We start from the raw sequence: 261,876 nt of genomic DNA, 5'->3' as shown, positions 1-261,876 counted from the left end.
GTAATCTAAATTCAGACGAGTTTTTATAGAACAGAAAAATACATGTCCCCAACACAAACAGTATCATACCTGTAAGGTTTTCTGTGTCTGATCAATAGCCTAATTAAACAGTCCTGAAGATGGTTTTTAAGTACAATGCAGTTCTGCTTGCTGTGCATTTAAGCTAACACTGTTGAGCAAATGTTCAACGTGAGGCACACAGTGGCATAAAAACATAATATCTACCCAGTTATTTCTGTCATGATTTGCATTTATGGACCTTTCTCAACGTGTATTTAGAATCAACCTTGAAAGCAGGCAAGAATTATAGGTCATCCTCCACGTTGGTATAACTTCTTGACATGGGATGGAGTAAAATTTGATGTCTTAGGCTGCGTCTATGAAATGCGTAGCTTTTATGTTGTGTTTAATTTAACTGAGTAGGCTCTATATTCCCTGAATCTAAAAGCTGTTCAAACCTCCAACATATATTTTGCATAGATAATGTTAAGAGCTTGGCTTAAAATGAGAAAATTACAGTAGACACAGGTTAAAAATACTATTCGATTTGAAGATTGATGTAGAATGTTTCTCATTTTCCCTTGCTGCATCATGTTAAAAATGTAAATTGCAAGCTGCCTTCTCTGGAATCCTCTTTCTATTTGTTTCTGTAAGGTGTCTGACATCTTTTGGGGGAGCTATTAAAATACAAAGCATTACCTCTTACCGTGCAGTAATCAGGAGCTCAACTTGTACGGGCATGTTAAGCACATATTTAGTTTTAAGTTAAAATGTGCTTCTGGTTACGCATGAGTTTAAGACCATATCTGAATGTTTTCCAGAACTGGGTCCCTAGCTCTGAATATGTTTGAACTGATCTTTAAAGAAGTCACTTTAAATTAAACCTCTCATATCTTTATTCTAGACTCCTGTATATTACTGAATTAAGCACTTAGCTGGCCAACAGCTAAATAACAATTTCATAAAACAGGCAACCACAAGCCCTAGCTTATAAAGCCATGATTCCACTTCTCAATTAACTTTGTGTTTTTTCATGGTTTTTGCACCTACCTTTATCAGATACACCCTAGAAAATTTGAGTGAACTAGACTCGCTGAGATCATGCTGTAGGTGTGGGTTGGGGGAATTCCATGGAAGACATTTACAGGACGTATATAAGGCTAAGGTGTGGCATAACTGTCAGGTGTCTTGCTTCTTTGCTGAATTTGATGATAATTCAAAGTGCAGGCATTTAGCCTTCTTCTGTTGTAGTCCTCTCTTAAAAGGATTAGATTTTAAAGTGTTTATTTGATTCTGTGGGCTTCTGTGACTGATGAGTGGAAGTGGGAATGGCAAGGTGGCCAAAAAAAAACCGCTTAGTTTTTATCTTAACTGATAACTTTTCCCCTTATATTTCACTTTTCTAGACATTTACCCAATGGAACGTAGGGAAAAATCCCTCACAGGCAACTTAGTTGTTAGATTTTACAATTTCTTTCACCTCAAAAAGAAATTGAAAAGAGCGTGGCCAAATAGAAGCCATTGCAAAAAGACAGTTTCATGTGAAATTTAAAACCAAAACCCACTCAGCTTTAGAAAATTCTCATTCAAAAAAGATTCCAAGCCAGGAAACAATTTTACCAACATGCCTCCTACCCTCCATCAAGATACAGGATTTCTTTAACACCAGTTTGTAAAAATCCCCAAAGCCTAAGTGCTTCTTCAGCACTTCCCTGATAATATAGGAAGCATTTATTTGCTAATCATAGCACTTTATGCCCACATAAATGTTTGCCTCATCAAAGCATAAAGCCCCATTATTTGGGACAGCTGTCTTTTAGTCACCTTCAGAGTATAGTAGCAAGAGGAATTATATTTTTAAAGAATTTTCTTTACCACTCTGCAGTTCCTTAAAATGTATTTCTGTTGTCTAGAATTCTGGCAGAAATCTGACCTCATTCTGCTCCTTCAGTAAAGTCAGAATATTCTTGGGTTTTTTATAATATGACAATCATAACACCAAGAATGGCTTTATATAGTTTTTGTATTTTAACTACTTTTATTCAGAGCATTGGACTGTAAGGTCAGAAATGGTTTTGCGTCTCCAAATGAACTAGATCAACCGGTTACCTCTCACAACTATTTATTACTATCTTCCTCCCAACCATACAGATTCCTTCCTTTCAGATGATCTGTTTTCAAGTCTTCACTACTCTACTTTTTCCATCTCAGCCCTGTGTAGGGAATATCTGTTCAGCTCCTTGGTGGGACTTCATATAAATGTCTGCCCCTGAGAATGGACGTTTTGTCAGAGGCTTAAACTGCTGTGCTTTTGGTGGTTGCACGCTTAAACATTTTCTTAACTTTGTGGTATCAATCATGTAGTATGGTAATAAATTGCATGGGCATGATGTCAAAATGTGATTCCACATTTTGCCTTAATAGAAAAAATAGGAGCACATTCATTTTGCAGTGTGCCTGGGGCACATTGGCCTTCCTGTTATGCATGGAGGAATTTGGGCCAGCCTGTCAGGGTACCCCATTTATAAGTATTTAAGACAAAAGCACCTGCACCAGAAACAGCTGAAGGAAAATTAATATGCAACATTTAATCTTCTGGTTGAAAGCCCAAACTGATTTCTCTTTTCAGTTTTCAGGAGGTTAATGCCAACATACATTTTGCTTTTCTAGTCCTTGGTCTTCCATTGAAATTGCACATTTTTCATGAAAGGTGGTGCAGAAAACTCATATTTGTGTTAAAAATGTTTTCCTCCCATAATAAGTGGAAAATTATTTCTTCTGTAGTGTCTTAAACTATTTCTGCCTATTTTGAAGTTATAAATGAAATGCGTACACTTCATAGGCCTTATACTAGTATCCTGTAGAGAGCTTAATTTCATTTAAGGTACAGGTCAGCTTGTCTTCTTATAATGAAAAAAGCACATTGTATTCTTGTAATGCAAAGTATCAGTATTTTCATTAATAGTGCACTCATTATTTCTAGTCTCTAGCTCAACAGACTTAGGAATCCCAGGCTGGGCCCATGAATTTCTTCCACTGCTTTTTATTATAGGCATATTTTTCCATTGCTGGTAACTTACAAAGGATTTAAAGATAATTTAAGGCCTGCTTAATAATAGATGTTGATTTTTCTTCTTGTTCACCTACAGATGTGGTCCTTCAGGAGATGCTTACTTGGTCTGTCTGCCTGAATCTGGTATGTATCTTGTCTTAAAAATGTTAGGATTACACTACATTTGGACTGTTTGCTTCTATATAAGTCTGCTACTGGTCTCTTAAGTGGGGTGTTTTTTTCATCTGCTACAGAATTTCTAAAAGCTTATTTTCTTTTTTCTTTAAATGTCTGTCTTTTTTTATTAATTACATCTGTTTTGTGGTAACTATCATCAATGTATCCAAAACCTTGGTGCAGGTCCTTTAAAGTCAACCTATTCTGAGACTTGATAGAAGCTATCAGTGATTATTCTGCTTTTTTTTCATATGAATGTTTGAATAAGAAATTCATGGAAGCAAATATGTTAGCCACAAGGAGGTCTGTGTGCAATTGATAGCTGGAAACTAGGTCTCCATGCTTCTGTTCTGATGTGCTTCCTTAGGCATCCAGTGTGAGCAATAATCAGATACAAGATACTGAGCTGGATGGACTTTTGGTCAGAGTCATTTTGGCCATTCTTGCCTTCTTAATCCTTGTTCTTAATCGCTACCTCCCCTCATCTCGCAGCTAAAGTGGAACACATTTTTCACTCCCTACATACTCTGTCTTTTGAACTACAAAATGAGTCCCACCAACAGTTCCAAATTCTTGCACTGCAGCCAGCAACCATACTATTACATTCTTTTACAATTTTTCTTAGAAGGCATGTATATATTCCAAGAATATTTCCTTTTCTCAAAGAGTGACCCCCTCAGATTTGTTTCTAGGCTCTGCCTGGAAGTATTACCGTCAGGAAATGGTTTTGTAATCTTACACAAGCTGAGCTAGAAAGCAGTTCTACAGTTGCCTAACTCCGTAAGCATTTAATTTCATCAACACCTCTCCAGCTGCCTTTCAAGTTTTCTAGATGATTAGAGATCTGAATGTAACAAAAAAACACCTTAGGGGTCACTGTGTGCAGACATCCTGGCATTCCCCAAAGGTTTGTAGCTTAAGTAGTGTAGGGGAATAGACAGGGATCGGCGACTGGAAGATCACGGGATGTGACGGAAAGATAGACTCCTCCCCATAGGAGTGGCAGGAACAGGAAGCGCAAGAGCTCTATAAACATGTGACGCAGCTAAATAAACGGACATTTTGTATCCATCATATTGGTGTCTGTGTATCACTGTCCCCAGGGTGGGTAGAGCCCTGTGTCCTGGAGATATGCGGCCCAAGATAAGTTCTCCCATAGAAGCGTAAAGCAACAAAGTAGTTTGATAATATATCCATATTTAATAGCCCTGAGTAGTTTTTCCTCCAATTTCTTTTTGAAAAGGTATTATTTCTTAGTTTCTGTAACATCCTGTAGATAACTTGTATTATCTGTAAATTAACAATTTATTGTGTGAAGTACAGTAACCTTTGCTGGTTGTGTACTTACCTCCTGTGGTGTCCTTTAGCGTCCCTTCTAACACAAGGTCTGTATTAGAACTGTACTATATCTTTATTCATATTCTCTAAGTTAATATTGATTTAACAGATTTCTGCCATCCCCCCTCTATTTTTTTCCGGGCTGAAGAAGCAATGCTGCTTTTGTGCATATCTAGAAATGACCTAGTGCCTGCCTTTTTTCTAATGCTGCCCAGGATCCAGATGCTGCACTTTTTCCTGTCTGAGGTCCCCTGCATTGCTGAAGCTATCACCTGTTTCAAGATCATTCCTAATGCTAATGAACAGGCCTTTCACCTAATGTGATTTCAGACACTTTGTTTTAAAATGTGGGTAAGAGCTGCCTCCTTTTAGTGTTGCGGTTCAGTGGTGTGAACACTTGCTATGGAAATAAAAGATTTGTAAACAGCCCTTTCAATAGTTAATGAAGATTCAAATTTAGATGTCCCACTGAGGCACAGCTTCAAGGTGAAGAAGTGCCATAGCCTGGATTTAAAAAACAGGTCTACTGTTCAGGGCCTTCCCCTGAATGGTGGGGAACATGGGGTTAAACTTCTGAACTGAACCCATTTAACTACTGCCTGGGGCAGCCCTGTGATCAGTGCTGTGGCTGTCAATTCCATTTTGAGGTACAAAACTGCCTCCAGAAGCTTCAGAGGGAGCCTAAGGAGAGTAACATATTGCATTCTGGAGACAAGGCACCAAAAACATATGTATTCAGTACCTTGATTGTAAGGTCTTCTTTTTATTGGCCTGGCCATATTCTGTGCAGTGGAAAGGCAGGGGTTCTAAGTTGTAGTGTGGTTGCAGATGCTACAGCAGCTATTGTATGCCTGTCTCCAGCTTTTCCAAAATAGACACAATTTCTTCCTTCCATTCCTTGGAATTCAAAAGTCTCTGTCACCTAGTCTTAACATTTGTCAAATCTCAGCTTTATGATTTAGGGGGAATGGAGTATTGAATGAATCCTGAGTGGTCTAAATGGCACTTGAATCTGAAGGTGTGTTTCTTCCACAAATAGCTCAGTTACTTGGAAAATGATTAGCCCTTATTTGGCTTCCTCAGTTTCACCATTAAGAGGGTTATTAAAATACTATGTTCTTTCCATAGTCTTTCTCTTTAAGTAAAAGACTTCAATTTTTATGCTTTATCAGGCTCACCTACCAATGACACTTTCCTTTACCCATTGCTATTTTTATAAAATACTGTCATATTATTGTTCCTGTCTTGCTCTGATAGTTTTCCATTGAATTATTATTGGCTTGTAGGTGGTTTAGGTTTCCCAATATTTAAGGGAGTATTCATTATTCCTGCACATTAATCAAAGTAAGTATTTCATATTTTGCTGTAAAATCTTCTTTTAGTTAGGGTGGGTTTTTTCCCTGCAATGCATTTTTTGTTATTAGTTCCTTGTGCTTCTGTTGTGGTTTCTGGTTTTCTATCTTCACGGGGCTTCCCAGCAGAAAGTCACTTCCTTTGGTTATATAGAGCCAAAGAAGAAACTTCCTGAGAAGCCCTGCTGACACGGACAACTGGACCAATATATTGGGTCGAGTTGTAAAGTGGGGGCTTTAAATGTGGGTTTTCCATTGAAGAGCTGATCTGCCCACTCATGCAACTTCAGCCTTTATGCTGCACTTCTCTTTTTAGGCCCCAGAAGAGGTAATTAAAAGTTTAGACCTAACCTCCGCAATGGTTTGTCCAAATACCTAGTTTTATGACTGTAATTATTTGATGGTTCTAAGTGGAATATGTTACAGATGTAAAATTAGCCAAGTAAATATATCTTTTAACATTCGATCATAAGTTCTTAAAGCAGAAAAACATTAAGATTCAAACATATCAGTAGTTCCATTTATATCCTTTACATTAAGATAATCATATGTCATTCCAAAATAATCTAAAAGTAGGGAGTATCTTCTTAAGAAATAGCAGGACATTTTTTCTTTGGGCCTATAAAGCCCAGAGAAATATTAATTTTAAAAGGATTACAGCATTTTAAAGCAATATTAAAATTAAAAACATGATTCTGAGATGGGAATCCCAATGTGATATGCAAAGGTTTCATATTCAAAGGTAAGGAAATGAGTCTGAGTGAGATAATCTCTCATTTTAGGCTTAAATTTGAGTCATAAAACATTTGCAATATCTTCTTCCTTCCTTAAGAAGCGAAAAAGCTTCATACATAAGATGTACTTGGAGATAATGGTTGGTCAAAGCTCTTTTTAAAAAAAAATGTTACCCTGTAAGTAACTGTAAAGAGTTCTTGCAAGGATTAAAATGCAAAAATGCCACTCTATCTGTTTAACCGACTGTAATGCTTTATAAGGTAGCCAAAGAATTAAAACAAATCAGGAAGTCAGGGAAGAATGTGCAACATTAGTACTGGCACGGCAAGTTTCCCCTTACTATTCTGAAAATAATACTAGTGTCAACTATGAGCCAGAACCTCTGTTTGTAAAATCACCAGTGATCTTTTGGCTTTGGTGGCTCTACACCAATTTCCGCCAGCTAAGGAACTGATACTATAACTCCACCAATTACAATAGAAGTCTATATTTTGCATTGCAGAGAGTTTGCCATTTGTAGAATGATATGTAAAGGCAAGCAAAGAGTTTGAACTTATGACATACCCTCATCTTCTGGTATTTGAATAAATGATCATGTTTGTTGAAATGCATAGACTGAAGTCTCCCAACACAAATGGAATCATTAGACCCTGTTTCATCATCTGATTTGCTTATATGATATGATACCATATTTGTGTTTTTGGTTTTTACGTTCCCTTTCAGTTTTTTCCCTGTATGTATTCTACACTAAATTATCTGACCAAAATCATGGTAAACAATAGTACTTAGCCTGGTACTAAGCAGCATTTATTGCCTTCTTGTGTTTGTCTGGGGTTTTTTTGGTGTTTGGTTTTTTTTTTTTAAGGAGAGTTTTCCTTGTATTCCGGGGCTGGGAACATTAATTCAGGCATTTTCTGAGCCCACTAATTTGAAGTTCAGATCGCAGACTGATTCACTGAGAAACACTCGCGCCTGGATTATCACGGCATGCTACATGTAAAAGAAGAGAGCTCTCCGTGTGTTGATCCCTGTTCTTGCTGTGTAGAGAAAAGGCTGCATCCTTGCTGCAAGAAACTTCCCAGTTTCTTTTGAACCTTGAATGGAGCAGACCAGAAGCATCATAATGGCAGAGATTTGCAAATTCGCTGGGCAACATGGTTAGACTCAGGAGGTGAGCACAGGCATGTAATCTCTCAACCCTTCCACTTTCAGGGAGACAGCAGCTGTCGTTGTGTAATTATTGTAAACCTACACCCATGACGATTCATGACAAAGATTATGACAGAGCTGCATGGCCAGAAGAGGGGTGGCAAAGGGGTCTGCCAAGGGCCAAAACAAGTATGTAAGCACAGAAGCTCTCTGTGGCTATCACATTCACCGATTTCTGATTTCTGGAGATTGTTGAGTTGGTAGGCAGACTGTTCTGTATGGGCAGATGACTCCCTGGAACAAAATCATTTCTACAACCAGTTGTTTGGTTTTTTTCTTTTCTCCTATGAAGTACCTTCTGTCATGAATGGTCTGTCTGTGTTATTTGGGCAGTTAAAAATTGCCTGTCATTCAAAAAAATCCGAGAAAGCTACAAATGCCTGGTGAGAAAACTTGTCCTTTCAAGTTTTACATTCCTTTAGGAAGGGAGAGACTGGCTTTTATTCTACATTTAAACAATGCCTCATGTGAGAGTCTTTATGCTTTCTCAAGCCCTCTGAAGAGTGCTGTAATACATTATTTAGTTCTTTTATTCAAAAAGAGGTGAAAATGCTTCTTATATACCATTACTATGAACTAGCCTTGAATGCCAAGCAAGGAAAAAAGAAAGTTCTGAAACTTAAACAATCATTCTGTTGTTGGAAGTTTATTTTTAAAACATGGGGGAAGGAGAAGAGCTTGATGTTGTGGTTTCTAACTGATATTCAAATTTTTATATCAGGCACATCAATTGTTTGAGACATTAAAATGTGAATAGCAAGTTTTCTTTCTCAGGCTTAATCTGGAATCCATCTTCCCAAGCAATGCAAAAATCAAAGCAGGCTTTCTTCTGTAATAACATTTCTTGGCAGAGGCCAATGTGCTGCCTACCTTGACTGCTGTGATTTGTTGGGGAGTGAGCAGTCAGTGTTAGCTGATGCTCAGTCCTGAGCTGTACCTTACTCTGCCTCTTCCGAACCCTTACAGGCTTCCCGGGGAGGTAGCTTGAGCCCTCGCTTTGAGCTTGTGACAGGACAAAGATGCAATGTACAAATGGATTATGGAGTTAAATCTTTCCTATTGAGACAGCATTTGCTCTTGTTTTTATGCTGTGTGTTTGTGCTACATATGGCGTCTTCCCATTTCCTCTGAAAACAAATATTTTGCTGACCTGCCTTATGGTGTAACCTCTTCTTTGAGATGAGAGCATTCTGATTGAGCAATTTGATTTAGGAAGATTGATCATTTTAATGATGTTAAAACCATTAGCTTTAATCTCTCAACCTTCGCCCTCTTTTATTACTGGGGTGTGTTGGGCCCAGCCAGCAGCCACACATCACACAGCTGCTCACGCGCTTTGGGAATGTAAGTTAATTTATTGCCATAATATATTTAGTTGCTGATTTGGGTACTGGGAAACGAAGAAGACAAACATTAAAACATCTTTCCTTCCCCTTTCCCAGGCTCAACTGCACTCCAGACATATCTCCTCCCCTCTTGTTATCTCCCCAGGTTACACTCAGTCCCTTCGGTGAGGCGATGGGTGGCACAGGAGATTGGGATCAGGACGTAGTGGTTTCTCTCTGCCTCTCCTTGTTTCTCACCATTTTCTTCTACTGCTGCTTCCTTCTTATTTGTTTCCTCTGTGTGGGCCCTCAATTGGCCACAGTCCCTTTGAGGGCATGACTGCTCAGTCATGGAACATCTCCGACTCCTCTGACCTTGATGTCCCTAATTCCCTTGTTTTTCTCCTTGTCCCCTTGTTCCCTCCTTGTCGCCTCTGTTGTTCCCTCCCAGGTTTGTCGCTTCACCCTTGGCATTTTCTGCCCTTTCCTCAGTATGTTTTCACAGAGGTGCCATACTCGTGGATGATGAGCTCCACTTTGGCACATGGTGGGTCCGTTGCAGAGCCAGCTAGAATTGGCTGTGACCAGCACAGGACAGCCCTAACCTCCTCCAGAGAGGTCACCCCTGCATTTCATGGCCAGGATGAGTAGGGAGCACAGGACAGCAGAACAGTAACTGCCCAGCTTCAGGTAGAGATGCAGGAGCAGGCAGGTCAGATTGCATCATCAGACGGCCTATTAGCACATCATTTATCAGAAGGAACCCAGGAGGGATCTTGAAGCTCATTCATAATTTTAAATCCGATACATACTTCTACTTCAGAAAAGAACTGAACCATGAAATCTATGCTTTTCCATGTTGCAAAGTAAAGGTAGCTGTATGTGGAAAGGAAGTGAATTGTGTAATTGTATTTTGGCCTGAAATCCAGAGGAGAGTCACATTTTGATGTTTTAAGAGCACAGTTGCCAGTTAATTTTCTTTTATAAGCCCCAGCCATGCTACAAAATTGAACTTGTAGTTCAAAAAACCACATATGTGATTAATGTATTTAACTAAAAAAAAAAAGATACTCTGAAACTTTGTGGACCAAATTTTGAAAAGGCAGCTTGCATCTGAAACCAGCAGATAATAGTTGATGCTAATGTTGGCTTCAAATCACTTCCACTCAGCATTCATAGCAGGCTAGATCTTGACTGTAGTTATTGGTTGAGGGAGTATATATAAATGTTGCAAGAGGTAACTACTATTTTACAGCAGTTTCATGGCAAATGCTGAGGAGATTTTGTAAAATGTGCCTCTGAAAGACTTGTTTGCAAAGAGCGATGGCACAGGATAGATTACGTCAGCAATAAGAAGTTTTGTACAGAAAAACGTAAGAGTTGTCATCCTGTAGGATGCGACATCATGGCTTGTAACTGCTCAGAAAGCGTGTGGCAAATCAGCAACTACAGCTTCTCTGAAGCTGTACTTAATGATTTAGTAAATGCTTTTGAGCTGGGCCTGGGCTACGAGCATAAGCTTTGAAGCAGAGTTCTGAAATTCCCTCAAGCTCTTATTCTGGGGTCTAGTTTGGTCTGCTTCTCACACTTTGGTAAGCAGGAGGTTCAGATAAAACCTCAATGTCCACTGTAGTGTATATGGGACAGACGAGGGATGTAGGTTTTTGCCCTAGATATACATACTGGTGACAGATTTGTTAGGATGTGCCATAGTCAAAAGAAATCTCTCCCAGTGCCTCAAATCTGCATGTCTTGGACAATACTTAAAACATTTAATTTTATTTTATACTATAAATCACCCTTCTTTCATGCAGAATGAAGGGCCGTGCTAGCAGTGTATTATACCTTTACTCTCAAAAAAATCCCTACCCAAAACACTTCCCTAAAATCAGCTATTTAATGCAGCCCCTTTGCCAGCCCATTGCTGTGGGAACTCAGTCTTTCATTTATTTATGAAACCAGACAGATTTTTGTGTTGCGTGTGGAATTGAAATTCTAGGTAAGTGTTCAGACTTTTTTTTTAAACTTGCTTAAGGTGTGACTTTTTTTTTTTTGGTATGAATTCAGCTGTGCAAATGGTATGACCATTCAACACTACCTTGCCGATACTTGTACTTGCTTTGAAAGGCATCAACAGTGACTGCAGATGTTCTGCCAAGGTTACCAAGTATCAGTTTGGAGTCTGAGTTAGACAAAAGCAATTTAAGAGACGTGAATAACTTAAAATTAGGGGAACGCTGTGTGAGGATCATTACAAAGGAGCTTTATGTCTTTAACTTCTACAGCTCTATACCGCAAGAATCTGTGGCCACCATTGCAGCTAAAGGATTAATGTGGCCCAGTCTGGTTTTAGAATGAAATTAAGTCAGTTTATTGAAATACTTGCTGCACTGAAGTTAAATAGAAAAATCTAATTCAGTGAGGTCAATTTACTGAATCACCAGGTTTTAGGCATATATGCTTGGTCAAGATTTAAAAAAAACTTCTACAAATTTTGTCAGTACTTTAGAACATACTTATCTGAGGGGGTGAGTCTTGGATAAAATTCTTTCTCATTTATATTTATATTTATGTATCTTGTCTCTTCTTTGCATTTTAAAACATCACACAGACACCAGTTTTGCATCTGCTGAAATAATTGACAAGATTTCCAGTATTTTCAATAGATTATAATAGAACCTTTAATGAGTAAAATGCTGATTATACATTATTATTATTAGTAGTAGTAGTATTACTATTATTATTGTTGTTGTTACAATTTTGAAATAATAATGTAAATAAGAACAGGAAAAAAAAGCCTGATCATTATAATCTAACAAATAAAGCTGTAACAAATAAAAAAGAGGTACTAAGGAATTGTTTCTGAGTAATGTTGTATATGAAGTATAGTCCATATTAAACTGACTGAAAATGTATCTATTTTCACTGTTTATTAAACAATCAAATTTGCTTCTGGAACTCACAATTAGTCTGAGAGTTTATGTATATTCATATACAGTCGTACGCTAATCCTCATTATGGAAAAAAACTTTCAACTATGTCTGAGAACAAAAAAGACTTAAACACTTTCATTTGTTCAGGTCAGTACTTTCTTTGGAAAATTAGTAGTTGTGCTAACTAAGACCAACTGTCAGCAATAACACATTTTCACGTCATAATGTCTTTAAAAATGTGTTTACAAAGATGTGGAGAGTAATCTAAAAGTTACAGTATTAATGAAACTGGAAACTTTAGTAACGAGCAATGTTATCAATTAAAAGCCCCCAAAATACAATGTTGCAATTATGCAATTTCATTAAAGTACCACTTCCCAATCCTAAATTGCTTTTATCTGTATTATTAAATATATTTTATTGCATCACTGGAAATAATGTGGAGATATTTCATTTTGTTGATTTTATTTATACTGAGTGAATTATCATTTATTTTGAAATATACAATTTAAAATACTGTTTATTTTAAACAGGATTCAAGTTTGATATCTAAAGAATGGTGAGTCTACAATGGCTTTTTTCTCTTTCATCATCGAGCGTATCGAATCTGCTACAGAAAACTCTTAGGCAAACTCAGATTCTGGGGAAAAATTTTAGCTTTTTAGAACAAGTTGCTCTAAAATGACAATAAACAGTTTTCTGGAAATCCACACTTGGTTTCCTATACCGGCAGAGTATAGCATTTTCTCTGCATAACTACTTCATAACTTGTGCGTTATAATTTTTGACATTTCAATGTTATTGAATGGTAACTTTGGCTTCATAAATCATGTTACACAAGTGATACATACCTCTGTATTACATACTATAAAACACTCCAATAGCAGTAACACCCTTTATGTAAACTTCTGCTGCAAATTAAGGAAATGAACCTTGAAACATTTGCACGAGTTAGTAATGTTACCCGTGTGAGTTGTCCCACTGACCTCAAAGAGACTCCTCAAAGGAGTGAGAACTTTCTCATAATAGTAAACGATTATGGTAATGCCTCAGTGCCTTCAAAATACATATTCCAGGAGGGTCTATATTCTATATAAACACTGTATTTATTTGGGATTTTCCGACTGACAATGTTGAAAGAACCAGCCTGGTCCTTCCTGGCTCCTGACAGAAAAATGTTCTTGCAGAGTTTTCCTGACCAAGACGTACTGGGCCAGGCTTTCGAAGATGCGCTAGAAGTACTGCAGCAGCACTCTGACAGAGAAATGCAGTATTTACCAGGTAAAAAAGACCATTATTCCATTTCATTTACCATTCCGTATTTTTAAGGAAAGCATATCTGAAGACATGTAGGTGGGAGAGTAATTTCCCAGAGGTGGATTAACGGACAGCAGAAGGTTACATTGGGAGGATGAAAGGGGGAATAATATGTACTGCCCAGTGGGGCATGCATCTTCCATGTCACAGCATAGGGAAACCTCTACCTTCTGCCAGTACTAGCCTAGTACTCAACATTAGGTGTACTGAGATCAGATTTCCTATAATCAGAGGATGTATGACCATAGTGCAACAGCCATTTTCAAGTTTTGATGCTTTAATTGAAAAATGCCCTTCTGTTATGCTGTGAATAAACTAATACAACAATGAATTCCAGTGGGGGTGGGGAAAAAAAACCACGAAAGAAATTAAAAGACCAAGAATCCAACAGGTGAAATTAATTTCCACAATTGCTTTTTTTACATTAAAGTATAAACTTGAAATATTTTTGTGCAGAAATGATAGTTTCGGTCTGAATAATTAATAGAAAAGTGTTTTTCTGGGTTTCAAGAGTTTTCTACTTTACAAAACTTAAAATACAGGCAAGCTGTAAATTGTTCCAGTTCAGGCAAGGTGTTGGCAATTAAATGACTATATAAATTACTATATTATTAATACACATTTGAAATGTTTGGTGTTTTTGCACTGTAAATATAAATAGTAGGAAAAGAAAATAGGAGGCTGTATCACAAACCGTCTAAGTCCAGAACAAAATATCTACTGTCTTCTGTGCGGAATGCATTTCATACAAGGAAGTTTATTTACATACTATCTATTATATACTGAAATGCAAATAAGACCAATTGGACCATATCTTTAGCTGTTGTTAGTAAATTCTTGGCTCTGCTGCATTGGTAATTTACACGTGCAGAAGGACTATATATAATTTCTTGCAATGTTCTTGCCTGTATCTGTTGTTATGGCCAATGGAGAGAGGTTTTAAACACTTGCAATTCAGTGTTTAGTAGGTCCCACAGCTGCACCCACATTTCCACTTGCAATAGATGCACCTTCCAAAATCTTCTTCCGGCCCCCTGCAGTGCATAAGTTACCCCAAGAGCCGCAGTCCAGCGTTCTCCTCTGCTGCTTTTAAACATCCTAATGTCTTGGGTTCCTTCTGTGTCATTTTTTCAAGCGCTGCAGATGCTCTGATGCTCCTTCACTTCATTCACGATTGGAGACTCTTCCTTGCATTGCACTAATGGCCTGCAGAAGAACTGAGTGGCATTCTCTTTTCCTTTCTAATAGGTGTATTACAGTAGTCTGTAATTGTCCCATTCCTTATGTTTGGTGATTTGTTTGGCCGTCCTTTTTCTATTAACCAAATTATTTCATAATACTGTGAAATATCTGACATTTTATATTAACAAGTATTTCTTTTCATCATGAAGGCAAGCAAAACCAGCCTAAGGGTGTGATTAGCAGTAACAGTACAGATTATGTTGGATAACCTGCTGATATGAAACATCTTGGCTCTGAAGAGTTTATTATCTAGAAGGCAGCCACAGGATACATGCTTTTTGGCAGACCCCGTAGCGTATTAAGTTGTTTGCTGTTTCGCTTCTCTCCCTTTTACTCACCCAGTTTTTGCTCCATCTTCCTAATTCTCAGGTTACAAAAATTGCCTGACTGTGATCAACCACCACCACCACCTCCGTGCAAGTCCCAGCTACTCTGCAGCACCATCTACAGAGGACCCAGGGTACAGCTGGAGAAATGTGATTGTAAGTGAATTGATGACTGATAAGAGTCAGACATAAATGGAAAATTGGCTGCCCGTTTGTGATTTCTAATATGAATCATTCTGCTAATTCTAACAGAAACTCATTCTGGCCAGGCATGATTCAAATGAAACTGCCTCGGGAAATATTTGCAAAACATGTTAATAGTCCCTTTTTAGGATTCATCTTAGCTGTTTGCCTCATGCTTCTCCATGGTTCATCATGTAACATGACCACTAAAAAACAAATCTACTAGTACAGCAGGGAAAAGGACTTCTCTCTGTTACCCAGGAACAGGCAGGGAACATCAGCTTCCAGCCTCTGCATAGCTTCTGCTGCTGTGAGAAAGTACCAGGCCTTTAATTTCTTCTCCAGCAGTTTGCTTTAAAAGTGCTGGAAAGACCAGCATTATCTGGACTCTGAGCTCAGCTTCAGCCTGCAGAGTCCATATTAATTCTTAAGAACAGTGGGAGTGTGGCCCCCAAGAGTGATGGAAAATTAATATTACAGGGGAGATAATTTCGGTCTATTTAAGGCTCCACAAAAGCCCATTTTCAACCAGCAGATTAGTGACAATGTGACACAGGAACTACAGAATCTGTAGAGACCACTGTCCGGGTGGCCCTTGTCTTTTACTAATCCTGGAAACTAAGTCCACTCTTCCTCCTCTGCTTCTAGCAGAAGGATTGAAGATCCAGAGTGAGGAAATTACTGTGTTTTCCCTCTTAATTTCTCCCCTGGTGGGCAGTCCTTCCTACTGGGCATAAATTGGTGCTGCTTGTTACTGGTACAGTACACTGCATGCCTTCGTGGCTGAGAAGTCTTCCACGCGTGAGGTGATGACAGGTTGCTTTCTGAAGGCTTCAGGCAACTAATTACTACCAGTTTCTTTTTCCTCAGAGAAGGTACTCTATTAATAACTCTTCATTGTCTTAATTCTTGAAGAACAGTGCAGCAGATTTTTATGCAGATGAGACTGTCTACCATACACTGCAGAATACTCCAGAAAGCCAAGTGATGCATGCTGCTGCTGCCCAGCCAAAAGCAGGGAAAGGTGTGTAGAAAGAGCATATCTTGATATGTACATTATGTTACTTTAAAAAAATCTCTTGGCAAATCATGCTTTCTCTTTTTCTTAACTTTTTCACCTTTAACAGGAAAAAAATAAGTTAACACTTAGTAGTAACTAGAATAAAACTGCTAGTGTTCAATTCCTAACTGCTAAATCTCATAAGGTAAGATAAATCTATTATCTTATTCTGTCGTCTTTTTTAGTACATGGAAAAACAAAGCAGAGACGTGTTTCACTCCAAATCGTCTGGGATGAATTCTGATGCAGAGAAGTAAATCTAGCTATCAATAACACCTTTATCCACTTTAATTACTTATTTTATGTCTTTCAGCAAGGGATGGTTTTCTTGAAGGTTTTTTCACATACATGAATGTTTTTGCACCTGATTTTATGCCTTTCTTTGTTTACTTTTCACATCACCTCTTAGCTTTTGTCACTTCCAGTGTGCATTTTTATATCTATTTTTGTGTTTCTTTTGGCTGGCTTTACTTGAGTGGATATCTATTTTGCAAAGAATAGGTCGGGTGGCACTGGCTGTTACAGTACCTTTTTTTAAATCACATTCATTCTTTGGGTTTTTTTTGTTTTTGTTTGGGACTCAGCATCCTTCTCTGACTCTGCTAGATGAGATTTACACAGCTTCCGCTCTGGGCTGTTGACTGTGGGGTCTTTTGAGTAGCTTCCTGGTTTTGCTGCTTTTTGAAATCCCCTTCTCTCAACTTGAACCACATGGTGTCAGTTTTTGGTATCATCTCTCCCCATTGATGCTGAACACTGCGGTTTCTGTTGCTTAATAGCTACTACCACTACTACCGCCACAAATTCCTTGGGACAATGGGAAGAGTAACCTCTCCTTTTAAGTTCTGTACTTCTAATACTTGAAATTCACCATTGCAAATGAAAACCTTTCAATCCAGAAATGTTGCTTTTCTAAGTCTTACCCAGTGTAGCACTGGGGAATTTTACATGTAAGTATCTGAATTCACCATCAGTTGTTACTGCTCTGTTAAACTTAATTTCCTATTTCATATTTCTTTTACATTATTACCAATCTTCTTTTCCCAAAGGCCATATGGCATAAATTTTCAGAATGACAGACTATTCTTATGGGGTTTTTTGTTTCCTCTTATGGGTTTCTTTGTGTCCATGGTGATGTTACTGCCAGAAACTGTGATTTAGGGGACTATTTCCACTATACCTAAATAAAGTTAGTCCTCTTGGCTTTTTATTAAAACATGAGAGGCTTTCTGCACCCTAGCAAGTAGTGTGGCCCTTTGGGAACAGATCTGTAGATGAAACTAACAGTACTGAGGACCCAAAGTCTATGTCTGAAGTGTTTCACAAGGTTTTATTTAGGGCAATCTCTAGGCTGACTGTGAGTTCTGAAAGATGCAGTGACTTAGATATGCTTCTGGAAAGCGCCTTTGACGTAGGTTTCCTCTGAAAGGAGTCCAGTTCATGCACATCAAGACCATTCCATGATCTGAACTTAAGCTTGGTGAGTGGAGACAATCGAGAGAGGTACATTGGAAATGCATCTGAATTAGGTGCACCTAGAGAGAATTAAGCTGCTTCAGGACAATTCAGCAGAGAAATCTAATGCAGATGCTCTGAAACATCTTCTGGAGGAACCTGCCTGTCTCCATGGGACACACAAGAGACCTGCAGATGCTAGCCTGCTAGCTTAGGCTGATGTTTAGGGCCTGGTAATGAACACCATTAGCTCATGCAATGAGGTGCAGTACTAATATCTGTGAACTAACCCCAGCTCGAACTGGTACGTCCACATTGTGTATCACTCTGGAGATAACAGCTGGGCTCTAGAAACATAGCCGCATTAACACATAGGAGCCAGTAAGCTCTATCAACCCAAGACATCAGCTAGAGTCAATGTGTCTAGAAAAAAAAGCTTGGGTAGAAATGACAGCTGAACTAAGAGGACAGACAGCATGAAATCGGATGCTGCTGCAGACATGGCTGCACTATTGTTTACAGCAGAGACTCAGTCAGCAGCAGTCTGCAGATTTTCCCCTGATCTACCATAGGTTCGTAGGTTTATAGGATAATTCAGGTTGGAATGGACCTAAGGAGGTCATCTTCTAAGATGTGTTTACCGTGACCAGGCAGTGTCCTTCACTGGTTTGGTTTTAAGCTTCTTATCTGGTAACGCTATATGTATTTCTAATAGAATATATACTTTTAGTTACAGGCCAATTTTTATTTAGATAATGAAACTTTATTAATTTTTTGGAAAGTACCTCTGATTTCAGGCTCTTCTTCTTCCTAGTCTGACTGTCACTTCTCTCCTCTTTCCTTACCACCAGATGCAGAATTACTGTCATCCCTAACAGATGTCTTGGCTTGACCTCAGTGTTCCTTAGCAACTGTCACTTTTCCCCGTTCCTAGTTTAAAATAGCCACGCAAGACAACACTTTATGAACTTTAGGTGCAGCTGCTTGTTTCCACTTTGGTTAAAGTGGAAGCCGTTCTTCTGCATAGACTCTCCTTTCTGCAAAATGTTCCTCTTTATCTCATAATCTTCAATTCTTCCTCCTTACAGCAGCTTCTTGGTCACCCTTGGCTTTGTGAAGGGAACTAGAAGTACTTCAGAGAGAGGGATCCACAAGACCTAAGTGAAACTAAATAAGCCTCGCTAGTAAACTTAAGTTTGAGAGCTGAGCTTGTGGGGACAAGCCCTTAGTTAACTGACAAATATTGCAGTACTGAGCTTGCTTTTTTCTGCATGGGAATGCAAGCTGATATTTCTGCATGTTTTTAGAAAACTACAGCGCACCAGAGGGTCAAGCTTCTTATTGACTAGTGAGGTGTATTGTTCAAAACTAGCTTGCTCTTCCCACTCACCCACTCACTGCTTCTTACATCAGAGACTGCCTTGCCTCCCCAAAACGTTCCTGAAACAAACGTGACAAAATTAAGTCATCTCAAAATCTCTGAGTTTTGATTAGGCAGGGAAAGCATTTATTCAAAAACATTCAGATTGGCTCTCCAGTACCTCTTCCCTGCACTGTCTGAGGATGTAATTTCCTGCAGTGAGTTCCTGGCCCAGGCACCTGCACAGCATGTGTCTGAAGGCTGCTGAAGGTGCATTCTGAGACCTACCACACCGTGAAGTCACCAGATATCTGTCATGATCCCCAAATAACCTGCTCTTGAAACTCTAATGACCAAACCCCTTTCTGTCACCACAGATCTGTACATGTTTCAGAACTATCATCCCATTTGCTGTTGCTGGTCTTCTGTTGAATAGTTTATGCTGATCTTTTAATTTGTGATGGGGTATTAGGTTTACCTGTGCTTTTATCTGTAAGATCTTTTACAGGAAAAAGACAACTGCTCATCTTTTAAAACGAGTATGAGTTCTGTTCTGACTGTTCTGACCTTTTCTACTTTATTTCTTAATAGGCAGAAAAAAACTTCGACTGTTTGAGTACCTCCATGAATCTCTGTATGACCCAGCTATGGCAAACTGCATCCAATGGGTGGATAAGCCCAATGGTGTCTTCCAGTTTGTCTCCAAAAACAAGGAGAAACTTGCTGAGCTGTGGGGAGAAAGAAAGGGAAACCGCAAGATCATGACATATCAGAAAATGGCCAGAGCACTGAGGAATTACGGAAGAACAGGAGAAATCATTAAAATTCGAAGGAAGCTGACATACCAATTCAGTGCTGTTGTTTTACAGAGACTTGCTCCATCTTACTTCTTGGGAAAAGAAACAGTTTATCATCCATACATTCAGTCTAATCAAGAATATCAGTGTGCAGATGACTGGATCAGTTACAATAATTACATGTACAACAATGGTTATGCACTACAGCATGCTAACAGCTAGGTATGTCTTTCACATAAATAGGCTTTTGTTAGCTAGTAATACTTTCCAGCACAGGAACTCTTCTCTGTACATAGCTTTTCCTTTAAGATATCATACAAACACATGAAGAGGAGGGTTTTAAAAATCATGTTGGCCTAGTTTTGTTCCTTTTGAAGTTAATGATAAACGGTCATTGACTATTGAAGAAAACCAGCAGCTGTAGGGCATGCTCTATTCTCCATTATGTTAATCAGAGGAATTACTTCAAATTCAAGCTGGTATATCCAAGATCAGGATCAAGGCTTCTGTCTGTTAGTGGACATCAGAGATCCCACCCTGACAACATTCACTGGATGTTTTATGCACGTTCCCAACATTTCCAATCAGAATTTAGCTGCTGTTGTACCATAGTGCACGCGCTCCTTATCAATTGGGTGCATGTGAACTAGAAAGGGAAGAGATTTGCCAACTGCATGAAGCTACTGTCTACTTTTTTAATCAGTGTTCTTTGTTAAGAGACATTTTCTGAGTGAATGCCTGGCTGAACGATAGAGTCCACATGAAGGTGCACCTGTTGGACTAGTTGTTGATCCTTGATGACTTAAATTAACATATCTTAGCACAGATCACGACATATGGTATCAGCATTGCCAGGTGCACATTTCACTGTTGGCAGTGGATTCATTGGGAAAGTGACCATACCATGAGAGGGTTAGTGAAGGATTATGCTTTTTCACGAAGTTATTTACAGTTCTTCCCCCACTAGTATCAGAAGCTGCACTTTTATCCAGCAGTTCTGTACTCACCTAACAAATATAGCTTTGTTATTTTTAACCTCTTTTGGAGTTATAACTTTATACATATAAATACAATTTCACTTCTCCAGCTCTTTTCCTATATGGAAATGTAGCTGAAATATCATGCTTTTACACCCCCTTTATGGGGAAGGACTAAATTTAGCTAAAAAGAGATTACTAGCCTCTTATGCCAGGATGATACCTGGCATAAGGTATCATACTTCTCATACTTCTGTTACCTGATCAACTTTTACCATCCTATGAGTTGGCTGTTGTGCCAAAATACTTCCGTTCAACCGCATTCAATTCCAAGTTCTGCATTTTGCTTCAAGTGAGGGCAGGCCTGTATATTAATAAAGACAAAATTAATTTCTATGGAGAGGTATAAATTGTGGCCTGATATGTTTGATGAAATTCACTGACTTTGATCGTTGCCCCTTGCTCTAACTCCTGCTTACTTATACAGGGATATAATTTTATGTGATAGACACAATGCAACACACTCTGCTCAAGCAAAATTCAAGGTTTTGAGTTAGCACTTCAGTAAGATGAGAGATGTGTTCTCTTAGAAATCTGAAGCATGTTTAAAAGCACTAAAAACAGACCCAGATTTTAAGTCAGTAAACATCTGCCAAAATAAGAAGGTCATAACTGTGGTATTAATATTTCATTTTTAGTGTAGTGTCCTGTAAAATGTAGATATTACTACAAAATGGATACCAGAATGCCTCTGGTCTTACAGAACTGAATCTGGATCCTGCTGTAGCACTGAACACAGTGAGAGTTCAACTCTTAAAAAGGACTGAGGTCTTTCAGTTGGAAGTCTTCACTATGCAAGCACATATGTAAAGACAACTTTTCAAATGTCCTAATGTACATAAATTTGCCAAGAAACTGCACAGTTTAGCTACTCCACATCTGTCACCCATTGCACACTGACTTTATGCTACTTACAAGGCTGGTAACAGAGTGGGTTAAGAGTCTGCTTTGTGTATAATGCTTACTTTATCAATATGTTTAGATTCACTTTCCTCAGCCTCATCTACTTGTTAAGGAAATAAATACTTATTCAGATTCTGTGTTACCTTTCTAACTTAGGTATAAACATTACCATTTGTTTCCTATAAAACTGGTAACCAAGTGAGAACAGTACAGAGCTGAAAGAGAAGAGCATAAGAGGTAAGAACTGAAGGAAATTCAGGCAGAGAAGAAATGAGGGATTCATAACATCTGTGGATAGGAAGAGGCATATTTCGGCCACAGGAGTAACCATGGGGACTGACAGTGTTAGAAAAGAGATTTATTTGAAAAAATGTAGGGTTGGCCCCCCTCCCCCCCTCCCCCGCCCCACCTTTTGCCCTTCCAATCAAATGTACCTGGAGAGATTTTAGAAGCTTCTACTGTAGTTCTGTGGCTATAAAGAAGGATATTTAACAGTGCAATGCACTGTTATTGGGCTCACATACAGAAAAGATTATTGACTGTTAGCAATGCTGTAGCCTAGTAAAGACTAGGTTATGCTTAAATCATAAGCAGAAGCACAAGATTACCAAATATATGAAGCACAGACTTAGACTTACTGAGGTCTGAAATAAGGTGTAGTTGTTCTTAACTGAGTGTTTAACCACTGAAACAACACGCCAAGGGATGTGGTGGATTCATTGTTTCTCCAAATCTTTAACCCAAGATCATATCAATTCCTAAGATCTACAATCATGATAAAGTCATAGCCATACCACAAGACTGAATGTAGGAAATCAGACTCCTGCTAGTCTCAGTATTTGCAGGATCCTGTCATGTAACTTCATGTAGGAATGTCAAGGCTACATGTGGGGCTCTAAAGAGAACTGCAGTAGGTTCTTGGAAGGCATTTGGATTCCCAATGCAATCCCCTGTGCAACTTACCCTCCATCACTGTCCTCCCACCCTCAGCCTCTGCGTTGCATCTCCTCCCGGCCATCACCACAGGTTTGGACACATGATGTGATGGTGCCAAGAACCCAGGGGAAACATGAGAGGCAGCTCCCAAGAAAGCAGCTTTATCACATACAACTGCATAATTCTTGATAACTGGCCCATTGCTGACACTGCTGACTTTGCCTTTGTCTCTCTCCTGTCTCTTTTCTCCTCGCCCCCAGCAGCTAAATTGGTCAGAAAGCATTCTGCCTGCCACCCATCTGCTTATATTACACATTCACCTCTGACTTAGAGGATGCATCTTGGCTCTGGGGTAAGACCTAGGGGGGGGGAAGGAAGCTGGGTTCTTCCCAGCTTCCACACTTAGTACCCCACTTTAGAGGATACCCCAGTCTGAACAAGGCATCCCATACCGAAGTCCTGTGTGTAACTAATACTGTGCCTCATGGTGCTTCAGGCACTTAATGAGGACATAGGCCTTTCAGAGTGAAGTATGCCTCTGAAAGGATGGCAGAAATCCTCTTGCACAGGTGTAGCTAGACATTTGGGCAGTCTCTTTGCTCATCTCGTGTGCTGACTTTCCAGCCTGATTGCTGTTCATACATGGCAGACAAGATCAGAGGGTCTCAGGAGAGTGCTGGGCTGGTGTTTCTCCCCAACACACAGTTCTTGTTTGCTCAGGTGACCACAGGTAAGGTATCACACCTTGTATATCTGCTGTAGCTTCCGCATTGTCCTCTGATGGAAGGTCACTGAGCTACAGGCCAGGACGGCATGAGGTGGGGTTGCACCATGGTGGAAAGAGCTTTGCCTCTTTGGCGCGGGGGTGGCCCTGGGCCCACAAGATGGCACTAACGGACAGCTTTTCACACAGAATTTGCGGCGCCTGCAGGCCTTCTGGTCATTTCTTCTCTGTACATCCCTTTTGTTTTTTTTCTTATTTTTTATTCTCCATGTTTAATTTTTTTCATCTTCATGTGCAGCGCTGCTGCAGATGTGGCAGAAGCAACACCTTTCCTTTTGACATTATTACCAGGCCAGTTCCAGCTGTGTCAGATACAGGAAATGTCGTGACCAAGATGATATGAAACCCACAAATTAAAGCAGATGCATTATGTCAGCAGATCCACAATTCTGTGTCAACTACCCTGGACAACAGTCAGTTTTACAGCTGCAGCTCAGTATCTTCTCCAAAATAAGTGTGGCTGCAGTGTCTTCCAACATCGCTGAGGGTGGTGAATAAAGAAGAAATAAAGCTGATCTTTCAGATTTAGACTTCTTAATTTCTATAAGCAGGAATCACATTGGCAGCCTTACAGACCCTGTGAAGCAGGCAGAACCAGAGCATCTTTGTAACATATTTTATCTACCCCGTCTTGCCCAGCCTGTGGCATAGTTACATCTATACATCCTGTTCAGCAGACCAAAAGCAGGAGAGATTCTTAGCTTTCAGCTGAGAAATTATTTTATTTCATTTGATTTTAATTTGGCTCCAATAAAATTTTTCCCTTTGGTAGCACTTTGCAGATACATTAAATACCTGCCTCCACCTTGTCGGACGCTTACCAGACGTGCATTCTCATGGCAGATGGGTGAGACTGCCCTACCATCCCAAGTGCAGATGGATGTTGTCTCATGGAGAGCATTGGGTTACCAATTCCTACTTTTTACAGGCTGAGAGCTTCTCCTGTCATACCACAGAGCTGCATGTGTGGGTTTACCATTGCTTAGTGAGCATAAAAAGGATGAAAAATACTACAAAAAGTGGTGGGCTTTTCTGCAAGAAAAAAAGATCGTTTCCTAAATAGTGTCCTGAGTGCCAGATGTTAGCAGAACTATGTAATCTTCTTTTTTGGTAAAAAGCTGCCCCTGCATTCCTGGCAACATCTAAACAACCATAGCTAATTGCCTAATAGATGAATGACTGCAAACACTCACTGGTGGATCAGGGTAACACTGGAGCTCAGGTTGGGTGTTCAGGCTATTTTCTAGTTATGTATCACTGACCTTGGTGATTTTCCTAGTTTCCAAACTTTTTTTTATGAAGAAGGTCAAGGCAAATTCCCAGGCTCTCTAAACTGCAGGAGCAGATTCCTACACCTGTGTACAAGCTGAGGGCAACATTACATGTGCCTTCTGCTTCTTGCATGAACAGATTCACTTGAGGGACTGGAGAGAGTCTGAGACAATAAAACAACATTTTTTTGGACAATGGTTTTCAGCTTTCAGTCAGGTTTACAAAGACTCTGCATTTCAGACTGAAACATTTCCTGTAATATTCCATTAGACAATGTGATTAAGGCCTCATATGTATTACAGAAGACCTGGAAAATTGCAGTCAGTAGACTATGTAGAGAAATCCCTTGTTGATAGTGACAGCAGAGGGCGTTTGCCAAAATGCATCGTTTTCTTGGGGTTTTAGGTCCAGAAGAGCTCCCTGTGAGTTACCAACTGGCCTCCTGCAAGTGGCACTTCACAGGCAGTTACTATCTACCTGTGTAAGGACCTCTGCTGAAATCTACCACTGTTTTAGAGCCTTGTTTCATCCAACTTCTAGTCGTCTTACCTGCTGACATGCTGTGAATTTCATGTGGTGTATTTTGGACCAAAAATTGGCAGCAATACCTATGAACTCACCACTGGTTTATTCAAAGGAGGCCTAGACCTCTAACACCAAAGTGTACCACCAGCAACACAGTGCCTATCTTATAATCTGGCTGTCTTGTCATGTCTTTTATTATATCACCTTTACCAGGATATCCCAAAGGGCTCTGGAAAAGTACCATTATCTCCACTGCATCTGCAGGTAGAGCAGAGCACAAATGAGTTATGGTCAGATGTCCATGGACTCAATGGCAGGTGAGGAGAAGGCCAGCATCCTGAGCCTGTCCTGCAGCCAACAGCCAGGCCCACCTTGTGCCAGTCCATCTTCCTGCTGTTTCTGAGGCATCAAAAGAAATAAGTAAAATAATCAGCAGAATCCAACCCATGCATTGAAAATGCTCAAAAGAGAAGAAAGCAATGCTCCACTGACACAGAAGGCACGCCTGGAGGCAGCACAAGTTTTTCATATTCCTCAAGGGCACGCCTCAGATTTGAAATGTGGGATGTGCTAGTGCAGAAGGGCAGTCCTGAAGCAGAAAAGCACCTTTTTGCCTGAGCAGAGTATTTCTTTTGCTTTTTTCTAGTGAAGGAAGTTATATCTAATTATGACAGTTGGGAGCTTCAAGCCAGACAGCCTTGGTGCCTGGCACACATTTTAAAATACCGCTCTCCCAAGGCAATATAGTGCCTAATAGCACCAGCCACCTTGTTAGGAAGTTGCACATTGAACAGTCAGTGTTGATACAATGGATTATAAGGTGAATTACAGTGCAACCAGGCTGTATTAGCAAGATGCCATCAAACTGCACGCAGAGTGTAAACTGATGGATGGAAAAGTAAATTCCTTATTTGACATTCCAGAAACACATAACCTGAGCCAAGAGTTCAAGAACCACAATGAAATAAAACGACAGACAGCTGGTTGTTTGTCATCATATCTCTGTGTAGAATTAGAGGCATTAATTACATATGGGGAATATTAATGACAGTTTAAAGTGGAATGTAGCTGATCATTACAGTACTATCTCCAAGCAGAGCACTGATGAAGCCATATAATATTTTCTTTCAGAGGAAATGAAAACTCAGCAAATCTATTTGGAGTACTAGCAGTGGGTAGTAGTCCAAGGGTCTAGGTTGACTTTTCTGCCTCACTAGAGCACAATTCAATCACAATTAGAAGACAAAATTCTTTACAGATTTAGCTAAACCCATTAGGCTTGTTGAGATCCAGAAAGCACAGGAGATGGCTTAAAAATTATGAGATTGGCTTAAAAATAATAATACTTGAATGATTTGATTTGCCTCCTAGTTTTTAACCTCGATTTCGGGTTTCCATTCTGCATCCAGCAATGTTGAGGCTAACACTCTTTTCAAAACAAGAACCAAAGACTGGGAGAGCTGAGGCTGTTGGAAAAGCAGCACATTTGGAGAGATGCAGAATAATGAGGAAGACTCCATCTTCTGTACAAGCAGCAACATGCTTCATAATGGAGGCAAACCCATCAGCTACAAGTAGTTAGTGACTTGCAGACAGAGATGAAGGAAGCAATATGCAGCAGTGAGATGGTTTCTGGCCACTGGAATTCTGTGCAATCACACAGGCAGCCACATTTTCACCCAACTACTACTGTCTCAGTTTCCTCTTGGCTGGTTTTAGGCAACTGGATTACTTTGGGCCTCTGAGGTCTGCAGAGCCTCTCAATCTTCGTAGATTAAGGCAAAGGATTTAGAGGGTATTCGGCATGCTGGGACAAAATCCAGAGTCTAATTGTCCATTGCACTGGTTTAACAGTCCACAGATGAGAATCAGGCTTAAACATCTCAAAAGGCCTTGGAAGGTCTCAGCACGTCACTAAGAGCAGTCCTGCAGGAAAACTGCAGGGTTTGCTTGGTGTAACTGTGAGATTTTGCTGTGTCCTGTGAAAAGCACACTAGAAATGGAAAGTGCTGGGTTGGCTACAGAGCATCAGGACACTGAGCGCACGTCCTCCTCTCCCATGGGTTTGACTGCCTGGGCTCAGGGTCATGTTCAATAAACAGCCGTCTGGCCTTGAAAATGTGAAGAAAAGGCTGTTTGAGAAGAAGCTGAAATAAGCCCCTGTAGGGCCTCTCCAACTTTGCTTGAGAGCTGCATTTACGCTGCCTTGGATCCTGCCTGGGCTGTGCTGCATGCATGCCCTGCCTGGCCATCTATCTTGATCCAGACCTGCACCCTGACCCATGGACTGACTTCATGACATTAACTCAGACCTTGCTCATCACTATGGACTTGTCTGGCAATCACTAGATTGTGTCTGACCTGGTTACTGTCACCAAACCTATTCTGCTCACCTTGGTTGGGTGTGGTGGGACTGCGCCCTTGTCAGCGAGGTCTCTGCCTGGTCCACTTTGTTATGGTCAGCATCCTGCTCCCTTTCCCTTGCGGAGCATCTTGCCTTTGCTGCTCATGGACACAAAGGCAGCTGAGGTGCAAGCTGTTAAAAGTTTCAGTCCTAAAGAAAGAATGGCACTACCACATCCTGGGAAGTGTAATGAAACACAGTCTCGAATGGAATTACTTGAAAATAGTACCTAATCAGTCCTCAGAGTGTTGTTTGGCATATGGGAAGCATCTAATTCACTCTCTGACCTCTGCACACACAAAAAAACCCACCTCTTACGTAGCTCTTGCCTATAGAGGGAAGTTCTCTTCTTATGTGCTAAACTGAGAATTTAAACCAATGTTGTTACGCCAGTATTCCCCTCTCCTCATGTGAGCTGTTATTCCTCAGGGGTCTCTGCCAAATCCACACTTACTCTGGAATAAGCATTACACAAGTATAGTTGTCAGTGGTATAAGTGGCAACACTTCCTTATCTGGACTAAGCAAAGAGACATTTTAATGAAACAGCTCTGCAGGATTTGGACTGTTGCAGGCTGCAAGTAACTGGAAACATAAGTCTTTCTGCTTTCTGTATTGATTTCTCTCAGATACAGCATGCTTTAATTTCCAGTGTGTGTCTGTCGGTTTGATTTCTTCTCATGTTTTGGAGTCCCCAGCTAGTTGTAATTCACCCCTTGGCTTGCCCTCTGACATGGTGAGGACAGCAGCATATAATCAATGGCAGGCTCACTTCTATTAATCTTGCTTAGTAAGGGCCTGATCCTCTTTCTGCGAAGGGCAAGAGGACAGTTCACACCAACTTCAGTGTAGGCAGGAGAGTGCCCCAAACACTAATGGCTTCAGCAGCAGGTGTTCCAGGAAAGCCACATCAATCTTCCTTTTTGTTGAGATTAAGACTTTTGCCACCCTGTGCTGGGCTGGAAGTCAAATACCCATGCAACCTGACTCTCCAGCATTAGGTGTGAAAGGTGTTGCCACGCAAAGCTCTCCATTCATTTTAATTGCAAGAAAAATTAACAACTAGCCCAGTTGAAAAACGAACACCTCTAGAAGTGCTCACAATTCCCTTAAGCTCTTGTATTTAATAGTCTTCCGAGGTTGGAAGGAAGAAGCACTATATACCGTGAGGAAGGTGAATTTCTTACTTTCCAGTGGAAAAAATCTCCCTTTCGTATGTTTCTTAGGCCTGGAACCAGGTACAGATGTGGGGTTTGGGTCAGATAAATGACTCTTTCATCAGGCTGAGACTTGGGCCACAGTCATTTGGAAGCAGAGGAGCCCTCATTTCAGAGTCTTAATCTGCCAAGATTGTGCACTACCTGCACTGGGACTGGGCATGAACACATGCCCTTGTACTACTGTGTCATAGTTATTTTTTTTAACAATAGCTGTTCAAAGATATTCAGAGGCCTGGAATGATGCAGTACTTCCTGACAAGGAAGACTAAGCTCTGGTTCTAGAGGGATTTTGGTCTGTAAGTCTTAATATTGTATTGTGTAACACTCATGTAAATCCATCTAGGCACCCACAACCGCGGCGTGGGCTAAATGCAGACCAGCTAGTCAGGAGGTCAAGAAATCCACAAGTTATACAATTAAGCAACCAAACATGCCGTTTATTGCATATATGTAGATTTCCAAACAGATAGGGACACATATATACATATATATATATATGCATGTGTAACTCAATCATCTGCTGTCTAGCCTTTCATGTTTTTGAATATTTGTATCATTTGTGGTGCATGATGCTGAACATACACATGGACATAAAAGTTTATATACACAAATGGGCACCACTATAGTAAATTTTTAAATTTTCTGTATAGATTGAAACAGAAAGGCATGGGCTATTTGAATTACTTCTACTCCGTTAATATAATATATGATTGTTGATATTCAGTTGTTGATATAAGGGGTTCAGCAGATAAGTGAACTGTATCTCATGAAAATATTTTTCATATCATGTTGCCCTTTGAAAATCAGTCTATTTAAAATTTTGTATAATTTATGCCTGTTTGACAGGATCAATTTTTAATTTCAAGGTAGTGAGAGGTATGAGTGGCTGTAGTAATTTGCCTACAGTCATCATTACAACTTTTATGTAGCACACAGAGCTATTGTTCAGAGTTATTGTCTTTGAATTGTTTTGAGGGTTTTGCATTATAAACCAGAAAGAATTAAGCAACTGAACTTTATTTTTGTAACAGTACTTTTGCTAATACTTGATAATGGATTAATAAATGCTTTGTAGAGCAGTTTGAAATAAAGCAGTATATAATTAGATATTTGCCTAGAAGTGGAAGAGTGTGCTGCTTTGTATTGATTGGAAATATTTTTACTTAAATGAAGGATAGAAGGGATCTTTTTAGTGAATACATACATAAGGTTTACATACACACTTACATCATATTGTAGATAAAACATCTGAATAAAATTTGTGTTTTCATATTTATTTCCTGATTCAAACATAGGTAAATAGCAGTGACTTAATATCACATTGGGAAATCCAGTTTAATTCCTGTTCCCCCAGGACCTGTGTGGCCCCTAAGTGACTCCAGTCACCCACCTCTGCAGGGACAGGTCTCACCCATCCCAGCTTTGCCACAGGTGGGAAGGTGTCTCTGAGGTTTAAAGGTCTGAGCAGTGCTGAGACACACTGTGCTGGGGACAAGGCAAGCTGAACCCTGTAATGCCTCCTAATGACATTTGTTCACACACGAAAAGTTAAAAGAGAAGTAGGAGTTTGCTCCAGTTAATTAAGCATTTTGTAGGCACCAAAATATTAGTCCAGGGAATGTCTTGGGAAAAAATACCTGGGGTAGTAAATATTCTGTTGTGCTTCATGCATCCACCTGTGCAAGCAAAGTCCCCTCCTTGGCTGCCATGCAGTGGTTGCAGAAATGGGAGTGGGGAAGGACGCTGAAGTCCCCAGCAGCACCCTCAGGGCTCCCAGAGCAGCCTGGTGGGGTCAGTCACTGCAGGTTAGGGTACACGGGTACAGACATTTTTCAGTATTTTTCTTGTGTGTCAGCAACTCTGCCTCTTCGTATTGCAACCAACTGTCACGACGGGTATCAGAGAAGTGGCTGGGCTGCTTCAGCTTCTTGTTTCCAGCAATGGCCTATGCCAAGAGATTGGGGAAAAGTGCAAGAAAGGCTGGCAGTGGTTGATGGTGAGGATAGCCTGCCTCTCGTGGGCATCTCTTCTTTGGTGATGTTTGGTAGCAACAGCGTTGCTGGAGGGTTGAAGTTCTTTCCCAGTCCTGGAGGAGTTACAAGTATTTCATCAGAGCATTTCATCATCATCAGAGGCACGCGAAGGCTTCATATACTGCTTTGATCATGATCTGAATACTCCCAGTTGATTAATTCTCTTGTTATGACTAGTCTGGCCTAGGAGCCACAGAATCGGCATTTGAAATTCCAAAAGGTGGTGTTGCTTGGTCTGCTCATTAAGGGATGAGCACACTGTGAAGTCTGTATTCAGACCCACCTCCCTCTTACTCCATGAGAGTGGGGGGTATTAAAAATTGGTGTTTGCATTTGATCCTCTCTTCAGCTTAATGTTGCCGTGGAGCACTCTTTTGGATGGGGGTATTTATTGCTGTTTGTTTTTCATCCTTTTTCTCTCTTGCCCTGTACCAACACATGTCATGCTCCTAATACCTTGCAAATATACTCACTAGGTAACAGAGAAACAATGCGGGCTCTTGCCAGTTGTCAATCATATGATCAGAGGCCACGGCACTGTATGTCCCAGGTCAGCGATGAATTTACATCCACTCTTGTCTAGCACTTTCATGCTTTGGATTTTAAAGAGAGTATTTAGATGTGGAAAACTGGAACCAGAGAGTCTTTGCCACAAACATATGAGCTTAAGTCCTTCACAGGTTGCTGCAGAGATCACTACTTTTTTTCTCGAGCCAGGTAGAAGCAATGTCACCTTCACCACTTTATCCTGCATGTGACTTCAGTTGATCTTGACCCACAGCCAAGATGCTGAGTGCTAGCTTTATGATTCAAGCTCTGGCACGCTGAAGATGGGAACAAAAATGTAAGACTTCAGATTACACTTTGGCAATGTCTGTAAAATTCAAACTAAACCCCTTTAAATCCTTTTGGTTAAAGTTTCTTTTTTTTTTTTAAAGGTTAATGATCATTTGATCATCAGAATGATGATCAAATAAGGAGCAAAAATTGGATCACAGTAGAGCTAATAATTTTTCTTTCATGCTCTTTGTGTATGCAATTTAAGCTTTACCTTTAAAAGATTGTTTTCCTCACACGGACAGAAAATTTGCTCTGCTTTCCTCTTCAGGAAAAGAGTTGAGATGCCAGCTAATTGACGACAACTGCTTGTAGTGAGCTGAGAGCTCCATTACAAGCCATTGTCCAGCCACCTTGGTTTTAATGTATTTCCAGTATGTAGGAAAGATAGCATGCAAACAGCGCTAAAGCTTTATTTCAGAGGTTTGGGGACACAAATATCTATAGGAATGAAAGACTCCCCTTTTGGTATAAAGCAATCTTTGTAGTGTTATAACTGTGTCCATGAGCTCATGCCTATGGCACTTCTACAAGGAACCTTAGGCTAATATGTGCTTGGCTCACTGAGCTGTTAACATTACTCCTAACAGCTTTCCCTCCATCCTTTTCCCTCCTCTCTGGTCATCTCCCATGCTTTGACCTTTTCCAGTCCCATGTCCACATCCCCCAACACTTGCTAAAGTTCTCTCTGCAGACCTCTAGTCTCGCTGTCTACCAGCCTTCAATGGTATTGGTTCATGTTTGACATTGGGTGGACCTAAACAAGTTTTAGCATGCCTTTTATCCAGGTCAACTCAGTGTTCAGTGTACTAGCAATGCTAACATATCAGCTTTTCACTTTTCCAGTAACTGCATCACATATCTGTGTGTAAGGTATGCCTCATCTGTTTCCTCTTGCTAGACATGAATGTTTTATAGCTTTGTATAGAAATTTTTCAGCAATAAAAATAGAAACACTGATGTCAGTTCTTGATAAGTAACTCATATCAAATCACATCCCACTGGTAATCTGGCATAGCTCTTTCTTATAAAAGTATTATGTGAATGGATGCCCAAAATAACATTTGGTGTTATTAGGAGTATCAAGGTCTCATCTGTAATAACAATAACTATTGAAAATCCTGCAGGAATAAAACAGATGATGGTTCTTATATAAAAAAGCTTGTGAGTTGCTTTTTAATTTCCTTGTGTGACACGACTTACTGAGATTATTCCAACCTCATCGCTAAATGTTATCAGTGATAACATAAACTTCAGAAAAACTAATCTTCATGAAGGTTTTCAGGATTTTTCTCCCGTTATAAAAAGTATATAAAAGTCATTTCACAAATGCTGAGATACAGTAAAAACTGCATTACTTTCTTTCATAGTTCGTCTGTAGGTTTTCCCTGAAACTATTACATCTGCCACTTAAAAGTCAGCATTTGCCTCTCTGGTACCTGATATGTTAGCATGGAAGATTCAATTTTGTTGTTAGGAAAAATTCTGGGAGTATGAGGGCAATGAAGCAATGGAATACATCTCTAGGGAGAGCACACATTCTTCAGCCCTGGATGTGTTTGTGGATGTGTTAGAAAAAAAACAGGAATCATACTAGGATAGATGATCTTGCCTTAGCATAGGGGTTGCATGAAACAATCTCTTGAGATTTCTTCTAGCCCTATTTTCTTATAATTTTTTGTTATAGCATTTCCTATTGTAAATATTTTAGAGGAATAATAAGCAATAGTAATAATTGCAGGATAGGAACTATCAATAACCATCAAAACCTCTAGGCACAAGAGAAGTAGTGTCAAAACATATGAAAAGACTGAAATAAATTACTAGTGTAGCTGACTTAAATGCAATGGAATTAAATCCAGGCAAAGGTAGCTGAAATAAAATTCTGAGGAGACCATTACAAATTAAGTGGTGCTTTTGTTCACTTCCAAACACCCATTGATATATATGTGTGTATATATACATACAACACATACAACATATGTACATATAGATAGGGATCTTTATTTGGCCTGGATGTAAGGGCATAATTATATGAACATAGGCCCTGTAAGTCACCTCTGAGACTAACCTGATTGTTAGATTATAGGCTGGAGAAATGAATATTTGGGTAATGTTGGTTCTGTCCTCAAAATACGCTAAGGCCCTGCTCTACTTAGCTGTGCAATACATGTAAAAGAAGGCTCCATTCAGTCTGGCAGGGCTCTAACTGCTTAGGCACAGTTGGGAATCAGCTGCGGAGGAAGGCTCAGTCATTTGGGGAAGCATTGCTAGGCTGAACCTAAGAAAGCAACCTGATCCTACTTGATTTTGACGATTTATTTTCCATCAGTCGTCTCTGGAAGTGACAATGTGCTGAGAATGAAGGATTCTGCTGCTCAGACATTATTAAGTAGGCCTTGGTAGAGAGGGGAAATGCAACATACCTGTGTGGTTCACAATTCTTTCTTAATCAAGTGCTTGCAGGATTTCCTAGAAGGGGGAAAAACTGCATGTTTTTTGCCAGCTTACTCTTGTTTTGGCTTCACTCCCAACTTCTGCAATAAAATCTCCACCCCGGGAGAATTATTCAGTGTTCACCACAGCCTCTAGCCTGAACTGTCGCTCTCAATTTTGATTAAGTTGCAAGTCCTGCTCTAAAACTGCTAAGCAAAGGCAGCATTTGTATGTCCACACCAGAGCAGAGAGCATGAACTTTCCTTCACATATTGTTACATACCTTACAGCTGTGACAGCCACTCATACTGTGGTTCTGCATTAAGTAGAAGACAGAGGGCACTATCCTGCAAACAGTTGCTCTAGTCAACATACTCATTCCCACAGGGAGTCATTAAAGCTGATTTTGCACAGGATTGTCCGCAAGGAAGTAAAACTGGTGCTTGAAGCAATGCAGGTGGAAATGCTTCCAAGAGAACTCCTTCTCAGAGCTTTCTGCCGCTCTGCACAGTGCTCACAGAAGTAACTGCATAAATTTTGCAGTGCTAGCAGGGGTTAAGTTCTCTGTGCCAGACGCAGCCAATTTTAGAACCTTATCCTTCGATTTCTTTTCCTTTTTTTTTTTTTTTTTAATCATAAAGGGCAAAGAAATTGATAGGCAGCAGTTAGGCACAGAACTATGCCTAATCAGGCAGTCTCTATGTATTAGATTTCTGTCTACAAATTCATAAGCAATGATGACATTTCAAGGGGTTTTCTAGAATTTCCATAACCTTTCTGTCTGGATCTGCTGTGTATGCTAACAGAGACATGAGTACATGCACTATAACACCAGCATGGCTGTTCTTCTGAAATTTCGCCCATGGTCCTATCTGTCTAGCCATTACGGGTATCCAGAAATCCTAGAGAGATACATCTCAGAATCTATCTGGGCAAAAGTATTAGAGAAAATATGTTGTGTCAGATAAACTGTAGACATACGAGAAGTTCAGTTGTCAAGGAAATCTTACTAAAATGTATTGGATCTTGATCATGCACGTGCAATTACCTTGCATTGCTGGTAGGAAGAGAGCAAAGCAGAGCATAGCAGAGAGAATGGCAACCTCCTGGTCGGCCTGCTGTCGCACTGGTTTGTGTGAGGCATGAAGCCCCACCACAGCAAATAGATAAAGCTTTGTTTGAGGAGAGTGGGGAGGGGGAAATTAGCCAGGCCATGGGTGAGCTATGGTGGCAGCTGAGGCCAGAACATTCCTTTTCAATTGAATTTTCCTGGCATGCAGCTTCTAACGTGTTCTCCCCTAGAACTGCAAGAAAAATCAAAGTGGTTTTAATATCTTCCAACGTGAAAAAAGAGGAGGCATTACCATGCCATTCCATTGCGTTATTGGCTTATGGAAAGAAAGAAGAATTTCTTTTGATCCCACACAAGAAGAACCATGTCTGTTTCTCATTTTGTATTCAAAACCCAAGCACAAGGAAAAGGAAACTAAACTTGCCATAGCTCTGTCCAAGCACATGCAGGGGCACATACATAATTCCTGATTTTACCAAGAAATGCTTCCCACAGAGCCCATCCCACACAGAGTGGAGTGGAGGTTGTCTGTTCTGATGTAGTTTTGAGTCACTTCAGTAATGCCATGGGTTTATTGCAATAAAAAGTTTCATGTGAACTTTGTACCCCGTTGGGTGTAATTCATTAGTAAATTACACACTGATTTAATCTCTTGAGACACTGAATATAGAGTTTCTCTTTCTTTTGCGTTCTTCTAAGTCTGCTCCTTCAGTGTAGCTCATTTCAACTGCCTGCAGTCAGAATCTCAAACAAACCAGTAAGCATGAAAGTGTGTGTTTATATGCAAGAGTATGTGTGAGAGAGGGAAACCTGGGGACAGAGAAGGGAAGGGAGAAAGAAAAAATGAAAGAGAAAAGGAAAGAGAAAGAGAGAAAAGGAGGAGAGAGAGAGAAGGGGTGAAAGCGAGAAAAACAGCAAGAAAGGAAGCGAGAGGGAAAGAAAGAGAGAGAAACGTCAAGTGGGAGAGCATGCTGTCTTCTACTATGTCTATCTTGTGTTTATTTTCTGAATTACATTGAGCAAACCCCATTTTGCCTTATTGTAAAGAAAGCACCTGGGTAAAAGGATGCCCTTTAAAGAAGTACAAGGACTTTCTGTAAGGACACGGTATGCATGTAAAGTGCTTGCTTGTCACTTTATTGAATTCTTATCCAGGCATTATTTAAACTGCTTCCATATGGCACAGGTCTTTTTTATAAAAACCCACCCACTCAGATACCATATTAAAAAAGGCTATCAGATTTCTTTGGCATTGTCTGATTCACAAATCCCTCTTGGCTTTAAGCCAATAGGTTTGTCTGCTCTATCCATCTAAAAATAGATTGTCCTCTCAGGTTTTGCTAATATTTTACCTGGAACTGAAGTCAGGCTGCCAGAGCTAGAGTTACACAGTTCTCTCTCTAGTCTTTTTAAGGATCTCAACATTTCTGTTCTTTCACTTTGTCTCTTCTCAAATTTTTGAAATTTACAGAAACTTAAGCGTTCTTCTGAAGATGTGTAGAAGTGTCAGGGTTGCTAGAATAATTGTTTGCTCCCACCTCTTTAGTAAGAGCTTTGGCTTCTTTTTTGCGTTGTTGTACCCTTGTAATATTTAGAGTTGATGAATTCTAAATCTCTTGTTGCTGTTTTCCTCTTGCATCAGTGCTGTGCTGTACTGTCCTCTACAGATCAGCAAAAACCTTTTCCTATTTCCCAGCTCCTGTGTAATGTAACAGTTTCCCTGGCTTTTTCTCCCTCTTTTTTTCATGTGACTGGACTAGAAGGTAACTTTCAGGCACAGCTCTGAGGAACAGGTGGTGGATAAGCTGGGCTAGGACAGGAGTGAGCTGGCGGTCTGAGTTGGAGGCGAACTTCTGAGCAGGAGGATCCTTCTTGCATCATCCTTACTTCCAGGACTTACGGAGAAGAGGGGAATAATTTGTTACTAATCTTCTTTCTCACACTAGCTTAGCCACTCTGCATGGCAGATAGTGGTGAGGGGACAGAGCCAACCATTGCCTGCCTCTTACTCACCAGCTCCAAGCTGGCCCTACTGATGCCTGCTATCTGAACCCACAGAGCCAACTGCCCCTGCTGGGTGGAAAAGGTTTCTCATTTCTCTGAGCAGTTATTTAATCTGATTTAGACAGTAAGAGAAGTGTCTAGTTTAGATAAGTGCCAAAGCTGCAGTGATTATTCAAATCTTGTCTCAGCCTCTTGCCTGGAGTTATCATGAAACCTCTCACGAAACAGTCGGTCTTGTGGTTTTGTCATGGTATGTGCTTATAGCTTCTAGCAGGGAGGATGGAAACAGCTACCCTTCCTCCAGAGCTCTGACTGTAGCCAGCAGTGAGGAATACAGGGATAAATATAAATTAAAAAGACCTTTAAAACAGAATGTAGGAAAGCAAGGGGTGTTGCAAAAGTTTGAACCCATTCCTATTTTATCTGACTTCAGATATATCCCCTCTGTTTTCTCCGATTCCAAGAGCACAGTGGCTACTCTGCAAAGTAGCCCTTGCCTAGGGCTGCCCAGACAGCAAGTGCCTCCTGTATTGCAATTCCAGGGATAGTATGAAGACTTCCATCATGCCATTGCCTTGACATCATCAGGAATGACAACTGCTTGTTTTCCTTGTGATATATTACTCCAAAACAACATAAATGTCAACTGGCTGCCTGCACTTATTACACTGAGAGAAAACAGCATTGCCCTGAGCCTCTAACTTTGTGGGGAAACTGAAATGCTTATATCTTTAAAAAATTAAATAGCAGTAGAATATTGCAACCCAAGGAATAACTGAAATGAAATTTGCTTATTATTTCTTGTGCCACCTCCCCTTCCACTGCTAGGATGATTTTCCATACATTCTTACCTCTTGGTCCCGGACAGTTTCACCTCACTTGTGCTGGTCCTGGTTGTTGGCATTAGGCTGTATTCGTTTGTCTCAGACCTCTGTCTGTTTGCTGATAACACAATCCTAAACAAAAAAACCAAACCAAAACAAAAAAATGTTGTTACCTCCCTCACTGCAATGGGTGTCTTGATACCCTGTTTGGTTTTTGAGGAAAACGGCTTATTAAAAAAGTGAGACCCAGTCTCTGTATTATCATCAAACTTCAGAAAGGGAACCCAGGGCTTGGCTTGAATGAAAGGATTCTCCTTCTTTGTATGCTCTAGCAAAGACTTGTTATATTGCTGTAATGCCTTTGAAAATTTAGTATAAGATGAGTTCTTTTTACAGAAAGATGTGTTTGATCCAGCATCATTATCATAGTTCAAAATCCCATAAATAATTGTACATGATAAATCCAGTTGATTTTAAAGAGTGCACTTAGGAAAACACAAGCTTTAAAAATTGTCTCTTAAATAGGTGTAATCTATCTCCTAGCTTTGACAGTACACCTATCTCTTTTTTTTTCAGTTCCTGGCTGGGATGGTGGAAATAGGTTCACGACCGTTCTCAGGACAGTTCAGAAACAGTGGCTTAAAGCTGAACCACCGGATATTCAGAGATTAAGTCTGACCTGTCATGGCTGCAGTTTTAAGAAAACTACTTCAAGGACTGATTGTAGTATAGTCACAGTGTCACGGAGCGCTGTGCAGCCTGCAAAGCCCTTCCAAATATCCATCCAACCTCTTGGATGGGTTTAGCAGCCTGTGCTGTATTCCTGGCTGCCACAGCTAAATCTGCTACTACTACGCAGTTTAAATACAGGGTAGGTATCATTTAAATGGGCAGGCTTACATGGCAGGACCTACAGTGCACTCATCACTGTAGTGCAAATACTTATATTTAAGTTAGTGGATCTATTCTTGCAAGCCAAGTTATTCACATGCTTATATGTTTGCTAGGTGCTGATATCATGCATGGGCCTCTTAATAAATGGAGAGAGTCAGTGCTTGGAGTGCATTTTGCAGGTACATATCTGTAAATTAGATGCATATGAAAAATTGTACTCACCATACATAAAAGAAAGGTACCAAGGCTTCCAAGAATTATGCAGAAGGTAAGAAGTGTTGCCTGTTATTGTTCCCTTAAGAAAAAAAAAGACAAAATTAAAGGAAAAATTGCTACACTTGTGAGACACTCCCAGTGCACAGTAAAAATAAATTCAAGTAATGGCAAAAGATTAAGTTGTAAAGATGGCTACGTAACACCATGCGTGATATTATGCTACATTATATTTTGCAGTTCTACTATTATATTTTCTGTCTTGATTATTTTTCTCTTCACCCTGCAACAGGGTGTTAGTTTTTGTTTCGCAGTTACTGATTACGGTGCAATTGCTCAAAGCTGAGCAAGTCTGGGGAATCGTGACCATAACGCATTGCAAGAGACTTCATTTTTTTGTACTTTTCTTCTGATAACATGGAGGTTGTATTTACCAAAATAATTTAGTAAGTATAGTTTTATCATAATGCTTCAAAGTAACTACAAACCTCTGACAGCTGCAGCTGTTTTCAGACCCTGTAATGAAATGGAAGATGAGTCAGACTGACCCTGTGCCAAGGGATACTGCCAGTGCAATACAACCTCCGTGATACCTCCAGTGAGGAAAGCAATGACAGTGAAGAGGAGGTGTCTAGAAAGGTTGAGCCAAAATATGCCTCAGTGATAGATGTCAAGAAAGGAGCTACATCCCCTAGAAGGGAAGTTAGTAGCTTTAAACCTGTTCATCTGGGTTTGACACTGTCAGCCTCATCAGTTGAATGGGCAGACCATGTCTGCGACACAGCCCTCACTGGAGAATGTACTCGAAGACGTGTGGGTCTGCTAGTAGCAGGATTAAGGAGTTTGAAGGGCCCCACTGACTCAGAGATGTGTCCTCCAGTGCCACCTTCCAGAAGCTTCACTGCCTATAGTGTTGTAAAAGAGAAATGTGGTTAGACTGGGAAAATGAGACAAATGAACAGTGTTAAAGCAGTGGGCTGCACGTACAAGGCAGCAGATTCCAAGATGGAGATTTTTTACTTTAACGAAAAAGAGGAGGGAAAGTGTAAAAACCAACCGTGATAGATTCCATCAATAACAGAACAGCATATAGGGAATTAAACCCAGGAAAATATAAAGCCACAAACCTATAATCTTTGCTATGTAGAAAATATTAGAAAATGATGAGGTTTTGGAAAATTATTGCTCAGTTCTTAGCATTATGAGCTTTTATCAAATGGGATGTGCGACCTGCTAAGCAACTCAATAATTGTAATCCGAGATATATATGCAACTGTACAAAGGGCATCCAAGCTAGGGATTCCTATAAATTTAGGCATTAAACTGATATTGAGGAGAAAGCACATTTTGATCCCCAGATCACCTCCAGCAAGCACACTTTGCTCTTTGATATGCTTTCACTTGCTGAGTAACTAGAATAGTACTTGGTGTGAGCTTGCTGGCTCCTGGCAACACCATTTATTAAATAGCAACAAAATACAGGGCTAGTATTATTTACAATGGACCTTTCCTCAGTAAGTTAGTTAGTTTTTCCATGCAGAACACTAAGGGCAGGAAGGATAATTTAGTGTTCAGGACAGGATTAGAAACGAGCTTTTTAAGAATACAGGAACTCTCTGTGTCCTGTCAGAGGCCATTTAGTCTGCAGCGATTGCTAGTATGAGATCCTACAGATAGAGAGTTAAAGCCTTGTTTAAGTCAATGTCTGTCTAACTGTGGGCAGCTGGGTATTCCTTTACATCCGGAAACATGATGGCTGATATACCCTCTTTTTTTTTTTTTTTTTTTTAGCTGTGGATGAAACTATTTAGACTTCTGAGAAATGGGCAGCTTCAGGGACAGCTGAATTTGTTCTGACAAAAGCTTTTCTTCCTGTGCAAGAATCAAGAGCTAGCCACCCTTGCCCTTCTTCCTGCAAGTGCTAGGAAATGGCACCCTTTAACTAGAGGGTAGCAGAGTTTCCTCAGGGAATTATGGATTTTTGCATTTTCTTTGAATTCCCAGAGGCCTGTTCATACATTCCCACCAGCACCTGCACTGAGGAACACTGCTAGGTTCAGCAGGATAACTACTTGGGGAGAAGCATACCACTGTGCAAATATGTTTGTTCATACACCAAAACTGTATGACTGAGTATGGCTAATCTAACCTGTTGGCTGGCATCATCAAGGCTTACACTAGAGCTATTTTAGTTATTCATTTATTCATATTATTTGTATCATCTTCAGACTAAATATCGCTTTGTGCTTTAACTTCACATTGTAACCCAAAAGAGACTGAAGTTATCAACAAAATCACTCTACTCTTTGGTATTTCACATCATTTTGAATCTTTTCACTGTTTCCTCCTTCTTCATGATGCCAAGTTACATTTCATGTTCTTACTCTCCTAAACTCTGAAGGTGCTGTAATCCAGCCTTAACTTTATTTGCATGTATCTCTTTCATCCTACCTATCACAATATCCAAATGTTTTCTTTCACAACTCCCTCTTTTTCTGAGGCGTCGTGTAGAAATTTAATTATCAATTAGTACTAGTTCATATCTCTTTCATCTTCTTGTTTAAATTCTTCCTTAAGTTCTTATTGTCCTGAAAACTCCATCCAAATTAAGTCTCTGTGTGTGCCAGTAGCCTTCTTACAGATATTTGACTATCAGGACAAAGACTGTCTTATCCTGACATTTATACAACTCCCAAATCAGGATAAAAGTTGACCTGTGTGGCGTGCCACAGACCTGAACAGCAACAGGGAGAAGATACATAGGATTTTAACTTTCTAATCCATTGCATAACTTGCTGAATACCTGAGGATGCCATGTCTACTCCAGTTGGTGGGCTTAGCAGCTTTCAGTGACCAGGAAGCCAGAGGTGGACTTCTCCCAGATGATTTTCATTAGCACTGGCAAAAGGAAATTGAGATTTTCACTTATATTCCTCAGTTCTTTAGATATGAGAACTACAGCAGACACTGCCTTGCTCAGGGTGACAGTGGTAGAGCATGGGATTAGAAATTCTGGTCTGCGTAGGCATTATTAAGCAGTATGAACTCCATTGGCATACCTGCTCATTTTTAGTAAAATAAGACCAGGATTTTAAAAACTAGGAGCCTGAACTTGGGTTCTTAACCCCATATTCAGATTACTGTGACTAACTTTGACAGCACTGCATAGGTTGCAGCTCCCTGTGACAATTTAGGGCTCCTGAAAAGTAAACTAAAATTTTAATATTGGGTTTGGTAGTCACCTTTAAATTCTTTTTCTATATTTTTTAAACCAGGCACAAGCATATTCAGGAAATTATGTGACATTCACTAATGTAACATTTATCCCTATTCATAACTTTTAATGCCAAGGAAAAATGATAGTGCTTAGCACAACCTACTAGCTGATCCTTTTGACATTGCAGAAATCTGATAGTTTGTTTTTTCCCTCTATTTTTATAGTTCTCTGCAGCTTGATCCTTGGCAAAAGCACATGACAGACAATAATTGCAGAACACTAACAAAAGAAACAACAGAGGGTGAGAGATTTGAGACAGGAGATAGGCGTGAGCAGGAATATGAAGGAGAGAATAGTCTCTCCCGGAATATACTGGAAGTCCCTGAACACATTGGCCAAGTGGCTTCTGGTGAGACTAACAGGAAGGTTTAAGAAGTGACCATTTTCAGGCAGTCCCAAATACCAGGCAGAGAGAGGTTGTCATTGCAAAGCTTTAGGCAACAGAACGTGAGTGTCACTGGTCCACTTCAGTGTGCAGTTAGCATCACTAGCTGATATCAGTGCTGAAGCTATCCGTAACTGCCAAAGGAGGGTGAGAAGAAACTAGCTGAGATGACAGTAGCTGCTTCAACTGTTAACCCATACCTGAGAGAAGGCAGTAGTAGAGGGAGTGTTGAGTACTGTCCAGCTGACTTGGCCAAAATACCTCTAGGAATGATTCACTGTGTGACTCACAAATAAGAAGTGTTGTGACTGACAGTCTGGGACCATGGCTGGTTCCTGCTGGGCAGGGCAAGGGATGCACTGCCACAGTCTGCTGGACAAGTTTATACAAAAAAGCATTTTCAACCATATAAATGATCATTTTACTGTAGGTACATTTCAAGCCACTGAACTTTTTTAAACTTAGCCCTTGAAATGAAAGAAAAAAGTTTGTCATGCTTGTTTAGGTGCCAGTAGATGCAGATCAAATGCAGGGAAAAGTCCTGCTGAAGCAATCCCACGAGAGTTATTGAACTGGTAATAAGAAAGCAGTGATGGCATAGTGCATAAATGCTGTTCAGTCCCATTTGGGCTTCTCATATGTTTGTATTGTTATGGTTCCAGACTGCTAATACCTTAAGCCTCAGGCTCTAACTTGAGCAGGAAGGGTTTATTTTTAGAAGAAAATTTTTTCCCATAGATGAGTGCTTGCAATACCAACTTTTTTTTTTTTAAATAAACCATACAGTAAAACTTAGGCTCAGCTGAAAAGACTGGCCCAAAACACCATTGTACAATTGAGAAAGGAATAGTCAGAACCCAGACTGTAAAGCCTGTACACTCATATGCATTGCACTGCCAACAGCATACCTAAGATGTGGTGGTGGAAAAGAGATTGAGCTGGGTGGGTCATATATGCATGGATGAAAGAGTGGATAATGTGCAATTCTGTGGGTGCACAGCCACTGCAAGGGTGAAATGATCTGCTGTGGCCGCTTAGGGAGAAGCTGTGCAAGCCCAGGTAAACGAGGCAGCCACTGAGAGGAGCCTGTGGAAGAGGGGGGGAGCACTTGAGCACTTTTGGGCATCCAGTGTATTGTTGTAGTTATGAGCCCAACAATCTCTCAGAATCACTAATCTCTGTGACAGATGCATTGGGTAGGGCTCTCTGGATGTCTACACTGGAGCACTGACATGTGGGGCGGTCACCACTGAAATCCAAAATATGAGTTACCTTATCCTAAAATTCACTTCTGCATTGTCTTCTAAACCCCATTTGATAAGTGTTCAGCTCCCTAAACATATGTATGGACTGCCATCAGAGGTGCCTGAAGTTACTTAGTCATATGGAAGAGATGGATTTGACACCAGGCTTACTGATGACCCACAGGCTGTGCAGGGGCAATGGGAGGCTGTGACAGATAGCAGAGGGCACTCTCAGATGCTTGCGTGTGATCATTTTTAAGTAACTAAACTGAGCCTGATGACTAGATCTCCACTGACTGCATGGCTGGAAAAGACAAGTTCAGATGCAGAAGCTGGCACGGCACTCACTAAAACTGAAGCATAAGGGATCTCACCCAAAAAGTCAAAACAAGTGTCTATTCTGAACTTCATAGGTGCAGTCATGGCAAAAGTGAAATATATCCCCTTAGGATTTCTCTTCCAGGGTTCACAGATCCCGAAAGCAGCATATAACTTAGGCTAGAAGCCAAGGACAAAACCTCACGACCATACATCTGAGGTCCTGCTCTTTGACCCAATAAATCACATGGATCTTCAAATCCCGTTACTTATCTCCATTTATTCATTTATATATAAAATATTATTTCTACCCTACTTTTACCAGGCTGTTTGTGAAGCTTAATTAATGCAGTAAACCCTTGTTAACTGATTCTAACGGTCTTTTTTAGTCTTTAATCTTACCACTTCATGTAACTTTTTGAGTTAGAGCCTATCTTTAAAATTTATACTGGACGTTCTCCAAAATCTTCAAGTCAGAATCTTCCACATAGAGGGTTTTCCCCAAGAAAATCTTCTCATAGCTCATTTAAAAAGCATGACTAATTTCCAGTCCAGTGCCGACTCGGAGTGAATAGAGGTTACAAAGAATTTGGAAATACAAGTAGAAACCAGCACTGTATTCATGTTAAAGCCAACAGGTGTTCATAAACGAACCTAGGGTGGTGCCACCATGTTCCTGTCATTCATCCATATTAAGTATATTACATAAAAGATTACTTTTTGTAGTGCACAAAGGGAGTATGGCATGCCTTCATTACATAATGTAATAGGAAGAAGGTAAATCTTCAGCACCCATCGAGTTCAGGGGGAACCACAAAGTTATGGGGACTGGTCAGGCTCATAGAGCAAATGACAAAAACTGAATAACCCTCGTTCCTTAGGGAGAAGGTAAAGGCCTCCACCAAAGCAGAGATTCACAGCTAATTATTGCAGGTTTCCTTTGTGCTCCTAGTGAACGGTACTCTCCTTTCAGCTATGTCCCCGGCAGCCCAAGTTCACTCTCCTCAGTGAATCAGTGGGACCTCCCAGTGGTTCACTGAAGGTTGAAAGGAATTTGATTTTTTTCATCCAATACAAAGGAAAAAAGATTTGGATAAATTAAAGAAAAATCTATCTCCGCGCAACAGACGTTTTTGGAATTAAGAGATCAATATGCAGTACTCCACACGTATCTCAATTACCTTCCAGAATAGGAAGCGGATGTTTATAAACTGTGGACCTCTGACACAACAAGAATATAATTTCCTCTTAAACCTAACACTATGTGTGTGTAGGTCGCAGCTAAGAGGGACAGTCCCACTCCCCCGCCTGCGGCTGTGAGCTCCCGTTGCCTCATCACTAGCGATCACAGGGCTGCTAGAGAGTATTGCTTCAGCTAGCTAAGACAGCAGAAACAAAGTACCTCCTGCTCCAAATGAGTAGGATTCATTCAGATCAGTAAGCTGAACTGACTCATCCTGCACAGTCACTAGGTCCAACGCAAGAAGGGAACAAGACCTTCTGGCTGAGGGAGGAGGAAGAGAGAAAGAAGGGGCGAATGGGCCCATCCTGCTAGCAGCAGTCTGCAGCTGCACTGGATTACGTGTGTCAGGAAACCATACCATTAATATGTCAAACAAATTAACCCAGTGTATTATAATGTTATAATTATACTGCAGCTATGCTAAGAACAAGTGATTTAATAGATAAAAGAGAATAACAGCCCCAGAACTTGATACTTTTTATTCCATCTATTTATATGCAGCAGTATTTTTTAGGCATTGCAAATAGTAATAGTATATCATAGTAGCAATTGAGATTAAGGTTCCACTGTGCAAATAGGTACTAATGCACACTCCACAGGCTCTCTAAGGAAACAAAGAAAGTATAATGATAGCTATAGTGTAAAAGGATGGGTTATCATCTCCACTTTACAAAGAGAACTGAGGTATACCCCAGTTAAGGAAGCTCCTTATGATCATGTGTATGAACTCCTTTGGACAACTGTGGATTGAACGTATTTCTGTTAAATACCTCCATGGAGTGATCATTATATAGTGCAGGTGACCTTAGATGGTGGCAATCTGACTGCTAACAGCCACTTTGACAGCATTTCCAGGGTAATAAATAGAGTGAAGTTTAAAGTTTTATTTTCAGCCCCTCCATGGTTGGGACTTGGATGCTTTTCTTTGAACGCTGGTGAATTATGACACTTGGATTTACTAATTCATTCTGAATTTTTCAAATATTTATCTACCTCTATGAAGTATTAAAGTTTGCAAGACCACAATAATTAAAATTCTAAAGGACACCAAGGAAAAGTTTTTAATATCAATCTATATTTCCAGTACTTTAGTTTGGAGGCTTGTGACAATTTTAATATAGATGACTGGTATTGTATAAGCACTAATTACAAATGCTGCCTCTGTCAGTGCAATAATTCTAAAACTGTCTCAGAAACATTAATCAAGGTTACTTGGAACCCCTGTGCTAGGTTTTCCCATAATACAGGGTGTGCATCTTTGATTACAAGAGGTACCTGCAGAATATTGAGACTGGAACATGCTAGTTGTAACCAGGAGGGAAGCAGACTTGGAAAAAAATAAATTGGGAAAATTTCTGCTGTTGTTGGGATAGTTACAGATTTCAGGAATTTCCAGGGAAAAAATTCTACAGGCATGTTTTTGAAATTCTGCAGACTTCTAATAAGACACTGAAAATAATTTAAAATTAATCCACCAAGTTCAATTGAGAAATGCTATATTCAAATCAGAAAACACAAAAAAAATTTGCAATTTTGAGAGGGAACCCAAGATCAGAGTCCTAGGTTTATAATGATGAAGTGGCATTTTCTTCATCCCAAGCCTCATTGGCCAGAGCTGGAGACACCATACTAGCGTGACACACCATAATCTGCTGGGGCAAATCATGTGCTCTTTGTAAAGTGCTGAGGTAAATTTCACAGGCTTAATGAACAGATCAAATCAGGGCCAAATAAACTTATGTTTGTTACACTGTATATGGCATTCACAATTAGACAGTTTTCAGTATGATGGAGCAGGTAAATCCAGCATGGGTCTTGCTTACCTAGGCATAGCTCAGGTGAGGGACTGCTCGCAATTTCACCTGTGGAAGTAAGAACAAAAATCTGGGCCGCAATGTCTCTTTTCTCTCCTGGCTGCAGGGTCCTCTTTCAAGTTTCCTCTTAAAAATAGAGGGAAATAAGCTCTGGCTCTCTTGAAGTCAGTGGCAAAGTTCCCATCACTTTTCCCTTCTTAGCAACCCTCATCTTAGTTTTTTCTGACTGAACCAGCCAAGCAGCCAACAGAAAGAAGCTGCTCTCCTTCTTCCTCCTGCCTTTTAGCCTGCTACCCTGACCTAGGGACTAGCTCTTGACTTTGGTGCCGAGTGCCTCAGTGCACTGGAATTTACTGTCAGAAAGGAAACACTCTGACTGCTATAGGACACCATGGGGCATGTGTTGCTTACACAGTAATGTCACCCTTTGGGTCATCGTAAGGCAGAAGGTAAAGCTGACAAGTGGTGTTTATCTGTCAACGACATCTTGTACATGCCTTGAAGTGCCTCCAAGCCGACTGTCTTGGAAAAAAAATGCAATCTAGGCTTTAAAGTTTAATCTTCCCTCGTCTTGCTATATAGAGTAAGACCCCATTTGTGGATACTACATTTATACAGAAAGTATTTCTCATCACTTCTCAACCAAGGTCATGTCTCATTGACATGGCACAAAAGTGAAGTGCATGACAGAGTAGAAAATTCTTTTTTTCTGGCAGGTCTACAATGCAAGGCTGTGATTAAACTCAGGTAAATACAGGTGTCTTCCATCAACACCAATAAGTTCAGCCAAGATGTCATGCAAAAAGGACTGCCTTCACAAATTAGATGGGGACTTAAAAAAAGTGAAAGATATCCTGAGATGCAGCATTCTTTCATGCTGAAGTACCTTCCTTTCTTGCGAAAGTAGAAGTTTTGCATTTTTTTGTTGTACATTCTTAGTCTTCCACTTGCCAGCATGGTAGATGTTTAAATAATTGATTTATTATTTTTACTGGAAAAAGAATAAAATGCTCTATGGATTATCAGTGATATCTATAATGTCCTATTTTAAATAGTATATGTGAAAAAGGCAGAATCTGAGCACAAAATGACGTCGCTATGATGCGATTCTCCTGTAGACATGGAGAACAGGATTTTCAGGCCTTGTGCCTGGTGGACAGGGCGTGGGACTTGAATGGGGCTTGGGCACTGTCAAACATTGTTCCAGGGTCCTCCTGGAAAAATGCATTTATGAGTTCCTCCTGATGAGAGGGAAGGCTCTGTCTGCTGCTGCTTCTTATCCTTCATCCTTGGACTCAGTAAATAACTGTTTCCTAGAGGCTTCAAGGCTCCAAAAATTAAAACTGTTTAAAATGGTTCTCTGTTATATAAGACTTCAACACTTCAGGTTCTTTATTAGTGCAAAACCAAGATGCTGTTTATTTTTTAATGAAAATGCATAGGCACACCAGCATTTTGAGGGTTATTCCCAAATTTTGCACTGCATAGACTGGGAATCCTTTTCCATTCTCATCTAAACTGACAATTTTTGCCCAACATTCTTATTTCAATCCATCACCTTTTCTTAATATCAATCAAACCTTTCAGTGGAAAATTTTTTAATAGTTTGGTTAAAGATCTGTCTCTGAGGTCTTCTGGGAGTGTCCTGATCTTTTGGCGTGGTGACAAGATGAAGATTTTTCTCTGGTAACAGACAGCGACTTACTAGAATAGAGACTGAAGTAAGTGAGAGAGTTCAGTCCTAGGAATAGCAGCAAATATGAAGTTATGGGTGCAGATCTGGCAGCTGCAAGAGCAAATAAGGCTTTGGATGTTTGACCAAGGGATTTTGTTAAAAACAAGCAAGAGAGAATGATTTAATTATCTGACGCCTTGGGTAGCTGCTGTTTGGAAACTGCTCAAGGAGCTGAACAGAGTTAAAATAGGATACTCATGTTTTGGAAAGAGACCACAGAAGATTAGTTGGGGCAGGCATGGAAGGCAAAGACTCAGAAAGCTTAGCATGTTTGGCCCCTGAGGTGACTGAGAAGAGGGCTTATGGCAGCACACAAAAGCCATACTGTGATGAGGATAAATCTTGGTCAGAAGGCATTCACTCTACAGAAGGGCAAAATACAAGGTCACAAGCCAAGTTATGGAAGAGGAATGTCAAATTATGACAAGGGACGTTTCCATCCAGAGACATGAGGCAATCTGTGCAAACAGGGGTGCTTTTAGCAATAGGGTAAGTTAATGAAAGGATGACTGGGGAAAACATGGCCTTTAGTTCTACTGAGGTACAGAAGGTGGGCTAGAAACAAGATGGAGCACACCTATTTCCGCCTCACAATTTCTGTGAAAGGTCTGGATAAATCATTTGGCAAGTAGGCTGGTGGCTGAGTCAGAAGGTGCTTTGTGGCCCTTTCACTTGCTCAGGAGTTGTGTGCTCAGCACAGAGGAGCTAAACGCTTCCTCTTCTGGCTCAGCTCTCACAAAATCAGACGCAATCAAATCAGATGAGTGATTGTCATACACAAGGAAGCAGAGCAAAACAGCAAGAAAAAAAATTGTTTAAAATCTGGAATTCATAGAATAAATAGATAAATGCAGGTTGAGTGTATGGATAATTTTGTTTAGATGTCTCTGTGATCCAAGAAGCATAAGCTTAGAAATTACCAAAATGGAAAAAACCCAAACAGGTCAAGCAAACCCTAGGAGAAGGTCAGGTGTTTCCTTCCCTTCTGTTTTTTTCCCTTCTTTTTTAACCAGTCTTAAAGCAATCTGGGCAACTGTTGGCCAAAATCAACACCTCTCCTGTATGCAGTGGTGAAGCAAGTTTGGTGACTACCATGCACTCTGCCTATGTGGAAAAAGACTGTAAGAAGGCAAGCTCTGAACGACAGCTATCCAATAGCACCAAAGTACTAATAACTGTTACAACACAGGGAAAATGGTGTCAACTTTGTGACAACACTTGTGGAGGAAGAAAAGTAAACTAAAATGACTAGATTGTCTTAGAGTGGAGTATAAAGTATCTGCAGGTGCTTGAGGCATGCACTTAGTGGGAATTAGAATCAAACAAACAAAATATGGCTTGCTTTCTTACGAAATAAACTGCTTTCCCTGTCATTTCTAGTGCTAAGGTACACTGAGATATCACAGACTAAATCTACCCCAGTGGCATCTTTTATAATACTATTAAAATTACATTAAGGAAAGTTGCAATACTGGAAATTTTTATCAGAGTAAAAAAGAACGTAATATGAAATGCAATGAATTATACAAGCCTAATGTAAGGGTAGGAAAGAGTGAAAAGATGAGAAAATTTTCAGATTATTGCTACTCCACAGTTTCAATTTATTTCATGTGGTTGAAGAGCCTTTTGCTTCCACTCTTAGCTGGCCTTTACAAAATAGAGACCTCAAGAAACACACATATCTCCACATGCTACAGAGGCAACTATAGTGTTTTGTGATGTTTTTCTACCCATAATCTATCTTCTTCCCTCGTTGCCTAGCAGAGGTTAAAGAGCCAATTTAGTTTTTCTAGCTATGTCTATGCCAGTAAAAAAAGCAGGGCTCAGGCATGGGTTCAAATGTTGTCCTGTGATTATCCATGCTGGAGGATGGTTAGCATGTTCCCTGGTACTATTTTGGCTGAGGCCAGCTAGCACTCTCCCACCTATGCCTAAGCATAGCTCAGGCACATGCCAGCCGCCACTCCCTGTGGACATTTTGACTGCAGTCTCACAGGCTTGGGGTAGAGAAGGGGTTTTGCTGTGCAGATGAGAACCACACAGTTTCATTTGGCCTTTGGTCTAGGGAGAGGTCTCAGTACTGATTTATTTAGTAGTATAAAGGTAGTCTATGAGTTAGATTCTGTCTTCATGAATATCCTTCTTCCTCCTCCTGTAAAGGAAGCCCTTTAAGGCTGTAAGTATATGCCCTGGCCTCCAATCCTTTTTCACTGTAAGATTGCAATGGAGGTTCTCTCTAACCCATCCAGTGCTAAACTGTGACTGTATTTGATCTTGTCTGTATTAAAAGGAATCTCCAGACATGTAGTTCTCAGCACCTCTTGGCACATGGTGGGTGAAATACAAAGCAAACTGTCTTTACATCTTACAAGGAGCTGCTAAAGAAACACCATGCTGGAGAGAATTGGCAGTTGCTCTTCATATGCGTCTGGTTCCAGCCATCACAGTATTTGGTGCCTGGATGTGAGTAGAAGAAAGGGGAACAAGAAAAAATTATCTCTTTATTAGGTCTGTTCATGTACTAATTCCCCACCGCCACCACACTCGTACACAGAGGGACAAAATCCCCAGTTACGTATTCAGGGTAGCATTCTGCTTTTCAAGGACAGGAATTATTTCAGTGATATAAGGACGTTTACCTAGATAGTAATATGAAACAAAGGAGGAAAATAGCCTTAATATTCCTTGTTTGCGTTCTTGTAGGCAGGGGTCCTGCCTTTCTCTGTATTTTACAGGCACATGAATCAGTCAAATAATAAAACACCACAATGAGTAGAGCAGAAAAACACAGATGGTAGTCTGGTCTTTAAAAAAAAAAAAGGAATGAAATGCCCATCCCTTATAAGTCTATAAAATGGCTAAATAGCCAGAAGACAACAGATTGTAGAGGAAACAACCATGCGTTGGCTACAGGATAAACAGGCATGTGACCACTGTTACATCTCTAACTCCTGTTCGAAGATGTAAAGTATGTTTTCCATAACATTTGGGTGAATTTAGAGAGTAGATTTAGTCTGCCTAGTAGCCTAGCTCTTACTGACATGTGATTATGACATGAACATGTGTTTTAATAGCATGAAGCCCTTGAGGATCACTACATCTATTGCACTAATCACTACAGTTTTTTCTCAAAATCCTAAAAGGACATATGAAAATAAATCCTAGCACCCCCTGATTAACTTGACCTGCATTTCTATTGCCTACATATTCATAGTTTCAGTAGGAGTTTAAGACAAGGGCACCCCAGTGGCTTAGTTTAGTGGCTCGGTGTGTGTGCTACAGATAGGATTTCCATTCCTTCTGTCTGGTTTCCTGGCTTGGCAAAGGCAAGGAGTGTTGCATCTCCTGGATGAGTGGAAAAGAGAATATCTCATCTCTCAGCAGTGACCTCCCCAGTTAATGAGGTAGTAGTGCTGACAGGAACACTATAGTCTCTACGAAAGCCAAAACGGGGATGGCTACAGGGAAATGACCCAAGTAAGTGTAAAAATGTAAAGCGAAGAACACAATAATCCTTTTCTCTTCATTAATACTGCAAAGTACTCTACTTCTCACTCCATCTTTGCATACCATTTTCTCTTGAAGATAATGAAGTTTCACTGCAGGCATACTGTCTATACTTATTTGTCCCTTTTATGTTGTGGGAAAAGGCATAAATGTATACAGGTAGTTCCTATAAGTTCTGCAGGCAGGAGGGGCTCTTTAATAGTGTGGCAGTCACTTTTTCAACCCCTATCTGCATGTGTATGCGTGTCTGCATGTTACAGAGAGAGACACAGAGAGGGAGCAGTGCAGCTGAATTTAGAAAGTTATAGATGTTCTCATCAGCCCCATGCAATGCAGCAGAGATTCCTTCCAAAAGCCAAGGGAGCAGAGGCTGCAGACAACAGATGTGAGAGGGGTTCCCATAACTGTCAATTTTCAAAGTGTTTGCATTGAAAAGAGAGGAGGTGCTATTTTGATTGATATTTCAGTCGCAGTATATAGACCAGAGGAATTCTTCTTACCCTCTGCTTGTCATACTGATCTGCATACTCTCTCAGCTGGACTTGGGGCTACTACTTACCGCATTTGAAAGGCTGAAACTCACTGGGAATAAAGAATTCTTGTAACAATGCCGGAACCCACCAAGAAAGATGGTAAGCATAGCAAATATTACCTGAATGTTTCTTAATTACAGGAATTATGAGTACACACACACAAAACACCTTTTAGACCACCTTGAATAATTCAGCAACAAATAATATCTAAGAGTGATAGCCATGTAACATCATTATATCATTACAGGTCACCAGTCCTTTTAAATTAAGAAATTACTTTCAGGTACAGGTATAGAGCAAAACTGTTTTGGCCTCTGACGATTTTAGGAAATAAACAATGGCTTGGCAGAGAAGTTGAGAAGCTACTTGATTGGGCAAATGCTGTATTCACTTTTTAAGGACTGCAGAATTTTTGTAGTGCCATTAGTGGTTTCTCTATAGCTAAGATATCTAGACTCTGGAAAACAGGGGATAAGCATTTCTTATGGTTTAAAAAATCAACATGTTGGTATGTTTTTCATTAAGTTTTATAGGTTATTGAATAGAAGGGTTGTGTTCATGAAACAGTTTTAAGGTTCTGATGAAAATGTATTCTCTGTGTCTAATGCATAAGTGAAGAATATAGTGAGTTTTTCTGTACAGCTCAAATTGGAATGATACATTGTGCCACACTACAGAAATTCTTATTTTATGTTTCAGAGGGATAGTTAAAGGCAGTAATACTGTCCTCTTTTGTGGTACTATTAAGCTCATAGCAAAGAAACGGAGTATGTAGTCTGCTAGCGAGATACAGAATTGTCCATTGGAGGCTGCCCAACCAGGCTTAAAATGTTCATGGTCTATTAATTAATAACTTTTTAAAAGCTAGCATTTACTTTTTACTATTTTGAAAATTTCAGCTAAATAAGTTTCCTATATTTGCATTACTTCTATAGCCCTTCTTTTATTTTTCTTTCAAACCAAGACATTTTGGCAAGAATTTTTGATGATTATTGTTTAGCATTGACAATATACATAACTTCTGCAAAGCCATAAAGGGGCAAACTGTATATGCTTTGCAAGTGTTGGAAAAAAAGAGGTATACAGGCAGGTTCCCTAATGCATTCCTAAATGCAAAACTGAGTTTAATCTTAAAAATTATCTTGTGGAAAGTATAGAAGTCATTAAGTAGCATTTATTTCCCATCATTTCTGAAAGATCTGGTAGGCCCATGTGTGCAGTTTGAATAAGTACATTTGATTTAACACTCACCTATCGATAGCATTTGCTTTATCTTAGCAGTCTTTTTGAAATATTTTCTGGTTTTGTGGAAGACAAGAGCAGAGCAACTATCAGGAGCATTAGGCAGTTTCAGCACCTTGTTGGGTTGGGGGCATATGAAAACCAAACTTTTTGCATGACTGAGTCTTAAGCAAGTAGTGTTGACAGACTGATGTGATCATTTTACTTACTGGCCCTCCTTAGTACTCGAGGACAATGATGGATGAAGTATCCTTCTGAAAATAGCTACACCAAGTGCACGTATTAATACAAGAGCCTAATCCTCTATATCAAACCTAGAGCCAAGCCCCTTCTAGAGTGTCTTATTTGTAATTCAAATGATTTACACATGTATTAAGTGTCCTTTTTATCTGATCTGTTATTTGACTGGATATTACACAGTTTAATAAGAATGCATTCTGTAGCTGCCAACTAAAAAAAACCCTAAAACATTTCTGCACTTTCAAAAGATATGTGCTTTGCAGAAAATCTGTTTGGAGCCTCATGTTTCTGAAGGTTATTATTCTTTTTAAGACTAGATCGTTTCAAAGATGTTCTTACAATTCAGCGATTACTAATGCAGCTCCATAGTAGTGTTAAAAAAAAAACAACTAGCAACTATGAACAACATTACAGCGACAGTGGACTAAATGTTATTTTTGATAAGTCAATATTCAGGAACATAAAAAATATTGAAGCCTTCTGTCCTGATAGAGCTAGAGTTCACAAGTAGTAATGAGGTCCAGAACAGTGACACATACAGGTTGTACCCTGGTTGTTCCTCATTGCATCCAGCTTATTTGCAGCCAGTAGATCAGGGTGATAACAGGTTTATTTTTGTACTTAAGAGATTAGCTGCTTCCTAAAGAATTTTTGTTTATCAAGAACTCACCTGAGCTGTGGCAGTACTTGTATAGTAAGTGCAAGTATTTGCTGTATTAGTGGCAGGAGGATTCAGTACCAATAATACTATAATACCACTGCTAGTATGTGTACTAACTCTACCAGTTAGAATTCAGAACCTCAAGTGTCCATGAAATGCCCGTTCTCAATGTAATTTCCAAGGCATGAAGGATTGAAGGCAATTAATTACTGAAGGTGAACCTTGGACTGGCTACATTCTGGAAGGTAGCACTGGAAGGACTCTCTGAGAAACCTTTTGGGAACTGGTTGGCAGACTACAATAGGCAGCAGAGAAAAAAAAGAGGCTTAAGGCTTCTGCACCACAAGGGCACCTAAGCAGTATTCTTCTGACATTTCCAAAAGAGGCAATCTACATGAATGATCACGTACTCCTTATTCTCATAGGTCCTGCCAGTTAAAAACAGCACACGCAAGAACAAGCAGCTGAGAAGTCAGAAACTGGCTAACACTTGTATGTTGAGAAAATCTCAGCTTTGTGGTTTTTTGTCCCTGCAGTCTGAGGTACACAGCTAGATTTTCCAGAAGCACTACTGCAGCAAGCTCCCAGGCTTTTATTCAGGCCAAATCCTCTTTGAGCTATTTTAAGATTCTTAGATTACCAAAGTAAGAAATATCCTGACTTGGTGAGAGCGTAGTCCCACAATGCGCTCTTAACAAATAGGATCACCAAATTAAACACACCACTCAGCTTAGAGAAAGTTGCTGGAGCATTTCAGCCTGATGGAATGTGTCACTGTGGAAACAGGCTTCCATGACTAATGATTTAAGGCCTTTATTGCACTCCTAAAAAGTCGAAGTCCTATATATTATATCAGCTGTGGCTTCTTCGGAGTGTATGGTCATGCTGTTGTAAGATAGTTTTGTCTTAGCCTGTTCAAAATTTCATATTCACAGGGTGAAGTTTAAATCAATGGGTTAACTGATCCCAGTGGATGAGTCGGATGGGACTGTGATGCCAAAGACCTTTACCAGTGCATTTAAATTTAATGGCCTTTAGCTTTCCTGGTGACTAATAAAATAACCCTCCCTCATATAATTGCTTCCTGTAATTTATTGTAATGGGTCAGTCAATCTTTCCTCTCCCTGCTTTCCTTTAACCAATATTCATAATAAGAGCTGCCCATTAATTAGGTGCCCTCTTAAACTGTCACAGGCCATGGCATTTGGATATGCTTTTGTAAAAGTGCCAAGTCTTTCAAGAGCAACAGTTTCAAACTATTTGTGGGCACCGTCCCACAGTGACAGGTGCAAGTCAGTCCCTAGTTCTGTAAATTTGCCTTATTTATTCTCCCAAATCTAGGAAATAATTCATGGCCATGAGTTAAGTGACCATTCCAGATTTCAAGCCAAGGCATTTATCGATTGTCTGCCAACTTAATTTTCTAAGGGTTTGCAAGCTCAGTTTGAGTACTGCTGGAGCATCCACATATTGGCAAGGAATCAAAATTAAAAATCAGTGTGTCTACTTTAGAAAGTGTTTCAGTAAAACTTTTTTTCAATCTATAAACAGCATAGATGTAATAGTTGTGAAGAAAACTATGTGCATATATTGCCTGTTAGAAGGACAATCTCTAAAACATGAACGAATTTCTGAAAGGAGGTAAAAAGACACATCAGTAGAGACTGCTTTGGAGACATATTAACACTGTTGTCTCTGAAGAAGCCCAGTTGAAACAGCCTTTACTTTATTGGCTTTTAAACATGACCAGTTTTCTTTCACTGCACAATTCTTCTATAATTATATTTGCATTATATTTATAATGTTTAAAACAATACCATGGTCCACTGTATCAAGATAATAGGCACTGTCAAACAAGTCAGCTAGTCATAAATCATGTAAGTAGACATGTAGAGCAGCTTCCCAGTGGGAAATCAATATCAATATCAAGGTTGGATAAGAGTTAATTAAAGTAAGACTTCTTTTAATATCCTATTTTCAAGACAAATTTTTCAGAGGTGAAAAAGAAGTTAAATGGAAATTCTGCTTTGGGATACGGATTTGGCTTGTGTCAAAATTAACACTGATGATGGAAAGTTTTCCTGAAAACTCAAGAACCCAGCATGTGAACATTGTATTACATTTCTTAGTGCTTTCCATGCAGAAGACCGGACCTGTATAATCATTTTATTACAGCACCAAACTGGGTAGTGCAGCTGCTGCTGTCCTTGCTACATAGATGCATGCTTCAGTGAGGCAAACGAAAAGCATACAGACATCCATCTTCGCCATCATCATTGTCCCTCTGCAGGACTGACTGTAAATCTTGGAGCCAAATCACACTCCAAGTGAGGCCCATATATATCTTTTACAAGCCCCATATTAAAGTCACAGGTAAATGGGTTTTGGTGGACGAGGGGAAGAGGAAACCCTAACCCCTTGTCTTATTTTCCCCCTTAATTCTTTAGAAAGTTTCTCTTCATCACCTCTATCTAATAAATTTAAAGCCCTCACAGACGGAAAGCAAACTTACGCCTAACTGTTGTAATTAGATCCATTAGGGTGGGCCCTGCTCCCATCCTGAGCCCTTTAGAGCAGTGTCCTCCTGCACAGATCTTGTCGCATGCTGGGAAATGAGTTGTTCTTAGATTGTCTTTGCCCTCCCATTGCTAATTTCTAAGTGTTGCTCCCACATTTCCTTCTGAGGTACCAGAGCATCTCAGATTTATTCTTTGACCTTCTGCCTCCACTACTCCTAAGTTTAAGACTACTTTTCCAGTCAGATTAATTTGATTGAGAAAACCCTACACTGGCAAAGAAATATCCCCAAAGTTGATTTACTTTGGATTTTTTTATGTTTTGTTTTATTATGGTATAAATTGAAGGAACTACACTGATTTTTTTTCTTATACAATGCATTGATTTTATTTTAATACTAGTGTAGGAGGATAATGCAAGATTGATATGACTTATTGTTGTTCTTACTTGACTTGAAAATCTCAACCACCCTGTGAAAAATGCAGTGCATCTATGCACAGGAAAAATATTTCGTATTGTCACACTAGAAGAAAAAAAACTCACTGAGTTTAGAAGGAAAGCAGGGAATGGTCTTTCAACAGACCAGAGGGTGCTTTGTACTTGGCAAAACTGAAATTAGCAAATGCTGCCTTTGTGCCTCCCTATGCTGCACCTGTTGGGAAGATAAATAAAGGACTGCCCAGTTCTTTCCCCTCATACCTCCTAAATATATCACTTTAAGAGAGCTTTAAAAAAACCCAACCATGCTACAGTACCCTTCTGTTCCATGAAAAACTGGATGAGTTTCTTCATATTAGTTTCAAGGATCTACCAAGCAAGATGGGAAGGTCTGTGGTCACATAGCAAAACAATAGCAGGGAGATCTGGGGAGACTTCAGTTATCAAAACATTAGTAGCTGCCACATGTTAACAGTCTTTGGAAAATACATTGTACAACATATTTCATGTTTCACAAGGGGACATCCAGAGGGTTCCTTGAAGCGGAAGAGCAAATCAAGTTTGAAAATAAATTGCCTGGGGAAATATCCCTTGGGATACAGCCAACTACTAGAATGGTCACCCAGGGAAAACGCAGAGATTCCACTAGGTTACAGGGCCTAATTTAAAAATTGTTCTAGAGTGAGGGGGAAAGATTGTTCTCATCCAGACTGTAATGTGGCTTTGTACTGGATGTAAAAATCTGTAAAATAAAGGAGAAGGTAAATGGAGAGAATCATTAACTTCAGTTGTAATTGGCTTCTCTCAGTCTCACTGCAAACAGCTCTGTCTCTTGCATCTTAGGAACTGTGTGGCTGAGAAACAGTCTCTTCCCATCTAGCCCTTTCTGTTCTCAGTCACAACTGAAGTGCTACTTCTGAAGACTCAAAAAAAAGTTTTCTCTTTTTCACTGCTGTTAGGAAACCAATATTTGAAGCCATTTTTCCATCATTCACTAGGGGCGTTTGATGCACTTCACATCCACCAGGACACTTCATTCTTTTGGTTTGAAGAGTTGTTGGTGTTTTAAGAGTTAGCAAAGAGAGGACTGATCTGACATGAACGTCCATGTTAGTTCATTGAAAATTTTGATAAGTTTGCAACCGTACAGAGATCCTAATGGTCTTTACACTGCCACAGAAGATCTCTGGGTTAGGAATCTGATACCCAAATGGAAGCGTGTGCAAGTGAATTAGGTGTCCCCGTTCCCACTGGAGTCACGGACAGCAGGTCATTACAGTCAGTGGAGCCCAGACTGGTTCTCAGCTGACCAGCCAGCAGTTGCCTAAACACAGGTGCCTACTGTCATATGAGATGCTCTAGGATACACAGAATACCCATTTTGGACGTGCAGATATGACTCAGGACCTCTGGGAGATCTGCAACACCCTGGAGTAGCAGCTAGAAGCCAGAAGGGTATGCTACAGCATCTGAATGTCATTGATCACCTATGTTTAAGAACATTAATTGAGCTGTAAGCAGCTATTTTATGGTGAATAAAAATCTAATTCAATTGATTATAATGGTAGCTTGGGCTCCTAACTCACACTGTAGGCACATTCATGTGTCTCCCTTTTTTCTGAGTACCTTAACAATAAGGCTGCAGAGTTATTTTCTGTAATTTGTTCAATTAGTGTTTAAGGATTTTGTGCAATTATTAGTTTTATAAGAAGACAAGGAGAGTTCCACTCCAGCATGATTTGCATGTGATACTTGGATGCTCTCCCTCAGTACATGAGGGTGTACATTGGGCCCGGATTCCCTTGAGCAGAGGAGAGTGCGCCCTTCTGTAATCTGCTGGGTGCACTGATAAAAATAAAATTTTTTTAAAAAAAAAGGTGCTACTGCCATTTTTTCTGTTATTTGGAAGATCTAGCTAGGGTCTCTTGCTTTATTATTTGTAAAAAGGAGTTATATTTTATTTCATGGCTAAGCTGAGTGTTTAAATCAAAATTAAATTTATTTTTTGCATCAATGAGAGGAAACATAAGATTGCATTCCTCTTCAAATCAATATTAATTTCTCCTTTTCCTTTCTGCTCTGGTTACTCTCACTTCCTCCAACAGCTTTATGCTGTTCGATGAATGACTGGTTACAGCAAGGTCATTTGTAGATATGACTAACAAGTACTTTTACATTAAATAAGAAAATGTTTATTAATATTCTACAATCTGTTCAGCAAAACACACGTAGTTTAGGAATCTCCATGAATTCCTATTGCTGGAATTTACTCTCCCTAATTTGTCAGGTATGGTTTTAGCACCTAGAGCTCACTGAACCAGCAGGTGGTTCAGCCAAGATGAAGATGTTTACAGAAGAGAGTGAATTAGAGTCAAAATCCAGTTCTGTGTCCAACAGGACTTTATGTCCTAAGAAGCTGTTCTAGCAAGCATGTTTTGGTAAAGGTTTCAGTCAATCTTCACCACTTCCTGAGGTGCTGTAGGGACAGAAAGTTACTGGAGACTCAAGAAGTATGAAGATAGATTTCGGCTCAGAGACCTCTGAGAACCCTAAAAAATGTGACATTCACAAAATGGAGTGGTTCAGGCTTCGCTCCCCTATTACCTATGTCTGTATTGCTAATGGCATCTCCACAGAGCAGTGGGACCAAGGCTAAGCAATGCAGGATGCCTTTCATCCACACTGCTTGGAAGTGCCACTACTGAAGATGACCAGTCACACCTCCAATTCTCTACTGCTTGGCCAAGTGTCTTTACATATATTTTCAGTTCAAAGTGCAACAATAACCTGTGGCCTCTGCTGCAGTTAGCCGTGGTGGTGTTAGATGTCGTCATAATACTAAGATGTTTCATGTCCTGCTCTCTGGTAGTGCTAGATGGGTGTTAATTTAGGATATTAGACCTCCTTCAGTAGTGTCGGAGGGCTGTTGAACCAAAAGTCAAATATGGCACAGTCTCAGAAAAGTTTCCAAATTCTAAAAAGAATGACCATCCTAAGAACTGCTGTTTGTTTGAAAGACCCTCACAAATACAGTAACTTGCAAGTCGGTCAGTACAGGTGGCTTCCATGCAGTGCAGAGATTTGCAGCACCAGGACGTGGGTGCTTGGTGACTCATTCCCCAGTTTAGACCCACTCCATGTCCCAGCTCCATGTTCCCAAAAGCGTACAGACACTGCAGCAGGAAGGGAGTCCTTTTGTATCCTGCAGCAATGGAACGTGTTCAAGAGAGTCATTGCTTCCCTGGAGATTAAGAAATATTTCTTACATAACTTGCTATGCCCTGGCCCTATTACTAATTGAAAATAGCATGTGATCTACTTCTAAGGGCAGTTGTCCTTATATGTGATGGCTCTAGCAAGTTATTTTGATCAGGTGATTATTACAAAAAGCTCCGTTCTAATTTAATTCTCCATAGGATCAAATGGTGGTTTTAGTGAGTGTCTGAAGGCATTGTTCAGTAGTACCACAATGCTTCCTGAGAGGGATCTGTATTAAAATACACACTCACCACGACTTTGCAAGCTCAGAATAACTTCCTAATTTTGGTCATAAATGCCAAGATTAGGTTGCAGTCATACACAGACACAGATAAAGATTCCCTCTTCATACAGATTTCTGTTTATAAATCTTATCTCTGTTTGCATAGGTATAAATTACAGAGACATTTGCTCCACTTCTTGTTATTGAACCCACTGGATGGAACACGTTAGGTGGGAGCTGAGCAAAAGCAACTCACAAAACAGCTCAAATGGTTACTTTTTTCTTGAGCAGGAGCTGTGCTTTGCTCAGCCAGCATGCAAACCTGGTCAGACAGCCTATTCCATATTTTGTCTTCTCTCAAAGCCCTGAAGTTGTGATGAAATTAAACCAAATACAGATGCAGTTAAAACTGGAAGATATCCCAAATGAAAAGCTTACTGGTTCATTTGATGTGATAGGTCTTAATCCTTGATACTCACCTACTCTGGTGTGCGAGCGGACTAGAAGGAGCTGTGAGACATAGTTGTTGAACAGTCATTGAATTCCAGCCTTTGGGCATTTTTGTGTTCATTCATAACTTTCTGCCATGAGATCTTTCCTGTACAAGAGAAATGCACAAATTATGGCCCCTAGCACCAGTTCCAACTGTTTTAAAAGGAAGAGCTGATTGTGCTACTGTAGTAGGGCCTTTCACTGTTTTCTGACCTGAAATGAAACTTTTCAAACCATTTGCACTCCTAAATGTACATATCATTGCATTTCTGTCCTTTTTTCAACAGCTTTATTAGTTTCCAGTACCACTAAAGCATTGTTCCTAGCAAAAATTAGAGAAAACACTTATCCCTGGTGATGTGGAGAATATCTGTGGCTAGAGATATCTAGGAACAGTCACATGAGAAATGCCATGCAGATGGACTAAGTCATTGACTAATAGCTTCTGGGTCTTGTGCTATGATATTCATGTAGATAGAGATATACATACACATGCTGTAGCATATTCAGTAGCTTGTGTTTTTATAAGAACATAGTATCTAGGCCAAAAAACTTATTTTAGACCCAAAGAGGAGCATAATACCAATGGAGGCTGTGGCTGCCACTCCTCCACAGATGCAGACTTCAGTGAAGGCACAGAGGGTCACATGCCTGGTGACATTTTTTCCATGGCATTCCCTCCAGCCTTACTAATCTTTCATCTAAGCTTTCCTTAGCCCTATTTTTAAAGGGGAAATCTGACCTCTGTCCTCTGCCCCTTTTTCTTTGCCCTTGTTTTGCATTTCCATGTTTTGCAATGAAGGGTTCTCTCTTACCCAACAGCTTTTTAGCTGGATAGAAAGTATATTCAGTGAGCTGTGACTGTTATTCCCAATAGCATCTCAATGCTGTTGTGCTTTGTAAGAGCTCTCTTTTATACGTATCACTTACTGATTTACTGATGAAAACCCTCACAATTTGTCTGCAAACATCCTGCCGTGGTGTTTTCTCTAAAGGCAAAGTTAAGTGATTTTTTTTTAAGTGGAGGGTTAAAATTCTCACAGTTATCTTCATTGCTGCAGAATGGTCTTGAGATGTAGAAAATGTAACAGTATTAACACAGAGGGATGTATGTAATTTTGTATGCCTAACACCCACAAAGGGGCATACGTGACTTTCACGTACATAAATATTGCTGCACGATCCACCAAAGATTTGCCTGGTGCCAGAGTTCTCTCGGACCTTAGTTCTCTTAAATTTTTACCTACAGAAAAGGTCCTTTCTCTCCACATATGCAAAATACTCCTAAAGATTTTTCAATACAACACTGAATTCATGGCATTTGAACAACAATAAATATTTATATGCAAATAAGCTTACAAAAAAAGCAAACTCCCAAAGTCATTACATAGAATTCCCATTAAATAAGTAAGTTTCTGAGTTGTACAGTAACTTCTGATTCTTCAAGTGTTTGGTATCAGCAATACTTCAATTCTAATACAGAGCTTTCCTGCACTGCCAGTTATGTTTGGGGTTTTTTTAAATTCTTCTCCAGACTTAATTACAAATCATCTTTGGCTGGCAAGTACTGGAACACCAGCAGTCACAAAAAGTAGCAGCCCCTGAATTTCATAGCCCATGAATATGAGTTACCCTTAGTAAGCTAAGAAAATGGATGCTACTACCCTCTTTTTCATCTTGAGTGAGTTATTTCCCATAAGCCTGATGACTGAAAATTAGCATTGGGTAAAAATTTCAGGTTGACACAAGTAGTGGATTAGTAGTGATTAGCTACTTGAAACACTCTTTAATCACCTACGCACCTGACAGCCCTGTGTCAGGGTTCCTTGTTACAATCCCATCCTGTAAGACATTGTCTCTCAAGAGGAGACCGAGTACTGAAGTGCAGATGACAGAAAAGTGCTCTTATCTGAAGGAAGTCTGAGGAGACTCTTCCTTCTTGAAAATATCACAGAGTATCAGATTATCTGTCACCCACTGTCAAACAGACTTGAAGCAAATGCTTTTCTTATTTGGTATTTGGACACAGTCATGACAGTGTTTAGACACAGTTGTAGTACATATTACTTTGACAAAGAGCTGATAACAAGCTGAGAAATTCAGTACTGGGGAAATCCCAACATGTGCACGTTTAGTTTTGCCCTGACCCTCAAAGAAAAGTTGACGTTTCAGAAGCTATGGAATGGGAATAACAGCAGATTTTAACTTTAAATTGTTGAAACGTTTTATTCTGAAATTTGGTTAAAATTAAGCCTATCAGCACGTCTCAAATGTTTCCTTGTAATTTGCTGAAGTTAGATTGCATGTATTCACGTCACCACAGCTTTATGCCGATGCCTTCATTTTCCCCTGAGAGTCAAGCTCCCTAAGTGGAATGATTTCCTACTATCTGCACATACTCACATAGCTCTCGGGACTAACCTGAATGCACTGAACAACAGGAATCATGGTCCTTTGTGGAACTCACTGCAGTTACACAGCGCATTGGGTCCGTAACGCAATTTCCATGAAACAATACTGCAATTGATTTCCTTGATTCTGGGTGAAGTTTTTCAGGATAGCTCAGCAGAACAACAGTGTTGTCATTTGGGTCAAGCAAGATTGAAGACATTTTTCTAAATTAGGAAAATGCTTCTTGAGCTGGTTTGGAAATTATCTGGACAATCTGAAAGGAAGTTCTTTACTGGTTAAGTACTCATCTCTTGAAATAACTGCCCTTTCAACTTTATTGCTGACTTTTATCCTATAATTAGAAGAGCAACTGCCATTGAAAATATATTGTTAAACCTGAGGAATAAATTACTGTCATTCCTGAGCAGCAGTTCTTTGTTTTATGAAGTTTTTAATCCAATAACCTGGTCCACTTTATTAGATTTTGCAGCTTCCAGAAAGGAAGTTAGCATTACTCAGTGTACTGCTGTGTCTGGTATCATACCATGGTGCCTTTTGCTTTCATTTTTCCCTAGGGAATCTCTTGAACTAAATTAAATTGTTTGGTTCCAGACATAAATTATCGACAAACTGTTACAAAGAAGGATAGGGAACTGAGAATCAGGTCCCTAAAAGTATTGCCATAGTTTTTTACATGGGATCAAAGTTTTCTGATGAGTGAATTAATTGATTTCAGTAAATGCATGACAAAGATTAATTAGATTTGGGTTAAAACAAGAATTTCACTTGTCTAGAAGTAATTTCAAAAGCTTGATTTCTCATTAGCACCTGCTGCCAAAAAATCATGTTAATTCACAGACAATTTAACACATTAAAAATGTGCTGCAACATTTTATGATTCTAAAGAAATCAAAACTATTCTGTGTTCATGCATTCTGTGTTTATGCAGAAAAGGCTGTCTCCTGAATATTGGAACTAACAAAACCCAGCTCTCTATTGCTGTGTGTCTTTTGTCCCCACAAATACTAAAATACGGATCACTGAATTTTAACCTGTGAGCCAGATCACTAATTTTTGACCTGAAGAAAAGAATCAGACCTGCTCTGACTCCTCGCTGCTCTCTGGAAATCACAGTCATACCTGAGGCTTGGAACCCGGAGAGCAAGTGGGGGACATGGGCAGTACTGTGAGCCGGCAGCGCCCCTTACGGGTCATTCGCAAATCCCACGGAGACCATCGGGTTTAGATGCATAGTGCGCATCGGTTCGCAGACCTTAACGGGAACTTTTTAACACACACTATAAAAAAGGCAGAGTGAACACTCACAGCTGAACTATAGCATAGTGGGAGTGATGCTACGGAGCTTCCACTACACCTACAGCCCTGTAGACAGGAATCTGTGCTAAGTGCTGAGACGAAGCAGAGCTAGGGCTTTCAGGTATGAAACCGTAGAGGTAAATCTATGAGGTTGAGAAGTCTGGATCAGGTATTTCAGGACTGTTTTATTGTTGGCCTTACAATGTAAAAATAGGAATGCTGCTTCTATCCTTTAGACATAAGTACTCATCTGGTTCGGCAATATTTACACAGCCAGTTTTCTCCTTCCCCTGTTTAACTGGAGCCAGAACCATGTAGCGCATCATGTGACGCAACATTAAAGAGCAGCTCAGATGATTGAGAACAGGTAGGTGAGAAATACAGAATTTCAGGAGTAGGGAATCATTTCAGACTTACATTAAATTGATGGTATATAAACCGAGATGGGGCCATAATACAGGAAAGTTTAAGACTTTCTATCATTGAGCTACCATTTGTAGCAAGAAGCTGACTCTGGGTGGAATTTACAGTTTTTACTATGCAAATATTATGGAGAAAATGCCTACTAAGAATTTTTTCAGTGATATTTGGGATTGCATATACCTCATTTTATAACAAGCTTTTCAATTATAGTTCAAAATAAAATGTTTTTATTTCCAAACATAGAAATAAAACCTAAAACATCAGGATGTGGAATAAAAGATAAATCAATGTAGCCACAAACAGTCTTAGGCCCTGAGAATTATTCAATGGCTTTGCAGGGACAGCTGTGCTGACAAAGCCTTCTCATAAAGGTACAGTTACAATGGCAAACTGAATTACCTTATCAGCACAAGTCACTTCGATAAACACTATATTTCAGCAAAACCCTTTTGCCATATAGATGGTGCAGCCATTAAAACTTTTTCTACAAGGTTTTGCAGGATAGCATCACAAAATTTCAGTGTCGAAAGTTTAAAAAAAATCATTTAACTTAGAAAACTGCAATTGTGAAAAGCTCAATGGAAAAATATTTAGTAAAAAAATTTCAACTAAGCATAGCCCTCAAACTGTAGTCTACTACTAGTCTGTGATCTGTGAGTTACAAGCAGGAATACTCTTTTTTCTCTTAGATGTACAAGTGCTCAGGAACTAACTTTTATGGATTAATTTCTTTTTATATAAAGTAGAAGAATGATAAAATGGAAATACAAATGGAATTTAATTACTCCATGTTGGTGCCTTGTGGGCTGAGTAGGTTAAAAATGAGTTTGAGAATGCATTGGAGCTCAATAAATAGACTAAAGGCACCAACTTTAGCTTTATTTATCTATTTAAAATACTGTCAATGTTTGGCAGCCGTCTAGTTCCCAGTTACAGTACATACACAACTTCCAGACTGCCAAGGAAGTTTTGCACCATCTGATGAGGGTGCTGACTGCTGATGGCTGCCTCCTACCTACTATGAATTAAATATGGGGGAGTTTAATGCATAGATGACATAGTCCTTTACTGGACAGTCTACCTGCACAAACTTAATTTACTTTAAACTTAAATTACTTTTGTTCAGGTCATGGTTACAACGTTCTTCAGATATTCATTCCCATATGAAAGCAAAGTTCTCATAAGAAATGAGGAAGATGTGGAAGCTTACACATGATCAGATTTTACTTAATAGCATCATCTTACAAAAATGGGAGCTGCAAGGAAAACACACTAAATAAGCAATGTTTGCTTTATGTGCTTTCATAATTGTGGATTGCAATGGAGAAAAAATCTGGAGTCACCAATTACACTGCAGCTCCTCAAGTGGATCTATAAAGTACTTCTTTGGTGTCTAATCCGTTCCACAGAATTCACTATTACTAGGCTTTTGTTTCAACTGTTCATTCAGTTTTTCAGTCCTTAAGTCAGGGAACATTCTGCATTTATCATATGTTGGTTTAACTGTATCCCATGGCCCATAAAATCCTTTGCAATTTGAAGTATTTAGATTATTCCTGAAATGGGAGTGTTGGAGGTGATATTATATGCTGGAATTAATTATTATCCTTGGATTTGTTCTTTCCTACAAGCTGAAATTCATCAGGAATGGTTTTGAATTTTAATCATATGCAAAACTAAATTTTTAAGCAAACTCTTTGTTAAGATTATTTTTTCTCCAGTACCTACCTGAAGATGCATCACTGGATTACAATGCTTTTAATTGTTGGAATGTAAAAATAACTTCAGCTTCAGTGAACAGGCTGATTTGTTCACTTTGTTGCAATAAGAGACAGTATTTAACCTAAAGTTGCTATTTTCATGTCTGACCAGAAGCAGTCACAGTGAGCCAAAACAGGCAGTCTCATCTGTCCACACCATCATTACAAGTGGAAACAGAAAACAGAAATACATTAATAAATTTATCAGTCTGGCTCCATCATACTGTTGGCCACAATAATAGTCATCTGGGCAGTCACCAGAGCACCACTTATTCACTTCAGTCCTTTACAGTGACTTTTGCTCTTTACAATTTCCTTTACAAAGTCCTTTACAATGACATTGCTTTACAATGACAATGAGCTAGGACTCAAATTTGTTTAGAATAGTTTCCGTAGCTTTATTTTAAAAGTAATAGAGAAAGTGTTCATGATTATTCATAAAAATGGTAATGATTTCAGCTGGTACTACAGTTTCCTGCTTCTGTTCAGTTTGTCTGCGGAAGTTGCGTGCAAATCCCATTATTTCTCAGTGGAGAACTGAGACTCATAAGGCAGCAGGCAGACCCTGTCTGCATGACTGACTGTGCTCAGGATTTGTAGAATTCTGAGTATTCCACTGTTTATTGATAAGACTAGTATTTACTTCAATTTAAGTCCAACTGAATGCATTAAGAGTGCTTTCATATATTACAAATGACTGAATCAAGCCCTCTGTTTCCCAATTAAATGCTCATCATGCTCTGGTAATCTCTATAGTTTCTTGAACAAGTGCCTGTCTTCCAAAAGACGAGGCATTTAATCACATTGCATCACTGATGCCACTGTGACCCTATACTGGTCTGGGTGAAGTAACCCATAGGAAAATGGTCAGACTGTTTTCAGCCATTTATCTTCTTCAGAGCACTTTTTTTTGCAGGGAATGTAACACTGAAAGGAAGAAGCTTTATGGCTTTTCTCTGCTGATGATCTGGACATGAGGTCTGTCAAGTAACTGTTCCACATCCTTGGTCTTTCCCTGCCCACCTATTTCAGTGGAGCATCTACCCCAGGGGAAAGCCATGTGCCACAACAGCAGTTCTCATGTCTTATAGGGGCCGCGCACAGGGAACAGTCCTTACACATGACAACTGCACAAGGGCTGGGGTGAGCCATGCTCTCTCCCCAAACTAGCATTTTGTCTATTTTTGTCTGACTAGCAGAGTCAGCACTTTAGGAATGCCTACGTAATAGTTATATTTGTCTGATCCCTTGAGGCTATGTCCGCGAGCTTAATCCACCTACTTAAATTTGACACAAGTTGACAGGTCTTTGTGACAAAAAGCATTAAGTGACCATCCTCGTGCTCTTTGACATATGAAAGTCACTTTAATATGCTGCTGTTACACAGACAGATATCATACCTGTATCCATGATGATGCAGCTATAGTCCCGGTTTCCCTTTCAGGTAAATGGGAGTGAGCCCTCTGGTCAGACTGGGTGAGATCCTAAATCCCTTGGCTGTTCAGACCGGAGTCTTTGCTGGGTTGTAACCAATCTATATCTAACTGCAGGGGCAAATTAGTGCAGGAGACTTTCCTCCTCCCTCTTGTGAATGTTCCAGCCTAGTGGTGGTGAAATGCTATCTTTAGACTGTGCAATCCCTGCTTTAATGCTCAAGGTCATTTCCTTCACCTAAGAGAAAAAACAAAACAAAACAAAACAAACCCAAAACCAACCACTACTCATTTTCCAATTTCATTGAAAGTTCCTAAGCCTACCCAAAACAAGCCTGCTCCTGAGTACAGAGCTGCAAAATGAGAAGGGTTATCCAGCCAGACCTCTTTCCCATTATGCTTGCGGATAACCTGTAGCTCTCCAATGGTCTGAACTGCAAGTCTCCAGAATACTTTGCTCCCAGCACAGTAGTAGAGTAGGACCTGGAGACTGTTTTAGAACTGTCAGCATGCTTCATTATGTTTACTCTTCAGTGTGAAAAGTAAAATATATGATGTCAGGGAGTTTCTATGCTTGTTGCTGTCACAAAAGCCAGTGGAAGTGGGAATTTAGGGCCCTTGAAAACTGGCCATCACACATAAGCACCCTGCCAGTTCCCTGCCAAAGCTTCTTGTGGTTATTGCAGGTCAGATGTCAGTGCAGCCAGACCTAAAATGGAATTGAAATTTTAAACAATGATAGTCCCAATTTAACATGGTTCTTAAGCATTTTCATAACTTTAGCACATGGGTAATATGGAACTTTTTAAAGCTTAGTTATCTATATGCATAGCAAGATATTTTAAGTCTCATGTGAAAAACTGAGCATAGTAAATGCAGAACAGTGATGGAAGATTGCATCTCCTGCTGATTTTCAAGAGTATATGTGTGCATGTATAATTATAAATCACAAATAAAATGTCTTGGCTCTAAGTGCTCATATCCTATGTCAAACTGGATCCTGAATGCATCTCATGACATGGCTGAGGCATGAAAGCATTTCTGGAGACGTTATCTAAGTGACAGTTGTGCTTTTAGTTGATCTGCTAACTACACTTCTTAATTTATTATCCTTTCTGAATAGCCATAAAGAAAGGACTCCTAAGTTAATTCCTTTTCTTCCTGTAGAATTATATATATAGCCAGCAGCTTTACAAGTTTCACAACCAATGAATAACCTAAGGTCTGTGTTTAGCACAACACAAACCCCTGAAATGCAGCGTTCTTCTCAAACAAAGAACTGCAAAGAAAAAAACATTACCTTTTGTCTTAGAAACTGTGAGGCAGAAGTTAGCTTTAGTTGCTTAGTAGAAGGCCCAGTTGAAATTATGGTATCAATTAAGCGGTAATTGGACCTTCAGGAGCCTCTTTCCCCTGTAGCTCAAGAGACATCATTACAACCAGGTGAAGAACACTTCTTCCAAGGGGCTGAGGAGTTGCTGGAGGCAACACTTTCTCCACTGCCAGCCCCTCGATAATGCCTCAACAGAGCACCATATTAGGCAATGGGGCTGTTGGGAATGGCATCTAGGGACTCCAGTGAGCATGCCTCCTAGGAAGGAGCACAACCGTAAGCTGCTGGTTGAGTGCACAGAGCCCTTTCCTGGCTGACAAGCCTGTTGCAGAGGTCAGCCAGAGAGGGCTATCATTCTTTGGGGAGTTGGAAACTACTCGGTGCTATTAATGGGTTTTTTCCTGGCTATCCTCAGGAATGGAACTGTAAGCCAAGCATGACCATGAAAGGGGTCGCACATGGCCAAAAGCTTATGTCGAAGTATCTCCCATGTCTCTATGTCTCAGCCACCCCCAGTGCCTGGAACTCTCCCCCTTCCTTTTTCCATTCCACACTGCACTTCAGGTTTCTCCCCTGAGCTCAGTTCTTGCCTGACTTTTCCTAGCAATAGCCCAAACGGTCTTGAATTATGATTTAGGAAAGAAACCACTGACTTCCTGGTCTGGCTTCAGTCATCACCCCATCACAGAACTGCAGAATAGCTGAGGTTGGAAAGGACCTTTGCAGGTTGTCTAGTTCAACCTCCCTGCTAGGAACAGGGTCAGCCAGAGTAGGTTGCCCATGTCATTGCTCAGGTTTTGAGTATCTCCTTGTACGTCTGCATGTATGAGGTGAAGTTTAGATAATAATAACAGTGTTTCAGATCTGGTCCGTGCTGTAGATTTTGGCTAACATCTGTGCCTACTGCTAGGTAAGACAGGACTAGAAAGATGTGTGATTTCTGACCAACACTACTGTGTGATGAAGCCATGAAATACCATTCAAAATAAAACAAAAATTCAAGGCAAGTCCCTCAAAAGGCCCATAACCCTTTCATATGAGCCTGGAAAGTGCTTAGTTTGGTGAGCTTTTGTTTATAAATGTGTGGGTCTTGCTAGTAAGCCAGGCAGAATTTTCTAATTCAGTATTCATAAGAATACTCCCTGTTTCTAGCTATTGAATTTCAAAAAGACGAGTATACAGTCAATAATTTTCTTCTATTACTTTTCCATGCCACAGAGATGTTATTTTATTCTCAGTGGAAGCAGTGAAAATGTCATGGTAGTAAAGGGAATATGTTCCAAGATGTACTTTTTGAGGTGGAATTTTCATATTTTCATATGAAAAAATATTCATATTTTCCTAGGCCACAAAGCAAAACTTGGTATGTTAGTAATTAGACCAGAAAAAAAGAAATTGCTATGAACCTAAGTAAAGCTATTTTAATATCAGACTCTCTGTCTGCTGGTCTTTAATATACATTGTCCCTTTTATTCCATACGATGGGTGCTGTGACCAGAATGTACAGCACTGAGCTCTTGACCCTCTACGAGGATTTGCTACAGCATCCGCCTATGTGGCTGGAAGTTGCTAAACCATATCAAATTCACACACTCAGCTTAAAATTATATTTGTACTAAAAGTATTCCTCCCTTTTAAACATTAAATGGATTTATTAAGAATGAGAAGTATGTTTTAGTTATATTTAGACCTGAGTGCAAAGGAATAACCTTACCAGCATTTCTGTGTGACAGAAATTGAAACTTTATTTCCTGAATATGACCTGGAGTGGGGTCCCAAAGGTTAATACCCATAACATGACAAAGGTTAGTAAGAGCCATCTACTGTTACAGGTAAGGTTTTCAACCTTTTAAATCTTTGCTTGTTGCAAGTAGTTGAGCTACAAGTCAATGCACTATCTCCAATAAATATTACTATTTTCAACCAGTCCAGAGTCCTAAGGATTTTACAGGTTGAAAATAAGCTTCCTTTAATGATTTAAAAATTAATTTGATCTAGTTAATTTGTTCTTATGTTTTTAGATCGGAGAACATGTCATCCCAAAAGGATAACATTTAAGTAGGCTAAAAAACCTGCTTTCTGTATCACACATCTGAAAGGGAAATGATTTCAATTAAAAACCATGACTGAAAGAAAGAAAAAACAAAGATACTGTAGGTCCTAAGCAGAGCAGCTAAGCTGATTTTTTTTTTACTTTCTGCTCACACTGAACACTGAACTCTAGATCTAATGGTGCAGTGAATATGAGATAAAGGTCTCTGGATCCTCTGTGCATGATCCCCCACAGTTAATGAATCCATTATGCTTCATGATTAAAGTAATAGCAAATATTATTCCAGTTGATGGGAAGTTTTCTTAAACATAGGGTATCACCTGACAGAAGCATACTGATATGGTAAGTTATACAATTAAGCTTAGGTTCAAGTCCAATTGACTTAAATGTATCAAACCCAAACTTGAAATTCAGCTTGGATTCCATGACATTCCAGAACTGTCCTAAACTGGAATTGCAAAAAGATCCTGAAATGTACTGGGGCCCACCTATATATAAATTAATACAAATACATACAGGTAGATGACCTGCATGTCAGGAAGACACCTTATTGCTCCCTACAACTACTTGAAAGGAGGTTGTAGTGAGGTGGGTGTCAGTCTTGTCTCCCAAGTAACAAGGGATAGGACAAGAGGAAATGGCCTCAAGTTGCATCAGGGTAGGTTTAGATTGGATAGTAGAAGAAAATTCTTCACCAAAAGGGTTGTCAAGCATTGGAACAGGCTGCCCAGGAAAGCAGTTGAGTCACCATACCTGGAGGTATTTAAAAGACATGCAGACATGGCACTTAGGCACATGGTTTAGTGGTGGACTTGGCAGTGTTAGGTTAATGCTTGGACTCAGTGATCTTAAAGATCCTTCCCAATCTAAATGATTCTATGAGTATTATATCTCTCAGTAAGTCAATACGGAGTCAGACTCAATAAATTCAGTACCCTCTTTTCATAGAGCGTAACTTTTAGGCCTCTGGTCATGTCACTCTGAAGATGCCATGTGTTGCATGTGTGAAAGCAAAAAAAATTGAGAACTTCATTAAAATATTAAATTAACTCACACTGTGTCCAAATTCAACAAGCATATACCAAATGTGTGAAAAACCTCTGTCTTCTTTCCTCATTTTTCAGAGACTGAAACTGAAAGTGCACCACCACCTCCAGGTTAGTGTAAAAAATGCTAATTTCTACTGTAACACTAACAATGGTTGCATGAGGCTAGATACTGCATTGCCATAATATGATTTGTGTTCATTGTCCCTTTGAAAATGAAAGGACAGTAAGAAAAGTAGGAAAACCTGCCCTAATAAGATCTCACTTCACTTTGCCTGAATGATTATTTTTCAGACTCCATTTTTGTTTGTGAGAAACTTGTTTGCGTAATGATGCAAATGTCCTTCAGGATACAGGAAAATTATGACTGCTTAAATTCGGTGGCTAAATTATGCTGTCTTCTTTGATGCTGAATAGCTTCTAATTACCAAAATACTCCCTTTCATTTCTCCTCAAAGGTACACTGTGAGTAAAGTTGACAGAATCAAGCAGGGATTCATTTCACCTAATTTTAGCCATTTGAGGATTGGGTATCTTGTCTAAGTTCTTCAACAGTGCTCCACCTATAACCAATGGAGCAGATCCTGGGTCACACGTGCTCATCCAATGAGCATTTCCTGGATAACCTGTCTAAAATGTCACTGGCTGTCTATGAATAGGCAATTGCCCCAAGGAATCTGGTTTTCTAGGTTGGAGTGGGTAAATAAGTTCCAGGAAGCCAAAGTTAGGTGAGGTGAAACTCATTCATAAGTACTAGGGCTTCAGGTAAAGCTGAAGCTCTGTGCAAAGATGTTACATTTCCTTCCATGGTAACTGGAAAGGTAGGCAAGCCTTTGTCTTGTGGGTTTGATTTGCATTGAGTAACTTGCGTTATATTCTCAGATACTGGTTAGTACATATATACATTATCCATATCTAATTTAACGATTTGGTATTTTTTATTGTCTGTATAGCTACCTAAACAGCAATATCAAACAGAACAAACACTCCCCAGGTGTTTAACTTCCATTTACTTACAGTCTTGCAAACTGGCATTTTACGAGGCTGATTCAAGATATTTTTGTCTTTTATTTTTAATGATTCATTTGAATGATACACTCTTTCACTAGAAAATGAGAAAGTATGGAGGTAGTAGTATCATTTGCCACAAGGAGTTTCATGTTTAAATAACCCATATATTATTTTATGTTAGGATAAACTCTTTCATATTGCATATATTTGTAAAGAAAGTTAATTGATATTTCATCATGATGGTTGTATTTTCCTCAACTGTAAAATCTGTAGAGTTGATATTAAAGTAATTAATTTCAAAATATTCACACAGAGGTTCCTATCTGATATACTTTGTACTTGAATTCATGTTCTTCATCAATCTTAACTTTTAAGTATAACTGAAATGAGAAACTGCTTTTTGTAGACAGAAAAGAATAGCGTCTTTAAAGCACTATATTAAAAACATCTACTATCATTTTCAAATAAATACCATATTTGTTTCTATTTAAATACACATTATTAAATGTGTTTAATACACATTTATACACACATTATTAAATACTAAATCACTCCTATAACCCACTTCCTTTTCCCTATACCTGTACTTCTTCTGTAAAACTGGGATATTTCTAAGCTGAAAGAGCCAGTCACTTCTCCTAGCTGTCTTCTGCCTGACTCAGGATGCTGTCATCTTGGATTACCAAGTGCTATCACACAAAGAGGGAAGCTGGTTGTTCAATAATCCAAATGCTATAACATATAAATAGTTTTTTGGACATAATCAGCATCTTGAACTACACCAGGAAATTTTTGGGAAGTCATTGTAAGAGCTCCTTCTAGAGCTCAATCTCAAGCCACCAGTTGGTATACTTAGCCCTGATGAGGTTTTCAAATGGGATTTAGACATGCTACCACCTGCCAAGAACAGTGAATTCTCCTAACCCCAGTTCCTAGCAGGGAAGGAAAGTGTTACTGTGGCAAAATTCCTATTAAAAAGGAACAGGTTTGACCATCTAGCCAAGATGGACAACCTGACAACTGGAGCTTGGAAATGTAGGGAATCCAGACAGAAGCATCTGGGAGTCTGTCACACTTCCAGAATATGAACTTGTCTTCCAAATGTCAAGTTGTTTTCATAGTTACCATGGCTACGCACATGTGAACAAGAAATCAAGGTAATCGTAATATCAGCTGGCTCTTGCAGATGTTCCCCCCATAGCACAAAACTTATCTTAGCTCTATCTTGACACTGTTAGTCCATTGGCCGTCATTCAAACCCATGTTCTATCAGGCAGTTGACAGGTAAGTTTGCCACAGAAAGTGATTATAAGCAGGCAGTAGAATATTGAGTGTTTACACCTTGAAGACAGCACAATTCATATGATTTGACACGTCTCTAAATGGCCTTGTATGCAAATTGAATGAGATAGGAAACCAAAGAGAACAGGAATCCTATCAAATCCTGAAATAGAGAAAGCATAGAAAATTTTGTTTTGTTGAAAATACAGTCCAAGTTTTCTCATACATATGAGGTCAAAGACAATTCACATTCTTCTGCTTGGAGCAGAGGACAAGCTGACAACTCTTCTGATCAAGAAAACTAAAATCAAATAGCCTAGGAAATATTATAATGATAATGAAGAAGATGATGGTAAAGAATTAAGAACACCCTCAATACACTCTCTTTGCGGTGTACTTTGTCTTAAGGATAAACTGATTAGGGTGATGGAGCTCTAGATACCATTAATATTTGGCAGTATCTCATGTCTAATCCAATTCCATTCAAATTAACAATGATATATAACTCTTTTCAAAGGATTTTGTAAATAAGCCCAAAACCAAGAGACTAACAATTGCTACTTCTAAAAACCCCAGTATTTTTCTTTCACTGAGTACAAGAACATCAATCTTACATGACTCATTCAAAACATAGGAAATGCATTGATGCCCACAGAGCTGCAAAATATTTTACGGAATTACAACTGTATGCACGTATATCAATAATTCTTTAATTCTGGTTTTTCAATACTAGCAGAATGTAGAATATTGCTGTATTTTTAATGCTGTGTAAGTTTTTCTTTTTACTTTAAGATCCTTTCAAAAATATACTTGTACTTCCTACACAGAACAAAAAACACCACAGGAGGGTGGAACTGGAAAGGGTAAAGGTGAGTCTGAAATCGTATTTAAAAAATGGGCAGTAAAGAGAACATTCCTAAATGCTGTCCTGATGCTGGATTGCTTGAGCTTTATTTCAGAATTTTGGTGCCAAATTTCAGAAGTGTGATGTGAAGCTTCCTGGATCCTTTTTCTGCATGACTTATCCAGCACAAGGAAGTTATGATACTTATGAGTATCTTCAAAAATTCTGCAAAGACAACTGACACTTTAGCAACAGTATTTATATAGACTGCTTAATTAATAGATCAAATTTCAAGTGATTTGCATGAGCAGAGAGCCATGTTTAAGGGAGCCTGGATGTTGGCACTGAGCAAGCTTGCTAAAACTCAGATACCACATTGGTAGCTTTTAAATAAAGTGGACAATCTCCTACTATCATTCTAAGCTGTTTGTATTCTACCACAGAAACATGATATTGCATGTTTGACCTTTCAGCAAGGTCCAATAGATTTTTTTTCATCTGAAAACAGAAATCACTCATTTGACTCTGTCCTCGTTGGGAGCTCAGTGATTGCGCTCATTACAAGTTCTGAAAAATGTCTTTGAGGCCTGTCTGTGGTGAACAAACACGTAACTGTTCCACTAGCAATGCATGTAAAAATCAGCTCCATTTTTACTATATATTTTTGTGCCACTGATATTAGACGCCAGTTCTGTTGGCAATTCTTCCAGTTACAAAGCTATATTTTGAGGAAACTGGGCCAAATTCCACTCCTTTTTGTACTCCATGCCAAAGTAGAATTCAAACAGCTCATCAGCATATTTTGAAATTAATAATCTTTTTTTTTCTTCATTCTGATAAAAGCCTAAACCAGACCAAAATATACTTACAACTGATGCAATGCTTGCTTTTCATTTGGCACAGTTATGCTTTTTCATGGCAAATCAAGAAATGGCTTGCTTGAAAATGTATTCTGGCTTTTGGTCTCTTCCAGACAAAATCTTGCCTTTAGACAGACTGGATGCATACTTGGTACTTGCAGATTTATTTGGCAAAGGCATGCATGGCTATTTTTCTCAGCAAAGTCAAAATATAAATGCTAAGAGAGTGTGATTGAAGTACCCTTTTGAAAATAAAAATGCTGAACCAGGATTCAGTGCATGTTATTTTGCCAGCTATCTTTGCATTGAGCAATTATTTTGACACACAAAATTTCATGTGAGTAATCAAATCTGTCATCTTGGTAATGGAAACACAATTCAGGGAAAATTTGCATGCCTAATGATTGGAAAGAAGATTAAGGTCTTGCCTCAAGCTATTCCAGCAGTTAGTTCTGCTTGCTTTAATTTTGATATGAGAGAAATGTTTGTTCCCAAACTGAATATGAATGGTGTCTTCCCCACTGCTTACAAGTCTATATTTACTGAATAAAAAGAAAACATGGTAGGTATCTTAGAAAATACTTCTATTATCTTTTTATACATTATTATGTTTCTGTTTTGAGTTTAGTGAAGAACAGAGGTATTTCCTAAGGGCAAAAATGCTTTCCTGGTGTTTATCCTGTTTAGGAGGATTTTGCTACTGAAGAAATTGTTTGAGAACCTAGTATGGGAAGTGTTTCCAGTTTCAGTCCATGGTGGCAGCAGCTGCCTCACAGAGACTTCCAGTGAAAGTCTGAATATCAGTATGTAGAAGGAATGACCTCCTGCCATGCTCCAGTGAAACTGTCACCTCTGCAAAGCAATGTAGATGTCATTGCCAGATACTCAGTAGTAATTTTTTTTAATTAGTGCAATTGTTCCTATCAGCTCCTATTTTGTTAGAGTCTCACCAAGTATGGGAAAGTATATTTTCTTAAAGTGATTCCTTCACATTTGTCTGCCAGATGAAAACCTTTATAGTGGTGAGCATAATTCACAAAATGGGAAAAGGTTCCATTCTTCCAATCAATCCATTTACACTAGAAAATGAGCATTTCAACATGGAAATGATGGCAGAACCAGCTAGAGGTTAGCTTTTGTGTAAGCTATTTATAAAATTGTTTCTGTAGCTTCAGAAATAACAGACTTGGGTACTTCCCTGAATGGGAATGAGATGGGAAAGATTTCATATCTAAATTCCACAGTGATTCTACAATACCCGTGTGTTAGCAGTTGTGACCTCTTTACTGATAATTTACAAGAAAGAGCATACTGTAGCAACCTGGAACAGCCCCTCTCTGCAGCACAGTCACGCTGTGCTGGAACCTGGCATCTAGGAAAGAAAACTTGGTAGTCCATGTAAACCATGTAGTCCATAATTTTCAACTCATTTCTAAGACAAGTTTAACAACAGAAGTTAGGAAGATAGAGTACAACTTATCTGTGTGTCTGTTTTATGTTCTGTTTCTTTTTAGTAGTTATTGTCTGTGTGAAATTACATATTTATGTACCTTTATGTTCATTGTAAAGTTAAGAAAAGGAGGACAGTGTGATAAATTCTTTGTTATCTTGTGGTTATTTCACTGTAAATCAGTAGCTCAGAGCAGTAAAAATAAAATTTCCTTGCATACATTAATCTTTCCTTGATCTTCTATAGCATTTCTAGTTTCAAAAATATCTGAATTTAGTGAAAAAATGAGGATATCTATGATCATCCATTTTATTTTCAGAGAAAAAAAGTGACTCAGCAGAAATCCCACCAAATTTACTCTGTTACTTCATATTCATTCAATTTACATTCTTCTGTCTTTATTTTTAATTTTAGCATTATCGTACATGTTGAATATTGTTATAATTGTATTCCCAATTGCTGAAATAATAATAGAATTTTAATATCAGTTTGCTCATTCCTTTTTTTAGGTCCCAGCAGCCACTCAGAGAGCTACTAAAATTTCTGCATGTTTTACTGATATCTTTTTCTCTAGCTTCCATCCAACCATCTACTAAAATGTTTGCATGTTTCATCCTTGTATTTCTCCAGGTTTCACTTCTCCATTCATCTCTCTACTAAAACATCCATTGCTGTATGTATGTACCTCAGTTACTACTTCCAAAGTGCCAATCCCCTCAATGGGACTGCTGAATACTCTTTGAAAATCAGATGGTAATTGAAGGCAACTTAATTTTAAACTCTCAGCCTCAGAAGGGTTAAAATGTGCTCAGCAATTTCAGCATAATCCAAAATGATTCAGCCAGTTGGTTGAGTTACTCTGTATTTATTAATGTACAGTGAAGAAAAAGGTTCAATCTTTGTGGTGTTTATCTACCTCCTGCCTTAGCCTGGAACACTTGATCCAGTGTGCAGTAGCACAGATAAATATTAAGGCACTCCGAAGTCACCTGCAGCTGCAAAACAGTGTCTCTGCCCTGTTCGCCACCCTGCCTATATATATATACATGCCTACCATATCTGTCATGCCAGATCCCATGGTCACCAGTGAGTGGGAGCAGGGAACAACAACAAAAGAATATTAATTAGTTCACCAGCTCTGTTAGCTGGTTAAATCAAGTTTGAGAATCTGCTCCAGTGGAGTAAATTCCAAAATTCCCCTGTTCAGTTCTGTAGCAACAGACTTTTGACACTGACACATGGCTTTCAAGTCTTCTTTTAAACAGCGAAAAAAAAGAGAAAAGTAAAATAATAGATTAATATGATTTTGCCACTTCTGCAAAACATTAAATTGAGCAACAATGTGACTGACGGCAGAATAGCAGCTTCCATTTTTGTGTGGTAGATTTCAAATCAAAGGGAACTAGAAGGTCTAAAATTCTTGATATCAGCAGTTCATACATACATCAGTAGTTATTGCTTATATTTTGACAGATTTTTCTACACTCCTGCTTGTCAGCAGTCAGAAATTTTAATATTGAGGTTACACTAATTATGAGTATAAAATTTTTACATCAGCTACTTCTGAGATATGGAGTGTTCTTTCCTCCTACAAGAAGACTCTGCTCCTGATGGAACTTCGAGAGGCCTGGTCCTCAGTTAATATAATCATTTAGATACAAGAGAATAAACTTAAATATTGTGTTTGTTAATGAAAATGTGCCATAGATGAGTGGAATCCAAAGAACAAAAGTCTCTGTAGAGTAATACCTCCTATCAACCTACTGTCAAATGAATGATTTCTTCATACTTAGCTCTTGTCATAAAACAGATTGCTAAATATAATCCATTAATAGTTTATGTGCAGAAGATAAGGACAGTGAAAAAATGATCATAGTTTTATCAGCAGGTCTGGTATTTTGGGGTTTTTTGATATCTTCAAATAGAGTTTATTGCTTACATAAACAATTGTTCATCACAGAAAGTAGATCATGTATAGCTGTTGATCATTTTTCACATTTATTCAGTACGCTGTTCATTGCATCCTAGAAGCCTGAGGTATAAGGAGTGATGGACTGATAATTACCCGTTTGTCAAAATAATCCTACTATCATGTATTCTTTTCATACTCTTTCCATTTACAGCACATTCAAATGTGCTTTCATTTTGGTACTTCTGAAATGTTTGATGTTAACATTTTGTTTGAAAAATTATAGACTACCCTGGAGAAAACCCAACAATCCCTCTTCAAAACTAATAACACCTTTTTTTTTTGTTTCAGTTTTTCAAACGTTTAAAGAAAATAGAAGTCAAATAGAGTAATCCTTTAATAACGTGATTATTTTACATCATCATGTAAGGTGCATTACATCAAATGTTTTATGCTGATTGACCTTAGTTATTTTTTTCTGGCCAGAGAGAATATTTTGTACCTCTTCAAGCCATCATCAACCACAACAGTGACATTATTGACAAAAAGAGCTAAAAGAACACTTTACGCTTTCATAAAATATGGAGAAAGATTTCCAGTGGAATTACTTAGCCTTGCATTTATTTAGTTGCTAGCACAATATGTTAAAACATCTGACATGACTTTATCATTACCATGCTTTCACTGAAAAGCCACAACTCAACATCTGCTTATGCCATTGGATGAGGCAGGTGGTGAGAACTCTTCCAGGAAACAAATTCTTTTTGGTTTTTTTGCTGTGTATAAGAAATAATTTTTGTAAGATAACACATTAATCCTTCATGTGTAGGCCTATCTTTTCCAACTGACATCCTCCTCCCAAGGGATTTTTAAAAAGAAGTTTGATTAATTGTTAAAAAGGAATGAGTAAAATGTTATGGCTAAGTACTTAAAATCTATTAACAGGCCTTCAATTAGCCTTCAGTGGTTAAGCAAGCATAAAAAATTAATATGACCTGTATTTACAACAATGCAACTATATTTTATATGTGGTTTTGTCATAGTTATTACATGTGTCCTTGAGAAAATATAGGCAAATTATAACTTTAAGGTCAAAATCAAAGGCTAACTTCAGAGTTAAAATTTGATTCAGGAAACCTAAATCTAAAAAACCCCAAACTCTTTTAAAAAAAGTGGGGGTTAATACTTTTCCAAAGTTATTCTTGATCAAGTGTCTTTTCCTCCACTTCGAAATGTTCTCCAGATGATTTTCTGATACCGTATAAAAGACATGTTGATTTTACACTACCTATGTATTAAATCCTAAATATATCTAGTTTATTCTAGCCTTTCAAATGCTACATTGATAACTTTAATTTTTTTTACCATTAGGCTTTTAAGACACTAAGACTTTTTGCATATTTTTATCAGAATCTGGTATCTCTGAGGTTTCTAATCAACACCTAAAATGCAGAGAGATGTAGGAGACTCTTGTAAAAATAGTCTTTACCTTATTCTGGTTTTCTGATATTCATGATTGCAGCATTTCAGGTTTAATGTGAGTTTCATGGGTTTTTTTCAGGCTTTTGATTTATATAAATATATACCTCAATGTACTCTATGAGATTAAACATTCTAAAATATCTGAATAACAATTGCTTGTAGTGATTTAATACCTGATGATGGTCAACTTTTAGTATGATTAAAAGGAAAATCCAGGGTGATTATAATAGTTCTGTCCTTATTTTAAATTATTCTCCTATAATATGGGAAAAAATTAGTTGTTTGTCCCTTCCATTTTAAATTAATATTCTGGTACAGAAATTACGAAGTAAAAATAGGGGGGACTATTTTTAACTGTTGCATATCTTGATTTAATGACACTGAATGTATATATGGTGCACATTTTAATTGCAGACATGGACATCAAAGAAATGGCATCTTCCTCAGGTCAGATACGTGATTGACCTTGATTTCATTGTGGCTTTTTTGTATTTACTGTGGATTACACCTCTAACAAACAGAACCACTCAGCAGCTTTCATATAAACTCATGATTTAATAATAGATCACAGTCCACATCTCATTTTTCTTTTACGTGCTTGAAACATTAAGGTTTACCATTTCAGCTACTGAATTATGCAAAGCTTTCTTCATCAGTTTGAAGTTTCCATTGTGAATGCTCCTGACTATTAAGATTTCTTTCCCTTTCTTTTGCAGGTTTTACATTTACACATAATTGTTTTAAAGCAGATGATCGTCTGTGCTTTCAGCTTCTTTATGTACTTTTTTGTTTGTATTTCTTTTCACAGATGAAGATGACACTTCAGTTAGTACACCACCAGCAGGTTAGGACTGTGATAGTGCTTTGTGTGTGTATGTATGTATGCATTCTTCTCTTGACTATTAATGAAGAGAGTCCAAACCATCGGACTGATCTCAAAACATATGAATTAAAGTTATGTGAAGTGCCCTATATTGGATTAATCTCTGTTCAGAAGACCTTCATACCAGATAAGTTTCTTTCCAGTCTTGTCTTGAGGACTTTGGTAGCACTTCTGCCACTGGAAGGTAAAATATCAGTTAGCAGCTCTGAAAGCAACTCCCCTCACCTTTTCCTATCAACAAATATGGAGTGCATTTTTAAGGTTAGTCTTGAGAGCAAATTCCAGCATTACAAATAAAACAGATGCTTTATGACTTCAAAGCAGGTTTATCCACATAATTGTCTACCATCTCATCTTAGACTGTATGACTTACAAGGTAGTTTGAACGTACTGCTCCAAGCCATCGCTGCCAAGCTGTCAGATAAAATGCCTTTGGCTGTTGGCAGTAAAAGAAAAGCAACAGAACAGGCATTCATCATGACAGATGTGACATGGGCAAAATTTCTCCATTGTTTGCTCAATATGTTTTTTAAAAATTACCTGTGAATGAAACAGATATTTTTGAACAGTAGAAAACACTTTGCAGTTTATTAAATGAAAAACATGCTCTTTTTATCTTCACTGCCCTAAATGATCACCTTTTTCTTGATATCTCCCAAAAGGATTTGCATTGTTAACTTTGGGCTGAATGCTATCTGCAAAGTCAGTAGCAGTACATTGATTTACAGTAGAGGTCCTCATTGGTAAAAGCTAAATATATAAATAACATTTAAAATTACAAAACCTTAAAATTTAATTTTAACTATTTGTCATTATTTTGCTCAACCTACATAAATAAATAGACTATTTAAATAATTCAGAGTACTCTCCCCTCAGATGAATATTGACCATAAATTCTTCTGTTACCTGGAACTACACAAATCATGAAGAAAACATCAGGTTCAGGGAACCCTTCTGAATATGAACAACTAAAAAGGAAATCTTGAATGGGAGTTAAACTGAACTAATATAGTTTTTCTAGAGAAAAGGGGGAAAGATGTCTGAATTTTTTTCTCAGCTGTTCACTTCCTTTTTCTGGTAATCAAATACTTCCTCATGGGTATCGTCCTAAATATTTTGTCTAATCTTCTTGCATGAAGAATAAATGTTCCTTAAATCCCGACAGTCTGAGGTCAGTTAAGCTGGTGTCATCTGAATTACTCTTCCCTTTCAGATGGGATGTCTAAGCCAACGGAAAGAAAAGATTCAGGTGAGACCTCCTGAAAAACATGTTGAAACAACCCAAATTTTACATAATACAATTATTAATAATAAGTTATTTCTTAAAGATTATATTTCATTTTCATTTAATTGTTTATACAGTTTCAAACTGTAACTGTTGAAATGCTTTTAGGTACCAGAGCAAATAGGTTTCTAGGAGCTAAAGCAGGAGTGAGAGAAGGCCCTGCTGCACAAGACAGGACATCTACCAGTGCTTTACACATACATACATACCTATCTATCTATATCTATTTCTATATAGATAGATACGCAACTATTCCCTTCCTCCTCAGCCTACAGGGTGACAGTGGCTTACCTGAATCCCACACACAGGCCCCAGGAGACTGTAGGAAAAATGGCTTCTTCTCACAGCTCAAAGGACGGTGGGGAAAACTTAGCAAAGTCATAACCTCTTTCTTCCTACTCCGGCAGGTAACACATACTGCACCCACTTTCGTGGTTTCAGGATTTGCAGCCTCTGGAACAAAATGAGCAGCAAGTACTTCAACCATGGTTATTGACTTGGCATAGCTGCCTATGCCAGCCCCTCTGAGCCAACGTCAAGCCCACATTTCGTTCTGTTTGTTTAATAAATAGAAAAACTTTAATATCTAAAAGTGATGATAATATTTAGGTGTTATTTTATGTGGTATCAAATTAATGACTTTATGTAAGCTTCTTCCATTTATTAATATGTTTTTTCCATTTCACCCTGTGGTGTGTTAGGTTTGTTACCGCACATGACCAGTTCCTGTACTGAGCATTGTCATATCATTTTATTCACATCAGTAACTCTCACTTGTTCTTACGTCGTTTCCATATACTAGCATGTTATACTGGCATAATCTAAACATCTAAATTTTAGAGAGAGTATATATAGATGTGTATCTATATATATTTGTGTTCATGTATGTCTGTGTATATGTTTTCATATATGTGTGTATATACATGTATATCTTTACCTGCAAGAAATATTGTACAAGCAGACATATACAGATGTGTTAGGCACACCACCCAAAATTCATTGAAAGACTGAAAGGAGAAGATTTTATAGCAAATCTATCTAGCATTGCTATAGTTCTTTAAAATTCCTAATAGACTTTAGGATAATAAAAACGGTTTGGTTGCATTTTCCCATGGTTGTCATGAGTTGCGTTGCATTCATGAGTGATGGAAATTTTCATGAGTTAAAAAGGTTCCCATATCAATAATGTTTACATAGTAGAAAGACAACTCTGACTTCTGGCAAATGAGTTTCTACAGAAAATATTGAGCAGGGAAAGGAACTTTTCATTTTAAGACCAGGGTTTGTCTAAGTGAGAAGTGTTGTGCGACTCATTCCTCATTTATACTAATTATGAAACCAAAACTGAAAGAGCATTGGATAAACTATAAAAAGCTACCTTTGCTTCTGAAACAATTAGAAGTTCAAGGGGAACAAGGGAGATGCAGCTCTGACTTGAAAGAGACAGATGGCTTTGCTAATTATAGCTGTACATTTCCACATTTGCTCTCCTCTTCAGTACTACCAGGGCAGCATTCTTTACTCAGTTTCCCCTATGCACTGGCCCTAACTCCCCCAAAAAAGGAGATGTGGCACTTGGACTCAACAAGTTCTCATTGGGAATATGAGACACATCCTTTGCGTCTCTATAGAAAGGGAGCAGGTAATGGACAGACATTCACTGCCTTGCTCTCCCTGCTTTTTCTGTTAGGAATCATCTTTGTCGTGGTTTTGCATGTATTTGCCCAAGATGTAACTGCATAGCACAGAGCCAGCCCTGTTCAGATAAGCAGAAAGACCAGAAATGTGCAGCTGTGCCGGCACAGTTCTCTGCCTTGGGGAGACTGTTGACTTGCTTCTTCTCTCAGTACCGTTGTTTCCTCCCAGTTCCAAAATCTCAGTTTCCTGAAGACGAGGTGCTGTGTCTGAACATGTGACACAATCACTTCCATCCGACAAATTATTTATCTGTAAAACATCAGCCTATGCATGGGGCAGGACATGGTATTGACTGATCCCCAAACTCTGCTTCTATCATGGTAAAAGAGAACAAAGTTCAAAAGTAAGTTTCATCCCTGGCCTATTTTGTGGACAAAGAGGAAAAGCTAGCTTGTACAATTGATTGAGTTTGGGCTTGAAAGAGACCCACCAAAACTATGCATCTTATGTGTTTTGTTTGTGCTTACAGCTGTTTGTGTTTTCAGAACCTCCCTCTCCTCTGAAAAACAAAGAGCTGACATTTGTGCATTGGCTCTGTAAAGCACTCATGGTTGAATGCTGATGCCATTCGAGTTGCTCAGTACCCATCTTGGCTGATCAGGTTCCCCTCTCTTCCTCCCTGATAGTTTCATTTTCTGTCACCACAGAGGTAGCATTCTTGCAGGAACTGTATACAATGTGACAGCCAAGCAATGGATGTCAGTGTGAACAAAAATGTGCATATCTTTCAGGACATCTGAAGAGAAGGGTAATAGGGTTAGAGAGTTTAGTAAGTTCAGGTAAGTGTCTTTTGTAGGTAGTCAAATACACTCCGATGACTGACGTTTCCTTCTCTCTCTGCATCTCAGTATGGTCTATTGGAGAAGGAGCTCCAGAAGAGACAGAAAAACGCGATGACTCCCAAAGATCCACTTTATTTATCGAAAAGCCTCAGAGCGGTTCAGTGAGCGTTGGTAAGTGCTTAGAAACAAAATCAAAAGCCACTTCCAGAGAGACAGAGGCAGATCCTGGAAAGGTATGTTCAGTTCCTGTGACACCCAGCTTCTGCCCTCAGCTACAGGTACTTCCACTGATTTTAGCTGGCTGTGAACTCCACTATTTGAAAGCAAAGAGGACTGTACAAAGAGAAGTCAAAACCAATTGTTTAATTCAAGACGAGCTCAAAATATAATAGTTTACTGAGCACCGTGGGTAAGAGGTATAGTTTCTGGAGAAGAGACCTGGTTACTGTGATGTTGTTGGCTGTACTGTTACTGATATGTCAGGAAGATATACCCAAAGGCCTGCAGCGTAGCTTAGAGATTGTCAGGTCAACTTTTGTACCCTACAGCTGTCTGTAGGTTAGCAAGTAAACTAATAGAAGCAGCTCTGTAGGGAAACTGGTAGGGTTACCCGCACTGTAACCATCCTGGGGGATTTGCTCTGGACTAGCTCTGGTTTAGTCTGGTTGTCTACACACCTATTAGCAGTTGGAGCAGAGGTGGTAAGCTTTCAGCACATACCTTTGATTTAATTTCATCCCAGAGGAATCCAGTTCAAGTGCTGTGAGCACTTTCTGTGTTGTGAACCAGAGCACAGTAAATGGGGACAGTTAGGAGGTTTGCATCGAAAGTCCACTCCAAGGTAAAGTAGCTGCACCCTAAGCAGGGTAGCAGCAATGGTGAGATCTTTAGTGCAGGCTACTTAGTATGTCTGCAGTGCTCTTGGATACACTAAGATGTAGTCAGATGGGGGTTTTTTATACATGCCTATTATTTTTCTCAGTTTCTGAGTAGAAGAAGAGCAATTTGGGAGGATTTATTTGGAAAATAAATATAAGGAGTTAACTGTATTCTCCTCTGGAAACCACGAATGTTGGGATGGAAACTCAGCAGGGGCTGGGCAGTGGTGTTCTGAAAATTGAGCTAACTTTTACTATTCCCAAATTATTATTGAGAAGACTCTTTCCCCTCTCTTCTCAGCTTAAAGAATTAATGATAGAAATGCATGAAGATTTCCAGGCTTTCTTTTCCAGACTGGAGTTTATTCATGTTACAGCTCCCTGGTAGCCTAGGAACACCTGTACTTGTTTTAAGCAAGAAAATTCAAATATTGGGAACAAGTCACCCATGGCAACATGGAGTTTTGCCTCAACTAATTTATCCTGCTTCTTCACGTCTCAAGCTCCACATTGACATGGGCAGAAGGCTTCCAGACCCAAAATCACCAATCTTTGTAAGACTGCAGTACTGTCATAGCCTGTGTGACTCCATTTGATTCTTACTGTCACGGTAGACCTAACAGTTGTATACTGGAAGAAGCAGTACTAAAAGAAACTTGCACAGACATGACTGACCAACCACATGTTCCTCAATAATTGCACTATTCTCTTCTCTTTTTAAAAGGTGAGAATATTACATTTATAGCCAAAGTAGAAGCCAAAGATCTTCTCCGAAAGCCAAATGTTAAGTGGTTTAAAGGAAAATGGATGGACCTGGCCAGTAAAGCGGGGAAGCACCTGCAGCTGAAAGAGTCTTTTGAGCGTCACACTAAGGTGTGTCTTTGCTTTTCCTTCTTACAGGGGCAAAGCTCCAAATAGAGCTTAAAGATCAGTTAAGACAACAGGTAGAAATTCAAGAGCGGTGGATTCTAGCCCTGTCTTCCCCATGCAGATTTCAGTAATGATCTCTGACCCTGAGCAGATTCTGCTCTCTCAGCGCAGGACAACTAGTGGTGGGGAAATCAAAGTTTTCTGTTGCCATTTCTGGGTTCCAGATTCTTTCTAGAGCCCTTTATTTGAGTTATTCCTTACTCCTCGTTTAGGTCTGAAAGACTACTCTTTTACTTCCGCTTTGTGCAAATGAATCTCCTACATTAATGAACAATTATGTTTGATTTTTAGATTCACACATTTGAGATGCATATCATTCAAGCTAAGGAAAACTTCGCAGGGAACTATCGCTGTGAAGTATCTTATAAGGACAAGTTTGATAGTTGCTCGTTTGACCTTGAAGTCACTGGTAAGATCCCACTTGTATCTGTAAAGCTTTATAAAGATTTCTCTTTTTTAAACCTGAAATGCCACCTAATTTTGTTCAGAACTTTTAAATGAAGTAAAGCTTAAAGTGAATATTTTTAGCATAGAGCTCAGAGAATTTTATTAAGTGTCTGTAATTTATTATTTATATGAACATTGGGGTAGATAGGATGTGAGACATTTATTAAAAAATTAGAAAAACTGGCAGATAATATTAGTATTGCATTCAAATCAGGCTCTGGCATGCAAGACAGAGAGCTAGGCTTAGGGCTATTCAGAGACCAAGGCTTCTTCTGGCAGCATCTGAGCATAGAGATGAGGAGTGGTCATGCCTCACCAGTGCTTTGCACCCTGCGCTGGCATGGTATAATCATACTCCAGAAGGCTTTCTTCCACTCCTCATCAAAATAAAGAATAGCACAATATGGAGAGCACTGGAAAGTCATATCTTTGTCTACGTCTGTGTTATATAAGGCCTTATTCTGGCAAGTGTTAACCCACAGGCTTATCTTTTCTTCCAAGAGCCGTTCTGCCAGCGCAACAGCGCACGCATACCTGCATGATCAGACAGAGAAAGATGGATGGCTTCCGAAATGCCAGGGCCAGCAGCCAGTGGACAAAATAGTTGCTCACCCTCATGAAGCATGTGCCTAGGCCAGACTGTTCGTTCATCAGTCAGGGGAAGCCGGTCACAGTTAAGGGGACATTTGACAGCTGACTGACAGCCCGAGAGGTGTAGGTAGGTGTGTGTATTCAGAGGCCAGCGAGGCAGGGGCCAGCCTGGCCGCATCCATTCACTGGCTGTGGATCAGAACTACTTAATCTGATTCAGGCTAGCAAAAATAGGTAATTCACACAAGGGGGGATTCATCCTTGCACTGAGAATTGACAAGACTCTGTAGCTTAGAGAAGACTGTCTCCTTCCTCTGATGCTTAGTGTACCGAGAAAGTGCAAGATGTCAGCAGGAAAGAAAGCATAGGGAATGGGAAGACAAAAAGGTCAGAGCCTGTGTATAGGCAGGAAGGGGATAGGAGGGAAACATCAGAGACAGATCTCCTATGCAGAACTGCAGAAAATAGTTCAGAGAAATGCATTAAGTAAACTTAGCTTAGCACTGAATAGCTTTGCATTTATCAGAACTTAATGCCAAAGGAACAGCACAAATTGTGGTCACTTAGTAGGAAACTGAACAGATTTCATATGCCAAATTACATCAATTATACGAATTCCATTAATTTCAAATTATGTGTTTAATTCCTGTATTACTGTCATTTTATAGAATCCTCCCAAGCTGCTCCATCCATTGACATCAGATCTGCTTTCAAAAGAAGGTAACTTCAGTGAACCTATGAAGCTCCTCAGTAAGGGATGCTGGTAGCATGCACAGAACTTGCAACAATCTTGGCAGACAACTGTATCAAGTGTTTTAAAAATATGTTTCTGTAAATAAAGATTAAAGAAGTGGGGCTTAAGGTAGTTGGCAGTGGGTAGAATGAAACAGTTAAAACGCATAGACAGTACATATAATATTAAATACTCTACTGTGGAATTACAGTGTCATTGCTTTAAAGGAAGATGCAATATTTAAGGTAATCAAGTATCTGTTTATTCAGAGGTTTTTAAAATCATATTTTAATTCACTAAAATATTCTACCGCATGTTTCCTGAAAATTGTCAGCTGCAATATGAAAGTTCCTGGTCCCAATCCTGTACTGATCAAAAGCAGTGAGAAAATTCACACTGATTTTGAGATAGGATCTGGCTTTATGTTATCTTACAGTAAAAAAGTGTGTCATAAGGACAACATTACAGAAAAACTGTAACTAATATATTGCAAAGGCCATACGATAAAGCACTATGTCTGAAACCTTTTCCTTTGTTAAGTTACCTGTGTGATAAAATAGCAATTCAAACCAGTACAGACTGTGACAAAATAGGAATTCAAACCAGTATAGATGTCATCTTTACATTTTATGAGAAAACTGTCTTAGAAGGACAGAAGTATTCAGAATGAAAACGTTTTACAAACAGAAAATGAATGCACTTTGTTAATTTACACACACACAAGCAAAGCTGTGTTTCAGAATTGCTTTTATTTAGAGGGATTTGATTTAAAGAGTAAATGCAAAAATATATTACATTCAAGGTGCACTCCTTTCCTGAGCACATTTTAAAAAAATGTAATAACTATTCTGCCAAGCAGATGAAGACACCTGAACATTTTCTGATTTTCTAAATAAAATCTTGCATGCAAAATCTGGGATGAAATATTGGCATCATATGATTTAACATCTGCAGGATTTTGCCCTTACTTTTTACAACTATTAAGGCCATTTATTTTGTCTATATGTGCTTTATAATAAGATATTACTGCTTAAGGTCACATTACACAAAGAAATGCACCTTCAGGGGACTGTGATTCCATCTGTAAAAATGTGCAATGTACCATTTCTTCTTTTTTAACTGATTTCTCCCTTCATTTACAGAAAGGTTAAATCTTAAGTGTAATGCTTTGCAATCAGTATTTGACACAGCTATGCATTGTTAAAAGCACCACCCAGCAACGCAAATCTTTGTTTTATATTTGTAGCAAAAGATCAGCACAAGCCCTTTGTTTTTATACACATAAACTATGGAAATGAAAAACAAAGCTTGTTGTGTTGACTAGCTCACATTTATTTGTGTTACTGAAATCTAACACAAATCTGGGCAAATTTATGTATGCAGTTACAAAAATTTGTCATCGAAGTATAATAACAAACAATACAAACCTTTGTGTTATTTTTCACAAGTGCCTAAGGAAACATAATTCGTGTGAAAAAGAATACAAGTTTGTGTTGATTTTATACCATTATTTGTGTGTCTGTAAAGTGTTGAGTATATGAGACATGTAGAGCGTTTGTAATGTGTGTTGTCCAAGTCTTCCTGTATTAAACAAAGATTTGATCTTTTTCTATTAATAACAGCGGTGATGGACAAGACGATGCAGGAGAACTTGACTTTAGTGGTCTCCTGAAACGTAGGTGAGAACCAAGTGATGCAGTGAGCAGGTGTGGATTGCAAACCGTTAGGTTCGCACACAGAAAAAGTCAGGTGTAGCATTAATAACTTCTTAAGAATTTTCTGACCTTACATTTTTTCAATGTTTCTAACTATCATTCTAGTATAATATGCAAATGTTCAGTTAATTTAAGTGTGCAGAAAAGAAACCTCAGATTTGAGTTCACTGGGAAAGAAGTGAGCCACAACTTAAAGAGGCCAATAACATTTAGTTAACTTGCTATTTCTTTTGTGTTTGCATGGAAGGTAGAGGGAGAGGATTTCCTACGCAGGGATGAGCAGTTCAGAAAATTGAGTCTGGTGCAAGAGTAAAAAACTTCAAGGGTTGAATTTACCTCTTTGGGTACATCTTAATTTGATTTTATAAGCATTGTGATATGAAAAAACCCCATATATCATGCTTTTAAACCACAGACATTGGTATCAATTCTTTATAGCTTTCTGTTTCAATATATGCACACAAATGTTCAATGGTGGCTTATTCAACATAAATGCTGTGATGGAGAAAAACTTGAGTACATGATTCTCTGGTTTGCCTTGAAAATCTGGTGTTATGACAGTTATGCCTCTAGCTATTTCAACCTTAAACCCAGTTTAGTCTTTTAACAGGTTAAGACAAGATAGTTAATTTGTCATTTTTTTAAATTCATCACAGAAATTTTATACGCCATGGAAGTCAATGGCAACTCACCACAGAGAACTGGAAAAGAAAAATCCTTTAGCTCGTTTACCACTTACTCTGAAAGAGGAAAACACAATCTGCAGTATTAATTACATAAAAAGTTCACAATGGGCTCATGGGCTATGGTGGTGAGGGTAGTATTTATAAGCAGCTAAAGCAAAGAGGAAAGGCTGACAGTAAAAGTAGGCAGTGAAAGAATTACCTGAACCAATTCAAATCCACCAGGTCTTTGGTTTTTTAGTCTTCTCATCCCTAATTAGGATCTTCAGTTTGACTTTTTATCATACTAATACAACTTACCATGACAGTTCTCATGACTGCCTGTGGGGTGTTTTATTAGCAACATGAGAGTTGCATGTAAGAGGTCTTGGTGTTTTTGTGGAAAGAGAAATGTGGTTTAAGAGACACTATCACTTCACTAACAAGTTACGTGCATGTTTTGTAAGATAAATACTGTATAGCCATATAAACATAGTATACCTATCATGTGGTTAATGGGCAAAGCAAACTTAGTTTTTAAACACCAGTATTTAATATTGGTCAAATCGTTTCATCATCTCCTTGCTTCAGGCACTGAAATGCAACCTCACACTTCTGAGATTAATTGAATAAGATTGCTAGTTAAGCCCCAGTGTGGATATTTTTATGAAGACAAATACCTTTTCATTTCAATTTTTTCAAGAGGCACTGTTGCAGGTGCATTCCTTCTCTTTTGTATGGTTATATTACCAAGAAAAGAGCTAGAACTTTTCACCTGTGGTGCATAATACTTGAAATATGTTTTTAAAAAAAACCCTAAATGCATAGAATCTACATACTGCCTATTTTCTAATTTCGTGCTGGTCTTGCAGGAAGACAAACCAGTTCTTATCTCAGTAAGCCGCTCTGTGACTGGTTATGCTTCGTCAATGCAATGGGTCAGTAATGGCACGAAATTCCAAAAGGCACAAGATCTCAAAGACACTCAAACATTTAGGTGCTTTTTTTTTTAAAGTACATCTTTCAATGAAATGCACGTTTTTGGGGAAAAGACCTGAAAGTAATTTTGTAGAGAGGTCAATCTGTTTAGAAAATACCAAGCACTGCTTGCCCACTACCCACAGCAGAAACTACTGTGGCCTCAGAAAAAAAGTTCGTTTGCCGTGTCATAATTTGTTCTCCAGTTATGAAAGAGGAAAAAGAGTCTGGAATTAATTATTTCGAGCTGGTTGAAAATCAGGATACTCTAACCAATCCTCATTCTCAACTGCTGCCTGATTTAAAGGGGTACATTATCTCAGTTCCCATGGAGTGTACCTCTCCTTAGCACGGACCCGCATTGCATGGCAAGCGGCCAGCCCTGGGAGAGGAGAATGCCACCCCATGGGGTGTGTCAGCTTTTACATATGTTTGCAAGCTGATCTCGACTTGCCGCCATGCAGAAGGAATCTCACTGAAACGCCAGTGTCACTGTACATAGCCACCCTCCAGAAAGCATGAGCACAAATAAAAGTAAAAGGAATGAAACATAAAATTACATACCTGAGATTGTCTAACAATAATTCTAAGATAACAATGTAAGTATTTCAAAGACTCCTCAGTGAGAAGCTTTTTTCCTGTTTAAAATAACACTGGCATATTACAAAAATTAGTAAAACTCGTGGATTTAACAGCAAAATGGTTTTCCATGGTTCTTCATCCAACCATGCAGAGATTCTCAGGGGCCCCCAGTGCTATTTCCGTATATGTTAAAGAAAATCCTCTGCCAGACTTGACAGAGCTCAGCTCTAACACTGCCTCACTCCAAAACTCAGTCTTATTTTTATTTCCCAAAGGTTTATTTTCTCTCTCCGTTCTCAAAAGTACTGATTCCATTAGACCAACTATATAAAATCAGAATGATCCTGGTCTGATCCTAATAAACTTACAGGAAAAAATGTCAAAATTTCTGCCCCAATTCCTGGATTGTTCTAGCAGTTTACTTTTTTGAGCTAAACTGTCAATCTCAAAGATTATCATTTTGTTAAGATGCTTCCATTGTTCCTCACTTAATGGCTGCCACTGTGGAAATAATTATACTTCTCTTTGCTGGTTGTCTTAGCCTGGAGTTGCAGATAGTAAATATGGTATTGAAACTTCTGTATAAAGGTAATGCTATTCACACGGGCCTCTGAAAACAATTCCTGCTCTTAAGACTCTTAAGCATGGAAGCCAACAGATCCATCTTCCAAGTCCAAGCTGGTGTGGAAAGCTCCAGTTCCTATCCATATGCCAACTTTAAGTAACTCTGAGAAGCACTGGTGTAACTATAAACAGGCCCAGATTCCCTTGGATTTCAGTGCCCTTTCATTGGTCACCCCTAGTGGCAGTTTCAGGAGCCCAGGATTTGAAAACATTTTTATGTAATTATGAAATTTATGGATTAGTCTCAGATCTCAGCAATGCCGTCATAAATTGTAACTGATTCCACTCAAGTTACAACAGATAAAACTGATTTAAGTGGGATTACGCCATATACTATTATAGTACTACATTTTCAAACTGTATTTTTTTAAAATAATGAAGCAATATAAAAACTTTCATAACTGATTACATCAGAAAAGGCCAAATTAAAACTTATACCCAAATTCAGTCTTGAAGGAGTGTAAAGGTGCGAAAGTAATTCTGAGCTGTTCCACTCATGCCAAGTGAAATAAAAAAATACGATGGCAGCCTTCAAAATTTGATCAAAACATTTCTAACCTCACCACAGATTCAGCTCCATCTTTATTTATGGTGTGATAAAGCCTCGCTAACTCTTCTTCCATAATTTTATTTTGCTACTGTTAGGGAGATTAAACAGCAAGAGGAAGAACCTGAGGTAGATGTGTGGGAGCTCCTGAAGAACGCGAATCCCAGTGAATATGAAAAGATTGCTTTTCAGTATGGTATCACTGACCTGAGAGGCATGTTAAAGCGTCTGAAGCGCATGCGCAGGGAAGTGAAGAAGAGTGCAGGTATGAATAAGGAAGAATATTTTTATGTTCAGTAGTCAAGTATAAGTGTCCACCTTAAAAACCCAAACTTGCTTCATTTCCATGTAAGGGGCCTTGCATGCTACAACTCAAGCCTTACTATGGCAAGGAGTTAATCAGAAGATTACTTTGGTCCACTGTGGTTAGTGTAAACACCTTATCCCATTCAGTGTTTACCAAAAGCATCCTTCCCTCTTCGCCAAACAGTAGCTCCAACTGGAGCAAAGTCCCCCCAGTTGTGTGGAAAGGTGCTACCTGACCAAACAGTGTGGAAATTAGACCTGAATATTAATAGCTTCTGCTCTAAAATAGAGTCACTCCAAACACATTGTTTGCTCTTCATAATTTGATTTTGCACTTAATCTGACATTACTCTGAAATCCCAGCTGTATTAAAAACCCTCCACCCTGTGCTGGGTGAGGACGTTCAGGCCTGTCTTTTCCCATCTACCTTACTGAATAGTGTGAGTGGTGTAATACATACATAAATATAGTATATGTGTATATATGTATATAAAATATATGTATATGTTGCGTAACATGTACGCACACATATATAAACACAACACACTATTCATTATACTTCAGTGGCATTTGCTTGTCCCTGGAGAGCTCTTCAGAACTGGAAGCAATATCTGCTGTTCTACTCATTGCCAGGAGGAGTCCCTTTTGTGTAGGTGAAATCCTCCACAAATCCAGCTGTAATCCAGCTGCCTGATATAACCTCTCTCTTTATCCATTATGTCACATCATAACATGTTTTTTGTTACTACACAATAATTTTTGTTTATATTTTTCATTTGCTGGTATAACTGATTCTGGCCACAGTTGAGGGAGGGAGAAATGGAGTCAATGGGCTTTGGGGGAGCCACTGGGGCAGTTTCTGTACCCAGTGGCGCTCTCAAAGGGGTTGAAGCCCAGGGAAACTTCTCACCTTCCTCGAGGAGTCTGGATTAGAGCTGGATGCTGGGGCAGGAATTGAGTGGCTGGCAGGAGGAGCTGCCCTCTACCCAGGTGCATCATATGGAAGTGCCTGAATGTTTTACTGGGAAAGCGGTATTTCAGCACCTGGGACTGTTCTGTCTGGACCCTCTCCCCAGTTCCCTTTTGAGTAGGATGGAGCTGCCAGCCATATCAGGATTTTTCAGTGGACAGGGTTTTCCCCACAGTAGGAGGGGCTCTAGACGTTGGGAAAATGTCTATAGTAGTCACAGGATGAGAGTTGGGTGTTCTTCCCCTCACACTACCTTTATTATAAATTGGAAACTTTTAGACTGCAACAAGATACATAAAAATCATTTTCAGACTTAATAACTCCACTCGTGTCAATATATTCGGTCTCCTGCAATCAGACATATGCATTATATAAACCTTAGCAGAAATTGATTACTTAGTTGTGAGCAATTCGTTTCAGACACCATTTATTTATTTATTTTTGAGCCACAGATATCTGCTCCCCTGGGTCTACCTTTTGTGGCTGGCAATATCTAAATGTTGATGTTAAAGTGTTCTGAAATGTTTGAGTTGAACGTGGCCTTACCTTGCCCAGAACAACTTTATACATCTCAGAGAACCTTTTTGAAAAACCCCATTAGGATTCACAGACTGACAACTTTTGTCTGGCTTCAAATATTTTTGTAAATTTTTTGCAGCTGTAACAATTATCACAAGTGGAACTGCAATCTACACCTTGCAACCTACAGAAAGAATCAGGAAAGCTAATTTGACTTTTAGACAAACCAATGTGTTTATTCTGAGAGTGGGAATCTCTATAGGAATTTTAGCTTAAAACTCCCTGTTAACTTGAGTGGCGGTTCTAACAGAGAAGGCCTTTGTAACAGATTCATTGTAAATAATTCCATGGCACCAGCTGTATACCATTTTAATCTGACATAGCACTTCTAAGCAAGCTGTCAAAGCTGCATCTACCCAATCCTATTCAGAATATAGTCACATTGCAAGGTCATGAAGTGATACTACCCTGAACTTCATCAGGATAGTCAGATCCGCATAGCTTTGCGCTTATTGTAATGTTGCTGTAAAATAAACTGATTCATGTGAACTAGCCTAAGAATATAGAGTGATGCATAACATTGTGTGCAGGTATTCTGACAGCTTTGATGAGATTTATGCAATGTCTTTTCAGCATTCATATTCTTACTCATTTTCTGATCTTCTTTTATAATAATACTTGGCTTCCACAACAGCTTTTTCCAAGGGTCTTGATCCTGCATATCAGGTGGACAAAGGAGGTAAAGTGAGGTTCATGGTGGAGCTAGCAGATCCAACAGTGGAACTCAAGTGGTATAAAAATGGCCAAGAAATACGACCAAGCGCAAAGTAAGTGGTTTTATTGTATGTAAGCAATAAAATGGGTACACGCGTACTTCCTTGACAAGTGCGTTCCATAGAGCTATCTCTTTGCTCAGGTTGCACTAATTTTATTTCTGAATTTTGTTATATGTAAAAAGTATGTAAATGACGCTATATTGCCCATGACCCGGAAAAGTCCACTGTATGCTAAATGTTAATGCAGATTGGCTCCTTTGTCTCAAGACAAAAGAATTCAAGGTCCTCAACAAAACACAGAGCCATTTTCTACTCTGTAGGTTTTGAAAAATCGGGAAGCACTGTGGGTAAATAAATCTCTTGTCCTCAGTACTATCTCTGAAGGAAGTCGGAATCTTTCCACAGTAGCTGGTTGATAAGAGATGTTTAACATCACACACTTACCCATGTGGCTCAGAAACCACCTGAGGAAAGACAAGCGAGGTTTGTCTCACCTTCCACCACCCGGTTAACACACTGAAGTGAGCAACCTGCCTCAGCTCAAAGTGACTTCAGTCATGGGCAACAGGTCTAGTGTACCCAAGCTGCTTCATCATGTGTATCACCTGCATATTGGTTTACTCTCTGGCTTTATCTAGAAGAAGTGGCTTTTCAGGTGCAGACACCTCAGTACAGGTGGAGCGATGGCTGGAAGTTGAGCCCAGTCCCTCATGTGGGCACAGCCAGCTCTTACCACGGGGTGCAGAAAATCCCATTCCACAGTCAGACACAGTTAGGAATGATGATGTGTAACCAGTAATGCATGGCAATGTAATGTCCCTCAGATGCTGCTCAGCAGCACAATATCCTAGCAACCTTCTCCTTTGGCCCTGTGAAAAAAATAGTAATTAGAAAAAGCCCTCTTACAGAAAAGGAAAATATTTCCTTCATTCTGTTGCTGTGAAAATCAATGAAGGTTTTCAATTAATACTAATAGTTGACAAAAATGCATAATAAAGAGGGTAGCTTTTCTTTAGCCCCTATATCTGCCATGAGCACTTCAGAACTGTTTTGCAGGCAGCTATGTGGATACCTCTCCAGCAGAAGGACCTGGATTGAATGCTCTAGTGCATTTCTTCCAAGCTGCTGAAGCAGCTGTTAGATGCTAATGAGCTTTGGTCATTACAAACCTGGAGCAGATCTAAACTGGTGACATAAAGGTGACAGGCTCCATATCCCATTACCAAAACCCCATATCCCATTACTGATCTCTTGTGCCATCTGGCCTACCAATAATATTAACTTCTTAACTTCAGCTATTATTATACTTCACAAAAATGTCAAGAGTGTTGGAATGAGGACGGTGTCCTGTTACTGGTTATTTTCATCTTTACTCATCTAGAGTTTCCGACTCCACTTTATTTGCCATCCTTTAGAGCCTGCTCAATTTTGTATTTTTTCATATCACCCAAGCCTGGGATTTTGGAACAAGCCAGAAGATGCTCGTTGTCACTCTGAAAAGTCTATGACAGTTTTGTTGAATCCTGGAAATTGCTTCCCAGGACAATTTTTCCAGTTCTGTGTAAAAACCAGAATTTTCACATCTAATAATCCCTAAAGCACTTTCTACATAAGAGGGGTCAAGCAGTTTTGCTAATGTATCTTTGCTGTATTCCTGTTCAAACAGATACATTTTTGAGCATAAAGGCAACCAGCGAATTTTATTCATCAATAATTGTACGATGACAGATGATGCTCGCTATTATGTAACAGCTGGTGATGAGAAATGCTCCACGGAACTGTTTGTGAGAGGTAACTGTCAGCTTGCTCCCATTTCACCTGCTGTAGTGCCGCTTCTTTGACTGCAACAGAAACTAACGGGGAGGGCCTGACTCAGTATATTTTTATATGTTCATTAGCAGCCCTTAGGATCACTCTGTATTTCAGTGTTCCCTGACCATTTTTTAGCTCACCCTGTATTTAGTAATTTAGTGAAATCCCTGAAATGGGGATATGGTTGATTTCACCCTATGCATTGGGATCTAGTGGGGCTGCAGTCCCCCTCATAGTTTTAAAGCCATTTTGGAGACTCATTTGTCATAGAGTTGGCTTTCCCTAACACCACACTTAGGTACCTGATGACCCTGATACTCTTGGTCCACCTGATCTGTTTCAAGCTCCCTCAGACCAGGCTTTCTAGCAATTTTCATTCCATCTGCACAGATTTAAGGGAAGACTCTATCAAAAGCTATGAATGGGTGGACATTTCTTCAGCCTTTTTGCTCCCCCATTGTTGATAATCTTATTGATAATATTCATGGCATGACTCACATATACACAACAAATCAAATAGAAAAACAAAACTTACAGTGAGAGAAAAAAAAAAATCCAATATTTCAGAAAGCTATTTAAAATAATGGAGCCCATTGCCCTTATAAATATCATAGGATAACTGTTGTACATTCTCTTGCTATTAAATAAACTTGAGTTTTGATGGCAGGAATGGATGAAACCAAAAAGGGCACTGCGTTATGTCATCAGGTCGGCTTATAATGGGCTATAGGACCTAATGAAAGTGCAGCTTTATGAGAAGGCGCTCAGTGGGAGGTAGGAGGGGAGTGTCAGCTTCTCATGTCAACTTGCCTGGACAAATTGTCAGTAAAAAGGGATGCAAAGCAGATATTAATCTGAACAAATGTTATTTTTTTTATTTAGCACATTTCCTACTAGCATCTTAATGAGCAATCACTTTTCTGATTTAAGGCAGAAAAAGCTGCAGGGAGACTGGTATTAGAATTTTAAAGTAGTCTCATCTTCTGAAGCATGATTTTCAAAACCTCTTTCACTTAGTTTTCCCTCTCAGATTGTAAATCTGTAATTTTCTCTTTCCAAAGATCCTCCAATTTTGGTGACCAAAGGCCTGGAGGATACCAGTACCTATGTTGGTGAACGAGTAGAACTGAGCTGTGAAGTGTCTGAGGATGATGCAAATGTGAAATGGTGAGCCACACTTTGAACAGATACTGTTTTCCTTCATAATAAAACGCAGAATATTTTAATTGTTGGCAAAAATGTAGACAGCTTTTTCTATAACAATAAACCTGAAAAATGTTAAGAAAATGTCAAGAAAACATTATTCAAAAATGCAGCAACAGCAAAATATCTTTACACATTCATGGATGAGTTTATTTAACCTTTTCGTGTGCCTTAAGACTTATAAAGTCTTCTCTGGAAGTTTCAGTCTATGGGAGTCATATTTGCACAGGACATCTATTGGAAAAAAAATCATTCTTTGCTTTCCATTAGGTTTAAGAATGGGGTAGAACTTACCAATGAACCTAAATCTCGGTATCGAATCAAGGTTGAGGGTAAAAAGCACACTTTGATCATAGAAGAAGCGGCAAAAAATGACAATGCAACTTACTCTGTGATGACAACTGGAGGCCAATCAGAAGCTAAGCTTTCGGTTGATTGTAAGTATCACCTACATTGCTCTTGAATTCATATGTCACAGTTTACTAGCTTACAGAAATAAATAATTTGCTTGCCTTTTCCTGGGGCTTTAAAGGGAGACTTAACTTCCATACCAATTTCTTTGCTGCAGATCTCCAGAACAGTGACTTTCCTTTAGATGCTCTTTGCAGTAACAAGCAGTGAACTAGTCCTGCTTTGAGGATTTTCCAACTGGTTTCCTATAAAACACTGCCTTTCCCATCACTCTTTGTTTCCTATGTCAGATTATAGTCAGGGATATTTACTGCATACACGTGGTACTGTGTGTTCAGCCTGGACTTTGGTCTACAGCATCTAATCTTCCAGGAAGTGCAAGTAAACTGGGGCACCAGTTCTCAGACTCAAGTTTTACAAAAGCTAGTAATATTAATATCTGTGGCTATTTGTAGGGTGAGTTATGGCAGTTTAGCAAACATGAGAGCAAGTAGTGTATGAAGTTAAGCTTAATGGCCAGTCAGCCTTTGCTACCAGCCTGAAAAAACAGGTTGAGAACTACAGTCCCCACTTGTGATGAAATACTTCGGTAAGTCTCCAAATTATCTCAGCTCAGCTGGCAGACCTTTGGGAGCAGTTAGATAGCTGTTAGATCACAGGAAACGTAGGTTGTAATCCCTTCTAGTGCATAGGTCTGGGGACACAGGTCTTTCGCTTCTTTGAAAGTTTCTTACTGGACTCTGGGGGATAGAAGCACCCTACATCCAGCACCTAAACACCAGAGAGGGGACAGCACTGAGATTGTGCTCCTTGGCTTAGTTTTTCTACTGGCAATATCCATGCAGTTGCCCCAGTCAGGGCATGGGTATTTTGGATCACCCTCTCTAAGGCATCAGACTGCATGAAAAGAGGTTAATCTATGTAGCTTACATGTACATATTACTGGTATTTGGACTTGAAAACTTTATTATTTGAGGTATTTTTCTTATTTGAAGACTATTGTGATCGCTAGCAGTAGCTCTGTGACAGAATCGTGAGCTATTGTTTGATATTAGCATTAACATCTCTACTTCTGTTTTCCTAAGTGAGACCACTGAAGATATCACTTGCACTACAAGACCAGACTGTGAGACTTGGACAGGAAATCCACCTGAAGTGTGAGATATCTGAGAATGTGGAAGGGAAATGGTACAAAAATGGGCAACTGGTCGAAGCTAGTGACCGTGTAAAGCTTTATCACAAAGGAAGGTAAGCCTGTTGTGTATTAAATTGACTTTTGATGGAATGACACTGTAGAGATGTGCCAATATGTGGATTACTTCACTGAAAATTATCTGGTAATCAAGTAAACCTCTGTCCCTCAAAGAAATATTTATTTTTATAATCATAAAATCCTTGTCTCCTTGCCCCCTTTCATCTTGTGTCTTTTGGCTGTGGAGGACAATAATCAAATGCTTGATCCATTTAAGTTCAAGCTATTAATTTTTCTTGACATTGTTGTTGCTGTTAGTATGGGATATTAAGTAGTAACGTAAAACAATTGTTAGGCATTATTAAAAATGTCTGGTTTTCTGATAGCTTCTGTTTGTGTCAACTCAGACCATGTATCTCTGCCCATGCAAAGTGTGTAGAGATATCAGGTTCCTTTGCATTTATAATCCGTACTTTTCCACCAAAAGTTTGTCAGTTTAAAAAAAAAAAAAAAAAAAAGGTAAACCAAAACCAGCGTCCTTTTCACTTCAGCTTAGCAGACCATTCTTACAGCTGGGAACTGCACTTGTGAAGATGCTCCTAAACAGGCTATGAAATGATTGCATTGATTCAATAACGCTTGCTAAGTCACAGGAAGGGACAAGTGCCAGCTGTGCAATGACCCCTTGGACTCACATAATGTTAAGGAACTCCCCACAACCCATGTAGGCCCATAGGGTGAGGTGAGGGAAAGGGGAGCAGGAAGGGCACAGAGGTGAGTCCTACCTTCAGCAAAGCTTAGCCACAGCCAGTGACAGGAGAGCAAAAATATGATCATACTGGAAGACACAGTTAGGTAGTAAAAGCATCATATGCTTTCCTCACCAATTTTTTTACTCTGGCGAACAAATAGTAGATTGGATCCTGTCACAAACAATGGTCTAACAAAAGTCAGAACATTATCACAATGAGATCACCTAAAGATTTCTTCCTGAACAACAAAATTACAATCTAATGGCAGCAGCTCAGAATCCCTGTGTCAAGATTACACTCCTGTATTCTTCCACTTCTGTGTTCAAACAAAAATTATTAAAACTAGTTACATTAGTTTGGTGGGTGTCTCAATAATATTTTGTACAAATCAGCTAAAATACCACTAAGCAGCCAGCAAAATTTTCAGTCAGTAATTTTACACACTTGCACAGATATCCTAAACTTTTCACAGCTTTTTTCTTAGCTTCAAGCAGTCTTCAAAAATAATTTACACTGATTTCTCTTTCATTTTTTACAGAATCCACAGATTTGTTATAGCGAGCGCTGCTGTTGATGATGAGGGTGAATACATGTTTGTACCAGATGCCTATAATATTAATATTCCATGCAAAGTGCATGTTGTGGGTAAGTATATGGCACAATGACTTATATATAGCATCTCTTTCTCTCACCTTTGGAAATTAAAAGCAGTGCGAAATACCCTTGATTACAATCAGTTTGTTTCCTCTGAGCAGGCATCTACCACAGAAAACAGACCCGCTGCTTCGGCAAAGTGCGAGCTAGTCAAAGAGTGTTTTGCCTGTGCTCAGGATCTGCTCATAGTTTGCAAGCCTGGGGGAGCTCCTGGGGAAGGCTTCTTGATGTTGCATTCCTAAACCTAAACCACTACTAAGAGTTTGTGTAAAATACATGCTGCAATCCCCTTTTCAGATATACAGTGTTGTCTTCTTTGAAGAATTGGCTTGCTGACATTTCAAAATGTGATTTGGTTGGGTAAAAGAGAAGTTAAGTAGGTACATATTCCCTAAATACATCAGATGATCTCTAGAGAGTAAAATGTTTCTGGTCAGTTTTTATTCACTCAGCAAAACAGAAGGCTTGTTAATGATCCCAGTCATTCAAACAAAAATAAAACAAGGCATCGACTCTTCCCACAGCAATACCTCACTGGCTTTCAACTGCAACCAGTGACTTGGAAGTCAAAAGGAGAGCAATATAAATGCCCACAGTCTTAGAAAATATGGTTTGTAACTGAAGCTGAAAGAAGTGGGATATCTGTGTTAGGAAGGTTGAGGAGGAATCAAGAGGGAAGGGGTACTGGAGGGTATGCTTACAGATATAACCTTCCAATACATTAAGAAAAGTTGTAGGAGGATATTCATCAGTTGTTCTCCAGACACATGGGGTACAACGAAGGTGACCATTTCATTTTCAGAAAAAGGTTTTGGGTTAAGAAAACTTTTAAACTCTAAGAACAGTGATGTCTGAAGGGTGATAACTCCAAGTGTTGAAGAAAGCCTGCAACGGAAATTCTCAAGAGCCACTTAGAGGAAATCTCTCTCAGAAGTTACCTAAATATGCAAAATTCTGCCTCAGAAAGATTTTTTTATGGTCCTACTATTCCAAAATTTCTATGGTGCTATGATTTATTTTTCATCAGACAACTATTTTCTTCCAAAAAAATGTCTTCACAAATATTCTTCCAAACAAAAAATACATTAACTACCAAAATACCAGGAAAATACAAAACATAGAGCATGCTTCTCTATGTTGCAGACCTGCGCCAGGTCACTGAACTCTCAGAGTGGCAGCCACATGGCAAATTTGGACAATCTCTCCTTTTTCAGATCCTCCTAAACTCCACCTGGATGGTCTTGGGGAAGGTAACACTGTGACAGTAGTGGCAGGAAGCAAGCTACGACTTGAGATCCCCATCACTGGCGAGCCAACTCCAAAAGTCATGTGGAGTAAAGGGGACAAGGTACATTGTCATTATAGACATTTCTTTAGCTTAACAAGGGGACTTTTACTTAAAAAAATAACATTTAGCCTTGTGAAGTAATTGATTTTAATGGCAGAAAATAAGAAGGAGATGCATTTTATCTAAAAATCTCTCCTCACTCAAAAAAGAAGGGTAAAATGGATAAATATAATTTAGTGTTTTGTGGGGTCTTTTTGAGGAAAGGCTGAAATTAACAAAGTGAAATTTCATTTCATGAAATTAATGAAATTAATGATACAGTTTTGCTATAAATAAATTGTAAAGGAGAAGGACATAGGAGACGCAGATGAAAACTAGTGAAAATCTACCAAATGGCTACTTCTTCTGTACATACTGCCCAGAACAGCTGCCAGGTTTTGACAGGAAACCATGGTATGGTCTGGCTTTGGAAAATGAATGATAAATTCTGATAGAGTGTCAAGTCTCAAATGAAACGATAGGCTGAGTAATTGGTGTCTTGCATCTGGTGTCTCAATGCAAAACTTTGCACAGATCAATCCCCGGCTCTCTAATACCAAAAAGATATTTTTCACGTTTAAATTTTCATTGCGGTGTGTGGAAGCTGGAACATGTTCTGATCAGACCTATCTGATCAAATCCCTGACTGCTATTTTTCAAACATTAATTGTAGCATCACCACCGTGGACTTGTCCAAATAGGGAATTATTCTAGGAGAGCTCTTACTCCAAAATATGTGCCAGCATTTAAAATGTGTGAGGACAAATTACTGACCGTTACAATCACTCTGACCTTTAAACTGAGTGAATTACATTTCAATCTGACTTTTGGGAGAATCCACTACTTTATTTCCGTTAAGTTAATGACAGGTAGTGTCAACAAAAGCATGTTCTTGCTCACAGGACAAGTAAGCCTACTGCCTCTTCCTTTGAGACACAATGGCTGGACTGAGTACTAAACAATTAACATATTTTAAAGTTATTTATTTGTCCCACAGTTATTTTGTTATTTTGTGATCGTTAGGTGACTGAAATTCTGAGCATTAGTGTGTTTTTTCTTATGGTCACTTCAGTATTTTTGATTAAGTGTCCTGTACTGCATTTGGATTTTGATTTTTGAGCAATTTGATTCTCAAATCCAGAAAATATGACTTTTCCCTCTGCTTACTTTGGTTCCTAGTGGATCACAGACAGTGGAAGAATACGGGCAGAAACATACCCAGACAGCAGCTGTCTGGTCATTGATGCAGCTGAAAGAGAAGATTCAGGTCCTTTTAGAATAACATTAAAGAATGAGGCTGGAGAGGACACAGCTCTAATCAACATTAAAGTGGTTGGTAAGTCATGTAGAACAGTGCACATGAGCCATGTCTTTTACCACAGCCCTTTTCAAAAAATGCTTCTCAAAGAACCCTACTTTTCTGTACCCCAACAAGAGACAACTTCTTCTTCCTCTCTCTGAAGGTTCTCTTCTGTAGATGTTGCCCTCCCTAGCTATGAAACTGTTGATTAGTTTGGTAGTTTAGTTTCAGTACACTGAGTGAGGAGTAACTCAGCAAACTTCTGTTTCTCTGTTTTTCCCTTTTTCAGATGTGGAATTGAGGTGCAAGGATACTAAGGCCCAGTGTTACTGAAGGACACAGGAGCTTAGAATGGGATTTAAGTAGGAGTTAATTATCACTCTGCTACCACCTCATGATGCAAGGGCTGAACTTAAGCAGTTGCCTCAGGGTGCCTGTAACACTCTGTTCTCCATTTTCCATGTGGCTGTGGGCTCTGTCTTACCACATGCCCTCAAGTGCCCTACAAGTGTCTTGGCTGCGCTGAAGACCTTGGCACTTATTCCTTCCTAACCACCTGCCAGGATCCACAAAGACCTTCTTTCTCTCTCTCTCCTCATTAGGAATTCCTGTTGCACTTCAAAAACTATTGAGATTTGTTTCTTATTTGACATTTTTTATTTCAACCTATGCAAAAAGAAGAAAAGTGGTTTTTTTTTCTTTTAATAATTACTTTGTTTACAACAGATGTCCCTGATCCTCCTCAGGCACCAAATGTGACTGAGGTGGGTGAAGACTGGTGCGTTATGACCTGGGAACCTCCAGCAAATGATGGTGGATCACCCATTTTAGGTACACACTTTTATTTGTGGTGCTGCTTTAATATGGACAAAAGAAACAAACCCCAAATAATGGATGCCATAGGATCAGAGTTTAGATCAGGCCCTGGAGAGTTGTACTCTGCGTATCCAGTTGTAAGAATGTTCCACCCAAACTTTGACTTTATGGGATGCCTGTTTTTCTAAAGCTTTGAGATTTGTCATTTTGTGCTTTGCCACATTATCAATCCCCCTACCTGAAAGACAACCTCTTATAATTCCAAACTTTGAACAGTTAGCCTGTTTGAATATTAGCAGGGATTTCAGAAATTATTTACTGAGTAAATTGGAATATCTTCTAATACACTAAACCAAGAGGAAGGTCAGAGGGGCCCAGAGGCCAGCACAATCTGGCCCTTTTGACTCTTAACTAAGTACAGGGTGTTGTAAGTGAAGTCCAAAGAAAGCTTGTATGTGGCCATAAAAGCCAAATAGGTGACTATTAGGTAGTCTGCAATGGGGAAAATTTAACAATAACCCCTAAACCACTCTGAGGCTAGAAGGAGATACTGAGGTGTATCCAGGAAAAATGCTATTGGCCAGTCAGAAAACAGACCCCTCACTATTGAGCTTTTTGTCACCACTTAGTATAATAAAATTTTGTTTGGTCAATAGGGTATTTCATTGAAAGGAAAAAGAAACAAAGCTCCAGGTGGATGAGGTTGAATTTTGAACTGTGTAAAGAAACAACTTTTGAGCCAAAGAAGATGATTGAAGGTGTTGCTTATGAGGTCCGTGTGTTTGCTGTTAATGCAATAGGCATTTCCAAACCAAGCATGCCTTCGAAGTCCTTTGTTCCTTTAGGTAAGTAAACAAGAGCATGGAGATAGGTATGCATTTAGAAACTTATCCTTGATACATTTTTACAGTCATCTAATTATATAACTATAGTTCTTGTTATACTTGTGTTGCTCAGGACGTGTCTTTATTAGGTGCTGCATAAACTGTATGTCTATCCCTGAAGGATTTATAGTCTTTTATAAATAAGAAACAAGGATGTATAGAGAGAAATATAGCCCACTACAATAAAACAGTGACATGCTATAGGTAAGCCTGATATACTATGATCAATACATTTTAAGGACCAAAATGAATAGTTCCATATTTTTGCATACCATAGGTACCTCCTGAGTCAACAGAGTCAAACTACTGGCAATTTACAGAATTGATAAAGACGATGGATTATAGTATTGGTTGGTTTTTGCAGAAAGGGATGACATATTTTCAATATCCTTTTTCAGACAATCCAGATGAGGCTAGGTCATACTTTACACTATTCTACATGTCCTCTTACTGCTTTATATTAATGTAACAGCTAAAGGGCCTTGTCATTCGCCTAGTGACAGACTAATTTGGTGGCCTTTTCATACAAAGAGGCAGATTTTTCAAACAACTGTGACAATCACAAGTCCCTTTAAAAGAAAGGTGCCTTGTTCTGGAGGCCAGCAAAGGTTCCCACCTCGCTCAACGGCACCCCTGTGATGCAGAGGAGGAAGGTGGCTGTTATTGCTACAGCATGTTCTCCTCTTGCCAGAAAATCCCTGCTGTTGTAGACTACGTTGCTCGCAACTTCTCTGCTCTACCTTCCACCACTCTTTGTCCTTCTCACTCCTGAGCAGGAGGAATTTAACTCTGGGTTAGGCTGTGAGGAGATATGGGACAAGGTACCTGCTTAGTTTGGTCCTAAATGGGAAGGATGTGTCAGGGATGATGGGAAATGCCTGGTAGGCAGGATTTAGCCTGTCACCTATGATGCTAAATTAGAGGAATACACACCATAGATGTAAACCTTTAATTGTAACACAGTTTTCTGCCTTCTCCTCGCTGCCTGCTTGCTTCAGCTGTTACCAGTCCACCAACTCTCCTAGCAGTGGATGGAGTGACTGATACCTCAGTTACAATGAAATGGAGGCCACCAGACCACATCGGAGCAGCAGGGCTCGATGGCTATGTTGTAGAATACTGCTTTGAAGGAAGTAAGTGACAACAACTGTGGTATGTTACTCACAGTGAAAGTAGGTGAGACTTTCTCCATTTTTTCTCTACAGCTATCAGGTGCTCTTATTTTAAGGCAAAGACCAATCAGTCAGAAAACCTCGGTCAGCAAGGTTTTGTTCAGGCTTCCTTTGGTTTGTATTCCAGATCCTGCCCATTGATTGTAGTTCAACCCATCTTACATCTGATCTGAAATCCAAATCAAAAGCCATATGATCCGTTGCAGTGTACCGAGTACCGAGTTAATCGTTATATCCTCTTTTTTTGAGCTAAATGAAGAGTTGATGCAGTAAGGAGTGGATGGATGGATGGATGAATAGGAAATAATGAATGGCTATAAGTGTGGTCCAAAATACATGCAGGTTGGCTGGGTTTTAGGGACAGGAGGTCCTCAGTGAGGTGATCCCTATGTTGACATATTACTAATTGGTTACTTCTAGTGCCAGATCCCAATACTGAGGGCAGACAGCCCCTCCAATAGCTGGCTGTAAAAGTTATCTAGGTATGCAAAGTTCATGTCTGGATATTGAATTTCTCTGATGTTTCAGTGTAGTTAGATACAGGATCTTTAACTATGTCCAAGACATAAATCTATACAGAACTGAATGAGAAAGACGAAGACATACAAAATTGAATAAACTTATCAGAGTAAAATAACAAGGATTAGGAAAATATAATGTATATTTTACAACTAAGAGTCTTTGGTGATCAAGCAGCAGAAACTTAGTATTTTCCAGCAGATTTTCTTCTGAGTTGGAATGAAATGAAGTCTATTTTCAAAAAGTAAAATCCATCAACTCCTGGGTAAGTATCAAATAGCCTGGAGTGGTATGTGCAACACCCAGCCTCTGTGAGCAAATGCCAATATGTGGGACTCCAGCAATGTTGTGTGTTTGGATGAATGGGACACAGTTATCTTCAGCTCTGCTAGCTGCCGCTCTTAACTGCGCTGTAAATCAAGCGATGAGTTGGACACCTTTTTTCATAAAGGCATGCATTTCAACGAAAGCTTTTCATAAATGCAGTCCACAGCCTGGTGACAAGAGGTAGAGGACAGAACTTGTCATTCACACTGTCACGTGTTTCAGATTCAGACAATCCAGGAAAACAGTAGTTCACAAAAGTGGTCAGATACCACAGGAGCAGAGTGCCCTCATCTCTCACTCAGGCGAGTGGGAGAGGGAGTGAAGAAGAACCACTGGCTTTTCTCAGGAGCACCTAGCATCTTGTAGTATTGAACTGAATATCTGTAAGGAGCAGGAACAGACTGCAAGAAGCTCAGAGGTCTGGAGAAGAGTACCTGAAGGCAGACACAGCTGGAATGGTAGGAAGGGTTTTCCTTGTATATTGGGAGGGAGCTGCGGGAACAGCTCAGAATGAGTAAGGATGCAGTCTTTCATCAAGATGCAGCATTCCTATGTTTCCATTGCACAGGCAAGTTGTATGTGAATATAAAGGGGACTGTCAATGTGAGGACTTCAGCGTATGATGTATATTATGCTGTGTTTAGCATTGGTAGGATGGCGGGGGAAAAGTTAAACGTGTTTGTAATATGTCACTGTCATAAAACCGTTGACATTACAGTATGTGATTTCCAAATTAGGTGACAAGAGAGGATAAGAAATATATACACTCTAATGCAAACTATGGTGTTCAGAGGAATCTTCCAAATCGATCTTTTAAGGACTACTAGACAGAAGATCACTGTATACATGTTGAATGGAACAAATACTTTATTTTTTCTTTCAGATAGGTTTAAAACCTATGAAGATACAACAAAATGGCAGTCAACTCTGTCATTTTATTGCTACCCACCTCAGTTAAAATACAATGGGTACAATGTATTTTACATAACTTTCTGAGTGTTTATGTATATCTATATATACCTCCTATATATGAATATACATCTATATATACACAATTGACATTATTTATGTATATATGTTATGAAAATTGTTAGGAAGAAGCAAGCTTAGTAGAAAATACCAATTTAAAAAGATATGTTATTGGAATATACATCCTTTTCTCTATGTACAGTCCTATTTTTCTTTCTTGCAATATCTTAGTGCCTCCTTTTTTCAGTACTTTCGGTGCCTGTTCTGCCTCAAACTAATTTCTTCTATACTGTTTAATAACTTTTTTAATTTCAAGGTACTTTTTATGACTGTCTATATTCATTCTGCTGTTCTTTTCTTTTAGTTATCTGTTTGTAAACTCATTTGTCTTTAACTTCTCCATTCTTTCATCTTTGTCACTGAAGCAGTCTTAAAGAGGGCTTTTTTTGAGATTTCCTTACCATAGCAATCATTAGGAGAAATGACAATCTGAAAATAGGAAGACAAAATATCTATAATTATAATTGAGAAGAATCATGTACCATAAGCATTGGTTTGGCTTTGCAAAAATTGGTACTTACCTTTAGTCTGAACCTCATAACTCAATCAACATGGTGGACTCTTGGACTTCCTTAACTATGGTATCACCTTTGACATCTCACTGTGCATGTTACTGAAGTGGAGTCTCATCATGAGTAGCTGGATCTGGCATTGCACAGGTGTGAATAACATGAATATGGAACTCCCCTTCCCAGGGCTAGTTTACAGCATCCAACTTGAACTTCTTGCTGTGGTGATGTGGAGTACACCAAATATTGTTGACACTGGAGAAGTCAATTCCTAGTAATATATGCTGCTGACTGGCTCTTGTTTGACATTTCAAGGGTAGTCTGAAGAGCTTGGCCCTGGTTTTCCCTAAGCCACTGTTTATCTGCCTTTAAAGGGCCACTGTACCTGTAGATGATCTGTTTTCATAGCTAGTAAATATGCACTTCAGAGAGTCTCTGTTGGCTGAGATCTTTGCCAGTGTACCCATCCAGGACTACACACAACTACTAGAATAGTGTTTTTACTATCCTGAAAATAGCCAAGTCCAGGATTCCAGGAAATCCAGGGCAGTCATAGCTTTGTCCAAGAAATAAAGCCTTAGTGATTACATCATATCTGTCATCATCCATTGTTTTGGCCTTCTTTAATTTTCTTTCTATGTTGCCTTTAGCTGAATGTGTTATCTTCCTCTGTTTCCCCAAGCTTTTTTTCCAAGACTTCTCTTTTTCTGTCTCTTACTCAGAATTCTTCTCTGAATTTCTTCTCTCTTCTATGATGTGTTTTCTTCTCCTCCTACACTTTCTCCCATCATCATTTTGTTTCATTTTTCTCTCTTCCAAATGTTCCTTTTGTCTCTTTCTTTTCATCTTTCCAGGGCTATGTCAGGCCCAAAGGGAAAAAACAACCTTATTTCCTCTTCTCCTTTATCCTTTAGCTTTCCTGTGAGCATCATGCATAACTGTTCTTTGATCTAGCCACCCTCTTCCCATCTCTTTCCTCCCTGCAGTCTCCATAAACACAGGTCCTCTAAATCTTTAAAGCCCAGCATCTATCTTTGCATACTTACTAACAGGAATTGCTAACCACTGACAAAATGCTCCATCTGTGTGAAAGTGGGTGTCTCTGATTAATTTTAAAGATGGATTCTCACAAGGTATATCGACAGATCTGTCTGAGGAATTGGTGGAGCCACCTTTTAACCCGGAAGGTACAGTATTCAACAAAGGATATAAATCTTCTTTAATGAAAGAAAAACTCTCTTCATAAAAGTAAAGATAAATTTCTGAGAGTGAATTTTAGGGGTCACAGTCTACAGAATTTGCTGTAGTCTGTGTATAAGGGGAGGGGGAGGTGTTTGGGAAACAGTCATTGATTGCAATCCTCTTCTGCTAGAAGCTGAAAGAAGCAGCTTGAAGGAGAACTTAATTCCTAAAAGTAAGACCCACAGTTATGAAAATGTACCACAGTGTTGTGCACTAACTCTGCAAAGCTCCCTACCTTATAACAGGTCTCTTGTCTTCTGTGCCAATATTAAAATGCTGTCTACCTTTATAAGATGTGGAAGGTATTGATACTGACTTGCCACTGCATAAATCTGACTTCCAAATGTCAAGGTGCCAGCAGTGTTAAAGTGATCTGCTTAGAGAACAGAGTGGAAAAGAAAGTATCATTTGTAGTTGAAGCTTTTCTGAAAGACTGTACTGCTTCCATCACTCTATGGATTACATGCGACTGCCTAGGGGTAGGATAAAAAAATCCAAGAATGCTGTAATTACATGAATAATTCTGACACATTCTTAAAGGCACCAGGAGAGGTGGCATTTCATTGCAATTTGTAAATATTCTATATTTCTCTCATCCCTGCGGTCTCAGTGGTAGTTTCAAGTGTACTCAGTACTGGTCTAATTGTGATATTATTGAAATTAATTACAAGACCCATTTCTCTCCAAGGAAGCTGTTAGAGCAATGACGAGTGCATTTGGAAATATAGTCTATGTCACCCTTGTTATCTATCGGCTGAATTTAAAGACTAATCAGTTTTTTCTCTGAAAATTAAATTATGGACACATACTAAAAACATTTATTTCTCTAATTATAAATATATAATAAGCAGAAACCCTTAAATGTTTGAATTATTTTTCCTACATATGATTAAAGTGAATCAATATCATGTTATAGCATAATTAAAAAAAACAAACCAGAGATATTCATCAGAATATAATGAACCTATTACTGTTCTGTAATTTTCCCCATCTCTGCAGGAGATGTATTTATAATCCCCTATTCTTTCGATTTGTCCTCCCCTCCTCTTTTCCATAAACTAGCTGATGAATGGATCGTGGCTAACCCGGAGCTGACAGACAAAACGAGGTTTACTATCAATGGCCTGCCGACTGGCTCGAAAATCCTTGTGAGAGTAAAAGCTGTGAATGCTGCTGGTGAAAGTGAGCCCAGGTACCACCCACAGCCTATATTAGTCAAGGAAGTGATAGGTAAGATCCTCCTGCCTACGCTCACCCACAAATACATTCTGTTTCTATATTTAGTTTGCTTTTTTTGAGGCTAATACTTCTTGGAAACTGATGATATGGCCTTTCAAAGCCATTGTGCAGTGGTTAGAAATCATGAAACGGTCTTTAAAAATACGTGTAATTCCTTATAACTCTTTAATTTCTGAGTCTTTATTGCTCAGCCTTTCAAGGCTTTGTTTCTGCAGAACTTGAACTCGATGTTGCTTTTTTTTGAGTTGCACTAAGTTTCTCACCTATTTCTACCACTATAACATTTGGTGTTACAAAAACTGATGGTGCACCAAATGTAACATTGTGGGACCAAGAAATTTAAGATACCTCACTCATTAGTCAGTTCTGGGAATTGTAGACCACAGAGTCTCTTATTTGTACTGATGCCCACCAGTACTGCCTAAGTCAGAAAAGAAGATAAGCTTTTGGCTTTTTTTCAGAACCTCCAAAGATTCGTCTACCAAGACACTTAAAACAAACCTATACTCGAAGAGTTGGAGAAACTGTGAATCTCGTTATTCCTTTCCAGGTAAGAACTAAAAGCACTGGTAGGAAAATACTACTTTTTCTTGTATTGCTGCTTTTTAACTTCTTTCTGTGTAACTTTGGTCAGCCAGTGAGTTAACTTAAGTAGATGTGGAAGCACACAGATGTACACAGGTGCTTGAAAGCTTTTGCTTTGAGATCTCAAAGAAATTATGTTAAACCAATTAATAAATTGGGTAACTAGCTTAGACAGGCTCATTTGTCATCTGTCATCCAAAGGACACTTATAAATCCTCCCAGTAGACATTACATGTGAGATAATTGCTAGCACAATGCAAAATGGTTACACGGGCAGTAGTTAGATACGGTATCAAAGGTGGGACTGTCGCATTTCATTTTTTTCTTGAGAGAAAAAAAAGGGAGGGAAGAGCAGGCAGAGTTTCACTGTCTCCTATAGAAGCTGCAACTTTTAAATCCTTGAGATCACAGCTATAACACAGCTCTTTCCACGGATATAGGACACATTTTCCCACAGCATCATGTTAACCTTCATTTCCATACCTTTTACAACAGTGACTTCCTCTCTACCAGCAGGGGCCTTATTCTTCTGAATACAAGGATAGGGCAGAATTAATTTCTGTTTCATCGCTGCACACCTAAAGAATGGGTGGGCATAATCCAGCTTCTATAAGGCTGTTAAAAGCCTAATAAAAGCTTGATCAGCAATACACTGCAATATGTACTGCTCTGGAGAAATTAAAGGAATATTCTATGGTTATTCTTTAAGGTAAGACATTGAAAAAGGTGTGAGATTCCCTCTTCAGGCAGCATCTGCAAATTGTTTGCCTCTGGAAGGCAAATCCCATGGTAAAGTAGGTGGAATTCACTCTGATTTAAGTACCTAAATAGGGCACTACTAGGCCCATAAAAATGGCGCTCAGGAGACGTCAATCCAGCATACCTAACAACTATTCCAACTGCCTTTGCAATGAAAGAATTGAGTTTGGGATCCCTGGAGGTTTAGGCCGCTATTTTCCTCTTTCAGTGGCAGTGTAGAGAATGTGGGCACTTCCAGATGGTGAAACTTTTTGCTCTGCATTTTCTGTTTTTTTTCTCCTTTCTTTTTTTAGAAAACTGGAAATTAATTGTCAAATTTAGCCAGAAAGTTAATTGTCCACTTTAGCCAGAGTTTTCAGATATTTTCAGTCCCCTGGAAGCAAAAAAAAAAAAAAAGAAAGAAAGCTGCATTTTAGATGAATTAATATGACTGCATCTCAAATGCTGTATGATTTAAAAAAGAATTCTTGCTTTCTTTCAGGACATTTTTTATTTCCCATTTGGGAAAAATGGGAAATAAACCTGTTTTCTCTTCCACGCTTTTCTCTCCCAAAACCATACACAAATTGTTTCTTGTCTTCTTACAGGGAAGACCAAGGGCAAAAGTATCATGGCAGAAAAATGGTTCTCCCATTGACAAGAACCAAATCAACATCCGCAACACTGAAAATGACACTATCATCTTCATCCGAAAGGCAGAAAGGAGCCACTCTGGAGAATATAACATGAAAGTGGAAGTAGAGAACTTGGAGGACAAAGCTACGATAGATATTCAGATTGTTGGTATGTTTTGAGAAACAGAAATAAATGCATGCCACAGAAGCAGACTCCAGCTATTGCAAGGCTATAGGAAAGCAGAGCAATCCCAAAGAGCATCCTTCATGACAGTGATAACTCTCCACATCCAATTATTTGGCTACAGATTTGCAGTCTCTAAGTAAACCTCCCTACACAGTGGCAGGTGCTTGTTGGAACATGTCAGTCTCTTTTTTTCACTGTTATGCTTTTCATGTCCTTGTCTATCCAGGATGCAAGCTTTTTCCCACCAAGTGGTATCCATAGCCAGAAATGGTAGTAAATTAACAGTAACTTTGTCACAAGTGTATTGTGGAAGAAATCCTAAATGTTGCAAGTACAAGAAAGTAAGAAAGACAGACAAGAAAACACATTTACTTTTCATTTTCACCAATCTATTTCTTTGCATATGTCATGGTTCAGCCTCAGTCGGCAACTAAACACCACGCAGCCGTTCGCTCGCTCCCCCCACCCCTGTGGGATGGGGGAGAGAATCGGAAGAGCAAAAGCACAAAAAAAAATCTTGTGGGTTGAGATAAGAACAGTTTAATAATTACAATAAAATAATAATTATAAAAATAATTATTATGATAATAATAACAATAGTGATAATATAATAAAAAGGAAAAAAGGGAAAAACAGAAACACAAATGATACAGCCGCTCACCACCCACCAACCGACGCTGCCGGTCCCCAAGCCACTATTGCTGCTTCCCTCCCCCAGCCAGCTCCTCCCAGGTAGCATACTGGGCATGGCATTACATGATATAGAATATCCCTTCGGCCAGTTTGCATCTGCTCTCTTAGCTGTGCCCCCGCCGGGCTTCTTGTGCCCCCTCCTGGCTTCTTGTGCACCCAGCAGAGCATGGGAAGCTAGAAAAGTCCTTTACTAGTACAAGCACTACCACTAGTACAAGTACTACCACTAGTACAGCATCAACCAACACATTGGTGTATTATCAACATTGTTTTCATACTATGCCCAGAGCACAGCACTGTGCCAGCTGCAGTGAAGAAAATTAACTCTATCCTAGCTAAAACCATGACAACATAATAGGCAATACTCATAGCATAGCCTTTATAATGACTGTACGAGTTTGTCTTTTAAGAACATATCTTCAACTGGTCTTAACTTTTCCAAAATATCATGTCCTTATGTAATTAAAGAGCACGCGCATATTAGAAACCACACTCACAAAGCGGTCAAGTTAAGTTTTTCATAATTCTGACATGTCTTAATTTTGGAAAGTTATTTTGCAACGTCAGCTGTCTTTTGATGTTGGTTTTGGCATGTGCCTGTTGTGAGAAAGAGAGAGAGGAATCAAACTAAGTGGAAGATCTGTGTAGGAAAGAGGAAGAGAGAGAGAAAGCAAACAATGGAAAATGTAAGCTGCCGTGTTTTTGTTACAGATCGCCCAGGCCCACCAGAGGTTGTAACTATTGAGGACGTCTGGGGAGACAACGTAAATTTATCATGGAAGCCACCAAAAGATGATGGCAATGCTGCCATTACTGGGTACACTATTCAAAAAGCAGATAAAAAGAGTATGGTAAGTAATAAGGAGGCATTTAAAAGGCTGTTGTACTCATTAATTCTCCCTTTTAAAAATAAAAAGCCTTACATGCTTAAATTGAGGTAAGTGGACAAAGTGCTCAGAAAATCTGGAAGGCCTCTCTAAAAACTCCAGAAGTCTCCTGTTCACTGTACCTAAAGCCTGAAAATGGAAATGTTTTCAAATGGTGCCAAAGAGGAGGACTAAAAAGGAAAGGACAGGTGCATTTGAGGGAAGTAATTCTGCTTTTTTTTCCTTTGTCTCAATAGAAGAAAAAAAAAAAAAACCAGAAATATTAATTCTGAAGTCAGTAGGCTGCTACTAGAATCAAAATGTAGTGCTGTTGTTTTCAGACCTGTAATGTCACATTGTGTAACTCCTTACTCATTGCCACTCCTTACTACCCATGGCAAAATGGTACATATGTAACTCGTAAACTGCTTTGATATTTACAGATGAAAAGGGCGTCATAGAGATGTTTCTTATTTTCATTAAACTAACATGAATTTTACACTTCTTTATAAGACAGTAGTTGGATTCTTACATTTAACACTTACTGCAAATTTAAGCACTGGTAATCTAAGACAATATTTTGGGAGTTGCCTTATCTGAGGGAATCTTTTTGCCACCCACCCACTCCCACTTTAATATGTCAATCTGCTTCATGGTATGATCAATTCATTCTTCCTGTGCCATGATTTCCTTTCCCATCCTTCATTTTTTCTTTCTTTTCAGACTGTAAGAAAAGATGGTCTCTTTTCAGTGGTCAGAACAATGATATCCCCCGCCTCTAAATTACTGTGTTAAGGAGAAAGCAACAACAGCAGTGTCTAGGGTCCAGTGTGTCATGGATCATTCAGGTCACAGTGTCCCCAAATTCTCCGTGGTGTTGAATTTGCAATTCTGGCACAGCTGGCCTTCTACACTTTGGCTCTTAAAGATGACCAGATATCAGTGCAACCTGTGGCACTGGGAACTCGGCATGAGTTCACCTTTAGAAAAGCAAGAACACTATGTAAGGCAGAGTAAAGATAAGCAAACGCATTGCTGTGGTCATATTGCAGTTTGTATTTATTGCAATTTTAGTTCATCTCGGCTTGTTATTTAGGTATTGCGTACTAGGATAGAAACAACACATCCTGTTACTGCTGCAAGACTAAAGTGCTAAAACCCACCTCTCTATCTCAGCCTTTAGATATCAGCGGACCACCTGCATAAAATTACATTTCCCATGAACACTCAACCTGTGGAACAGGGGGTAGATCAGTGCATTGGCCTCTTGTGAGTACGTGTTACTGCAGAGTAGTACATGCCACTACTTTTCTTATCTGCAACAGAACCTCCTCTGTCAGCAGTGTGGAAAAGGAATGAAGGATCCTGCCTTGCCTCGCAAAATACAGCCTTTGTAGTATTGGATTGCCTAAAACGAGCCCTCCCAGCTAAGACAGCGTAACAATTCACTACTGAAACTTTCATTCCGGTTCACTTTCCATTTGGTCTTCACTGCTCAGCAGTGACCTTTGTGGTATTCTCATTATCACTCATTTCAGACCGAATAATTAATTATTGCCAGCTTCACTATTTTAGTATCCATTTACATTCCCTTAAAAGAAAAATCTTACTCCCGCAAGCCTGATGGTTCTTCCAAACAATTACTGGCTGAGAGCTGCAGGGCGCTGGCTGCAGGGAAGCTTACTCTCTGTGTTTGTGTCCTTCAGGAATGGTTCACAGTAATGGAGCACTACCACCGCACCAGTGCCACCATTAACGAGCTCGTCGTAGGAAATGAGTACTACTTCCGTATCTTCGCCGAAAACATATGTGGCCTCAGTGAGGATGCAACGATGACCAAAGAGAGTGCTTTGATTGCAAAGGATGGTTAGCTAATTATCCATTCCTTGTCAAAAGGGAAGGGGTGTGTTCAGAGGCTGGAGGGTGATTAGAGGTAAAGGCCATACCTCTAAAGCATTCAGATGCATTCCTAACCCCAAGACCAGGTACAAGAAACAGCTAAAACATTTCATATTAGGACTTCTTGGTTTGTCCACATAGTTCATACTTGTTTTCTTTAATCAAGAGTGGGACATTTTTCCCATGTTCTGACATTTTCTACGCTCGTGTCACCACTGGCAGATCTAAGTTAACAAGAGCTGTAAGAGGAGTAAAGAAGCTGTTCCGTTAGAAGTGGTCAGTCACTGCCTCCCAGTGGAGACTCGGCATCAGCTGTGCAAGCGCTCCTGTCCATTTCAGGCAGGATTCAACAGAGAAGCATAACCCATGCTCTTGCTAGTGGAGCCGGAAAAATTCTGATTTTGTGGTCAGAAATCCTGACATTTCAGAAATTGACAGTTTGAAATGGTACTGTATACTTCAAAAAAAAAATTAACTGCACCTTTATGGAAGGGAAATTCTACAGGCAGGTGGTTTAAAGAAAACCAATCCAGATTACCTCAGTTTGTCTGAAAGAAAGGAATACATGACTGCCATGACAACCTGTACAAGCCACAGTGACGGGCTGAAGGACTGAAAGCCCAGGGTACTAGAGCCCACTTCTGTTATTAAAAAGAAAACCACCTCTCTTTTAGAAACAGGATCATGAACAAAAGAATGGCTAACAGGAATTGTTTTTCATCACTCCCTACTTGCCCTTGTCACAAGAGCAAGTATCAGGCCTAAGCTGCACTGAAGTCAGTGTGAGAGCTTGGATTAGGTTTCAGTGAAGCAAAGATGTTTAAAGACACCTGTGCACAGAAACAGATGCCAATCAGTCCAGCTGTTTTAAATGCCAGCTTAGTTTGTGGGTGAAGGTGGTTTATTGAGGGTAATCTTCATTGCAGAGCAGGGATAAAGTTGCAGTGAGAAAGTAGATTTTACTACCATGTTTTCCTTGTACAGAAACTACATCCATTCAGGTGTCTGTATTGTTAGTGCACTATATGAAGCAGAAAGAAAAATGGATTTTCAGATACAGAGCCAGTTTGTGATCAGAACAAACTGTGAAAAGTAATTGTCAACAGAGTAAACATGGTTTGTCAAGGCAGGCATCTGCAGTACATCAGTCAGGATCTATCCTGTTTCATAACATGTAGGGCATACAGGCAAAGATACAGAATAAATGCGTATTATTTTGTATACCACCTACTCAGGAGGAAACAAAGAAGAGCTCTCGGACATCCACACTATAGCATGATCCTTTAGGGCTATAGTCACTTCCCAGGCTCACTTCCAGCCTCCCCTGCAAGTGCAATTACTAGAGTCAGGTTGGTACCTAAAGCAGAGTAGATCAGAAGAAATTCAGACTTTTTGTAGCTTTTTAAGATGCTTGAGTATTTAGCTACATGCCAACACCCTTTTTATAAATGTTTTATTTTCATTTCATAGGTAAAGTCTACAAATATCCAGTTTACGACGATTTTGACTTCAGCGAACAGCCGTTGTTTACTCAGCCTCTAGTCAACACATTTGCTGTAGCTGGTTACAACGCTACTTTGAACTGCAGTGTTCGGGGCAACCCCAAGGTACAGGACAGCTCATAACAGTATCAGTTAAAACACGAGAGAGTTTAACCTGATAATAAAAATTGTAATACCATTTTTACTATTTGTCTCACTCACAAGCCAGGCTGATAGCAAAAAGAGTGGTGTGGGCTCTAAAGAATACAAAAAAAAGGACCTATTTACCTATGTTATAGGCATTGTAATAGTTATTAAATCCAAAGATAACTCAGTGAAAGGGTAGAACCTCAGGAAAAGGCTGGGCTATACTGGGACCAGCACTGAAAACAGCTGTACAGTTAATATATCAGTAAAGGTTGTTACTAAAATAAAGTCATAATTATTCTATAAAAAGCTAATTATGCTTTAAGAAAGCACATTGCAGGAATATTAGGAAAAAAATAATCACTGAAAGGGTTGTCAAACATTGGAACAGGCTGCCCAGGGAAGTGGTTGAGTCACCATCCTTGGAGGTATTAAAAGACATGTAGACATGGTACTCAGGAACGTGGTTTAGTGGTGGACTTGGCAGTGTTAGGTTTACTGTTGGACTCGATGATCTTAAAGGTCTTTTCCCACCTAATTGATTCTGTGATTCTATTATTCTATGAATACCCCAGGTACCACATTGATTCTCATACCCACTTGTGCAATGCATCTTAGAGTTTCTTTTGAGTTGTGTCTTTTTGTGACCTGTTTTCTGCTGTGAAAAATTGAACTGACCTAGTAAAATGAGAACTCAAGAGTGTTTAAGAACATGTTTGCTGTTCACTCTTCACCTTCACAGTTTCTCACTGTTCTGTGTGCAGTGCTGTGAAAAAAAACCCATCCTTTTCTTATTGACTGCGAGTAATTGGATCTCAAAAGCTACTGCTCAGATGTTTGCCATCATTACACAGCACCTCTAATATTGACAACAGGCTGATACTTATGACTATGTGATAGGAGCTGCACTGAAAAAAAAACTGTGCTTAAAAAGAGATGCATGATGCAGCTTGTGTTTGAGTTATAGATTAGTTTCCTTTCTACCACTATTTTGCTATTTTGTATCATTTCTGGATTACTCAACTTCAACAGAACACCACAAAAAGTGATAAAATACTTAAGTTCATAGGTTTGTGCTTGTGGGTTTTCTTCTGTTTTTACCACAGCCCAAAATAACCTGGCTGAAAAACAAAGTCCTTATAATGAATGACCCAAAGTACCGAATGTTCAGCAACCAAGGTGTCTGCACCTTGGAGATCCGCAAACCCAGTCCCTATGACGGAGGTACTTACACCTGCCGAGCAGTCAATGCACTTGGAGAGGCAGAAGTTGATTGCAAGCTGGAAGTAAAAGGTAAGGGTTTTAAATGATTGCAAATGCCCTGTTTGTCTGAAAACCATCTACATAGGAGTCAAAAGTATGCAAAGCAAAGGCAAACATAATTTTTAACTTTCTCAGATGAAAATAACAACTTGGTTAGGGCAAAATAAACTATATTGGTCACTTTGTTTTCTTTTCGAAGACCAACATGTTGTGCTTACTGCATAAGACATGCAAAACACATACTGTCTTTTTTATCCCCCCCCACACCAATTCACATATTCAGTGATTGCAAGGACTTTTTCCGCAAGTGACGAAATGGTTTACTGTACTTCTTAGATTATACCTCTTTGCCACTTACCTGACAGACTCTAGTAAGACTCAGCCATAGAGCTCTTTGGGAAAACATTTAAAAAATCAGCTTGGATAAGAAACAGATCTCTGAAGGAAATGGCAAGGGGAGAAGGAAGAAAGACTAGTTCAGGGCAGTCTTGGTACGCCTTAAAGTCATGCATTAAACCAAACATTTGCTTCCAAGGAGAACTTGTTAATGTAGTTTGTTAGCAAAATCATGCAGCAAAAAGCAGCGTTGTTCCCAAGGACACAAGCTAGTTGATATAATTGCTGTACTTACTTTAAGAACAAAGTAATCAAACCTATGGATTTTGCAAATACAGGGAGAGAGGACAAAGTAGGTTAGCCTTCTACAACTGAAGACATATATTTATTTTCATTAATAGATACATTTTATGAATTCCAGGTGGTTTAGCATTGATTGGGATATCATGAACGGCGACAGGATTTGGATTAGACTACTAATGAATAATCTCAGGACCCTACTTTTCAGAAAATTGCTTCCTAGGAAAAGGCAGGGTCATATTTAGCTGGACTAACTCCCACCAAAGGCTTTTGTTTCAACAGTGGAATAAGCTAAGTATTTCTGAAAAAAAATTAATTTGAGGTTATAAGTAAGGAAAGCTGCCTAAAGCTAGCTGATAGGAAGTGTCTACCTCATGACTTTAGAGGGGATTTAGGCTAGCTGAATATGGTCCTAATTATAGTATTTCCATCATGCTAGTCTGTAATGAAAACCATAATATTTAATATCCTTATGGACTGTATTGTGTTTACTTTGGATTTCAATTTTCGTTTTCTGTATTTTCTGATGTACCTTGTCCCACAGCTCAAATTTGCTAGCAAGAAGTCATTGCAAAAATGTTTGGTCTATGAAGTTGAACATTTAACTAATGTAATGAAAATACACATAATACATTTCTTAATTTTTATGAGATTATAACATAAGATACTGTGTTTAAAAGGTGATGCCCTCATCCTGGAAGTATGATTGTTTTCCTTAATCACAAGCAATCTCTCTATTTCACAGTGTAACAGAAGACCTCATCACCTGAGGAGGCTGCTTCATCTACTTTTTTTATACTGAAAGGCCAAATTTGTTTGCTATTTCATTAAACTTCCTAAGTCCCCAAGCCTTAAAGTTCTTAGCACATTTACACTCACCTGTAACTTTTTAGTCTTCAGCACTTTGCTTGTAGGACAACCAAATACTACGTTTTAAATACAAGAAGCTGGCTGTTTCTGTCCCTTATTTTACAAAGAATTTTTTTACATATAATGTGCAGAATACTATGAAACATTTTTAAGATAAGAAAAAATTAACCAATATCTCTCCATTTTAGGAAGTCCAAACTCTAAGTGTTGCCATGGATAACAGATTATTCTTCCTTAATTCCCTTTCCAGCTGTTGTGAAATATAGATCCTGCTGTTGATCTTGGAATTTTTTTTCACTGAATATCAGGATGAATTAGTTTGCTGTTTTTGAAGTGTAATACACACACCATGTCTTCATTCAGGCTCTCTTTTAATATGCAACAGTTTCCAAGAAATTATTCACCAGCAGCAGAAGCTGCTTTATGTTAGAGTTTTTAAGAAAGAAGTATGGAGGTATTTTTGCCTTTGATCAATACTGATGGGAAATTTAATTTCTTGTATTTATGGACTGTTAATTGAAATAGGCTGGGAATGCTTAGATCCTTCTCTAGCCAATTAGAAGTAATGTCTCTAGGAAAAAAGCTACAGTCTGTTCATTAAATTGGTTACTAGGTACAACTGGTCCCTGATGACTTTTGCTGACAAATGTTTATTAAAGTTTCATAGGTCCAGTTTTCTCAGTAGTGTTCTGAAATGGAGAACACATGATACAAGCTGCCAGGCCTGTCCCATTCACAGCCGATTCTTTCCATAACAGCCACATTAAAGATTAAAACTGAAAAATTATATCTGGCAACATGGCAGCAAGCCTTTAGGGTAGGCGACAGTCAGAGCAGTGAAGCACTAGAGCAGACTTCCTGCAGAGGTTGTAGAGCCTTTGGTATCAAGAGCCTTTCAGAGCAGCTTAGAAGAATGAGAGCAGTACAGTTTGTTAGGATTATGATAGGAACTAAATGACGTCTCAGGATTGCTTCCAGCTCTGTGAGATTCTGACTCAGTTTTTAACATTGCCAACAAACCCTAGCACCTCAGTCAGATTCAAGTATCCCCCCAATCATTCATCCCATAGGAAACCATGGATAGATACATGGGCTTTGCATCACATCCTGAGGGTTGTATTAATCATCATATCAGCTGGTTGCAGCACGTCTACAGTCTCAATTCCTCTGGCACTTTTTCTTCGGGTTGCAGTTGAACATACCTTTGCTGCACCAAGAATGAGGCTGTAAGAATGGCTCCCCTTAGACGAGATTTAGTTCATCCTTTCCCACTTTTAAACAAAACCTCCCACACCCGCTGACTGCAAAAGGCTTGTAGCATGGAGATTTCTAGACTCAAAAAGCCTTCTTTCTTCCCAAAAAAGGTAATATTTACTTTAAAAGACCAACTGAAAAATGGAATACTATGCCTTAGACATCTTGCTCAGAGGAGGACTTTAGTTTTGCATCACACCTGGAAGAAGTTCTGAAAAATGTAGGCTGTGAGGATCCCACCTGGGCTGTGTTAGTTTCTCTCTTCTTAGCTATGTGATGGACTGCTTCATTAACCTAAATACCACCTCCCCTAGTTAATGGTTTGTTTCTGAACCCAACTGCATATCAGCCATCACCTGGTGTAGTCGCACTCCCCCCACCAAGCTTGGTATTGTGGTTCTCTTCCAATGTTTGGGCTGTGAGTGGTCACATTTGTGGAGATCCCTCCCTCCATCCTGGCAGGTTTAGCCATTACTTTAGGGTCTTTTTTGAGGACTGCTTAGACTAGAAATTTGAAGGGCTTAGAAAGAGGACAGTTCTAGTAAGGGTTCAGTGCTGACACTCTTGACATGACTGACAGTTCAGCTGACGAGTTCAAAGGGAACAGGATTAAGCAAATACAGCAGCTGTAGCTTGGCAAACCAGGGTAGGCTCAGGGTTTGCTATATGATACAGACAAATGCAAATTAGTATTAAACAACCAGAGCATAAAAACAAATTAAGTTTTATTTCACTCTTCTGTTGACCTATGTGTTGAATTACCATTCTTTTGAGTCTCCTAGCCTGTTTGTTCACTTAGGAGGGCTCTTCGGATGACTGCTCATCACACTGACGCAGAGCAAAGCGTTCTGGATTTCTGACTCACTGGAAATGGATTGCAGTGTGTGTGTATGTGTGTATGTGTATGTTTTCATATGCATAGCTTTAAATTCATTTGGCTTTACTCCAGCAAGTAACAATCAAGGTCTGGATTTGTAAAATGATGAGATACAGTTGAATGTTGCCTGAATAAGACCAACAGGCTCAAGGCTAGGCTACCTATCTGACGAATGTACTAGCTACAGCACTGTTCTTAGAGGTCTTTGGACAGTAGGTCATGCTAAAGAGCTCTATGCCATGCAACAGTATATATTGCAGTACATGAATTTTCCTTATGTTGGCTAGAATTTATTTTATCCATCTCTTTCTGAGGTGTTGGAGTGCTGATATTAATCATGCATATACACAACCCCAGTCCTAGGAATGTCATAGAACGACTCACAAAACAGTCTAGGACTTCCAATTTTGCATAGTACTTGAACAACTGAGGAGCCATGAATACTCTGGCTATGAATACTATCAGTATGCTATAATCTTCTACTTTTTTAGCCATTCACTTACATTATTTTAGTGCCAAATTACACCCCCTATTTGTTATTAAATGTAACACTCATTTCTTGAAAAATAAGTAATGATAATTATGAGCACAATAATAAAAATATAATAAATTCTTATTCTGTCCTAAAAAGAAAAAAAAGAGGGGGAAGTTGCATTTGCTGATGCTGTTTCAGATAGACAGTACTTCATCTTGTGTTTTCAGTTTTGCTGAGTAAACTTAAAGACAGCAGTTACATGAGCTGCTCGGTACAACTGCATGTACGATGGCTTTTTTGTAACTACAAGTGTGATGAAAAAAGTCATGTAATAGATCTTAGACAAAAGAATAACTCTAACTCTTATATCTTGAAAGATGGTGAGTACGCAAAATCTAATTGCATATATATATATATAAGGGAAATTAAAAATATATTATCTTTCAAGTTTGACGTAGATCCTGAATTATGGCTGTAAATCTCTCATTACAAGCAGGAAGGAACTGATTCCATATCAGCTTCACTGAGGTCAATTAAAAGATTCAGATTAGTCATCATGCTTTTTTTATCATGAAACAAACATTTTTGGAGAATGTTGATCTTAAGGGCGAAATCAAGGTTGGTGATCACTCTAATAAGTAGCAAAGGTGCTGTATAAAACATATTAAAAACTAAGGTGTGAAGATCACTGGGAAGAATTTCAAATGCGAATAAATACCACTATAAATATTCTAATTCTGCAGTGATATATCACGGAGTAATTAACCCAGGAGAACCATTCTTCTTGGCGGGGAATAATCAGGTTTATAATAAGCATACTCCTCTGGACATTCCATTTCATTCCCTTCCTCTTTCCACATGCAAATGCATTTTCTGCATGCAAAGTGTGTATTTATTTGCTTTTTTAGATTAAACTAGCTAGCGTCTCATGGCATACAATGTCTATGTCACATGAGCAAAGAAGGCCAAATTAATCAAGAATATGAGTATTTAACGTCTGAGTTAAAAAGGGTTTAGACATATTTCTGCTACGCCATTGGACATAAAACTACCTGTACCTATAAAGAATTTATTTAATGACTGTGACTACCTTTGGCCAGAACACTTAGACATTTCCAGGAGACAGAAATTTGACAAACAGCTCTCAGTTAGCCTGTAGAATTATTGAAAGAACAGGAGTATCATAAAGTCATTTATTGTGCTTAAAAGGCGTTCTTTATTACAGAGTTAGTCTTTGGCTACAAGTTAGTGCTGAGAGTGATAATCCATGTCTGAGCTTGTACTACAGAATCTAAGGATGAAATCTTGATCCAAGTGAAATCAGTGAAAACTTTTTACTTACAAGCGTATAACCTTACTTAATTAGCTCTGGAGTTTATTTTAAATTCAGGTTCAGTGGGGTTCAGAGAATGTGGTTCTTTCTATAGAAATGTGTTTATATTTAGCCTTGCCCAAGTCCAGAATATTGGCAGTGCAGTTTTAAAATGTCAGAGATGCCCAGAAACTAGTCTCCAGTATGTTATGCACCCGAATTTACTATTTTAAACTTAAAACATGTGAAGAAATTAGGCTAGATAATGTTCCTGTAGTATTTGAAGTGTTAAGGTATCTGTCTTAAACGGCTACAGTAGGCACAAAGTTGAGTGCTTTTGTATATACACATATATAAATATATATATATATGGATGTTTTATAGAGTCAAAATGTTTGTTTAAAAGTAAGGGCTCCTATAGAGTAAATAGCATGCTTTAAGTAATATATATGTGGATATGTGACAAAGTACTTTAGTGCACAGGTATGTTATTAGTCTGTACTTGATTATTTTGCCTTACACAGTTTTGGCATATATATATATATATATATATATATATATATATATATATATGTGCTTTGGTGTTATGTGTGTGCTTTTTACCCCTGGTGGAAAATACTATATATATATATATATATATGTATTAGCTTGAAGCTACGTTTGGAAACTTTTATCATAAATGTCAGTTGCGTAATTTGGTTCCAATCTACACTTTAGACTAATTACAGGAGTTACAGTTACTCGTACATATTAATATAGCTTTTACATATTAATGATAATTTTGAAGTGGAACTGGATCCCTACCTTTTACTCTTCATGTGCTTCTATTCCTACCTATTTTACATGACTAAGGATTAAAACATCATCTTGACATAATTGTAAGCATAATTTCGCTCATCACTTTCTCTCTACTTTTGTGTTTGTGATTAAATTGTTACTTCTCTTTCTCTCTCTCCCTTAGTTACACAGTAAGGATTTTTGAATGTATATTGTCATCTAAGGTAAGCTTTCATATGGTTCTTGCATATGAAGCTTATGTCTGTTTACACGTCATACAATGTCTGCCTAGTATGGCATGATTTTCATTATTTCACTTAATGAAAATGTTTTTTAAAGTTAGTAGCATGATAGTTTTAATGCATATAAATCCAGATTTTCATAATAAATGCTTGTTATGGCAATTCCTCTCCGTAGTACCTCCCAGTACCTTCTAATAGTGCATGTTTCAATGGAATGTAACAGTGCATGAGTTAGCATGATTAATTTTAGCATGAATAGCAAGTAATTAGTAAGTAGCAATTTAATTAGCAAGTAATAAAAGAGCATTTTGCATTTACAGTCAGTTATTTTCATACAGGAATATACCTCTACATAAATGCAATATTTATTCCACACTTAATTTCAGTTAAAAATGAATTATTTGTATCACAACTTGCACTACAATGAGTTGAAAAGAATGCCAAAAAGCATGGGTTTTTTTGACTGTATTGTGCATCTACCCAAGGTCGGGAGTGAAGAGTTCTGCAATGATGACGGAGTTATATGAGACAGCACAGCCTCATAAGCACTAGTAACTAACAGCACTTTAATTGCATAATCCTTGTGTTAATAAAGGTTATAAAAATCCTAAAATCTGTACTCAGGATAAATGCTATATGTAAGTATCAGCTCAGCTGCAGTTAGCTGAAGCATTCAGAGACAGTGATACCTTCATCCTGGCAATGTACCTTTGCTTTAAAGCTTTTGGTGTGTTCCAGAAAAGGCTCCAAAGGTAAGTGCAGTCATTAGCGGGTGGTTTTGCAACTTGCAGAACAGAATAGTCCTGCAGGCTTGTAAGTGGAATAGTAGCTTCTTAGCTTGGTAGCTTTCTTACCAGAAATGCCTTTGTCTTGAGAAAGGGCAGGCTCTAATGTTTTTAGCAAAATATTTATCTTTTTTTCCCACTGATCTTTCCAAATGTCATTTGGTTTCAGTGAAATTAATGGAAATACCCATGTGTTTAGTTTCCATTACACTTTTTTCAATGGCACAAAATTTCACTCCTAATTTGGATTATTGTACGAAATTACCACTTCTACATCAGTGGGATCTGGGGTGCCCTGGCTGATGCGTTAGACACTACATACATGTTCTTCTGGGCATGGAAAGAAATATTTTGTCTCATGATTGCTAAAATTATTAAATGTTCTTCAAAAATCTTTTGCCTTGTTCCTTTTTCCAGAACACCAAAGAAAACACTGAGTACTTCCAAAGACTTTCTTTTAAGCCTAGGTTTCTGTTCTGTCAGTAACTTAAAATAGGTTTGGTTCAGTTTTTTACTCATGGTGGCTAACCCACAGTCAGAAGGCAGATCATCCCAGCTGTTATTTTCAAGCAACATGGTAAATATTTTTCTAAATACTTATACATCATTATAAGACCCAACACTAGAATAGTTTGAATGTCTCTGCATGTTTTCCACAACTCATCCCAGTCAGGTGTTTTCTACATTGTTCCTTCTGGGCTGACTTCCATCTCTGACTCGACTCCTCCCAGCCTGATGGAAATCCAAGAGGGTTATTTGAGGTGAAGCTTGTCATAGACTATTGCATGGCATGAGATAAATGGCTGGATATATGACATCCTAGAAATGAAATTCACCCTGCGCAAGAGGACAGGAAAGTCCTGTGTGGTACAGAGATGAAATAATGGTTAATTCTTGTGCTGGACTTTTGTACAGGGATGAATTTTATCCCATCTCAAAACAAAGTATGCGATAGGGACTGACTAAACCTTTGCCACTTACGCCAGAAAATAAAGGTACAAAGCTCTTGCTCCAGGGACCTTCAACCTGAAGGCTGTCTTATTCCTTGTTTGTAGGTGGGCTTTCGTTCTTCAGACTACTGATGGATGGAGTGCCTCCGCATATCATTAATTCATATATGCGTGAAGTGCAGGCAGACAAAACTGAGGGGAAGTGAGAGTCCGTCCACAGTGTTTCCTCCCACTGCGCTGGAAATTGGTAGCAGAGTTACAGCATTTTAGTTCTTGCAATGACAGAACAAACGTGTGGTTGGGGATTTTACTTTCTTTTTTTTTTTCTTCGTTGTTTTGTTTTCCCTACCTGCTCTTACTGAAAAGAAAGAATACGCATGGATTGCTTTGGGGTTGAAATGAAATGAACTGAAGACAACACACGTTTTGTAATGTTCAGCTTTATTTCCTGTTTGATATTGTGTTCTGGTTTTTAATGAGGAAAGAGGAGAAGCTCTGTAATAAACATGAGGAGGCAGTCAGAGTTTGTACTCGGTGGTACAACGCATATCTTTCTCAGACTGAAAGTACATGGATTAGCCAGTAGCTGTGCAATAAGACCTGTGGAATACATACCTCTTCGATAATGTATCTTATTCACCTGAGAATTGTTTAACAGAACATGGTTTTACTATAACTTAATTAATACATATGTACTTAATGATCAGTTAAGCTGAACGTACCTTCCTTTAGAAGTTTTGATTTCCTAAATGCAACTCATCAGTCTCTCAACTGAACTGAAATTATTTAATGTACAATAAATATGAAGTGCTTAAGATCTATCAAGTTCTTGTTTACTATTTTTTTTAGCTTTTTTTCTCTCATCTTACCACACTTCTTATTCAATTTCCACATACTGTAAAGCAGGAACTTGAGCCCACCACACTGAGTAGAAAACAGTTATCAGCAGTCACCTAACCCAATGGGCTTACACCTGTAAGATACATGAGAAATGCTATGGATACATGCAATTTTGTATCTATAGGTTTTCAATATTTTAAATATTATAAATGCCAGCTGTGGCAGCCTTCATCATTCTGTATCTGCCCCCTTCCTCAGCAATTCACGGAGCTGTTGCAGGTATCGTAGCAGGAAAGGGGCTCACACCATGCCACTAGGGAGTTTACCATGCAAGGCAAAACTGCCTTAGATAAGGTGAAATGGCTACATTACTTTTCCAACTCCAGCAGCATGAACCTCCAAGCATTTCAGGAGTGGGGGGGATTGTAAGTCTCCAGCAGACTCTGAAGCATGTGAGACACAAGGTCACACATAATTTGGCCAGGTTGTTGATCCCCTATTGCCCTGTTATTTATTTACCAGTCCTCACTCTGGCTGTATAGATAGGGTGGGTTATGTGCTTAGTGACTAATGATTGATCTTCAATTACGGTTTATAAAGATAAAGGTCTGCTTAGACCAGTAGTACCTTGCAAGATCGTTATTTGGAGTGCATTTTCAAACATCCAGCAGTCAATAATTACGCAATAACAGAAGAATGAATTACTATCAACTGCCACTGCTGAACTGGTGTTTTCTCATTTGAATCACCACTTCTTTCACCTCGGGGATCTGAAAGCATTTTCTCACTTGATGTTCTGTAAATCTTACTCACTCTGAGATCTTCTTTCTTCCTTCTCTCCTTCTTATCTTTGCGATTTCTTCTGCGCTGCCATCTGTGCAAGGAAGCAATTCTCCATTCCCAGTGATCCTGGACACCCGCCCACCTGCATTTCACCCTGCTCCTGCCAAAAGCAATTCTCTCCTACACATTCATTCACACTGACACATGAAAGAAGGCAACACATCTACTAAGAAAATTACATAAAGGATTAATAATTTCTCTTTATTCTGTACCTCACCAGTGAATCGGATCTCCCTTCATCTGTTCTGAAGCACAGAAGGCTGTAGGAGAGGGCGATTTTGAATACATGCCACCCAGGTTTAAGCATTTAAGCACATGGCCCTCATTTAAAATAATATCAGTCTGTTGAGATACCTTATAGTCAGCACCAAAAGCTATGGTTATTCTGAGTTTGTGCTTTTCAGTAAGCCAAAAAGGATGTGCATAGCCATCTGCACTTCGTACACAGCGACGTTTACAGCTTCAAGCTTATGCAGCTATCTGCCTCCTCGGTCCTCATACACCATACATAATAACCTGGAAGCCAGCATAAATCTCAGCTTCTGTAGGCTCTCTGCCAACAGAATTAGCTACTCTAATTTCTACCAGATGCCAGCAGTGTTAAAAGACAAGCTGAACTAAGCTACTTTTCACTATGTGAACAGTAAGCGTTATATTCAGATGCCCTTAATTCCTCCCCAGTTGCGCTGCCCAGCATTCGCCATTGGCCGTCCCTCGGGCTCGAGATGCACCACGCCAACAGGAAGCACTGGGAATCGGGGCATGGGTGGAATCTAGATGAGTGGCCATTAGTGTGCTATATATTCATGCTCTCACTATGCTGAACAGCCAAGCCTCTGGGTTAAAAATTAATTGAAAATTACTTTGAGAGGAATAATAGGATGGGGTGGGATAGGAAAAGGATTTCTAGTAGATCTAAAACAGGTTGCAGAACCTTAAACAGAGAATAACAAAAGATAAAGTTTTGGTTTACGATGATTCGCCTAATGGGATTCTCCAGGGATGGGGTTTGATCGATGAAATGGTGTGACCAAAACCGTGGAGTTAGGAAAATGCTAATGAAATATGCAGTTCATACCAGCTTCGGAGAATAAAGACGTCCAAAGATAACAAAAACTACAGGCAAAACAACCTAGAGAGAATAGAAGCAGCAGAATATCATGCTGTAGAAGATACAGCCCAATGCTCCCAGGAATAAATGTCTCCAAAGTAGGCTTACATGGAATTTCCAGGAAATTAGTGAATCTGAAAGAGACCTAGGAGTAACAGAGGGCAGCAAATAGAACCTTGTCACATGAGATAAAGTAACAGCAAAACACAAAAGCCCCAGCAGAAATGAAACTGCTAGTCCTTTTACAGCTTATGTTTGTGTTCCTCGATGTTTTGTAATATGTGAAACCAGTTTAAGTCTTCAGCTAGTTGCATTATTCATATTATCTGTTTGCTATGTACACTCTCCATCAATTAGTACGTGCTGAGGTTATAGTTCAGTAGCACATTTAATAAGGATTTTCTTTTCTGTCCACTTTCACATATCTGGTAGGAATTTAGTATTTTTGAAAGCTTGGTGTTCAGTTTGACTTACACAGGTCAAGGAAAGTTTTTACTTGGAGTAAGAAGGCAGACCCAAGCATAGATATACACACAGATACACACAGAAAGAAGAATCAAAGTTAATTTAAAAAAAGGGGTTATTTTTAAGGCAGCCAGAGGAAAATGTTTTGTCTTCTCTTAGCTTGTTCTCCTTGCCCATGGAATAGCATTTGGTATATGTTACTGTTGTACAAATACAGATCCATTCTCAAATTGCTGTATGTGGAGCTTGATGCAGGCATTGCAGTTACTCATTTGCATTGAGAGATCATGGCCAGTGTCAGCCCATTTTTCCCTCACTGAAAACAATCTCACAAATACGGAAAGGGGAGAAAAAACACATGCAAAGCTTTGAAATAATGCTTAAATAGGGATATGCTGTTTATAAGAAGGTCTTTACTGAGAGTCAGAAATTTTAAAAAATATCTGTTAAAAAAAAAGTTTCAAGCTCCCTGTACTTCCTTTGGGGGGGGGGACGCGGGGGAAGTATAATATCACTACCTTTTACAGAGCATTGTGAAGAGAGACTTAACTTATGAATGTCTTTTGCTGCAGTTTGGATTCTGGAGCAAAAGGCATTCTATTTTAAGCACAGTGTACTTACTTTCACTTGATTTTCATGGCCTGCTTTCCTGACTGACAAGTAAAGCTGTTGCTTTGCTGAAGCAGAGAGCATTTGGAAGGAAAAGTGTATCCTGAATACTGAGGAAGCGCTGGAAGTCTAAACACACTGGACTTTAAATTCTAAGTTCCCTTGTTCTATGCTTTGCTGCTGAATACTTTTTAAATTAAAACAAACCCTTCCCCAAGCTCAGTGATAAATTCAGTAGGGAGTCTACTTCTTCCTCCACTCATTTGGCCCTCACTTTTTATACCACTTATTTTCCCCTCCATTTCTTTTCCTAGTTTGTTTTCTCTTCTTTTCTTTTCTTCTTGGTATCACAAAAAGCTTGAGCAAATTCTCCATAAATACTGGTACCATTATGTTCATCGACCGCAGTGATGCACAGGGTGTTAAAAGAAACAAGTGTTTTACCTTTTTCCAAACCCAGTGACTCTAGTGGACTGGGGATCTGGCTGGTTGTGAATCTAATTGTCACATTTCCCTTTTGCCATTCTCTAGTTGGCTACTATTTAACCTTTTGTTATTATGTTATGTATTATCTTCTTCTTTGCTGGCAGCTCCCCGCTTCTCAGTTTTGGCCCCTAATCCCAATTCCTGTCCCATATTGCGTTTATTGATCTGTAAATGAAATCAGCAGATGAACAACATAGCACATGGTATGCACATACCATTGTCAAGGGATTTTGAAACCACCCTTTTGCATATGTCGCTCATTTCTGACCTTAGCAGTAGGAAAAGCTACTTTGGAACACATCACCAGGCAAAGGGAATCAGCTCAATTTGAATAACAGGAAACTGCTCTGTCCAGGAAATTGTTGCATCTGGCCAGAAAGTTGCAGCCCACAATGGAATAACTTAACAAAAGATTCCCGATTTTAAGAATCACAGAATCATAGAATCGTTAAGGTTGCCATTTGGGTATATAATACTCATTAGAGATTGTTTTTCATGCCTTCTACGCGCTCATCTTTCCTTGGCCACATTCAGAAACCACATACCTTCCCAGAGAGTCAGGGATACACCTAAACCCTTCACATGACCAATTCAGATAGTCTGAAGTGTCGCAATTTCTGAAAAGGCGCATTTGTTTCGAAGGGCTTTCTCTAAGCAGGTCAAGAAGGTAAAGGCAGCCCTGCGTTAACACAATCGTTCCGCTGCCCCGTGACGTGTAAGACAGCCACAGCCAGGGCAGTGGGCCTCCTCCCAGGGGTGGAAGCCCCCTCGGCTGCCACGGTGGGGACCAGCTCGCTGCAGAGGTGGCTGTGGTGTCCCGCTGGCTGCAGGGAGCCCACCCGCCGCCCGAGCCCTGCCTCCGAGGCAACCACGCCTTGCCTCGGCATCGAGCCTCGCTGGCCACCTGCTGCACACGCCCCTGCTGAGGCCCTCAACCCGCATTATAAAACATTCAAAAGGAAAATAAGAGGACTAAGGAGAATCACAGGAGACAGGAGGATTCGACCCAACCTGCCCGTGCCCAGCAGCGACGAGGCACGGACGCTCAGGCCCACCGCGCCAGGCCGCGGCTGCCCATGGGCCTGGGGAAATGGCGGCAGGCGGGAAGCGCCCTCCCGCGACGCGCCCCTCGACGACCACGGAGGGCCGATGGGTGATCCTCATCCCCTCACGGCGAGGCGGGGCTGGCAGAGCTGTCACGGCCAGGGCAACCTCCCCAAAAGCAGGAACACTAGCACCGGGGGGGCGCCAGCACCCCGTCCCCGCCGCGGGAGAGGGAAGAAGCCGTGCCCCGGGTGAGGAAGCTAGCGGCGGTCCGGGGGCGAGGGCGTCCACCCCGCCTCAGCGACCGCGGGGGCGGCGGCTCCCCTCCGGCCGGGCCGGGGCTGGGCGTCGGCCTCTTCCGCCTCCTGCCGCGGCCCCTCAGCTCAGCCCCGCCCCGAGCGGCGGCGGCGGCGCCGGCCTGACCCCGCTCCGGTCCGGTCCCGTCGGGTGCGCGGCGAGCGGCGGCCCCTGCGGCGGGGCGGCGGCGGCGGCATGGCCGTGCCCTGGGCTCTGCCCGCGCCCCTCAGCCCGGCGCAGCTGAAGCGCCTGGAGCAGCACCGCTACAGCGCGGCCGGGCGCTCGCTGCTGGAGCCGTGGCTGCAGCCCTATTGGGCCTGGCTGGTGGAGCAGGTCCCTCTGGGGCTGGCCCCCAACGCCATCACCCTGGGCGGCCTCTTGCTGAACTGCCTGACGGCGCTGCCGCTCATCGCCTGCTGCCCCACCGCCACCGAGCAGGTACCGCCCGCCACGGCCCGCCGCTGCCGCCTCTCCGTCAGAGCCTGACCCCTTCCCGCGCCCGCCACCGTCTCCTCCCGGCACGGCCTCGCCTCAGCCCGGCGGCCGCTGTGGGGGAGCCACCTCGCTACCGCCTGGCGGTGCCCGGGGCTCTCGGGCCCCTGCCCGCCGCGGGGTGCGGTGCCCCCGCGCTGCTCCGTGGCGGTAACACGCGTGGCTCTTCCCGTGGTAGGGGAGGGCTGGGGCAGCGCTGCGGGTTTGTCCTGGGAAATCAGGGGAGCAGTGGTGTTGGGGTCACGCGCTGGGGTAGCAGGGGTCAAGGTGGAGGTGGGTGTTAAGGTTTGAATGCCGAAGTGCTGGGGGGTCATGTGAAGGGGCGAGGTTCAGTGGGCTCCTCTCTCCTCCCTGGCCCTTCGCTGACTAGAGGCCCCAGTGGGGATAGGGCTCCGACCGGGTGCTTGGCCCAGGTCAGACCCGGCCTCCCCCAGGGACCTTCTTACGTCCCACACGTGTGTCTCTGCTCAGGCAGCTTGCTGGGAAGGAGATGTAAGCTGTGTCCGCTCCCTTCTCAAGAGGAAGGCTGGAACAGTGGGGCTGCGGAGGTAGAAACAGACGCCGGCCAGGAGAGAAGGTCTGGGATGTGCCTGGGAGCAGGGCAGAGCTGGCTGGAGCTCACCCCGAGGCATGGCTGATGCCACTTCAGCATCACATAGTTCAGAATCGAGGTTTGGTTGTGTTGCAGATGTGTTAGTAGCTCAAATGCTTCCCGTCCTTGCATGGGAAACATTTAGTTGCTTTAGCTTCTGGGGGGGAAACAGGCTTGTTAACGTGGGCTGATGTTGCTGTCGTGTAAACTGGGTTGCCTACAGTTCTGCTGACAATCTGAGGCGCTCTGTCAGAGCTTCCCAGCCTGTTATGAGTTTCCCAGTGCAATTTTCATGGTAGTTAGGGTGGGAAATACCAGAGGAAGATGGCTTTGCGTAGGTAAAATGTCTTGAAGGGTGGCTGTTGTTTTTCTGCATTCTGATGGGCTTTAAATCCTGCTGGCAGAAGTGATGGTTGGTTGGGATTTTTTAAGAACTTAGATACACTTTGGTGAGTGTTCTTATTGGTGGAGGTGCCGTTCTCTTTCTGTAGTTACTTTGCCCTTTGCGTTAGCCCCTTTGTGTTTGGGGCAGGCATATTGGGAAGCTGATCCAGATCAGAATTAACTTTGCTTTGGTCTAACCCTAATCACTTCCCTGATTTGCATCACCAGGTGGAGGCACTCTGTGGCATTGCAGGCAGCACGAGAAGGGAGGTTAGAGATGAGAGTGAATGGTTGAAACTGCAGATTATCGTCTTGTGGCACTTTCAAAACTAAAATGCTTGTGGAACTGCTACCTTTTAGTTTAGTTTTGTGATATAGGTATCAGTCGTGCGCCAGCTATGTGTCTGGATGTTTATTTTAGCTTTTTCTCTTTGCTATTCAGGAAAAAAAAAAAGCAGAAAATAAATGTTAAATTATTTTTCCCTTGAGGACTCTTGTACAAAAGAAAAAGGTTGTGTTGCAGATGTCCAGAGAATTATTCCTTCCAGGAAAGCTTAGGTTGAGTTTTAGGAACTTTACTGTTTGTTTGTTGTTTTTTTTTTTTTAATTGTGGAAGCTGAATTTTATAAGAACCTACAGTTTGAACTAAACTTCCTTGTTTACATATCAACGTATCCTTTATAACTATGTAGTGCATAGCCAGACTCCCTATCCTACTGGTTCTTTGTTGTCTCTGCACTGTGAGAATAGCCTTCACTTTCTCTTGCTGCATCACTTAGGGCATTGTTTATCTCTCTTCTGCTTGTTTAATGACTCAGCCTGTCCTTTACCTAAGATGTCATGTGTCTGTGTGGCTTTTTGTAAAAAGATAAAACTGTTGCAACACTAATAGGTGCTATATGTACTGTTGCAATATCTACTTTGTAATTTTGACTTGGATGTGTAGGCTGGAAGGGCTAGGGGGAAGGTGGAACTGAAAATAATGTTAAAGCTGATTGACTCACTGACTGAACTAATAGCGTAGTGCACTTCAACATCACCTCTCTATACTGCCAAGCCACCTCTTCCATTCATGAACAAGTCTTGATGGACTAACAAGAGCTTGTTAGATTCTCTAGTTGGAAGTGGAGGAGCGCTGGATAGAATCACATAAAACAGTTTAGTGGGGTTTTTAATGAGTTGGGTTTTGTGTTTTTTTTTTTTTCTTCTAACCAGTCTTAAGTGGGCCATTTCTATTAGTCCTTTATTGAAAACACTGAAGTCTTGATGTTTGTACAAACTGTCCAAACCAAGTAAGACTGGTAGCTGAAATCCCTTGGAGAGTAGCTGCAAGCAGATGCTTAGAAAAGAGACCTTTCCCCAGTATACCCTTCTAGCTGCCAAAAGACTGTGGTTGAGGGGTTTCTCGGCAAGGGATTCTATTCAGGTTACTTGCTAGAACAGCAGCTGATGGATCTATTTCTCTACAGACACCTTCCAACTCGTGATTTTGCCTTTTGAATTCTTCGTGTTGAACCTGTTGGTACTTTCAGCTTCCATTATGTCCTGTTGAGAGGAAATGGTCTCAAGTTGCATCGGGGGAGGTTTAGACTGGATATTAGGAAAAAATCTTTACTGAAAGAGTGGTGAGGCATTGGAACAGGCTGCCCAGAGAGGTGGTGAAGTCACCATCCCTGGGGGTGTTCCAAAAATGTGTAGATGTGGCAGTCCAGGGCATGGTTTAGTAGGCACAGTGGTGTTGCATTGACGGTTGGACTTTATGAACCTAGATGTCTTTTCCAACCTTAATGATTCTAGGATTCTATTGCAGTGAATTCCACAATTTAATAATACCTCCCCCCCAATGCAATTGATGTCTAAAACCATAAAATGCTCTCTGTAGCTGTTATTTCCTTATATGCTATTCTTTTTATCTTCATCAGCATCAGTAGCCACTAAACACCAGTTTGTTACTGACTGGCACAATACATTTTGGCTGTATAAAATATTGTCTGCTTCAGTAATGTTGTCTTAATCTGGTAGGAACATGGGTTGTATCACTGCTCCTGTAAATGCACATTTCAACATAAGCCTTCTTATTTGTAGCTAAGCCGTTAGCAGACTGCACCCCTCGAGTGCTGTTGTAACTAAAATCCGTGTGTAGATTTTTGTAGGGTGTTTGTCCAGTTTCCTGCTGTGTAACTTAGGACAATAATCTATAGAAATAATATACAGGACTGCACATTTCATGTTCTGTGGAGGGCTGAAATATCTTCTTCATTGTGACTGCAGGCTTTTTTTTCCTTTTTTCTTTTAGCACTAGTAAAATATTTATGAATGAAAAATTTTGCTGACTTTAAGTATGAACAAGTGTATCTGCTGCGTTAGAGTGTAAAAGGAGCACTTCTTAGGTGAGGATTTCCATTTTATCCCTGCCATTTGGCAGTTTTGCTCTACTTCAAGCTGATTTCTCTGAAGTAGCTACAGTTACTGCATTAGGTTTTGCAAATGAATCTCTGGTTACCCCTTCCCATTTTGGGTGAAACTGACATGTTACTTTTCCCTTGCATCAACAGCAGGAAGAAAACTGGCTGAATGTAATTCTCTATCTTACTTAAAAGGAGAAACCCTGACCCTCCTGCTTTCATAATTGCTCATGGGGCCTAACTTTGGTAATCCTTTGAGCTCAGCCACAGGGCTCTCTAAAATACCATGGGAAGCTAGAATTTTAGGACAGAAGTTTATGTTAAAAGTAAATATTGAATTTATATCTATTAAAAAAAAACCCACAAAACCAAATGTCATGTAGCAGTTACAACAAGATCTAAGCAAAGAGCCCCCCAAACTGATCCAATTAGATTTCATCCAGTGATGCAGACTTGTCTTGCATGTTCTCAGCTTCTTAGGTTCCATCATGTGTCATTTATTTGTGTTTTTTTAAGGCCTTTGTTTCTGTTGTCTATAATTTCCTGCAGGTTACTGGGAATAGAATAGAGGAATACAGGAAGAGAGGAGCATGGATTATGGATATGCAGTTTGGGCAGTGACGGCGAAAGAGGGCACGGGCTCAAGGATTCTCATGCAGAGAGCGGAGTGAGGGAGGGAGGGAGGGGAGGCTTGTGATGGCTAGATTCTGTAAAATTGCTTAAAAAATGGTTTAGTGCATTTATAAAAGGGTGCTATACCTTGCTGAAACATGCTATTTAGAAAGCCCTGCATCTAGGGAAACCAAAAAGCAGGGGAGGGTCTAGGTGGTTTCAGCTAGCTCTACTGTTAACTGCTTTGAAGGAGGGGAACATTGGTGAACTGCTGTTTACGCTTCTCTCAAACTCTCTTTTTAAAACACCCTTTTTGAAAAAAACCCAACAACAACGAACCAATCAAAAAAAAACCTAAACAAAAAACCAACAAACCCTCTAAACCCCATATTTTAAACTGAAAGAGGCATCCTGATTTTTTTTTTCTGTCAGAGGGAGAAATGAAGGGAAGATATTGACAGCTGTGGCCTTAGGTAAATAGCAAGGGCATAACTGAGCTTTCTGGGAGAGAGAATAAAGAAGTAGAAAACAGGGAACTGGAACTGCTGGTATGAACTAGGGGTGTGAAGGAAGAAGCATTAAGCCCCTGACCTGGTAGAGGAGAGGTGTGAAGCACTGAGTGGGGTGGGGAATCCAGCCCATATCCACGAGTGAAGAATGGAGTGTTCAGTAGTGAATGCGAGAAAGAGGTGTTTGGCATAAAGGAAGACAGTGAAGGTTCAGGAACGCCAGCAGAGAAGGACAGGAGCTCTTTCAGAGGGAGTTGGTGGGGGAGGGGAGGGTGCTAAAGGAATGCAGGGAGTCCCCGGGGTGCATGAAATGCACTTGGGAGTATAGTATGATTGTTTTATTTTTATTTATTTTTCCCTCCCTGCCCTCTCTCCCTGCTGTAACGCAGTCCCTTTGCTTCTTTTGCTATTAGTAAAATCGTACATAGTGCTTTGTGTGAAACAGAAGTGAGGGAAATTATCCATATTTGGGAGGAAGATGGAGGAAGTCCAGTAAAAATAACTCTCTCTATTCTGGATCTGTTCCAGAGAGGGGCTGTGTAAATTAGGGTGAAATTAGTTGCTGTGTCGTTGGATTGAGGAAGTGAGATTATGACTAAATGTCATGAGTAATTAAGGGGGACTGAGTCTTTAAATGTTGCATGAGCTTGGGCTGTTGAATGCTCTGGGTTTGAGAGCTTTGCTTGAAATACGTGGTAAGGGATTTCCTTGGCACATCTGGTCTCCTGCAGCTGTCCATGCTCTTCTATGGTGTGGAATCACAGCAGCAGAAGAATGAAGACCGCTATACAACCTACATTTTCCCCTGAAGGAGAGGCATGCCACACATACCTGTCAAACCCTATATGCGCATTGTTTTGTTTCGACACCCTCTGGTTCAGTAGAATACCAGACCTGCTCTACCAAATCTGTGTGTGAAAAGGTTAGGGGCTGTATCGTCTTTCAGGCATCCTTTTTAATTGAAGCAGAGAAGCCGTCTTTCCCTCTTTCCCCTCCCCAGGTTTGTGTTGTCTTCTAGTTCCATGAGAATAGCATCTAGCTCTAGCCAAAGAATACATTTGCTTGGACAGGATATAACTTTGGGCAGAGATAATAAACACCTCATCAGTGAAAAGCTGATGATTACTGGGAGCCTCCTGACCTTTCTACCGAGTCTGTCAGCCATGTCAGCATTCTCAAATGCTCCCACTTCTCTAATTTGCAAACTACTTGGGTCCAGCGTGGGATGCCAGCAAGGGACATCCCTGGATGAAGAGCCAGGCATGTGAGAAGGCGGAGGGGACGGCAGCTGTAGCTGTATTGAGAGGGTGGATAGTAGAGAGAATCTGTGGTTATTAGGAACTTCAGAAACCTCTGTGCACCTTCAGTGATTTGGAAAACTGTATTTTACTGATTAAAACATCAGAGCATTCATTTGATCTGTTTAAATGCATAGTAGATCATGAGTGATCTTTGGTTATTATCACTTTGGGTTTGATTTGAACTGACAGCCTAGGGATGAAGTGCTCCAGATTGTGTTTCTAAGCCCTCAGACACCTGTTCCCCTGTTCTTACCAGGATCATCTTCCTTTCTCCGCAGCTGTGGGGATGCAGATGCATCCGTTACAGGTGTTAATGGATACAGATATCCTTACTGGGAAGAGGATGAAGACTTCTACCCCTCTTTCCAGACTGTCAATGAATAGAGCCTTCTAGTTTTGGAGTCTAAGGGGGTTGTTGCTTTGATTTGTCCCTGCAGGAGCTAATGCAAACAGGCTTGGATCAGCAGTCTTAATGATTATACCTGTACAATAACTTGAAACTCAACAAAAACCATTGCTTTGTCAAAAAGACTTGGTAAGAGAGGTTTAAGCTGAAACCAATTTATTTATTTTTATATTTAATGTGTTAAACTTGTTTTGAGGTAAAGTAAATGCAGACGATGTTATCTTGGACTAGAATGCTTGCCTCATGTTCTGTGGATTATGGAAACTTCCATAAGCTGCCTGCAGTAACCCTCATGCAAGCCTTCTGTTTTCATTAGAATTGAGGCTATATTTCATGGAGCTTGCATTTCAAAAGATTGTGATAACACCAAGCATATGGCATGGAGCAGTATGGCTAATGATAAAAAAATGTGCCATGACAGGCTTCTGTTTCTGACTGGTGTTTCAATTATGGAAATGATCCAGTTAAATAAGAAACTGCCCACACTCTGGCATTTGACTTAATTGGTGACCCCACACTGGGGTGGGGGGTGAGTGCAGAGTGGGTAAGGAATTTAGCTTGCATATTTAGCACTGGATACAGTCTACTTTTGCCTGTGATATGGAGAACCTGATGCCTTTAAAGCAAACTGAAATTGATTTCAGTTGTAAGTAGATAGTTGCAAAAGAAGGGGAGCCCAATGCAGCCAAAACAACAGCGGTGTCCTGGACAGAACTGCCAGGTGTGGCCTGGGTTACTTGCAAAAATCCAGGGATTAGCATGACAAGTTTCGGTAGATCTCAAGCTATCTTCTCAACTAGTGGAAGTATGTCACAGTAAAGACATCTCGTAAAACACTGCAAATTAGCTTTGTGGCATTTCACAGCAATATTGGTGATAAAATTGGCAATGTCTTTAAAATACTACTTTAAAGGACTGCAGTGAACCCACAGGCTCTGTCCTTCCCCCTTTGCCAGAGGAGAGAAACTTTTTCAAAAGATGGCTAAGAACTCACTCCCTGGTGTAACCCCATCCCCCAGCACAGAATTCCTTGGTTTAACTGGACTAACAAGGGAAAAAAAAAAAAGTAAATAACTCAACTAATTCCATTGGCAAACATCAAACGTGTATTACTGTAATCACTTGACCTGGATTTCTATAGTGTGCTCTTTGGCAGGGTTGTCAGATACCAATGTTAAATATCCATTGGAATGAGAATATCTACTCATCCTCTTTCATGTGCTCAAGGCTTCTAACATCATCTGTGATGACAATTTTTCCTAGTTTCCTTGGATTAAGGGGAAAGATGGTCTTGCCAGTTTTGAAGAATTTTCTTCTAAGTTTTCTAAAGTTCTATGTATATAAAAATCCAGGTTTCTCACCTATAGCTGGAGTCCCTAATTCTTTGACTATCTTTTGCTTCAAAGCTGGGCGAAGCAGCCAACCATTTGACTTCAAATGGTGGAATGTTTTATTAATGAAGTTATCCAAATACTGGGTAGCAGGAAAATCATAAATTTGCTGACAGTATTGTTTCCATGTGTCGTGGTTTAGCCCCAGTCAGCAACCAAGCACCACGCAGCCGCTCGCTCACTCCCCCCTGGTGGGACGGGGGAAAGAATCGGAAGAGTAAAAGTGAGGTGACTCATGGTTTGAGATAAAGACAGTTTAATAGGTAAAGCAAAAGCTGCGCACAGAAGCAAAGCAAAACAAGGAATTTATTCACTACTTCCCACGGGCAGGCAGGTGTTCAGCCGTTTCCAGGAAAGCAGGGCTCCATCACGCGTAGTGGTTACTTGGAAAGACAGCCACCATCACTCCCAATGTCCCCCCCTTCCTCCTTCTTCCCCAGCTTATATACTGAGCATGACATCATATGGTGTGGAATATCCCATTGGTCAGTTTGGGTCAGCTGTCCCAGCTGTGTCCCCTCACAGCTCCTTGTGCACCCGGCAGAGTACGGGGAGCTGAAAAAGTCCTTGACCAGTGTAAGCGCGACTTAGCAACAGCCAAAACATCTCCACATTATCACCACTGTTGCCAGCAAAAATCCAAAACATAGTCCCATACTAGCTACTATGAAGAAATTTAACTCTATCCCAGCTGAAACCAGGACACCATGTTAAAAGCACAAAAGTAAGCGATAACGTAGCGTATCAGCCACACTTGAATACATGAGGAAGTCTTAAGTAATACCAAAAGAGCTGTTCAGAACCGACCTTCCCTTAAGCATGCTGGTTCTCGGGAGGGATGTGTTTTATGATCGGTTTAACTGGAGGCATAACGTTTTTCCTAGCTCAAGTCAGTGAGTATGACAACAACGAGAAAACAGAAGGGCTGGAGAGGCAGCTCTCCTCATCCACGTTCTTACTGCTGCCTTCTTCTGCCCCTGCCTATGAACTGACCGGCAACTGCCCTTTTTCCCCAGCAGTGAGACTGGGTTTATGTGAGTGTGGGCAAATCTCAGCTCACTGAGATTTCATCTGCTGTCTAAATCTGCTTAATAGCCTTTGCTGGACTTAGGTAATACGGGTAACTGTGTTGGTCTGTTTGCGCTGCAGGACAGGAATTGGGGAGGTGCAGAGCCACAGCAGCTGCCCCTTACCTGGGTGCGCGAAAGGGTTCAGCTCTGTGGCTGCCTGTGGCAGTTTGCTTGTTTAACCTGCAAGCTGCATTTCCAGCATTTATACCTAACTTCGTCTCTCCTCATGTGAACAGTGCTTCTAAATGTTAAGGACACCACTGGAAACTACTTGAGGCAAAAATGTTACTTGTTCAAAAGGTGTTATAAATAATTTTTAGTAAAAACTAACTCTTAGGCAAAGACAGACTGTGTGTATGAAAATAATGCTTTTGAAAGGTACTACTGCAGGACAGTTCCTCTGAACCTAACACTGGTGTTAATGAAACTGATTCACAGCTTGTTTTTAAACTCTGATAGTGTATGTTAAGTAGATAGTTGTCCTTCATATTTAGTGAATGACTTAATTTCTACAAACCCTTGTCCAAAGTGCCTACATAGTCAATTTTTGTATGTTGGAAAAAAAATCTTTCCCTAAAAGCCGAAGTCTTTATTTAGTAGAATGTAATGGCTTTTTGTATCTATATGTGGTACATCTGAGCAAATCATCTAAGCGTCTATCACATAAACTGCTTTAGTAAATGCCTTACTACTATTTTCTTTTTTAAAGATTAATTTTATTTTCATAACTTTTTTTCAGCACAAAGAATACAAATAATTATAGAAATACTGTGGTTTTAAGGTGGAAAAAAAGCCGATGCAGAAGAGAGGTTAAAGGTCGTCTTGTTGTTGTTTTTTAAATAAATGGAAGGACTTGTGCTTCACTGGTGTATCCAGAGTAGTTCATTATAGTAGTTACTACAGTTCCTGTAGGAGTAGCGCACAGATTTTGGTTTGTCTGTTAACTAAGTAACAAATAGCACAATGTAGTATAGTTTTGTGCTGAACAGTATTTTACCTTTAATGAAACAGATTATCAGCGAAGAAATGGGGAACCACCTAGTGACCTTTTATGTGAATCTCTTTCAGGCACCTTTTTGGGCATACATCCTGGGTGCATTAGGACTTTTTATCTACCAGTCTCTGGATGCCATTGATGGGAAGCAAGCCAGAAGAACAAACAGTAGTTCTCCTCTAGGAGAACTCTTTGATCATGGTTGCGACTCTATTTCCACAGGTAGCCTTAACCTACTGTTACCCATGCTAGTTTTAAAAACGTTACCTGTTTTCAAGAGGAGCTGATTAATCACAGATTTGTTGAAGTTGGAAAGGACCTCTGGAGATCATCTAGTCCAACCCCCCTGCTCAGAGCAGGGTCAGCATGTTCCCTTCTTTTAGGACAACTTCACCATCTCCTGGTCACTGCGGCCAAGGCTGCCCCTGACCTTTACGCCCCTGACCTTTGCATCCCTGACCAGTATCGGGGAGCAGTACAGTTGGCAGATGTTAGGTAATGTGCGTACTGCTCTTACTTACGGGACATCTTCATGCACAGTGTTCTTTGAATGAGCTAGGTGGTGAACAAAGAATGCTGTAAGAGCACGCTTAGGGATTCTTTACTATACATAGCCTGTGTTTTCCAGTAAGGTACAGGTGATGCCTAATAAAGGATTTTAAGGATCTAAAAGTCTGATGCTGATGTGTGAAACTAAGGATTCCGCTTTAAGAGTGCAGCGCCAAAGTATCAGTTTGGTAATAGGGCATCCAACCTGGCACTTACGATAATTTATATTTCTTGGAAGAATGAGTTTAAAAATTTTATTTGGAATCCTTAAAAAGTAAGCCTTGATCAGTTTTACTTTCCATAACTTAGCTGCTGTTGGTGGCAATGCCTGTACTTCTATGAAAGCTTAATGGCTGAAACATGTGTCCTGGGATTTGGTATGTTCTTGACACCTCACTTCCCAGAGAAATTCCTCTACCAGGCTGTCTGAGCTGGGCCCTTCAGGTGAAGCTGTCAGTGTCGCAAAGAACGAGAGATAACCAGGCCAGAAGAAGGGAGAATAGCCACCATAGGCTAAAGGTGGGGCCCTTGCTTGGAAGGAGTCCTGTGTTTTGGTCTCTCCTGCCAGGACTGTCCCTGAGGTTAGCTACGCAGTAAAGTATCAGTCATATCACTACTTTGTTACAGAGATGTAAAATGCTTTGTGATTATTATTTTTTAAATTTATTTCTCTTAACTGCAAGCAAAGAGAGCATATGACTAACATGTTCATTTCTGCTTTTCAGTTTTTGTTGTCCTTGGATCCTGCATAGCAATCCGACTAGGAACAAATCCTGACTGGTTGTTTTTCAGTTGTTTTGTGGGACTGTTCATGTTCTATTCTGCTCACTGGCAGACATATGTATCAGGCATACTAAGGTTTGGAAAGTAAGTAGGCATCTTTAGAAGTACGTGTGGCTTAATGTCTGAGACTGCTAGCTACTTGATTTCCATTTCTTCTTGGTTTTTTCCTGCTCTCTCTTCCTCTCACCTTCTTCCTCATCTCCCTTCCACCCTAGCAGACTTGTGTTTTACCTGGCAAGAACTTTAAAACTCTGTGTAACACTGAGCAGAGGGTTTGTTCTTTCAGCAGCTGGTTTTAGCTATACATGCTTCGTTTGCATGCATTTTGCTCTTTTTTTCTGCAGATTTGTTCACAGAACCCATACAAGCACCATGCAGGCTCAGGCCAGACAGGTCTTGCCTGCAGTGTAAACAAGTGATCTGTGTAAGAGTAGGGACAGAGCAAGCATCTACAGCACCTCCCTTTGTAACCTCCCAGCCACAGAGCGATTTAAGCCCAGGGGACTCTGAACCACGTGCATTTTTAGAGAAATTGCCGTGCTAATGGGTTTCTCTTCCATAGACATTTTCAGTCTTCCTTGGAAAAAACTCTCTGCATGCCAACGCATGCAATATTCTTTGTCAAGCAGTTCCACAGAGCTACGGCAGTGCTTTAAGAATTACCCCAGGTTTATTTGGGGGCTTTGCTTTTAATCTGGCTCATATTAGTTTTGATGTCCTTCAGGTTTTGTGTTAGGTCACAATTCTAGTGATTGCTGTGATGCTGTTCATGACTTGGGTGAGACTTCATCCGCTCTCACTACAGAGTGGGAGGAGGATTCATGACATTCATGTAGAAGATAACAATTTCAATTTAACTCCTAATAGTGTGGGGATTGCTGCACCCTCCCGCAGCGGTGGTGGTGCCTAGCCATGGCCCTTTGCTGGTTTTAAACAATGAACTGCGCCTTAGTAATGATTTCCAAAAAGAGGAAGAGATGAGAGACTTCCATAGCAGAAAAATTGGAAGTATGTGATAGATGAAGGCTATCCTGATAATCCTAGTCAGTTGTTAAGTCACCTGTTTATTGCCCTACATAACTCTGACCTGCAAGAAGCCCCTTAGCCAATCTGAGCATCACTGGGCACACAGGCTAGTGATTGGCTATCCTTGCGTACTGTTTAGTGTCTGTTTCAAAAGAGAGATGCCTATGTGGTAATGCCAAGAGCTCTTTTTATTCGCTGATAATGTGTTCTACCACACAAACCATAACTGTTCCACCTGCCTACCCATCCTACTTTTTTTAAAGGACATCTTGTGCTGTAAACAAAAATAGGTGCTTTAGAGTGATGGCCGAAATAGGGTAATTTCCATACATGACAGTGGAGTATAATGGAGGGAGATGGACTATGCCATGAGCTAGGGGTTTTTTTGCATAAATGATTGCTTTTCTGTGCCTTTCGTTCTTGCTTTAGGAAGGCACTTCCCTACATCACGAAGGCAGTGAGGCTCCCATGCCACATAAAAACTTCATTAAAAACATAATGGCTTCTACGTAAATACAGTGACAGTGCATAGTACAAGCGGTTTGGAGTGGCCTGGTGCTCCATGCTTACTGTTTGAAGTTAAATAGACACAAGTTCTCTCCAAGATAACTTATTGCTGCTCAGTGAGAACAGGTCAGAGTTGTTTCAAGGCTCACCATTTTATGTCTCTTAAGCACAGAGGTGAGAGACTAAATGAAGACAATAGTATATTGCTCTAAATATTATAACACTTAGTAGCATGGATGGAAGCTTTCACCGATGCTGTTCCTGAATGAGTGGCACTTGATTTTTAGAAGTCAAATGGCAGCTGAGAGAATCCTAGCACTGATGGCCAGGAAGGATCAGTGCAGCTGGGAACTGTCTCACTACCAGGCTATGTAGAACCCCACACAGTGTCTGACTGAAATCTTTGGACTCTGATTTGGGCTGTGTTGCAACCAACTGCCTGAGCCTCTTGTCAAATGAAGTACTAAACTTCGGCACGTATAATGACTCAACTTCAAGTGTGAGCCTCCTCCCACCACCAACAGCAGCAAGTGCAGTATGGCATAGAGATGTAGGTTTTAGCAGTACAGCGTGTAGACTCTGAACACTTGCATATGGATGCTTTTGCATGATGTACCTGACAAGGTCAGTGTGCAGCTACAGCGATGGCTGTGCAGATGTAACGCTTCATCCCTGGCACAGAGGGATGCTCCCAGCAGCGCTGTCCTGTTTCCCCCTACACAGACTCTGTCACTTAACTTCAAGCCAATTCGTGAAAGGGGTAGAAGATTAAAAACCTGCACGAGGCTAGCAAGCTGAACTGGTTCACCTTACGGTCTGATGAGCACAACAGCTAGGAAAAGTGAGGGAGCGCAACGGTGTAGGAAGGAGAGGACTACCCATTCCAACGGCTTCAGGCGGTGACGAGCACCTCAGCACATCATCTAGTTGCAGCTTAAATTGTGGCTCTTCTAAGACTAAGCCTGTGGTGAAACTTAGCATATTTTATGACTATCTTTCTGATGAAAGAAGAGAGTTTGTTACTGTGATTATCGAGATCAGATAAATGTTTTCCATTAGCCAAGAGTTGATTCCTGTCTCCCTTTAGAAATACAATTTCCTGTGCAAACAGTGCACGTGCTAAGCAAGAAATGATACATGTTCACTTTGGTCATAATACCCTAAACCAGCACATTTATTCTAACTGTTTAAGGAAACGTTGTATTTTAAACATCCGTTGTTACGGTTTGCTGGTAACTTCAGTACAAAGATCAGGTACCTGTCTCAAAACCTTCAGTAGCATAAACAGTACCTTAGATGTGCACTTATTTTTTTAAATTTATTTTAAAGCTTTATTGAAAATACTGATTCTTTCTCATGAGCCGCCTCTTATCTTTTTATATATTCAGGTCTTCTCAAAACATTTCATCAATGAAATACAGAAAGAAAGAGTTTGGCTATCTTGTCTGAGGACAAAAAGGTGGAATAGAGAGTCTAGACTTTAGGGGGCATACGAGGCTACCTACTTTAAAAACATTTTAATGGAAAAAAGGTATCAATTATGTGTCCTCTAAAACAGGACAGATGCTTAGCTGTCCACTGACTCAGTCCTCAAAATACTGCCCTTATGTTCTGCAGGCTGTACCTGTCAAGTTTTCATGATATGATGGCTTAAAGAAATCCCTTCTGTCCCAGCCTGTAGGATCCATGCTTTTATATGATATGCTTTTAATGCAAATGTTTGATTCCAGTTACTATAAGCTTGCCTTAAATTTGATTTGATGCTTAACACAGCAACAACTCTATAAATTTATATAAAATTCTCAAATAGTTAACAATGTATTCATTAAAGATTTTGCCCCTATTACAATTATATGCAGCTTGCTCTAGATAAGGCGTATAGGTTTAATTCTAAATCTTAACCAAAGGTGTGTGCCTCCATACAGAGTATCCTTCTCTGTCAAGGAGAATCATATTCTATATACACTGATGTAATTCAAAGTACTTTTAAGGAGATAATTCAAAGTTACTGGTTTTTTGATTTCCCCCCCCTCGCCTGCCTTACGCTTACAGCAAAAAGACCTTTTCTTTAACTAAATATATATATATATTTTTTTTTTTTTCCCCTTACTAGAGTTGATGTAACTGAAGCTCAGATAGCCATAACAGTGCTGCTCTTGATATCTGCGTGTGGTGGAACAGCAATATGGGACTTTAAGGTAAGTGTATTAAGTATTCAGAGTTCCTGCTGAATATTCAGTTCCTGTTAAGTGTTTGCAGTTCCTGTGGTATTTGAAGCTATCCTCTGCGAGTACTGTCAACACCTACTAGTCATCTAATGTTCTGTTTTAGCTTGTTGTACAAATGTAGGTTATTTTTATGTTGTGGTTAACTTAGATATAATGGTGTCGCTTCCTATGCACAAATTTAGAGCTACACAGAGGAAAAAAGACCCCATCTGCCACATACAAACTTCTCATCTGGAACTAATACTCTGCGGATACTTAAGCTTTAGCAAATAGTTCTTGTTCTAGTTTTATTTCTTTTGTATATTTTATTGTAAGACATACATTTCAGTTAAATGATTTATGGGATGCTTTATTTTAGAATTTAAAGATTAAATGCTTGAATCTAACAAAGCCATGGCGTGAAGTTAGGGGGTTTTTGGTTAGGTAATCCATATTTGTGTGCTGATGAAGATGTACTGGTTTTTAACAGTTACGTCAGAGCCAATATAAATATTGATATTTAAAGAATTTTTTCCTGCCCCAAAGCATTTCCCTATCTCTGGCTTTTATTCTGATCTTTAAAGATGTGCTTTAGTGGATGGGATCAAAAGTATATTAGACTAATATCTTCATCCTTTCTGGGATCTTTACTCAGAAATGTGTAGTTCCACTTGGTTACAGCGCATGGAAGAGCTGAGACCACTCCCTGCTATTGATAACCAATGCAAATTTATCTAAATATAAACCACCAGGTAATTAAAATTAATTCACAAGTTTACTCAGCAATTAAGAAAAGTTTAGCTAAACTTCGTTTCCTTTCCCCATCCTGCAAGATGCTTTTGTTCTCTTTTCAAACAGCTTATTTTCATGTTGGAAAATAAAGCAGGTGCATTAGACTTTGATTATGATCGATTTTTCTTCAGTATTAAAATCTGTGGTAGTTATGCTGTATCTCAAAACAATCTATATTCAAAAATGTAGTAAATGGTTTTAATTTATTACTACTAGGTTTTTGTTTTGGTTTTTTTTTTAATCCTCTGCTGCCTTTGGAAGTTTCCTTGAAACTGCAATTGATTCCAAAAGGTAACTAACTGTTCAGTTAAGTTTGTACCTGGAGGCTATTCTAAATGCAAAGATACAGCACACAAATAACACGTACTGAAACACAAAGGAGGCAGATGGTGTTTGTGTTTCCTGTGGTGCAGTATTGTGTTACACAGTGAAACAGAAGGAACTATCCTTCTCCCCCCTCCCATGCCTTGGTAATGCAGCAGTCTGGGTCCAGTTTTTGCTTTGGTAGTAAAAAATATTTGAAGAACATTGTAAGGACAAACACAGTAAGATTAAGACCAATTTCAAGACCAGAACTTAAGTACCCAAAAATCAAGTTTAAACATTACGAACGAAATTCATCATCTCCTCGAGTAAGGACAAACACTGTCTTTCTGAGCTTGTTCCCAGGAAAGTGAGCGTTCAAATAAAACAATTGTTTGGTACGTATCAGTAGCTTTTTTAAATTACTCTTTTAAAAAAAGCGTAATCCTTAACTTTTAATATCGTTCTCATGTTTTTCCTGCTAAGGTCCCTTTGGTGGGCTTAGAGCTGAAGTTCTTTGCAGTTTTTGTCATACTGTGTGGAACAGCACTTTCTTTTTTCAATTACTTCCGTGTCATCTTTGGTGGAGGGGTTGGAAAGAATGGATCTACGATAGCAGTAAGTTGCTTTAAAAATTTGAATAATTTATGCCCATAATTTATTGCATTTCAGATGATCAGAAGGCTTTTATCTGTTTAAGCCTTTAAGCAGACAAGCATAGGAGTGTTGGGTGGCTAAAGCAAAGACTCCATTATCTGCTTTCTCTCTACCTGTTACGGGATTTCCTCTGTCGCAGGAACCAGCAATGAATTTTCATACAAAATCGATGAGTGGTCACTGCAGGGGATACTAATGGCATTGGCATAATGCTAATGGACTTTCCCTGAGCTTTGACAGCTCTGGTTTTGTGTAATGATATTTGCAGTGCATATAAAATGTGGACCTTAGTGTGGGACTGCAGCCTAAGACAAATTTTCTGTCCATTTACATTTCAGGGAACAAGTGTTCTTTCACCAGGCCTGCACATCGGACTTCTTATCACTCTGGCCATTATGATCTATAAAAAGTCTACAACTCAGCTGTTTGAAAAACATTCTTGTCTGTATATCCTGACCTTTGGATTTGTGAACGCTAAGATCTCGCAGAAGTTGGTGGTAAGGCATCTCATTTCAGTCCTAAACCTCCTAAAATTAAACTGGTTCTTGGCTTAACGCTTGCTGGATCAGTGGGCACTGCAAGTTTTCCCATTGTGCTCTGCCACCGTATTACCAGTTTCATTATGACCAAGACAATGAAAAAGACTCAGGCTTCTGCAGACAGATTATATATGACGCTGATGCAAACACATACTTATTGTTGAATATATCAGTTAGAACTTTCAGGTTTGTTTAACTTATTCCTAGAAATACACTGTCTTTAACATCGTAACTGTGGTCCCTCAGGCCTTACTAACAGTGCTATGACTTCTGATTTAATTATCTGAAATAAGAATTTACTTTAATCATTAGAAAAGTTTATCTCTTTGTTTTCTCTCTTTTGTAATTAAAAACCTCATAAATGGATTTAAAAAAATAAAATCTGCCTTACTACATATTTATAACAAAAGTAATCCAGCCAGCTGATTTCCCCCTCTACCCCTCCTCCTGCCCCGGCATGACATATTTCAAACATGAGAAAACAGGTATTCTTCAGACTTTCTTGCTAAACAGGAGTTCACCTAGTGAGCAGCTCACGTGGCTCAAGAGAGACAATGCTGGTAAGGCGTCTGAGCCTTAAGACTGAACTTGAGGCAGTTCATCTACTCTGTCAGACACCTTGGCTCCCTTGCTCATTCAGAGGGCCCCTGGGCCCTCGTAACCAGCAGGCATCGCTGTGTGTACGTCAGCTCCCCCGTGGGCACTTCCAAGCAAACCTTGATGCTTTAAGTGTAGCCTTGAGGCTAGTCTGCTCCGGAGGCAAATCCGTAAGGGTAGTGGGGAAAGGATTGTGTTGGCTTTTGCAGTTTTCTGATGCTATTTCAGGAGGCCTTGTCCTTTAGGCACTCCGGAGAGAGCAAACTGCATGAAAAACTGGGGGCGTGACCAGGTGGGAGGCCCGGTGGAGACACGCGCCAAGGTCTGTGCAGTTTGTGTGGCTGTGCCAGAGCTGCTCCGCAGGCGCTAACCCTACATAGCTGTTGTGCATCATGCCAGATGCGAGCCAGGAATTGCTCCCTGCTGCAGCAGATCCCTTTAGCAGGAGTGATGCATCCTTAGCTGGCTTAGCGTAGAAGCCTCTGTCAGCTCTCCTCTGGATGTAGGCCTTTGTGGTTTGTCCTGTCTTTAGACTGGGACACTCAGAGGCTTTTCTGTGAATTTTGCTGTTCAGCAGAGAGTTGAACATTATCTATGTTATACTAAGAGACCACTTTGTTCACAGGAACCTCTCAGTACTTTAATCATACCCACCAAGTATCCACAAGCAAGGAAGCAAGGAATGACAGGGTGATTTCTTATGGCAAACTTGGCACCTAGACTACTTTCCTTCTGCCATTTTTGAGCTTCCTGGTATGGACTCTTCATATGTCCTTTATTAGGTCTCCAACTTCTTATAAAAAACTCTTCTTCTGCCTCTCAGTTAAAGGTGAGCTTAAGTTGTCTCTAACAATGCTAAATATGGAAGGATCAGGGTGCGTGTGGGGAATAGGTTCTCTCCCTCTTCCCCCAGCAATCTTCTCCGCTTGGTCATTCTGTAAAGTGTCTCTGTGCATACGTCACTATCTCTACTAAACAGTGAAAACAAGCCTTGCCACGAAAGCAAAAGCCTAGGTTCTAGTTAGGTTTTTGCTAAGTAAAGCCAAAATTTTCAAGTCAGACTTGAAAGCAACACTTCAAGTGAATAGTATTCACTGTGGGTTCCCCAGTTCAAGAAAGACAGGGAGCTACTGGATTGAGTCCAGCAGAGAGCTACCAAGATGATCGGGGGACTGGAGCATCTCCCTTATAAGGCCGAGAGACTTGGGTTTGTTCAGCCTGGAGAAGACTGAGGGGGGATTTCATAAATACCTATAAATATCTAAAGGGTGGGTGTCAGAATGATGGGACTGGACTCTTTTCAGTGGTGCCCAATGACAGGACAAGGGGCAATGGGCACAAATTGGAACACAGGAAGTTCCAGCTAAACATGAGAAAGAACTTCTTTCCTGTGGAAGAGTAGTGGCACAGGCTGCCCAGGGCGGCTGTGGAGTCTCCTTCCCTGGAGACATTCAAAACCTGCCTAGATGCGCTCCTGTGCCCCCTGCTGTAGGTGTCCCTGCTCAAGCAAGGGGGGTTGGACGAGATGATCTCCAGAGGTCCCTTCCAACCCCTACCATTCCGTGATTCTGTGATTTTCAGCAGTATGGTTGTGTAGTCTCACCCTTCAGATGCAGCACTGGAAAAATAAGAGTGGGGAACCCCTGCAGATAGCCAAAATGCACTGGTATAGATAGGTGTAACTTACAAAAGAACATTGAAGGATGTGTAGATGTTTCTTGTATAATAAAGTCAACAAATACCTGCTGACAATTCAAATAGCTGTTGTCATGGATTAAAGTGCTATACATTGACTGAATAACTTGGGAAGAGGTTACTTCATCCTTGGGGAATAGACTGTCAGGGAGCAGCGGGCCCCGACGCATTTGCGAAGCCCTTGGCCTGCCTGCCGACAGCTTCCCGCAAACTGCGGGCAGCAGCCTGTTGCTGGGCAGGGGTATCGTGCTGGCTTCTGCTAGCTACACTGATCTTGCAGGGGTGCATTTTTGTCTGTTTGTGTCTTTCTTTTAATATAGGTGGCTCACATGACAAAAAGTGAAATCTGTCTTCAGGACACTGCATTTATTGGGCCAGGACTTCTGTTTTTGGACCAGTACTTCAACAGTTTTGTTGATGAATATATTGTTCTATGGATAGCACTGGTAAGCATTTTGATTTCTACTTTTCATTTGGAGCACACTTAAAGGAATCGATTGAGAACTGTCATTCTGCTCTGCCATTTCTGACTCGCCCAGATTTCAGCTGTCACTGCAGAGGGAGTGCCAGGACACCATGTAAACATGTATTTGGGGGGCTGAGTGGCTTTCTCTCCTTGGAATAGAGACGTGAAAGTAAATTTCCTGTGATTATGCTTTAGTCGAGGTGGTTTGTTTGAAGTTGCTCTGTGAACTGCAGACTGACCGCTGTTTATCAGCCTTTGAAAGTGTTCAGTGCCATTTGTTTTTTGGGTTTTGGGGTTTGGTGTGTTTTTTTTTTTTTTTCTTTTGGACTAGAACACTGTTAAAATGCTTGTTAAGCTTGTCACTTGGATAGATTCTGATTGAAGTATAGCTGAATTCATAGTAGGAAAAGTTTTTAAAAATATTTGGTTTTTTTTTTTAACCTGTTCTGTTTTGTTCTTTTGAAGTTCATATCCTTGTTTGACATGCTGAGATATGCCACTGGTGTATGCCTGCAGATTGCTGCTCATCTTCATATACATGTCTTCAGAATTTCATCTCATCAAGCTCCTGAACAGGTTCAAAATCATAATGACTGATTAAATAGATCAAGGACAAGAGGAGAAGCGGTTAGGGGAATGCTCAATGAAGCAGCCTCTCTTTTTCTTGGGAAGACAGATTAAGAAAGAAGCGTTTCAAGAAAATAGTTTTATGAGACAGCTCACTCTATCTCAGATATGACCAGATGTTTGTATTTAGTAATTCTAAGTCCCACAGATTCTATTGTGATCAATACTTTTGAACCAGGATGTATTTCCCCCTGTGTTCTAAACGTTGCAGCTGCTATTTCATACCACAAACACCACATCTGAAACGTTTGCCATTTCCAGTTAGGTAACCTAATCCTGTAGTTCTGGCCTGGTGAATGTAGACTCTGCAAACCAAGGTGCTACCCACCAGAACGTGAAGAGGAATTTCACTTTTCCCTAGACCAAGTGACTAATCTCCTAGCGCTAGTTTCTAAAGTCATCTTGGAACTGCTGTGACGTGGTAGTCAGAGGTATCAGTGACTACAGCACTGTATTATTAAGACTGGTAAAATGAGGCATCCGTGAGGTAAAAACTACTTGTTACATCTCTGTTCTGGTATCTCTAAAGAACAAGCTGCTGGGTCAGTAGGATGAAGGAAGTATAGCTCAGGAAAATTTTCTTCTGTTTCAAAATACTGTTATGCGTGCCTTTAGGATTCATGCATTCTCTAGTACCTAAGTACATAACTTACTGTGACTAAACATAATTGTAGCTTGCATTTCCTTTCAAGGCCAGTTTCTGGTTTCGTGGCCATAATAAGGTTTGCCTCATTGTGCTCCGTCATTATCCAGAGCAGAGGTAGATGCGTACTTCGAGGACACTAACGTTCCCTACCCTAACTTGTATCTGTGAAACTGCACAAGTGAATGACAGAGCTCTCTGATAAACTTAAAGGACTGCGACAGTGCAACCCACCCCTATGTCATTGTCTCTGAAGAATGTTTGCTATTGCTGTGTTCGTCTACTTTATAACCTAATTTGTCTTGTAACTATCACTGTATTTCTTATCCAAACGAAACCACACAGAACTAAACCCTAATGTATATTAAAACTCTCCAGAACAGAAAGTCAGGCCCACCGTCAGCCTTTCCCTTTCTTTAAGAACAGGCCCCCTGGCTAACATAACGTGCCCAGCTGGAGGGCTGGTGTTGGTGTTAGAGGAAAGCAGTGTGAAAGTAGCTTATCTGTACAAGCAAATCGTGGCTTGCACAACAAACCCTGTGAGCTCCTTTAAAAAGGTACTGTTTGAATATGATTTTTTTAAAAAGCCGTTGAATGTAACTGTTACCCCTTTCAGTTGCTGTGATACGTAGCTAAGCTGTGAGTTTATGAAGTCCTTCCTGAACAGCACAAAAAGAATGCTATGGTTGGTTTTAAAAATAATACCACTGCAGCTTCCTCGCTGCATGTTAATTCAAGACCTCCTGAGGTGTTCAAGGAACTTTAAAAGTGGTGTGTTGTCTGCCAAACTTAGGGGGGAAGAAAATGCCATCATCTGTCACGCTCCTGCCTAAGGATACACTGATACACGTGAGGGACAACTAACGGTTACTGCCGAAGGACTAGGACGCTAAGTGACTAATACCAATTCCCCGTGAATCCTACTGCTCCTGTTAGGGGCTGGGAAGGACGCAGCATCTTCACGTGAACTTAGCCTGAACCTGGGCCATGGGCAAATAGAAGAGAAGATGGTAAAGACCATTCTAGTTTGTGTGAATACTGTCAGCAAATTAACCACCTGATGAAAAGACACAGGCAACTTTTTTAGAGTGAGCTCAACTCCCCAGAACGCTCAAAAATGTGTCATGGAGTAGTAGTTTTAAGTAGTTTTGAGGCTATGATTGAGGAATGTGGATGATTTATAGGAAATCAATGCAGAAATCAGTCAGAAACACGATGCAATACTAACAAATAAAACCAGAAACATGAGGCAATACTAACAAACAACCTAGTACTGAAGCTGGGAAGCACGAACGGTTAACTGTGTTTCATAGCACCATCTGCTTATCCTTAGAGGGCTGAGGCTCAGCCGTGCAGTTACAAGTCAGCATAGTTACCTCTTACCCACCAGAGGCCTGCACAGCCTCACGCATCGTTCTGGCACTGCAACTTCTGCGTTTGCCCCTTCCCTCGCTCCCAGCAGACGCAGAACAAAGAGTTCTGTACCAGGTGCTCGTTCAACTTCAGCTGCAACCTAATAGCCCAAGTTTCTGTAAGTTAGCTGTCGCAAATGCGGCTCCCAGAACTGGAGAACCATCAAATGACTTGATTCTGATCAAAAATTGCTATTAAGCTGAGGAGGAGAATCTGTATGGACTGGTTTTGAAATACATTGTTATGAAAATATCACATTTGGGCATGTGGATGGTTTTTGTTTTATCTACCATTGTATCAAATCTAAGCATTAAATATGTTAGAAACCACTTAATTTCTAAAAGTGGATATTCAGGTGTAATGGTCTTCTGTAAAAAACTGCATGCAAGCTGAGCTGATTATTTAATTTATACTGATCTACTGAAATGATGGACATGAAAGATAAACGCTGTATCCTTAAAACTTAGGCCTCCCTAAATTGTTATTTGGAATTGCAAAAAGTAACATTCCATCTCAATGGCTTGTAACAACTTGCACTGAATAAATGAGCTAGATTACTTTTAGCAGTGGTTCTACAAGAACGACATACCCCCCCAAAATGCATAATGTTTAATTATGCTTACTTGAGCAGCTATCATATAAAGCTGTGATACTCAGCCCATCCTTCAACTAGAGAAGGCTGCTTTTTGGCCAGATTGTGGCAGTTTGTAAATCTCTTCACTAGTCCAAAGACATTACAATGCCTAGCCTAACAGGAGCGTTAACAAAATTTACTTCAATTTACTGTAATACAAATCATTAAACAATCTTGCATGAGCTATGTCGTACTCTGTGAACTGCTGATGTCAGCAGACTAACTGTTGAAACTATGAAAATCTTGACATCTGCAGCTTGTGAAAAATGCTTCTATTTGCACAGTGTACCTGAAGGCCTAAATTTTTATGTAAAATCTGCGTAATTAATTTTTCATTAAGTCTGCCCATTGTTGCAATTTGGCATTATAAAAAGTTGAAACCATTTAAACAGTCTAGTGCTAACAAAAGTGAGTATTAAGTAGTTAAAGAGTAGTTGGACAGACAGTAAATGGTTTGGGGTCCATACCACCCCCCACCCCCCCAAAGTAATAGATTTACTAATATACATTCTTACAACATTATCAGACACAAGATTAGAACAATGCATGAAAGCGTTTAATAGGAACTTCTAAACATTTCAGTTTTAACATACTTCTCTATGGCTAATGCCTATACTTGTATCATGTTACTTAGGTACAGGTTGTTTCTCCATTGAGCCATCAGAATAACATGGACTGAAGAGACTTGCGAACAGTTGCCATCTCCTGCTGTTGCTGTTACAAGAAAAGGAGATAATGCTGAATAAATGCCATCTCGATATGATTGCTTTAAGCTAATTAAATGAATGTCAAATGACTTTTTCATAGAATGTTCTATTTTTGCATTTAACTACTGCTTCTTAGATCTGATACTTACGGTGTCCATCATGATCTTCTTCTGCAACATAGCCATTTCTTTGCGAAGTTCACTCTGTGCACCCGCTAGGAGATTTTCATTGCTCTTCTCCAGCTCTTCCATGCTCTGAAGTTAAGGATAATCTTAATTCAGGACCGTTCAATGTCAAAGGGGTAATTTAAAACAAACAAAGAAACCACTATTCAGACTACAATTTAATTTTTACAGCAGAGGTGGTCACTGATAATTAATTAGTTTTATCACAAACTTGACTGCCAAATCATACAGGACTTTGTACTCCAGTCTACATTCCTGTTTAAACAATGTGGACCCTGTGAAGGAAACAGTCACCTCTGCTCAGCATCTGTGGGGTCTCAGTTAGTCATCCTGCATCTCAATAAAGATAACGATTCTACAAGAAAAGATTAAACAGACATCTTTCAGGAATGATAGGGGTTTAATATTCTGACATCTTGGAGACCTGAAGAAAGGACTATAAAACCCCATTAAATTTCCTTCTCTTTGCACACTTCTCCCCAGATAAGCCAAGTAAAGCTCACTGGTTATCCTCCATTTAGACCATACAGTTATGACTAACTGCATACATGGGTAGCTGCATTTTCCTTGACCTGCATTTAGTTAAGCTTATTTGAGGCTTCATTTCTACCTTTTGATATTCTTTGAGGAGAAAAATCAAAATAATATATGACCTTCTAATCAGTTTTTCATCTTTGATGAAGACATTTTGACATTATGGAAAAGTTATTAGTGCTTCTGTAATACCCTCTGTAAATTTTGACCATCTTAAACTAAGGGTTGCTCTATTTCAGGTTTATTTTTCAAAGCTACCAGACTTGAAAAAAAAACCCCAAATATATTCTAACTAACTGAATTGTCAAAAAAGGGATCAGTTAGGAAATGACGTGAACAGAAATTAAGGTTTGTCAGAAATGGACAGACTCGAATCCGCCCCATGCACCAGTATATGCTGGAGGCCACACAGCTGGAAAGCAGCTTGGCAGAAAAGGACCTGGGGGTCTTGGCCAGCACCAAGTTGAACATGCAGCAGCGGTGTGCCCTTGCTGCAACGGCAGCTAACGGTACCCTGGGCTGCACTAGGCAAAGTGTTGCCAGCAGGTCAACAGCAGGTCAGGAGGTGACCCGTCCCTCTGCTCATCACTGGTGAAGCCACCCCTGGAGGGCTGTGTTCAGTTCTAGGCTCCTCAGTTCAAGGGACACCATGGACTTAGCGGGGGGAGTCCAGTGAAGGGTCATGGAGGTGATTACGGGGCTGGAGCATTTCTTTTATGAGGAAAAGACTGAGAGAGCTGGGACTTTTCAGCCTGGAAAAAACAATGTTCAGGGAGAATCTTACTTATATCAGCAAATATTTTAAGGGGGTGTGTGCACAAAAGAAGATGAAGCCAGGCTCTTGAAGTACCCAGTGACAGGACCAGAGGTGGTGGGCACAAACTGAAAACACAGGAGGTTCCCTCTGAACATCAGGAAACGCTTTTTTTACTGTGACGGTGACCAAGCCCTGGCACGGGTTGCCCAGAGAAGCTGTGGAGTCGCCATCCTTGGAGATACCCAAAAGCCCTCTGGACATCAAGTCCTGGGCAACCGACTCGAGGTAGCCCTGCTGCGCCACCTGCTGGCTGCACCAGGCGACCCCCAGAGGTCCCTTCCAACCTCAGCCCTCCAGTGACTCTACAGTACTGTGCCTCTCTATTCATTACAAAACCAATCCTTTAGGGTACTTTCATTTTTCTCTCAGTTTAGATTTCTAATACTTTACTTAGAAAAACAGCGGGCAAAGGAAATTCTGGGAATAAAGTGTTTTGTTCTTAGTGTAAAATGACAAATTTTTTTTTAATCAAAAAGTAACATTTTTGACTAGTTATAATAATTTTTTTGTTTGCTGTCTAGTATGTTAGCTACTTTGTTAAAAAACGAAACAAAACACCACAGTTGGTCAGTATGAATCGTGTGTTTAAAATACATTATCTCTGCAAGCACTGTTGAAAAAAACCCAGTGTTTGTAAGGGACTCCCAGCAAATACAAAGATTATGCATAAAGCAACAGGAAAGTTGAACAGGACTGATGGCGTAACCATCCAGCTGGGCCTATTTTTACCCTGAATCATTATTTTCATCACATCCTGCTAACATTTTAGTGAATGCCTACCTTGAATACCAGGTTACAGAAAGGAAAACCCTTTCTAATGAATGTTGCTTTGGAAGAGATGAAGGGAGTTCTAGCTGGGCATTTTTAAGAATTTATTTTCTTTAAGGGCCACTTTCCTTCCCTGAGGCAGCAATAGCTAGAAAGGTTAATGACAGAAAAAAGAATAATATCTAATTCTCATTATGGGGGAGGCGCCTGCCAGCAGTAGTAAAAGCAGTAAACTGCAGCCTAAGATGTGTTTTTAATAGTCTGTCAAGTTTCACTTTTTTAAATACATATCAAAAATCTAAGGGAATAATTAAGACAAAATCCTGATGATTTAACTGACCTATATAACCTTGAAACTGGTACAAAATTGTGTCCTGTTTAGAAAGTACCCTTTGAGGGTTGCGATTAAATATCTGAAAGAGGCGAGCCAACGAGATCCCTGTGAGAACATGTTTAACTAGATCATGTATTAAACAGATGTAATCTGTATGGGTGTATAGAGAGAACAAGCCATGTTCTTAACAAATCAGCGAAAGATACTAACATGAGTATTCATGCAATGTTATTCATGTTATTTTCCTCAAATGAACCTAAAATCTCTATTTCATAAAGGTTGAATTAATACAGTTTCCTTAAGTGAAGTTATAAGGATCAGCTGCCTTCTAAGGAGAAAATTTACTGTACCTTCAAGAATTGCTCATAGACTTGCTTAATGGTTTTCAGTCTCTGACTTTGAACTATTCTTGCCTGTTGAAAAACTTTTTGTTGCTGACGAAACATATTCTGAAGCAGAAGCAAAAGAAGAAGAAATAATCGCATGAGTTAACCAAAAGTGCTTGGACAGCAACACTATTGTCATTTATTAGAATCAGAAATTCTGCCTTCACTGGAAATCTGGGTCATGTAATACGGATCTCTGCCTGGAGAGTTATCCTTGTTCTTATTAATGAAAGAAAGACTGAAGGCTGGATTAAGCCCCGAGTCACCTCCTGAGGCCCCTTCCAACCTGAATTATCCCTATGAGATCCTACAAGGATTGATATCCAGTGCAGTTAGTCTCAAGGATATCCCAGGGAAACGTGCTGCCTAGGAAAAAGCAAAACTTGCAAATGTGCTGGGAGTACACAAACAGCAACACTGTGCGATTACGCTGTTGTATAGCTCTTATCCCCTTGCAATGATCAAATTCTCATATATTTACTATATGCCAGCATATTTTAAAGCAATGCATGCTAAAAGACAACAATGTTCGTTTACTCCTTTGTTCCCTGAACCCAAAGACTATAGATGCACAGAAACAGCCATGCATCTGTCTTCTCCATAAATGGTCTTGGCTTTTCTCAAGCCATATGCTGGCCAAGGGCATCGCTTATTGCCATTTGTAAATTTGCAATAGTTTATAAATGCACCCCTCCTTCACTTTACAGTATATCCCAAAACTTAAAACACGTACAGTTTGAGAGCCACCAAACTTAAAATTTATTTTTTTTTTCAATCAAGAGGCAAACAATCATATGCTTGTTTGAACTACATAAAGTGTTTTTACATTTCTGGAGTGCCTAAGCAACAGTATTCCCTCCTTGTGAAAATACCGTGAAACTCATACCATGCTGGAAACCCACCGCTAGTTTTTCTTCCTGTTCCTCTGCTTTCTGCACATCTACATCCCATTGCTGAAATAAAGTCAGGAACTGCTGGGAGAACTCATGATTGAGCTTCTGCCTATAAACAGACACTAGCTGTAAGTATGATATTATGCTACAAACAATTACAAGGAAAGCTAAGGTTCAACACAGAGATGGCGCAGAATGAAAGGAGCTGGCATAGATAAAGAAACAGGCTATTTTGACATCTGGCCCTGACTGAATACAGTGTATTTTGAAACAGTGAACACACATACATACACACACCTTTCTGAGTGAATGTGGATTATATACCTGTAAGGAGACAGCACTCATATAAAAGACTCAGGTTAAGAAAATACTACAACTTCTCTTCCTAACAGCGTCAGATTTTCTGAGATTTAGTTTGGAGATTTTCTTCTAACCCAACTACAGATCTTGACTTTAATACAAGGGGTGTATAATGAAAAATTGATTAGCTCATTCATTAGTTCATTATGCTCTAGTTTATGTAAACTTAATTTTTGTCAATGCAAGTTTCATATATATAAACACCACGACAGTCACAAGTATTGCTGACTTTTAGTTTTCAGCTGTCTCATTTTTCAGTTTGCTCTACCTGTAGTATCAGATGTAGTAAATAAATACACCTTAAGAGGCGAGAGGAATGTTCCATAGGGTGAAAATTATTTACAAGGTGAAAATGAAAATTATTTTCTTTCTTAACCAGAAGAGTAGGAGAGTTTTACTGAACATTTTTCAGTTTTCAAGTAGAAACAGAAAATTCCAACTGACGGGTTAAAAATAAAACCTTTGGTTTAAAAGACAAAAATAACAAAGGTCATTTTTCATGAAGATAAAACAAAAGTAAAACCAGCTCTTTAAGGTCCTTTACTCTAAAACTTCCAAATCTTCAGTTTCTCCATTCAAAAGAGAAAGTGTTATGCTAAACTATTTAACCAATGTCAGTTAACCAAGTGGACACAACTGGAAGCAGCAGAAACAGAGGACCTGGGCAGGTACTTTAACTAGTAGATGCACTACTTGCTATTCAACCGCAAGATGGATCAGCTATCCATGCCGCGACACAAAAAGGAACTTGATTTCACAAACAAGGGTAAATGTTACCTTTGCTCCTGCTGTGTTTTCCAAACATGTTCAATCTTCTGGTTACTGGTTTTGAGTGAGGCTTTTGTATACATTTCCAATCTTTTCCTCTTAGCTAAGAGAGCCTTGTTAATATCAGCTAAAAAGGAAAGACTATTTAGACATTAAGCACATTGAGATACATTGTGCCTTTTATTAAAAATCCCGATGAGTTACGCTCTGGCGAAGTGAATGAGGTGTGTTTAATGGAAAGAAGCTAACGTGACCTGGGCTCCTGGCTGCTGTGTTTAGCATGTCCCTCCACCTCCTCTTGGCACTGGTGTGGGTGCTGCTCCCCCAAGGCCCCCACCACCCTAACCGACACCTGGCCTCCGGAGTTGCAACTACTCATTGCCCAGCCCCACTGGCTACTCTAGCATCTGCTTCGCGTCCCACCTCTCTCAGGGGCCAGACCAAACAGCACCTACCATGATGTAACTCAGCTTTAGCTTCTTTCATTCTGGGCAGGACAGTAGCGGGTACGGTGCCAGACTGGCTCTAAGCAGACACACGCAGAGAACTGAAACTTCCCTGTGGTTTGAACTTGGGGCAGCTGCAGCGCTGCCACTGTATGCGTTTAAATTGGTTCCTTACACTGTCACCATGTGTTCCCATACTGATGATTATGGTCCAACACACACTTCTAACGTATCATCCATGCAATAAGTACACATATATGCCTGAAACTAGAAGCACTATCCCATCAGTTCACACTGTGAATCTTCAAACATTGTATTTGGACAGCTCACGGTCTGTAAATTCTCCAGTCAAAGCTAGAGGTACTTTGCACAAACCTGACTGAATACAGACATCTTGCTCTGCCCTCTATTATCTAATGATGTTTTAGTCATATCATCAAAATCCTCATTAATTTAGCTGCATGACTGTAGTGCCAGCTCAGAGTTTCAGAGTAATATTCAAATTTCGTAGACTTCAGGAATAAGTTAAAGGTAGTATGTGATTACTGTCACTGTGAACATATTGAATGAGTGAGCAACAAACTATTTCTCATACTTCAGAGAAACTTTGTACTTTTTAAAAAGTATTCAAGTTAATATAAGTTAGTATATTTCACTTTCATTTACATTTGGAGATTTAACAAACAAGTCACAGCTTAAGGTTAATACAGCAATTTCTTTTCCTTCTCACTGTAGATTTCAGGAATCATCTGTCAAACCTCTCTAATTTGCTGAGGCATCTGCCCATGCTAATGCCAAACCTATTACTTTTGAGCAGACAGCATCCTCTCTGATCCATTCATTTTCCTTCCTTCTATCCTATTTTTGAGTCTTCAATAACAAGCAATCCTAGCTTTTTTACATGGAAATCTTCCCCTATCTAGATTGCCAGATCTACAATAGCATTCGGATATGCACCTTAACGGCAGAAAGTCTTAAAATCATGGTTTATGGAATTGCTTGAACTCCTCTTTCACATTAAGATTTACATGCAACTAATGACTGTGTACAGCATTTTCTTATACATATAATGAAAGCATTAACCAGCTATTGAGTGTGTAATACTGGCATTACGATGGTTCCCCTCCTTCCACGTCTTTTTGATGCTTTGTTCCGCTGTGAGGTGTATTATAAATTTTTTACAAGTGAAATGTGTTTTTTCTCTGACCTGTCAGCTAGCTAGAATTCAGCTGGAAATTTAAGTACAAGTAAAGCCCTCCAAGGATCTGATTCTGACTAAACTGGATCCAGCTAGGTGACATGCATAAATCTCTCATCACTAGATGACTGGCATTACTTACCCTCATTCTTTAGCTCTTCTAGAAACTTGTACTCTTCTTCCCAACTGCTGAAATTCTCTTTTCTACTGTTTCCCTGTTCTCTAGATTTCTGAAGGTGCGGAGAACTGACTACCCTCTAGCTGATTCTGTATTGCAACTACAATCTACTTCCAAAATTCCTTGTCTAGAATTAGAACTATTCATTCTGTTTAGCTGCTTGTATTAACATTTACACACCCCTAATTTGTTGCCCAAATCCTGCAGTCCCCAGTCTCTTCTACGTCATTGTAACAAAAAATTGAGTAAGAACAACAGCTAACTCCTATTGTCCCTTTTCAGTACAGTATGATCACTGCATCTTAAACTTCATCTTAAAATTGCAGTTGATAACCAAAAGCACTCATGCATATCTCTTTTTCCTTTTTAATCACCTACACTAATATTTACATCTCACTTTATATGCAATTATTCCCTTTACTCTACTTAGATATAACTTTTTTTTTGAAAACTGGCTTTTTTTAGAAATGCTGAAAAATGCCTAAAGACTGGCCATTTTATGTAAATATTTAAAGTTATTTTATGGTGTGGAATTACTGCCAATTCTGCAACATAAACATGATTTTTTTTTTTTTAGTTTATCAGAATGTAAACATACTTACCGCCAAATCTTTCCAGCATATTCTGTACTTCACCCCTACAAAACAGTGTTTAAAATTTTTATTTGCCCATTTTCAGACTTTAGAATAAGAACTGTTGTATATGCTTAAAATTAGTTTTATTCATGTGCCTACTGTAAGCAGTGACAGAGCTGCTACTGTTCTACAAGATAAAAAGTAACACTCCTTCTCTCCTCCTGTGAGAGATCTCTTTTTTCAGACTAATTTGTTGGCTTTTTTAAAATTACTAGAATCTTTTGACTTACTCGGCAGTAAAAGGGCAGTATTAAGCATTTAAAGGGTCTTGAGTGAGGGAGGACAGTCAATAAAATCAATTATTCCCTATGCAAAAACAAAACACAAAAGGTATTTGGAACATCAAATGAAAACAAGTCCATCATAGTTAGCATGACTGACATGGTAAGAACAATCCAAGACAAATAATATCAGGGTTGTTCTTGAAACACCTTCAAGATGCTAATGCCAGTGTGTGACGCAGTGGCACAACAGCTGACAAGTCCAAAAAGGGACATGGCGTGTAAAGAAGAATGTTTATCTTGTTTTTATATCGTCTTCTCCACAGGATATCACTTTCTTTTTTGAAGAGTAGAAAAAAAAAACAAGTATCTTCAACTCAACAGCTATAATCTTGCTAAAAATTTTTTCATTATACAATTTTTATTACATTTACACTGCCCATAAATATTGAATTTCATAAAATTTATCAGTAAAATTAATTTATTTTTCATGTGATAGTTGGATCACTGAAAGTACTGTTAATATCTTAAAGCAACTAAGATGAGAGGGAAAACAATGAAATCAACAATTTAGGATAAAACTTAAATCATCTTTTGTAAGAAATAAGAATTTTAAGAACACACACATATATCAATTTTTTAAGCATGTTCAAAAGTATCTACAAAGGAATTGCAGAATTAGTCACTTTAAAATGTTACTTTTTTTCCCCCCTACAACTACTGTATCATCTGTCACCTGATTTTTTAATCAAATATTAAAAAACCCCCGAGCAAAACAAGCATAGTGAATAACAGACTGGTATCTATTTAAGACCTGTTTATTTGACACCCACCCGCCCCCCCAAGAAACCCTAATCTTACCCCACATCATCTGGAACCACATGAGTAGTCAGAGGTCTCTTTTTTCCATGCTTGTCCATTACTGGTGTTTCACCTTAATAAAAATTTCAAACAGATTTACAAAAATATCTTATATTTTGTGGGGGTCATTTGAGTTATTAAAAGTGTAATTACTTTTCTGTAATGCCACTTCTCTAAACAGTTCCCATCCATAACACATGCAGCTCCTAAAACTTTGAATCTGGAGTGGACAGATGGTGGTGAATTATTCTGCAAGGCAAGATTTGAGCTGTCGCTGCCTTGAGTTCCTCTAGACTGGTCTCAACCAGTTTTAGTTTCTCTGTCCACTACACGATTACTCCCAACTCACAACATAACAATCATCAGAAAAGTAAAAATAACCTAAAAATTGAAAAAGCCCAATCTGTAAGAACTTCAAAATAAGTACTGAAATTGTGTACTCTGACCTTTAAAAAAAGCAAAATCACAAAGAGATATTTATATTCTTTCCAAAAAATAAAAATCTTTGGCTGGAGAGAAATTAAGAGAAACATCCAGAGATAACTGTGGAAAAACAAAAATCCAGAAATGGAGCTACACCAAACTTTCCAAGAAACTATCATGTGATGAACGAGAACTGCATTTTTAAGCAAAGTCCACTTTTTTATGACACTCCCTGAAAATTAAGCAAGAATCCCTTGGTTGACTTCCTTTCTTTTTTCCCTCAGCTTTCCCTGCTTCTTCCTCTTTCTTTCCTTCAGTTCAGATTCTTCCTGAAATACTCTTAACCCTGCCAGCATTAAGACTGCAACTACCCTACCCGACTCAGCACTCCATACGAGCAAGCAGAGCTCTTCTTCTGGTCTATCACAATGATACATGCAGCCCAGTGATGGAAGGATATGGCATTAAAATGAAGTAACAAAATCATGTAAGAAAATCCTAGTCTATTAAAGACTCCACCTGTAACTTTAAGACATAATAGTGCACTATACAGACCTATTCTACTGTGTTCTCTTCTCTTACCAATCCAAGTTATACAATAGGAGAGCAACTGTCACAAACATTATGAACCATGCTTGCTCAAACACTCGCTAACACAGAAGCGCCCTCATTTCTATCCATAGTCAGAAATATTACAAACTTCACATTAAAAAAAGAAAAAAGATACAAGCACCTTCTCTAGTATCTTCCTCTGATCCACTCAGCTCTTTCCGTTCCTCCTGAAAGTCATAGGCAGGCATGGCTTGATCTTCCTGGGCTGGTTTACTGGCTTTTCCTCCGTGCTTTCTTCCTGATGGTGCCATAATGAGATTTTCTTCCTAGTGAAACAGTGTGTTGTATTTGTTACATAACTTTCACCCCAATACTTTGAAGATAAAGATGTTTTCCTGCATACATTCACCTGTTATTGACACCCCTGCAATATTCTCCACCTGTAAGGGTAATCAAGAAGACTGCTTTAGTTTTGAGGTAATCCACAGGATTACTCATCAGTGGTGTTTTTAAGAACAGGGTGAAAAAAACCATACCAGGGCTAGTAGCCACATACTTGATTCTTCTGAAAAACAAGGAAGTAAATTATGCACTTTCTTAAGGTGCCTGCCTGCTCGGTTTCCATGTTTATTGTATATTTTGTCATACCCACTACTGCATTCTCAGAAAGCTATACCAATATTTTATTCTACAACATCCAGAAGTGCTAAACCATAAAGAACAATCTGATTCTACATGCTATCCCACACCAGACAAATACACATGTGCATATGCCACTTTCAAAAATCCTGGGCAACTTTTATTTTCTGAATTATCTTTAACTATTATGCCTCTGCATTCTGTAATGTAACTAATGCAGTTTCTGTATTTGTAAATGTTTTACATATACACTGCCCTCTTAGAAAAGAGCCAAAACCCTATTTCTTTACTTTAGTAATACTAATTTATATATTCTGTGTATTTTTATAAACATTCAATGAATAAAATATCTATTTAGAAGGAAAAGAGCATAGTTGTAATCATGAAACACACGAGTGCCAAAATTAAATTTTTTCCTTAACACTTTATCAGCAATAGAAAAAATGTACAAATACCACAGGAACTAGCAAGCTACTGAGTCCTTGCTGAAATTTTTCTTCTTGTTATCTTTGTCTGATAGCAAGAGGTATGAAGCGTTTCAAGTGCCACATGACATATACTTATAAAAATCCTTGGAAGAATACAGAAGAAAACATCAGCTCTAAGTACCCTGTTTTCTAAACCGAGCAAGATGTGACTCAACAGTGGATAAACTTCTCACTCTAGACGCAATTCAACACAGCTCACAATATCAATAGGCTTTCCACAAGCCAGGGCAAAGATAGATCGAAAATTAAGTTCACACACTGAATCTGAGAATTCCAGTAAAGATCTTTGGATTTCCAGGACTGTGAAGTCCCCCCAACTTTGATAGCTGTCTCACACACATGATTTTCCCATTTCTGTTTTTTGAATTAGTTGTCCATAGCTATGAAACCACTTTTTTTTTAACCACATATTATATGGTTATATACAATGTGATCACACTAAGCTACTAAGTAAGGAACATTGTTTTTTAATACCCAGCTTTTTCTGTGGTTGATGCTTCTCTACATAGTATAAAGATTTTTAGACTGTACAAGTTTCTTAAACCCACAAAGCCACAAAACCTCTTTAAAGTAATAATTGGAGAATCATAAGCTCTTGCATTAACATTACACTCAAATGCGAACATTTTCAAGACTCATTCTGCTTTTCAACTACTGTGGCTGTTGAAAACATGTTTTAAGGAGGAAAGTACTGGTACAACATCTGGCTGTGCATGTCTCTGCTGCCAAAGTGCTTCAATGGTAAACTGCAAGCATGAACATATATTTACGTATATTTTATGCCACATACCAGCACCTTTCTTTGTACTGAAAATCAGTATACAGAGCAGAACTCCCCAGTCCCCCAGACAATGCAAAACAATCTTGCCACCACACGACCCCATACAGCCTTCGCTCACCCTGCGCAGCTACCTGCTTTAGCCGATTCAATAATCTTCAACCCACGGTTGCGTATTTCAACAACGATTTTTCAGATAAACTCACCTCCTTTTTCCACCCTGCCCAAAAAGATGTGAAACAAACCAGTGTTTGTGTGAACTTCCTCCCTGGGCCTTTCCACCATGGGGACCCACCTGCTTCTACCTCAGAGCAGCCAGGGAGACGTGGGCCCGCACCACACCCCTGCCGCAGCCGGTTCGAGGGCAAGCCACTGGGGTGTCAAAGGCTGAGGGGCACCGCGGTGTCCTACCCCTGCTCCTTACCCTCCGCCCAACCACCCTTCATCCCTCAGCCCTGCCATGGGCTCCTCTCTGCTCCCACCGCCTCACCCCCGCGCAGCGCCCACCACGGCCGCCGCCGCCGCCGCCTCACACGGAGGGGACCCGCGAGCGGCAGGCAGAGGGGCCGCCAAGGCAGGCGGGAGGGAACGCCGCTTCGCCCAAAACCCCTCGCCCCCACCGGTACCGGAGGCTCTCGCAGCCCTCACGCTCCCTCCGACGCCTCTTCCAGGAGAGAGGTAGACGAGAGCACAGGGAGGACGGACCGCGGTCCCGCCTCAGCACCTCCCACCTCCGCGGAAAAGGCGGGAAAGAGGCCGGACCGCACCAAGCGGAGAGGGCGCACGCGCCGCAACACGCCCGCGGGGCCCTCAGGAGCGGCCCCGGCCGGCGTTAAACGTGTTCAAATTTCACCTACCTTTACGCCCCCCCCCCCCGGGTGTTTTTTTTTTTTGTTGTTGTTTTCTTTTTTTTTTTTAGAAACGGCCTTAATTTCTTATTCAGACAACAAAAAGTCTGCAAAGTACGTAGTTGCTGTGCACGTAGGCTAGGGCATGATGCCAAGGGAGGATTTTTCCATAAATCAATTGGAACAGGCAATACTTCTCCAGTCAGACTGATTTTGCGAACTGTATGGTTTACATTTCAGATTTTTCTACTGTTATCATAGGATTTTCTGCCCTCGGGCAGTTAAGGTATTTTGCTCTTTATTTAGGAAGACTACACACACACAAAAAAAAAAATGCTAGCACTATTTCAATTTTCAGTCTTCTCATTAACCTCAGCCATTTGAGAAATTTTGCTTAAACTTAGTATTTCCTCAATTACGTTTTTACTGGGTCTGGCTGGGATGGTGTTAACTTTCCTCACAGCAGCCCCCCTTGATGTTGCATTTTATACTGGTGACCGAAACAGCACTGGTAACACCTGCACCACAGCGCTTTTACTTTTCCAGTTCCCTCCCTCCTCCAGCGGGCAGGAGTGAGTGAGCAGCTGGGCGAGCGCTCAGTTGCCACCACAATACTGGTTGTATATGATCATCTTTCCCTTGCTTGCTTTTGCCCCCAGGTACCCTTGTTATCCTGAGAAGTGGGTTCATTCGCCCGGTGTGCAAAACACCAAGTACACACAGAGTGGAGATGTTTTATTTAAGTGTTTTTGTGCGAAGATTGGTGCTAGGTGGTAACTCCACAAAGCCAGCACAGCACACCGAGAAAATACAAGGCATTTATATAGTTAAATATGTCAGTTACAGCTAATATTCACAGCCCTCATGTAATAATGGGTTGATTTCTTTCTCACTTCGACCTAAAGGTACAGCTCGCTTTAAATTTACCACGCGTACTCAGAGAGTAAGGGGTTTATGTGAGAGGGGGCAGTTCCTGAACTATGGGCCTGATTTTTAGCATTATAACGAGGATTTTAGTTCTTATCTACATCCCAATTAGTTGTTCTCCTTGACCATACACTTTATCACCCTGTTCTCAGCAGCTTCTGAGGGAGGGTGTTTACTTTGATCAGTCTCCCAGCTCTTCTCAAGGTTAGAGTCATAAAACAAGCGCTTCTGTATCTCTCAGTTTGTCTCTGGCTCTCAACATCTGTTTTGCCAGGCTCGCGTATTTATTGTTATGCCTTTAACGAACAGTTTCAAAAATTCCATTTTCTTAGGGATGTCACCATGCTCACAAATTTTAGTGTTTTTTCAATTGATGCGTCTCAGTGAGTTTATGCTACATCTAACTTCAGCAGAAAAACTGCCTTAAAATTTCAACCCACTTTTTCCAACTACTTTGATTAGAATGCCAAATGTTAGTTTTTTTAAAAAAACAGATCCTAGTTAAACTTAAATCTACTTAATAACAGTTTGAAGTGTAAGAAGCTGTCTTCTTGTAGCTTTCTTGTATTTCTTGAAATGTCTGTCTGCTAGTCTGAAGTACTGTAGATTTAAACTACTTATTTATATTCTACATTTCAGCATAATATATATTGCTAGCATGAAATATAACCTTAATAGTTAAGTGGTTGCATTTTTTAAATGTTCAAGAGTTTGATTCTACTTTGAGAATCCATTCATGCTTCAAATTAATATTAAATTACTATAGGAAGGTTAAGGGAAAAATAAGAATTTTTAACATACGAAGTCATACATGTTAATGGCTAATTTATCAAAATTGGTGAGTTTTGGTTTACTTTAAAACAGAAACAACACACAAAACTTTTATCACATTTTAGTTAATTTCAAAGCAAACCAAGTATCTTACCATACATATGCACATACATTTTATACATCATCTGATTACAAAAATTAATGTTTTTTGAATACTGCTAATACAATTAACTGAAGATGCACCACCAAAAATTTCTGCTTGAAAAGATTCAGTATCCTTTTCCACATACAACCACACTATTTTGATATCTCAGCAAAACACAGGGCCAAACCCTGTGAAATTTAAAAACACCAAAGCTTCATGTCAGTACAAATATTGTTTTCTGAGGTGAAACACTGCTCCCGTACATGCTACATTAAAAGTTTGTTACCCATTCATAGAGAGGCACTTTTCCTTTTATACTTACAACGCTTGTAAAATACTACACCTTGACCATTTTCATTTGATTACAACCCTCTCTTTGTAATCAAGTCATAAAATAACATCATTGTATTCTTTGGAATATAATACACCAGATATAAGGTATCTTTCAAATAACCATTAGTTGTTTTTTTTTAAAGGTGTGTCCTTTTTATTAGCATACATTTCTTCCAAATCAAATACTATAAATAGGGGGATGAATTGTCACTGTGCTTTAAAGAATGTCAACATCAATAAATGTATACTAAATCTAAATGACAAGGTACATAATTCTCAATTTTCCCGTAGGGCTAAAAGGAAAAAAAAAGCAGCAACGACAAATTTACAAAATGTTTTGGAATGCAAGGTCAAGGACCTGTTAAGCTGATCCCAAACAACTTTGCCTTCCAACATTTTATCTAGTTGGCAACATCCACTGCAATAAATGCAGCTACATTTCTTTAGGTAACCCTTTTTATAAAAAAGGATAACATGGCCATGAACTAACAGTTGTAAAGTAAGATCTGTTGAAAACTGCCTATGTACAGGTTTCCTGCAATTATTTTTGTTGTTGATTTGCATTGTCACACCTCCAGCAGCTTGTATATCACGAAGAGTACTGCGGAGAGTCTTAACTGCATGATTTGTTTTTTACTTCATATCAACGTAGTTAAACGTCAAACCATAAAAGACACTTATGATAGATTTAAATGCTTATCACATCTTGAGGTAGACTGATCTTCAAAGTAAAGCTCTTCTACACTTTGATACGTTCATGACCAACTTCTTTTTGGATCCTTCTCCTTGGAAAAATCTTTCGTTTAAGTGCAATTAGCTGAGGAGAGAAAAAAAATACAATGTTTAGTTCTCTGCTGGGCTAGAGGTGCACAGCTGGTCAGACTTTCAGCCTAGAAGCTAGAAAATTACTGTGGATGGTACAGATTAAGTCAATACTGGTTTTTTTTTCCCACTGCACAGGAAGAAAGTTGTTTACTCAAATTAATCTATTAGACATGCACATTTCTACTGGACTTCTCAATAATCAGAATACAAGCAGAAAATGAAAAATACAGTATGCCCATATTCTGATTATTTTAAAGTTAACTTGTATATTTAAATTAATATAACATCAGGCTACATTCGGTTTCTAGAAGATCAACACAAAGCTGGCATCTTAAAACAGTATTTATGCACCTAGCTGTACTACTGAGTTGAGCACTCCCTTCCAAAACCAAGTTACTAGTGAAGGAAGTTTTCTAATATATACAAAAGGCTGAAAATCAAGGGAAAGATTCATGCAAAAGTTACAGGTGGGAAAAAAGTAATAATCAAAAGCCAACCTTTCAAGAATTACACCCTCTTCATCAGACCACGGAAAGAGTTACTTAAGGCCCCAACCTGCAAAGAATTACCCATATGATTTGTTCCATTGACTCCCTCTAAGTTTAGCAGGATTAATCATGCTTAAGAAAGCCACTTGATGCTTGCAGAAGTGGAGGGTTTTTTCCTTCGAGTCGAATTCAAAACCTTTTGAATTCAATAGGAGTCTCTGCAATTACTTACGGATGAGATTTAGACAGGGCCCTTAAATACCCTGAGGTTCTCCTCAGGGCTAGAGTATTGCTATTACTTAATTTTTGTCCCTGTTAACTTACTTTGCACTTATACCAATATGTGTGTTAATAGACCAAGACTTTCAAAAGCAATTACTGATTTTGAACATTAAAATTTAGCACACTTATGGACTTGACAGTCACAAAGCACCTGAAAAGCGAACACCACTATTCCTCCCCCCATAAGGCTCTCTTTTCAAGGAGTCTCAACACGATGACTTAAAAATTGAAGCAACCTGATCACGTCATGTATCGTCTTTACTTCCTTTATGAAGGAAAAATCCTAGCTACTTGTCAAAACCTATTTAAGAAATCCATTTTATTTTATCCTGAATATACAGCAATCTATTGAACATTATAGAATTGATAAGAAGATATTAATTTTACCTGTTCAGCAAAAAATGAGATGACCGTAAATACAATAAGTGTTACTAGAACACAATGGGTCCAGAATTTGAGCTTGTCTCTATATGCCCTCCTGCACAAAGAAAGAAGGGAACAGAAAAACAGCTACATATATTATAAATGCAAGCATAAACTTCAAAGAGTTTCCACGAAACAGACAAAAAGTTTTTTCCAGTACTTAAAGGGTGGCTAGAAAGAGGATGGAGGCTCTCTCTCCATGAAGACTCACATGGAGAGGACAAAGGGCAACAGGTACGAGTTGGACTGAGAGAGGTTTCATCCTGATACAAGATAATTATTTTACCTTACCATAAGAACAACCATTCCCTGGAACAATCTCCCCAGGGATGTGGTGGAGTCCCCACCACTGGAGGTTTTCAAGATGCAACTGGACGGGGCACTAGATAATCTCATCTAGGCTCCTTTTCCCACAAAACATTGGGCCAGATGATATTTCGAGGTCTGTTACAACCTGGGCTGTCCTATGATTCTGTAAAGCTTTTTGATAAACATGGATTTCCACCAGCACTTCAGGATGCTTTAACCCACCCTGGCAGAAATCCGCTTTGGCTACAAACAAGTCAATATAAAGGGTTCCTGTGAAGCTAACAAAGCCTTGGGAGGTGTCTGCAAAAAGGGAGCCAACAATATGCCTGCTCCTCCACCCCAGATTTCTACAGGTAACTGCTGGAAAGGGTTTGGTCCTGACTCTCCCTGCCACTGCTACAGCAGGGCTTGTAGCACCACAGTCCATGCCTGTTGTTCTCATCTACGATCGTTCTGATTCTTTCTACAGTTCCTCTAATATCTTCTCTTTCCTTACTAACAGCGTGCTCTCATAATTTTCTGCTCAGCAACAGAATTACTCTACCACTCTTGCCATTTTTATCACTACACTTGCCAAACTTTTGCTTGTATTCTCAAATCAACTTCCTCAATTTCTGAAGTTAAAACATTACTTATAAAATGGCAAGAGGTAAATACATATGAAAATTTCAGACATTATGTAAAAGTGAGGCACACATGTATCTTTTCTGACAAGTATCTAGCTGCTTATTGCTGTCTGACAGAAAAAAATTACATCACTTAGTGAGAAAGTTAACATAGTTTGTATTGCCCCTCTGCTACAGCCATTCCGAACAAGGAGCTTTGTTTATATTTAAAGGAAATCAGAAGTCCTGATTTTATTTTTTTAAACATTTCTTTGAAGTACGTTAGGGCCAATGAAATGTTAATGACACTAAAAGCAACAGGAAAAACCCAATTACTGTAAACCTCAAATCCTAGTCCATTCAAATCTTGTCACATTATGTTCACTGTTAACTTCTTCATGAAAATGCTGGGGGAAAAAATGGATTGTACCAATATGTTCTCTAATTATATGCTATCGCACTACAATAACTTGAAGAGAACCTGTGTAACATACCATTCTTGGAGTTCATGCATGTGAAGGAAACGATTCCGATATTCTCTTGGCAGTTCAAATTGGGAAGGTATGGGGAACATTGATTCATAAAAATCCCTAAGCACTGCTTTAACTGTCTGAGCGTCCTTATGATTATGATCAATGTTATCATTTAGGCAAACAAATTTTCTAGGAAAAAAAAGTATTTGTTAGAATATTTCCTTTCATAATACAGCAAAGATATCGGCAAACGAAGAACACAAATAGAATTCTTTTAAACAAAATTGATACAGTAGCCATTTAAAACCAAATTGATGTATTTGATACTGATAATCAGTTTCTTTACTGTTGCACTATTTTAAATTAATTTTATTTTAATTCTAAGAGGACTGAGGCTGACAGCAAGTCAAAACCTCTGAGGAGTCAAATGACAAACATTTCTCTCTCTTCTATTTATATAATGCTGCCATCTAATGGGCACTAGTATGCACCATCCCAGAGAAATGTATCCCACTGGATACAGACAGCAGGTTTGAAGGCCAGAATTATGATTTGGGTAAGGGTTTTTATACTTTTAAATAAATCATCATTAGTGAAGTGTATTAAATAACAAAATGAGCTCCACAGTAGGAAGTAAACATACTAAATTATTAATATTTTACTGTGTATGCTGCACTCTGAGAAAGTCAACGTAAAAACTATAAAAGATTGTACAAGAGAAGGCAAAGCTTGGTCCCAGGCTTTGAGTTACTGGGAACACTATCAGCTGGGCAGGACGTGACTTGAATCACAGGCCCAAAGATGAACCAACCAAATCAACCAGATCAACCAAAATACAATCAACAGCCACCTAGATAGAATTCATATGGAAGTCATTGTGACCAAATAAGTATGCTCCCAATAATGCCTCTTGCCAAGAGTTATTTCCCATATAAGAAACACACAACTATCTTAGTTACTGCAAATCATTGAACTCAAGCAGCAGCTCGTGCACTAGCCTGCTATGTACCCTTTGCCATTCTGACCTGGTGCTTGACCACAAAAATTCCCTTTTCCAAATATGGGCAAGGTTATGTGATTTATTTATATTGTGAGATACAAGACCCTTACATTTTCCCCTGAGGGAGAAATCATATCTGGTGACATATGCCTTGTAATTGCTAACCTTTGTAAATAAGTAGTTCTGGTCAGCTGCATTCTCTATAGTATCGTGTGCCCCTTCAAAGAGCAAAGTTCAGACTTCCTACTTCAAGCTGGAAATAAGCAGAACTATAGAGCATGTGAATCAGCCTACAACAGGGCATTACCGCTTTTCTCCTCACTCTGTACTGAACCTGGCATAATTGCTAACCTTGCCCTAGACAATTACATGCAGGGGACACACAGTCATTCAAATTGCTACATCTGAGAAGAACAAAATACATCTCTTCAAAGATGAGCAGGTTATGTCTACACTATCAAGTAATGCTATGCAAAGCAGCTGGTTACGGCAATCATATGTCTACACTATAAGCATTTTGAGAGTTCACTCTGGACTATCCCTGACCTTGTCCCTTGGACTGGCAGCTCATTAGCCCTGGGAGTGCAGTAGCTGCACTCCTGGGGTGTATATCCCTGTTTAGCTTCATCTGACAGAGATGCAGTTTACAGACTGAGACTGCTACACAGAGCAAACCAAAGCACAGTAAGTGGGAGCGATGAGGATATTAACCTGCTTCAAATTGAAAGACTGTTTTAATCCATCCAAAAGAAACCAAATCTGAATTAATACCTAGATGATTAAGGCTCACTTTTCCTTAAGGATGTAAACCAAACATTTTAGGCAGATCAGTAAGTGAATGATGCTTTTAGTTTGTCCCAAGAAGGGCTCTCAATACCTGTTTTTAGAGACCGTATGTAACTTATGTTGTTACATGCAGGGAAAGCATGGCAGAAAGAAGGAAATGGCATGCCTACACACCCATGATAGGTCACCTTTGCTAACAAGATATGACTACAGTACTGCGTTACACTTTGCAGGAATACAGCCTAACCAATTGACTCAACCTCACTTCACGAACCAGCCAACAATCTGGGGCTACAATACACTCTTGTTCCTTCAGAGAAAAAAAAACCAACAAACAAAAAAACCCAACCAAAAAACAAAACCTCATATATGGGGTCTCACACTGAGTCTATAATAGCATGCCAGTGCATCATATGAAAAATCAAGAAATATTCAAGAGAGATCAGCTCTCCTGCCTCATCTTGCCTGCTGAGGTTCCTGTTACAACACGTTAGACAGACACCCTTACTCACACAGATCCTCATCTAAGGATGCAATTACTCCACAGAATAGGCAGGTCCATTTTAAGTTGCTAGAAGGCCTCAATCCATTAGGTATACTCATACCACAACCAACACAGCGTCAGGATCAAGTCTGAAATGAGCAACCACCCTTCGAAATAAGAAGCCAGTGATTGCAAGCATGAACTTGAACACTGAAGGTGAGAAACTCATGTTACGTGCCCTCCTTGGGCCTAACAGAAGGCGTGAAATCACACCTACATTTCAAGAAAAAGTCCTAGCTAGCAGATACAAAAAAAAAATGGAGGAGGAAGGGGAAGTGACAGGATGAGTTAGGGCACTGCCCGCTTTTCTTTTGAACCGGGTCATTGTGGGAACTGGAATGCTGAAATTGTGGCCAGAAGGCACTCTTGTAAGGAAGAGCAATTGATACAAACCACCTTCAGCTGCAAAGTGTTTCAAGACTAGCATTCCTCTTCCTGAATGAATGATCTAGCAAGCAGCACAATAGTAAGAGGCAAATGAAAACCTGCTATTTATCTACAAATGAAAGTAATGGTGTAGGCTTTACGGGCAGATGAGATTACCCGATAGCTTGCTGTGACCTGCAAGAGGAGGTTGCACTTTCCCTGACCCAAGGTACCCGGTCCTACCTTCCTCCTCGCTCTGTTTTTGACACTCGTTGGACCCCTCCTTGAGGCCAAACTCATTAAACCAGCAGAGAACTATGTAGTTTTCTGAAGACAGAAGCAAGATGCAAGATAAAAGCGTGCGAACAAGAGGAAGGAAGGAGAGGAGACGGGTGGAGGTGCTGTCTCACTTTTAAGACAGCTGCCTATTAAATTATCGCGTCTTGTTGAACCCCAGTCTTATGCAGTCGGCTCAGGACTATAGATAAATACTTCTACGAAGCACATTCAGACTCGAGTCTCAAACAATATCATCCTTTGCTTTGCAAGGTGGTTGCTGTGAAATGTATGCCAGGGCATTCACTTTCCCATTTATCTCAGTCATTTCAGAAGCCTAATTCAACACTACAGAGCCTGCCCTCAGATTTGGGTATCTAAACCTTTCACCACTGCAGAGTGGAGAAACAGACGGTTTCTCATCAAATATTTTTTTAAAAAATATTAATACCTCTTGCCATGTTGTAACAGATCATGAAAGCACAATGGATATGGAAAACTGATTTTGTAACAAAATAACCCAGACCTAATTTTAAAATTGCTACATAAAGCAGATCAAAATGCTCTTCCTTTAAAACTACCTCCAATATAAACTGTATGCCCTCTAAAATGGCAAGAATGAAAGCCTCAGAAATAGCTGAATTTTATCTGTAAGTTTTCAAAGAGTTTAGATAAATAAAAATCTAACAGAAATTAAGGAAAGAACCCCTAGCATAACAGAGAGCCGTTACTTAGCTTGAGTTAAATAGAAAAAACAGACATACTTTTGGTTAAAATTGGTCTTGCCCTGTAACACACAGTGTAGAAATACATTGCAATAAATTATTTTTTTTTCAATGCACAGTGTAAACAGTTGAAGCAGAAAATTAAAACCACCTCAAAGCTTCATGCAAATCAAGAAACAGGATACCTGGGATTTTTTCGTATGTCATCCAGCTGACCAACTACATGAGAGACATTTGTGCGAATCATTTTGAAGGCAATTTCCTCTTCTCCCATGATTTCAAACCTTATTGTTAAAAAACATTTGTACATTATCAAAACAACCTAAAGTCAGGTTCAATAAATATTAATTTAATATTTTGTTTAATAGCTTATTTCTAATCTGACTGTCCAACCTTCACCAGAATTTATAATTTGATTTCTACCAGCATATTTACATTTTTCAGATGACGTTCTTGTACTGAACCACTTTCCTGTAGATCTATTAGTAGCTACCCATAAACCAAAGAACTGAATTATAATACAAATTATGTAAACTACAAGATTTGGCATAAGAGTAACAATCTGAAAGTACCTATAACACTTGTTATGACATGAGAAAACATGTTGTTCTTATCCAATCACCAATTCCAGAAAAATCTTAAAATAAAATTACTAAAGAATATATAAAACTACAGCCTTAAATACAAATAAAGCCCTCCTTACCCACCTAACCATTAACTTGCAGTCAAAACAAACATGAGATGCAGAAGTACATAATTTCTGAAGGATACCTTGAGTTTTAAAGGGGGTCAAATGCTCTCTCAATAGTCTTACTAGAGGTACAACACATATTTTTCACCTTTCCTATCTTGATATAAGAAAACACCGTGCCTGCTCTTTGAAGTCTCACCTGAGAAGATACTCCATTTATTAAGCTCACAAAATCAATAATACAGCTTTTCAATATTAAAGTTCAACAGAACCAAAGCACAACTTCTATCTGAAACTGACATGCTAATGTATTTATATCATTAAGCACAGCAAATCCTTGCCTCCACCCCAACATTTTTCAGTCTGTGTTGTGTTAGCTTTTCAGTTTTAGCATAAACTGTCCTGGGAAAAGAATTACTTATAAAGTTTACAGCACAACTTGAGATACTATGAATTAATGTATAATAATGTCCAAAAATTGCCCTAAGCAGCATCTGTAACCATCTTCCATTCTACCGTTTTATTTGACTTTGTAGCCACTCACTGGGGCAACTGCACACTTCAGAGGCTCCCCATCGCCCTCCCCTGCCCAACACCGCTGGTGAGGCAATGGACAGGAGACAAGGCTATAAGCTCCATGCCAGCAAACAGCCTCATCAGCATGGAATCGGTTTGCAGGTTGCAGAGAAGAAAGATCTGAGAGAACCTGATCTCAGGCAGGTCTATGTAAATACAATTATTCAAACCAACCCACGGTCACGATCACGGTTTGTCCTGCCCTTTCCAAAGGGGGTGGAAATGTTTTTCTTGTCCCACTCCCTCCCTACCTGTCACTCTTCCTCCTTGCAGGAAAACCACAATGTAGTCAGGGCTAAAATGTGTTTTCTTTTCTTTTTTTACACTTCAGTAGAAGAAAGGGTGAAGCAGATTTACAACTTCTAGGTACAGGACAGGCTCGTTCCTTCTTTTTATGCTACTCTAACTGCCCTCAGTCACTACGTATAGTGACTACATATAGTCATCTAGAGATACTCTTACTGTTGTACAATGTGAATTAGGATCTGGCCCAAGATGACACAAGTAGCATGGAAATGTTTAGCTAACTAAATATGAAACCATGAAAAAAATCACATCATTCTGCACAATGAAACATACACAAGTAGGTATCAGTACATTTCTTCAGTTTCACTGTTAAAATAAACAAGGCTTAGTTCAATTAACATACACATAAAATCTTTGGTCACGTATATATTTATACCTCTTCTTATTCCTTTACAAAAACTACCGTGGCTTTTCACAAGACTGAAACAACACACCTGTATTTGTTTTTGTCCTTGTATGCCTTACGAATTCTGTCAGTCACAGGTTTGCAATTAGTCACTAGGTTTTTTGTTACTGGAGGCTGGAAGAAACATTATTTACATTACAGGTTACTGAAAATTATGGAGTCTGTTATAAAGATGTACTTTGTAGAAAACTTATATTAAGCTCAAAGGGCCTGTGTATGCTTTACTCTCCTGGAATGAAAAGCAATAGTTTCTTGATCAACTCTTGAGGGGAAAAACAAAAGAAAAGAGATACTGGTGCATAACATCACAATTTCCTATGCATACAAACATTATATGAAAAGTACAGATTACTTTTGGCAAAAACATTCCAACTTCTAGATTTCATCCTCTAACATATTCAGAAATTGTACCTCATTTGACAGCTGTCTGACATTCCTCTGGTAGAGGCCACCAGTAACACTGGCCAGGCAAACTCTGCAGAACAGCTGATACATATTAGGCCTTATTTCTATCACAGGCTATGTTGAAACAGTTCTGAGAAATAAAATCCCTATTCTCAAGTGATATTTCTATGGCAATAGGCTCATTCCAAGAAATTTAGCTGTTGCGGACAAATAGATTAGGCCTCTGTGCTAAACACAAACACTATTTTGTCACTATTTGGACTGACTGGTAACATTAGTACATTAGGCATTAACGCTTAGGTTAGTGATATTTTCGTAATTCTCAATAAAAGATTAAAGTAATTTGACATTGTTCCCAACCACAGACTTATTTTCAACCCCATCTTAAAACATATTAGTGTCAGACATCCTTTATTACTACTCTTCAAAGTTTTTATTTCACAGAATTTTGCAAACTGAACTGAGAGGCATAATGAGGCAAAATGAAGAAGTAAGGCTATAGTGGATGTAATGTCCTCAAACTGTGTAGGATTCTTAAATCCACATTTCCAGTTCTTCAAATCAGGCTGGCAGAATGGCTTTATATAGAACTTTGCTGGAATTCAGGTGCAGGGGAAAATATTTTTAAAACCTTGTAACATAATGTGATAAGAATACAAGGCAGGATAGGTGTCCAGAGGGGAGGGGGAAAAAAAGAAAAAGAGTAGTCAATGTCCATATACACTTTCTACATACACACTGTAGATCTTTCTACTATGACTTGCATGTGTTGGAGATCAATAATGCTCTTCTACTACCCAACTGCTCGTGAACTGTACTCATTTTGATTATTTTTACTTTGATACTGTATTGGTTTGAAGCTATAAAATACCAGGTCATCAATTAAGCAAAGTACATGCACACATTTTTCTCAAATGCATAGGCTGATGCAGGAATAAAATTCTCATTGTAAAAGAAATTTAGGTATTAGTATCAGATCTAGAGATTCTAGATTCCTAAATTCCAGCAGATTTTAATGAGAATTTAACCACTAAAATATAAATTAAGTACTTAAAACCTTAAGGAACATCTAATCCTAAGACCTCAGTTTTCACAGAATGGTTTAGGTTGGAAGGGACCTTGGGAGCTCATCTGGTCCAAACCCCCTGCTCTTACAGGGCCACCTAGTGCCAGTTGCCCAGAACTATGTCCAGATGGCTTTTGAATATCTCTAAGGATGAAGACTGCCCACAGATGGGCAACCAGTGCCAGGGCTTGGTCACCCTCACCATAAAAAAGTGTTTCCTGATGTTCAGAGGGAACCTCCTGTGTTTTCAGTTCGTGCCCACCGCCTCTGGTCCTGTCACTGGACAGCACTGAAAAGAGCCTGGCTCTGTCTTCTTTGCATCCTCCCTTCAGGTATTTATATTCATTGAGACTACTCTTCTTTGGGCTAAACAGTCCCAGCTCTCTCAGTCTTTTCCTCATAAAAGAAATGCTCCAGCCCCGTAATCACCTCCATGACCCTTCACTGGACTCCCCCCGCTAAGTCCATGTGTCCCTTGAACTGAGGAGCCTGGAACTGAACACAGCCCTCCAGGGGTGGCTTCACCAGTGATGAGCAGAGGGACGGGTCACCTCCTGACCTGCTGTTGACCTGCTGGCAACACTTTGCCTAGTGCAGCCCAGGGTACCGTTAGCTGCCGTTGCAGCAAGGGCACACCGCTGCTGCATGTTCAACTTGGTGCTGGCCAAGACCCCCAGGTCCTTTTCTGCCAAGCTGCTTTCCAGCTGTGTGGCCTCCAGCATATACTGGTGCATGGGGTTGCTCCTCCCCAGGTGCAGCACTTTGCACTTCTCCTTGCTGAACTCCATGAGGTTCCTGTCCGCCCATCTTTGGAAGTTAGGAGTTAGTCTGAAGCCTTCAAATTATGAAGAATTATTCTAAAGATGTCCATCTGATGGTTTGGTGGTTCTGCGGGTTTTGTTTTGGTTTTAATACATGGGTTATAACTCAGATAAAGACTTATCAGAACGTTCCAGTCAGAGAGGTCGTGGGCTTATTGTCTTTTTGGGTTACAACACTGAATTTTCCTAGCGAGGATGACTTTTTAAATGCCTTACATTCTAAAGCTCATCTTTTCTCTGTTTTTGAAGGAAATTAATGGCTTTATAAGTTAGGAAGTAGCTTGTAAATTTATCATTTTAAAACACTTCGTGTACACACAAGTAGAAATTTTTGTAAATACTTTCCTTCTAGAAATTGCACCAGCTTTTCAAGCACAGTAATTACATGCTCAAGAAAGAAATGAAGCATCTTTTAAGACCAATGTTTCTTACCAGATTGGGATCATAATATGCTTCCTGAGTTGGTGGAATGACATGGATCTGAGTGATGTTGGCAGGAAGAGCTTTAGAACAATTTATTAACATTTGTTCTAGACCCGTCAAATCCTAACAGAAAGAGAAGGGGAAAAAAGATAATCCTGTTTTCTCACTAACAGTTCTAAAAATCCAGGTTGCACAGACATACTTAGTGTTACCTACATAACAAATTTCTATGCTACTATTGGAAAAAAAAAAGACTTACTATTCAGCAGACCCCAATTCAATAACGTGTGGGACTCCCCACATGCCTGAATTGAAGCAAATGCTCAGTGCATAGTTGAACTGAGACCAGATAAAGCATGATTTAATGTAATTTTCATTTAAAAATGAAAAGCACACCTTTATTGATGAGGTCAGGACAGAATTCCCAAAATAGCAATGGCATATTAAACCTCAAATCAAGCAAACAATCAGAGAAGTGAACTGAAAGGACAGGAAGAAGTTTTTCTGACTAAGGTACGGGTCAGAAACACACTGGAGCAGGGCTGTGTTACAGCTATGCCAATGATTTTATGTGCTATTATAAGAAAAAAAACTATTTTACTGGTTTGTGCCGATTCTTCTCTGTAAAGCAGAAATAGTACACTTTGTTCTCTACCAACTGTCTCTAAGAGCATAAGTCCTACAAAGACCATGTCTCTTTGCTTATCAGGCTCCCAGAAAAACAGAAATGTGAATCTTTGTATATGGTCATAGTATTTACTAGTATGACTTCTTTGCTACCTTTTTTTCTCACTTCTTTAGGCCACAAGTTCCTCAGGGCAAGGACTGTCCTATACTATGTATAAGCACAGCAGGATCCCACCCTTCACAGTGGCTTTTACCAGTGACCATCTTTCCTGACAAACCCACGCTAACTGCTTTCTTGAACTCAGACACCAGTGATCCATTTTTCTGATGCTGCTAGCAATCAATTTAATGGTTGACTCCATATAACAATGAGAGCACAGTGTTATATTGTCCCTGTAAGATTTAAGAATTGCCAAGTATTAAAGATGCTATAAGCAAGGATAAATAGAGATTTTACTCATTTTAACTGTTTTGTGCTTTAAAACTGAAGCTCGTCTAAAAGGTATTGGTAAGGAAAGAGTACCTGCAAACTTAATGGTAGTTCATGGATTCTCGTGGCCAATGTGCGAATCTCTCGGTCAGACAAAATGCCTGACTGGTCTGTATCAACCTCATCGAAGATCTGCGAAATGTTCAGCGGCTGGACTGCACTCATAAGGTAGTAGAAATATGAAAAAGCAAACTGCATATCTTCCGAGTGCCGCACTTTGTGAAATGATGTCTTGTCAAACTCCTCAGGAAACCTACATAAGAACATACACTAATTTAGTACTCCTGTTTACTAAAGTAAAACATTCCTTCCCTAAAACCAAATTCTCATCTAGAATTTTAGAAGGTCTTCAAAGTCTACTTATTTTAGCACAACTATCATTTTGTAATAAATGCCCTATTTCCCTTCTCAAAATAGAAATTCGAAGAGTAGCCATCAATACATTGGAAATAGCTATGGCAAAGCACCAACAGAAGGGTAGAATTACCTACAGTTTTACATTATTCCAAACAAAGACATACTTACATATCCTGTAGCTCTTGCATCACAGTGCGGTCAATCATGTGAGGCATGTGAGCAGGAACTTTCCGAGATGTAAATCCAAATTTGCTGTTCAAAAGCTTATTTACATATCGAAGGGAATCAGCAAATGTATCTTTCAGCTGCCTTCCAAAATGTTTACTATCAGTAAAGTACGACATTTGTTTGAGTAATGACTCTTCTTCCTAAACAGCAGGACAGGCATAAATCAAGTTTACATTACCAAAAAAGAACAAAAACATTAAACACAGGAAAAAATACATTTCAGCCAGGTGCCAATTCTTTACGATATCTGAAAAAATGGGAAGAAAAGTTTTGAATATTTTTCTTCATATTCCATAGTTCTCTCTTTAAAAAGAAAAAAGTAACATTTTCCTTAAAATTTTCATGCTTTGAGGAAAAGCAGACTATAAAAAACTTCCCTAATATTTGTGCTCTGACTCCACACACACACACTCACACAAAAGCCCTCTTTTGCTATCAGTTTTATTTGTAACATTGCCTTTTTTTTGCTGATTATTCACCCATATTTGATGAACTGAAATCCTATGTTTATAAAGATTCCTCATGCAAAATCCAATCTCAGACGAACAGAAAAGGTAGTCTTTCAGAACAAAGCCCTTTTGCTATTTGGAGTAGTGCAAAGCAGTTGCTACCAACTAAAGCACAGTCTCTATCTTCTCTTCTAGAGGTTTTCAGAACTGCCAAAACACTTTGGCCGGAAGCAGAGGAAGCTTCCTACGCATTTTCTTGACACGGTCTGGATATTCAGTTTTGTTGGCAGGCTTTCAATTTAACTTTTAGAACCCAAGTACTTACCATTATACATATTTTTACGTATTTTTTAAAATAAACTGAATCCATATTTGCATAAACGCAAAACAAAATTTAAGCTTTCTGTTGTAGTGCTATGCCTGAACAGCAGCACTGTGCCAACATACAACGAATAAAAAGAGAATCTGACTTAAAAAAAGAAGGGAGTAGAAAGGGAACAGAAATGGCTTTTCAGTTTTTGCCACCTAGCTAAGAGAGGCCCAGATCATAAACAAATTAGATTTTATGTGAAAAGTCAAAAGGAGCTTTCAAAAAAAGTCTCAGTATTTGCCTCAAAGGCAAGACATGTTCCAAGTTTATAAATCATATTAGCAGTATTCCAATAAATGCATTAAGATGCAACTTTTCCAATAAGCAATGACGTTAAGATACTCACATCAAGAAGGTCCTGGAAATACTTCTTTTTCTCCCATGGCAAAAAGCCTTGGTAACTTCCAGCATAAGACTGTAATTTTCTTCCCACTAGCCCTTCCCTTACATTTATATCCCCCTGCACATGCCCTTTTCCTCCTTCCATTGCCTGTGCATCTTCTCCAGTATCTAAATTCCCAGTATGTTTTGATTTCTGGGTTTCCCTTAACATGAGTGCATTCAGTACTTTTTCTCGAGTTTCATTTTTATTTCCCATGCTCTGGGCTGGAAGTGTGGATTTAGGCTTTACTTTATAAATAGGTTTATTTGTGCTCATCGTCACAACAGCCCCCTTTGTTCCTGTAAGCCTTGAAGGAACTTCTTCATGTGCTTTTATTGTTTTTATTTTGGCATCGTTTACATCTTTGTAAGGCTTCTGCCAGCTGGTACGGTTCTTCTCATCTTCTGAAGGATTATACATGCCCTTCTTTTCCAGGCCTATAATACTCTTTACTGTAGTTAAGAACTGAAAAGGTCTCAGGAGAGCAGCCTTGGATAGGTTAAATCCTTTCTGAGTTATATCACCATTTAGTAGTTTTAAGTCCAGGTTCTGGAGCGCTCGCTGGACATGTTCAGGGAGGAGAGACACATTTACTGATGGTATTATCACCTCTTTGTGTAGACTCTCCTTTGTGCCATTTCGATGTCTCCTGACTCTTGGAAAGCGTTTTTCTTCAGGAATATCCTCAAATATCATTTCAGCTTCTGGTACTGAAGTTGTAGTTTTAAAATCAGAGTTGGATTTTTGCATGGAAGTTATGTTCAGTTTTGGTTCCTCTCTAGTATCAGCTTCAACAGCTACCTGCATTTTAAACTCTTCATCATTTTTATTTAGAAACGTAAGGTTAAAATAGATCACAGTTGCATTCATGCCACTATGCATTATGAGGTGGATAGTCTTCCATTTGTTAGCAACTGAAGCATGTCGGATAATTGGATTATCACTGTATGAACCCTCAATACCTTTCTTGGCTATTTCACTGAAGCTGAAATAGGGCAGACGTTCACCTTTGGGAATAACATAATAGGTCTGATTAAGCTGAAGTGTCACCTTGTACATCTCTTCAAAGTGATCTGTAAAAAAACCAAAAAAGCAAACCAAGAAACAAAACAAATTTCCATCAATTTGCAGTGTGACACTTATCTTTCAGGCATTTTAATTGTAACGTGCACAGCTAGATTCACTATACTAGCAGGGAGACAGCTTTATGAAAGAATGCCGTAGCTTCCAGTTTCTTGCTCACCTATGTTTAATAATGAATGACTAGAACATACTCAGATATGTAAAGCTGCCAGACGTTCCAGTGGTAGTTCTAAAAGCCAGTATATTTATTACTCTTTCAGTCTCCACCTGAAGAGCCTAAGTGCCTCATTATCACACGTCACTTAAAATTATGTATCAGTCCTAAGTAACACGCCCATACTACATTTTTGCCACATTTTAGTATATTAATGTTACAACGGTTGGATTTCACTACTGCACTGCATCTTGATTTGAGACTTCCAAAATCAGATAGGCTGAATCAAAACTTCTCCCTCCCACAGCAGAAGACAACATCTGTCAACTCTCACGCGAGCAAAACCTCACTGCCAGCAACAGAACTGCCAGTAAGGCAGTTGTCTGAGCTAAGATGCAGCAGGGCCTCTATTCTTCGAAACAGGCCAAATTCTTCCATTTCTGTTTCCCCTGCCTATACTAGACAGCACTCTCAATCACTTCATTCACTCCTTCTAGTCTTTCATATCAAAATAAACTTCAGACAACTTCACAGGTGACTGAAAGGAGCCTTTGGCAAGAGCCCAGAGCCAGGCTTGAACTCAGGCTCTCAGCATCAAACTGGTTCTTTAATCTCTTAACCACTATGAGCACCATCAAGTCAGCTGTCCTTATTCGAATACAGACTGTTTGCATAGCCGAGATGTAATTTCTCCATTTAAAATGTAAACCTCCTGGGGCAAGGACTTTGATCCTAGCTGCTCTGGAAAGTATCAAGCATCCCACCCATGCTTGCTCAGTAACAGTTTTATTAAATAAAGCAGCATATAGTATTGAATCAGGTTTGGATTAGTAAATACAAGAAGCATCTGACTTTTTCTCCTTCAGCTGCTAGCAGCTCTTTTCCACAACTCTGTACAGGTCATCTTAGCCCGATCTGAGAGTAACAATAAACCAAAAAAGTCAGGAAATTCAAGAGAATCCCTACAGAAGGTTTATCAGTGATGTGTTTTACATACCTTGGCCACAGTCCCCAGCATCAAATCCACAGGAGAGGACATTGCAGGCCTGATCACAGAACTTGTCTGCGAGCCAGGAATTAGCACAGCCTTGGTTACAGTAAGAAACACCACTTATTCCTGCACCAAATTGCCATGGTGGTCCATTCCCAATACCTCCAACTGCACCTCCACCGGCAACATAGCGACTACCCCCACTGTTACCTACAGGGAGAGAAAAGAAAAAACCCCAGTCATTTGAAATCCTTATTTGTGAGGAAAGGCACGTTTTAAGCCATAGCATTAGAGCTAGACTGAAAAATCGACAATCTTATTTATCAGTGGTGAAATTAAAATAGGGCAAATGCTAACTAGACCTCTGTGAGTTAGTGTAAAATCTGTAGTGTGCACAATCTCACTGCAGAAGTTCAGGAACAGACTTAAAATTGCAACAAAAGTTCCAACATATTTTGTCTTAACTTTAAAAAGGCAGGCAGAAAACTGATTTGCTACTTCTTATCCCTGCAGTCCTGACTTTACAGCCCTCTAGAGTGGTATCGCTTCCTCAATGCAAAAGTATCACTTCATTTTCCTACCCTGCAGTCCTGAAAATTCAATATAGAAACTAATGGTTCAGCTTCACAGTCCTGTTATTAGTTGGATTCTGAGTCCAAATAATATATTATATTTTATTATTCAATAATATATAATAATAATTTGAATTTAAAAAACCTTCGTTTCAGCTAGTCAAATTTGGTACCCTAAGATTTTCCTATGCCCTACTATTTGCTGTCATTTTCCACAGAAATTTGTAGTTTGCAAAATAAGGTTTTCATCTGTAAGCCAACTTTATTATTATTATTAAAGGAGGCAAATTTTGTAGTTACAGGAAAATGACAAGTTACAGATTTATTCTTATAAGGAAAAACAAACAGTGCTCTCTTCCTAAATTTAACATCACTCTCTTACCGATGCAATCGCCTCCATCCCAATCACATGCTGAGTTATTACAGGCTTTATCACAGTAACCATCTTTAATCCACGAACCAGGGCATCCCTCAGCACAGTTTGGCACAGGCCAAGTCAAGTAAACCTGGAACAACATTATAGTCTGAGACAAGGACTGGCAAACACTAAGTCAGCTGAGCTTGTTTCTTGGAATACAGAGACTTAAAAATAATGCCTTCCTGTGTATAATGCCTTAAGTATTCACAAAGCTTTACAAACAAAATTTAAACCCCATCATCTGTGAAGTAAATGTTATCCCTTTCAAATACAATGAAGAACTGAAGAACCCAAGGCCATACAGCAAGGCAGCAATGGCCAGAAATAGAAAGCACGACATCCCAAAACCACTTCCGCAAACCATACTCCAATGAAAATTAATATTTTATCTTTTATCAAGTAAGAAGAAAGAACTTATAACTCCGAAGTAGCTCTGCAGTTCACTTGTTCTCCTGATTCAAAATGTTTCTTCATTACTAGCCAGTCATGAGATAAGCAGCACATGCTGAACATAATCCCTGAAGCATCTGATCCTCTATGACTTAAATAATTCTAAGAATTGCCAAGATGAAAAAAAGTGTGTGGGTGTGTGTATTTTCAACTGGCAAGGCATTAAAAACCACATACGTTTTCCTTTAGGCCTTATTGTTTCAAGATTTTAGCAGCACATTTCCTACTGAAACACTTACTGATCCGGTTATCACAAACAACGTCGCACCTAAGATGACTTCTTCATCATAACTGAGAAGAAAAACTAAAGAACAATAGAAACGCACCAACAATGTGATTTAGCAATTATATGCCTACGTCCTTAAAGACTTAGAACAACTAAAAGCCTCCCAACATCCTCAAGTACTGAAACGGTAATTTTAGGGTAGCTTAAACTAATTTTAATACAACCCTTGTGTGTGTTTACACAAGTGTGCACCTCTGTCTGCATGAAGTGTTTAATTCAGTGGTCTCTAGTGTCTTGTGTACTTACTGCTTTAATATAATAAAAATATACATCTTAATTTTTCCTCCATTTCACTCTTGTAGATCAAGCTCATGGATGAAAACTCAGCTGGCAACCAGAGTCTTTACGCATCACTACTGCTAATGTTTCCTCAATCTGCTTTCCTTGCTTTACCCCAGTTGTTGGTAATAGGTCTGTTGAAAGACTAAATTAATTTATGTTCATGAACATGTGGCAATATACCTTTTAGTAAATAATTATATATATGATTATATACAGACTGGGCAAATATATGGGTGTCTGGAACAGAGGTAATTAGTGGTAAATTAGTGGTAAATTTAAATATTTGACCAGTTTGAATTCTGACCTCAGTGTTCCCATGGAATAATCGATTCTGTTTTGTTTTGAAAGTTTCCCACAAATCAAAAAGAATTTACAAGGGAGGGAAGACTGACAGCTGCCAAACACCACAGCAGTCTTATCATTGCTCCAATAGGAAGTGGGAGAATGGGAGAACAGCACTGAAACTAAAGCATGAAGCCTGACAGAGGAACCATTACATCACCAGACACCTGTGAGCGAATATGAAAAGAAGTACTTCTGCAACCCCAAAATCAACACACTACACAAAAAAACCCACCAAAACCACACCAGTCAGAGCCCTCCCCACTTTTGCTAACAATTGTCTAGTTAAGAATAATGAACTTTTACAGGTAAAAGGTGGAGCACGGAGCAAAGGGAGATCATCTTATATTTGTTTTCCATTTTAAAGTAGTATTACTTTGTTTTTTATTAAATTAGCACAGAAAAGTTTTACATCTACTTCTGGTTAAAATCCCTTTCATAATGGCTTACCTTTTGACCTTTAGAGTGACTGTAAAAATCATCAGGCCAAACATCCTTCCCAAACATAACATCATCATTGAGATAGATAAACTTCTGAGAGAGGCCACTGATACGATGAATGTGACTTTCAATAGCTGGTGAACTGAAGGTAGGCAAGTGACTCACATTCTGAAATATTTCCTAAAACAAGAGAGCCCCAACAACCCAAAACAGTTTCAGAAGGCAAAAATAAACAAGCCCCAAACCATAAAAGGTCAAGTACATCAGATATATTCGATACTTACCTACTAAAAAAAGTGTTATCAAGAAAATGTATGAAATACAGAAAATTTAAAATATTTTAGCAGAAAAGAAAGAAAAACTTCACTATGTCATTTCCCCACACAAAATCACTTTAAAAAGTCTGCTGCTTAAGTCAGAAACTGCACCTGGTTCAATGCAAAGACACAAACTCCTCTTTCACCGGGTAATGAATGAGGCCCAGTGTACACGTATATATACTTCTCACGCAGTACAGGCTGCACAAAGTTTCAAACAAGTTGAACCTGTTCCAACATGCATAAAGTCAGGATTCTTCCATCTCTCTCAAGTAACTTCACAAGCAGACAGCAACAGAAGTTGTATTAGTACCGTGTTATCACTTAGGTTGCTCAGGGCTCCTATGGCATGTTCATATACCAAAATTACTCCCGATTTTGTAATAAGAAACTACTAGATTATTTTTGTTTCACTTATTCAGGAAGCTTGAAGGATTCCCTTCCTCTTTTTAAATGAGTTTTTAGAATGCATATCTACTTTTTTTGCAGCCTTTTTAGCTCCAGTAATTGTAATCCATCCTGTCTCAACACAAGCTTATTAGGTTATTACTGGTCCTGAGAGTGTTTATGGATTCAGATTACATTTTCCTCTCCCCAGGTTTTTTATAAACATACTTTATAAGGAAATTAGACATGGGTCTATGTTAGCTGAAGCCTCCGTATTTGAAAAGTGGACTAAATGAAGGCTTGATATAAAGTCAGTTATCTGCTTAGCCAAAATACAAAGACATACTGGGGTTTAATAAAACCATGGATGAGACAGGGAAGAGGTCATCACTTCTGCCTTCCAAATAAATGCAGCCTTTAGCTGAAAGGGGATAATTGCATTTCAAAACACACAGAATCTTTACCAGTGGCACTTTCATACTGGTATTTTTGTTTGTTTGGGATTTTTGGTGGTGTTTTTGTTTGTTTGGGTTTTACCTGATGTGTCACTATGGTTATCCGAGGATTATCCAGGTTAAGCCAGGAAGGAATCTGTCCATTAGTGACAATGAAAATATGTCGTACCCAAGGGGCATGCCTCTCTATTGATCGTAATGAGTATCTCAGCTCTTCATTATCTTCAAAACGGCTGGCAGAAATATCTTCATCCTGCTTAGACTATAAAAAGAAAAAAAATCCATTCTTAGATTTTAAATAGAACATTCAGGTTCTGATCCAGCTAGGTAACAACAGTGTGCTTCAGCATATGGGTGCATAAGCATTTGAGGACTTAGACATTCAAACACAAAAAGTACATTTATCAAGTGCCATTATTCTTCTAAAGGATCATATTCTTTTGAATTATCAAGGTGAACAATACAATCTTCTGACGTCAATGCTGACCACCTGGTATCACTAGGATGTCTGCTGACCACAATGCAATATGACAGTGCCTTGTGTGATCCCAGCTCTTGAAGAACGAACTCCAGAAAAAACACACCCTCCTGTTTTCCTGGATTATTGTTCTCAATTATTTTCTGATCTTGATCAAAAGCCAAGTTGCATTTCAAATCAGTAAGAACATCTTTCAGAAATTCAGCTTTAAGAGGCTGGGCCCTTCCAAGTACATTCCATCATAAGCCATATATATAAATGACACCTAATATAGATACACTGGAAGTGTCATGATGTAGCAGCTCTTCAGTTATCCCCTGCTCTTTCATTTTAAAGAATTTAAGCAGGAGAAAATTAAGGCTAATATTAACTATCAAATAGCTAAATGTTTCCCTATGTTTTTGTTAAAAAGACAACGCTTTAAATTAGAATCTTTTCAGGTAAGTAACAAAATTAGGTTACGTGACACTGTAATGTATGTTTCTTTTCCCCATGAGAACTTAAATTACCTCTTCTAAAAACAACAGTTAAGGCTGCCTAAAAGTAACATTTCAGTCAAGCACACTCAACTGAAACAGGAAACTCAAGAAAAATTTGAATGTTTAACAATTACTGCAGATTCTACATACTGTCAACAAGTCTCCTTTTCTAATATGTACAGTAACACTGCTTACACATTCTCAAAAACATAAAAACTGAAAACATTTCAGCAACACCAACATCCACTGGCTAGGTACCCATTTACAAAACAATACGTAATTTCAACACAGTGAAGTATAAAATTAGAGTTCAGGGTTCATATTAACAAGGAAAAGTTCTCCAAAAGCCAGGTTCAGAGGGTACAAAGACAGACTGCAATTTTTCCTGGAAAGCGAACATTTTCTTTACCACTAAATATTTACTGTAAAAGAAAATTCTAGCAGAGAAAAAACCCAAGATTTTAGAAGATCTTGAAACAGACACTTTGCTATTTTATTTTCTTTTGCTAAATCAAGCATCCTTGCTTGTATCAAAAGCATTCAAAGTAAACCTCCTTTCCTTACATACATCTGTATTTCAGGTCTTCAATATTTTTTGAAGAGAAGTGATTGGCATTTGCTCAGCATATATAATGCTGCACAGCAAAAAAAAATGCCTAAGAAACATATAGGGAAGGAGATAATCATGTTTGTTAACAAAGCCCTCTGTCTCCCCCACACAAGAAGCCTGCTCATCTGCCAGTCAGAATCAGTTAAGCCTTTCAAGCCTTGACTGCACACAACTTTATCAGAACATGTGCAGAGGGCAAAATTTTTCACTCAGTGGAGAATAGGAAAATTTCAATTAAATGTCACTCTGTTTGATCCTTCTTCCCCCTCAATTTCAGAATTTGACAAGTGTTCTTGTGATGTTTTCTTACAACGTAACAAATACTGGACTCTTAACACTTCCAAGCTTCTGGAAGAAATCCCATGTTCCTTGTCACTGACTAGTTAGCCTCTCTCTACTTGTACTTTTTAAGTCCTACAACCTTTACATACTGTAACAGAATTTACCTACCTGACTGACAGAGCTGAGGTCCCATAGTAAGTAAGCAGGATTAAGCATCAGTTCTTTTCCATCTATAGTCATGTTCTTCTTTGCTTGCTTGCTCAGTTCTTGGAAACCCTTAGGGTTATTCAGTTGCAAGAGAGCCACGCTGGCTTCTGAATAGAGCTGCAACTATACAAGCAGAGAAAGTTTCTGGCGTGCACCCACAGCAGCCCTCTTCCTTTGCCAATTCCATCTTTTTGTTGTATTTTTCTTAGTAGAGTTACTAATAAGAATGACTGGTAAACACTGTTTTTAAAGAACTACAATTTTGTAAGAACACAAAAAGGGTAGTAGAAGGAGAAATGAAAAACATTTAAAGACACAGAACATTTCTGGATGCTTAATTTTCACTTTCAAATAAAATTTCTTTTTACACAATGATCCAGCAACAGTAAAGCTGTCCATGTTATAAATATTTCTGGAGTAGGTGAACAGCTAGTCCCCATCCATTCCCTTCCACCCCAATGACAAAATTCGTGTTTTATTGCAACTTTATTATATGACTGAAAGAATCATACTTTTTTTTCCTGTCTTAATCAACCAATGCTCTTCTCAGAAAATTAAGGCCACCAATTCATCGTTGCTGTCAGAAGCGTGAAATTTTCAGAATGGTTTACAGATCAACCTACAGCTTAGAAATCTGAGATACAAAGGGCTCCAGAACTAATCCATGTGGGTCTCCAAGTCCTTAATGATGGTTGCCAATATGCTGTTAAGGTCATTTCTTAGTTGGGGACTGTTTGATCTGTTTGCTGTTTTTATCTCTTGCCACTAGTAAGTCTGTATATCAGATTTCATAATGCACAGGATAAGAAGGGGCTTGCAGTACATGCCCTCTCTAACAGCTACTATAGCTTACAAATTACAGGGTGCCAAAACATTTCACTAGAAATATAGCATAACCCAATAAAATGCTATTTACCATATAAAGTAGCATGAGCAGACACAAACAAGCTAAAAGCACAACTGCACTTTGATTCTCCAAGTGCATGCATTCAGTCAGATTGAGAATAAATGCAGTTAATCGTTAACAATATTTATTAGATGCTATGCTTAATTTTTGTTTCTTCATGCAACGTAAGACAATCATGTCTACCATATTTTCAGTTGTATAAGATCTGAAGAGCAATTCAAAAGTTAATAAAATTTGAATACTGTCATGTTTGAAAACAGCAAAATCAGTTTATTTCATAATACCCATAAGTGATTTTTTCTTTTTTTTTATTAAATCTGATCCTTTCTGCTCATTTTAAAACGCTTGTCCCAGAGTTAGCACCCCTTCCCTTAGCAAGACCAGCTGTCCCACTTGTGACATTTTAAAGCTGTTGATGCTTTGACTCATATGCTATTTGAGATCTTTCAATCTGACTTATGAGGCCTGCCATTAGAAAAATCTGATAAATCTCAGACCTTCCAGGGAATCATCTGAACCTACGGGTGGAAAGGATGGCTTCAGTAGCTAAACGGCTGAGGTATAGTTACGGACTGCAGCTAGCAACCTCCAAAAATATCGATATTGAAATGCTACAGATTGCAAAGCTGCCTTCAGTGGGTATGTGCTTTATTTAGGAATACAACAGCGTCACACAGTCCCTTAGAATCTGTCATTTAAAACATACGTATAACAAACCAAAAACATTACCCTTCTAGAGTTCTGAAAGCATTTAAGAGCATATAGTTTTCCTTTAACTTGTTTCCAAACTCAAAAAAATAGGTACCTGTACTACAGATTCCTAACTAGATTTATTACTAACACTTCCCCTTTCCCCCCACTAACACAGCTTATATGCTCTACGTTTTTAAATATGCAAGTCCAAGCACAAACAAGAAGTAGTGGAAAAATGCGCTCCACTGCTCAGCATCGGAGTTAAGGTAACCCCCGCATTGAATATGTTATTTTTATTATATTGATGTTTTTTTCCACCGATACCTTTAAGAAACAAGTCTTTTCATAAGCAGAGTTAACAATAAGTTAGATTTCAGTGAAGTTATCTGGCGACATAACTAACTACATTCTAATAAACTGCAAGCTCTCCTCCAAGCATTTTTGTTGCTGGTATATTCAAAATGGAATTGTCTCCTGGCAGACTTTCTAATTTCTCACAGGTATCAACCTTCTCTCACTGGGGATGCATACGATTGCTCATTCCCTTGAAATACCATCTTCTAGAGACCATCTTCACCTTGACAAAACAGGCCAGCAGATCCAAAGGTATTGTGAAAATAGAATAGAAAAACAAGCAGGTGGATGCATAGAGTGAGCGTGATCAGGCAAGCCTCTGCTTCTAACACAAGCAGGCTGAAAAGACACCGTGCAGGCACACACCCAAACCACCACCCATGTACGTTTATATCATCCACTTGAAAATGAGACAGGAAAACTGCATTCTCCCCACCAGGTAACTTTAAGTGCAGGTTCTCCTTCAGAGCTAGCATGTTTGGCAATACTTAGGCTTACTGGACCGGGAGGCAAGCCAGATGGGCTAAGGCATCCCATGCAAAAATAAACACTTTCATTTCCATGTTCTCAAAGTAAGAGGCCTCAAGAGCAGATATTTTTCTGAGGTGGGACTTAAACTCTTAAACAGTCTTTAAATTATTACACGTTATCTTCTTAATGACCAAAGCTGATTGTTAAGGAAATGAGATGCTCCTTTTTTCACACTCCAGTATGAATATTGGGAAAACTCATATACCCACATGGCAAGGGATGGGGCAGGGCACGTGTTGATTAAAGAGCTACAAAAAGCTTTTACATATATGAAATACTGTTGTCTTTACAAATCTATCAAGTTCCCTGTATAAGGTAACATAGTCATCGCAGAGCCAAACTCACTGCAATGCCTTAGGGTTTGTTTGGTTTTGGGTTTTTTTCCCCCCTTCTACAAAGCTTACTTATTACATCTGTGTGAACATATAACACCAACTTCTGAAGCCACCTGTCTGCTCCATCAACACTGACAAGAGCAGCAGTAGGAATCCCAGACATCCCACCCTCAAGGCAGCGAGGACAGCAAACACCCAGCATCACTGTGCCTGCAGGTTCCTATGTGGATTTTCTTCAATTAGTAAGACAAGGTCATTATGACACATTACAGCCCTTAGTTTCCAACATAACTGGTCCATATATATGTGCATGCAGATTTAAGAGAAGTTATATTCTCCAAAGGAAGATCTGCAAGCTCAGATTTCCCTGAAGCAATCAGGATATTAAATCTTGAAGGAAAGTTACTTTTCTCCAAAAATGTTCACTGTTGGATACTATTTCAGTGAAGAAGTGTTAGCATCATAGCCTCAAATAAACCAAAATCAAACAAATCAAATCCCCTTGCCTTTTCAATCCTCCCCTTGTCAGTCTTTACATCACTACATAGTTTAAGTCACAAACACTTCTTTCAGGCTGAACAATAAGAGTTTTCTTTAGAAATGTAGGTAAGGGGGAAGGAAAAATTGTTCTTTCAGTTGTTCTTCATGCATAGGTACAACCTAACATCTTTAAAGCCTTTAAAGAAATATGGCTTAGCAGCAGACAGCTGCACAACCAGAGTAACACCTCCATCTAGTGGCTTACTAACTCACTGTTAAGAAAGAGCAGAAAATAAAAGCGCAGTCAAATGTAATTTTCAGCCACACCTGACATAACACACCACAAAGTAGAACAAGTGTGATCAGCAGACACACTGCTGCTTACCTGTCACCTGGAAATAAGCTTCCATATCATTACATTACAGTGTAGGCCGTAAGTACAAAAATTCAGTAGACCATAACACATATAATTCACCTTGCAAATGTATTTATTATATATTAAATCTTCAAAATTTAACCCCCTCTGGTTGAGGTCAGCTGCTTCTCACTGAGTTTTTTAGAACAAGAAACACCTGGTCCAGATGTGCGAGCAAATTTTGGTCCTCTTTGGATTCAGAAGTGATTTCAAGCAAACAAATTAAAGCAATCCAGCATTATCAACATTCAACACAAACACACCAAAAGCTACACTCCTCCCTTGCTCACCTTTTTTCCCTTCTAATAGCAATGCTGTTGCAATTTTTTATTATTATTTCTTTACTTCTAGCACTGCACTAAGAAACAGCTACTTGGAGCATGCAGGAATCTATTAAGCATCAGGAGGTGGCTATGAGACACAAGTCTAGCCTGAACTCAGGTGCAAGTTTCTTCTTCTCCACCGGGCATCTCACACCACTTCAGACCTTAGATTCCAGAAGTGATATCAGCAGAGGAACTGCTGCAAATTTGATTGGAGACTGTAAATAACCTAGCACCTCTCTCTCTAGCAAGGAGAAACCCACACGTGGTTATATTTACCATAACTGCCTACCTACAACATCTACTGAATGAAGAACTGATTCTGAGCCAGGATCTTAGTAAAGGCTTCTATAGAAATAATCTCATCCACACTTCATATATAAAAATCTTTATCCTTGCAAACAAAACATTTATATACATCTGTTCCATTGTAGATATAACATAAAGAAATCACTGCTATTAGAGTAGAGAACTGGTTGGGAGAGAATCCACTGCTACGGCCACGCAGGGTACAACAATCCCAATTTAATTCTGCTAAAGCATCTGCCACCAGGAAAATAAATACAACAGAGATATGCCTAACCAAACTGCAGAAGAGGAGCTCTTAGAACAGATAATGAGCTGATCACAATGGTAATGTTTATACAAAGTAAGAACACACCAAGGAAAAGAGAACCAGTACAGAAAGATTTGTGATCAACTGGATGACACATGACTGATGACAAAGAAAAAAACACAACCAAGACAGGGTAAGGAAAAATCATGTAGTAAGACAATAGGCACGGGATGTCCCTTCCATAAAAACAGACAAGGAGATGGGAGACATATGTAAGATACCCCAGAGATACAGCCTTTATGTTCATCCTGACAGCAATGCAGAAGCACAGAGAAACTATAGCATTTTTAAGATTTGCTAGAGTTAAGCTAGTGATCAGCTTGAATATAGACAACAGGTTAGCCAGCTGCTTGGACATGAGAGGCAGAACTGAAACAGAAAAAGAATCCATCCATCATATTATTTTGTTGGACTAATACTGCTAGGAGATCCTAAGGGAATGGAAAAAAAGATGATGAAAGGGATCATCTGATGAAACAGAAAAAAATTACTTCAATCAAAAAAATTAAGGTCCAGGCAGAATCACTCCACAAGTCTTAAAACCACAAGATAATAAAAAACCCCAGCACATGGCTCAAAACTAATTAGAATAAATCTGGGTATTCCATTCTTCCATGAAAGACGGAAGGTCTCCATTATAGCACAAGAGACATGGTTGAGTTTATGAATAAGGTCTGTGCTTGACAGATTTACAGCAGAAATCCTGGAGAGAATTATGAACTTCTCAGTACTGGAAGCAAAAAATCCACACAGGAGTGTTAGGGAGAAAAAGCATCAACAGTGGCTTGAACAATAGTTAGATAACGCAATTAGAGGAACAACCACAACTAATGAAGTTAGAAAGTACCTGGGGAGATCTAGGGAACAGGGAAAAAGACACCCACAGGAACCCCCCCCCCACAACAACATGTATTCTTATACTAAAATAGAAGAATGTTTTAGCAGCAGAAATATTAGTACAAGCCATGACACCAGACATCAGAAAGAAGAAGAGAAGGTGGTAGAACATCAAGGACAAAGATACTGAAGGGTCCAAGACAGACATATAAAGGTTACCCTGACAAAGGAACACCAAGTGGTAACGATACAAGGCAAAAAATCAACCACAACAAAATAGTAGGGTAGTATGGATGAAAGAACTGATTTAAGTCAAAATCATTTTGGTAAAAGAGCATGAAGCAACATCTGCTGAGGGACAGAGAATGAAATTCCAAATACTGTTTGAGGGGGGAAACATTCCTCAGAACTATGTAGGAGCTTGTATCTATGATGTTCAACCAGAGAACAACCATTGCTTAGGATGGTGCTCCAATCTATTCCCAGAGGTGGAAGCAGACAGATTTCTTTTCCATGAAAAAGTCTCTAAACTAATAGAGGCAATATTATTTCAGATACCAATCTGGTAATTAATGAGAACATTACAGAAGAGCTGCTCCTAGAAAATAACCCTAGGTCAGGAAAACATAAGCTAATGGATTTTAAATTGAAGCAGAAAAAAATGATTAAGAAACATCTTGTTACTAAATTTCTTGAATGCTAAACGGCAAGTTTAACGAATGAAAAGAGCTAGTAATTGAAGTCAAAGGTATTCTGAGCTCTTCAGCTCCATTAAGTCAAATGTGTTAAAACTACCAGGAACCTGTACCTTAAGCTGTGGTGAGGAGCTAGAAAAGGCTCCAAACCCAAGTGGATAAACCTGCACTCGAAGATTCTTCAGATGGCTCAAAGTCAGGAAACATTCAATGTTCCTTATGCAAAGCTTGAAATGAAGAACATAGCATCTCAGACAGCAAAACTGAAGTACCACCTCCTGTTGGACAACAATCTCATTTCTCTACAGTAAACACCTTTTCTTTAAAGAGTTTAAAAAATATCCATAGCACACAAAACAAGCAGAGACTGGCAGACTGTCCACATGAATATACACTGCTATTAAACCAATGTACGGCCTTGGCCGTGACAGAGCACACCTGCTATCACTCAGCCAAAGTAGTGACAGATTCACAATAGCAATAGACAATTTTTATGAAAAGCATGAATACAGAGCAATGGAAGGATGCAAGGGAGGTTGTGTAGAAACAGTGGCAGTTTGCAATGAGGATAATCTAGCGCACAGCAAGTCTGGCAGCCTTGGTTTAGCAATGTACTACATATTTTTCACTGCGTAAGAAGTTCCAGTGATGCCTCATTTAAAATGCTCTACAAAATTCCAGTCAATTGTGTTGAAGGCAGTCAAATCCACAAAGGAAGAGGCAGGGAAGGGCTGTGAAGGGTGAGAGGAATGGAGAACCAATGCTGTGGGATGAGCACTGCCTGATTAACTTAGTAAAGCAAAGGCTAGGAAGAACCGTAGCCACTCTCTGTGAATACACTAGAGATGTAGACAAAGGCAAAAGAAGAGAGCTATTTAAGCTTAAATAACAGTTTAAAAGAGCTCTCTATTGAGCTGTTTAAGAGTGTGCAGGAAAAGAGGTACAGATGTGTTCACTTTGGAAGGTTTCTGCCATTAGCGAGACTAAGACAACCTGCTAACACAAGCTGAGACAAGAAAGAAGAAATTCGGCTTGCATTAAGTTGGGAGCGTGACCAGCCTACAAAAGGGGTTACACAATATCATTTCTGCAATAGCAGAATACATGATTTGTTAACCCAGCCCACCGAAAAAAGACAAGGAAAGTAAGTCATGCTCATTCGAGCACCAAGAACAAGCCATAAAGTGAATTAGCACATCCTACAGGCAGGCACCAGACTAACAAAGACAGATCACCTATGAATTAACATCCCTTTACCCCTCCTAACTCCTCCTCCTCCACAAACTCCCTGGTCTCACCCCCTCTCACACCACCAATCACATCTGTCTATATTTACACATAAGCCACATCTCTACATAAGCCAATGATTTTCAGACTTCTGAAACTTTAACCTATCTGTTAAACCTGGCTATAACTGGAAAAGGTGACCAAACAGCAGGGGAGAATAGAAGGCACGAAACGTTAACGGATGGCACAGTCACACAAGTTGTGATCTACTGTTGCCTTGCAGGTGGGTAAGTTGAAGCACAACTTGCTCAAGACCATACAGAGTACTTGGCAGACAGAAATATAGCATTCAGCTGTAAAATAATCCAGTGTTGTTACTATTAAGATAATTCTTTTAAAAGCAAAGAGGGAAGAAAAAAGCTAGGAGGATACATAAACAAAATTCTGTCACATTAAACAAGCCAGTGCTATAGAGTTTGCTTCAGCAAGACAACAACAGCCTATAGCAAGTGGCTGAGAGAAGCTGATAAGGCTGGTACTTTTTAATCAGTTGTAGGCTAGCAAATGTAATTCCTAATAACTTGCGGTCACAGAATGAACAACTGGTCTTTCAAAGGCAACTGCTTGAGTCACTATCTACTACTCTTCACAACTCAAAACTATCAGAAACATCCTAAGTCTCCTAGGTGGGTGAGACGCTGTACGTGAACCATTCCAAAAAAACAATACAACTAGGTTACTTTTTCCTTCAGACTCTTACCAGTTTTACTTTAGATGCCAGGCTCTCCGGTAATTTTGTTCTTAGCTGATTTGTTTCTTTGAATGTAGCTGGAAATCCACTAAGGAAGGCCAAGTCTTGCATTAATACTAGACCTGGAACTTCTTTGTCTGTAGTCTAAAAACAAAAAAAAACCACAGGGTATGAAGACTTTAAGCTTACAATAATTCACATTTGTCAATCCTTCATCAGGTGACAGATTTCATAGTGTATATACTGTCACTTAACCCAGACTTTAAAATGGAAATAAGGGTTATTTTAAAAGCTTTCATTTCTTACTACATGTGCGTTATGGAAAGAGAACAGCACAGATAAACTTTTTGTACATTTTTAGAAAGTGTAACATATACAAAAGCTAATCAACAAATTTTAAAAGGACATACCAAGTAACCCCTCCACACTATCTGTTTGCTGTTGTCTTTTAACATTCCAGAATGGGCAGCTTCAACTAGAACAAACAAAATGCATTGCAAATCAAAAAGTGAAAGTCACTTCTTCTGTATATTCTAGTAACTAAGATACACTTTTTCAAATTAAAGACTTGGATATTTATGGTGTGAAGAGTTGTCTTTATAAAACCAGTAAATAGTTCTTGGTGGTACCATAAACACCAGTAGCTGGGCTAGTGGGTGGTAGTGGTCAGGCACTACATACTTAACAAAACAAGAAGCCCATACCTGCTCTGAGATCCTACTTATATATGCTGAACACAGGGATAATTTTGTTTTAAGGTATGCAATCCTTTGAGCAAGGGCAGAACTTATTGCACAATATTCAAACTAGACTTCAAGGCAATTGAAAGAGGATTTCTAAAACTAATCTTCCTCAGTCTAAACCTCAGTCTTCTGAGATTATCAGTGCAACACAGATATACAGATATCAAACCTGTTTTGCAATAGTGTTTTAAAGCATGGAACTCTAATCATAGGTAATCAGTTGTCTGGGAGGTAAGCAAACAGTATCATTAATGTCATCATTTAGAGGAACAGACTGAGGGCATGAGATGCTGAATGACTTGCTAAAGTCAAACAGAAAATTAGTGGCGGAGTCAGTATTGGAGGAAAAAAGAAAAACTAATTCATAGCAGCTTACTAAAAAGTTTTCACTAGAAAACTGTCTGGAGTCTGACAAATAAGTTCTTACCATCCTTAGGGCTATCAAAAACAATTACTGTCACGTTGGTAGAAGGGTTTTTTGGTTTGGCTACAAAGAACACATTGTTAGCAGCTTGTAAAGCAGGATGAATCGACAGCAGGTCTTTCAGTGTGACGTTGGTAGGCAGCGCAGGATCCAGGACAAGCATTGGCACTTTGATGCAGTGTGTCAGCAAACACTCCAATTGCTTCTCACTACAGCAAAATACCAAAGGTATATTTAACACTAGTAGAAAATTTGAGACAAAAATCGATGTCAGATGCAATGAGAGATGTTTTTGTAAAATCCGATCAGTTATTTCTAACATCTGCTGGGGCAGGGGGAAATTACTACGGGCTGCTTATTTTGCTGCAGAAGGTGCAGAAGACTGTTACAGTGAAGTTCATTCCCATAACTGTGTTTTCAGGTTTCCAAGATTTCAAAGTTTGCCAACAGAGGAGACTCTATAAAGATCTCTAAACAGCAGAACAATGAAGCCAAATGAAGAATGAAACAGAACAGGCCCTTCCACTTCCGGGCAGTAGAGGCATAAGAGTCTCGGACTCTCCACAGACCGTTAGTAGCAGTCCCATCTATATAAATGGCAGGTGAAAGCAACACTGAAAAAATGTTCATGCTTTTAAGTTTTAAAGCTCCAGGTACATACGCATTAAAAATCCGTACTTAGAGTAGGATCTATGCCTAACCAGTGACTAGGATATGCTTTCTGAACATCAGAAATTGTCACATTTTAAGCAGCCGTTCATATATGTCACAATAACATTACTTGTATTCAGCATACATATATTTTATCATGCTGTCAATGTTTCTTGAAGTGAAATAGAAGGAAAGCACGCACAGGCTATAGAAAATGAAACAACCTCCCCAACCAGCATCTGCTTTCAGCTAACAATGAGTAGGATATAATTTATTCTAATTTATGACCAAAACCCACAAAAACTTACCTCTTCTTTGTTGGTTCTGTTGCATTCTTTCCAAGGATTTCCCTATTACAAAATTAAAACAACTATGTTAACTAACACAGAATTGACAGTAAGGGATTTAGTGTAATTTCAGACTGTTAATTGAGTCAGGGACACATTGTGAAAGCACCGATAACCCAGTTATAAAACTGCCAAGGCCTTGCCATTGGCCTTGCCATGGCGAGCACAGACATACACGTGCCCCTCACTGCTCACCCTTGTTCTTGGTTGTGCTGACAGCTGTGGCAAGAGAACTCTTTTTGCTAACAGGATTTTCAGGGGTTATTATTAAATTACTTAATGAAACTGATGTTGATATGAAAAACACTGATAAGAAGCCAGGTTGAAGTGACCTGAAACTAGGCTGACTTGATTGTTTTGCCTAACATACATACTCCGATAAGGTCTATCATGCGTTGGTCATTTGCTCATAGAAGCTAATGAGGATTCATGTAAAGGTGGTGCAGTGCCAGTGGTAAATAATAATATCAGAAGGGCCTTCTTCTACACACACCAACAGAAGGAGAACCACCATTCATGAAGCTACTCTCTCCCACTGAAGAATAAAGCACCTAGACTGTGACTAGCTCAATTCAGCTGTTATCAATAAGAAAGTTACAACTTTAAGTTTTGCTATGCAATGCAAAATATACACTTATTAACAGGCATTTAGGCATCCTTGCCTTTGTCTTCTGCAGTTGTCTTGATACCTTGAAACAGCTTTTTGTAACAGTACTAACTGATTTCAAAGGACATGAAAAAAGTTATCTACAAGGGGGAGAACCAGGTGCCCCTGTAGATAATGAACATGATATAGACAATATCAAGCCTATGAGTAAGACTCACAACTTCCCAGATCAGTGTTATGGAAAAAAACAATATGTGTTTTTCCCTTGGTAAAATGAGAATCACAGCATGAGTGATGGCAATGCTAAAACCACAAATGTTTACTATATGGACTGCTAGGAAAAGATTAGCATAAATTTGGAAGCTTTGCAGAGCAGAGACCACATCTATGTTTAAGATGTTTAAACTTTAAATCCATTAAGTTCGACTAATACCTTCATTGTTTAGGTTGCAAAACAAAGATCCAGAATTTCACTGGTGATCACATTGTCAGTGGTACCTAAATTGCAAGTCATAACACGCCAAAACTCAGATCAATCCACTCACTTGTGGTTTTCAGACTATTCTGAACTAAACTGTTATTACAACCCTTAAAATACAGACTTGTTCTTCCATTTAGCATATTTTCTGGCCAAAATGGATCACGTGACCACAGAGCTGCTTACTAAGAACTAAATCAATGGTTACAAGACACAATCCAAGGTATCTGCAGCAGCCTGTGTTTGAAGCCTTAGATCAGTAATTTTGCAGAACAGTATAGCACAATTTATAACACCAAATGCCGCAATACACGTCTTTCCCCACTTAGAAGGCTGACTCATACCTTTACAACATTAATTATTTCCCTCTTTCTCAGTTTCAGTGTTGGGGAGACTACAAATCTAACTGTAAAGAAGCCTTTAAGAAACATATGCTTAAGTTTTTATTAAGCCCATTATGAAATGAAATTTGGGGGGGGGTGGGGGAAGGGGAGGAGGAAAAGGGGGATGCAGAGAGGTTATACATTTGATATATATTATTATTATTATTTACAAACCAAGTTATAGCATGATATACACAAAGCAGTCTTCTGCATGGTGTTTTACACATTCAAGATAGAACAGCCTTAATTACTTTAAATTATTATGCTTTGTATCTTAAACAGTTTTCTGATTAGACAGTACTTCATAGCTAAATGTAGAACTGAAACAAGGTTTTTAGAATAATCAAATGAAGAAGTGAGAAAATGCGCTTTGAATTTTCACGTTGAGTAACGTGGGAGAAAAACAAAGAGGGCTAGTACTGCATTAGATTGCTGCTGTCAGTTAAAGAGAAAAATACATGAGATTATTACCTCATTATTTTCTGTTCTTCCTCCATCTGTTCTCTGACCTGTTGCAATTCTTTGATCAGTTCAACATCTGTGCCGTTCACCCAGGTGTATACCACATCAATTGGCATGGGTAAACAAAGCCTACATAATTCAAATGAAAGCTACATGAGCTGTTTAATATTACATTACAAGCATTTGTGGCATCCTACGATAGCAGTTTCTGTCTAACAACAGAAATACTTGGTGTCTGGGCTGCAAACAACACAAAGCAAAAAGCTTCTCTTTAGCTATATGTATCACCTCTTATACACAAGCCTTAGACAAAACAGCAGAGACATAAAACCAAAAAGGACATGAAATGGCTACAACAGTTCAGTAACTAAATGAAATCTGAACTTCATGCTCTAAAGTTCACTGATATTAACCTACAACCCAACTCCTTCAAACCCATAAAATATTTCACAAATCAGCACCAGCATCCAGGCACATCCTTAATTCACCAACTAGACTGGACGGGACAGCACAAAGTATAAAGTCTTAAATCATACTTGCTGTTATTTAATTGCACAGAGACAATAAGATCTCAGCAGGACCAGGTCTCTATCCCAGGAATGCCTCAGATGTTAATAACAGGTCATTTCATAAACCAGCAACCTAAGTAGGGTACATGAATTCAGACACAGCTTCATTCTTGACACAATTTAATATCCAGGACCTGTTTCTGTACAGCTACATATTTCCTAGCATACCTAAGGATATAAGAATAGAAGAGAGGGGGTTGGGTACCTTTTTTTTCTATTTGTTTATGATAATCTCCTCTCCGAGGCCCACAGTTTTGTTTCAGTAGGTACTCCAAGGCTGCTGCCATAGGTGAACCTCTCAGTCCCAGACGGCAGCAGGATGCCCCAAACATTATTTTCAAAAGTTCCAGTGTCAAGCTATTCAATACCTTCCTGAACTGCAGATGGCCTAGCAAACATTGATCACTTCTCTAATGCTAAGATCCATGGGGTCACACAATGACATTTCCAAGGAAAGCTGTTCCCTCCCCACCCACTGCATCCTTCAAAAAGCATTCAGAAAGAGACAGAGCTTATAGGCTTCCCTTGCAGAGTGTGAAATGCAGACAACTTCCACCCAGCTTCATTTTCTACTGCCTGAGATTCAATAACTAAAGCACAAAATTCAGCAGAAGGGCAGCCAGTGGCTGGCCACAGCACAGGAGGCAGGAATATTTTGTACTCATCATTGTTCCTAACTGAGCTACGACACTCAGAGGATAACAGCAGGTCAGTCTGAACATCTAAGAAGTGCCACCTTCCCCAGCAGCACCACCCAGAAAGTCTCTCTCACCTCCGACATGCAACACTGCAGGACGGTAACTTCTCACTCACAAAAAAAAAATAAATTGCTTGAGTATAACTAACCGTCTAATCAGTTATTTTACCTCCTTCTCAGGAGATGCCACTAACTTCTGGTTCATTAACAGGTGCAACGCAAGGCATGTTTTCAACTAAGAAGTCCTCCAGGAGTAGAAATTCAATGACAGGAGCTGTTCCAGCTTTTCTACATTTGTTGTGTTCAGTTGAATTACTGGATTGACAGTCCCTTGAATGCTACAGCTAGGACAAGAGTGTTTTAGGTAGAAGCACCTGACTCAAGTTAGCTGAGTTCAAAATGTCCAACCCTCACTCTTCTGGGCAAAGTGCAGAGTTTATTTACCCAGGTTTTGCTGAAGAAAATAAAATAAAACCACAAACCAAACAAAAAACCCAACCCACCAAAAACCCCTCCTCAACTCCTTTCTAAGGTATGAGGCAATTTTGATATCTGTGAATTGCTAAAAGTGTGTTCCTGTGGAATAGCGCATATAACTATGTAATTTGCTACACTTCATTTCTAGCATTGAAATTATGTCACATATAGCCAAATGCTAATAAACTCCACCAAAGAAAGGCATTTTTGGTCAGATGCAGGTATGTCAACTCTGAATGAACCCTGACATGGCAAGCTCATTCTTCATTACCAGGGGCAATGGAGACTATTTAAAAAGGCCATTAAAGCAAGTAAACTGTTTGCAGATCTACTAGTCTAATTGCTTAAAATTTATCCAAATCTCAGATAAATTTTCTTAATGCATTTTTTACAGCATACACTGTTTGAGAAAGTAGTGATTATCAAACATAATAATAAAAAACAGATCTCACAAATTTGTTGCCCCCGATTAGGAACAGTAACACTTAAGATTTCACCTTTTGGTCTTTGTCAAAGCTTTCTGGTTGGTTCCATGGCTCCTTAAAAAGTTCTGAAAGTTTATATTTTGAAAAGCATGTAGTGGTGTTTTGCTTTAAAATGAAAAAGGAACAGGAGAGCCACTTCTGCATTATCCTTCTCAAAAACTATTTTTAATATGCAGAGTCTTTTGCAAATTGGTCAAGGTCAGAAAAGATCAAAAATTTTCTCCTTCAAATTCTGTAGCTGCATTTCTCTTTCATGTGGATTTATACATTTTGTCTTCATCACAAATACCAGTCTGGCAAACAGATTAAGCCCAAGATGAGCTGCCTAAATGGGAATTACGTGAACACCTTTCTACAGAAAATCATCAACTTTCCCATTCACTACTGATTTTAGCACCAGCGAACACAGACTTTGGAAACCTCCTTGGAGACTCCCAGACAATTAATGAGGCTTGTTTTCAATACTCCTTTACATTTTCCTCTTTCAAAAACATACCCATTTTTCACTCGCAAACCTAAAAACATCGACAGGATCCTGCCTGAAGGCAAAGCCAGAGACACCAGCCCTCCCAGATAGCTCTTCTATGCACCTGCTGGGAAGCGCTTTCCACACCTGTGACGTTTGTTTACATACAAGAGCCACGCTCACAGCCCAGACTGCAGCTAGAAGACAAAGCCTCATTGTCTCAGCCTCCACAGTTGCTGGAGTACAGCGGCCTCTTGATCTCTCCTAAGCCACCACACAGTGACCTCCAACCTTGGTGAGCCTCTTTATGAAGAGTGCAAGTCTGTTACGCCCTTAAGCTCCCCACTGTAAACCTCCCAGCCCTCCTGCCTCTGACACCTCTGTAATTGCCCACCAACAGCAACTCAACTGTTCCACTGCTATTCTTGCTCCAGCTCCTCCTGGCTCCCTAATTTGTGTGTGCTTTCCTCTCTCCAGCCTCACTCTGCTCAACAGTTAATGGCTCCTCAACTACTGATGGCTCCCACTTGCTGTACCATACTGAAATCAGTTCGTACATTTTAAAAGCTGAGGATTGTTCCTTCACATTTTGTTCCCATAACGTATTTTGGAGTTTTAAATATGATTTGGCCATATCCTGGAATAGCAAAATTACACATCAGCATTTGCCAAAATGCAGAATTTGCTGGTGGAGAGAAATAAGACAGAGTTCTTGTCCAAGACTCTCATGCATGCAACTCCATTATTTAGTTTCCTTCTCTCCCTTTTATTTTCATACTAAAACTAAGTTTTCAAAAATGGGTTTGGATGAGGTGGCTTGGTAAAAAGCCCTGGAATTTCTACTCCACTGTCTTAAAGCTGCCTAAAAGCCTGGGCAATGTAAGTAGGAAGTTTACCAGCTGATGTGACTACCTGGAAGGTGCAACAGCTCCTTAATTTCCAAACCAACAAGCTCCTATTCTCTAATTTTGAATATTTTTTGCTAACACTAAAATAAGAACTGATTAAAATCAATGAATAAGCTAGGATCAAAACTGGAAGTTCACAATCCTCAGTTTATATAAATACCATGTGACACCCTACATGCTGCATTGATACGAGCCTTAAAAACTCCATTGAAACATCACTGATACAGTGCATTCTGCAAGAAGGGGTCCATTGCTGCATTAGTGAAGTTTGATAATAAAACCAAATTGAACCCTTGACAAAGGACTTCTAGAAGCTAACGGATGCCTGAAAGTATGCCCCCGCAAAGACTTTTTGTGGGTATGAATTTTTACAGAAGTTGGTATCTGCACACAAATACCACAACAAGCCGCCCTGCCAGGCCTAAGACTATTAAGGCATGTGGGTGAACTGGATAAACTTACGCACCCATCATGAAAACCTTATGCTTTTGCTCCAGCATCCAGTGCCTGGGGAGGAACTATTGGATTTTTTGCTCCCAATCCACAGAATTCAACATTAGCTAAGGAGTGCTTTGCACAACCAAAATGAAGTAAGGAAATACAATGCAGCAACGGGAACCGACTATACCTACATCGCAAGAGTAAGATTCACAGTTTTGTTTTGGACAAACTCAACCAGTTTATAAATGCACAGTACTTAATTATCACAAAGTCAGCATTTGAGTACTGACAGGAACAAACTACCATGCTTTCACCTCAGTGCTGCAGAAACATGTAAACATTAAGCTAATCATCCATATGAACTGTATCACTCTGCTTTCATCAGTCACCCTTTGGAAAATAGGGAAGGGGAGTAAGATATGAGACTATAAAAGGGCATAGGATTCACTGACACCATGCAATGTACTTTTAGAGTTATCTTGCACCAGCTAAAGCAAGACAAACTGATCTGATCGTTTCTACTGTCCCGTGATTCAAACCTCAAGGCAGATTAAGCATCTGCTTTCAGCAGGGGGGGTTTTTTCCCTGGTCGAGTGTATCAACACTTAAAAGTCAGATGATATCTCCTTAGTAGCTTCTTCCACCTACCAATTCACAGTCCACTGACTTCCTGAGCAACAGGCCCCACGACTATTCAGACACGAACGATGAAACCACAAGAAGTCATGTAACAGTTAACACAACTGAAACAAATGGTCCATGTGACTTGGTTTCCAATTTGCTGTGAGTGACTTCTCCCATGAACTTAGCTTTAAAAAGCTGCTTCTTACTAGCTCTGTGACTCCTCTACTAAATAATGTCCCTCATGAGATGTCATAGAAAATGTAAGGTAAATGAAAATTAACTTTTCAAAACACTGAAAGTTGGAATTTTAAAGTGCACAGGAACAGTACTTACATTTCCTTATCTTAATACGGAATATGTGTTACATCCTTCCTTTGTTGTTAACATTATCACCATTTTGATGTTTCACTAGACTGGAAGAATTAGATGCATTTAAAATATAAACCCTGTTATGTGACTAGACCTTTCAAATGCCAAACACCGTCCAAGCTGGGATATTAAGCACTAACTCACAAGTTTAAAACCACTAAATTTAAAATTTACTGCAGATTTAGAGCCCATACAATAAGGTCCTACTTAATAGTATGTTACTTCATCTAGAATATTTGATTTTAAAATTCGGAAATTCATTAAACAGTAAAATGTTCAATACTGCCAACTGCAAGTAAAGCTCACCGGTTCTGAAATGATTTCCCAGCAACGTTGTCTCTGTATGAATCAAACATAACATGATACTGGTCTCTACTCCACTCCAAGACAACCTGCAAAAAAAAAAAAAACCACAACCTTGATGCCACCATCTTGTAAAATTAGACACATTTCTCCTTTTGAAATGTTTAATCACAATCAATTTGATTCAAACTGATCTATGTATTAATGCACAACTGACCAGAACTTAATCCAAATTAAGTTATACACTGAGCCAGCAGTCAGACCCAGAACTTAGAGCACGCTTGATTTAAACAAACTGGTTTTTCTCCGGAAAAAAGGATTTCATGTTTTAAGGACACACTTTTTAAGCTACCACTCATTTAGGTTACCTCCCCCTTGTCTCTTAGCCTTTAAAAATTCAGCAATGTTTTCTCAACAAATGCATTTCAATGCAAGCAGGACATCCCCACACCCTCCCCAGCATAATTTTCCTTGTCTCCCTTTCTATTCTCATACAGGACATACTGAAGTATACACACCTCTGAAATCTGAGCTTTGCAAACTCACAGCTAGGCCAGGGCATATCAAATTATGCAAATTAACCTGGCCACAAACTTAAAACACAATAGCTCTTTCCCAACACAGGTGACGTCTTACATTGCAGACAGACTAACCCAACAGCAAGTACTTCTGCAGGCTGCACCCTCTCTCCCATCCCCCCCCGCGTTTCTGCCACCCCCCTTCAGCTTGACACGAGTTCACCCAACGTGCAGCGAGCCAAGTCATGGAGCCAAACCAACAGAAAGATGAACTTTCAAAAACCAGAGCACTTATCTTCCTCTACTTGGGCATTGGCACAGACAAGAAATGGTGGGAACACACAGCTGAAGGCAGGGTTGTCTTCCCCACCTTCATCCAGCCATCAAGGCTGCTTAGCTAAAATGCCAAGCTGCACCCAACTTAAATGCCCTCTGCCAGCTGTCCCCACTCCCAGGCATATCCATAAATTAGCTATATGGGAAACCAATCACAAGCCACTCTTACTTTGGAAAGCTGCAAGTTTACATTTCATTTCTATCCTTAAATGTACATACACACACAGACACACTAAAAAAAGGAACGTAGTTACATTTCCATTACTAACAAACTATCTGGTATCATGGTTCAAAACAGAAAAAAGAAAAACAACCCAGACTTTTCAGTGCTGAAAAGGCTTAATATGCTTTGATATAGCAGAAAAGCTAAGTAATTTAAATAAAAATAATACAAAGCATTAAAGTTCTACTCTGTGATAAACTTGCTATATCTTTTACAGTGAAAGCCCAACCTTAAAAACTACAGTGGCATCTTATGCTGCTTTAAAGATGAAGGGGTAGTGGCTTGTTTTACCTGGATAAGTACACATTTATATGTACTGGAGAGTAAAAAAGAATACCAGGAAAGGACAGTGCTTACTTTACACCACTCTTCCTAGATTTGAATTTTATTATTGCTTATTTCTTGTATTACAGGAACTGTGAAATATACCGTTTCTCTAAAATAGAATTCAAAACTATAAGATAGAGTACCCCCCTCCCTTTTAAGAGGATACACATCTCTGTACCCTCACGCCCACTACAGCAAATTAAAGCCTTCTAAGAGCAGGGAAGTCTCATCATGTGGCTGGGTGACAAGCGTGCACACACACAATTCCTGACGAAGCTGCAAATGGTCTCTTTGTAACCAAGATCACATCTGTACAAGTTCATTCCCCTTACACAAAGGACACATGATTTCCCAGGTGAGCATAAAATCTCCTCCCTTAAATACCAAAGTCAAGAACTGTCTTAAAAACACAGTATTACACTTACTCATGTGCAAGTCATTACATCCTTCTACCAAATACACTAGTTTAATACAGCACACACTGAAAGGTAGCCACACAGAAACATTTGCTGCCCCTGATAATGATGAATAGACACACACTGATCTGCTTCTAGAAGAAATACAGACGTATTTAAGAAATTGATTATTATGAGAATAATATGGCTCCCCAGAAGAAAAGCATTAACCATTCAAGCATTTGCTTTTTGCCTTGGTGCAGCTATAATCAGAAAGACCCAGGACAGCTCGCTTTAGAAACTAAACTTTACTTTTAGTAAAAAAGTTAAGCTCTTCTCACCTGATATTTCTTTTTTCCCCTGTGACTGTTTCCCCCAGTCGCGTTATTTGTGTTGCAATAACACCTGGAGGCCACTTTGCTTAAACTTTACATACTGATACTATAAAACCACTACGGGAACAACATTAAAAAAGAAAAGGGGGTGGGGGGGAGGAGACACCCTCTATTAGGAGATACTGTATCCGACAGGTGATAACAGCGGCTCTGGCACATTCTAGTTATAAAATATTTTACAAAGCTGAGCAACCTATGGAAGGACGGCCAAAAAGGGTTCACAACCAAGCTGTCCTAGAACTCAAAGCTCATCTTACAACTAGGTTACAGCATCAGCTTAGACCTGGCTACCCTATATGTTTTGGCAGAAATGCTCCTGAATCATGCTTAATGCACTGTTATTTCATTGAGCTTAAGTTTTTTTTCTTGAAATGAAGCTCATTTTCACATTGAGGCTGTGAGGACATTTGTTACCAATCTCAAATTATTTGCCCTAGCCATCCGTTTTTATGCCAGCATTAATACTGATATTAGCATGCATCTAAGAAAGCAGACTGCACTTTGCCTACTAGGATGAAAAAACTGCCTCTGGGGGTGGGGGAAAAGCAGAACTGCAGACACGGCTCAGACGCTGGGGTCTGATAAGAGTTGCCTCACGCTGCTTTTTATTGCCTGACAGTTCCCCATAGATTGTTAAAAATGGTTGACCTGATAATTACAAGAAAGATTTATGGTTTCATTTTCAAAACAGTCTTTTTTTATTAGTTGCTACCTTGCGGATTCTGTAGTGAGGAAGTGTTTTCTGTTCCCACTATAGTTGTCAGAAGAGGCCTAGGAGTGTTTGTTCTCACAAGTCCAGCCTCTCCTAAATCCTTAAACTACCACCATTTACCAAAACACACCACTTTAAAACATAAAAGTAAAGAGTAAAATGCATGCAAACATCTCTCACCACGCTCATTTACCACCACTATAAAAAGTTTTTCTGTGTTTCTGTATGGTCATTCCATAAGGGTGGGGGTTTTGTTGGTGGTTTGTTCTGTTTGGGGTTTTTCAAAATATTTCTGGTCACTTTTCTGTTGTCTTAACATATAATTTTGAAAGTTTACTCCGACATGAATCTGCCAGTTCTTTGCTCACTGTCTAAATAGTACCTAAGCTTTCCAAGTAGCTCTAGAAGGGATGGAAACTTAGCAGCAAACTAAGATTTGGTAGGAAAATGATTCTGAGCAGTGACTTTGATTCTCAGTGAGATCAGCTACAATCTGGACAACTACAGAAATGTTTTAGAAAACTTTCCAAGTCCTAAGGAATCCTAAAGTTGGGTTTAGGACCTCACTCTGAAGAAAGGCAAAAACATATCAAAGTTTCACACCACCAAGAGGTAAATGCCAATCCAAGCTGGCAATCGGGTACAAGCAGGTGGCTAAAAGTACTACACAACTAATTAATTCAAGTGTTTCAGGAACTTGCAGTGTTCACGAGAGAGCAGGGATTAAGTACATCACACAAAGATGATGTACAGCTATACAAAATAAAGTCCTGACTGTGCCACACTCGAGAGTTTCAGATAATACACTTTATGGCCCTTCATTTTTTCTGTATCTAAAAGCACCCTTCGAAACAAAACAGGGAAGAAAAAAAAAGGCAAAAAGAAAAAAAGAGCTTGTCTTGAGAAATTTAGGAATCAGGAAATACCAGTCTGTTTGCATTTAGCACTGTCATCCTTTTACACTGACAAAAAGACCTTCTTTAATTCCCTGAATATACTGTATTCTCAAACACTACGCTGAAACAGGATTTTCTTCCCCTCCAGATTCTTTCATTAATGACTTCCAAAACAGATACTGTAATATGAAATGCAACTTTAAAATGTACTATACACCTGTATAAAATCATATCTAGTAAAAGTAGAAGCTGTACCGCAACATTTACAAAATAACAGGCAAACGGAGTAATAAGCAGCGAGCAACGTAATGCAGACTCCGCTGAGCTGCGGGGAGGTTGGAGAGGCGGATGCTTAACTCCTTAAACTCTGGAAGGGAGATTCTGTCACCCCTGGTTGCCATTTGGGGGTTACGTTCAGCACAGGCTTTAGAAAAGTCAAATAATAAAAAAAATAGAGCACTAATGAATCACCTGATAAGGGAAGAGGAAGGAACTGCACAAGGCAAGAAAACACGAGCTCATGGAGCGTGCGGATTTTTCTCAGCTCCCCTTCGCCAGGGCCCGCCAAAGCTGCTGGAAAGCACCTAACAGCCCCCCGGGGGGCACCACGCGCTCGCGTCACACCTGGCGTCGGCAGGAGAGCGGCGTCATTCCCCGGGGGCGCACCTCGGGCGGCAACGAGCGGCGGAGACGGCGGCCCGAGGGGAGGCAGCCGCCGCGCCCCGCTCCCCGGGGCGCCCGACGCGCAGCCCCCGCCGCCACCCCGAAAAACGCGCGCGGACGGGGCTGCGCCGCCTCGTTTCTCAGCCCCGACGGTTCATAGCCCAGAAGGAAAAGGGAGCCCCAGCACGTTTTCTCCCTCGTATCTTAAACAGACAGATGGATAACCAGCATTCCCGTCCCAGCTGCTTGCTGAGGGAACTCGCCGCTTACAGGGCATGACAGCCGCCCGCCTCCCGAAAGGGGAAAAGCCCCGAACCAAAACGCACCACCGCGCCCCCCTCTCCCCGCCGCCACAGCTCGGCTCGGCCGGGGCTGCCCGGAGGGAGGGAGGGAGGAAGGGAGGGAAGGGGGGGGGGCTGCCACGCCACGCCGGCGCGGCGCCGTACTGACCTCCCCGAACTGCAGGGCGGAGACGATCATGAGGACGAGGCCCCCGAGGCAGAGACAGGGCCCATACCTGTGCGACAGGCAGGTATAGGTCTGGCGCTGCAGGAGCTTTAGCAGCATGGCCGGCCGGCCGGCGGCCGCCGCTACCGCCGCCTCGCCCGGCCCGGCCCGGCCCGGCGCGGCGCGGCCCGGCCCGCCTCACCGAGCGGGCGGGCGGGTCCCGCCGCCCTCAGCGCCCGCCCCGCTTCCGGCGGCGCCGCGGCGCCACCTGGCGGCGGGCGGGCGGGCGGCACGCTGAGGGGAGAGGCGCGCCCCGCCCTCACGGCTCCCGCGCGCTTCGCTCTGCCTTCCCGCAGGGCCCGGCCCCGCACGGCCATAACGGGCCGGACTGTGGGGTTTGCTACTTCTTTGGCTCCTCGCTCGTGGCCTTGAGGGCTCATGGCGCAAGGCTTCGAGGCGCGCCGACGGTGGCGAATGGCCCCTGCAGTTCTGTAAGAAATCATCCGGATGAAGAAATGCGGGTCCAGTGCTGTGTGTGCAGCAGGTGGGCCGCAAAGCGTGCCGCGTCGTGCGGCGCTTTGCTGGGAACGCGCGCCCGGGCAGCTGAAAGGGAATGATGCGTGTGAGAGCATGCACCCAGGAACGAAAAATCACACCGGTTTCGTTTCACGGTCACGATTGCACTTCTGATTCTTCCCTTGCTACCTACTGGCTGTAGAATAAAATCTAAACGCTTTGGTGTGTAATGTCCTAGGCGATCTTGAAATTACTGACCCGCAAGACAGTTTTTCTGCACATGTAAACACCTCTCCAGCTGCGGCCAGCACAGCTGCACCACCCTGTCGTGCTTCCAGATATGCTGCAAAGCAAATTTGTTTTCCCTAGCTAAGAAGGATAAGGAGGGCTCTTGGGTATCATAAAGATACCACAGAGCTATGTGCTGAGATTTCATTTAAGCACTTCCGTGCGTATTTTGGCAAAGAAATGAAGTGCGGGGATAGGTTCATGAAAGGAGAACCATCAGGCTAGGAGAAGGTTATTCATGGAGTTCTTCAAGAACAGTTCTTGGGGCAAAAACATGATAACAAGAAACTAGTTAGAAGTCACTAGCTGACAGCAGGCTCTGCAAGTCCTTAATCTGCACCAGTTTGGTTTCTGCCATGAAGTTCAGCCATCGACATGGGACACTGCTAGTTTCACCACTGCCAAATTTCCATCAGGCAGAGGCAATTCTGGTTACCAGAGCAAAATAAACTGGTGTCATAGGCCCTCATGAGGCCAGGGTCAGTAGCACCTACCTCTGTAGTCAGTTATGTCTTCTAAGTATTTCCTACAAGTCACTGCAGTGATTTTTCTGAGCAACAAACATCACCCATGTGTTCTTATTTTGCCCTGTGTAAAGTAACAATACCTGACCATTTCCAGAAGTTTGTCCTGGTATATTTACACAGCTGTGGTGTGAGAGGACTGCACCTGGCACTGCACCTGGCTGTAGTTATTTAAGCAATGTCCAAGAGTACACAGATAGCTCTTTGGCACAGCTTTCCCAATCCATGGAGCACTACTCCTGTTTACCTTTTTGGTGTCACTGTTTTTCCCTTCCTCACAGGCCAGATCATGGAGCAGTTCATCTTGAGTGCACTCACCAGCAAGACAACCATGGATTCATACCCAGCCAGCATGGGTTCATGAAAGGCAGGTCCTTCCTGACAAACCTGATCTCCTTCTATGACCATGTGACCCACCTAGTGGATGAGGGAAAGGGTGTGGATGTTATCTACCTGGACTTTAGTAAAGCCTTTGACACTGTCTCCCAAAGCATCCTCCTAGAGAAGCTAGTGGCTCATGGCTTGGACAGGTGTACTCTTGGCTGGGTGACCGAGCCCAGAGAGTTGTGGTGAACGGAGCTAAATCCAGTTGGCGGCCAGTCGCAAGCAGTGCTCCCCAGGGCTCTGTTTTGTTGGGCAGCTGGGGCCAGTATTGTTTAATATCTTTATCAATGATCTGGATGAGGGCATTCAGCGTGACCTCAGTAAGTTTGCAGATGACAGCAGATTGGGCGGGAGTGTCGATCTGCTTGAGGGAAGGAAGGCTCTGCAGAGGGACCTCGACAGGCTGGATCGAAGGGCTGAGGCCAGCTGTATGAGGTTCAACAAGGCCAAGTGCCAGGTCCTGCACTTGGGTCACAACAACCCCATGCAATGCTACAGGCTTGGGGAACAGTGGCTGGAGAGCTGCCTGGCAGCAAAGGCCCCGGGGGTGCTGGTCAACTGCCAGCTGAATACGAGCCAGCAGTGTGCTCAGGTGGCCAAGAAGGCCAACAGCATCCTGGCCTGTATCAGGAATAGTGTGGCCAGCAGGAGCAGGGAAGTGATGGTGCCCCTGTTCTCAGCACTGATGAGGGCAAACCTTGAATACTGTGTTGCATTTTGGGCCACTCACTACAAGAAGGACATTGAGGTGCTGGATCATGTTCAGAGAAGGGCAACAAAGCTGGTGAAGGGTCTGGAGAACAAGTCTTATGAAGAGCGGCTGAGGGAACTGGGGTTGTTTAGCCTGGAGAAGAGGAGGCTGAGGAGAGACCTTATCACTCTTTACAGCTACCCAAAAGGAGGCTGTAGCAAGGTGGATGTTGGTCTCTTCTCCCAAGTAAGAAGTGATAGGACAAGAGGAAATGGCCTCAAGTTGCTCCACGGGAGGTTTAGGCTGGATATTAGGAAAAATTCTTTACTGAAAGAGTGATGAAGCATTGGAACAGGCGGCTCAGAGATGGTGGAGTCACCATCCCTGGAGGTGTTCAAGAAACATGTAGACGTGGTGCTTCAGGGCATGATTTAGGAGGCTTGGTCGTGTTGCATTGACGGTTGGACCTGATGATCTTGGAGGTCTTTTCCAACCTTAACGATTCTATGATTCTACAGCAAATTCACCAGGGGTTACCTTCAGAGTCTCAGAGCCCACCACACAGTGCTGTGTTCTACCTCCTTATCCTGTGTTATCAGCACGATTATACTTATTTGGCCCTTCATGACAACCCAGCTTTCTGAGTGCATCTCGGTGTGCAGAAGCCTCTAGCTACACTTTCATCACCTGTTGCACAGAGACAGCACTTTCTCCAAACATATGCAGTCTTCTTCCTCCACATGTTCTCACCAATGTGCTAAAGTACTACCCTGGAGAAATATAACCTTCAGTCATTTGCTCGTACCTCCCTCACCTGCACCTCCTGTTCAAGCACTGCACTATTATTGAGCTATTATTACTGAATGGCCGCACCTCTTTACCACCACCTATAGCACTGTGGCTGCAGTACTAGTGGTGGCCTGGTATTCCGAGTCAGCAGACTGAGGTTTTCATTGAGAACTGAGGTACAGCATGTATGCAGAGTATGAAAACAAAAACATTAGTTCTGGTCAACAATACAGCATAAATGCAGTAATGGACTAAAATGTGCTGAAGATATGAAGCTGAGAGACAAAACACCAAAGTAAAGCAGAAAATCAATCAGGGAAAACTGGATGACTTCAAAGCCTGGATTAATAATTAGTGCAGAGTGTGGGATGATACATTTATATAGACTAATAAATACTTCCATATAATACCAACGTGGTAAAGCCATTAAAATTCATACAATCTTTATATGATTTTGTAAGGTACCAGCCAAAGTATTCCAGTAGATATAGAGATGTAAAGAGCTACTGTACAAATAATGATGGGACTATATCTGTCCTTGCTTGTAGAATACTTGTGTTGAAGGAACATATATTTAAACTGAAATATGCATGAAAAGGAACAAGATCCTACATTCTGAGAAGACACTACAAGATTTTGCCTTGTTCACATCACAGGAATGAAGATCAGAGGTTTATTTAAACTAAATGCCGTACTGTCACCAGGTTAAAACAAAACAAAACAAAACAAAAAAACAAAACAAAGGAAAAAAAAGGAGAGAAAACCATGTTCTGGAATATATTTGAAATAGGAATAGCAGGAATACCTATCAAGCCTTGAGAGACAGCTTAGCCAGCTTGTGACAGAAGATAGGACTCTATACTCCAGATGTTCCCCTTTTTTTATCCCCAAATTCCCATTTTTCCAGGGGTTTATACACTGTTGCTTTGTTCAGTCCGTCAAAGGCTTAATTATTCCATGCAACACAGAAAGGCATGACAGAAAATAGATGAAAACAAGGCCACCCTCAACTTGCTAATTATTTGCAATTTACAGAGTACACATAGTAGATACAGGTTCAAATCCCTTTTGATACACCCTGAATCCAAGTTGCTTGGATCCTTTTACATCTGTCACTAGAAAATCTTTCCAAGTTCAAAACCAGAAACCAGATCAGGGACTTTGCCTCACTTTGCAACCAACTTTGTGAGCATGGCTCTGAAAGGGGCTGGGCTTAGGCCAAAGTCTTCTTTTTTCACATTCTATCTAATTCATTGCTTAGGCAGCTGTACAGGTGAGTATCTTGCTATTGTATCGAAGAATGGGATACTTAACTTTCTTCACTTCTCCAGTCACTGAACAGGCAGATGAACCCAGATATTCTGCTTGCAGCAATAAATTCCACTAGGTGTCAGGATATCTAAAAATTAGATGCTGCCATTATAATCAAACATATATTTAAGGGCCTTGCCAAATCACTGTCCATGTAAACTGTTGGGCTTTTGGAATAATCTACTTAACTGTACTTGTATTTGTATTAACTTGAAGATGCACGTAGCAGCGCTTAAAGTAAAGGCCTGCTTTCTGTGTAATAGGAAGTAATCTTAAAAAGCAGTCAAATAATTATAAACACACTTTATCTTGATCCTGATTTTCTGCAAGTTGCCTTCACCAACATTTTCTGTCTCTTAGATCTCAGAAAACTCTCAGAATTTGAGATGTTTTTCTTACTACAGTCAGAGCTTTCTAAGAGGGAGTAGAAGCTACTTGCAAGAGGAAAGTAATAACTACTTATTTTAAACAGGACTGGAAATCTTGTAATGTTCTTGAGTAAGGCAGGAGCTGCTGCTACCCTTCTTCATGTCTACTCTGGGAAAACAGCAATCACTTACATTGTTCCTTCCTTAGAAAAGCTGAATATTCTTTCTAAATCTTTACAATTCTAATTTACTGGGAAGGGAGAAGAGTAAGAGCTAAATATCCAAGGCAATAATGTAATTATATTTTGTTGAGGCAGAAGACCAGAAACAATCAACCTAGCATCTTAAGCTTCTCTGTTAGCCAAGAATAATATTCACTGCATGCTCCTTGAATCTTGCGCTAAACAAAGAGAATTAACGTCCTCATGGGCTTCCAGTGTTCATCACTGTATGGTCTGTTTCACAAACATGAATTAATCTTGTAGCACCTCTATGAAGCAAATATTACCAAGCACAAAGGCAAAGGCAAAATTCAGCAAGTTTGATGCCTGCTTCCACTTTAGGACCCATTTTTCACAGTCCAGGAGCTAACCAGTAGTACTCTGAAGGCTCAGCAGTTCCTTCTTAGGGACTTCGGTTGCATTTGTGGATGCTCGGAACTTCTGAGCATTCAGAGGTGTCTCAAGTCAGGAAAGCAAAAGTAAAGAACATAGAAGTATTGACTTACCCATGGAAAGTTTGAAGCAACTTGGCCGTCATCATAGAGTAGTTTTGCAGCAGAGGCAGGGACCAATTTGTATTTGCTTATTGTAATTATGCAGCCATCATTTCTATTCCTGCCTTATTCACATGACATCTTCTAAGAACTTCTGTAAACAATCTAGAAGTTCTACACAGCTGTGAACAGGTTCGACCCACGCACCGATGGAAGCATGGAGCGAAGAAAATAGCAGCCAATTATTTCACCATTCACCTTTGTAATGCACATGCTCAGAAGGATTAAAGTCCTTAAAAGCTCCTATAAAAGTGTCTAAATTCCTATCAGTTTTAGTGGCAATCGAGTCACCTGCCTAAATGCATGCTCCATAATTACCTTTGTGCATCTGTTCTCAACAGCCTCTATCCAGTAACACTTAGGAAAAAAACCAAAGAGTAATAAAAGCAGTTTTATTAGCATAAACATAATCCAGAAATTCTCCTAATTTTTTCTTGGTTGTCAATACCTACCACTGAAATTACATCTCTCTGTTGTGCAAAAAATGGCATGTGTAAGTATCCAGGGTGGCTTTGTCCTGTTTAGCGGGAGATGAATAATAGCAAAGACTTGCCAGTGTGGACTTCAGGGCAGGTTACATGAGCGCCTGGTATGAAGTATGTGCATTGTTAGTCCACAGTGAAAGCTGTGCTGCCAGATCTTCACAACTAACACAGTCTGTGTCAGCTGGGTTAAAATCAGCTGAGTTGAGGCATGACATTTTGGAAGCTGGACACGCTGACCCACCAACAGGGACCTACAGCCCCTCTCTACAGCTGTGTCCCATTTCTTCCCTGCCAAAGCCCTTCAGAGGTTCCTCTGTTACACTTCCATGTTCATTTACTATATTAACATACTCTTAATGACCACCTCCTCTAAGAAGTGACATATCTTCTGTGCCCCAAGGAGCCAACAGAGGACTTCGTAGAGGGCCAGGCCCTAAACAGCAGTCAAAACAGGCTGGTGTGCTTGTCAGAATTGTGAAGAGCTGCATAAGCACTTTCTGTGGAAAGAAAATGGGAGACAATAGGGCCTTCTAGGGCTTCTCTCATCTCCCACCCCCCCCCCCAAAAGTATAACATCTATGCTTCTGAAATCCTATTTAAAGCAGTAGCCTTAGGCATACTGGAATTAGTAGCTCAGTACAGTGCAGTGAATTTGGTAGTACCACTGTCTATCAAATACAATAATTAGATCAGAATTAGTCATTCAGAACATAACAGAGTAAAAGATAGGCACCAGACAGTATTTAAGCCTTCAAAATTTGTCTTATTTTGACTCACCATTTATAGAGATCTTAGCCTTTGATAAGACTCCATCCCACTGATATTACCTCTAAAATAGAGATTGAATGTAAGCGATCAGGATGTCAGTTTCTGAGAGATGATGTTGGTCCCTGATGCTATGCCTTGTCATAGATCATCTCTGAATCAGTCTGCAGTAATTTTAGCCTCATGAGCAGATGCAATCTCATTATATGCAGCTAGTGAGAGTTTTCACTCAGTACTGCAGCAAAAGTGGAAATTTGAAAATTGTGCTCAGTACTTCAGTGTGTCACTAATTTTCAAAATCCTCAGATGCTCAGCTCCTAACCCTCTGGATAGTTATGCAAGGAACATTTATGACTTCTCGAAAATGTTGTTGACAGAATATAGGACCCTTTTTTTGCTCCAAACCTCATTTCTCTACTGGCCCCATTTCTCTACAGGAAAAAAACATATTCTTTCTTAAACAGCAACCGGTCATCCTACCCTTTCCACTTCTTTTCTGTTGGTGCAGATACTAGAAAGGATATTTATAAAAGGTTGAAGAGCATGGCTGGTAAATATAAGGTATAACTAAACAAAAAGGAAAACAATAATGTCTGAGAAACCAAAGAAAAAGCAGTGCATGGAAAGCAAAGGATTGGAACAATGGCATTTTGAAAATAGTTGAAAGTGAGCATTTAGATGAGGCTGAGGCAATATGTGCACCTGGCACTGAAATAAAATTTTCAAAGTGTAATACTCACCAACACTTTCTTCTGAAATAGCCCATTATTTTTCTGAGCACTTCAAACTGAAATAACAAATGCTTGCAGAAAGCCAGAATAAACCTTCTGAAACTTTGCAGATAATTGTTCAACGTCAATGTGGTTAAACCAGTGGGCAAATTGGCCTGGTCCATTTCTTCTGCAGAACGTCAACTGCTCTGTCTTCTGTGGAAAAAGGAATGAAGAGCCATCAAGTACTGAAATGAGTTAAATTAATCAGGGCATTAGGCCACAGCATATTAGAATAGAATAGAATAGAATAGAATAGAATAGAATAGAATATTTCAGTTGGAAGGGACCTACAATGATCATCTAGTCCAACTGCCTGATCACTTCAGGGCTGACCAAAAGTTAAAGCATGTTGTTACAGGCATTGTCCAAATGCCTCTTAAACAGGCTTGGGGAATCAACCACCTCTCTAGGAAGCCTGTTCCAGTGTTTGACCACCCTCTCAGTAAATAAATGCTTCATAATGTCAAGTCTAAACCTAATGCAGCTTTGAACCATTGCCATGTATCCTGTCTCTGGACATCAGACAGAAGAGATCAGCACCTCCCTCTCCACTTGCCCTCCTCAGGAAGCTGTAGAGAACAATGAGATCACCTCTCAGCCTCCTTTTCTCCAAACTAGACAAACCCAAAGTCCTCAGCCACTCCTCATAGGACATGCCTTCCAGCCCACTTTACTCTTTCTCAGAGTGAAGTCTGGTTCTCTGAAATGTTTGATTATTCTCAAGAGTTAAAAGTTATATTTTGTATTTCAACACTAAAAACACAGGGACTTTAGTACATTGATGAAATAGTGCTGGAATTTATGTTTCTTTTGTTAATCCTACCAAGTTGTAATAGCACAGACAACAGACCGTGTGGATTTGATTGTTAGAATGGGCAAGGTAGTCTTTTAAATTAACTCAGCAGGACACTTAGCAGAAAAAAATGGAGGTGCCTTTAGTGACGAGGAGTGGTCAGGAAGATCTTCCAGCTGTATCAAATGGCATGTACATTTTACACCACCGTGTTAAGATGGAGGCTCAGAACATTAGAAGGGCATCTAATTTTGGTTAGTTAGAATCATAGAATAGTTTAGGTTGGAAAAGACATTTAAGATCATCAAGTCCATCTGTAAACCTAACACTGCCAAGTCCACCATTAAACCATGTCCCTAAGCACCACATCCAAACATCTTTAAAATACCTTCAGGGATGATGACTCCACCACCTCTCTGGGCAGCCTGTTCCAATGCCTCACCACTCTTTCAGTAAGGAAATTTTTCCTAATATCCAGCCTAAACCTCCCGTGGAGCAACTTGAGGCCATTTCCTCTTGTCCTATCACTTCTTACTTGGGAGAAGAGACCAACACCCACCTTGCTGCAGCCTCATTTAAGGTAGTTGTAGAGAGTGATAAGGTCTCTCCTCAACCTCCTCTTCTCCAGGCTAAACAACCCCAGTTCCCTCAGCCGCTCTTCATAAGACTTGTTCTCCAGACCCTTCACCAACTTCATTGCCCTTCTCTGGACACACTCCAGCAACTCAATGTCCTTCTTGTAGTGAGCGACCCAAAACAGTATTTGAGGTGCGGCCTCACCAGTGCCAAGTACAGGGGCATGATCACTTCCCTGCTCCTGCTGGCCACACTATTCCTGATACAAGCCAGGATGCTGTTGGCCTTCTTGGCCACCTGGGCACACTGCTGGCTCATATTCAGTCACCCAATACCCCCAGATCCTTTTCCGCCAGGCAGCTTGTCAGCCACTCTTCCCCAAGCCTGTAGCATTGCATGGGGTTGTTGTGACCCAAGTGCAGGGCCTGGCACTTGGCCTTGTTGAACCTCATACAGCTGGCCTCAGCCCTTCGATCCAGCCTGTCGAGGTCCCTCTGCAGAGCCTTCCTTCCCTCAAGCAGATCAACACTCCCACCCAATCTGCTGTCGTCTGCAAACTTACTGAGGGTGCACTCGATTCCCTTGTCCAGATCATTGATAAAGATATGAAAAATAACTGGCCCCAACACTGAGCCCTGGGGAGCACTGCTTGTGACTGGCCGCCAACTGGATTTAGCTCCGTTCACCACAGGTCTTTGGCCCGGCCATCCAGCCAGGTTTTTACCCAGTGACAGGTACACGCATCCAAGCCATGAGCAGGTAGTTTCTCTAGGAAAATGTTGTTGGAAATGGTGTCAAAGGACTAAGATTTAGGTAGACAACATCCACAGGCTCTCCCTCATTCACTAAGCAGGTCACCTTGTCACGGAAGGAGATCAGGTTAGTCAAGCAGGACCTGCTTTTCATAAACCCATGCTCAATCACCTGATGTGGACCACAGTATCAGACAGAAGGATGAAATAGATAAAGGACCCTTTTATGATGAACAATTTCCTTTGTTGCTTGGAAATATACTTAGAACTATTTCTATTTCTAGAAATGCTTAAGACACTACGAAGAGAGTAGAGTGGAAATAATTACAACAAGATCTTTTTGGAAAGCCCAGTTTACAGTAGTTCTTCAAGTCTATTTTATTTCAGAACTTGATAAGAATTCATCATGAGTCCTTTATTTTCATGTACCCTACAAATGCAGTGAATTACTCTGTTATCCCCAGAAAAACTAGACTTTGAATTCTTGCTCCATGAGCCTCCAAGGAACAATCTGAATCGCCTAGGGCCCAACCAGGGAGAAGGACCAAAGGGGTTTTCTCTAGCAGGGTGGTGGCAGGTGGCCCTATGAGACGGAGCAACCCACTTGGGTGGGCCCTAATGGGCAGCCTTTGGCCACTGCTGTCTATGGCACCATTTCCCACCTGCCATTGAACCTTGATAATGGGCTGCAACAATGCACAACTTGGACCACTGGAAAACCTAATGCCTCTCTCTTCCATTGCCATTCATGCGTGGAAAAGCTGGTACAGACAAGACCCAGGTATAGCTCACAATCTTTTCTCTGGGACTCCCAGAGTTGCACCAGCTTTTCCTTGATCTAAAGTTCCTCACCAAAATAAGCAGCAGTGATGCTCTGCTCCCACAGGTAACCACAGTGCTCACGGCCAGGGTACAAACTTGAGCATTTGCTTATGACTCATTATATCAATTACACTGCACTTTGACTGAACAGCAACAATCCTTCTGCCTTTGTTCTATATTATTTGTGGTCTTATCAGAGTTCCTAGGCAGCACAAATCTTTCATACAGAAGAACTATGAAGGACATTGGCAAAGGCGAAGAAAGGATGGAAAACATAGTTTATTAAAACTGAAAAGACAAAATTGGACAAAATATTTGTGTTTTGTAAAATTACATTTTGCTAAGTAAGCCTGTTTGTTACATTTGTATCAGCTTGAAACAAACTGTTCCAACATAAAGAGATTTTGTAATATTACCCTGAAGCACATTTAGCTGCTCTCTGTGGACTTGTTAGACCTTGGTGTCAACTCTGAGCAGACACGAAAGAAGGAAGTTTATGAAAGGAGCGAACAGTAATGCAGCCAGCAATGTACGAAGCACAGTATAAACAGGAAGAAATAGTTGGATGTCCTATATTTAGCAATATGCTGCAGTAAAGACAGACAAAGCAACATCCGAAAATTGTTCTGGCAAATCTAGTTTAACATATGAAAATAGGATCTGATTTTTCAGCAGTGGGTACTCCTCATTTCCAGGAGGTTTTACGTTGGACAAAGCACATCATCAGCTACTTCTGATGTTGAGAAAAAGACATTTTTCATAGCTTTTCCTAGGATTAATCAAATTCTCTCAGTTTAGACTCTGATTCCTTTAATTACTTTTTCATCCTAACTGGACTCAAGGTCATGAATTTCATTACTTCCTTTTCCTCTTCAGCAAGCAACTTAGTGTCAGTTACTGTGTTCCACTCAGAAACCTGCAGAAGCACTTCTCTCAGATGTCAAGGCCCCATAAAAAGCTATAATTTTGCTTTGCATTATTTCCTTTTTTCCTAAAAATGTGCTTCTCTAAAAATGTAGTGTCAAAATTACTGAAATGCTAGAGCCAAATTCTCCCAGTACCTGCTTTAGCATGCTGACTACCTCATTTAGAGGGAGAGAGAACAAAGCTACTGCAGAATGATTCCTCTGCAGCTAATAGACTCTTTCTTGCCCTTTATAGCCCACATCAGTCTACACCTCATGCATTCTGGAAACACAGATTTATACCACTAAACCCTGTCTTTTGAAAAACATCACCTGAAAAGAAAATGAAAATAGAGAGTAGAGGAGTTAAAAATATATATTTTGAGAGCTAACATTCTCCAGGAATTCTGGAAGATCAATTTTCAGATCTCAGTATTATTGGGAGATATTGATCCAAACCTGTCCTGCACCACAGGAAGCTTCTATCCTTTTTTGGAGAGAAAACGACACAATTTCACCCAGTAGTTACCTATCTTTGTTCCTAAGGGACTCATCAATATTTTTGACTTGCCTGGTTTTTTTGACAGCTGAGACATCTTTATCTATAGTTTGGTTAGACATTTGGTTAGATATTGTAATCTAGCTAACCATTGAGGGAACGAAAACAAACTGAGCAAAATAATCCATCTTTTCTCTTGAACAGTAACACCTGTCAACTACTTCACAACAAAATCACATTACTTGCCAGAAATATTAACATAATGCCAGGAATGCCTCACTGCATAAGACTTCACAGATGTTGGAAGTTGTTATTACTGCCCTTCTGAACTTCATGTCAGAAGTGAGAATAGCTTACACATGCTTTTGTTACTGAGAGAAGGTTACAGACATTTGGCATGTGACCAAAGAGGAAGGGAAGAGATACCACAAACCAGCTTCAGACCTTCCCACAGTAATCTGCAGAGGTCATAGGTAGTGTGTTTGATTTCTCCTGTAAATGTCCTTCTGGCACAACCTGTGGCTGGCAACTGCTTCCTTCCTTCCAGCCAATACCATCTTTACCACAGTGGTCCCCAGCTGCTGCGCAGCTGTTACACCTTCCTTCCCTTGTTTCACCATATGCTACTTTTCTCTTTACAAGCAACAAATTCTTCCTCTTCTCTCTCACTTCATTCCCTGGGAAGGTCTAATTCTGCTTATGAGCAGTCATTAAGTCTGTGAATTCCAAAGGGTATGTTGTTATAGTGGAGCTCCCTGGATATCCAGATCTGGTTAAATACAAGTAAATCCAACGAGTAATCTCTGAGTACAAAATCTACAGACCATGTATTTTTATATTCTAAATATAATCTTCTTGCAGATTTTTAGGTTGTTTTTTGGTTTTGTTCTACACTGGAAACTCTTTCAAGTTTAAAGAAAGGGTAAAAGTCCTACAACAGTGAAGCAACAGGCCAAAATAAAATTGTTTTTTCAGTTTTATTTAGGGTTTTGAATGCTTGTGTATGACAGCCAAAGGAAGCTTGGGAGGTACCCTTTACTTGTCTTTAAAAAACACATATGATCTAAGACAAAAATCACTTGGCTTTGCTGCAGAGTTTGCTAAAGCAGGTGGTAGTAAAACAAAAATTTAAGCATTCCATTCATGGATCAAGGCTGCTTTTTTCCTAGTGCTTGTGTCTAGCAAAATACAAGATTTTAAGAAGTAACTTAAGTACTTACCCTCTCTCTTGCTTGTGCTCCAGACTTTCATTACTGTCATGTTCTCATCTTGCTTGTTCTTCCATCTTCCACCAAGTTCTTTACCAAATCAGGGAAGAGCTACCACAACTATTCTGCAGAGGATCTGTCTGAACACCATGCAGAGCTATTAAAGACCAACATGTTTGGGGAGGGGGAGTTTTCTAAGTAGGTCTGTCATGTTCCATATCACTTTATAAAAGTGAGTTCGGAATTACACATTACAGCCAGCACTTTCTTATTTTATTTAGATCTCTCTCAAAATCTGCAACAGTGCTTCTCCATACCCTTATTTTTAAACAGCTTTCTTGTAAACACAGTTCTTGGGCAGCAAGCAATTTCAGTGCATGAAGTATTACGGGGGGGGACTAAAACAAAAACGTATCAGGACCATGCTTTTACAAGACAGACCACTGCAGTACCTCTCCCAGCTTCTCTCAGAGGAAACCAGGACTATTTATAAGCCCCCTTTAAGTATTTAAAGGCCGCAATAGGGTGTCCCTGGAGCCTCCTCTTCTCCAGGCTGAACAAACACAACTCTCTCCACCTTTCTTCACAGGAGAGGTGCTCTAGCCCTCTGACCATTTTTGTGGCCCTCCTCTGCACCGACTCTAACAGGTCTTCCTTGTACTGGAGGCTCCAGAGCTGGACGCAGCACTCCAGGTGGGTCCTCAACAGAGTAGAGGGGCAGAATCACCTCCCTTGACCTGCTGGCCATACTTCTTTTTATGCAGCCCAGGATATAACTGGCCTTCTGGGTGCACATTGTCAGCTCCTATCTCACTTTTCATCTACAAAAATCCAGTGAAGCTACATTAAAGTCCGTAGTTATTTTATATTTTTATACTGCCAGTGTTTTACTATCATTTGTCCAAAGCACAATAAATGAAAAAACATAGACCTTATTTGAAAAATCACACTAATGTTCTCAAGTCCAGTAAACAAAATTACTTCCCCCAAGTTTGTGAGTTACCTGTATTTGATAATCCTTGCAGCCCCTAATGATCTTTTGAAGAACAACATACTAATGCTACTGACAAAAACAAATTAAAGATCACTGCTCAAATTATATGTTGTTACTGACTACCTCCTACAATAAAAGTATGAAGAAACATCACGAGATGTAATAAATGTTTACATAGCAACGAAGTGCCTTTGCTAGTGGTTGTCAAACAGTAAGTTACCACCTGATTGAGCCAAAGACGTGTCTTTTTCTTTCCTCCAAATAATGTCCAGGCACTGCAAAAAGTCATGTGAAGAAATTAAATACTCAACCCGCACTTAAGAGTGAGTTATTTACAACTTACAAAACTATAGTTAGTACAATGCGATTTTGCAGAACAGTGGACAAAACATGTTTCCAACGATGTCACTTAAATATTGATGCAGTAAATAGTGTGAATCCTATCCACTTTCTACAGGGAACCAAATTGGAATACTATGTTACTGACAAAAAAGAATGCCAAATTCTGCTTCTATAAATACAGTGAACATTGATATATTTCTGCAGATATATTTTTAAAAGAGACTAGATATAGTGCCTGTATAGTATTTCTTAATTTCTTATAATTTTCTGTTTCAAGGGAAAAAACAAAGATACCTTATATTGAGGAGCAATCAAGAAAAAGTTTTAAATCAGCATATATTAAGACAGCTCAAATATTAATTTTGTTCCATTATTTTTGCATCGCTAACTTAAAAAGAAATAAACCCTTTCTTTCAGCCAGAAGTTTCTGCCACTCAGAATTACTAGAAGACATTACCTATGGAAAGATTAAGTATGAATTAGTGGTTTGTTTTGGTTTGTTTTTTTTTCCGAACCCTTGCTTTCCCTATAATACCTCTCTTTCAGTGCAGTACAAAAGTATTAGCCAATACGAAAAGGCTTTTTAAAAAAATTTTTTAAAGTGCTCGAGTGTAATCATGAAGTATCAGTGAATTACTAGACTCAAGTTATACATTAAGAATGTGAGTGACATGCTACTGACAAAAGGCATAGGGTGTTGAGTACCTCGTCTTAGTGATAGAATAATTGGAGTGATTACTGTACTTATACCAAAGGTACACTATCCCAAGTTCTTTTATTAAATTTCTATCTCGCTTCTTAATATCTTCAAAGGCATGCAAAGCACTTTCTAACTTACTACGTTTCCACCACGAGGAATGTGCACTGAAAGTAGCAAGACAAGACTCACAATAAATTTTCAAGGAAACGAAAGGAGAGAGACAGAGTGTGTACGTACTTGTCCGTGTTTCAGAACGGTGACCATGCACCTGGATTTTAGGTAGAAAAAAAAAAAAGATGAATACGAGTCAAAGGAAATAGAAAGAACGTTGACAGGTTGTCCATGGTTTCAGGTCAAACCAAAGCTAAAATGCGGAACAGAACGTGACTGTGAATCAAACCGTGGTTTCCCTCAGAGCGTGTGAAAAAGTGAATCCCCCAGAAGATTTGCAAATCAAGGCTACGTTACTGTGCTTGAAATGAAAGTCCAAGGCGGAGGAGTTTTGCACCGTGCAGGACTCCTCAGAGAGCCCTTCAAACCCCAGGGTTTCTGAAGCAGCCCCCCCCTCCCGCGCCGACCGGGCGGCCGCCCCGCCGACACCTCCGCCAGCTGCCCGCCAGCGCGGCCGCCCGGCCGGCGAGCGCAAGCCGCGAAACCCACCGCCGCAAAGGCGACCATCGGGCCGGCTGCGTTTCTAGCCCTTTTCCTTCTAACGATACCCGTGAAGGCACATGCCGCCGGCACCCCGCGCAGAGCCTGCCCAGCGGCCCCCGGCAGCCGCAGCCCGCCTCCGCGGCCCCGGGCAGGGCCGTGTGCGGCCGGAGCCACCGAGCCCGCCCGGGGCCGGGGCTGCGGGGAGACTTTTCTGTCGTCGATGGGAAACTCTCCGAAGCCCTTCGAAGCGCCGCCTCAGGTGCAAGGCGGAGGGCATCACCTGGGCCGGCCCCCTCGCTGCCCAGCGCCCGGGGCAGCCCGCCGGGCCGGCTGGGCCGTTAGCCGTTGGCGCCCGTTAGCCGCGGCGCCGGGCGCTGCCCCGCAGGGGGAGCGCTGAGGAGAAGCGAGAGCGAAGGGCGGGCGGCCGGGATTCCCCGGGGCTGTTGGAGGGGGCAGCGCCGCTGCTTGGCGAGGGGAGGAAGACACGTGTGAGGCGGCCGAGTGGGAACGGCCCCGGGGTGCGTGGGTGCGTGTGCGCGGCCAGCAGGTCCTCGGTCGCGGTCCGTGACTTCAGGGCGCCGCCACGGAGCCCGGCCGGGCGCTCCCGCCCCAGCCGCTGATGCCCAGGGCAGGGCAGCCGCCGGCGATGCTGTGCTGCATGCCCGGCGTGGCTTTCGTCCCCGCTTTGCTCGTCAGCTGGTCCTCCGCCGCCTTCATCATTTCCTATGTGATCGCCGTGCTGGCGGGCCACGTCGAACCCCTCGTCCCCTACATCAGGTGAGGCGGGGGCGGCGGTGGGAGCGGCTGAGGTGCCGGCGGGGCGCGGGGGGCTCGCCCGGACTGTGAGGCGGCGGCTCGGCCAGGAGGTGCCGAGGGGCTCCTTCCCCCTGCGGCTGCGGCCGGGCCCCCGGCGCGGATGTGGGGTTCTCCGGGGGAGGAGAGGCAGCGGTGGCAGGGCCGCCCCGCGAGGGGAGGCTGAGCGGGGGCCGGCTGTGCGCTCCTGTCACCCATTGCACCCATCGCACCCAGCCCTCCCCGAGAGCCACGGGACCCCAGCGCTGACGGACGTGGTAGAATGGACCTGAAGCAGTTTTCTGCCGGAGCCGAAGTGTGCTGCAGGCCCAATCCTAGCAAAACTTAAGGTGACTGCCCTGGAGACTGCGTTGGAAATGTAGTTTTGTTTGTGTAACTCTAGAACTTGGGCAAACTGCACCGGGTGGTGACAGGACTCGAAGCGCTACGATAGTTTTTGTAGGACACACACCCCCACAAACGTGCATTTTTAGAATTTCAGCATAAGAACAATGAGTGTAGAAGGCTCCCCAAGAGATGACTGGCATGTCTTCTCTATAACCTTAGTCATTTAAGCGCAAATCTGTGTAGATCATTTATACATTGCTTATATTAACATTTAAGTCTGAGCTGTGAAATTACCAGTGTTTAGCTTTTAATAGATTAAAGATAAGCCAGAAATCCAAGAGTGGTCTCTGATATATAGCAGATCTAAAAAAGACTTTCAAATACATCTTCCAAGTTACATCTAGACCTAATTCCTTGAAGAACCTTATGCACATGCATAATTTCAGAAGGCTGCTGACCTGATTTGTACATACACATAAATTTGATTGAAAATTAGGGTCTGCCATCGTAAGCAAGTGAGCAAGTGACACCGCAGCCCACAAGAAAGTTGAGCATCATTCAAATTGAGCCAAAGAAAGTCAGGCTTCGTGCTTATGTCAGCAAAACTTTTTAAGATTATCTGACCAAATCTGGACTCAGCTCTTGGAAAGCCTTGTTCTTGTGCATGCACAAATAACCTTCTGCCTGAACAATTGTGGTTATACTCATGCTCTTCCTTGATTACAGACACAGTTTTACTGACACAAAACCACTTGTAACCAGTGCAATTTACCCATTATTAACCAAGAAAAGTAAACTACTTGATATAACTGTGTCCATGCTCAGTACGTGGTTTGTGCTCAGAAGGATTTTGAGGTGCTGTAGTAAGAAATTTGACACATGATGTTTCTTATGTTGGAGCCATGTCCTTGAATAAAATATATGAGAGAACAGGACAGCTTTTTTCTGTATAGTTGTGTTTACAGTCAAGTTTTTGACAGCCCAGATATCTCAATTGTAAGTGTCATTCTTTCTAAAGAGGCAGACCAAAACTCTGTATACAGTCACAGCTGTATAACTCTGATGATTGTGTCACAGCTGCTATAGTTATATCAATCTAACTGAACATCTCACTGAAAAAAATCATTCTTGTCCCTTAACTAAGGAATCACAATCAATGTCCACATACCCTAAAAAAACCCAAGACATGAGACTGTGGCAGTAATTAAAAAAAAAAACCAGCAAACCCACTCGCATTTCAGGCCCTCTGCAATTGCTAGTAAAATTTTTTAGACGGCAGATGTCTTGTTTATTTTACATCCTTTTAACACAACATTTGGACTGAGGATATACATTGACTATTGGTGGACAATCTAATAATACTAAAGGTGCATGGTCTAAGCATATGACCTTCACAGAAGGAGCACTTGGGAGTAATGTGATGATTCCTCCTAAGTACTCAGGCCAGTAGTCATACCATAGTTCATATTCTTGTTCTGCAGCTCATTGCTTTAGCCTAAGAATCTGAATCATGGGATTAAGAATGTGATTTAGTGAAACTTAGAGTGATAAAAAAGAAAGAGGAAGAATGTTGCAACATTTCAGTTGTGCAATATCTTAAAATGAACTATAGAAATTAAATGGAGCTTGTAGGGGGAAATTCCAGTTACATGAAGGAGAAAAATACTGAAAAATTTTAGTTCAACATTTCTATCTGCATTCCTTAAGTGCCCTGTGTATGCCTTGAGGTAACTTGTTAATTTATTTATTTAGCATCTAACAGCTGTCACAGTGAGAGAAAGACCACATCTAAATTTGTCACTGAAACTGTGTTGATGTCTGATCGAGTAAAACATATAAATACATTTCTGGGTAGACAAAAATGAGTATGATTTTGTGGTTTGTAGCAGCTGAGGCTGAAAAGATAGTTAGGTTGTGCCTAGATTAGTTCTTTTGCTCATACTACTCAAAATCCAAACTAATTTGGATGTGCTAGGGTGGCTGTTTGGTGGTTTGAATTCCCAGTGAAAGAGTGAAAGTAATTTTCTTTAAGCTGTTTGCTGCCAGTTAGTACCTGTGGATCAAACAGAATCAAACAGAATGCAGAACATAATCTTCCTACTTGAAAAAACTGGGACTTGGAGAAAAAATAGTTCATGATGGCTGTGAAGAAAATTTGATGATGAGTCTTTTGGCCCTAAAATATTTATTTTCTGTCTCCTCTACCTTCTTGTCTTTCCACTCTTCAGAAGACTATTTGACTGTAGAATTCTACTATGTGAGATGGTGACACAAATGCTGTAATTTTAATGCAGGGTTCCTCATCTTTTCCATGGTAGTTGTGCTGACCAATGCACCATTGCAAATAAGTGAGCACGTATTTTTGTTTCATTTGTGCCATTTGCTTTTTTTTTTCATTAAACTATCACAAATACTTTTTTTATTATTTTCCAAAGCAGCAGACCAGAAGTAAAACAAAAATGTACCTGAGTCTTCATTTAGCTTCAGGGATTTCTTAGTGGAAAATATGGCATTAAAAAGATTGTGTCCTTAAAAGTCCAGTGCAGTACTTCATAAATACATTATAGATATGACATAGCATACTTGGTATGAAATTTCTTGAAAGCACATATCTAAGATTATTGAGTTTAAAAATCAACAATAGTAAAATTTACCTATAACACTTTAGCTTGAGAAAAGCTTTAATTAAGAAATGAATGGAGTTCAGTACAATTTCAGGTTATTTGGATTGCTCTTATGATGTGAAGTGTTCCAAGAACTTCACATGGCTTTCTTTGCATGTGCCGATTCCATTCTCTTCTCACCTGAAGTCCTTCAAAAGCTTTGAAGTGATGGCAGTCCTGTACTTGGCATAGAGCAGTTTCTGATTTGCAAAAGTCCTTCAAGATTGTCACAATTGGCCCACTTTTTAAATGGAGTCCTTTGTCGTATTAATGAAAACACTCCAGAAACATGAGGAAAAGATGTGAAGTTCAAGGTCAAAAAAATGGGCTAAATGAAGCGTGGATTAGGATGATTTTCAGAAGTGTCAAACAAAAAAAGGAGAGCTACCGTACTGTTTTGATCAACTCCACTATCAAAGAGAAACAAGACTAATACAGAGGACAAGCTGGAGCAAGTCTTTGGACAGCATTACAACAGGAAAATACTGATGTATAGGGATTCTTAATGCCTGAGATGTTGTAAAAACTTGTTTAAAAGCCTGGTCCAAGCTTTTGTTGCCTGAGAATTTGGAACCAATCTAGTAAAAAGAAATACAAGATTTTTCTGTATTTTTGCATCAACCTTTCACAGGAAAGGATTCTTCCTTCACCCTAAGCTTCCTCCCATTTTTAATAAATCATCTTAGCAACTGATTACACATATGCTTCTGTAACACAGAAGGGGGTTGAGAGCAAATATTAATATCTAAAAAATTAATTTTTTTATATGGTCATACTCTTCTGGCTTGAGCTTAACAAAATGATGAAAATCTTTAAGAATGATTGCTTATGTAAAGTGCGCTTTCTCTTTTTGGGTGTTAAGAGCACAGGCATTCGTACTGACCACCTGTTATTTTGGCTGCACTCAGTGGTAGGTTCAGAAGTTTAGGACTGAACACTAATCCAGCCTCACTGTTGGAATGAAGAGTATTTGTCTTGAACCACACAAAAATATCTCTAGCTAGTACCGACTTGTCCCATCATACTCCTAAAAAGAAAGTTTTGTTCTCAGAATCTTTGCTCAGTTTCCACTGAACTTTGACATTGTCTAAAATCCTTATATGTTTACAATTCTGATAGTATGCTTGCTTGAGTGCCTCTATTTACACACTGCTGTGGTTTAACTCCAGCTGGCAACTAAGCAACACACAGCTACTCTCTTACTCTTCGCCAGTGGGATGGGGGAAAGAATCTGAAAAGCAAAAGTGAAAAAACTCGTGGATTGAGATAAAGACAGTTTAATAGGTAAAGCAAAAGACGTGCACACAAGCAAAGCAAAACAAGGAATTCATTCACTCCTTCCCATCAGCAGGCTGGTGTTCAGCCGTTTCCAGGAAAGCAGGGCTCCATCACATGTAACGGTTACTTGGGAAGATGAACACCATTGCTCCGAATGTCCCCCCCCCTTCTTTCGTTGTCCCCCAGCTTTAGATGCTGAGCATCACATCTATATTATAGTATGGAATATCCCTTTGGTCAGTTGGGGTCAGCTGTCCCAGCCGTGTCTCCTCCCAGCCTCTTGTGCACCCCCAGCCCACTCACTGGTGGCGTGGGGTGAGAGGCAGAAAAGGCCTTGACTCTGTGTAAGCACTGCTCAGCAGTAACTAAAATATCCCTATGTTACCAGCACTGTGTTCAGCACAAATGCAGAATATGTCCCTCTATCCCAGCAAAAAGCCACACATTCTCCATCCCTTATTTCATACAATTTACATCATGCTCAGGTCTCACGCTAATCACATTCTCCTTAAACACTACCACCTTTCCCATCCTTTGATATAACATACAGATATCACTCCCTTAGTCTATGGACCACCTCTATAGAATGTCTTTAAAATGTCCACAGATATCCACAAAATGTTCACTGAGTTCATGTAGTCCATGATTTTGGGCTCCAGCTTTTATGGTGGTCACTCAGGACAGGAGAGGTGTTGTGTTGCATGGAATTATTGGGCACCAAAGCCAGCTCAGGTTGGATCACTGCTGCACTTGCATTGCTTCTTGTAAGGCTTGTTCTCCATTGGTTCAGGTGGTTCCTGCTATAGGAATTTCCATAACATGCAACTCAAATCCTGGGTTGCACCAATTTAAAGGTATTTCCATTACAGTCTTCACTGCTGGTCGCTCTGGACGAGACCATTGGGTTTAACATTGCAATGACTTCCTCCCCGTGCCCCTGCTGTGGCTTGGACTTACTCACTGACTACAGTCCCTTAGGGGAGTACCTGCCTCAGGTGGAGCCTTATCTATGAGCCATAGTCTCTTCAGGGGTCCACCTGCTACAGCATAGACTTATCCATAGCCACAGTTGCTTTGAGGTGTAACTTCTGTAGCATGGACTTATCCTTGGGTCACAATTCCTTCCAGAGGTATACCTGCTGCGGCACAGACATAACCATGGCCACAGATGCTTCAAGATATACCTGCTCTTGTGTCAACTTATTCATGGCCACAGATGCTTTGGGGTCTCCTGCGCCTGCGTGGACTCATCCACAGATCACAGTCCCTTTGACTCAAGTTCACACTGGAGTTCCAGTGTGTGTAGTTGCAGCAGCACAGAAACAGCAGTGGGGCCCTGGCCATCTGCCAGCCCAGGTGCATGGCCATTGCTGTTATCAAAATGTTCTTAGGCACAGCAGAGTAAGATGATAGGCAGTACAGCAAGCAGCAAAAGCACAAAGCAGCCACTAACAAGCACTAGACTCTAATATACATTGAAGCAAGGAAGCCCCATGGCAAGGACAGGAGCCTGGCAATTAATAGCTGACAGCAATAACAGCAATAAATTCAATCTAGCACGTTCCAATCAAACCTGTTGTTATCCTGATCCCTTCAAGCCACACGTTGGGTGCCAAAAAGGACTGTCGTGGTTCAACCCCAGCTGGCAACTAAGCCCCACGCAGCCACTCACTCACTCTCCCCCTGGTGGGGTGGGGGAAAGAAACAGAAGAGTAAAAGTGAGAAAGCTCGTGAGTTGAGATAAAGACAGTTTAATAGGTGAAGCAGAAGTCCATGCAGATTGTCCCCCAGGTTTAGATGCTGAGCATGATGTCATATGGTATGGAATATCCCTCTGGTCAGTTGGGGTCAGCTGTCCCAGCCGTGTCCCCTCCCAGCTTCTTGTGCACCCCCAGCCCACTCACTGGTGGCGTGGGGTGAGAGGCAGAAAAGGCCGTGACTCTGTGTAAGCCCTGCTCAGCGGTGATGAAAACACCTCTATGTTACCAACACTGTGTTTAGCACAAATGCAAAATATATCCCCATACTAGCTAGCACGAAGAAAACTCTATCCCAGCCAAAACCAGCATGCACACAGAGTTGTGCCTCTTGATACTTCTGAGTAACTGAAAATTCAGCTCACACTCAAATTATGTAAAGATTTATGAGCTATGCGTTTTCCTTTGGCTTGACCAACAGATCCCTATCAAATAGACATCAACTGGTTGTATGTTAGACAAGGAAAATATCATAAAGAGGTGATGGCATCGCAGTCGTCTTCTTTCAACAGAGCACTCACCTTGTATTAGAGAGTCCTGCTTGGGAGAACTTGAACCCACGTACTCAGAGGAGTATGCCCTTTCTGGGAGGAACGGGCATTCTTTGGGGTGGGTGTTTGCACATACATACGGAAAAGGAGAAAGGCTTCTATGATTAAAGTATTCAATTTTCTACATAACAAATATTTTGTATATATGACATTTTTCATATATATGTATGCATGTATGTATTTGTATAAATTCTGTAGATATTCTCGAACCCATGCTCCATCTGTCTGTCCCAGTGAACTTCTGATTATCCCCTATAAGGGTAAATTGCATTAGCAGAAGAGACTTACAACACCTTGGGCCTAGAGTGCTCTTAAGCTGTATCTACATTACTAAGTTAAACAGTGCCTAGGAACCTTCCCGGGCATTGGAATGTAATTGCTTTCCTGAGGTAAAGTCCTTCGAAACAAATCAGAAAATTAAGCCCAATTCTCTCACATCTTAGGATACTGAATGCCCTTAGATATGTTTTACTCTATCACAGTGTTAGTTTAGCAGATAAAAGAAATCTAATTTCTAAAATGTCATTTATGTAATTATTTATGCCATTCATGAGCAAAGTTTTGGTCTGTCACATCTCTGTATATTGCATACAGAAAATGAAGAAATACAGTTCAAATAGTATGCTCTAAAAATACAATTGCTTTCTAAAAATAAAGATTCAGTACTACAAATGGAGCCTAAGTATGCAGCAGACAACATTCCAGTTTATGTGTTTAAATGTCTACACATATAGCGGCAGTTCATGTAAGTTACATTTCTCTTGGGGTTTCATGTGTAAATCTCATTTATGTTTCACAGATCTCAATTAACTTTTAATTTCTTTCTCTTCCTGCTTTAGTGACACTGGAACTAAACCTCCAGAGAGTGGTATCTTTGGTTTTATGATTAATATTTCAGCACTTTTAGGTATGTATAAGGTACTTGGTTTGAACACAGCAAAGAAATGAAAACTAGCAAAAGCTGTCTGCTTACACTGCAGTCCATACAATATTCTGCAGAAAAAGTACTCCACAATCCAATGGTGGTATCAGATAGATGGAAGTAATATCTAGAGGGCCAGGTCCTTAGGGTCAGTAAGTGCAGGCTTAGAGACGCTTCTGTCTCTTAAGAGCACCTCATCAGTGCAAAGTAGTCAGTGCAGCTGGAAATAAAAAGTGGAAGAAAGATGGCATAATTACTTTGCAAAAAGTGTATCTTTGATGTAGGGAGACATTAGGTTAGGATGCTGCAGCAAAGGGAACAACAGTGTTGAAGCAACACCTGGTTTTCCCTGCAAGATGCCTATTCCTCTACTAAATGTCTACTGGCCTTGAATCAGGAAGTTTGGCATTTTCTATTCACTTCTAGGGGATGGAGGATCAAGGGCTGTTTACCTCTGTATACATGTAGTCCATGACGGCCTTCATGCAAAGTAAAAATCACACATTTCACCTTTTCTAAAAGCCTCATTCAGTCACACTATCTTGGCATGTTTCATGTAACCTCACAGTGTGTGGACAAAGTCACTTGATTTATTTTTCCAACTGTAGATAGACTAAAACTATGTTCTGTGTTACTGAACTGTAGAATCCAGTCTACAGCTGATATCCTGATGAACCAGTATCTAATTCAGTAGAGGTGTTTGTCAGAAGTGAACTGCATATTGGGGTCACGTAGGGTGGAATAAAATCCATGTGTAGTGGTTTTGGGATGCTGTTGTACTAAAGAGCAGACAGAATTGGCCCAAAAGCTTTGAAAATATTTTCTGAATACACAGCTAGTTATATTTTTTTCTGTTTACACTAACAAAAATGTATTCATTCTTTAGGGCATCCACTATAAGGAGATGTACTTCTGGTACAAGACTGCATATCAGAGCAGGATAAATTCTCCCACTTCCAGCTTATGGTTCATCTCCTTGTAATGTCTGTTCCTAATGAGGAATGCCAATGCTTCTGTGCCTAAAATGCACAGGAGAATGGGATTTAAATTAGTGTTTTTCTTGAAGTGATATGCAGTTATTTCTAGGTAGCATTAATGTGTGATGTTAGGACTAAGATGATGTTAAAGCAGTTCTATCTGAAAGTAACACATCTGAAATTCAGATTCAGATTCTCTTCTTCATCCCACTAGAGTTAAAGGCAATATTGCATATAATTTTATTCTGTATGCTAATGCGTTACAAGGGAAGGTGTTAAAATGTAAGCAATACATGATCATTGAACGAAACATATTTTTTGTTTTTCAGGTGTAATTACAATGTACATCAGGTATTTATTAATAGAGAAGCAAAATGAGTCATCGCACTTTGTTAGGTCTTCGTGCAACGTGTTTTCATTGTGTATTGGATTGATGGGCTGTATTGGAATGTGCATAGTTGCAACTTTTCAGGTATGACTGTAAATTTCATAAATGAAACTAAAGTTGTTTTACTAGTTAAAAAATCAAACAGATAAGAGTGGTTAGTATTATCCAGTGTGTATACTTGGCAAATGGAGTAAGAATGTCTTTCCTACCTTTTTACAGTAGCTTTAACAAGACAGATTTACTTTCTCTCTATATACTAGATTTTTTGCTTGTGCAGTTATGTCAGTAAGGGGGTGTGTGTGTGCTTGTCTTGTAACATGTCTGTACTAGAAAGCAACTTAATATAGATGCTTTGGCTGTAAAATTTTTGCTATGAAAATTTCACTGTAAAAAAGCTTTGCTATTCGCACTTTAGTTTGCTTACAGTCAGGTAGGGCAGAATAAGTCAGATTAGCAAAAGCACCTGTATTTTTACCTGTATGATGGCATGCACACTAGCAGCATTTTCTACAGAATAAACTAGACTTATCTGACAGGTTAGAACATTGAGCACAGCATTAGCCCCTTGTTTTGAGTCTGTAGGAGATGGCCTAACATGGTAAGTCTTCTGATAGCAACACAGAGAATTACCACTTACTTTGCCAGAAAGGATAAGACATTTATAATCTCATTATAAATCAAAGAAGTCCAGCCCTCAATGTCTGCAGGAAAACTAAATATAGACAAAAAATATTGAAACAGATTATTCTTTTGACCTTTTCCAGTGAGGAAGAATGTAATAAGGTAGATTCTGACACAAAGAAGTATTAGGACAACTGCAGTGAGAATTTCAGCTGAGAATCAAGTCAAGTATAACTGGCAGGTAGTTTGAGATATTGCCTTTAAATCTGTGGAAACAGCTGAATTATTTCTTTTAAAAGATGGTCTGCCTTGGGGAACGTTTTGGTAAATACTGTTGTGCTCATATAGTGACCTGACAACATAGAGATAAAGTGAAAATAAAGATTATTGGTGCTTCAGCAGCCAATACAATTTTGCATGTAATTGACATGGTATTTTCGGACAAAAAAAAAAGTCTGCCTTAGACCGATATCTTGCTCTTTTTAGTTTTACCTGTGTGTGGATTGCAGTCTACTCTAAGCATGCTATTCTACTTCTAAATATCTGTATGCTTACTGATCAGATTTATATGTGGCACAAAAAAAAAATGTTAGATGAAGGGGAACGGTGCTGCTTGATTGAAATAGAAAACAAACTCAGCTTCAGTAAGGAAAAGACAAATCAGGAATGCAAAATAATTTGGGAGAGTCAGGGAAGCAGAAACTTCTCTCCTAAAGTTTCCAAAGGGGCCCCTTGACAATTGTAACACTGGTTCTTATCTAATGTCTGTAGTCTCCCATTGCCTGCTCATAAATTTCTTCCTCACCTAATTTCTCTTTCATCTGCTTTGACCTTACTTTCCATGTTAAGTTCAGTTTGTAGGAAAACTTCAGAACATAGTAAGGATCTAATCTAGCTAAGGATCTGATCTAGCAGATTTTTGAGCATGCTTAATTGCCCAGGAAGATGGAAATGGTGGCTTGCAAGTCTTCAGTCTTTTAACTCTACAGTGTACAACTAGTGAACAGCAGACTCTTATCCCCATTTACTAGTAGAATAACTGAGACATGAAGAGGCTCTGAGATTTGCACAAGGTCAGGTGATTGTTTCAGGTCAGGAGACCAGAGCAAAGCTGGAATTGGAAGCTATTTCTTTAGCATTCAGTCTAGTCCCTCTAATCAGTGGGTCATGCAGAAAATTCATGTTCATGTGCACTACCTGTTTGCTTCTTAACACGTATTTTTCTGCAGCAGGTGAGCTAACACCATACCTGAGTACTGTAGTAGAGCTGATTGACACTATTGGGCATCAGTTCATTTTCTCTTTCCCCAGAGCAAAATTCTAGTTCATTAAAAAGGCTTCAGTGTGAAATTATACTGGAAATACTTAAGGTTTGCTTTTATTTACTCAAATCTAGTGCCACTTATGGCAAGTCTTTTAAGTAGCATAATTAGTTGTATGGGAATTTTTTTCACCCTTTTTGCTTCAAGGTAAGATATGGCAGGTAGCATGGAGTTTTAATGGTATTAGTCTCTGGACACTTAGCAAAAGTGAGGAAGGAGATGGGAGAAAACACTGGGAGTGTGTTTTCTAAAATCACAAGAGTTTCTGAGAAAATAAGTAATGGTCACGAATAAGGTGTTTTTTCTCTGTTTAAATAACAATGCTTGAAATACAGAAATGAAAGATAGTGGAGGGCTATCTTTAAGAAGATAATTGGATATGGAAGCAAAAATCCCATACCCCTTAATGAATAAGGCAAACCAAAAATGCAGGTCTTAGCAGGTCTGCTTTTGCCTGTTAGATGTTACACGTGATTAAAGAGTAAATGACTAGAAAGCTTAGGAGGCTTACCGTGGCGGATGTAGCAACATTTCCCAGGTTCCATAGGGGTTGAGTGTAATGGGCTTTTTAGGGAATCTGTGGCAGTTTGATAGGAGCAAACATAAGAGCCATGTTAGAAAAGCTCTGTGTATTGTGTAAGTTATGCTTGCTTAACGCTTTCCATACCAAATCCTGTCATTCCTATAAGAAGGGAAAAAATGGGACAGAGGAGAAGAAAATGCAAGTATAGATGACATGCCACTTAAATACCTGTGTGAGGAACATGGTTTAAAATCTGACAGAACTTAATACATCACAGGGAGATAGAAGGGAATGAGTAGAAAGAAAAGCACAGGGAAAAAGAATTTAAAAGAGCATGTTAACATAATCACTATTACAAGACAAAGCAAACAGTGGCCTCCAGGCAGGAAAGATGTTAAAATATGTAATGAAAGGATATAGATGTGTTTTCATGAATCACTAAAATAGGACTGTAGTAGGTTAGATCATAGCACATGTTTTGCTATGCTCTGGGACAGAAAGGACTGTTAAAGCTAACTTACCTGTCTGATATTGGATTGGTGGTATAACTTTGTAATTTTTTGAAACTTTTAGAATAAAATAATTTCTCTGGAATTTTCATCTGTTTTGTTACCGGATATTCTACTTGTTTATGTTTTAAAGGAGAGAATCTTCCATAGGTAGGGTATTACAAAAATATAGGCTACATATAGTGATACTGGAATTTTATACACACTTTTACCTGTGGCGGAACTTGAATAAAAGTGGCTGATGATGTGGGGAAGAGTAAGAGGGCTGTATAATTCAAGAGACTGATGGTCTAAGACCTTCATATCAAGAGCTTATTTTAGGTAACTTTTTTTTTTTTTTTTTAATATATATAACTAATTTTCTGCCGACTTATTTCCTGGAGCCTTGTGGCTAGCCACTGGAGGGTGGGGGACAGAGCTATAGCAGCCACTATTTAGAACAGCTCCCATGAAACTTGACTGTTAGTTAGAGTATGGCCACACAAATGTGGATTAAACTTTCGACACAAAAGGATGGCAATCTTTGGCAGTGCAAAATGAAAAAGGAGGTATAGGAACATCTTAAGAAAAACACAAACCAATTTCTGTTTGTGGGAACATTAATTGGTAATTGACCAAATGTTGAACAGCACTAAAATTGATCTACGGTTTTACCTGAACACGGGAAATGACTTTGACCTGGTGGCTTTGGACATAGTTAGTTTATCAGTCTGAACTACTCTTTCTTCATTTTATTTCATCTTCCCTGTGTAGACTGCTGGGAGAAGGGACTGTTTCCCACTGCTTGTACATGCCCAGCATAATGCGGCTGTTGTCTTCTCAGGGATCATTGATTCCCACCACTGTACAAATAGTAGCAGCTAACCATTGTGCCAATTTTCTTTCCAGGAGCTGTCTGTTCCCAGTGTCCATGACATAGGAGCTTTGGTGGCATTTGGCTCTGGTGTTGTATACATTACACTTCAGTCTATAATCTCTTACAAATCCTGTCCGCAATGGAACACTTACTTTGTGTGTCACATAAGGATGGCCATATCTGTAATATCATGCATTGCTTTCATTCCCAGTATCCTTTATTGTGTATCCCATGGTTTTCCCTGCATGCATTCATGATTTTCCTTTTAAGTTAAACCATTGCTGATAAAGGATGAAAATGGGAGTTACAATCTTTGCTTAAGGCTCTCTTATATTTCTGCTATAATGCACATAGCTCGTTGAGGCGCCATTAATACCATAAAGATGAGTTTCAGGGTCTTCTAAAAAGCTGTATATCTTCTTTCAATGGTCTATTTAAATCTAATGCCCCAGTGTTCTTCATAGGATCATATGATAATAAAGCTAGACCAACTTTCCAAGGGGAGCATTGCTTCTAAAATGAAGATAACACATAGACATATAAAATACAGTTGGCATACAGAAGATTTCCTTCAAGCCTAAGCAGATCCTTTTGATCATGTTGGTTGGCGTGTGGCTTCATTAGATGCCTCCTCTAGAGACACACTCAGAATTCTTACTGGCTTTTCCCAGAGCCTGCTGAAATTAGAGTCATCCCATTGATTTTATTGGTCTTCAGGTGATCTGCCAGTGTTGAAAGGTGGTCGCAGCAGATCATCACATCAGCCAGGCAGCTACAGCCTACTTTTGGTTTCAGCAGCTGTGAAAGGGCTTTTAAAAATGTCCCCAGTCCTGAGGGAAAGTTGTACAAATATATCAAGGCAACTATTGTGGACCAATGGAAACCAACATGGTTCCCCTTTCAAGAATGCAGGGCTCTGCTCCCACAGTTCTCAAACATGAATGTGATCTAAATTTTGGAGTGTCTCCTCTTACCCTCTGACTTTGGAAGAACCTGCAGAAAGCTTTATCTGTGCAGAAATTTTTTTGATTGCTGCTATCAGTTACCTTTCAATGATGTGTTTCATTTACTTGCCTTCTCAATACTTTGATTTGATATTCTGGTTGTTCAGGATCTCCTGTGTTACAGAAGGGGCAGATAGGGTCTTTTTTTTTTTGTAAGCAGACATTTTCACTATTACTCACTAAACTTTTATAGTTTCCTTTACACTGTGTTTTTCCCAGTGATTGTGTTTGCTTCACAAATTTCCATGACAAAAATTGATTGGACTCCAGGTGAAAAGGTAAAATCTCATTAGGTAGCCAGCTTTCCCTGTGTGATATTATTTGGGGTACGCTGTTATGTTTTTCTAAAAGTGTATAGCATTACAAACACTTCAGAGACTTTAAATAGTACATTATCAGGAAAAGATTTGTGTAATCTTGCCAATGTGTGCAATGCTGGTTTCCTGTTAATTCTTCATTAGAAAACTGTCTGTGGCTTGGGTAGGAAAACTTGTCACTGATGGGTCAATCTTTAGAGAGTTAAGACTTTCATTTTAACCAAGCATTTGAAATCTATTCATAGAACAAATTGAAAACAAAAGAAAAAAGATATTCTGGAAGTGAGTTGTTCTACTTCCTTTTATAGTCACATTTCTCGAAAATGAACTTCACACATGAAACAAAAGTGGACCAGTTTGATTCTGAAGTTTTTGAGGGTTTTTGCAATATTGGTTGTCTCAGCTTTTTCCTCGTTCTTAATTCAATAGTCTTTACTACGGTGATAAACATTGGGAGTTTGACCTGAAGTATACTGAAATCAATATCAGGTATTTGAATTGATTTCAGCATTCTCAGAATGATAACTATGAAAGGTAAGTTTTCTTTTTGGACAAACTTTGCCACATGGAGGTATTAAAAAAAAAGGTTAGATAATGAAGAGAGTGTATCCTGCTTGAAGAGCTTAATGAAGCAAACTTGGCAAATGTACTTCAACCAAACAGTGGCAAGGCAGCTGTGAGATAAATCATCACAACTTAGATAATCTTAGTAATATCTACCTCCTGAGGTTTTTTTTTACTTGTGATGCAAGAATGAGAAAATGTTTTTATTGAAAGAGATGGCATATTTTTTGATGGTGTATTAAGAAACACTTTACATGCATTCTGTTTGTGGCATATTACATAGGTTTTCTGTTATGGTATACTTAAAACCAAAGGTCTTGTCAGGAACTGTCATATAAGGGTAGCCCCCATTTTAAAACATTATGAGAATTTACTCTAAGGGGTGGCACTGCTGAACTCAGTGGCACTGAGTAGAAGTTTTGAATATGGACACTTTGATATCCTTCACATAAGGACTAAATGTTTTCAGATGCAAATTATATTCTAGTAGTGTTTTGATCTTGGGCTAATGGTAGTTTTCTTGTACTATTTTTATGTTAGTGCACAAGACGTTGCTTAGTGGAACATATGCAACCTTGTTATATACAGTTACCATTCTGTAAAAACTTATCTGAACTGACTTTTATACAGCAGGGTATTGGGATGATGGGTCATAAGTCTTAGAATATTTGTTGAACTTACAGAAGGAATTGTCTATTTTTATAGCATTCCTCTGTTATTTTGTTTAGCTGTTTTATCTGAAAATTTATTTTATGTCTCATTCCATCAGGATTATACTTACCATTTTGTGAGTGCAATCTGTGAATGGACAGTGGCCTTTGGTTTTATCTTCTTCTTTTTAACATTCATTAGAGATTTTCAGGTTGGTATCTACATATTTTAGCAGTGACTAAGAAGTGCTATGAATTGTATAACGACAAACGCAATAGAAAGTTACCATTCTTTATCTAAGCTAGATATACCGGAGTTATACAGAAACAAATTTTATCAGTCACAGACTGATTTATGTCTACCTAATGAATATTTTTCCCCTGGCTTTTAAAACATAAATATCAGTTTTATAAATCAGTAATAGGTGTCTGGTCTTGAAAATTATTCGGTAAAATAGTGTATTCTACTTATTTACCATTTTTCTTGTAGAAAGAGGTCCTCAAAAGGTGAAATAATACCAAAATAAAGTTGCAACTAATATAGCATTTCTTTCTGCCTGGGGGATTTTATATAATAATCCAATGCATTTAAACCGTAGACATTTCCTTTCTTTTTTAAAATTATGCATTTTGATATATGTTCCTTCACAGTACGAAGAATGTCAAATACTTCTCAAAAAGTATTGACATGAAAACCTTCTGGTTTGGGTAGCTGGATCTGGTGATATCTCAAGCCTGACTTTAAAGAAGGGAAAATATTAGATTAGTTAAAAAGAAAATGCTTTTATACGATTTGTGAAAGGCATGCCTTGATCTTATTTTCCCAAGATTTGCCTTGCCAGCTCTTGTTGTTTACACAGCATGTTCTAGCTGCAGTGTTTGATGGTGGTTTTGTTTGGTACAGGGATACAAAATGCTGAAAATACCAATGCGTGAGGCTTAACTTTGGTGAAAGAACTTGTAAAAAACCTAAAGAAAGCATTGCTCATGGCAAGTGCCTGTGGAGGTTTGAGGACAAATCCTCCTGGATATTACTGTAGGTGTTAGGAGGATCATGGCCTCCTTATCCTTCTTAGACTTCTGGGTGTTTGTTTTCCCCATAAAGTAGTTGGATCTTTGCAAGAGTGGAGCAGAGACCTTAAGGTAGAAAAGACTGAGAACTGCTGCTTTATACTGTAATTACAAAGATGAACTAACTCAGTTATAATCACTGTAGATGTCATACCCCGTATGTAGGCCTTCCATATATACCATTGCCTCACGCAAGTCCCAGAAAATCAAAAACTAGATCCAAGCACTTGCATAACTGTAGAACTAATAATCGAGATCACATATATGAGCCAATTGGTGCTGTGATAAATTCCTGGAATTCGTGGAGGTGGGAAGGGAGGAAAAATAGTGAGAACCCTCTAAGTCCTCTGGCATAAAACGGAAGTTTGAAATCAGATCGTGTAAAATTTTGTAACTCATTTACTTGCTTCTTTGCTTACGTGCTTGCTCAGCACGGAAGTGATTAATACTTATATATAATCTGTACATAATTTCATAAGCATATACAGAAATCAATTTTCAACTAAGGATTCAGAGTTAACGTATTTTGCTAAGTGATAGCAAACTTTTCTATGCTGTTTTACTTTTGACTGATAGTACTGAATAGACCGTGGCTGCAGGGCTTTCCCTTAAAAAAAAAAAAAAGGTAGGTTCTGCAGAACAAAATGCTTTTTTTAAAAAAATGTGTTCAGAATTACACAATGCATTATCTTAAAGGCATATAATTGCCTTCTAAACCTGACAAAAATGTTGAAGTACCATTCGGAAATGCATGCATCCTTAAATTTGTCATTTTGGGGGGCAGGTATTTATTGCCAGTCCATCACTCTCTGATGTCTACGTATATGATGGTGTCTCTTTTATCAAAAGTCAAACTCGTCCCTTGGAGATACATATTTACAGACAATGCCGTAGCCCTCAGAGTAGCGAAATGAGTTGATGAGTCTGCTTCAGGTCACAGATGCCAAAGTGTTCAACAGTGAAAGTTTAACTATGTACAAGTATTGTGAACATAATAAATAAAAGATAGTGATGGTATTAAACTAAATAGAAATGCAGACATTTTAGATTACAGGCTACGAAGTAGCATGAAATCCAATGTTAGTGTTTGACACTAATGACAGAAATATTTTTTACATTCTGTCCTCTTTTTGTTCTAACCAGTGATCTCAGAAAGGCAAACAATTAATTCCGAAAAAACAACTGCCAGGCCCTAAGAAAAATAACCCTTCTTTTTACTTTTAAATTTCTCACAATATGTATTTTACTTAAATATATTTTTTGTTTTATCTTCTTGTACTTTATGTCACAGAACTGTAAAATTAGTTTATCTTAAGCTGATCTTGTTTTATTTTTCTTTTAGAGAGTTTCTTTAAGGATATCAACAGAACTACACGAAGACTCCTGATAGTGAAGAAAATTATGTTTTTTATATATGAATATTCTAGGCTTCTTTTTACTTATAGAAAGTGTTGCAGAGGGACTGGGATTTTCAAAGTTGTATAAAGAATGCATGCCATTAACTCTGCAACATCTATAGCAGCATTCACTAAAACATTTTAAGAACTCACAGCAATATTCCTGCTACCTTTTTGCAATATTTTGTAATTTTTATACTGTTTGATATATTAAAAATACTGTAATAGAAGCAATCTGTAGAAGCAGCTGAAAGTCAGTCAAGACTTTAGATCTCCTCAGCTCTTCCCTTTTGGACATATCCATACTTTTCATTTGTTATAGTCTGATTAGTAACATTAGTTTCAAACTTGAGAAAGTACGTTTTACAGATCATTAGGAAAGTCTAAAGACAATGGAAAACACTAAGGCTGAGTTACAACTCTTAAGTTGCAAGGACTGTGGAGAAAGGTGTGAGCAGAAGTGGGCATCTTTGTTTCAAGACTAGGAGTTTGTAGTTAGTGGACTGCAACACTATGCTACATGTTTCTGTTAGTGGACACTGTATGCAAATACAAATCCTAGGAGAAGTTCAAACTATATCACTTGAAAAATGTTTTCTAATCATCACTACAACGTATATTGTAAAAGTCTCCCCCTTTTTCCCCTTTATGCACTACTGGCCATAGGAAGCTTAAGACTGAAGTGGGAATAGCAACTAAATTTACATTTACGCACAATCTACTAAAGAGAAATCTTAGTGTGATTTGGTTAATACAAAGCAGTTTTCCAGCCTGTGTTTTAATGTGCAATGATGGAATGAAGAGAGCCTCCAGAAAGTCACTGAGAGTGAATGGAAAACCAGAAGAGTCACCAGTAGTTGTCAGGTATTTAGTTACATGTGTACGAATATTATATGTATAAAAAACTGAAGAAAAAAGGCTCAGTAGTGCAGATATGGCATATTTGCTGCTATAAACTTACTTCTGTAATGAAAGACTTGGAAAGGAACTGATTGAGAAGTCAGATGTTACAAGTATCCAGGGGCAAAAGGGTCTTTCATGGACTGATTTGGTACCTCCATTTAGTGCATTAACCACTTGGCCATCAATTGAGTTCTCTGAAAATTACATTTGCTATGCTCTATCACAGTTTATGCAGAAATATTGATGATTTTCAGTTACTAATTCTCCATGAGATAAAACAAATGTGTGTTTTGGAGAGTCATGTCTTAAGACTAGTCATCTGTTGATGTTTCCTCTAATATGTATTCTAAACTGTATTAAATTCAGCTGTTTCACAACTTAAAGAGTCCACGTTTTCTTTATAAGTTCTTCCAAATAAAAATAGTAAAAATGTTTTCCACTGGCAGATTTTCTTTCCACAGTATTCAGGTAATCTTGCAGACGTTTATAGTTACAGTCATGTTAAAAATCATATCTAGTACTGACTAAATGCAAGACTTATGTCTTGCTGATTGGGTATCCTGCAAGGGGCACACATTTCTTCAAGCATGTTAAGAAAAGACCATGTTTCTTAGTGCACTGTGTATTGTTCTTCTACTGCTTTTTATTCTTACCTTTCTTAAACTAAAGCATAAGAAGCTTGAAGCTGTTACTTCAAATTATATGGGATTTCAGATCATCAATTTACTAAACGCTTCACATGGATAAAAGAAATTACATTAACTTGAATTTCAGCCTTAACTAATATTAAAGTGTTTTTACAGTGAATCCAAGTACACTTAAGCAGTAAAAGAACTCTTTGTATTGTTCTGATTTAGGCAGGAAATCACCACAATAAGTTTCACAAGTTTCAAAGCAAGAGATCACTAAGAAAACGTTAAATCATCATCCCAACACAAGGCTCCTGAAACAAGTTCACACTTATTGAATCTCTTAGTACTCTCTCCTCCTCAAAAGAATCATATCCAGGAGCCTGTCAACCGTTATAGTGTTTACAGTCTCTTTAAGAGAAAAACAAACACAAACTTTTTTCAGAGAAAGTGGCTGAATCAAGATAATCATCTTATTTGCTGAAATCAACATATTAAATCAAGTACTGAAGAGCTACAAAATTAAATCCTTCCCATTTTCTGAGCTTTACCGTGACACATTTTTGTATGAGTTACTTTCATGACCAAGAGTTTGCTTTTCATTTAATTTGTGAGGCCAAAGCCATCAACATGCACCTACATGCAGATGGAGACAATGGATTATTACTTTCTCACTTGTGCAGTGTACAACTCTTAAAAACACTGATTATTCTCTGGCTACAGGCAGCTTTTCAGTCAAGATCCTAATTATTTTCTTTAGTTGAAATACAAGTTGACATGTTGCAAGCAATTGGAAAGTATTATATTCTACCAAGTTCTATCACTTTAACAGTAGATGACTCTTGCTAAATACTGCTATTTAACTTCTTACAATCAAATGTTCTCTACAGGTTAGTAAAGGTAATGTCACAGTACACTTCACAACAGACCCTTTTTTCTGTAGTTTCACATTTATTCGCAACAAGAAGTATCTATTTTTTTTCTTGGGAGCTATGCTAGAAATATTTTTACCATCTACTCTCTTTGTGTGATGTTTTCTGTTTGTCAGCCCATCATGAGTGATTGAGAAACTTCTTTTGCATGAACTACAGTAAATCACATGACAGTTATTGTTACTTCTAGTGATTATGCTAAATCATTTCCCTACCCCTTCCAAAAGTGCAAAGCCTCGTTTTTCTAGGTTGTGCAGCTTGATCTACCAATGAAATACTACCGCAGCAGGCTCTCACAGTTCCAAGTCACGTAAGGATGAAACTCAATCGACTCAAAATACCTAAACACCACTTTGCCTTAGGGCACAGTTACTGTCTCTGCTCTTCTCTCCCATGTGTGCTCAGCCAGTGGTCACCATATATTGCACCTTTGTTCTAGCTCATAAGGAATTCTAAAGTTTTATGTCTGACCTGCTCTGTTTGCATGCTGCCTTATCTCTGACAGCAGCGTATGTTTGATAGTAGTAAAACGATCTTGATGGCAAAGGCTTTATTATTTGGCAGTAATTCTGGTTGCAAAAGTTTTTAGCAGACTGGAGGGATTGTAGTAATACATGTCAGTAAGTTTTGGACATTTCAGTGTGAAGTTTGTACAGACATTCTAGGGCTCGGTGTTTTAAACTGCTCTGAAAATAACAGAGTCAATGTCAATGGTGTCTCAATATTGACACCACATTTTTACAGTCCTTCAGGTTTTGGAGGGTCTGCTTGAAGACTTCAGAGTGTTTGGGGTGGGGGAGCGGATCCTAGTGGTTTATGAGGTCCACTATACATATTCTCTCTGGAAGAAGCTGGAAGAGCTGGAAAAGCTGTTCTCCTCCAAGAAATGGTGAAAGGCGGCATCAGTGTTCATTTCCTTGGAAGATAAGCTGATGTGCTTTTATTTGGGAGAAATCTGACATAACGTAAGGAAGTTGCAATAGCTTTTAATTCATAAAATTTCTGTAGCATTGACTAATACTACCACAGCTGCATCTGTCTTTCATGGCATTTGTGAGCGTGTGTGCCCACGTGGTCCACATGCGCACACACGAACGGTATTGGCCTGATGAAGCCTGGCAGTGGTTATAGTCCTGCATGTTGCTGTGATACACATAAATGATAATAACTGCTGTATTTTGTAAAAAACGAAGTGATATTATGAGCTTGGTCTGTTTTCTAATTGGTACTGTAATGCAGAAAGAGTATTTCTCACATTTTAAAGAGAAAATAGGCAAGTTCTACATTTTGTATCTGTATTTTCCCCTGTACACAATAGATGGCACTAGTAGACCACATGATCAGGGCTTATTGTCCACGTTCAGGCTAGCGAGTACAATAGTTTTGTAGGTAGCTTTAACTGTCTTTAATAGTCATCTGGAGACCCAGTTTAATGATCTTTTTTATTATGCCTTTGTGGAAAACAAGTCAGATCTAAGTTTCCTTGCCATCCCTTCCTGCCTTAATCTAAGTAAATATGTTTTCCTACCACAACATGTAGTTTCATAGCAACTTCAATATTCAAATTAATTTGTCTAAATCAAAGGAGCCACTTGCTGTAGCTAGCACTGGCGCAAGCTGCAGTTCAGCTGTCATTATTAAGCCACTTCCCTTGGGAAGTTTTTTCCTACCCTATTACAAAGAAGGTACATTTTACCCAGTAGCTCCACTAGACTTCTGTCATTTTGCAGTGGAGCATTGGAAGACAATATAGACATTATTTTCATGAGACAACAATATAAAAAGAACAAAATTTTAACGTTTCAAAACTGTAGCCATTCTGCACCCAGAAATAGTGGCATGTCAGGTTGTGAAAAAAATTCAAAGGCAGTGGCTGCATCTATTTAAAATCTACTTTTGTTTACCTACAATGTTTGTTTTCACTTATTTCCTTGACTAGCTAAATATTTGGATAGCATTTTTAACATGTCTTCTGTGAAGTGTAGCAGTAATCTGGGCCTCTGAACTTCCATTATTTTACCTGAAATTATACAAGTTCAGAATTCTCAGTCTTTAAGCCACGCTGAGCATAGATAGTCCTCTAAAAACTGTCATCAAATGTTGCATGAATTTTTAAAAAATAAATATAGAAAGTGCTTTGACAAATTATGAACACTTTGTTATTGGTAGACATCTTTAACATGCTAGAACCTTCTTACTACATAATGTGACTCCTCTCCCAACACATGCTCATAAAATTCATTTTAAGTGGAAGGTACATTTCCAAGGAGGTTTCTCTGATGAACATCTAGACTTTCATCATGAGTTCTGAAGGGACAGCCTCTCTGTAGCCTTACTTTTATTAGCGATATTAGCAGCTGATGGATATCCCTGCAAAGAGGTATCTTTCCTTCCTCTTACACTGCATCAAATAGTTGAAACATATTAGGTGGTTTTCATGGACTTTTTTCCTTTGGTTTGATTTATTCAAGAGTATTTCACTGTGGCAACGGGAAGAAGGAGGGTGGTGGCAGCACAGATTAACATCAGCTTGGTAAGGTGGTCACAGCAGGTGTCACTCAAATGTGCAATGTCACATACAGAGAGGCAGGTCGGTGTGAGAAGATCATCTGTCTGCAATAGGGGTTTTGTTTTATATTGTTTTGCTTGGCAAAGTCGGAAACCATACAAAAAGTCAATAGATTAAAGTTAATTTTAAAGGTCTTGTGGAAGACTGGGGAAATTCTAACCAGGAAAAAAGGAAATAAGACTGGTAATGAGATACAATATGTGCCTTAGCTTTTATCTTTGTGCATAAAGGCTCATTTTTATATTTGTTCATTTTAGCTAGAATCTGGAACTATTTCTTTTCTGTCTGTCTATGGGTGACAGGGTGATGCAATTCTTGGGATATGCTACAATTCAAAGAATATTAAAATTTTTGTTCAAATCAACCAGCTTCCCCTTTAGACATCCAATGTGTAGATAATTCAAAAACCTTGACTATGCTCCAATCAAATGACCTGAAACAAGGGCTTATGCAGCTAGGCTTTCTCATATCCCAGCATTTCTAGGCTGGTTTTGTATTTTCTAGTAATCTGTGCTAGATTTGATTCATATAGGTGATCTGGGAAAGTAAAAA

The 261,876-nt window shown here is 39.7% G+C and overlaps 6 protein-coding genes and 1 long non-coding RNA gene across 17 annotated transcripts; 4 read left to right on the top strand and 3 right to left on the bottom strand.

Annotated features, from left to right (window-relative positions):
- Positions 1-13,296: 13,296 nt before the first annotated feature.
- Positions 13,297-20,114, top strand: SPIC (Spi-C transcription factor). Its single transcript, XM_009509864.2, has 4 exons — positions 13,297-13,402; positions 15,050-15,162; positions 16,105-16,213; positions 19,656-20,114. The coding sequence occupies exons 1-4, from the start codon at positions 13,297-13,299 to the stop codon at positions 20,081-20,083; spliced, it is 756 nt and encodes a 251-aa protein (XP_009508159.2). The 3' UTR covers positions 20,084-20,114.
- Positions 20,115-53,296: 33,182 nt separating this feature from the next.
- Positions 53,297-132,755, top strand: MYBPC1 (myosin binding protein C1). Of its 3 annotated transcripts, XM_064456569.1 has the most exons (32): positions 53,297-53,409; positions 74,216-74,248; positions 77,257-77,298; positions 87,689-87,793; positions 89,225-89,373; positions 89,722-89,839; positions 91,137-91,188; positions 92,824-92,880; positions 96,408-96,574; positions 98,799-98,931; positions 100,547-100,671; positions 101,754-101,859; positions 102,166-102,332; positions 103,392-103,554; positions 104,789-104,895; positions 106,119-106,252; positions 107,411-107,567; positions 108,258-108,362; positions 109,004-109,192; positions 110,230-110,364; positions 110,437-110,517; positions 113,906-113,974; positions 115,092-115,259; positions 115,730-115,818; positions 117,200-117,395; positions 118,818-118,957; positions 120,679-120,838; positions 122,342-122,478; positions 123,606-123,792; positions 128,618-128,676; positions 130,148-130,187; positions 132,046-132,755. In XM_064456569.1, exons 1-31 carry the CDS (start codon positions 53,385-53,387, stop codon positions 130,166-130,168), a joined length of 3,576 nt encoding a protein of 1,191 aa, XP_064312639.1. In that variant the 5' UTR covers positions 53,297-53,384; the 3' UTR covers positions 130,169-130,187; positions 132,046-132,755. The 3 variants fall into 3 exon arrangements, with proteins under 3 accessions (XP_064312639.1, XP_064312620.1, XP_064312629.1); XM_064456550.1 differs by lacking the exons at positions 110,437-110,517; positions 128,618-128,676 and adding an exon at positions 114,160-114,201; XM_064456559.1 differs by lacking the exons at positions 110,437-110,517; positions 128,618-128,676.
- A 4,951-nt stretch (positions 132,756-137,706) lies between these two features.
- Positions 137,707-162,038, top strand: CHPT1 (choline phosphotransferase 1). Of its 2 annotated transcripts, XM_064456487.1 has the most exons (9): positions 137,708-138,073; positions 147,866-148,013; positions 149,066-149,207; positions 152,770-152,854; positions 154,445-154,576; positions 154,954-155,112; positions 157,767-157,892; positions 158,378-158,488; positions 161,864-162,038. In XM_064456487.1, the coding sequence occupies exons 1-9, from the start codon at positions 137,831-137,833 to the stop codon at positions 161,906-161,908; spliced, it is 1,191 nt and encodes a 396-aa protein (XP_064312557.1). In that variant the 5' UTR covers positions 137,708-137,830; the 3' UTR covers positions 161,909-162,038. The 2 variants fall into 2 exon arrangements, with proteins under 2 accessions (XP_064312567.1, XP_064312557.1); XM_064456497.1 differs by lacking the exons at positions 157,767-157,892; positions 158,378-158,488; positions 161,864-162,038 and adding an exon at positions 156,377-156,548 and having other exon boundaries at positions 137,707-138,073.
- On the bottom strand, positions 160,326-174,148 carry SYCP3 (synaptonemal complex protein 3). 4 transcript variants are annotated; one of them, XM_064456516.1, is made up of 10 exons: positions 174,027-174,145; positions 171,905-171,935; positions 171,677-171,821; positions 170,521-170,593; positions 169,406-169,440; positions 166,991-167,108; positions 165,863-165,962; positions 164,925-165,023; positions 162,086-162,190; positions 160,326-161,943 (listed from the first exon to the last, which is right to left on the bottom strand). In XM_064456516.1, the coding sequence occupies exons 3-10, from the start codon at positions 171,804-171,806 to the stop codon at positions 161,890-161,892; spliced, it is 714 nt and encodes a 237-aa protein (XP_064312586.1). In that variant the 5' UTR covers positions 171,807-171,821; positions 171,905-171,935; positions 174,027-174,145; the 3' UTR covers positions 160,326-161,889. The 4 variants fall into 4 exon arrangements, with proteins under 4 accessions (XP_064312586.1, XP_064312578.1, XP_064312606.1 ...); XM_064456508.1 differs by lacking the exon at positions 171,905-171,935 and having other exon boundaries at positions 174,027-174,148; XM_064456536.1 differs by lacking the exon at positions 171,905-171,935 and having other exon boundaries at positions 166,991-167,084; positions 174,027-174,148.
- Positions 174,149-175,983: 1,835 nt separating this feature from the next.
- GNPTAB (N-acetylglucosamine-1-phosphate transferase subunits alpha and beta) lies at positions 175,984-222,091 on the bottom strand. 3 transcript variants are annotated; one of them, XM_064456463.1, is made up of 22 exons: positions 221,871-222,091; positions 216,959-217,044; positions 211,626-211,745; positions 209,648-209,689; positions 208,692-208,897; positions 207,932-207,996; positions 207,531-207,665; positions 199,319-199,480; positions 197,384-197,563; positions 196,152-196,322; positions 194,306-194,429; positions 193,358-193,561; positions 191,088-192,196; positions 189,863-190,062; positions 189,371-189,590; positions 188,230-188,343; positions 185,534-185,619; positions 183,712-183,810; positions 179,851-180,018; positions 178,407-178,497; positions 177,747-177,804; positions 175,984-177,241 (listed from the first exon to the last, which is right to left on the bottom strand). In XM_064456463.1, exons 1-21 carry the CDS (start codon positions 221,985-221,987, stop codon positions 177,757-177,759), a joined length of 3,747 nt encoding a protein of 1,248 aa, XP_064312533.1. In that variant the 5' UTR covers positions 221,988-222,091; the 3' UTR covers positions 175,984-177,241; positions 177,747-177,756. The 3 variants fall into 3 exon arrangements, with proteins under 3 accessions (XP_064312533.1, XP_064312526.1, XP_064312542.1); XM_064456456.1 differs by lacking the exon at positions 177,747-177,804; XM_064456472.1 differs by lacking the exons at positions 177,747-177,804; positions 221,871-222,091 and adding an exon at positions 221,229-221,294.
- Positions 222,092-227,936: 5,845 nt separating this feature from the next.
- Positions 227,937-238,264, bottom strand: LOC135314291 (uncharacterized). Of its 3 annotated transcripts, XR_010373757.1 has the most exons (5): positions 237,365-238,264; positions 236,309-236,360; positions 235,104-235,227; positions 229,504-229,689; positions 227,937-228,495 (listed from the first exon to the last, which is right to left on the bottom strand). It is a non-coding gene; the product is annotated as an uncharacterized LOC135314291 (long non-coding RNA). The 3 variants fall into 3 exon arrangements; XR_010373756.1 differs by having other exon boundaries at positions 235,104-236,360; XR_010373755.1 differs by having other exon boundaries at positions 235,104-238,259.
- Positions 238,113-257,571, top strand: DRAM1 (DNA damage regulated autophagy modulator 1). The gene is made up of 7 exons (XM_064456425.1): positions 238,113-238,558; positions 246,010-246,077; positions 247,399-247,541; positions 251,321-251,498; positions 252,512-252,570; positions 253,943-254,035; positions 256,237-257,571. Exons 1-7 carry the CDS (start codon positions 238,401-238,403, stop codon positions 256,279-256,281), a joined length of 744 nt encoding a protein of 247 aa, XP_064312495.1. The 5' UTR covers positions 238,113-238,400; the 3' UTR covers positions 256,282-257,571.
- The last annotated feature ends 4,305 nt before the right edge of the window (positions 257,572-261,876 follow it).

Source organism: Phalacrocorax carbo, chromosome 1 (assembly GCF_963921805.1).
Source record: "Phalacrocorax carbo chromosome 1, bPhaCar2.1, whole genome shotgun sequence".
NCBI classification, from domain to species: domain Eukaryota; kingdom Metazoa; phylum Chordata; class Aves; order Suliformes; family Phalacrocoracidae; genus Phalacrocorax; species Phalacrocorax carbo.
Note: the sequence above shows the minus strand (reverse complement) of the source record. Positions and strands in the feature narration are given on the sequence as shown.

Coding starts and splice junctions, on each gene's coding strand:
- GNPTAB (XM_064456456.1), bottom strand. CDS start 221,987: ATGCTGCTAAAGCTCCTGCAGCGCCAGACCTATACCTGCCTGTCGCAC. Junction 190,063..191,087: donor ATTTCCAGGACCTTCTTGAT/GTGAGTATCTTA, acceptor CCTGCTGTTTAG/GAAGAAGAGTCATTACTCAA. Junction 183,811..185,533: donor AAGGACAAAAACAAATACAG/GTGTGTTGTTTC, acceptor TTTAACAATAAG/GTTTGAAATCATGGGAGAAG.
- CHPT1 (XM_064456487.1), top strand. CDS start 137,831: ATGGCCGTGCCCTGGGCTCTGCCCGCGCCCCTCAGCCCGGCGCAGCTG. Junction 138,074..147,865: donor GCCCCACCGCCACCGAGCAG/GTACCGCCCGCC, acceptor AATCTCTTTCAG/GCACCTTTTTGGGCATACAT. Junction 149,208..152,769: donor GGCATACTAAGGTTTGGAAA/GTAAGTAGGCAT, acceptor TCCCCTTACTAG/AGTTGATGTAACTGAAGCTC.
- DRAM1 (XM_064456425.1), top strand. CDS start 238,401: ATGCCCAGGGCAGGGCAGCCGCCGGCGATGCTGTGCTGCATGCCCGGC. Junction 247,542..251,320: donor GCATAGTTGCAACTTTTCAG/GTATGACTGTAA, acceptor TTTTCTTTCCAG/GAGCTGTCTGTTCCCAGTGT. Junction 252,571..253,942: donor ATTGGACTCCAGGTGAAAAG/GTAAAATCTCAT, acceptor TCATTCCATCAG/GATTATACTTACCATTTTGT.
- SPIC (XM_009509864.2), top strand. CDS start 13,297: ATGTTCTTGCAGAGTTTTCCTGACCAAGACGTACTGGGCCAGGCTTTC. Junction 13,403..15,049: donor AGAAATGCAGTATTTACCAG/GTAAAAAAGACC, acceptor CCTAATTCTCAG/GTTACAAAAATTGCCTGACT. Junction 16,214..19,655: donor CCAGCCAAAAGCAGGGAAAG/GTGTGTAGAAAG, acceptor ATTTCTTAATAG/GCAGAAAAAAACTTCGACTG.
- MYBPC1 (XM_064456569.1), top strand. CDS start 53,385: ATGCCGGAACCCACCAAGAAAGATG. Junction 110,365..110,436: donor AGAATACTGCTTTGAAGGAA/GTAAGTGACAAC, acceptor TTTTCTCTACAG/CTATCAGGTGCTCTTATTTT. Junction 115,819..117,199: donor ATCTCGTTATTCCTTTCCAG/GTAAGAACTAAA, acceptor GTCTTCTTACAG/GGAAGACCAAGGGCAAAAGT.
- SYCP3 (XM_064456508.1), bottom strand. CDS start 171,806: ATGGCACCATCAGGAAGAAAGCACGGAGGAAAAGCCAGTAAACCAGCC. Junction 167,109..169,405: donor TATGCTGGAAAGATTTGGCG/GTAAGTATGTTT, acceptor TTTCCTTTTTAG/CTGATATTAACAAGGCTCTC. Junction 161,944..162,085: donor AGAAGATCATGATGGACACC/GTAAGTATCAGA, acceptor TTCTTGTAACAG/CAACAGCAGGAGATGGCAAC.